Source organism: Coffea arabica, chromosome 11c, assembly GCF_036785885.1.
Source record: "Coffea arabica cultivar ET-39 chromosome 11c, Coffea Arabica ET-39 HiFi, whole genome shotgun sequence".
NCBI lineage: Eukaryota > Viridiplantae > Streptophyta > Magnoliopsida > Gentianales > Rubiaceae > Coffea > Coffea arabica.
Genome location: NC_092330.1, coordinates 42,292,210 through 42,567,859, shown reverse-complemented (window position 1 = coordinate 42,567,859; position 275,650 = coordinate 42,292,210). Strand labels below are relative to the sequence as shown.

General features: G+C 38.0%; 32 protein-coding genes, 3 long non-coding RNA genes and 1 other non-coding gene across 72 annotated transcripts in view; 17 read left to right on the top strand and 19 right to left on the bottom strand.

Annotated features, from left to right (window-relative positions):
• LOC113715675 (protein PTST homolog 2, chloroplastic) overlaps window positions 1-284 on the top strand; it is a 4,212-nt gene extending 3,928 nt beyond the window's left edge. The window contains exon 8 of the mRNA XM_027239957.2: window positions 1-284. This exon is cut by the window's left edge and continues 61 nt beyond it. Coding sequence (XP_027095758.1) covers window positions 1-35 — 35 coding nt within the window. The 3' untranslated portion in view covers window positions 36-284.
• Window positions 285-735: 451 nt separating this feature from the next.
• On the bottom strand, window positions 736-4,328 carry LOC113715707 (ultraviolet-B receptor UVR8). 2 transcript variants are annotated; one of them, XM_027239994.2, is made up of 8 exons: window positions 3,968-4,328; window positions 3,738-3,890; window positions 3,127-3,285; window positions 2,803-2,970; window positions 2,492-2,623; window positions 2,303-2,380; window positions 1,776-1,871; window positions 736-1,689 (listed from the first exon to the last, which is right to left on the bottom strand). In XM_027239994.2, the coding sequence occupies exons 1-8, from the start codon at window positions 4,203-4,205 to the stop codon at window positions 1,496-1,498; spliced, it is 1,218 nt and encodes a 405-aa protein (XP_027095795.1). In that variant the 5' UTR covers window positions 4,206-4,328; the 3' UTR covers window positions 736-1,495. The 2 variants fall into 2 exon arrangements, with proteins under 2 accessions (XP_027095795.1, XP_027095794.1); XM_027239993.2 differs by having other exon boundaries at window positions 1,776-1,874; window positions 3,968-4,327.
• A 3,087-nt stretch (window positions 4,329-7,415) lies between these two features.
• Window positions 7,416-9,216, top strand: LOC113715602 (uncharacterized protein At1g27050). The gene is made up of 2 exons (XM_027239844.2): window positions 7,416-8,067; window positions 8,624-9,216. The coding sequence occupies exons 1-2, from the start codon at window positions 7,714-7,716 to the stop codon at window positions 8,930-8,932; spliced, it is 663 nt and encodes a 220-aa protein (XP_027095645.1). The 5' UTR covers window positions 7,416-7,713; the 3' UTR covers window positions 8,933-9,216.
• Window positions 9,217-10,485: 1,269 nt separating this feature from the next.
• On the top strand, window positions 10,486-12,683 carry LOC113715739 (uncharacterized). Its single transcript, XM_027240030.2, has 2 exons — window positions 10,486-11,488; window positions 12,185-12,683. Exons 1-2 carry the CDS (start codon window positions 10,944-10,946, stop codon window positions 12,597-12,599), a joined length of 960 nt encoding a protein of 319 aa, XP_027095831.1. The 5' UTR covers window positions 10,486-10,943; the 3' UTR covers window positions 12,600-12,683.
• Window positions 12,684-19,700: 7,017 nt separating this feature from the next.
• LOC113717242 (uncharacterized) lies at window positions 19,701-22,155 on the bottom strand. Its single transcript, XM_027241964.2, has 3 exons — window positions 21,505-22,155; window positions 20,455-20,849; window positions 19,701-20,357 (listed from the first exon to the last, which is right to left on the bottom strand). The coding sequence occupies exons 1-3, from the start codon at window positions 21,632-21,634 to the stop codon at window positions 19,911-19,913; spliced, it is 972 nt and encodes a 323-aa protein (XP_027097765.1). The 5' UTR covers window positions 21,635-22,155; the 3' UTR covers window positions 19,701-19,910.
• Window positions 22,156-23,133: 978 nt separating this feature from the next.
• Window positions 23,134-25,474, top strand: LOC140016602 (uncharacterized). Its single transcript, XM_072070169.1, has 3 exons — window positions 23,134-24,109; window positions 24,181-24,713; window positions 24,786-25,474. The coding sequence occupies exons 1-3, from the start codon at window positions 23,134-23,136 to the stop codon at window positions 25,338-25,340; spliced, it is 2,064 nt and encodes a 687-aa protein (XP_071926270.1). The 3' UTR covers window positions 25,341-25,474.
• Window positions 25,475-61,708: 36,234 nt separating this feature from the next.
• LOC113715429 (protein NRT1/ PTR FAMILY 4.6-like) lies at window positions 61,709-67,738 on the top strand. 2 transcript variants are annotated; one of them, XM_027239618.2, is made up of 5 exons: window positions 61,709-61,921; window positions 62,023-62,131; window positions 62,485-62,702; window positions 65,839-66,279; window positions 66,538-67,738. In XM_027239618.2, exons 1-5 carry the CDS (start codon window positions 61,919-61,921, stop codon window positions 67,513-67,515), a joined length of 1,749 nt encoding a protein of 582 aa, XP_027095419.2. In that variant the 5' UTR covers window positions 61,709-61,918; the 3' UTR covers window positions 67,516-67,738. The 2 variants fall into 2 exon arrangements, with proteins under 2 accessions (XP_027095419.2, XP_027095420.1); XM_027239619.2 differs by lacking the exons at window positions 61,709-61,921; window positions 62,023-62,131; window positions 62,485-62,702 and adding an exon at window positions 65,202-65,627.
• A 1,464-nt stretch (window positions 67,739-69,202) lies between these two features.
• On the top strand, window positions 69,203-69,275 carry TRNAA-AGC (transfer RNA alanine (anticodon AGC)). The gene has a single exon. It is a non-coding gene; the product is annotated as a tRNA-Ala (tRNA).
• Window positions 69,276-73,968: 4,693 nt separating this feature from the next.
• Window positions 73,969-76,104, bottom strand: LOC113715592 (aldehyde oxidase GLOX-like). The gene has a single exon (XM_027239830.2). The coding sequence runs from the start codon at window positions 75,839-75,841 to the stop codon at window positions 74,018-74,020; it is 1,824 nt and encodes a 607-aa protein (XP_027095631.2). The 5' UTR covers window positions 75,842-76,104; the 3' UTR covers window positions 73,969-74,017.
• A 499-nt stretch (window positions 76,105-76,603) lies between these two features.
• LOC113717263 (protein TWIN LOV 1-like) lies at window positions 76,604-81,344 on the bottom strand. Its single transcript, XM_027242008.2, has 7 exons — window positions 80,032-81,344; window positions 79,530-79,740; window positions 79,347-79,411; window positions 79,124-79,203; window positions 78,942-78,997; window positions 78,762-78,825; window positions 76,604-77,070 (listed from the first exon to the last, which is right to left on the bottom strand). The coding sequence occupies exons 1-7, from the start codon at window positions 80,582-80,584 to the stop codon at window positions 76,924-76,926; spliced, it is 1,176 nt and encodes a 391-aa protein (XP_027097809.1). The 5' UTR covers window positions 80,585-81,344; the 3' UTR covers window positions 76,604-76,923.
• Window positions 81,345-81,701: 357 nt separating this feature from the next.
• Window positions 81,702-82,810, bottom strand: LOC140016641 (uncharacterized). Its single transcript, XR_011822852.1, has 2 exons — window positions 82,609-82,810; window positions 81,702-82,120 (listed from the first exon to the last, which is right to left on the bottom strand). It is a non-coding gene; the product is annotated as an uncharacterized lncRNA (long non-coding RNA).
• Window positions 82,811-87,913: 5,103 nt separating this feature from the next.
• On the top strand, window positions 87,914-93,577 carry LOC113716948 (uncharacterized). The gene is made up of 11 exons (XM_027241512.2): window positions 87,914-88,134; window positions 88,670-89,012; window positions 89,374-89,451; window positions 89,609-90,177; window positions 90,433-91,065; window positions 91,295-91,449; window positions 91,706-91,917; window positions 92,010-92,143; window positions 92,225-92,571; window positions 92,688-92,791; window positions 93,339-93,577. Exons 2-11 carry the CDS (start codon window positions 88,718-88,720, stop codon window positions 93,407-93,409), a joined length of 2,598 nt encoding a protein of 865 aa, XP_027097313.1. The 5' UTR covers window positions 87,914-88,134; window positions 88,670-88,717; the 3' UTR covers window positions 93,410-93,577.
• Window positions 93,578-97,689: 4,112 nt separating this feature from the next.
• LOC113716949 (serine/threonine-protein kinase PBL34) lies at window positions 97,690-103,849 on the top strand. The gene is made up of 6 exons (XM_027241513.2): window positions 97,690-98,387; window positions 99,852-100,186; window positions 100,285-100,420; window positions 101,660-101,796; window positions 102,246-102,369; window positions 103,075-103,849. The coding sequence occupies exons 1-6, from the start codon at window positions 98,192-98,194 to the stop codon at window positions 103,593-103,595; spliced, it is 1,449 nt and encodes a 482-aa protein (XP_027097314.1). The 5' UTR covers window positions 97,690-98,191; the 3' UTR covers window positions 103,596-103,849.
• A 2,648-nt stretch (window positions 103,850-106,497) lies between these two features.
• On the top strand, window positions 106,498-110,625 carry LOC113717225 (mitochondrial outer membrane protein porin of 36 kDa). The gene is made up of 6 exons (XM_027241940.2): window positions 106,498-106,690; window positions 106,789-106,856; window positions 108,213-108,323; window positions 109,034-109,120; window positions 109,219-109,427; window positions 110,060-110,625. The coding sequence occupies exons 1-6, from the start codon at window positions 106,642-106,644 to the stop codon at window positions 110,364-110,366; spliced, it is 831 nt and encodes a 276-aa protein (XP_027097741.1). The 5' UTR covers window positions 106,498-106,641; the 3' UTR covers window positions 110,367-110,625.
• A 2,335-nt stretch (window positions 110,626-112,960) lies between these two features.
• On the top strand, window positions 112,961-116,733 carry LOC113717119 (mitochondrial outer membrane protein porin of 36 kDa-like). Its single transcript, XM_027241778.2, has 6 exons — window positions 112,961-113,186; window positions 113,286-113,353; window positions 114,541-114,651; window positions 115,496-115,582; window positions 115,680-115,888; window positions 116,157-116,733. The coding sequence occupies exons 1-6, from the start codon at window positions 113,138-113,140 to the stop codon at window positions 116,461-116,463; spliced, it is 831 nt and encodes a 276-aa protein (XP_027097579.1). The 5' UTR covers window positions 112,961-113,137; the 3' UTR covers window positions 116,464-116,733.
• A 498-nt stretch (window positions 116,734-117,231) lies between these two features.
• LOC113716961 (hypersensitive-induced response protein 2) lies at window positions 117,232-120,950 on the bottom strand. Of its 3 annotated transcripts, none has more exons than XM_027241529.2 (6): window positions 120,345-120,950; window positions 119,459-119,658; window positions 118,970-119,090; window positions 118,434-118,525; window positions 118,246-118,342; window positions 117,232-117,879 (listed from the first exon to the last, which is right to left on the bottom strand). In XM_027241529.2, exons 2-6 carry the CDS (start codon window positions 119,645-119,647, stop codon window positions 117,518-117,520), a joined length of 861 nt encoding a protein of 286 aa, XP_027097330.1. In that variant the 5' UTR covers window positions 119,648-119,658; window positions 120,345-120,950; the 3' UTR covers window positions 117,232-117,517. The 3 variants fall into 3 exon arrangements, with proteins under 3 accessions (XP_027097330.1, XP_027097331.1, XP_071926674.1); XM_027241530.2 differs by having other exon boundaries at window positions 119,459-119,661; window positions 120,345-120,871; XM_072070573.1 differs by lacking the exon at window positions 120,345-120,950 and adding an exon at window positions 120,163-120,251.
• A 1,324-nt stretch (window positions 120,951-122,274) lies between these two features.
• Window positions 122,275-126,053, top strand: LOC113715722 (2-oxoadipate dioxygenase/decarboxylase, chloroplastic/amyloplastic). The gene is made up of 7 exons (XM_027240012.2): window positions 122,275-122,637; window positions 123,029-123,178; window positions 123,328-123,543; window positions 124,236-124,357; window positions 124,535-124,698; window positions 125,491-125,645; window positions 125,729-126,053. The coding sequence occupies exons 1-7, from the start codon at window positions 122,329-122,331 to the stop codon at window positions 125,825-125,827; spliced, it is 1,215 nt and encodes a 404-aa protein (XP_027095813.1). The 5' UTR covers window positions 122,275-122,328; the 3' UTR covers window positions 125,828-126,053.
• A 3,024-nt stretch (window positions 126,054-129,077) lies between these two features.
• On the top strand, window positions 129,078-138,148 carry LOC113716877 (alpha-amylase 3, chloroplastic). Of its 6 annotated transcripts, none has more exons than XM_072070203.1 (13): window positions 129,078-129,247; window positions 130,076-130,206; window positions 130,419-130,482; window positions 130,566-130,685; window positions 130,805-130,925; window positions 131,367-131,722; window positions 133,314-133,942; window positions 134,582-134,771; window positions 135,453-135,559; window positions 135,733-135,982; window positions 136,116-136,238; window positions 136,657-136,824; window positions 137,477-138,148. In XM_072070203.1, the coding sequence occupies exons 1-13, from the start codon at window positions 129,107-129,109 to the stop codon at window positions 137,633-137,635; spliced, it is 2,559 nt and encodes an 852-aa protein (XP_071926304.1). In that variant the 5' UTR covers window positions 129,078-129,106; the 3' UTR covers window positions 137,636-138,148. The 6 variants fall into 6 exon arrangements, with proteins under 6 accessions (XP_071926304.1, XP_071926303.1, XP_027097211.1 ...); XM_072070202.1 differs by having other exon boundaries at window positions 129,089-129,447; XM_027241410.2 differs by having other exon boundaries at window positions 129,090-129,453; window positions 130,425-130,479.
• A 331-nt stretch (window positions 138,149-138,479) lies between these two features.
• On the bottom strand, window positions 138,480-139,598 carry LOC113715469 (uncharacterized). The gene is made up of 2 exons (XR_003453983.2): window positions 139,206-139,598; window positions 138,480-139,100 (listed from the first exon to the last, which is right to left on the bottom strand). It is a non-coding gene; the product is annotated as an uncharacterized lncRNA (long non-coding RNA).
• Window positions 139,599-142,134: 2,536 nt separating this feature from the next.
• LOC113716252 (subtilisin-like protease SBT4.13) lies at window positions 142,135-145,530 on the bottom strand. Its single transcript, XM_072070167.1, has 10 exons — window positions 145,432-145,530; window positions 145,062-145,153; window positions 144,878-144,969; window positions 144,525-144,771; window positions 143,918-144,410; window positions 143,650-143,747; window positions 143,324-143,551; window positions 143,115-143,226; window positions 142,795-143,011; window positions 142,135-142,664 (listed from the first exon to the last, which is right to left on the bottom strand). Exons 1-10 carry the CDS (start codon window positions 145,528-145,530, stop codon window positions 142,135-142,137), a joined length of 2,208 nt encoding a protein of 735 aa, XP_071926268.1.
• A 2,304-nt stretch (window positions 145,531-147,834) lies between these two features.
• LOC113716251 (pectate lyase) lies at window positions 147,835-149,918 on the top strand. Its single transcript, XM_027240544.2, has 4 exons — window positions 147,835-148,214; window positions 148,381-149,026; window positions 149,174-149,416; window positions 149,607-149,918. The coding sequence occupies exons 1-4, from the start codon at window positions 147,991-147,993 to the stop codon at window positions 149,829-149,831; spliced, it is 1,338 nt and encodes a 445-aa protein (XP_027096345.1). The 5' UTR covers window positions 147,835-147,990; the 3' UTR covers window positions 149,832-149,918.
• Window positions 149,919-150,397: 479 nt separating this feature from the next.
• Window positions 150,398-154,845, bottom strand: LOC113717181 (uncharacterized). Of its 5 annotated transcripts, XM_027241877.2 has the most exons (9): window positions 154,399-154,843; window positions 154,067-154,125; window positions 153,568-153,730; window positions 153,300-153,388; window positions 152,659-152,791; window positions 152,360-152,452; window positions 151,861-151,963; window positions 151,028-151,278; window positions 150,398-150,959 (listed from the first exon to the last, which is right to left on the bottom strand). In XM_027241877.2, the coding sequence occupies exons 1-9, from the start codon at window positions 154,597-154,599 to the stop codon at window positions 150,945-150,947; spliced, it is 1,107 nt and encodes a 368-aa protein (XP_027097678.1). In that variant the 5' UTR covers window positions 154,600-154,843; the 3' UTR covers window positions 150,398-150,944. The 5 variants fall into 5 exon arrangements, with proteins under 5 accessions (XP_027097678.1, XP_071926795.1, XP_071926794.1 ...); XM_072070694.1 differs by having other exon boundaries at window positions 150,398-151,278; window positions 154,067-154,122; window positions 154,399-154,845; XM_072070693.1 differs by having other exon boundaries at window positions 150,398-151,278.
• A 1,092-nt stretch (window positions 154,846-155,937) lies between these two features.
• On the top strand, window positions 155,938-159,104 carry LOC113715448 (single-stranded DNA-binding protein WHY1, chloroplastic-like). The gene is made up of 7 exons (XM_027239646.2): window positions 155,938-156,303; window positions 156,780-156,877; window positions 156,981-157,073; window positions 157,315-157,409; window positions 157,783-157,856; window positions 157,957-158,045; window positions 158,744-159,104. Exons 1-7 carry the CDS (start codon window positions 156,060-156,062, stop codon window positions 158,861-158,863), a joined length of 813 nt encoding a protein of 270 aa, XP_027095447.1. The 5' UTR covers window positions 155,938-156,059; the 3' UTR covers window positions 158,864-159,104.
• A 2,023-nt stretch (window positions 159,105-161,127) lies between these two features.
• On the top strand, window positions 161,128-165,223 carry LOC113716933 (SNF1-related protein kinase regulatory subunit gamma-1-like). 7 transcript variants are annotated; one of them, XR_011823053.1, is made up of 7 exons: window positions 161,132-161,677; window positions 162,537-162,742; window positions 162,851-163,293; window positions 163,613-163,879; window positions 163,974-164,146; window positions 164,351-164,700; window positions 164,831-165,223. XR_011823053.1 is itself a non-coding variant. In XM_027241489.2 (6 exons), the coding sequence occupies exons 2-6, from the start codon at window positions 162,583-162,585 to the stop codon at window positions 164,628-164,630; spliced, it is 1,323 nt and encodes a 440-aa protein (XP_027097290.1). In that variant the 5' UTR covers window positions 161,128-161,677; window positions 162,569-162,582; the 3' UTR covers window positions 164,631-164,775. The 7 variants fall into 7 exon arrangements, 6 of the variants coding, with proteins under 6 accessions (XP_027097290.1, XP_071926793.1, XP_071926791.1 ...); XM_027241489.2 differs by lacking the exon at window positions 164,831-165,223 and having other exon boundaries at window positions 161,128-161,677; window positions 162,569-162,742; window positions 164,351-164,775; XM_072070692.1 differs by lacking the exon at window positions 164,831-165,223 and having other exon boundaries at window positions 161,129-161,677; window positions 162,651-162,742; window positions 164,351-164,775.
• A 4,878-nt stretch (window positions 165,224-170,101) lies between these two features.
• On the top strand, window positions 170,102-176,289 carry LOC113719660 (protein IQ-DOMAIN 31-like). Of its 9 annotated transcripts, none has more exons than XM_072070590.1 (9): window positions 170,103-170,262; window positions 170,495-170,530; window positions 171,226-171,312; window positions 171,435-171,569; window positions 172,236-172,532; window positions 173,266-173,466; window positions 173,710-173,787; window positions 174,214-175,324; window positions 175,911-176,289. In XM_072070590.1, the coding sequence occupies exons 4-9, from the start codon at window positions 171,480-171,482 to the stop codon at window positions 175,946-175,948; spliced, it is 1,815 nt and encodes a 604-aa protein (XP_071926691.1). In that variant the 5' UTR covers window positions 170,103-170,262; window positions 170,495-170,530; window positions 171,226-171,312; window positions 171,435-171,479; the 3' UTR covers window positions 175,949-176,289. The 9 variants fall into 9 exon arrangements, with proteins under 9 accessions (XP_071926694.1, XP_071926693.1, XP_071926692.1 ...); XM_027244921.2 differs by having other exon boundaries at window positions 170,473-170,530; XM_072070593.1 differs by lacking the exon at window positions 171,226-171,312 and having other exon boundaries at window positions 170,102-170,262; window positions 170,473-170,530; window positions 171,456-171,569; window positions 174,214-175,270; window positions 175,917-176,289.
• Window positions 176,290-179,145: 2,856 nt separating this feature from the next.
• Window positions 179,146-181,574, bottom strand: LOC140016978 (uncharacterized). The gene is made up of 4 exons (XM_072071309.1): window positions 181,351-181,574; window positions 180,650-181,095; window positions 179,937-180,540; window positions 179,146-179,819 (listed from the first exon to the last, which is right to left on the bottom strand). Exons 1-4 carry the CDS (start codon window positions 181,447-181,449, stop codon window positions 179,358-179,360), a joined length of 1,611 nt encoding a protein of 536 aa, XP_071927410.1. The 5' UTR covers window positions 181,450-181,574; the 3' UTR covers window positions 179,146-179,357.
• An 8,563-nt stretch (window positions 181,575-190,137) lies between these two features.
• LOC140016772 (probable serine/threonine-protein kinase PBL3) lies at window positions 190,138-193,441 on the bottom strand. Its single transcript, XM_072070570.1, has 6 exons — window positions 193,237-193,441; window positions 191,787-192,136; window positions 191,571-191,706; window positions 191,229-191,365; window positions 190,993-191,116; window positions 190,138-190,900 (listed from the first exon to the last, which is right to left on the bottom strand). Exons 1-6 carry the CDS (start codon window positions 193,298-193,300, stop codon window positions 190,452-190,454), a joined length of 1,260 nt encoding a protein of 419 aa, XP_071926671.1. The 5' UTR covers window positions 193,301-193,441; the 3' UTR covers window positions 190,138-190,451.
• A 6,155-nt stretch (window positions 193,442-199,596) lies between these two features.
• LOC140016929 (UDP-galactose/UDP-glucose transporter 3-like) lies at window positions 199,597-203,302 on the top strand. Its single transcript, XM_072071209.1, has 7 exons — window positions 199,597-199,893; window positions 200,539-200,636; window positions 200,734-200,864; window positions 201,357-201,387; window positions 201,929-202,032; window positions 202,166-202,287; window positions 202,682-203,302. The coding sequence occupies exons 1-7, from the start codon at window positions 199,790-199,792 to the stop codon at window positions 203,088-203,090; spliced, it is 999 nt and encodes a 332-aa protein (XP_071927310.1). The 5' UTR covers window positions 199,597-199,789; the 3' UTR covers window positions 203,091-203,302.
• A 1,982-nt stretch (window positions 203,303-205,284) lies between these two features.
• LOC140016899 (transcription factor MYB124-like) lies at window positions 205,285-210,419 on the bottom strand. Its single transcript, XM_072071037.1, has 12 exons — window positions 210,144-210,419; window positions 209,970-210,016; window positions 209,821-209,877; window positions 209,640-209,712; window positions 209,273-209,328; window positions 208,970-209,149; window positions 208,701-208,885; window positions 208,373-208,518; window positions 207,887-208,029; window positions 207,588-207,808; window positions 207,356-207,501; window positions 205,285-206,023 (listed from the first exon to the last, which is right to left on the bottom strand). Exons 1-12 carry the CDS (start codon window positions 210,270-210,272, stop codon window positions 205,913-205,915), a joined length of 1,494 nt encoding a protein of 497 aa, XP_071927138.1. The 5' UTR covers window positions 210,273-210,419; the 3' UTR covers window positions 205,285-205,912.
• Window positions 210,420-221,090: 10,671 nt separating this feature from the next.
• On the bottom strand, window positions 221,091-221,901 carry LOC140016865 (uncharacterized). The gene has a single exon (XM_072070935.1). The coding sequence runs from the start codon at window positions 221,834-221,836 to the stop codon at window positions 221,237-221,239; it is 600 nt and encodes a 199-aa protein (XP_071927036.1). The 5' UTR covers window positions 221,837-221,901; the 3' UTR covers window positions 221,091-221,236.
• A 6,185-nt stretch (window positions 221,902-228,086) lies between these two features.
• LOC113716314 (homeobox-leucine zipper protein ATHB-13) lies at window positions 228,087-230,381 on the bottom strand. The gene is made up of 3 exons (XM_027240597.2): window positions 229,875-230,381; window positions 229,388-229,767; window positions 228,087-228,719 (listed from the first exon to the last, which is right to left on the bottom strand). The coding sequence occupies exons 1-3, from the start codon at window positions 230,020-230,022 to the stop codon at window positions 228,354-228,356; spliced, it is 894 nt and encodes a 297-aa protein (XP_027096398.1). The 5' UTR covers window positions 230,023-230,381; the 3' UTR covers window positions 228,087-228,353.
• Window positions 230,382-236,659: 6,278 nt separating this feature from the next.
• Window positions 236,660-242,273, bottom strand: LOC140004065 (sucrose transport protein SUC3-like). 5 transcript variants are annotated; one of them, XM_072070765.1, is made up of 15 exons: window positions 242,103-242,273; window positions 241,577-241,930; window positions 240,779-240,844; window positions 240,090-240,188; window positions 239,945-240,009; window positions 239,780-239,864; window positions 239,652-239,685; window positions 239,377-239,476; window positions 238,997-239,072; window positions 238,350-238,703; window positions 238,087-238,230; window positions 237,720-237,953; window positions 237,496-237,559; window positions 237,366-237,409; window positions 236,660-237,202 (listed from the first exon to the last, which is right to left on the bottom strand). In XM_072070765.1, exons 2-15 carry the CDS (start codon window positions 241,919-241,921, stop codon window positions 237,032-237,034), a joined length of 1,881 nt encoding a protein of 626 aa, XP_071926866.1. In that variant the 5' UTR covers window positions 241,922-241,930; window positions 242,103-242,273; the 3' UTR covers window positions 236,660-237,031. The 5 variants fall into 5 exon arrangements, with proteins under 5 accessions (XP_071926866.1, XP_071926867.1, XP_071926865.1 ...); XM_072070766.1 differs by having other exon boundaries at window positions 241,577-241,904; XM_072070764.1 differs by having other exon boundaries at window positions 241,577-242,272.
• Window positions 242,274-242,972: 699 nt separating this feature from the next.
• Window positions 242,973-246,308, bottom strand: LOC140004064 (binding partner of ACD11 1-like). Of its 3 annotated transcripts, none has more exons than XM_072070919.1 (5): window positions 246,152-246,308; window positions 245,077-245,207; window positions 244,504-244,579; window positions 243,655-243,768; window positions 242,973-243,538 (listed from the first exon to the last, which is right to left on the bottom strand). In XM_072070919.1, the coding sequence occupies exons 2-5, from the start codon at window positions 245,190-245,192 to the stop codon at window positions 243,110-243,112; spliced, it is 735 nt and encodes a 244-aa protein (XP_071927020.1). In that variant the 5' UTR covers window positions 245,193-245,207; window positions 246,152-246,308; the 3' UTR covers window positions 242,973-243,109. The 3 variants fall into 3 exon arrangements, with proteins under 3 accessions (XP_071927020.1, XP_071927022.1, XP_071927021.1); XM_072070921.1 differs by having other exon boundaries at window positions 242,973-243,535; XM_072070920.1 differs by having other exon boundaries at window positions 245,077-245,210; window positions 246,152-246,280.
• A 2,926-nt stretch (window positions 246,309-249,234) lies between these two features.
• On the bottom strand, window positions 249,235-250,640 carry LOC113715520 (transcription factor PRE6). Its single transcript, XM_027239740.2, has 2 exons — window positions 250,101-250,640; window positions 249,235-249,633 (listed from the first exon to the last, which is right to left on the bottom strand). Exons 1-2 carry the CDS (start codon window positions 250,224-250,226, stop codon window positions 249,481-249,483), a joined length of 279 nt encoding a protein of 92 aa, XP_027095541.1. The 5' UTR covers window positions 250,227-250,640; the 3' UTR covers window positions 249,235-249,480.
• A 10,338-nt stretch (window positions 250,641-260,978) lies between these two features.
• On the bottom strand, window positions 260,979-267,420 carry LOC113716842 (peptidyl-prolyl cis-trans isomerase CYP23). Of its 4 annotated transcripts, XM_027241341.2 has the most exons (10): window positions 267,286-267,420; window positions 266,500-267,125; window positions 266,277-266,411; window positions 265,547-265,633; window positions 264,887-264,959; window positions 264,705-264,794; window positions 264,035-264,074; window positions 262,917-262,999; window positions 262,778-262,835; window positions 260,979-261,290 (listed from the first exon to the last, which is right to left on the bottom strand). In XM_027241341.2, the coding sequence occupies exons 3-9, from the start codon at window positions 266,339-266,341 to the stop codon at window positions 262,815-262,817; spliced, it is 459 nt and encodes a 152-aa protein (XP_027097142.1). In that variant the 5' UTR covers window positions 266,342-266,411; window positions 266,500-267,125; window positions 267,286-267,420; the 3' UTR covers window positions 260,979-261,290; window positions 262,778-262,814. The 4 variants fall into 4 exon arrangements, 1 of the variants encoding a protein (XP_027097142.1); XR_003454229.2 differs by having other exon boundaries at window positions 262,778-262,999; XR_003454230.2 differs by having other exon boundaries at window positions 262,778-262,999; window positions 266,277-266,370.
• Window positions 267,421-274,382: 6,962 nt separating this feature from the next.
• On the bottom strand, window positions 274,383-275,413 carry LOC113715446 (uncharacterized). The gene is made up of 2 exons (XR_003453975.2): window positions 275,104-275,413; window positions 274,383-275,010 (listed from the first exon to the last, which is right to left on the bottom strand). It is a non-coding gene; the product is annotated as an uncharacterized lncRNA (long non-coding RNA).
• Window positions 275,414-275,650: the final 237 nt, after the last annotated feature.

The window sequence follows — 275,650 nt, the reverse complement described above, 5'->3', positions numbered from 1 at the left end:
ACGGATATGAGAATAATCTACTTATAATAACTTAGAAGAAAGCTCAAACTTGGGCAACCCTTGGTCTTGGTGCGTGAGTCAGAGATGATACTGGGCTGGTTGATTGTTGGATGCACAGACGACTAGTTTTTCGACACCCTTTGGTCTTACACAAATTTGTAATACCACAATTTTAGCTTTTACTTTGTAACGAGTTTTCTCCCTATTTCAAGTTTCATTCAGTTCTGTACATAATTCGACTTCCAAGTTGGAATCTTTCATACATATTTTGATCTTTTTGCACAGTTTCTCATTCAGTTCTATGTATTTGGTCTGGTAGGAATTATTTACAGATTATTTATCATAAACTTGAGCTGAATTAAATTATTAAAAGGATTATATGTAGACAAATGGCCACAACTTACTGCTCAGTACGTACAGGTTTTGGCAAGTTTTCAGGCAAAAGAGTGTCTCGGTGATCTTTGATTGACTAATTTTGTAAGACAACATTACAAGAATAGCTACGGTAAGAAAGCAAAAGGGCCGTCTTTTCTCTTTTTTTGGGTTCTTTGGGCCAAATTGTCTAACTTCACACTAATCTTGGGATAGCCTAATTGAGCCAAGGGACTAGAGGGAACAGCACCAACCTCTTTAAGTGTTTAGATTGAAGGGGTGCAGTGCTACACGCCCTTCGTAACGTAGAGATTTGAACTCTTAACCTGCATCTTATGATTCACCGTGGCCAACCCACCAAAGTAGTTGGTTAACAGGACCATCTATTTAGGAAATGAAATGCTGCCAAATATCCCTTTTAATGTTGAGAGCCAAAATCCCCAAAAGACCAAGAAAATACTCTCAGATTGTTACAACTGCTTTAAAGAATACTAAACCTCCTTCTACATTTAGTGCTATTAAATAAAGGAAAGCTGGTTACAATAACTTAGCGCTTGATCTGATTAAGCATATATGAAAGCAGCCATAAGCTTATAACCAAGAAGAGAACACGAAATTGGCCAGTGGCCTTCCCCATGACTGCCTACCTTGGACAAATTTCAGAACAAATACGCCAAATAGAAATGGTCTTGACCACCCAGCATCCAGAATTACAAAACGATTGCTTGAATCAAATGATTGAAGCTTCCACTTGCAAGACCGATTGTTTTAAATCCCTCTTTATTCATATTTACTCTGAATTTATCAAGAATACATCCAATTCACAGTTCTTTCAATACTGTCACCTGCATAACTTGGTTTCTTGCTACCAGTACCCATGTTTCCATTTGGAAGCCGCACTTGCCCTTGCCTCATATCAGGAAGCTGTTTATGGGCAGCGCAGTTAATGATATCTAAGCGACATAGAACTGAGTGAGTAGCTGTAGTTGCTGTTGGCATAGTACTGAGTGATTAAAAACCAATTTTTTCACAAACTTGAAAGGATCATCATCTCTTACGTGAGCTAGCGTCTTGTTCTAGCAATCTAGGTCAAAAACATCTCCAGATCCCAAATGCAGCCAGGTCAAACATTAGAATTCGTACCAGGAGTTCTTATGGCATAAGTGAACCCACTTCCGCAATATACTTGACCAACAAGATGCTGAGGAGCAATTAATTTGTCAAAACTTACAACGTGAGGGCCAGTTTGATCTGCTGTATCTCCCAATCCCAACTGGCCATGTTCACCCCAACCCCATGTCAAAACTGATCCATCATCTGCAACACATTATAAAATATAGGAGATATATAAGCTAGCTAAGGATGGATGGTACTTTCAAACAAAATTCTTGATGATGACTTGCCAGTTACTACAGCAGAGTGCTCAGCTCCAGCAGCAATTTGCCGAACCTTCAATCCATTAAGCCCTGGAATTCTCCATACAGCATCTTTATCCGATTCTTCTGTCATAACCATAAATTTTAAATTAAAAAAAAAATTAAAACCCTTGCATTCAAGAAGGCAGCTACAGATATAATCCTAGCCATGATAGAACTTGTTAGAGATAAATGTTTCATTGGTGACTGGTCAGATTTATTCTGTCATATTTACAACCTTTGATAAGTTCAGGATGAGGACAAAGACAATTAGTCTATCCTATGGTGGAAAGTTACTTAATTAGCTGTTAAAATATAATGTCTAAGTACATTATATTCAAATAGATAATAATCTCATTCAACATTTTCACACATATTGATTCCAACCCCCCCAAAAAAAAATAATAACGAACTCCAGTCACGGATTAAGCATTCTGTCAATTACACATTAAGCTTATAACTGCTTTATGACTCTAAAGCCACTATATATTATCAATCTGCATTCTCAAACATACTTTTTCTGCTTCTTGTCATCTGAGGGTCGCTAAGAACTCCATGGCCATAGTCACCAAGCATGAAGGCTTCCCCATCACCTGAAACAACAACATTGTTCACAAGTAGTTTGGAAGACTTTCAGCAGATACATAGAGTGATATCAACTTGGAGGTGGATATGAAAAAGAAAACTAGACAAGAAGCAGGTACCTGTTAAAAGTAAAGCATGATTCCACCCTAGAGCAGCAGTGCTGAATGACAAACATGTGGTAACACACTGCGGAATATGCACATCTGAGGCACCACCGAATCCCCTTCCCCATGTGTATAGTTGTCCTTCGGCTGATAGAACATGCCACATTTAACAAAAGAAAGCAAGAAAAATGCAAAGAATAAAAAGAATAAAGAAAGGAAAAAAAATAGTTTTGTACAGCTAAATATTTGAGGAACAGATGGCGCAATCCAAGCCACAAGAAATTACTGAATTATCAAGTGCCATGAAAGAAATTTTTGAAACTCACCACATAAAGCTGCACTATGATCTCCATTTGCATAAACACTCACGATTTTGACATCATTCAATCCCAGGGAGGTCTGAGGTAGACTTACTGATTGAAGTCTTTCATTAGATATACCTAGTTGACCACGCTTTCCAAAACCGAATCCATGTACTTGCTGTCCTAAATGATCTGCATAACAAAATTTCAGATTTCAAAACTTGGCATAGTGTGAAAAAATTGGACTGCTCTCTAATACATCACACGTACATTTCTCTAATAGCATATATATTAACTCGTAACAGACAGAAGACTGGCAATGACTAGTGCAATGGTGATTATATTTACCTTTAACCAGCACTACTGAATGGCGCATACCACATGCAATTTGCGTAACATGCCTCAGCTCGAAGTATGACACCTTTTGTGGTGAAAACCGTGATGTACAGTCACCATGTCCAAGCTGACCAAATGAGCCATCTCCACAAGTGAAAAGGTAACCCTTGTCTGAAATTTATTACGGAATTTCACCAAAAGCAAGACAATGGAAGGCAACTATACAAATGACCACACCAAATGAATTTGCAAATTTTCAGGGACCTTTCATGAACGTCAGCTAATAAAGTTAAATACATAGAATTGCTATAGCTGATGATGGAATCACGATTGAAAATAGTTCCGGATTAGCGGGAAAAAAAAAAGGTTTTTAGGTGACATAATCAGGCATGAAACACATGCTAGAGAATCTGAAAGCTCAACATTCAGCTGAAAGGTAATTTTGACAAGTTTGGAGAAAAGCAAGCCAAAACCAAGAGATTATAGTCCATTCCATAAAGGCACTTGAGCTTTTGACATGAAATCCAGCATTTTGATTTAACTATATAAGTCCAAAATTCGAACTTTAAGATTATACTAATTCAATTGAATTGAAGGCATGAATGAGAAAAGAGTCTAAAAACCTGAAACAAATCCCGAGTGATTCCAACCAGCCGAAACGTGAGTGATGACAAAGCCTTCCAAAGACTCTACAGGCTTGGGCTGTAAAACATTAACCATCTCCCCATGACCCAATTGCCCCGAAGTACCCCTCCCCCATGTCAACACTCTTCCACCTATAAATTCCATATAAAAGATTTAATTTTTGTTGAACCCAAAAAAGAGAAAAAGTTAAAATGTTATGTATACAAACCAGGGGTGAGAGCAATGACATGGGCGCCGCCACAGGAGAGAAAAGAGATGGGCCCCGCAAAAGAAGAGAGGGAATTGAGTAACTGAGGATTATGTTCATCTTGGAGTTTTCCAGTTCCCAGTTGTCCTTCTGTACCTGCGCCCCAACTCCACACTTCTTGTTGTTGTTGTACTAATACTTCTTCTTCTTCTTCTTCTTCTTTTTCGTTTTGTTCTATGATTCTTTCGTTTTCTTCCATCAACTTGGCGAGTTCGATCAGGGCCCGACAGACAAACGTAGTGCTATTCCACACGAGAGGACTTGTTCACTTCTGGACTCGGTTATTTTTAATTATGTCGTGGCAGTCAATTGATTTTGCCGGGCGCTCAGATACTTGACGTTCATGCTTTCAAGTCGAGATTTAGTCCATTTCCAATGAATTTTAAATTTCTCATTCTTTTTTCTAGATTTTTATATTTATTTTAATACATAAAAAATAATGGATTATAACTAACCCTATTACCAATCAAATTTAAAATTTAAAACATTCTCATTATCTACTTCATAAACCGATTATAGTTTGTTATTTATACTTTAAATCCTTTTTAATTTTTAATTAAAGACAAATGCTTATTTGTATGCTATTTTAATACAATGTTACATTTTTATAATTAATAAATATTTGTCACCACACTAACCCTATAACCACCTCTACAAATGAATTTTGCAAATTACAATTACGTTTCAAAAAAATCATAAATGTGCAACTAAATGTAAAATTGAGGGAGTAAAGTGCAGTTAAATGTAAAATTAAGGGACTTATTATATTTAATTCTAAAAAAATCCCAAGAACGTAACAAGTAGTGGGTTATAGATTTTTGTATTTATTTTAATACATAAAAAGTAGTGGGTTATAACCAACCCTATCACCAGTCAAATTTAAAATTTAAAACATTCTCATAATCTACTTCATAAACCGTTTATAGTTTGTTATTTATACTTTAAATTCTTTTTACTCCTTAATTAAAAACAAATACTAATTCACATGCTATTTTAATACAATTTTAATTCTCAAGCATACAACATGATTAAGAAACAACAGAACCCATTAGAACTAGATTTAACTCCAAAAAAATTAGGCCTAGATGGCATTGGCCCTTTGCCGTAACTTGCGATGCCAATTAGGACTATTTAGTTTTTTTTTTTTTTTTGCAAGGGGTTAGGATACTGTAAATCTTATTTAGACAAACTTTATCTCATCGGTGATTTGAGTATCAAGTTATTGAGTTATTGAATATACTACAAATCCTATAATATCAGTCTGCTACAAAAAAATAATATTTTACTAGTATGTGGTATCTGCGTATGAAATTTCAGAGGTAAATTAAATGCTTTTACTTATACTCTATATAATTTGAATAGTTTTTTTAACGAATATAACCATACTATGCAGGACCATCACTTTGTACAATTTGAGCTAGCAAATTATATATCAATTACAATTTAGATTTTGCTCGACACCTGCGCAGTTGGTGAGTTCCATCAGTAACACTACATCAAACTTTTAATGTTGCTTCATACTCTTATCAACATAGATTTCAAAAAATTGTAGGTTTGAAAATGATACATGTGCTCGAAAGTTAGTTACGTGGTTGAAGTTAAGCAATTTTACAACATCACAAGCATTGTTGATAGCAAATTCAAAGAAAATATGGATATCCGAATATACAATCATGTGTACGGTAAACTTACTCTATTTAATTTAATTACTGCACAAAATTTTTAAATTTATATTCATAACATATACCTTCTTTCATTCTTATTAGATTAAATATTTTCGAATACTTGCTTATGCAGAGCATTAACATAGAAAACATGTTCTATGAGCTATGCAAAAATTGTGGATAACTATGCAAAAGTCGTTTTTCAAAACAGTGTGTATGCATTGTAATGATATAGTCGACACTGTTGTTAGGTAATTAATTTCACGTAGCTTTAATTTCAACAATTTTTTTTTGTATTGTATATAACATTTGATTTGTCAAACAGGTACAATGTTAACATACAAATCAAAGATTCCAGTGGTAGCATGCATCTTAATCTACAGGATAGACATGCACAATTCATATTTGATTGTAATGCTTTTTATCTCAGAAAATTACAAAGGAAGGTAGAATTCTTGATATATGTTTATTTTCTATAATGCTATTTATAAACTATGTAAAAAATACACTAATTTTGAATTTTGCATGTACTTAATTCTCAGGATAATGGTGATAGGTTGTCCAACCAACGAATCAATTCATGCAAAGATAATGCATTTTCATTTGTAGTATGCATTCCACAAAATTCAATAGAATTAATTAAATCACCAACCTAGGCTTTTGTACTAAAAGTTGATTGGTGTGAAAAGTGTTCGCACCTTTATTCAAGATTATCAAATCAAATGCATAATATTTACAAGTATTTTATTTTAACAACATTTAATTACATTCATTTTTATTCATATATCATTCATTTTTAATATAAATTTCTATTATTTTTTTAGGATCTATCTTCCGAAAAAAAGATAAGTTTTGAATAATATACACATTCTATCGTATTTCAAACTATTGTTAAACAGATATTATATTTTAATTGTGCTGGTACAATTTTTTAACCTTTTTTAATTCATCATTTTATTTTTATTTTTTTAATAATGTCAGTACCGTGCGTAGCACGGATATTCATACTAGTACTATTGTATGGAAGAAAACCTTTTGCATTTCTTGGAAAAATTTTTGTTTTTGGGTTTTGGATTGTATTCTGTCAGCACTTTATTGGATTGTACATTTTGGGGAAAAAAAATTTTAGAATCATTATTAATGTAGCACGTTATTTGAAAGTGTGTATGTGAAACAAAATATTAACTACAAAAAAATGTTAAATTGATCTTTTGAATTTCTTTTCGACAAAAGTTCAAATCAAACATATCTGGACCAAACAATGGAAGAGTATTCTTTTTTCTCTTTCTAGTGTTAAAGTTCATTTTTGGTAAAAGTTATACTGCAATTTTTAAATTGGTCCATAAACTCCTTTATTCTTTCTCCCTTTTTTTATTACAACAGGGGGGGGGGGGATGAGCTTAAAAAAGGGGAAGGACAAAGAGAATTTGAATCAAAATATGTAATTCTTGATGTCTAAACCTTGGTCCTAGTTTTTTTTTCTTTTCTTTAATTTTGGATTTTTTTGGGTTATTACTTAATCTTTTTTGCTGTTCACTTGACTGGTGTTGTATTAATTTTAGAAATTCCATTAACAATTGTCTTCAAGTAGGAAATTTTTTACAGTTGAATAATTAAAGTGTCCTAATTTATAATTTAGCGACTAAAGTAAAAATTGATGTATAGTGGAGGAATGTTAAAAAAAAAAAAAAAAATTAAACCTTGACAAAGTAAGAAAGAGGTGGAATTAGGCAAAAGGCTCCTTTTGGTACATTGGTACCCTGCGCCTCCTTCCCCTGGTCGTCTCTTCCCAGCAACTCAGATCCAAACTACCAAATCCAATGTCCAAAGACAGAAAGACTCCAACGTCCAAACCCCTCCTCCTCTAGGTCTAGGCTCTATCTCCTCCTGTTCATGAGTTCCAATCGTCAGAAATAAATCTCCATTTTTTATTCTCCAATCTCTAATAGGAGTAGTACTGACTGCTAAGTAGTAGCAGCAAGAGAAAAAAGGAAGGAGAAAAGATAAAAGAAAAACCAAGACGCCGCGCACACCACACACACAATGAGCCGTAAGCGAGACAGGCCATCTTACTCCTCCCGCCATATTCCTTACTCTTTCCCGAAACGACGCCGTCCTCTTCCATTCCAACAAGACTCCATAGCCAGCGACTTGGACGACTCCGCCCCCTCCCCCGCCCCCGCGAAGCAGCCCACTACAGTGGTGGTAATTGGGCTCCCCACCGATTGCTCAGTTCTGGACCTCAAGTCCCGCTTCGAGATCTATGGCTCCATCTCCCGCACCCGCATGGACCCCAATGGTCTCGCTCACATCACTTTCCGCTCCCATGACTCAGCTCGGTCCGCCGTCTCCGCCGCTCTCGACCCTTCCTTCGCCATTACCCTCCTCTCTAAGCCAGTAAGCCCTCTAAAACCCCACCCCATCTTTCTCTTTTCCATAATGAATGCCAACACTTGTTTCGGGCTTCATATCCAGCCCAGTTTATTTTGTTCCCAAGACCGGCCCGGGCCATGTTTGATGACCGATCGAACCCAACCCCTTATTCCTTTCTGTTTAATATACATTAACATTCGAGGAATATATTATTATTTTTTGTCGTAGCTATGCTTGAAAGTTTGGATTTTTACCTCACCAAGAAAGGAAGAAAGTAAGAAACAGCAATGCTTTCCTGTTCCTTTAGACATCTGAATTAGTCGATTGTTGGCCACGCTATGAAAAAATCATTAAATTTTTCAGTAAATTGCTGAAATGAGAACTAACCTTCTTTTTTTTTTTTTTTCGGTGCGGGGGGTTTAAAGGAAGGAGCCCTTTTTTATTCTGGTTCCCATTGTTACCATTGTTCTGGAGTTTTGATTTTGCCCATAAGGGGGCCAGGCATTGAATTTTATTCAGTTCATGTAAATTGGTATAATGGGGAATTGAAAATTTGGATATTTGAATTTTGTTAATGAAGGTGCAAGTAATGTGGGCTAGTGATCCAGTGCCACAATGGAAGGAAGGACTTGCAAAGAATGAAGGAACGCCACCAACAACATTGCCGTTGGCATCGAAGCTATTGAGGCCTGAGGTGCCTCTTAGTAGGCGTGGGAGAGGTAATAAGCTGGGCTCTGCTATTGTGAATCCGAGTGCTGAGAATAATGCCAATGGTGATACAAATGATATCGATAACAGTAAGAAAGTTGGAATTGGAGATGAAGGTGGTTCTGGGCTTTTGAAACCTTTCATGGGCAGAGAAATTGTTGCCTATGATGATATTCTGTAAATTAGTTAGCTAGGTCTTCTTGGGGTGTCTCCTGATTGTAACAGTAGCAGCATAGTTTTCGATTAAAGAATGGGTTATCTTTACCAGCAGAGATTTTGAATTAGGCTTTGATGTTGTTGGTGATTATGGTTTTCTTCTAGTTGAGTTCCCTTTGCTTCTGCCTTTGTAACTGTATGATTTAAAGATTTATGAGGAGACCCCATTTGTAATGTATTCTCTCGTCTAAATAAGTTGTTCTGTGGATCTGAAACATATTCAAACGCTGTTGATTTGGTGTTTTTGAAGTGCTCATGTTTTCTGGTTGGTGAACAGCTGATATGTTCAAGGATTACAAGTGTGCGTTTCCCAAGGATTGTGGCTTATAATTTGATTCCTCTTGAATATACTGAGCAAGGCTACTTTGACTCAGCTGGTCCCTCTTTGCAAGGATTTACGTAGAATGATAGTGCATGACACAGCCTCTTGGTCGTTTTCGTTATAGGCTTTGCCTTGGATTGTCAACTTTCCTCTTGATTTTTATTGTACTGTTCACGTATTTTTATTGTACTGTTCACGTAATAGGAGTTGGAGCATATTACTTCCAGATAGCATTTAGTTTCATCTGTGAAACAATTTTTATAGTAGCCCAATGTAAATTCTTTCTAGGTTTTCTGCATTTTTATATCATGATCCTAAAGTTTTCAAGACTTTTTCATCTCATATGTCTGCAATTTTCCAAGCAACATCGTACTGTATATAACAAGCAATTTGTTTCAGTTGGTACAAGTTTGGCAAGAAGGGAATATGTGTGCAGACTATCTAGCTAAAATGGTAAGGAGTTTGGCTCCAGGGATGACTAATCTCAGGAACCTCCCGCAACATCTCAAACAGCTTTTTGGGCAGGATGTTTGTGGCATTTCTTTACCTGGATTAGTTCCTGCGTAATGGGCGTTGACCCTCCATTGCAGAGAAAAAAAAAATTTTTTTGGATTTGTTCGATTTTGGTCAACCAAGTATGCAGCTTTGTGCTTCTTGTTCTTGCTATTGTAGCAGTAATGTCAGTTCTTTCTCTGTGTCTGGCAGCTGTAGCTCTGGATCTTTCTTGTTCTTAGGCTGCCATGAAGCGTTGTTCCATCACTGTGTTACATAAAGATAATAACTTGATGGACCGCAGTAGATCACTGGTGCCCTTTGTCTTCATAAAGTTCAATATATATGATCAACTATGATTACGGGATTTAGTAGGCAAGATCATTTTGGATCGGGATTATTTGTGATGGCAGGTGCAATTGCAAAGTATAGTTAACAGTCGAGATCGGTTGAGGAGAGTTCGGCCAGATCTTGGTTCTCCAAATGAACAGCTGAGATTAGTGCAAGTTCTCCTCAACAAATCTTGCAAATGAACTCCTCTAGTCCCCCTGTCTGCTTTGTTATTTTTGTATCCCACAAGTCTTTACAAATGCTAAAACTAAACAGAGCAAAATCTAACTGGAAATGGTGTTGAATTTTACGAGATTTAGATGCGCCTCCAAATACATTCTTATCCTCTGCTTAATTCGTGCTCCCTTGCTTTAACCTCATCCCAAACCAACAAACTGCTCTGAACTGCATCAAAAACTCCTATAACAAAATTCCACATCACAGTATTGGCTGACCTCGGTCAGTCCGCCCCAATTTTTGTTGGCTTATTCTCAATGCTTCCGTTTGGCCATGCCCTGAGTGTCATTATAAGAGACCAGAAAATTAACCAATTTTCTCTTTTTCCTTTATTTAATTGTTCTGTAAGCCGCTTGGCAATTGGCAATATATCATTTTTTTAATCCCAATTCCGCCCCCACGCCCGGAAAAGTCCAAGTACTGAAGCAGACCTTCAGTCAAGGATCTCGTAAAACCCTCTTTCCTATAGACTCTTTCCCTTCAGTTCTCTGTTGTTGTGGCAAAATTGGACATACGCAGCTGTATAGTATATAGCTGAAAGTATAGAGATTGAGCCTTTTCTCCATTTTTGCTCCTCAACACTCTTCCCTCAGCAATGGCTGCTTCTTTATCTTACCCGCCAATGCTTCTGACCCTCAATCATGGAAAGTCCCATTTCAAAGTGTCTTTTTCGACATCATATTTCCACCTACTTTCCAACAAACAAATTCCCATCAAGTTCAAACCTTTTTCAACATTTCATGCCCCTAATTATCTGGGGCAGTTCCAGACCTCTTCTTTTCCCATTCTAACAGCTACAAGAGCTTCCTCAAATGATTTTCTTAAAACAATTGAAGAAAAAGATAGAAATTTGGCGAATGAGGAAAGGCCAGTGAAATTCCTCTTCTGGGTACTTTTCTGGGCATCTGTATCTATTGGTATATTTGCTGTCTCTGGCGATGCTAGAGCTGCTGTTGATTCCATTAGAGCTTCCAGCTTTGGTTTAAAGGTTGCCACTGCTTTGAGGGGTTTTGGTTGGCCTGACGAAGCTGTTGTGTTTGCTTTGGCTACACTGCCTGTGATTGAGCTTCGTGGGGCTATTCCTGTGGGTTATTGGTTGCAGCTCAAACCTGTTTTGCTCACTGTCTTGTCTATTCTTGGGTTAGTGCCTCACATTTTTCTGCTCAATGTTAATTTTCTGAGACGATTACGTACCAGATCGTTATGTTTAGAAGTTTTGGAATTTAATTATGGAATGTTGATAAACTACCATAAGATGCTTATTTTTCCTAATCTCCAGTGGCACTTTTTAGTTTAACCATGTCATTGAACTACTGTGATCAATAGGAATTAAATAAATTTTATATGGGAGCAAGCGCTAGTCCAAGTGATAAAAACCACCCTTTTCCCTTCGGCTTAGATAGTGATGTACTTCAACAAAAATTTAGAATAATTAGAAATTTCTCGATTATAGTCTTCCAGATTGTTTGTGCATACGGGCAATGCACTCAAGCTTAATGCAAAAGCTCTCGGGTAGAACTCTAGATGACTGTGACACCCCCAATTAATGTATAAGCTCAAGATCAATGTATAATTAGAAATTTTAAAACTAATGATCCCGGATGAATGTAATTTTCCAACTCTTTGAGATGGCCTGTTTATTGAGGATAGCCAATTTTATGCATTTTCATGTTCATTTATTTTTTATTGCTGTTTTCAAATGCATGAAACGGAATGTAAAGAGACTTGTTGAGGTTTCTGGATTCTCGTATCATCTTGTTATGCAGGAAACTGAAATAAGAAGTTGTACATGATTTTGTGAGTTGTCAGTTACTCAATTCAGTTGCATAATTGTAGGAATATGGTTCCTGTTCCTTTCATCATTCTATACTTGAAGAAGTTTGCAACATTTCTTGCTGGGAAAAATCAGTCTGCTTCTCAGTTTCTTGAGATGTTATTCGAGAGGGCCAAGAAGAAAGCTGGTCCTGTGGAAGAATTTCAATGGCTTGGTCTAATGCTTTTTGTGGCTGTGCCATTCCCTGGAACAGGTGCTTGGACAGGAGCTATTATAGCTTCTGTACTTGATATGCCTTTCTGGTCTGGTTTCTTGGCCAATTTTGTTGGTGTTGTTTTAGCTGGTCTTCTAGTGAATTTATTGGTGAACCTTGGACTCAAGTATGCTGTTATAACTGGTGTTATACTGTTCTTTATCTCCACCTTCATGTGGAGTATCCTTCGAGGTCTCAAAAAATCTCTAAGCTCAACAAAGTGATCCGCATTATGTGGAGAATGACTGAACAAAGTTACTTGACATGAATCTGTCAGTTTATTGATAAACATATTTCTTTTCTGTTGAGTAAGTTGGTATCACTTCCACTTAGTGCCCTTCTACTTTGGTACTACTTTTGTACATTAAAATTACTGCCGAAAAGGATGCACTCGCTTAAATGATCCAAAGGGGAAGAATAGATCATAGAATTCATTGCTAATGTGATTTAGTACTTGAAGACTACGTCAGATATGTTTGGTTAAGAAGAGTCTTTTAAGAGAAATGATATAATAGCTCCAGATTTATCACCTTAAACTCTGCTGAATGCTTTAGCTTTTGCCCATCAAAGAAGAGTCCATCCTCACTTGCATTTGATTTTTCGAGTACCCTCATTCATTTTCTTTACGGTCTTTCTCCTTACCTGTCAATGTTTTGGCTGCTTGTTTGTACTTGTGGAACTAATCAATGGTTCCTAAGTTTGTTATTTCTCATTACTACTTTCCAGAAAACCTTGCAGCTTTATTTTAGTTGCCATTGATGGGAGGCTCCGAAGTTCAAACTACTGCATGAAAATTGAAGTGATTAAGGCTTGAACTTGTACACTCACAGATCCCTAAGACCTAGCATGTTTAACCAAATAGTCGAAGTGTTATTTACAGTCCCTTTGCAGTAGGACATTATCATTATGAACCACATGAGTAATAAAACCACTATGGATTGCAATACTTTGAATACATTTCTCATAAATTGGCTTTGTCGAAAATATGTAATATATCTTTATGGCGAGAAATGCAAAGATAGCTATTGATGTTGTATTTGGTTTCAGATGATATGACTCAAGAAACTATTTTTCCACACAGCTTAGAATGATTAGGTTACTAAGATTGCAATTTTGGTCTTTCACTCCTTTCTGCAGATGATATCTCTGATTCTTAGTTGTTCATACTCATTGAATCGATCTCGTCAATTTTTCCTTGACGTTGTCTCCTGTACAAGAAATGTCAAGCAAGACTTGGATTTTATAAAAGTTTTATTTCAGCATGTTTCTGAATAAGTTTGGCATTTTTATTGGACTGAATTGAGCTCCTTTTGTCATTCTCTACCTCAAGAAGTTTGCAACTTTCTTTCTGGGATAAACCAGATTCACAAAGTAATTGAACATGTAGCTGGACGTGTCATTTATGAGATCTGTAAAGTCTGCTAAATTCCTGTGAAAAAACAGTCTTTATCCCATGCAACAAAATTAATGAAGTATCGAAAATGTTTGTGATTGAATGCACCTTGTTTTGTTCTTGAATTTTTGCTGCCTTTGGGGTTTTCGCTGGATGCAGCATCTAAATTGGGACCTGAACTCGTTTCCTAACATCAAAACTTTGATCGCTTGAAACCTATACAAACAACGATCCACATTAGGCATTTACTACTGTCTCAAGGGCACAAAAGAACGAAATTGTGACTGAGAAATCCAAGCCCGAGAGAGATTTTGTTCCTTATTATTATTATTATTATTTTTTGGGCTTGGAAGGTTTTGACCCTCTTCCAGGTTGGAAAGCCTCCCACAAAACCCCTTGTCAAAGGAAATAAAGCCCACAAAATCCAATCGGTCCATACCGCAGAAGTTAGAACAGAAAGGAACAAGCCGGAGGGTGGGTGCAGCCCAAGTTTTGATGATATGAGGTACTGAGGAAAGCGGACTCGGAAGAGGAGCGGGCCGGTAGTTTATGCATAAATCAGCGAAGAGAATCTTTAGTCACTAGTCAGTTAAAATTTGGTCTTTTTCCGGTTGATAAACGCCCTTCAACAACCGGGTGGGAGTGTTTTTCAAAAACTAGTTTTTCAAATATAATAACATTTTTTTAAAAGTACTCTATAAAGTAATTTAAAAATTAGTTTAATTTTTTTAAAATTTTAAAAAATATCTCAAAATATATTTGAGAAACTTTTCTACTCTTAAATATCCTAAAATATTTTCTAAAAATTTCACTACAACAAAAATTTTTAAAAACACCTCCAAAAACAGCTAATTCAAACAGAGCTACGTGCTTGAAGGCCAAATAAGACCGGAAAAGAGATGTCCATCACTTCCACAGATTCCGCATTGATGGGGCAGGTTTGTTTAATCTATGGCCATAAAACAAACACCACAAAGGCCCTACTGGCTACTGCAGAGCTTCGCCTGAATGAAATTCCGGTAAAGATTTTACTGGTATCTAATGCCCACATGAGTCGAAGGATAACTCCATCAAGAATCAGAGAGCCGGCGGCGACTGGGTGGACCAATGGTGGATCGACAGCGCAAATGCTGTAAATGCAAGACTTGGAAAGAAGCCTGGATTTACCCATCTTTGTAATTTTGTTGTTTTGTCATTGTGGGCTCGAGGTATTTATTATTGATAAATCAAGGTCGGCATACATTTGGCCCCGGATATCACTCAAAGGATGTTAATGGGTCAGAACAATCTTTATTAAAACCTGCCTGATCTGACCCTTACAAAGTACGCATGGCAAGCAACGAGGCTTAATCACCAAAGATGAGAAAAGGAAAATAAATAACAATTGAGTTGACAACAAAGTGGTTCATCATGGTTTCACGTGGGAATTGGAAATGACCCCACCCCCCCAATCCCCTCCCCTTGCCCTCCCAAAATGAAAAAATCCCATGCCCCTGTCAATTGGACCTTCAAGTTCCACCAAGGTTCAAACCCCTGATTTACCGTCCAAAGAGGGACTTAGTTTTTTTTTTTTTTTTTTTTTGTGACAAAAACTCAGTGGTTAGGATAAATATGGATTCATAAACAGATAAATTTATGTAGAGATCTCCACATTTCACAATTCCTAGGTTGGCTTCTCCAGGCCAAGAGGATTTAGGGCCTATTTGGAGCTGCGATGAGAAAAGCATGTGAATTAGTAGAATTTTTGGTTAAAGTATTTACGGAGTGCATGATCCTATTATTTGAGTGTATGCTAGCATAAGTACTTTTTTTCTATTTGGTAACATGTAATTTTGAATTTCTAAAAAATATTTATCTCTTCATTTAGTTCAAAATTATTAAAGTTAATTTTTATTTGTTGAAAACAAAAGTTGTTCTTAAAATGCCAATTTTGAGCTTGAGATAATAGCCAAAAACTCTACTCATAAATTCAAAAAATTGCTCACCAAAAATATTTAAGTTCTTTATCCTCTAAAAGCACCCTAAGAGCAAAGTTATCACAATCTCAAATAGACCCTAAAATAGTTTGTTGGCTTGCTTTTTTGTCTCATTTTTTTTTTTAAAAAAAAACATTACTAGTTTGTAGCCAATGCTGCTGGCTATTATTCAATAAATTTCGGGTATCTTGAATGGGGACAAAAAAAAAAAAAAAAAAAGAATAGAAGAAAAAGGCCGACAGTGTTCGGAAGATAGGCAAATTCTCAAAGTGACGATGAGGGGTATCTTTAGACCTGTGCCAACCCATATCAAAACCAAGAAATGAGCATTCAAAAGTGTAAAATTAGGAGTAATCCTACTCGCTAATGATAATACTGATTTTTTTTTTCGCTAATAAATACTTACATGGCAAATGTAACTGCTGACTTTTAGTATTGCCGAATTTCACGCTATAGGGTGGGGGTCTAAAACTTTTGATGATGTAAGGGGTGTCTTTTTCCCCCCAGGAATATTCTACTGAAAAATTCTCTTAATGGAGTTATTTCATGGAATATTTATCATCTTTCTACCCAAAAAAAAAAAAAAAAAGAACTTTCCATATTAAACCATAAAAAACAACAAAATCGACTCATTTCACTTGCAAGTTGCAAATTGCCACCCATTTCACTTGCGAGTTGGGAATGTGGAGCCTCATGGCATAGGTTGCTGATGCTGCCTAAATTAAATGTGCTTCTGACAAACCGGCGTGGCACGCACGTGGGACAATGGCCCCATGAGAGTGCCCCTACACTTGTCACTTGTGATCTCTCGAACTACCACTAATTTATTTTATTTTATTTTTTATTTTTTTTTTAAAAAAAGGAGCGATTCACAACTGACTACCAGACAAAAGCCCAATTTCTGAGTAGTCAGAAAAACCCCAGTCCAAATACAGGGAGGACCCATCTCTCTAATTCGGTCGCTGCATTGGGCAGTCACACGTACGTTCATGAACTTGAAGTTGAGGTCACCGGCTCAATCAACCCCAGTTCCCAACCTTATCTTTTATCTTCTCTCTTCATCTTCGGTCTTCTTTCCCCCTCCTCATCTCACCATATGATCAGAGAAATCTGAATCCCCTGGAAACCAGAGCTCAGCAACAACTCACAAAAAGACTTGTGAAACAGAGAGTTGTGGCCTTTGTGTTGTGGGGCAGCTTTTGGACTCCTCCGTGCACTACCCGCCACGTTGATCTACGGATCACCATCAATGGGCCTTTCGCTGGGCCCTTGGGCTTCAGAGGTTCCCCAGTGTACGCCTCCTTTAATTGCGTGGCATGTTTGACGTGACCGCTGTTCTCGACACGTGCATGTCAGATGTGATTCTTCCCAACGTGGCACTTTTCTATTTGTCGTCTTATAAAACGAGGCAGGCTTTCAAGTTTCACCACCACCCCCCCCTCCTGTTATGTATTTTTTATCCGCATCCACCAGTCGATCTCCTCGGCCCGGTGGACCGAGTACGAGCGCCTCGGCCAACAGCCGAAGGGTCTTTGCCAGCCACAAAGGCCTTTTTTTAATGGATCTGTGGCATCAGAGGCCAAGAGTTGTGATTTAGAGGCGGGAACCACTCCTCTCTTGCTCTCTCTCTCATCCAGTTGGTCCCCCTACATAAATTAGAATTGGAATAAGAGTGGAATTAGTCTAGAAATTGTCAAAAAATGGACAGAAAAAAAAATAATGCCTCATTTGAAGTTGCAGTGACTTATTAGGAAGACGCGAGTGCCTTTAATATAAGCAATTTTAAATTATCAAAAAATGAGTTTCTTAATTACAAAAACATCCTAAAAATGCTTTAGGTGTGCTGTGTAAATGCGCCTCAACTCTAAATATGACCTAAGCAGCTCTCTCAATTCTTTGTTTTTTGTTTTTCTAATGTATAATTAATTCCGTCTGAGTCTACCCTTTTTTTCTTTAGCTTTTTTCACTGGACTAGGAAGATTAATTTGATATAATATTCTTAATTTTTAACTTTAATTATCCCTTAAAGTGATATATATTATCCAAGTACCCAATTGAAAGCTCAACTAGAAACGTTAGATGCATACTTCAAAGAGAAGAAGAAAGAAAAAAAAAAAAAAAAAAAGAGGAAGAAACTGCACCAAGATTCCATCTTACTCGAGGTTGATTTATTGAGCAACGAGGATGTAACTTATGAGACACTTTTCCACAACGTTGAATTCGGGAACGGGCAAATACAATTCCCCCCCTCCTTCCAACGGCAACAGAGAGGGTAGAATGTAGATGTAGTTGACTTTAGTACAATCATTATACTCTTTACGTGAGTGAATTGATGTACATTCACATAATTTTATTGTATTTTACAATTTAATGTACACCCACTCACGTAACTTTTATTGTATTTCATGAAAAGTAACAAAGTAATGTAAGTGTGCGTCAAATTATAAAAAAAAAAAAATTTATAACAATCGTACTGATTGCATATAAAATCAACCATAACCATAGTACATTTTATAATTGCAATTTAATCTGTAATTGCTACAATTTCACCACGTTAATCTCGCGGATGCATTTTTTATTTTTATTTTAGTGCAAACAATGAACAAGCTTCTACTTTAGGGATTCAGCAATTTTTTCATCTGTTACTTCAAAGTTACGTGCTAGGTGATGCATTGACCATCGATTACTAAAAAAATGAATAGGTTAATTACGAGATTAGATTCTAATATTTGTATAATCAACCAATGATTACCGGAATTCCACGTGTAAGCCCAATGCATTAGCAAGATATTTCATTTCAAGACCTTAATTCAACTTAGAAACATTTTAAGAATGACCCGTGACACGTTAGGGCATTTTATGCAGAGTTTGAGAGACGAGAATGTCAACATCCATTAAAGGGACGCAGTTAGCCAAAAAGTCATTTGCCGATTGAAGAACATGTTGAATTGAACCGTTCAAAGAATTTGACTTTTTTGGCTTTCCTACCCTCCCTCCCCTTTTCTTCCTCCTCCTCTCGGTTTCGCTGTTTTGTCATGGTGCCACATGACTTTGTCGCTTCTTCAAGAATCTTTGCGAGTTCATTCGCTGCAATTTCACCATAACCAAGTTCTTATATTACTACTACATGGATTGCACCGGTTCAAGGTCACTACATTCCCGATTTCCACCGGCGTATGAATGTATACGAGATTTTTATTTTATTATTATTATTTTTACGTAATGGCACATTTAACCTAACCTAACCTACTCCTATTCCTAAGGAAGGAAAATCTATTCTATAGGGTGTCCCAACTGAGTTGGAGAAACCTGATGGGGACTGAACCACCATCAGACCAGACGGGTGCATCACACACCCGTATGATGGTGTATGAATTTAGAATAAACCTCTTATAGGTGCACGTTGATGAGAAGCAAGATTTGAACCATTGATCTCTCACTCCCACAATTAATAAAATGATCAACTCCTCTAAAGAGAATTGGTTGAATGTATAAGAGATTATTTGAAAATTTGTTGTCAAAAATAAAAAAAAAATGTTCGAAGAATATGTTTATGACGAACAAAATAGAGAATTTCTCCCGAATAATTTCCCATCCTAAACAATCGTTACACAAGGAGCAAAGGTGTGCCATGAATTAAACCGTCTATAGCAAGGAGACCAAGTTCCTTGCCGGCCGAGGTCCAGATCAAAGCTTCTACATCGGGAGTGGTGGTGAATCGCCATGCACTCTCTATAAATTGGGGGTTGCAAATTGCTCCATATATTTAGGAGCGTAAAAGGGATATCAGACTAAAAAGCTCATGCATGGTTAATGGGACGTGCTGTAGGGCAGATGCCTTTGGTTTTGATCAGTTTTAAATCCGTCCTAGACAGAGTGACTCATCATCATTATTCACTTTAACCTAATGCGCCAAACAAGTGATCCGATCCAAGGATGAAAGTTCGCAACAAAACTAACAAAAGCTGATGGTTTTTCTACTATCTCAAGTCGGTCTAAAATTTATTATGCTGAACTGAAATGAGCAAATATCATGATTTTCACCAACTAAACAAAAGCCAACCACAAGATGCTGAAAATGTCAGTATCCGGGGCCTGATATGACTCCTAAATCTCCTCTATATTTACAGCAAGATATAGAACCGGGACATGACATCCAAGATAAGTCAGTACGCCCAGAACCAAGTGGATTGATCTTCAATCGAAAATCCCAGATTGCCTGAATTGCATTGCAGATCATTGTAGCATTCGTATTCAAGTTTGGGTGGAAAGCCTGTTGGCTGAAGAAGGCTTCTGCTCAGGCTATCATCTTCATCTTGAGAGAAATCTGACAATTCTGGTTCAAAAACATGTGAGGAATCATCAGGGACCATCAAGGAAGAATGGTTTCCATCAGTGCAATGTGAGCTGTCCGAGTCAAAGACATCACTTTTTGCTGAACTTGCATCTTCCTGCTTAACACTAACTGGCATTTCGGGTACGTTAGGAGAAAGAGCAATAGGATTTGCCTTCTGGGGTTCAGCATTCAATGGACTGATAGTACTGGAATCCAAAGGCTCTGATTTAGCCTTTCCTCTCTCTCTTTGGACCAACTTTTCAGCGAGTGAATGAACCTATAGGAAAAAACAAAATAGTAATATTTTAGCAAAAAACCAACCAAATTGGACAACTTTAATTAATGTCTATGACCAATATAAACCAGAAAAATACCTCATTTTTCAGACTCTCGTTCTCTTTGAATAGGGTATCATAATCAGCTCTGAGTTTATCATAACTTGATTTGAGACAATCATATTCTTTCTCCAGCTGTTTAGTCTTGTACCGGGCTCTTCGGTTCTGGAACCAAATGGCAACTTGCCTAGGCTGCAAGCTAAGATCTTTAGCAAGTTGGACTTTTCTCTCAGGATCGAGCTTGTTTTCCAACTCAAAACTTCTTTCAAGAAATTGAACTTGCTCTGCCGTCAGTCGCCTTTTCTTTTCTGGTTGGTGAAAGCAATTGTCGTAACTCTCGCTGCCATCATAACCTTTGTCACTCTGTGCGAAGAATGTTTTCTCTCTTGTGTTTTCTCCTCGAGCATCACCGAATTTAACCATGGATGTAGAACCTGAAACAGAGTAGGATAATCGAAACTCACTCCAATTTTCAAGAGACACAAAGAAATGTTAGTAACGTCACATTGAAATTAGAATCCAAATCCATTGTTCTCTGCAGTGGGCTAAGCAAAATAATAGCACAACTATGGATAAATTGCAGGATTTCACAACCACAATCCAATTTTAGGACAACATAATGAGGTTAAAAGAGATTAATAAATGAGAACCATGGGAAAACAAGCTGGCTGAGGAAATCTTCAGAAACTCTCACTTGGTTCAACAATTTGCCATGCCAAACTACAGTACTGTTTGATTTTCAGAATAGTATCTACAAGACAGTACAAAATCAAGAGATGCAAACAATTCATCATAGGCAAAAAAGTTAGTTACTCGTATGAACGAACTGTAAAAAAATGTGATCGTTAGCTAAAAAAACTAGGAAAAGAAAGAGAATCACATGGACTACAATGCTCAGTAAAATTCTTGAAATTTTAAAGAATTTGGCATACCATTTGATCAAAGCTTTAGAAAAATTCAAAGAAAGTACAGAGCAGAATAATGAAAAGAAAAAGCAAAATATTTTTTTAGCCCAAGACCAGCACAAAACAAGACACCATAAACCAACATGCTAAAGCAAGCAAGAAAAAAGGGACTCAGTATGAATACCATGAAAAGGAGGAGGAGAAGAGTTAGAAATCCAGAGAGAATCAAGAGCTTCATGAGAAGAACAGGGCAGCCTTTCGTTTTGCAGCAAAACACTACTGGTACCGGTAATATTTCCACCACAGCCCTCCATAGCTTACAGGAGTATTTTATCCTATGAGTTACTATGACTTTGAAAGAATAGTTATAGCCGAGAGTTTTTGATCAATGGGGCAAAACTTCAAGGAGGCAGGAGAATAGGCCAAAAATAAAGGGACTGACGAGAAATGGGATTTAAGCAAAGTTTTGAATTAAAGCTTATGGCGAAAGAAAGTAGTGGTGAGGACGATAGTAGTAGTAATATCCTCAAAAGTACGAGACTGGCGAGAGCTTAAACACATCATTTCAAGTCGGTCTTTGGCAGGTGAAAGGAAAGAGACTAGAGGCGACTGAGGAGGAAGGTCTCGCAGGCACTAGGTAGGGGACCTAGGACAGGGGTTGCTTCTGTATAGAGGGAAGAAATCTATGCAATCAGAGAAGGAACAGAGAAAGAGAGAGGTTCTTGTATGGGAAGGAGAGCTTGATGGGAGAGCTTATAAGCAACTACCAGTATCAGGAAGCTTACTCCAAAGAAAGGAAGGCAAGCTGTGGTTGGAAGAGCGACTAGTTTTAAGTTGCTTTGAAGCCCCTTGTTCATAAATTTAAGCTGGAGAATGGCTTTCACTGATGCGACTGCCAAAAACCAGATCCGAGTTGGGCTGTAGCGAGCCGAGCTGAGCAGGCGCAACCGACTTGAGAGAGGAGGCCGAGCTAGCGTACCTACAAGGGAAGATCAAGTGCGGGACTGATGTCCCCGGAATATCTCCGACGATCAAGTCAGTGAGCTTATACTCGGAGCAATAGTCTAGAATACTTGTGTTTGCGTACCTTGTATAGTCCTTACGCTGATTATATATAGAGCAGAATGGGTTGCAGTTTCCTTATTGGAGTCAGCGTCCCCTTAGGGTTCGGAGTCTTCTTAGCGTTTCGTGCGGCGGCTCCTACAAGTTCGGAGACGGCGGCCCATAGGCCCATCTCAAGAATCGATAAGTAAGGCCGAGCTGGCCTCCATATGCCGAGCTTGCGCCTGCGAGTTGCGAGGTCTCACAGCCGACCTGACGAGCAAGACCTGCCGAGCTGACACGTGGCACGCGCAGGTTCACCCCACTACACTAGCCCCCTTGAGTCTAGAGTCACTGATGAGCCATGTGGGTCTGGACCAAACTTCGAAGCGTCACGTCGGCTTCGTGCGGGACCCACAATCCCACGACCACGTATCTCCTCCGAAAAACTGCCACGTCCGCCGTCGTAACCGTCACTTCAAGGGTCACGTCCTTCATGATGGCGGTTTGTCAGCTCACGCGTCTTCCAAGGTAACTGCTCCTTTGCAATAAATCCGAATTTATTCCTCGGGACTCTCCGGCTTCCCGCCCAGGGAGCTTATAAATAGGCCCCACCAAACGTCACTTTCAAGCCTTCCTTCTCATTTTCTCTTCTCCTCCAGTCTTCCTCAGCTCGCTCCGCACTCCGTGAGGTCGTCCGAGAGTAGGATTACCTTCTAAGCACACTTCAGCTCTTCTCCTCTATCCGCCAGTAAGTCCTCTCCTTCCTTTTATGTCGTCTTCCTCCACACACTCAGACCTTACTAGCTCAGTACCTAGGCGTAGGATTACCCGACCTGCATTCATAGAAATACCTTCCTCCAGCCCCTCTTCTTCCAGCTCGTCTGACTCTGAATATCTCCCTCCCCCAGCCCCACCTCTTGCTACAGCCATGGACCAACCTGGCCCATCTGCTCAGCCCGGGGCTGGAGCTGCTGTCCCAGGGATCCCTCTGGAGGTAGCCCCAGCTCGCTCTAGGGTAGGACCCCCTAGGGGGCCAGACCTCGACTTTGGAGAAGTCGAAATTATTCCCCCCCTTCTCGACCAGGGGGACGTAGATGAGCTAGTGGGGAGGTATGACATCCTTCCCCAGTTCGAGGCTAGGGCAGCCCGGCCAGGGGAGTACGCTTGCCTACCTCCCCCCGGGTTTGTAGCTATCTACAGGGATCAGCTCGTGGCTGGCCTTCGCCTTCCTATTCCCCAATTCCTTTACGACATCCTGACCTTTTGGGGCATTCGAATCACCCAGGTCGTTCCCAACGCCATTCGGTCCATCCTCGGCTTCTTTATTTTATGCCGAGCTCTTGAAATCCCTTATTCCCTGAACTTATTTAGGTCCTTCTTTCAGATGAAGGTAAGTGGCCCAGTTCACGGTTGGTTCTACTTTGCTCGCAGGAGCGGAGGGGAACTTCCTACCCGCGAGCTGTTCACTCATATGCCTTCTTCCATCAAGGGCTGGAAAGCCTACTTCTTTTTTGTGAAGAATACTGGGTTTCCTCCCCTAACCTGGAGAGAGGATACCCAAGTAACCGATCCAATCCCTTCTCCTCTGCCCGAGGCCGAGCTAGACCGCTTGGTCAGCTCGGAAGCTCAACTGAAGGTGAAGGAATTTAACAATGCCCATCTCTGGTCGGCGGGGCTAATCCGAGCAGAGGTGAACGACCCTGCCCCCGATCTCCGACCTATCACCCCCGAGAAGCTGACAGCTTGTAATTTTCTCGACCTGCTCCTTTCCAGGAGTCCTCATCATCCTGACTGACTAAGTGTTTCTGTCCTGCAGTGAAGAGGTTTTCCCAGCTGCTGAACATTGGCGGAATTGGCAGTGCGAGCACGCCAACTCCTGCGCCTTCCACAGCGCCGAGCAGCACGGTGCCTCTACCCCCACCTGTGTCCACTCCCCAGATTGCCGCTCAGTCTTCACTGGGGGAGGGATCAAAGAAGAAAAGAAAGAAGTCCACGGCCAAGAAGGCCAGGACAGAGGCGGCTTCCCCCCAGTCCCAGGAGGAGTCCTCAGCTGCCATTGCTTCTCATTATGGGGTGAGCTCCGCCGAGCAGCAGGCTTCGTCACAATCTCCCCCTGCTATGTGGCGCATGAGGAACGTGATTCCCCTGAAGCCCCCTACCGAGCTGGGCTCACACCCGCACCCCCACCATTTCTGCCCGAAGTGGGGGTTGTCAGTGAACGACCGAGCTCAGTTCCCTGAGGTGGCGAAGGAGCTCGTCAAAGGCGCGGTACTCCCCCGTGATCACCACTTCATCCAACTCGCCTCCAACGCTGAGCTGTTAGAGCACTTCTACCTCAGCACCACGCAGGTAACCTCTTAACCAACACTCTCTGACATCCTTTCGAGTTTTGCTGCCTACTTATCAGTAACTAATATGCAGCTCAACGTGGCGGGGGCCGAGCTGGCCCAGCGATATGAGAACATGGGGGTCAACCTGTCCCAGGTCGATGCTGCCAAAGAGAAGTTGTCGAGCCAGCTCGAAGCTGTAGAGTCCGAGCTGGAGACCCTGAAGAAGCAACTCGCAGATGCCAACTCCTCCTGCGAACTGGAAAAAAAGAGGGCGGCCGAACTGGCTGCGACTTTGGAGGTAGAGCAGAAAAAATCGGCCGAGCTGGTGGAGGCGGCAAGGGAAGAAGGGCGCCAGCTAGGCGTCAAAGAGTTCAAGAAGTCTGAGGTCTTCATGAACGACCTGGCCCTCCTCAATGGCCCTGTCCTGCAGCTCGGCTACACAAAAGCCTTGATGGACGTGGAGTCCCTGAAGCTGCCAGGCTTTGACCTGAGCAAATGGCCTGACTTCAACCCTCAATCTACCAACCAAATTGACAGGCTTGTCACAGGTTACTCCAATGGGCGCGACCTGGCTGCCCTGATTGCGGATCCTAATCTTCCTGCCCTCTCCCCAGAGCCAGAGCAAGAGCAACAAGGGGAGAGCTAAGCTGATAGGACTTAGACTAGCCTTGTAGGATGTTAGGCTAGAGTAGGGTCCGAGCTGTCCAGCTCGGTTTTGTATGGCCCCCTACCTGTACATGCTTTTTGATTTGGAATATATGCGGCCTTTTCCTTTCCCAACACTTATAAAAATTTCTATTTCATTTCAAAGCTTTGAATACATTCATAATTCCCAATGCCGAACTACTAAAATAAAAGCAGACCTGTCCAGCCGACCATTTTCAGCTCGGGCAGGATTCTTAAAGAAAAAGCCTTAAATTCGAGTTGTGCCACGTGCGTGGGACTTCGCTTCCATCCAGACGAGCTAGTTTGCAATAGCCTGCTCGGCCAACTTCCCTTACTTCGTACGGGCCTTCCCAGTTCGGGTCTAATTTGCCTGTGCCCACAGCTCGGCTGACTGAATTTCTGCGTACTACCAGGTCCCCTGGTTTAAAAGAAAGATGCCTTACCCTGGCATTGTAATAGCGTGCAACCTGGCCCTTATACTTTGCCATCCTTATAGCCGCTTCTTCTCTTCGATGCTCGAGTAAGTCTAGATCGAGTCGCATCTCTTCCTCATTGCTTTGGGCCACGAAGTGCTGTACCCTGGCCGAAGGCATCCCAATTTCCGCAGGGATTACTGCTTCCACCCCATATGTTAGGACAAACGGAGTTTCCTGTGTGGCCGTCCGAGGCGTAGTCCGGTAAGCCCATAGTATGGTGGGCAGCTCGTCCAGCCAACCCGTCCGGGATGATTCGATCCTTGTCTTTAAGCCGTGCAGGATGGTCCGGTTCACATTCTCGACCTGCCCATTGGCCTGGGGGTGCCCTACTGAGGTGAAGTGCTGCTGGATACCGAGCTCAGTGCACCACTCCTGAAGCGAATGATCTGCGAACTGCCGGCCATTATCCGAAACGAGAACCCTGGGAATGCCAAATCGGCAGACTACGTTCCTCCAGAGGAACTTATGTATCGACCTACAACTGATCGTGCTAAGTGGCTCAGCCTCTATCCACTTGGTGAAGTAATCAATCGCCACCACCAAGTACTCATGGCCACCGGGAGCTCGGGGAAAAGGTCCTAGCAAGTCGATTCCCCACTGGAAGAACGGCCACGGGCTATGAAGAGGGACCATTTCCCGAGTGGGGGCATGATGAACTGGAGCATGTAGCTGACAAGACTTACATCGAGCTACCAGCTCGGTCGAGTCCCTGAAGATGGTGGGCCAATAGTACCCGGCCAGCATTCCCTTCTTGGCCAATACCCTAGAGCCAACGTGATTGCCACAGATGCCCTCATGCAACTCGCGCAAGACATAGCTCCCCTCCTCAGGTGTCATACACCTCAGCCAGGGCTGCAAGTAGGACTTCCTATACAGGATTCCCTGCACAAGCGTGTACCTCTGCGACTTAAGGAGGATTTTGCGGGCCTCTGTCCTGCTCGGGGGGAGTTCCCCATGCGCCAAGTATCGAACAATGGGGTCCATCCAGGAGCTCACCACCTGGATGACCGCAGTACTGACCTGGTCATATGCCCGATTCCTGACGACCTCCACAACTATCTCCCGACCTAGGGTGCCAACCGAGGTGGAGGCCAGTTTGGACAGGGCATCAGCTCTCTTGTTCAGACTCCGCGGGATCTGTTCTAGCACAAACTGCTCAAACAGGCCCTTCAGCTCATGTGTCTTGGCCACGTATTTTCTCAGCGTCCCCTCTTTGACCTCGTAGCTTCCCCCTACCTGGTTAACTATCAGCTGCGAGTCGCTATAGACTTTCAACGAACCGGCCCCTAACTTCCGAGCCATCTCCATTCCTGCAATTAGAGCTTCGTACTCAGATTCATTATTAGATGCTCTGAAATCAAACCTTAACGCGTAAGGCAGCTCCTCTCCCGTAGGGCTGATTAGGAGAAGCCCTGCTCCGCATCCTTCTTTGCTGGACGCGCCATCCACATACAGCGTCCACGTGGGCTTTGTTTGCTCCGCTGTTTTCCTAGCCTCCCCGTCTTGGACTGCTGTCCCGACCAGTTCGGCCTTGGCAGTTTCTTCGGGATATGCGACCTCAGCTGCGTCTCCGACCTGTTGGACCTCCGCTGCGTCTACGGCCTGCCTGGCCTCTGCAGCCTCTCGGGTCGGTCTGGTCTCCCCAGCTTCTCTGGCCGATCCGCCCTCTACTACCTGACTGGCCTGCGCGACCTCAGCAGCGTCTCTGGTCCGTGGGACCTCGGCTGCCTCTCTGATCTGTACGGCCTTGGCAGTCTCCGGGGTCTGTATGGCTCTGGCGGCGCGCGCGTCCTCAACCTCCTTATGCGGTCTGGCCTGGTCTGTCTCCCCTCCAGTCGACCCAAAAGAGATGCCATCTGCTATGAAATCTGCTAGCGCTTGAGCTTTGATGGCCGTCCTGGGCTGATACCCCAGGTCATACTCAGACAATTCCACCGCCCATTTTACCATTCGACCTGAAGACTCCGGTTTGGACAAGATCTGCTTCAGGGGCTGGTCCGTTATGACTACCACAGGATGAGCTTGGAAATAAGTCCTCAGCTTCCGAACTGCGTGAACTAGCGCCAAGACATATCGCTCTATCGCCGAGTACCGGGATTCGGCCCCCTGCAGGGCGCGACTGACATAATACACTGGCTTCTGTAACTTGTCCTCCTCTCGCACCAGCACTGCGCTTACAGCCCCCTCTCCCGCAGCTAGGTAGATGAACAAGGTCTCCCCCACCTCAGGAGAGGTCAGAGCTGGCAACCTAACGAGATGTTCCTTAAGCTCGTCAAACGCCTTCTGGCACTTCGGGTTCCACTCGAACTGCCGACCTCCTTTCAGGGTCTTAAAGAAAGGTGACCCCCGAACTGCCGATTTGGACAAGAACCTGTTCAAGGCAGCCATCCTTCCTGTCAGACGCTGCACCTCTTTAATATTCCGGGGTGGAGCCATATCCATGATGGCCTTAACCTTGTCCGGGTTGGCTCTCACCCCCTCTTTGGAAATCATGTACCCCAGAAATTTTCCCGACCTGACCCCAAAAGTGCATTTCTTTGGGTTTAGTCGCATGCGTGAGTGTCGAAGGATCTCGAAAATCTCCCTCAGGTCGGAGACGAACTGTTCCTGGGTTCGGCTTTTCACCAACATATCGTCCACATACACCTCCAGGTTTCGACCGATCTGATTCCTGAACAACTTGTTTACCAGCCTTTGATAGGTTGCGCCTGCATTTTTTAAACCAAACGGCATGGTGACGTAACAATATGTGCCATCCTCGGTGATAAACGAGGTCTTCTCCTGGTCCTCCTCATCCAAAGCTATCTGATGGTACCCCTTGAAAGCATCCAAGAAACAGAAGATCTCATAACCTGCCGTTGAGTCCACGAGCTGCTCAATCCGGGGAAGTGGGTAACAATCTTTAGGGCAAGCTTTATTCAAATCCGTGAAATCCACACACATCCTCCAGGCTTTCTCCTCCTTTTTGACCAGCACAGGATTAGCCAACCAGGTCGGGTAATAGACCTCCTTAACGATCCTGGCCTCCAGCAGCTTGCCCACCTCGCTTTTGACGACCTCCTTTCGTTCAGGAGCAAAGTTCCTTTTCTTCTGTTTCACGGGTCGGACGCTGGGATCCACCTGTAGCCTATGAACCGCCAGGTCGGTGGGGATTCCTGGCATGTCATCAGCACTCCAAGCGAAGATCTCCGCATATTCCTCCAAGAGAGCTTCAAATGAGTTCTTGACCAACTCGGCTAGGCCCGTGCCGACCTTCACGGTGTGCTCAGGTCGGCCCTTCTGGACGGGCAGATCGGCTAATCCCTCGTCAGTTTCCAATCTCTCTCCCTTCTCCATGGGCTCCCAGGGTTCCAAGCAAACTGTCTGGGCTACTAACTTCTCTTTACCCTTGAGGGTAGCAATGTAGCATGCCCTGGCCACTTCCGGATCCCCGAGCACCTCAGCCACCCCCTCGGGGGTGGGAAACTTCATGCTGAGGTGCAACGTAGAACAAACAGCTCGGAGGGCATTCAGTGTGGGCCGTCCCAAAATCAAGTTGTATGACGACGGCTCCTTAACTACCGCGAAGTTCACCGGAACAGTTCGGCACTTCGGGGATACTCCGACCGTAACCATGAGGGTGATCATTCCTTCTGGCCTCACGGGAGGGCCTGCGAACCCGATTAATGGAGTCCGAACCGGGACCAGCTGCCTATCCTCCAGCTGCAGCTCTTTAAAAGTCTTGTAATACAGCACGTCTATAGCACTCCCGTTGTCTATGTATACCTTCTTCACCTTGTAATTGCAGGCGATGACCTCAATCACGATAGCTTCGTGATTATTGGAGGCCAGAGGGACTGCGTCCTCTGGTCCATAGATAATCTCCTCATACATCTTCAGACGCTTGGCCGAGCTCTCCCCCGCGGGAGGAGGTCGATTGTGCCGCCGAGCTGTATGGCTATCCCCGCCAGCCGGTCCTCCTGCAATGGTATTAATCACCCCGGCCAGATTCTGCGTTTCCTGTTCAGGAGCTCGATCATGAGGCCCCTGAGGCCGATCCCGGAGGTAACTTGGTCGTTCTGACCTGGACCTCCCTCGCTGCTGGTCAGCTCGGTCCTCTCGTATGAACTGCCCGAGGTGACCTCGTTTGATCAGCTTCTCGATGTCCTTCTTGAGGTGGCGGCAGTCCTCCGTGTCATGCCCCACATCTCGATGATAGGCGCAGAACAACCCTTGGTCCCGTCTGCTTTTGTCCCCTCCCAAAGGTCGAGGAGGTCGGGAGAGCCCCTCCTGTTCCATGACCGCCAGCACCCGAGCTCGAGGTGCAGTGAGATTAGTCCAGGGCTTATCTCCCCCACTTGGACGGCTCCTGGGGAGGCGATCGTAAGTGCTCTTTCTTCCCTGGTTGGGACGAGCCTCCACCTGGTCGGCTCCCCTCCTACGTTTGTCATCCCTCAGCCTTTCTTGCGCGCTCTTAAGGCGATTAGCCTCCTCCGCATTGGCCTTCTCATGAGCTCGGTCCAGCATTTCCCGTACCGACTTGGGAGGTCTCTCCACGAGCTCGGTGTAGAGCTTCTGCTTGCGCAGCCCGTTAATGAAGGCTGCCATAACCACCTTGTCATCTCGATCCCTGACCTGAAGGGACTCGTTATTGAAACGCACCATGTATTCACGTAGGGATTCCTCAGGCCTTTGCTGAATGGTCATCAGGTGCGCCGTGCTCTTGGAGAAGGCTCGTGATGAGACAAACTGGGCTGCGAACAGCCGAGCAAGCTGAGCAAAGGACCTAATGGACCTGGGGGGGAGCCCTTGGAACCACTGACGTGCCTTCCCCTCCAGAAACATGGGAAAAGTCTTGCACCTGACCGCATCTGCGGCAGTTTGCAGACGCATTTGGGTCAGGAACGCAAACAAGTGATCCTCCGGATCCGAGGTCGCATCGTAAGGCTTCATGTTGGGTATCTTGAACTTCGCGGGCAATGGATAGTTCTCTATATCTGGCACGAAAGGGGACGCGATGTACCTGTCCGCCTCGGCATCCAAGAGCAGGTCCAGCTCGTCTTGCACCTGGAGCTGCTCTTTCCGAGGTGAGGGTTCATCCCTAGAATACCTCCGGACAGGCTCCGGGTGCTCAGTTCGGGAGTGCTTGTGAGTGGGCTCCCCCACGTCGGCGTGCTCACTTGAGGGCTCCCGGCGCACGCGTTTGAGCTGGGGGTTGGGGCTCCCCGCCCTGGACTCGGTTGGACCCTCCGAGTTCTTAGGCTCCTGGCCCAGAGGCCCTCCTGTCTGCCCCTTGAGGTAATTCACAATGGCCTCGAAAGTGGGCAGGTTCCCTGCTACCGCCTGAACCAGTTGTTCCGGCGGGATCCGCGAGAGTCCCGTCCCCTCGCCTCCAGGGGTCGGACTCCGAGCAGACTGTTGGGGGCCGCTTCCTCCGTTCCCCTTAGAACCATCGGCATTCCTCTGAGACCTCGTCTTTGGCATCACTCGCAAGAGAAGTTACGTGTTTCCCACAGACGGCGCCAATTGATGCGACTGCCAAAAACCAGATCCGAGTTGGGCTGTAGCGAGCCGAGCTGAGCAGGCGCAACCGACTTGAGAGAGGAGGCCGAGCTAGCGTACCTACAAGGGAAGATCAAGTGCGGGACTGATGTCCCCGGAATATCTCCGACGATCAAGTCAGTGAGCTTATACTCGGAGCAATAGTCTAGAATACTTGTGTTTGCGTACCTTGTATAGTCCTTACGCTGATTATATATAGAGCAGAATGGGTTGCAGTTTCCTTATTGGAGTCAGCGTCCCCTTAGGGTTCGGAGTCTTCTTAGGGTTTCGTGCGGCGGCTCCTACAAGTTCGGAGACGGCGGCCCATAGGCCCATCTCAAGAATCGATAAGTAAGGCCGAGCTGGCCTCCATATGCCGAGCTTGCGCCTGCGAGTTGCGAGGTCTCACAGCCGACCTGACGAGCAAGACCTGCCGAGCTGACACGTGGCACGCGCAGGTTCACCCCACTACACTGACACGTGGCACGCCTCGGACGACCTCACGGAGTGCGGAGCGAGCTGAGGAAGACTGGAGGAGAAGAGAAAATGAGAAGGAAGGCTTGAAAGTGACGTTTGGTGGGGCCTATTTATAGGCTCCCTGGGCGGGAAGCCGGAGAGTCCCGAGGAATAAATTCGGATTTATTGCAAAGGAGCAGTTACCTTGGAAGACGCGTGAGCTGACAAACCGCCATCATGAAGGACGTGACCCTTGAAGTGACGGTTACGACGGCGGACGTGGCAGTTTTTCGGAGGAGATACGTGGTCGTGGGATTGTGGGTCCCGCACGAAGCCGACATGACGCTTCGAAGTTTGGTCCAGACCCACATGGCTCATCAGTGACTCTAGACTCAAGGGGGCTAGTGTAGTGGGGTGAACCTGCGCGTGCCACGTGTCTGCTCGGCAGGTCTTGCTCGTCAGGTCGGCTGTGAGACCTCGCAACTCGCAGGCGCAAGCTCGGCATATGGAGGCCAGCTCGGCCTTACTTATCGATTCTTGAGATGGGCCTATGGGCCGCCGTCTCCGAACTTGTAGGAGCCGCCGCACGAAACCCTAAGAAGACTCCGTACCCTAAGGGGACGCTGACTCCAATAAGGAAACTGCAACCCATTCTGCTCTATATATAATCAGCGTAAGGACTATACAAGGTACGCAAACACAAGTATTCTAGACTATTGCTCCGAGTATAAGCTCACTGACTTGATCGTCGGAGATATTCCGGGGACATCAGTCCCGCACTTGATCTTCCCTTGTAGGTACGCTAGCTCGGCCTCCTCTCTCAGGTCGGTTGCGCCTGCTCAGCTCGGCTCGCTACAGCCCAACTCGGATCTGGTTTTTGGCAGTCGCATCACTGATAAATTGACATATTTAGTAATATGATGATTATGTTGTTCATGTTACATTTTATTATATTGTTACCCTCTTGAGTACTGAATAGAAATTCAGAGAAATTTTTTGAAATTAATTTTTAGCATTTCTTTGATGTGATGTGATACGCATGAAATTTTTTTGTTTTAAAAAAAGAAAATTTAAAAATATGTTGACTAGGCTATACCCGGGCTAGTTCGGCTCCATTGTTTGTCCTCAAAAAAAAAAAAAAAAAAAGAACAAATCTCAAGCATTTGATCATTTTCAGATTCTCACAGCCTAAGACCCTAATTGTAAACCAAATTATATTGAGGTAAACGGCATTATACTTTCTTAACATTTGGTCCCAAAATCACTTTTTTGTCCGGTAACGTGTTGATCTCTAAGTACTTTGCCCCCTTCTATACTGACGGTCAAAGTTAATGGAAAGATGAAAGGATAAAAATGCCTTTATATTAGTAGTTATTGGATTAAAATATCAATGGGAATGATATTCAATTTTTGCATTTTCTTCAAAAAAATGACCACATAAATGTTAGAGAAAAATACGTTGCATCTCATGTGATTTTTTTTTTTTAAAAAAGAGAGAATTGAAAAGAACAATATATTAAGGTCCACATATCTACCTCACTTCAATAGTTGAAAATTTTATATGCTTTAGGAGTTTGTAGAAAAAATAATTAATTTTTGTGTAGAAGAATTTCAATAAGTATCACAGCAAAAATATAAAGTAACCAATATTTAGGACATTTTTTTTTTTAATATCTAGCCATTGATTTGTTAAAAAAAATGACATAGCAACACACATAGAGCATTTGGGTCTTTTTTTAAAGTTCTTATTTATAAGAAGAAGGGATTCATTAGGACAAGAGTAATTTTGCTTAAAAATTTTAATCAGTAAAGACGGCATTTTTTGAAAATTGGTTAGTTTTTAAGGGTCAAATGTTACCTATAACCGATAGAACGAGGCAAAGTGATTTTGGGACCAAATGCCAAGAGGTTTATTGCCATTTTATCCAATTGGTCGTCAGAGCATTAGTTTTTTGGTGTATCAAATTATTAAACATGTTACAAGTTTTTTATCTTCTCTTTAAGAACTTCAAACAAACGAAAAATTGACTAAACATATAGTGTTGCAACGGGTATCAAGTTGATTGACTAAAGGCTCAAACTTTTTGATTTCACAAACACAATAATGAGTCGGTACACTGGCAATGTGGCTGCGTGTGGAACAACTTTTAGCCTTTGCTGAGGGGACTCTCAGGCATGGAAATCCCAGAAACAGGGGGATGGGTGAGTGATTAAAAGGGATTGCCATTTAAGGAAAGGGCTTTTCTTCTGCTGATCCACCACTCAACGTTTCCCCTTTTTTTTTTTTTTTTCCCCCTTAGTAGAACTTATTAGATCACATCAGTCTTCAAGAGGATTTGGAATTGAGTGTCTCAATTAACTACAGCAGCCATGAGAGAGATAAGCCTCCTTTTGTTTCATAATCACCTCTGCATGCAAGAAAGTAGAAGCATAATGAAACGTTTCTATAATTTCAGTTTGATTGATGCGTGTCAATGGAAGTTAGTTCCTAGTGCACTTTCCTCATCTTCTTCTTACTAATCGGTTTACAAGTCATTGCATCATCTCTTTACAAGAAAAGGTCATTTGCATTATCTTTTGTCCTTACATTAACTCGTGCAAGGAAAAATACAACTGGCTTTGTTGCATGTTTATTGATTGTGCCACCTGCAGAGGCCCCATTCTGGGCCCGGACACGCGGCAGCCCAGGAGGAACCGAGCTGGGCCTTGGCCCCCAAACTCCTGGCAGCAGCCCTGGGCTGCACCGGCTAGGGCTCCCAGGGGAGGCGAGGGTCCGTCCCGAGGAGGTCGGGAGTAATCCCCCTGAGTGCGGGATGCTATCTATACTGGGCAAGTCCCGCGTCGTGCGGGGGTCGGACTCCCTTGCAGGTACAAATAGTAACACACATCCACTGTACAAGATACGCTGACTATTGACAATTTACTCTGGACAGTTGCTGCTTCCCGTGAACCTTACTCACCGGAAAACTAACTTGGCCGTCGGAGCGCCCTCGGGGACAACCCTCGGGCCCCCTCTCTTGGCTCATCCTCTCTGTTTTGCAGGTCTTGGATCAGCCCTCCCATCGACACCCCGAGCTGATCAGGTTAGCTCTCCTCGGGGAAGCTCTGCGCTTCTTCAGTTGGTGCCGTCTGTGAGAACCGTAAGGTAAGTAAGATTGTGTTGATGGTCCGGACGCGATCCAAGCGTACGGCAGAGAGCACCGGCCCTGGGGCGGTGAGGGGTCCCAGCGGAAAGAGGCTGGGGCATCCCAAGGCGCCGGTGGCTCAGCCCTTTCAGGGGAACGGAGGCAGCAGATCTTCCAGTTTGTGACAGAGAATCTCCCCATGCTGGAGGATATAATTCGGCAGGCGAAGGAAGGAGAGGGAGCTGGGGGTGCACAGACCTCCAAGGCCAAGGGAAAGGAGAAGGAGTTACCCCTTGATCCTTCGGAGGATGAGTCGCGAGACCAGCCCCCTAGGAGGAAGCGACCCCGGACTCCTCCCCGCCCCCGAGCCTCGGTGGTCGGGGACAGCGAGAGATATTCCCTCGACAGATCCGCGAGGAGCCAACCCAGAGACCCCTCTCCGAGGAAGCCCACACGGAATGGGTTCGAGCGTTCCCCTGCTCGGTCTGTCAAAAGCCGGCCCCGCGATCATCTAGACCCTGCTCGGGATGAACTCGAGCAGATCTTGAGGCCCCGGCCGTACGAAGACAACTATGCAACCTCGCCCTTTACCCGGGAGATAGAGGACTACCCCCTACCCCGGAGGTTCAAGATTCCGAGCATCGAGATGTACGATGCCTCTACAGACCCGGAAGACCACCTCTCGGTATTCCTGACGCATATGCGCCTGCAAACCGCCGCGGATGAGGTTCGCTGCAAGACCTTCCCTATGTTCCTTAAGGGGAAGGCGCGGCTCTGGTTCCAGGGACTGAAACCGGGATCTGTACGGAGCTTTCCCGAGCTGGCCCGGCAGTTTGCAGCCCAGTTCGTCTCCTCGAAGGTTTACGCGAGGAACGCAACCCACCTGATGTCCATCAGGCAAAGGCCCGACGAGTCGCTGAGGAATTTCATGAACCCGCTTCAATGCGGAGAGCTTGCAGGTCAGGGACAAGGACGAAAAAGTGGTGATGGCCGCCTTCACAAACGGGCTCAGGGTGGAGGAGCTTTTCTACGATCTGACCAAGAAGCCTCCCGTAAACCTGGAAGAGCTCCTACGCAGGGCTCACGAGACTGCCAACGCGGAGGAGGCGGGTCGCCTAAAGAAAGAGTCAGATCGGGAGATCGGAGATCGAAAAGGCCGGACCAACCCCCTGGAGGGCAAGGAGGCCCCGGCCAAGAAAAATGTCTTTGATCGGCTCTCGAAGGAGAAGACCCCTGCTCTGCCACCACTCTCGGAGAAGACCTACATCCCTCTAACACGGCCCAAAGCCCAGATCTTGGCCGTCATGGAGGCGGAAGGGCTGGGAGATCGGCCGCCCAAGATGGGGACGCCGCGGAACAAAAGAAACCAGGACCGATACTGCGCCTTTCACCGTGACGTCGGACACGACACGGAGGGGTGCTGGGCCCTGCGCAAGGAGATTGAGGACCTGATCCAACGTGGCTTTCTAGGTCGGTTCGTGCGCCGACCAGGTCAGGAGTTCGGGCGCAACCATTACGGGGATAGGCGTGAGGGACAGCGTGAGGGACAGCGTCGCGACCGTCCAGAGCGGCGGGAGGCTCCTCGGAACCACTCTCCCGACCAGGATACCCAGAACCTGGCGGGAGTGATAAACACCATTGCGGGAGGTCCCACGGGGGGGGACAGTCACGCAGCCCGGAAGAATAAGCGGCCACCCCCCGAAGGGGACGACTCCTTGAAGCGTCTGCGCATGGACGAGGAGATTACCTTCGGACCTAGGGATGCGGTTCCCTTGGCTTCCGGGAACCATGAAGCTATTGTGATAGACATTGTCACCAATAACTATCGGGTGAAGAAGGTGTATGTCGACCAGGGTAGCGCAGTTGACATCATGTTCTATCGCGTGTTCAAGGAGCTCGGATTAAGGGATGACCAGCTGAACCCGGTCCGGACGCCTTTGGTGGGCTTCACCGGACCACCCATCAGCTCGGAAGGGATGATCACCCTGATGGTCACAGTAGGTCAGGCTCCCAAGTGCCGGACCGTTCCCGTTAACTTCGTGGTGGTCAAGCAGTCGTCCCCGTACAATGTGTTCCTGGGGAGGCCTGCTTTGAACGCCCTCCGGGCTATTCCCTCCACCTTTCACCTCAGCGTCAAGTTCCCCACTCCCGGGGGGATAGCCGAGGTGCACGGCGACCCAGAGGTAGCCAGGGCTTGCTACCTGGCCACTCTCCGGGGGCAGGAGAAGGTGGTCGCCCAGACAACCTGTCTGGAGCCCTACATCCCAGGTGATGAGGCCCAACAGCTGGGCACCCAGGATAAGATTGAGGAGTTCCCCTTGAGGAAGGAACGTCCCGACCAGGTCATCCGCATCGGGGCATTGCTGCCAACGGACGAGAAGGAAGGCTTGAAGGCCTTATTGAGGGAGTACTCCCAGGTTTTCGCGTGGACGGTGGATGACATGCCCGGGATCCCTACGGACCTGGCCGTCCATCACCTCGACGTGAACCCTCACTTCAAGCCAGTAAAGCAAAAGAAAAGGAGTTTAGCCCCCGAGAGAAATGAGGTGATCAGGGCGGAGGTCGGAAAGTTGTTGGAGTCCAAGATCATCCTGGAGGTCTACTACCCGACCTGGCTGGCTAACCCCGTCCTGGTCAAGAAGGAGGACCTGACCTGGAGGATGTGTGTAGACTTCACAGACCTTAACAAAGCCTGCCCAAAGGACTGCTTTCCCCTACCTCGAATTGACAGGTTAGTAGACTCTACTGTGGGTTTTGACGTTTTATGCTTTTTGGATGCCTTTAAGGGATATCACCAGATAGAGATGGCCGAGGAGGACCGGGACAAGACCTCCTTCATCACCGAGGAGGGAACCTACTGCTACAGGACCATGCCCTTCGGATTGAAGAACGCGGGAGCAACTTACCAGCGCCTGGTGAACAAGTTATTCCAAAACCAAGTCGGCAGGAGCATGGAGGTTTATGTGGACGACATGATCGTCAAAAGTCGAACTGACCAGCGCCTCATATCCGACCTGCGGGAGGTCCTGGACATCCTACTGAAGAGCCGGATGCGCCTAAATACGAAGAAGTGCACTTTTGGGGTCAGATCGGGAAGGTTTCTCGGTTTCCTGGTGTCCCGAGACGGAATCCGGGCCAATCCGGATAAACTCCAGGCCATCATGGACATGGCCCCTCCGAGGAGCGTGAAGGAGGTCCAAAGGCTAACAGGAAGGATGACTGCCCTGAATAGGTTTCTCTCGCGCTCCGCGGTCCGGGGGCTGCCCTTCTTCCGAGTACTGAAAGCACCGAAGGACTTCCACTGGACTGAGGAGTGCCAGAAGGCCTTCATCGACCTAAAAATTTACTTGGCCGAGCTACCGTCTCTGACAGCCCCAGAGCCGGGAGAGACCCTATTCCTATACCTATCCGCCTGCAACGAGGCCGTCAGTGCGGTCTTGGTGCGGGAGGACGGGGGGGCTCAGAAACAGGTGTACTACGTCAGCCGAGCTCTCCAGGGGCCAGAGACGCGATACACGCCGGCCGAGAAACTGGTCCTGGCCCTGGTACACGCTGCTCGCAAACTCCGCCCCTATTTCCAAGCTCACAGCGTTGTAGTCCTGACTGACCAGCCCTTGCGTCAGATACTCACCAAGCCAGAGGTCTCGGGCAGAATGACTAAATGGGCTGTCGAGCTAGCCAAACATGACATCGGCTATCAGCCCCGCAAAGCCATCAAGGCCCAGGCCTTGGCAGATTTCCTTGCTGAGGGGGCTAGCTTAAGCTTAACCGAGCTAAGCCCCCTGCACGAGAAGCTGCCGCAGAAGGAGCCCTGGGTGTTGTTCGTAGACGGGGCCTCCAGCAAGGAAGGAAGCGGGGCAGGTCTGTTACTTATTTCACCTACCGGGGAAGAGCTGACCTACGCCCTCCGATTGGACTTCCCCGCGTCCAACAACGAGGCCGAGTACGAGGCCCTGCTCACAGGACTGCGGATAGCCCACCAGATGGGAATAACCGCGATCCAGGTCAGGAGCGACTCACAGCTCGTCGTCCTTCAAGTCCTTGGGGAGTACGAAGCCAAGGACGAGGTTATGAAAAGGTACCTGGCCAAAGTACGAGAGGCCGTGGCCTTGTTCGAAACGTTCGAAATCGAGCGGGTGCCAAGGTCCCAAAACAAGCGAGCAGACGCCCTCTCGAAGTTGGCATCCTCCTCATTTGCCCACCTGAGCAAAGAGGTATTGGTGGAAGTGCTCAAGCAGAAGAGTATCGATCAGGTCCGGGTCCTGGCTATAGACAGCTCGGCCACCTGGATGACGCCCCTCGTTGACTTCCTCAGCTCGGGTGACCTCCCTGAAAACAAAGCCGAGGCCCGACGCATCCAGCTCCGAGCTGCCAAGTACGCCTACGCCGGGGGAACCCTCTACAGGAGGTCGTGCCTGTCCCCCTGGTTAAAGTGCGTAACGCCCGAGGAAAGTGATTATGTCCTGCGCGAAGTCCATGAAGGAATATGTGCGGCCCATGTGGGGTCCCGAGTGCTGGCTAAGAAGTGCCTCCTTTTGGGCTACTATTGGCCCTCCGTCTTCCGAGACGCAGCGGATCTGGTCCAAAAATGCCGAGCCTGCCAAGTGCACGCTTCGCTGCGCCATCAGCCAGCTCGGGAGATGGTCCCCATTCACAGTCCTTGGCCCTTCGCTCAATGGGGGATAGACCTCCTGGGTCCCTTTCCACGAGCCCCGGGAAGATATGAGCACCTCGTGGTAGCCATAGACTACTTCACAAAGTGGGTGGAAGCGGAGCCCCTGGTTTCTATCTCGGGGAAGGCGATCCAGAAATTCTTTTGGAAGAGCATAGTTTGCCGGTTTGGGATTCCGCATGACCTGATATCTGACAACGGCCGCCAGTTTGCCGAGAACCCTTTCCGGAGCTGGTGCGCCGAGCTCGGAATCAACCAGCACTTCACGTCGGTTGGTCACCCCCAGGCCAATGGCCAGGTGGAGAACGCCAACCGAACTGTCCTGCAAGGGTTGAAGACTAGACTGGAGTCCGCCCAATCAAGCTGGCTGGATGAGCTCCCCAGTGTCCTCTGGGCTTACCGCACTACGCCCAGGACGGCTACTCACGAGACCCCGTTCTCCCTAACGTATGGAGTAGAGGCGGTGGTGCCCGTGGAGGTTGGTCTTCTCTCACCCAGAATACAGAACTTCGTGGCAACGTCCAACGAGGAAGAGCTTAGGTGCAACTTGGACATGCTCGAAGTCAGGCGGGAGGAAGCGGCTATTCGAATGGCTAAGTATAAAAGCCAGCTCGCTCGCTATCACAACGCCAAAGTAAAGACTATACAGTACCATCCGGGAGACCTCGTCCTCAGGAAGAACTCGATAAGCCGAGTGCACGGCTCCAACAAGCTCGACCCAAATTGGGAGGGCCCCTACAAGGTCCTTGAGGCGAGCCGCGCTGGCTATTGCAAGCTAGCTAAGATGGATGGATCTGAAGTACCTCGGACTTGGCACTTCTCCAATTTGCGGTTGTTTGTAGCGTAGGTTAAACCAGGGTGATCAGTGGCCTGTTCTCTGGAATCCGAGTTTTTGTTTTCCCATTCAATCACAGCTCATTTTAATTTTCACTTGTCCTTGTTTCATTTTACAATTTTCAAACCTGCACTTTACACTAGCACATTCAGCATTCCCTCGCTCAACGTCCTAGTGGGGGGCTAGGGGTAGGGTGAAGTGTGAAGTGTTCGACCCAGGAGGTCGGCACGAACGCGCTTAGTGAAGTGTGAAGTGTTTGACCCAGGAGGTCGGCACGAACGCACTTAATGCTTAAAATATAATGAAGTGTGAAGTGTTTGACCCAAGAGGTCGGCACGAACGCACTTAATGCTTAAGATATTCTGGAGTGTGAAGTGTTCGACCCAAGAGGTCGGCACGAACGCACTTAATGCTTAAGATATTCTGGAGTGTGAAGTGTTCGACCCAAGAGGTCGGCACGAACGCGCTTAATGAAGGGTGAATTGTTCGACCTAGGAGGTCGGCAAGGACGCGCTTAATATTTAAAGCACTTAGCCCCAAGGGGTGAGGTGTGAGGTGTTCAACCCCGGAGGTCGGCACATAGCATTGCGGGTGGGCAAGGAAAGAAGAAAATAACTCTTCGAAATCTTGTGTATACATTGCAAGCCTATCTATTACAAAGCTTCCGAGCTGCTTATCTATTACAAAGCGCCCTGCCTATCTACCATAAAATTTCCGAGCTGGTAATCTCCTTCGATGTCTGTTCTACCTGCTGGCGGCCTGACCGGGGTGGAAGCTGAAAGTACATCTTAAGCATGTTGAGAGGCGTATGGTGAAGGCTATTCAGGAGCCCGGAAGCAGGAAACCCCTTCCGTCCTGGATGGACCTCCAAGAGCATTTTTAACTGGAGCATGGTCACATCCTTACAAAAAGACAGAAAGGGTTTCTGGAGTGGCTACCGCCCTAGGCCACCGGCTCTTTCCCGGCAGCTCTGCCCGGAGACCCGTCCTCCTCCAGGGGAACCTCCTCTAGATCCGCTCCTACGTCGGTTCGGCGGATCAGGCTCTTCAGAGCGTGCCCCTTCCGGTACCCATCAAAGAGCCAGTCCAGCCTATCCTCGGCCGCGGGGTCGTAGTTCTTGAAGTCCGCCACGTTGAAACCGGGTAGGTTGAGGCCCTGCACTTGGGTCAGGGCCCGCGTAGAGCCAACCTGGAGGATGGGCTGGTTGAGGAGGGCGATGTCCACCTCGAACTGATCGGAGGAGATGAACTCCCGAACAGCCTTCTTCCGCTCTCGGCTGACGGTGCCGGAGAGCTCTATGGCATGCTCCTCCTTCAGCCTGGCCACACCTGCCCTCTCCTGGTCGAGCTCCGACCTGGTGGAGGCGAGCTGGACCTGGGCGGCGTCCATCTCCTTCTCGGCCCTGTCTAATTTGGCCTTAAGGGAGTTGGCCTCCTGGAGGGCCTGGGAAAGCTTCCTCTCCGCCTCCAGGTTCTTCTTCCGCAACTTCTCCAGGTCGGGGGACAGCTCGGAGAAGCGGGTAGCCAGGGCGGCACCAGCAGCGTTGGACTGGAAAAGAGAGAAAGCAGATCAGCATGCCACATCACTCAACCCGGACACGGGGGTGAAATTAACCAATGGGTGATACTTACTTGGGTCTGGGCGGTGTAGTACGCGTCCAAGAGCTCGGAGGGGCTGGCCAGCTCCATCCACTTCCTGTCCCTAGGAAGGACCGAGCCCACCATCACCTCGCGAGCCACCTCGGGGAACTGGGCTCGGTCGTTGATGGAGAGTTTCCAGGACGGACAGAAGTGGCGGGGGTCATGCATCGTGGGGGCTTGGCCTGGCTTCAGGGGAGCTATGTGGCGGAAGTGCCACAAGCTCGGGGGAGTCGATTCCTGGACCTGCTTCTCGGCAGAGCCCACGCCCAGGTGGACTGGTCCCCCGGAGACCCGCGCAAGAGGAGGAGGCTGTGCAGAGACCAGGGCGAGCCTCTTCTACCCAGCCTGGGAGGGCTCGTCCCCTCTGCCCCTCTTCTGTCCGGCCGCCTTCTTTTTGCTGGCGGCCTGCTTGGAGGGGGATGGTTGTGATGTCTCCTTCTGGGGGGCTGAGCCGCCCCCCGGGGTGGAAGCCTCACCTGGGTCCCCCCGAGCAGCTCCGGGTTGGGGGTCGGGAGTGACCTCCTCGAGGGGTGCGCCCAGCAGTTGGGAGAGCTTTCTCACTGCAATAAACACCACCAGATCAGCCAAACGCAAGACAGTTAAGGGTAAAAAAGGAAAATCCTATACTACAAATGCGACAGGGGCAAGGCCGGCGTTACAGGTGTCGAGTTTGGGCTGGGGGGTAGCCACCTCCCCCGAGGATCCGGACACCGTCCCCATCAGCCCGGCTGCGGAGATCTGCTCAGTGGAGATCTTAGTGACATCGAGATTCACCTTGGAACCTAACAGCTGGCCGAGGGTCTCGTAGTCCAGGTCTTTCGGGTAGGGGTCGGCCTTGACTCCCCCAACCTTCCACACATTGGGGGGAAAGTGTGTGGACCTGACAAAGAACAAGTCCTCCTTCCAGTCCTTCACGGACGAGGGGAGCCCGTAGAACAACTCCTGGGCCCCTTTTCCCCCCTTGGTCTGGGGGCCACGGCGGGAGAAGTAGTACCACCCCGGGAGGGCGGCCTTAAGAATGAAGGCAGCTCGGAAGAGGGAGAGAGAGTAGGGGATGTCGCAGAGAAGGCAGTAGATCAGGAATCCGGTGATGATCCTGATAGAGGTGGGATGGAGCTGTGTGATTCTGAGCCCCCAGTGGTTCAGAATCTCGGTTAGAGCTGGATGGATGGGGAGACGGAACCCTGCGATGAGCTGCTCCCTATAGATGGCTACGAAGCCAGGGGGAGGCCGGCAGGCCCGGTCGTCGGGCCCGGCCAACCTCGGTTCGTAGGCTGGAGGGATGGAGTACGACCTAGCCAGCTCGGCCAGATCCTGGGGAGAGAGGGTGGCCTCCTGCAGATCGGGATAGCCATAGAAGAATTCAGGATCGTTCCCCTGCTCGGGAGCAGGGGACCCACCCGATGAGTCCCTATCCTCCCTGGCACCCTCCTCGGCTCCGCCAGGGGAATCATGGGGGGATTTGGGGGAGGGAGTAGAGGTAGCCTGCCGCGCGATGAGCGCGTCGAGCTCGGCTGCCTCCTCAAGGGCTTGCGCCGAAGGGGAGTGGGCAGACGGAGAACTCATGGTATCGGTAGGCTCAAGTAGATCTGAGGTGTGGAAGCTGGGACTAGAAGCAGAAGAAGGGGAAGGGGGAGGAGGAGAAGATGGTAACGAAGATGAGGGTGAAGGCGAGGAAAGAACGGTGATTCGGGGAGCTCGGCGGCGGATTGATACTACGGCAACAGAGGAGGAGGAATGCTCCGACATAAAAAGTGGGAGGTAGCAGAGGGCAAAAGAGACACCGCAAAGGGGGAAGATGAATCGCAAAAAGGACTTACTGATGACGGCAGAAGAAGGACTGAAGGCTCGCCGGAATCTGGGCACAGGACGCCGGAGGTTGCTGGAAAATGGAAATGTGGGTGCACAAGGAGAGTGATAACTTGAAATGCACAAGAAGGGGCGGAAATGGCAAATGGGACAGATGAGTATTTGGCATCCCCTATTTATAGGGGGAAGAGTGGAGGGAAAACGGTTGCATGAATTTGAACCGACCCCCATGTGGACGCACTTAATGCGGGCGCGAAAACCGAAGGGGCGGGACAGCTGAAAGGACGTGGGAGCAGCGTCCCTATGACAGCACTGTACCAGAGGTGACCTCGGCAGGGTAGTGCGCGGTTCTGGCCTCCCACGTGGCGGAGATAGATTAGGTCTGCCTGACAGTCCTACCTAATCTAGGGGGCTAGTGCAGAGGCCCCGTTCCGGGCCCGGACACGCGGCAGCCCAGGAGGAACCGAGCTGGGCCTTGGCCCCCAGACTCCTGGCAGCAGCCCTGGGCTGCACCGGCTAGGGCTCCCAGGGGAGGCGAGGGTCCGTCCCGAGGAGGTCGGGAGTAATCCCCCTGAGTGCGGGATGCTATCTATACTGGGCAAGTCCCGCGTCGTGCGGGGGTCGGACTCCCTTGCAGGTACAAATAGTAACACACATCCACTGTACAAGGTACGCTGACTATTGACAATTTACTCTGGACAGTTGCTGCTTCCCGTGAACCTTACTCACCGGAAAACTAACTTGGCCGTCGGAGCGCCCTCGGGGACAACCCTCGGGCCCCCTCTCTTGGCTCATCCTCTCTGTTTTGCAGGTCTTGGATCAGCCCTCCCATCGACACCCCGAGCTGATCAGGTCAGCTCTCCTCGGGGAAGCTCTGCGCTTCTTCACCACCGTACCCGCAGCCCTTTGCATGAAGAATGCGTTGTTAAAATTTCAAAATATTACTACGAAACGTAATTCAAGCTGAACTATTATAGTACCATAAATTATGAGCATGCTGTACCACTTGGAAGCGGGCACCGCTCCCAAGCGCAGGGGGATTGGAGGTCGCCAATATTATGGTTACAATTTTAGGCAAAATTTGGGATGGTTTTACACTTGGACGATGCCAGACTTGTAGTTGTGGGTCAAAGTAAACTGAAGGTGCGTGTACCGTGCTTAAGAGGCTTCAAAGACCTTCTTTTGACAAGAAGGGCTTCAAGACCTCAAGTGGAGGTGGATATTCATATACTGCAGGAAGAAAAGATCCTCATTCAAGTTTATAAATTTTTTTGGGATAATTCCAGAAACCTCCCCCAAAGTTTTTATTAATTATAGATAGCTCCCCTCAAGTATTCAAAATTACACTTACTGTCATTACTTTTACCATTTAGGCCCAATAACCTAGATTCTTTTCCAATAATCCTAAACTACCCTTCTATTAAAATTGTGAAAACAAAAAAGGAAAAAAATAATTTAGTAGTAGTAACAATTTTTTTTGTTCGTTTCACCATTTTGTTTAATCACATGGGCCCTGTTTGGAAGTGCAAGTTTTTAGCAAATTTGTTTCCTACAAGTTTTTTAACAATTTTTGCTACAGGAACCCCAAAAAACTTAACAAAGTTTTTTACCTACACACTTTAAAATACCCAAAACACACAAAAAAAAATTCCCTCCCCTTTTTCTTCTACCTCCGTTACCCACTCCAACCCATCACCACCTCCACCACCACCTCCGTCACCCACTCCAACCCACCACCACCTCCTCCCCTATCTCCCCTTTTTCTTCCTCTTCCTCCGTCACTACCACCTCTGTCATCACCTCTTCCAGTGCCCAGCAAGAACAATTAGGCCCTCCATGAATGGAGGTAGCATCGATTCATCAGCAACTGGCCCTTGCGAAGTTTCCGATGCCAAACTCGTCCCAGCCGGTGAGCAACTTGGCAGGTTTCTGCTAGAAGGGAACATCGCCGGCAACTTTGCCGGTGTCGCAGAAGTGGAAGGAACACTGGCACCGGCGGATGGAACCTCTGCAGTGGCTGGAACTGGAGAACTCGCCGGGCTTCCGGTTAGAGATGATGCAGGCGGTGACACTGCTGGAGCATTCACCAGGGAGAAGCCGCAGGTATTGTTGGAGGAATCTTTGGAGATGGAGAAGGAAACGGGGATGCATGAGGGCTGGCGGGAGAAGCTGTGGGCACAGGAGTTTTTGAGGGGGAGGGGGAAGGGAGGAAGGAAAAGAAAAAAGAAAGAAAGAAAAAGAAAGAGAAAAAGAAAAAGAAAGGACAAAAAATGGTGACCATTGCTGCTGGGAAAGCAACGCAGAAGTAACGGGAGAGGGAATGGGGAGTGGGAAGGAAGAGGAAGAAGAAGAAGAGAGGAAAGAAAAGAAAAAAAAAAGTGAAAAAGAAAAAGAAAAAAAAGGAAAAGAAAAAAAAAGAAAAGGAAAAAAACTTCCAAAAAACTTCTTAAAAAAACTTAAAAAATTTTTTCATCTTAAAAAATTTTTCCAAAAACTTCTACGATACACTACAGTAAAGTTTTAAACAAATTCCGAAAAAACTCAGGTTCCAAACAGGCCCATAGTATAGATTATCTATTTAATGAAGGACATTCTTGTCATTTCACTGCATCAAGGGAGGTTGGTGTAATTTTCTAAACCTGAGAGGAGCTATGTGAAAATATCAGTAATCTCAAAGGAGGTTTATGAAATTATCCCTTTTATTTTTGCCAACCCCAACTCCTTTTTTGATTTTTCCCTCTTCTTTTTGCTTTTTGTTTGTGGTGAATGAACCCACTGCTTTTCCCTGATCAGTTTTGATAACATTCTCTTGCTTTACGATGGGCGAAAAGTTGGTATAAATAAATTGGTCCATTGCCGGCAAATTTTGGGCTACGCGATAAAAATCTTGGAGTCATTGCCTGAATGTAGTCGGTCTGCTTCGCAGATTATGGTAGGAAAGCGGGTGCAATCCCTGCAGGGAAGTTAGTGTTGATTGATGTAAAGTCCACCGGCTTTCAACAAAAGAAACCAAAGTAGTAGTATCTTTCGCCATTACTCCTGTGCGTTGATTGAACACCAAATAAAAGGAAAAGAAGAAAAGAAACTGTATGGAGTAAATCAAATCCATGCACCAAAAAAAGTGTTAGAAATTTAGAAGTATGAATGAATAGCCTTGCGAAAATTGAAAGTCTCCTTGCCCCAGGTAGACAAATCTTTTTGAGCGTGCAATTGAAAGAAAGAACAATCGAGGGCCACGAGGGGTTCAGCCAATTTCAGAGCGCTCTCTAAACATGTGTGCTCATCATTCATAATTGTTATATATTGATTACTAAAAATAAACATTAATCACGACCACCAAGGAGGGTCATAAATCTCTCATTGTGTTGTAGGTTAGGTGGGGGGTTCAAATTTCATCTGCATCGAAAAAAATTCAAGAATTATATATTTGTTTGGATTGTAAATTATTTGAGATTTTTTTATTGTAATACTTTTTGTGATATGATGTATGTGAGATAAAAAGATAATTGGAAAGATAAAAAGGTGTATTGGAAATTGTAATGATGATGTAAGCAAATATGTTTGGGAAAATAATCAGCTGTCCAAATAAACCCGAACAAAGCATCCATTTGATCTAATAAGTTCTGCGTATCTGTTAGCTCTTAACACAAATATCTTTAGACTCTCCCTCCCCTCTAGTTTATGATAGAATAAGTTATACACTTGTTATCATCTCCTAGGAAAAAAATACTAAAAATAACACACCAAAACAAAATCCTAAAATTTGAACTGCGCAATCAAAGTGGCATGAACTTATATTAGACCCCGCTACATATGAATAGATTTATGAGCTTGTTTGAATATCCATTAATTGAACAAACTCAACTCATTTATTTGTATCATAAATACATTTTTTTAAATTTTTTTAAACACATTTTTGCACCACCTTTCTTATTTATTCAAGCACTTCTACGCACATATAATAGAGAAAATTTCTCCCAAATAATTAAGGGTTTGTTTGGTTATCAAGATTTACTATACTGCCTGTAATATAAATATAGTAATATTTTTATCCCGTTTACGTCACATTATAAATCATAAAAGCACTTGTTCTTAGTGATATTTTTTCCAAATAATTTTCCCATCCAAGTGAAGCCAATTGTTTTGAAATGTAGTACGATAGTACAAGTGCGAGAAAACGAGAGATTTCATATTGGGTTTGGGTTAAGTATGTAACTTGGAAATGGGGCATGTAGTACAAACATGAGAAAATGAGGATCAGATGCCTTTTTGGGGTTTGGGTAGGTAACTTGGAAATGGGATTGAAAGAGAAATGTCATAGACATATAACATAACATAACAAGGGGGCGGAGGAAAGGAAAGAGAAAGAAGAAAGAAAACAAAAGCAACAAGTCCAATCAGTCGCAATCAATAGGGAGCTCAGGACTTTAGGGAGGCTCGATGAGTCACCACCTCCCCACCCCATCTCTGCCTTCGCTTTCTTCTTTTTCAGTTTTCTGCTTTGCTTTGGTACGCTGCGCCCATTTTGTCCTCTTATACATAGGGTCCCCCGCTTTTCAACAATATCAAAAATGCGTTTATCTAATCTGCTGCGTCCATATGTTTTTATTTTCCACGGTAGGGTACCCCACCACCCCTCTCCTGACAAATCAGATGATCCTCCACTTCATTTCTTTCATTCGCATATGAGCCCTTGTAAATTGTATGTATTGCTAATTTAGCACAACCATAGGCAGAAATCAAATTTTTGGAGCTGGACTTGAATTTTTTTTTTTTTTTTATAAAAAAATTGTATGCTTGATTGATGAAATCTTCCTGTCGAAAGATATTCCTTAAATTCTTTCTTTCTTTTTTTTTTTTTTTGTTGGGGGCTTGGGGGGGGGGGGGGGGGGTGGGTTTCAATAAAGACCAATACCAAGGGAACCTAGCTTTTTTATTAAACAACTAAAAATGCCGCATATCTTTAGTGGTCTTCAACATTTTTGGCATCCTTTAACGTGCAGATATATTTTCCCATTATATCAACACAGCCTCATCATTAATTTTCGTTTCTTTCACTTCATAGACAGTAAAAAATGGTTGCCTCAGAAAATTCTCTACAATGCATCAATAATGTAAATTTCCAATTGTGTGGGAAAACAAAAATAAAGGACCAACCAACATTTTTCTTCATTTCCTTGGCATCTTCTTCTTCTTCTTCTTCATTTTTTTGGGCGGTAACTGGTAACCGGAAAGACAGCAATATCCACCTGGGTTTCTTCTGCCCACGGCCATGGCAACAACATTAAAGCCGTATATTCCATTTATGGGGCTCCAGGCATGGGAAACATGCTAGTATATTATTCCATTAGCATGTGCATGTGATCTGAAAACTTGCAGCTGTGTATTTGTATCCCATTGGGGGATTGGATTCGGATTCGGATTCCCATTCCCCTTCCCCGTTTGTTCTGGGCTATGGCTAGACAGCCCTGGAGAAAAGTGAACCCAATTGATCAAAGGCTGAACTCGGCCGAGCCCGCGTGCTCCTGTCTGGCTTCTATGCCCAAAGCCTCAACTCCTCCAAATGTTATTATATGCAGCCTGAGCCTGCGCTGGCCTCTGTCGGGGGCACAAACTTTTAGGAGGATCTCAGTCTGATTCTTCTACATTGGTAATTGAATTTGGTACCTGCTGGGACTGTGCAGACATTTATTTATTTTTGTCTACAGACAATTGTAGTAGTAATTGATTGAACGATTGAATTTGAGCAGTAATTTATTATTATGAATCTTAGAAAATGTTCTTGCCTTGTGATATCAAAATGTGAGATGTGTCGTACTTGTGACATAAGTAGCATAATGCTGCTGAAGTTGCACTTCCAAAATGCTTCTCGGTGCAAATCAGAGGACAGGACGTGACGTGACTTACCCGACCTTATGCCCTTTGAAATAGATCGAGGGTATTAGGGGCGAAAATGGATGCCATCGGTGTCATGAATTCGGAAAGAACAATTACTTCGCCTATCCGTATCCCTTTTGACAGTCTAATGGAAAAAGAGAGAGAAAAAGTTCTACGCTGTGAACGTTCACTAATTAACGTATCCGCATAAATCTCCATCCAATTTTTTTTTTTTTTTGAAAAAAAAATTACCAGTACCAAGTGGAACTGTCGCCCTCTATACAAAATTACCAGTACCAAGTGGTCAGCGGATTACAAAATAACGGGCCTCATCAAGCGTGGCCCTAAAAGCCCTAGACTTAGGTGCGACGCATTGATTTGTTTCATGTAAATATATCTATTTTAGTAAATGGCGTCTAGATCGTGTCTAATTGTAGATCACATCAGTCCATGAAGATTTTTCATGCTCCAAAATTGGGTGTCGGTGATTGGCTGTGAGCATGTAATGTTCGGCCAAGAAAAAATGATTTGTTGGCAGACTTTATTAACAAAATTAAATAACGAATATAGTGGCTAAATGACTAAATTGCCCTCGATCTTCTAAACAACTAGTCTTCTCTTGACTCTTCAACTTGGAGTAAAGTGTATATATTGTTGAATCTTCATTTTCCAAGCCTTCAATAATCTTCAAATCATTTCCAACTCTCTCTTGGATAGTGCATACAAGAGCTTAAAGGGATTCGCGCATTTTCTTGGCACGAGCTCTTGTGATCGGATCAACTTGAAACTTTTGGCAGCGGAAATTTGACCCAATCTAATCCTCGAAGTAGCGAACAATATTGATACTATCTCAACCCGCTACTTAACGAATTAGCGAACCGAACTATAGGCACAACCAAGGAATTACTTGATTGATAAGTTCACTTGAATAACTTGAGAAAGATTCTTTTGTCTTGGCCGAACATTAGTTAGTAATTGGATGAGTAGAATCGGCCCAAAAGGCCTAGCCTAGCCGAAGTTAGGGTTTTCCAAACCATTTTAGGTCTAGTTAAGTAAATCCAATTCACTTTAGGTTGTCAAATGTATGGCTATATATAGCCAAGGCAAGAGACCTTCATAGGCAGTTTTTAATCAATACAAAAAATCGTGAGGTTTTACTTTTCTCTTTCCAAGAGAGCTTCTTTGAATATCTCCTAGTTATAATTTCTTCCATCTTATCATTTAATCCAACCCTCTTCCCAATTTTTTTCCAGATATTTTAGGTGTGAAAAATTAAAATTTTCCACGTATCTCAAATGCAATTTTTATTGTGAATTTATGATTTTTTTTTTTTTTTTGTATTTCAACAGGTCAGAGTAATTTGTGGTTGGATATTTGTATGTAAATGTCAAAGTCGAGATTAGACTTTTGTTTAAAGAAAGAAAAAAAGATTGGAACACTCCTTTTCCTTTCTTCTTGGGCAGGGATCAGTAGCAGTTCGGCCTCATTTTGATGAGTACATCAACATTACTATACTATTGTCACATCGAAATACATTTTTGCACTTAACACGTTTCGCACAGTCCAATTACTGCCACATTTTGTACTGGATTAGACCTCTTTTAAGATGAGTGCATGAACGTGAATACGAAGTTGAATACATTTTGAACTCTTCCAGGCCAAGCTATTGGAATCCTTAATTAATTGTAGTGGATGGATTGTTTTCATTGTCAATGATCATCATGTGTTTCACGGGTTGGAGTCGTACACGACAGTGACCCAAAGCCCAAAGGGCTTTGCCTAAATGAATACCACTTTGCTTCACTAGGATCACAACTTCTTGGTCAACTGTCCGTTCTACAAGGCTGGCATTAGGTCCTCTAATGTATATATATATATATTTTTAAAGATATAGACACAAGATTTAAATCTTGTACAGCTTAGGTATAATTGAGAAAATATTTGTTATATCAACTTGAAAAGGAATTTGAGGATTATGCCGGAAGGAAAAAGCAAATACTACACAGTGGTATAAATCTATGTTTTCAGAACCGGACCGGATAGCGACTCGGCCGAGGTCAGGGGTCAGGGGTCAATGGGTTCGACCGGGGGTCGATAGGGGTCGAACCGGATGACGTCATAAATAAAAATTATTTAAAAATTAAAATATTATATATATAATATCTAATAATATATTGATATTAATAAAGGCATATTCATATATATTTGATGTTTCAAATATATTTAACAAGAAAATACAAAGAAATTAGAACAATCAAGTAGCAATTTATATTATTTAATAAATATTAACAAGTTTAGAATTAAAATTATGAATTTAATTGAAAAATAACATCAAATTTTAGGACAATATTTATAAAGTATCAAATATTTGAGCTATATCAATAAGTTTTAACAATTTAGGGGGTCAAAACATAATATTAAAAAGTTTGAATTTTTTTAAAAAAAAATTACTGTTGAACCGGAAAAACCGGTTTTTTCCCGGTCAAACCCGGTCAAACCCGGTTTTTGACCGGCTTTGACCGGATTTTAAATTTCCGGTTTTCTAATGTGACTCGGACCGGCTACCTGGCCGGTTTCCGGTTCGACCGGTTCGACCGGCCGGTCCGGTCCGAGTCTGAAAACAGAGGTATAAATTCAGTCTGTTTACGTGGGTGCGCTCTTGCATTGACATTTTTTGCTTTCAAGTGACATGTCAAAAGGGGCTTCTTGGTTTGACCAGAGCCTAATGATAATAATGCCTTACTAATTAGAACCTTTATTCTGAACTCCCACTGCCTTATTGTATCCGGCATTGAAACTTCTAATTTAGCTCGTCGGATAGCTGACTCTAAAATGAAACTTTTTTTTTTTATTGAAAATTAAGAAGTTTATTTCTTTTAAATTTAGTGAATCCTGTAGTTCGAGCGCATGAAAATCAATCTTATTAATAATTTATGTTGTGTTTGGATTGTATTTTTCATGGAAAAATTATTGTAGCGATTTGATGTATGTCAGGGAAAAAGATAATAGGAAAATGTGATCACGGAAAACGATGTAATTTTTTGACGAAAAACAGCAATCCAAACAAGGTTAGTGTTCCAACAAGTTGTAAAGCTAGAAGCTCCACGTAGCAGTTTGTCGATCATTTCTACCTAATCTTGTGATACAAAAAAAAAACATTGAATTGAAGTCTTGATTCTTGGATATGAACCGCGCTATTGACGTTAACAAGCATCCAATAAAAATCTTAGTCCACTTTCTAAACAATGCTTATATTATTAGTCTATATAATAACAAGAAGTGTTTATCTTCCATACTTCTGGGTCAACAAACCTCAGCTATGGCCTGCCTATATATATATATATATATATGTGTTCCCCAAAAAAAAATACGTATATGTGTGTATCCTGATTGCCTATATTCATATAGGTGGTGCGTTATCGGGATCTCTCCTTTCTTTTTCTTTGAAGTAAAATATTCCACAAAGCCCATCAAGAATCCATTGAAAGACCTTCATTACCCAACTCTGACGTAAAAGATCATAGGTTAATAACTGTGTTCACGTGTTGAAATCGAATTGGGAGATACACATGAATCAGTTCATTTGTTTCTGGACCCAGAAATCGGACAGGTATTCTAAAACAAATTAATCAATCAGAAATTTTGCTAACAAGTCATTGCATGGTAAGGGTGTGATCCCTTCCCGCTAACATCTGGCACCCAAATCTCTTTCCCACATTTACCAGAAACCATTGGCAAATGCGTTGGTGCTTTGTGTGCTAAGCAGCGATCGATTAGGACCCGCCTGAGTGATCAAGAGTTTGGTAAAAGGTTGCTTTTAACGTTTGGTTTTAGGTAAATCACATTTGCCGAGTATCCACATAATTTTTGACAGTTCATGATTGGAAATGACAAAATCGTGGCACTATTTCGAGTTAGTGTGACAGGTTAAAAGAGTGATGATCAGCACGAACCAATCGCTAAGCTTCACCTTCCACTTTCGGTTCTACTTCAATTCTTGATGAAGTTCTACGAATGACGAATGATACAAAATACTACAAATTATACCATGAAACTCTCAACAACACAAATTGCCAGTTCTGATAAATTGTCCAACTACTTAAGGGTGAAGAATCGACAACTTCAAAATACTATACCACTTTAACCACCCCCCATAGCCTCTCTCTCTCTCTTCTTGTTTCTTCCTCTTTTGACGTGATAACAGTTTAAGAAGGTAAAATCATCATCCTCAGCTTTTATAAGCACTTAGTATCCGATCAAAAGGGACGAGGCGTGTACTTTTGCCTGATAGTCAAGCGGACAGCAATAAAAGCATTAACAAAGTAGTTTCTGGAGAATTGGATTTTTTTTTTCTTTTTTACAGTGATAAGCATTGTGACCCAAACACTACAATAATTTGATATTGGACAATTTTAGAACAGTGAATAGTATTGGGTATGGATTCATTGTATCTGTTGTCATTCAAGAGGATGCACTTGGAAGAATTCTGTCGGATTAGACGTCCGACGTCCAGTCGGCTTAGTTGTCTCTTCACAGGACTTTGCTTCCAAGATTTCTTGACTTAGGAAACCAATAAAAATGACAAAATACATGTGGTGGTGTAGAAAAATACTCTATAACTTGTTTAGTATTGATTCAGAGGGGAATAAGCTTCCAAAAAATGGAGTATAAGATAACGTTGGTCATGATTGGATATTAAAATTAATGAGAAGAATACCTATTGTTTGGTAAGCTGTTATGGGAATCATTTGATGGGAATGAAAGTAGTGTTATATCTTGTCCCTCAAAAAATCAAACAAGAAAGGACAATAACCAAAACTCATGCTCCCAATGAGTCTAATTCCGACTCCAAAAAAAGAATGCATCCGTCTCGGCAATTGAAACAAGTCAACAAAGCAAGTCACCTGCAACTACAACTTAGTTCGATGAAACTAAAATGCTTAAACGTCACATTTCCTTTGCAAAAGAGTGGACGGTTGTGGAAACACCACTACAAAGCACACATAAAAGTGTTGCTTTAGTCGAGACCCAGCTAGCTTTCCCCTATTATTTTTTAGTGGTCAAGAAGAAAAAACAAAAAGAGCAATTTCAAAGGGGTTTGCACTTGAATAGTTGCTCAGAGTATTAAAAAAAAAAGAAGAAAAAAAGGAAAAAGGCAAGGCCACTACTAAAATGATACGAAATATTCCAGTATAGCCACCAAGATTCCCCTGGGTTTGGACAGCAGATTATTTGGTCAAATATATTTGCTTACATCACAATTACAATTTTTAATATATCATTTTATCTTCCCAATAATTATCTTTTTATCTCACATACATCACCACATCACAAAAAGTGCTACAGTAAAATTTCTCAAATAATTTACAATCTAAACACATACAAAAAACATTCTTCTTAATCTCGAACCTAGTACCCTCAAGGATTCTTCCAAATAAAGACTTCAAATCACCATAGCAGCCACAGATATATGGAGAATAATTATTGTGCCATACTCTTATTCCATTCTATGCCCAGCATCGATCGTTATCCCAATTCGCGGATTTGGACTTCATTTTCTTCTAGCCAGTTATGTTTCCATCCGTAGAAGTTTACTGTTTTGCCGCCGGCACCTATAACTTGGCAACCTCTTCTTTTCGATTCTCTATTTTTTCCCTTTTAGCAATAAATTCTGAACCATATATTACATATGAACCCTTTTTCGAAAGAACTGGTTTGGAATTTGGTTGGCATTGGTTTAACTTGCTTTATCTTGATTGCATGTAGTATTTTACTTCCAAGAACTGAATTTGTGCATGCATTTCGATGCTAAGGACCACTTTGAGCATCATCACTTGGATACTTTTTTGGAAACCTAGATAAGTTGATGTCTTTAGAGTCTAGAACTTTAGCTAAAATAAAGCTTCCTCTTTATAGCAGAATGAATTAGAGACGCAAACCAGATCTATCACAAATATCACTCGATGTAACTTTCTGCTTTTGAAAATTATACAGGAACAGTCAGTTCTCTTGTAACTTTGCTTCACCAAAGTGATGGCAAAAGCACAAATAAAGAGTACAAGAAAAAGAAAAACAATTAAAGCAGAGATGGAGGGGAAAAAAAAAGGAAAAACGCCAAATGCATAAAGCCTGGAATCCGTTGATTTATTCAAACCATTTATTTATTCAATTTTAGACAGCTTGAGGATGAATTAAACCGTTTGCATAAATGCGCCTGTTTCTGTGGAGAGACTAGCCTGGTGTGCAGAGAAGATGTCAAAGCACATGAAAATCACCGACCTACATAATTGGTTATGCCTTCAATTTAAGTTACCATATATATATAAATGTGTATGTGTGTGTGTATATATATCCGGTTTCGTTGGATTAGGGGGAAAAAAATTTACAGCAATATGAACTCATTTACTTTAATATTTGAAAACAGATTAACAACCTAAATTATAAATAGTACTATATATTTACTTGTTTTAAAGTTGATACAACAATCTTGTGGATAAAAATGACTATGGCGATATATAGTAAAGGGTAATGGGTAATTGCACACGTTTTCTGCAAAGGAAACGGTTCGAAAGTTGCCCTAGTCTGCCATCTTTTTTCCTTTTGTTCTGTCTGGGAATATGAATTCAGGCTATGCATATTTTGTTGTGAAATGGATATGAAGTAAAACATAATTATGAAAAAGAATTTTTGACGGATAAAGATTCTCTTTTCTTTTTCGTTATGAAAGGAAGCATTTCAAAACTCTTCTACAAATTCTTACACAATCACTAGTATACTTTCTGTGCATTACACAATCACTATTATTTTTTTTCGTTGTGAATCTTGTGTATTTATGTTGAATTAATAATTTTACCCCGATAATATATATATATATATATATATATATATATATATATATATTAACGGGTTTAAATGTATGTCACATGTTTAAATTTAAATTGATATCAAGTGACATGCGTTCATACCTATTAGTGTATATGTAGCTAATGTAAGAAAATTTATTTCTTTTGTTGTTCGTCCTAGATCAAGGCAAAAGTTATTACTGCTTAAGGTCCTCAGTGTGACCTGAAAGTCAGCATGCCTTTTGAGTTGGGTCGTGGGTTTCCCTTAGATAGTATGTGCGTGTGCGCGTTTATTTACGGTTGGTTGTTGGTGGTAAGCGCACGTAGACATCACATATTCTTATGCAAACCTCCTTAACTTTCTTGTATATTGGAGGATCCGCAAGGCACCGGAGAAAGTTGGAAGTAAATATATTGCAATGCACGCTGTACTAGTTATGAGTGGCAATTCATTTTACAACAACGTTTCACCATATGGTGGCAATAATATTAATAAAACTTGATAACATCAATGGCTCACCATATTATTGTGTCAATAATATTAGTGAAACTTGATATAGCCAGTAAATTATTTTGTATGTCTTCTCGTATATAATAAAAAATTTGTAGGGTTACAGCACACATGGAGTTAGGAAAACCTAACAGGTAAAGACGTTGTACATCGATCAGTTGCTATTAGGGTTTTAAACGAATTTAATCAATCCAAATATCCTAATTTGATTATTTTAACGAGTTTAGAGTTTAGGTTTGGTTTGTTTATCTACTGAATCGAGTTTGAATGGGTCTTTTTTTTTTTTTTTTTTTATCGAGTTTGATTTGATTAGTTAGTGAATTAAATTAAAACAAACAATTCGAGTATCCAATAATTTGATTCATTTTTCGATCTTAGCTGCTACTTAATCGACAACAAACGCATTTTTAGGCGTAGAAGAGGCCCAAGGTTCTGGGGCGCCAAAATAAACAGATGACTAGAAGAACTGAACCGCCTCCGCCAGCTGCAATTTCTGTATTGGTATATCCATCGGAATTATGAAAGCATCATGCACTACTACACAAACACTCCGTTAACGCAAGAAGGCACTGAATTCGTAGCCCGACAACATTTGACTGCTTAATGTTAATCTATTTGTTGGTTGCGTCAATTTTGGACTTCCACGTCTAACCCGCACTCGATGACGCATTAGCCAGTTATAAGCGCCTTAATAATAATGCGAGATTCTTCACAGACTATGTAGTAAGTACTTAATTAGCAAGGAAAGTACATGAAAAATAACTCTAGAAATGAATCTCACCATTACCTGTCTAGCTAGCTTGAGGACAGAGAGAAAAGAATATAGAGAATCCCGGAATCACAAAGTGTCCAACTTATGAATTTGACATCATATGATATCAGACTATGTCACATGACTTGATGCCATGTAACGTTACGGTAATAGCTTGAGCACTTGTCTTTATTTATTTATTTTTTCCTAAGGCAGACTGGGATATTTCATTGATAGAGAATTCAAAAGGAAACCAAAAGAAAGATAGAAGGTGCGATGTAAATGAACATTTTATCAACAGAAATAATTCAATCGTCCAGTGCATATTAATTACCGCTGTTTTATCTGATATCGTAGGTTACCATATTTAACAAATTATAATTTCAGTGAAAAACGACTGTTAGTTTTTTGAGGGAATGTATGAGATGTTATTTGCTAAACTGGATTCTTTGACATGTTTTCTTTTCTTCCCTTTTTTTTGTTTTAAAAAAAAAAAAGAGAGCATTCGTTGTATGACCAGACAAAATGGAAACCAATGTTTCTCCAGTGGATGATCTGTTCTACTTTTCTTTGAAACCATATTCACATACTTATTTCACCCTCTTTTCTTTTTGGTAGAAATCACAAAGTGAAAATGTGCTAAGACAACGCATCACCTTCGCAGGTTCTGAATGCCAATTGAACGTCATTTTCTTGACATTGTTAAATTTGATTTCTTCGTCGAATTCAAACTTGAGGGAGCATATCCATATGACCCTTCAATTCATCTGTTTGTCCTTTTAGGAAGAATAGGCCTGCCTCGACAACACAACACAAATTTGGGTTACCTCACGTTGTGGCAGCTGCAACAAATGAAAATTACTAGTCATCGAGAGGTTGTCTGGATGGAAAATACTGGTACTGCTTATGAATTTTGCTATTTTCACTCCACTACTATCAACCCTTTGTCAAATATATGAATTATGTGGCGGGTGGTTACCCAACAAACTGGTACTTCCAGTTCCTTTCTTCATTTTTTTTTCCTTTTTGTGAGTTAATATATACATCAGGAATCAAGTTCTGCTGCATTTTTTTTTTTAAAAAAAAAAAACTATATAAATCATAGTCGGGACCCCTTTGGAAGAGCATGTTTTAAGATGAGCAAACCCTTCCTTTTATTCCCCGGCATTGTTGGTTCAAAGATGAAAAGGCAGTATTTCTTGCCAATTAAATTTGCTGGATTGATACTCCTAGAAATCCAGGGAGCATAATGCACGAAATCTCAATTTTTGTGAAACTAAAGCAGTCAATTTTATTTTATTTTTTCATGAAATATGCACTGATGTAACAGTTCACATATTAATTCACCAGGCATGAGGTGAACGAAGTGAAATATATCATTTTGGAACTACACCATTTAATTAGCAAATCCTTTATTATTTTTGTTAAGCTTTTTCAAAGAGTGATTTTCTAGGTTAAAACCTTGGTATCTTATTCAAATTGTAGACATAACGTAAGGAACTACTCGATGTACATCATTGGAGCTGACGCATGATAGGTACTTATTTAGTGAAATGGTCCTAGGAGTGGGCAAAAATACCCATAATATCTGATTCGATCCAATCCGAAAAATAAGATACATGATCTGCATTATTTGATTGGGACAAAAGAGGATCAATCACCTGCTTATATGTAGGATGGATCAGGGCCATGAGATTAAGAACTCCAAGGTACCCGATTCGCGACGCATATATATATATATATTAAAAAAAATTCATTATATATATATATATGCTATAAAATAATATTTTTAGAGTTAATCAAGTAATTTCATCGCGCAAATGCTCTTTGAAAATATGAGAGACTATTTGTTTACAAGTTTCATTTGTAAAATTGTTGGCCTGACATGATCGGATCATCCAAATGCTCAACGGAGTGGATACCTGATTTGTACCCACCCCTATGAAGTACTATCCATACTGTGAATTAAATAAGAAACTAATCTTCCTTCGTGCATTAAAATTTATGAGGTTTCCCAAAACTAAACGACACTTAAAAAAGAAAGATTATTTCCGTAAAAATCTTTTGACAAATAATTTGTTACCACATTTGCTGATGCATCACCAACCCTCCACTGATTAAAAATTTATTTCAGTTAATCGATAATTGGTAAAAATAATCTAGGCCCCGTTTGACAAGTGAATTTTTTGGGTGTTTGCCTAAAACTTTATTGTAACTTATTGTAGAGGTTTTTAAAAAAAAAAATTTGAAACGCATTTTGTTTTTTTGAATATTTTGAAGTGTATAGTTTAAAAACTTTGAGAAGTTTTTTGAGGTTACTTTAACTATTAAAGTTTTTAAAAAACTTATAGCAACAAACTTAGCAAAAAACTTGTGTGCCCAACAAGGCCCTAATTTCTTCTCCCGACAACTAACAATTTGCATTCACATATCCACATCAACGGGTAGTAGTTAAAATTCTCCCGCCACTGAATCGATCCTCCATCTTAAGATGGACAAACAATAATCTTGTCAGAATAGAAATATTAGAATATCTGCAATGTCGTGCCAAACAGGATCCAACAGTTGTGTTAGCAACTATACGCGGACTACAGCCTTGTGGGAAAGAAGTCTGACTTTGTGTTTCTTGCTATTTAACTCTTGAGTTTTGAAGCTAAATTGAAGACTAAAAATTAAATGCGTAGGTGAGTTTCGGCACTGGCAGAGGTAAGTGGAGGAGGTTTGGTTAGTTGGTATGCTCTCTTTAAAAGCCAAATGGACGTGACTTTTGGTCCTCCATGACCGTTCCTTTTTGAACACCGATAATGTCCGGTTTGTACAAATCAAGTTAACCTACTTTTTTTTTTTTTTTAACATGCAATTTGGATTCCTTTGTGGTCTTTGACCAAAAAAGAAACATGATTTTATTTTTTAATGAGCCCCTTTTATTCCTCCCCCCCCCCACATCTCTCACCTCAAACGCAAGTATCAACAGCCAATCCTTAATGAGAAAATTAATACCCCCTTATCGATTATGGATATTAGTCTCCGTCGTTCAATGCAGAAAAAGAATTTAAGAAAAAAAGAAAGTGAAACCAAAATAATGAGCTAAAATTGAGTTCTTAATCAGACGGCTAGAATGCAAGACTAGGGATTTTTTTCTTTCTTTCTTTGGAGGGTCGTAGATTAGGGAGTTAGATAGACAATATTGACCATTGATGAAAAGAGTTCAATCTTTATCTATCAACTACCCCATGGATTCCCATGTGATAAGTCATGACCAACTTAAAGGAGGGGATCATGTTGCAGGTTTGCTGCGCGTGTGTGGAGGCTTAAAGAATCCAATTCTTCGTTTGTATCCACATTTCAGGGTAACTCCACAAAGGAGGAGTAAAATTCAATAATATCGGCAAACGAATTAAAAAGCTGTTATGTCTTGTGAGTTACATTTACCATAATGGCGTTGATGGGTTGTTGCGCTATCAAGCGTTATCATTTATTGTTCTGCTTCCTGCCTGGTCAAACAACTCATAACAATACTTATGTCTCAGCGGGTATGGCAGGAGGAGATTACTTACCAAAGAGGCAAAAAAAAAAAAAAGAAAGTTGGTAGGAGGAGATTCATGTTTTGCTTAATATTTTTTTTTTCTTCTCCCTTCTATTCATTCAGGACATAGATACATACATTTCCTTATAATCCAAGGGAATCCCAGTTCACACCTTCATTATCTGTCTCTGTTATCTACAGTGTATTCTGTGTTCTCCCTTAAAAGTGGATACTTGAGTGCCTAAACAAAGATCAATAACACATGACCAAAATAAAACAACGCTAGAGTTGTTAAAGATTTGTGATCAGACTAGTATAAAAAGAGCTTTAAGGGGTTAGAGGCTTTTTCTACTAAAGGGTCTGAACTCTAGACGGTTCTCTCTAAGTTGGACCCTTTCTTGTCTCTCAACTCTTCAAATTAAACTTCTCACGTTTGATCCCCCCCCCCTCCTCCTCTTCACCCAATCCCCCTCTTCCTTTCTTGGCTTCAATTTTCCTCTGCAGCAGAGAAGAAAGAAATGGTTAGTTGTTCTTCATCCTCCTCCTCCCTTCGCTTTGAACCTTTGGGAAAAAAAAAAAAAAAAAAAAAAGCGACGTGCTTATCTCGTGGAGTTTTCTGCAGGAAGTGGAAAACCAGCAGCCGGGCTCATGGGAAGGGTATGTAAATTGGAGAAACAGGCCTGCACTCAAAGGCCGCCATGGCGGCATGGTAGCTGCATCCTTCGTCTTAGGTAAGGAAAAATCTTCCAAGCACCGATACCTGTTCTTGCATGTGTCCTAATTTTCCTTGCCTCGGTGAATACAAACCTATAAATGCACTGCCACTATTGTATTGTCGTCGTCGGAAAAGGGTCGGACTCTCTATGATGGGACTTTGATTAAATCGTAGTCCATTACCTCATTTATTTATTCATATAGTGCCATACTACTTTTTTTTTTTATCTGCAGGAGTACTTTGGTTTACCATTGTGCATGCTGTGCGAGTAGTAGTAGGCTAATGAATTCTTGTTCGAGTACAACATATTAATGCCTTTTGTGTTGATTATGGACAACTTTTTTTCCTTTTTTTTTTTTTTTTGTATAGTGGCTGAGGTGTTGGAGAATTTAGCATATCTGGCGAATGCAAGCAACTTGGTACTGTATTTCTCGGAATACATGCACTTCTCACCATCAAATTCAGCGAATTCTGTGACAAATTTCATGGGCACCGCTTTCCTGCTTGCCCTTGTTGGAGGGTTCTTGTCCGATGCCTTCTTCACCACTTATTTCATCTATCTCATAGGTGCCCTCATTGAATTCCTGGTAATCAACCACCATCCTTTTTTTTTTTTCTTGAATAAGTTCTTCCTTCTTTATCGACCAACAACAGGCTGCTTTAATTTATTTAAAAGAAGAAGAAGGAAAAAAAAAAAAAAAACAAGGAGTGATTGGTCTGCTGTAATTTCTTGGCTCCACACATAATAGTTACATAGATTCACTAGTCTTCAATTGCTCTCAAGTTCAACATATTCCACCTTGCAAGTTGTCAATGACTCCAGCCACTTAGCTTTAAAGAAAACCAAATTTCTGCTAGCTATAGCATGATGACTCAACTTTCCGGCCCCCTCAGCCAAAGGGACAAGAACTAAAATGTGACAAATGCCATGCCACAGTGGAAATCCTAAGATTTATCAGATTTGGTTCAGGCCAATAACACTTCAAGCTTAGGATTTTCATTTTAATCTTTCTGAGCAGGATCCTGGGGACGGGAAATTCAAAGTCAACTACTGCACTTGATAGGAAGTGAATTTATGAGAAAATAGAAAGAAAAAAGAAAAAAAAAAAATGGGTCATCGAGTTCACAGCCAGTTCAAAAGTCAAGCTTGATAGACGGTATTTCACGTGTCTTCACCTTGATGGGCAACAATTACACCCTTTTTGTAAAAGGGGTCCTTTTCGTCCTCCCCTCCTTTTGGGTCTGTGTGGAAGTTGACATAATAATTTCCAAGTTCGATAGCCAATAAAAATAAAAATACCTTTAGAATCCTAATCATGCATGTCTCGATCATCTATCTCTTTGAGATGGCAAAATTTTTTTTTAAAAAAAAAATTATCATTTTTAAAGGATTAAAATCCATAAGTGCTCTGGAGAGAATTAGATTAAATGATAAGATAAAAGAAATTATATTATAAATAAAAGGGTTGAATTCAAAAATTTTCACTTATCAATATTTATATATACATAAAAATTAATTTTTTTATACTAATTATATATACGCGATAGATAAACAAACGTTGAATGAATAATAATTACGTGAAATTTAACTTTGAGGATTTCTTTAAATACGTAAAAGACATGCATTGTGATTCCAATTCATGCATTGCATGGTATGTTCCTATTCTTGTGTAAAATTCAGGGTGCGTCATGCCAGGAAGGACGAAAGCAAACTTCATTATCGTAATTTCCGCTGAAAAGGCAGCGTATACATAACATACCCATTTTTGTTTTGTGGCGTTAGTATTTTTGTCACCAATAACGTCTTACCACCGAAGCCAGCTGCGGCCCCTCCCCATTCTACCGCATGCACGCTTTCTTAGCCTCAGCGTCACATAAAATTTTTGCCCTATTTTGTTTTGTCGGGCTGTCCCTTTTCCAGTTTCTTATTCCGTGAAGACAACTCCCCTCATGCAATCATTTCAATCAACCATCTTGTCTTCTTTCTTCTTTAAGATAAATTCGCCACGATGGCCAGCGAGCGATTCATGTTTTTCTTTCGGCGATCATACATTGGGCGCGGCGTTCCAAATCTTACAATTCTACCAATTGAATCGCACGACATGCCCAATTGAATTGTTCTTCCAAGTAATTAGAGGAGTGTTCTGCGACCATCCAAATGTACAAGATGGATTGGAATCTTGTTGGTCCGACATATCTCTGATTGGATGAAGCAGCATCAAGTGGGCTGCAAAACCACCACATATATATATATATATATATATATGCATGGTGATGATGTGTCAGTTGTTTTTGTCGAAAATCTCTTGTCATCAAAAGATGTAGAGTGGCTGATCGTCTGCGGGTCTGTTATAAGCAAAGACAAATAATCCAGGTCAGCTAATTCAAAGAATTTATCATGCTTGCTGAACAGTGTCTATCGCGTATCTAAATGCTCGGTTCCATACGCTGAGATTAGAAGATTAGCCAGCCATTGCGGTAAGATACTCTCAACATGCACCCGTAGGCTGGAGGATGGCGAAACAGGTGTGTTGTTTTGAGTGGTACACCCCATGCCTCGGTTACACTGCCATTAGGACAGAGCCACATAACATTCCATTTCTGAGAGGCAACACCATTACGGTGACATGTCAGGGTTAATTATCCTTATTCGGAGCGCTAGTCCAATGGAATAACTTGGCCTCAGAGAAAGGCCACAGGATTCTCTTTTTTCCTTCTTCTCTTCCTATGGAGTATTATTATTATTATTGTGACTTTCTGATAAGCAAGGCCACATGATATCATGCGAAAGGTGACAGCTGTTTGAGTTGATGACCACTCGGTGAAACGCCCCCATCATCGAATGGACCGGACCCCAGCTACAGAAAACGAAAATCCTCCTGGTCTAGTTGCATCATGCACGTGAGCCCCCGGACACTCCGTCCCATAGAGTCATACTTAATATTAAGGGTGCTCGGTAAAACTCGCTGAATTGTTAAATTTGGTACTATATTTTAGTGTATCACTTATCACTCACTTTTAGGAGTTAATTTTATCTAGAAAGTTCAGTATCGATTACTTAATTTAAATATTTAAATTTTTTTTTTTTGTTATCAAACTCGTCTGAATATGCTAAATTTATTAAATTTAAATATTATTAGAATTGGATTATCAAACGGGACACCTCTCGCCACGGTTTGTGTCTAGTCGGTTTGATGTTACCCTACCCTTGGAGAAATTTTGGTTCGACCACCGCCAAAACCAAGTCGTATTTGCTCGTTTGATGCGTCGCTTTCTACATGTAAACACCTGAAGTTGGGGGGAATATGTAATTGTACCCAAATTAAAGGGTAAACTGCATGGAGCTAAAAGTACATCTTGAGTTCCCTTTCCCGTGAGAGGTTGGGAAGCTTTTATAATTATTGCACCCTTCGTCTGTGAAGATTGTGGAAAGAACCCCTCAACACGGGCTTACGATGCGAAACCTAGGACGCACTACTAGTTTAGGTCAGAGGAGCCAATCATACGAGCAGGTCAGCCCGAATTCTGAGCCTTCAAAAGTTGCATGTCCTGTCCCATAACAACTGTCAACATAGGGAGCAAAATGAACCCCGGGCTCAGGAATTGAACTAGCGTAAATTTGATACTAGGAAATATACATATCATCTCTTTGAATTCCCGGTGATCAGATGTTTACGTACGATCATCTTCCTGGCCTCACCATTTATTTGACTGTTGTATCAGGGCTTGGTGATACTGACGGTGCAAGCTCACTCGCCATCTCTAAAGCCACCAAAATGTGACCCTGCAACCCCTAGCATTCCATGCCAAAAAGTTCATGGTGCAAAAGCTGCTATGTTATTCATCGGCCTATATCTGGTGGCATTGGGGGTTGGAGGCATCAAAGGGTCGCTACCGGCACATGGGGCGGAGCAGTTTGACGAGGACAGCCCTAAGGGCAGGAAGCAAAGATCCACATTCTTCAATTACTTCGTGTTTTGCCTCTCGTGTGGAGCTTTGATTGCCGTGACCCTTGTGGTGTGGGTTGAGGACAATAAGGGGTGGCAATGGGGATTTGGGATCTCCACTTTTGCAATATTGTTGTCAATTCCAATTTTCCTCCTGGGATCGACTTATTACAGAAACAAGATACCAAATGGAAGTCCGCTTACCACAATAGTCAAGGTCAGTTTAAGAGCAATGCTAGCGTTTGAACCTTAAAACGCTGCCCAAATAGTCAGCTTAATACTACTAGTTTATTCACTTTAACTCTGATGCCACATAAATCTGGAATCCTCATGGATTCAACTGGTTCGAACTTCTAATTTTGGAAAAAGAAGAAAATGAAAAAAAAAAAAAAAAAAGATTGTGGTTCAAAACTACTACGACCTCACGTGCAGGTCAACTACATTTTCCTAATAAACACATTGCTTGAATGAACAGGTTTTGCTCGCCGCACTGCTGAATTCATTCAAATCAAGGGGCTCAAACAATGCTATAGCTAGCATGGCAACAAGTCCTACTCCAACTCCAGCATCTGAGGAAGAAGGTGGAAATATAAAGAGTAAAACAGTTGAACCAACCCAGGAGACTCCATCAAAAAGTCTCCAGTTCCTCAACAGAGCAGTGGGAGACAACTCGACTGCTGGTGCACTAGACTGCTCAGTGCAACAAGTGGAAGAAGTCAAGGTTGTGATTAAAATCCTCCCCATCTTTGCTTGTACCATAATTCTGAACTGCTGCCTTGCCCAACTGTCCACGTTCTCAGTTCAACAAGCTGCAACCATGAACACTAAACTTGGCTCCTTAAAAGTCCCTCCGGCATCTCTTCCAATTTTCCCTGTAATCTTCATGATGTTCCTAGCACCAGTATACGACCATTGCATCATCCCCTTTGCTCGTAGAGCCACAAAAACAGAGATGGGAATCAGTCATCTTCAACGCATTGGCATTGGATTAGTCCTATCCATTCTAGCAATGGCAGTGGCAGCTATAGTTGAAATCAAGCGGAAGAGAGTAGCTATGGATACTGGATTACTTGACACCACCACGCCATTGCCCCTCACATTTTTCTGGATTGCTTTCCAATACTTGTTCCTGGGATCAGCTGATCTTTTCACATTAGCAGGATTATTGGAATTTTTCTTCACAGAAGCTCCGAGTAGCATGAGATCTCTGGCTACCTCTCTTTCCTGGGCTTCACTGGCAATGGGATACTATCTCAGCACTGTGATTGTCTCAATTGTTAACAGTGCCACAGGAAACTCCAATCACAAGCCGTGGCTGTCAGGGAGCAACTTGAATCACTATCACTTGGACAGATTTTACTGGGTGATGTGTGTCCTAAGTGGTCTGAATTTCTTGCACTATCTATTTTGGGCAATGCGATACAAATATAGATCAGGTAGGGCCCCTAACTAATGGGCAATCGTGAAAACTAATGGGCAATCCTGAAATGTAAAAAGTGAACTCCCAAATTTTAAGTCATATATAGTTTACTGTGAGAATTAAGGTTAAGAGTATAGGAAGACAGTCCGGTGGCTGTAAATATGTCCAATGATTTGCTGCATTTGGTTGTTCACATCGTAGAGTCAGCAAGAGGAATAGTATTACTATATATTTGAAAATTGAGATAATTTTGCAATTTGTCTCTGCATCTAAATACCAAAGCCTTCCTGCACAACCCAGGCTGCAACCAGGTTATCGTCTTCCTGATACCACCATCCACGATATTTTTTGAAGTGACCTTTGATGTATCTACAATTACGGCGTTCATTGCAAGGTCAGAGCATTGTCCGCTATGCCGTCTGAGGCACTCTCATTAAAATCATTGTTTTAATTTAGCGATGTGGCCACCATTTCTTGAAATTTTGAGGAGATTGGACTTCAGGTTCAGTACTAGTAGAAGGCTATCTCTGACTGCTGATCGATCACAACAGTGTCCTAATTTTGATTAGCCATTGCTGCACGATATATTTATACTACATTACATGTTTCGTTTGGTTTGAGGAATTTGACGAAACATTTAAAATTCATCCGTATCGTTTGGTTTGAGGAATTCTTGATTTGTTGAAGAACAGGCAGTTTTCTTGAAATCATAAAAGAAGAACTGTTATATGATATATTTGTGATATAATATTGTTAGTATTTCTCCATAAGATTGAAAATTTTTTGAAAAATTCAAAATTTTAACATATTATCAATAGCATCCACGAAGAGTACTTTTCTGCAGAATTCTGAAAAGTTGGATCATTGGAGAAGAGATAGTCTATTAAAGATCATGAAAGAAGAAAGGGAAATCAGAAATTTATAATTATATTTATAAAGATTTTATATATATTTGTAAGTATACTAGTGATAAAAAAAAAAAAAAAAAGGGGACTTCATAAATGTACTTGTCAATGTTGAAATGAAAAGTACATTCTGTTGAAGGTTGTGCAAAAAGAAAAGAATGTGTCTTGAAGATCATGAAAGGAAGGAATCAGGAATTTGTAATATGTTAATAAGTATTTTTTTTATAGTATTGCTTTCAAAAAAATTTTAAATAAAATAGAATGTAACCACTGATAGTTAAGATTGAAGAGCATGAATGGTGGAGCTAGGAGTCTCCACTAAGGGCAAATTTTGGCTTGTTACATCTCTTATGAGTACCTATTCTTATAAATTATTGTAACCACTACATTTCATACATCATCTATGAGTACCTATTATTTAAAAATATTACAAATTAAAAAAATGAGTGAAAAATTAATTTATTATTATTTTCATTAAAGAAACCTTTTTCCAAAATGAGTATCCAAATAGTGACAAATAGATATACAATAGTCTGTAATTGCCTTATTTTTTGAAACATTTTTTAAACTCTTAAAAATTTTAAGATAATTTTTGCCAAAGTCAGATAAACTTTTTCGTTTATCTATTTACTACTTGGAAACTTACACAATCTCAGAACTTATGCAATGTAAGTGATAGTTGGCATTTTTTGTGCATTTCACGCTATGCATTAGGAGTATTTTTACTACAAGCAACTTTGTCCTAATATGCTAATCAGCTTGTCACGTGGCTCGCAGAACTCGTTTTATTATGGATAAAAAAAAAACCTCAACATGGGGATGTAGCTCAGATGGTAGAGCGCTCGCTTAGCATGCGAGAGGTACGGGGATCGATACCCCGCATCTCCATGTGTTCTTACTCTTACCTTTGTTCTTGCTTTGTTTGGCGCTTTTCTGGCAAATTATGCAAGCGCATTTTTTTTCCCCACAAATTCTACCTTTGCTATCATTAGATGAATGATTGATAATTTCTTACTTTCAGCTCTTTATTCTTTTGTTTTTAAACTTATTTGAATCAAAAAAGATTTTTTTTTAAAGTAATTTGGTAATAATAACGTTTTTATTTTCAGTTGTTCAAGATACTATGTGAATGAATCTATTACCAAATCTAATGAGTTAAATGTAAAGCAAAGACAAAACATTTAGTTTGTATGCTTATTCTTTGCTCTAAAATCAAGAATAGATTCAATAAATTTAAAAATAGAAGAAATGATCGATATAGAAATAAATTTTGAATTTTATTCCATAATAATTCAAAATAATTCTCAATATTTGCTCTTACTTAATCTTGTAGTACTTCCTTAGAGACTATCAGTAGTGTTTCACTTCATGAGGTCTAATATGTCAAACACTAAACCAATTTTTTCTTGTCATCTTTTTCCATCACAAAAAAAAAAAAAATTTTTTTGGCTTGCCCCGCGTGAAATGGATTAAAGCTTTCTTAAGACCCTTATCATTTATTTATTCATTGGCTTCTAGTATTTTCATAACATCTTTAAAAATGACACGCAAAGAAACTGTAACGCTTGAATGAATTTTCCGTCCTTCCAAAATTGCTGTCCTCCACCAAATTTATATATATTCTCCAACTACAACGAAATCTAAACAGACGTAGATTTTATAATCAATGCGTCTTTGTCTCCTTCTGATGGCAAACGCATATAATTGTCCGATTTGAATTATTGGTTAAGAGCTTTAATGGAAGCTGTTTTTACTTTTAATGATGTGTTTTAGCTGCTATGATTTAATTCCGCTTTTTCCTTTGGTTGAAATTTTAATTTCCACCAAATTAAATTCTCCAACCACAATTGGTACAAGATGGATCAATTAGATAATCAATATTATGAATACAGACAAACCATAGTCATTTCCAATTTTGAATTGGTCAAAAGCTTGAATGATAGCTTATCTTTTTTGGCTGTGTGCTTCCATCCTATTATTATAATATTACTTCTATGATAGAAACAATAATTAATGAGTTTAAACATTAAAATCAACACGGACAAAACATTAAAATGACAAAAATGCTTGAAAAATTTTCCAATTATCTTCTTCCATTGCAAAGCTGCTCTCCACAATTACACTTTCCAACCACAAAAGATGCATGACACGCGGACAACAAAATCAATTACTATTCCAATTTGGCCCAGGCTCCAGGAGATGGAATACCATCATGGACCACAAACATCATATAATAGCCCGGGGGCGCAATGTTTTTGGTTGGTGGCGCATACACCGTCATATTGTACACCCCATTTGAAATCTCCTCTACACTAGCACAGTCCAACACCAACAGCCGTTGATTCATCGCAAAGGAGTGTGTTGTAAATGATGGTGCAATCAAGGTTACGTCAAACCCTCGACCAGGATTCAAATGCTTCAGATCAAGCTTCACAGACAACTGCTGGCCGTAGGATATCACATTCACATTTCCTGGGGCCCCCTCAATGGAAGAAATTGAAGGCCGTACATCATCAAACTGTGGGTCCAAGTAATGCGGGGAAAAGGCTTCCAGGCTCGTATTAGTTGGACTAGGCTTGGTGCCCCGCGGTTCCGCGGGTGCCCATTATTAACTGTCTTAGGCTAATGTAAGATTTATTTAATAACATAAATTTATAGTATTTTATATGATAATAGAGTTGAAATAGTGGATAGTGAAGTGATATATTGGATTGATTTATTTATAAATAGATATAGTAAAATTGATGTGATTTGTATTGTGTTTTTTAACATTAATATGATCTAAAGATTTGATGGATAATATTGGTTTCAAAAAATTTTGTTTTTTAATTTTAATTTAGTGATAAGTAAATATTATTTAAATTAATGGAATATATATTAATTTTTTAAAGTTCATAGGATGAAAAATTAGGTGGAGAATTACATTGAGAGTGTTATAATTTATTGTACTTTGGGCATAGGTAGTTTATGTATTTTAGGATGATGATATTTTCATAATTTGGATAGCGAGGATGAGAAAGTGTGCATTGTTGCAGTGGAAAAGTCTATGAAAAAGGATATAAAAGAATAGGAAGTTTGTTAAAAAATAAATGGATAATAGATATTTTTTTTGGCCAAATTTGATATAGTTTGGGTGTTGTGTGATGAGATAAATTAATAATTTGGAATAATTTGATACTATATCTTGGTAAAATATGTGTTTATTCATTAAGTAGGTTTTTTCGATAAGTAAAGATGATATTGATTTAGTTATGAATGAATGTGATTGAAATATATGGAAGCTGTATTTTTTTAATTAATAGAATCCGAATAGTTAAAGGATAATATAAATTTTGAGAGCAAAGAGATTTTATATTAATAGTTTAGTAATAAATGGATATTATTGAAAGTAAGGTGACGTGTATAATTTTTTTTTTTATAAGAAATAGAAATGATTGCACATGAAAATTATAGAGTTTAATCATTGTAATTTATAGTAGAATTTTTAAATATTTATTGTTTGATGTTTATGCGACTTATTTTATGGTACTCAAAGTTGTAGTGAATTTTGTATTAATATATATATAGGTATACGATATATTTTGTAATATGTGTGCATATATATATATATATGTATATATATGCGCATGTGTGTTTAATATTTTATTTAGGAGATATGATGGTTTAATTTTTTTGTGGTTTTGTTTGTTTGTTATATTTTTATTATTTATTTCTTTATATATGTATATATACGTGTGTGTATGTATATTTAATTTTTTATTTGAGTTTGTACGATTGTTTAATATTGTTTTAGCGTGTCTATCTTTTCTAGTTTTTGTTTGTTTGTTATATTTGTGGTGTTCCTATTTGTCTTGTGATTCATGTGTCAATATGATAATGTTTTTTTGAGTTGCATCATGTATATTTTTGCTATATATATAGGGGTGCGGTTTTAAGTATTTGTCTATAAATTTTTGGTAGTTTGGTTATCTTTGTTATAGTTTTAGAGAAAAGTTTGTCTTTTTTATTTTGATTTTCAAAGGTATATATTTGAATTTTGAAAATTTTGAAATATTATCGAAGTAACATTTTTGAAATAGAGGGAAATTATCCTGTATTTTTAAAAACAATTAGTCGTATTAATGCAAGCAAATACAAAGCGGCACAATTGATTTATATTTATTAGATGCAGACAAAATTTAATACTTGCATTAATTTTTTGAAAATTAATAAGATTCCAAAATCTAAAGATAACACAATTTCGAAGAGTCCGTTACTTCATTGATATCGAAAATTAATAATGCTTGATTGAATAGCATACATGAATAAATATCTATTTAATGATGAAGTAATTTATTTATTGATTAATCAATATCTTACTTTAAATGAACGAATAGCACATGGACTTATGCGTAAGGGAAATTTAAATTACAATTTGCTGACTTGAATAACACTCATTATCTGTTAATATGAAGTAGCATAACGTAACACATAGAATTTGTATTGTTCTGTATATATTAGATGCACACAGAATTTTTATCGATTCGCATATTTTTTAGAAAATTAATATCTTTGTTAATAAATATATATTTTGGAGAAAGTTAATAAATGTAAAAGAGCAGAGGGAATTATATTTTAAAGAAAGACACGTTAATACAAAGTTAGGAAATTGAGATTTTTGTGAGAATTATATTTTGAAAGGAAGTTAATTATATTTTTGTGAGAATTATATTTGTGAGAATTATATTTTTGTTGAAGGAAGTTAATAAATGAAATCGATAAATTAATATTTTTGTTAATAAAGTCAGATAACAAAGGACAAAATCGATTGCAAACACAATTGCAGCAGTGGAAGATGCAGTAGAAACAAAAGGACAAAATTGGCCACAAAATTACAAAGGAACCAGGAGAAAAGGGCACAATCGGAAGAAGGGAACAAAAGCAGAAATGAGGAAAAGCCCACCAGCAGCCAAAGGGGCTGCATGGAACCTGTGAAAAGACAAAAAAGGACGAAATCACCAACAGAATTGCATTGAAACCAAGTTGACTGTAGCAGCACCTTCGGCGCTTTATGTAGTTTAGGATATTTTACCCCCTCAAATTTATAGCTCCCGGTGGGATTGCTTTCGCCCACTAATACCCTCGTTCAATGTAAGTTATTGTTATTATAAATTTACCCCATTTAATAAGAATTTATTCATTTTTTATCATCAATTCAAGTTCTCATAAAGTTATATTTTAATTAATGTGAGGATATTTTAATAAAATAGCTACCTAAATTGATTGTTTTAACAAAATTAACTACTTTTTCTTAAATTGTGTGAAAAAAGAACCAAAACTATCAAAGTGGGACAGAGAAGGTACCTTTTTCCCTCACATACATCAAATCGCTACAGTAATTTTTTCATGAAAAATGCAATCCAAACGAGACCTTAGTTTGAGATAGTACTCCTATATGAAAGTGGGAAATTAATTTTTTAAGAGACAGCTAGCTTATGTTACACTACATAACATGACTAAGTTTTTCTTATCTAATGCTAAGAAGAAAATAAAAAATAAAAAATAAAAAATAAAAAATAAAAAGAGTAGAGTTTACTGCACCAAAATAATCTCTTCACTAAAAGCCATAGGAACAAAATTTGATCTGATAATCATTTCATTCTTATCCAAACACCAGTAGATGGTATGCCCCCATTAACAGCAAACGTCATGTAGTATCCTGGGGGTGCAATATTTCTTGTTGGAGGTGCACACACGGTAACCTTGAACGCAAATGCAGACAGCTGCTGGTACCCAACCACATCCAACATCACCAGCCGTTGATTCATTGCAAAAGAATGCGTGGTAAAAGATGGCGCAATCATAGTAACTCTGAAATCTTGACCGGGAGGGTGCAAACCGAGAGTAAACGTGATGGAGAACTGCTGACCGTAGGATATGATATTATCCGTGGGACCCTCGAAGGTCAAAATTGAAGGCCGCAATTGGGAGTATTGTGGGCCCAAGTAAGGTGGCAAAAATGCCTCTAAAGTCAAATCTGTGGGGTACTTTACTCCGGTAAACCTGTACAACGCATGAGGATTACTTCCACCTACTAGAACTCTTCCGTCTGGCAGCAGGACAGCAGCTGAGTGGTAGAGCCTTGGGTTTACTGTGGGGTTGAGCACAGTAAATCTCTGTTGCGGATCCATCTCACTGGGTCTGTAAAGGACCGGGTGCAAAACCGGGTCATCCGCTAATTCCCACCCGGCCGATCCTTTTGATGCGCCGTTCAAGATAAGCACATCACCCGTGGGTAGCAACAGCATATCGGGCATGACCCGATTCATAGGCATTGTTTCCATCTCCCATTCAGGATCCGGATCCGTGACCCTCAACCGCCCACAACTCTTAGAAGCTGCCACGTACACACCCAGCCTAGCTTGAATATACGAACCGCCATTAGCTCCACCGCAGATCATCACCTCCACCTCCGGCGACGGCGACCCCAATCGCGAACCACTTCCGGGTAACCGGAGTGGCAACAACACCGACGAGCCCGTTGACGGATAAGACCTTTTTTCGCCAGGAATCGGGGGAAATTTTCTTAAAATCTTGTTATTAACGTAATCCAATATAACCGAATGCTGGTTGGCGAAAACAAAGAGATTTCCGTCTGGTAGTAGATGCAAGAACGGGTAGAGATTGTTCTCCTCTCTCGGGTCGGACGTTTCCTTCAAGAATTGTAGCCAGTAAACCTCAGCATTGCTGAAAAACACCGAGTTCTTGGGAAAGAACTCATAGCTAAAAGCTCTCCGGCCACCTACGATGATAATCCTGCCGTCGGGGAGAATCTGGTTGGAGGCATACCATCTTCTAACGGTCAAGTTCTGTGGGAGTTCAATCCAATCACAGAAATCGTTGTTGCATGGGGTGAACAACCGTATTTTATCGGCACCGCCGCGGTAGCCGCCTGTCTGGACAAGGACTCCATCTGGGTTGACGGCGGCGGAGGAGCACCAGACATCAGTTTGGACCATGAGGGGTCGAAAAGTGTTAGTGACAATGTCGTAAATGACTGAATGAGCAGTGCAGTCGATCCGAAGTTTGCCGTCGACGCTGAACCGGCATCTTCCAAACGGGAGGGAGATATTGGACCTGCCGAAGTCGGTCCGGTCGAAGATGACGACTTTGTTGTTGTATAGAAGCTGCATGTGCATGGCGGAGATGCCTATACTTTTTTGTAAAAGAATCCATAAACCACCTGGGTTTATGGGCCCGGATGATGAGGATGGAGGAATATTGGCCGAATCCGACGGCGCTTGAGGAAGTTCTGGTTCAAATTCAGACCGAGGAGGTAGTGAGGGATGAATGAAAAATGGGAGTGGATTATTTTCTTGAAATGGTGAGGATGAAATTGATGAATAAGTGGGAAAAGGGAAAACGAGCATGATGATGATCAAGAAGATGAATGACTGGTGTTTTTGTGAGGCCATTTTTCTTGTTTTCTTGAATTGGAAAAAGGAAGTCTAGTCTCTTGGGTAAAGAAAATTGAGCGTTGATTCCATGATTGAATTTAAACTCTGGCCGGGAAATGGACTGAGAACTGGAAAATGGGGATAGAGAATGTGATGGAGCTAGCCTCGTAATTGACAGGTGACAGCAGATTACTAGAGCAGAAGCGGTGGTTTCTCGTTAGAGTGTATATAATGGCTGGATTAAGTCACTGTTAAAGTTCCAAGACAAACTCGTTTTCTTGGGTTGCTATCACTATGATTAAGGGTGTCACGATTAAGTTTGCTGCCTAATTATGAGGAAGTTCTTTTACAAAGATTAGCTTCAGGGGCATCAGTAGGCTTAATTGTGTTAATCAAGACTAGCCCAAAAATATATTTATTGCTGGAGAAATGGGACTGCATTGGTTCGTGGATTTGCCTCTTTGGAAGGAAATTTAGTCGTGCTCGCAAGTTCGTAATCAATATTTTGAACGAGTATGTGAAGAGGCCGACACAGATATAGATTATCAACACTGCTAAAAGGTTGCTGTAAACTTTCCTGGCTTTGCATGTTTCACCCAGACAGATTATCAAATCAGTCTAAAGACGTACACATTTCCTCACATGAATCAAATTTGTTGTCCCACAAACACTGCCCCAAATGAGTCTTGACTATAGACAGTTGCCGTTCCAAATTTCCAATCCATTTAGCTGGAATCACAGTGGGATGTAGTACAATCAGATAAAAATGTGACACATATCTTGAAAACTCACCGCTGTCAAATTCTTACATGACCAGTTCAGATCTCAGTACAAGAGTTGTACATCAAGACAACTTTACACGGGAAGCAAAGCACCTCTAAGCAATATCATCTGGAGTCGCGCTACTAAATTTGAAGGCACTGTTCCAGATCATTAGTCGCCTAAGAAACAATGCAAAGTTCAATGAAGTCCAAACTATACAACAATCTACCTCTCATGTGTCCCAACATCTACATCTCCTGAAACCGCTTTGATCGATGACTTTTCAGGCAGCAACATCCACGATAACAAAAAATGAAATCAGAAAAAACTAGGGGCTGCTAGGAGGTGCTGGCACCTATTGACAAGCTTCTAACCGCCACTTTGACAGCGCCCACAACGCTAAGATGCTCCATCGCAGGACTCAACCCTTGTTTACCCTGACTGTTGCAACTACTACTTATCTGGACCCCCACAAAGTATGCTACCTGTGCAGGCATCAAGCAACAAGAGGGAACGTGCTACGTTAGATGCTTACAGAGTCCATGTTGATCATGCGATGACAGGAGTAAGAGAGTGTTTGTAATAAATTCAAAATACATCGTGCGCGAGTCCATAGTAAGATCTACACTAGATGCAATATACACCGAAATTTTCGAGAATATTGCAGAAGTAGAACATCACAAATGAGCTAAATTCAGGATTTGAGATGCTACTATCTATAAATGATTAGTCCAAGAAATCTCTTAATGTTATCGATCAGGAGATTCATTAAAAGTTACGAAGCTTGAGTACACTTTACAGAATGATTTCAGCTATCTCAAGCAGCAAGAAATGTGCAATGTGCAATAAAGGACATGCATCTAAAACATACAGGTAATAATGCTACCATTGCATCCAATCAGGTCCTTCCAATTTGAACCGTATTTTCTTATTCCATATGCACTACAGAGATACAAATTAAAGAACTAAACACCAATGAAGCTTTATAACAATAATGAGGAAATTAGTCTGAGACTGGGAAAAAAAGAATAACAAATAAAATAAAATAATATGACATGGAAGCACGAGGAGAAGATTCATGGAAATATAAATCACTGGTGGAGGGTGTATCTGATGGTAGCGAAGCTGTATGGATAGAAAAACAATAAAATTTCTGCAATGATATACGCTTTGTAGATTCGTAATTGAACTCCCGACATACTGAATCTAATGGCTTACTGTCGCAATTATCATATTTCAAATCTGAATTCAATTGTCACTATCGCAATTATCATATTTCAAATCCTTTATTGACAGAAATTGATGGAGTTTCACAATTATCATATCCTTTAACTGAAAATATCACTTATCATTGAGTCATAGATCAACTGTTAGTATATAGAACCTACTTACTGAGTTATGCTGAAAGCAACAATACAATAGGTAAAATGAAACAACAAAGTGAAAAACCAAGGAGAAAACAAAGAAGATGAGGAGGATTATCATGGTACCGAGAAAAAACCAAGAATTTGCTTGTATCTGCACGAAAAACAAAACTATCATACTCCTTCCGTCCCACTTTGATAGTTTTGGTTTTTTTTTTTTTCCCCTTCACACAGTTTAAGAAAAATTAGTCAACTTTATTGGAAGGGTGAATCTAGCTTACTATTTTCATAAAATACCCTTACATTAATATTATTAGTATAACTAACCATTATACCTTTTCGTTAATTGCAACAACAATATTGATGAAAAACTGCATCATTCAAGGCATGAATCAAAGCAATTAATGAATAAGGTAGATTTCATTCACTAATAACAAAGTACATTAAATAAGTGCATTCTAGAGAAGTTAAAAGCTAACCATATTCTTCAATTTGAAAGTGGACTATAATTTGGAATGGATAAAAATGGAAAACAAGACTATCAAAGTGGGATGGGGAAGTAATCCTTTAAGTGTCATATTCAGTGCAAAGGTCATGTCTTGATGCTTTAGTATTACAGGCAAATTTATGGTGCGTGTGGAAGATCCATATCCCATAAGCAATGCAGATATCCAGACTGTATAACATCAAAATTTCTTACCAAGGACTAGCTCAGTGATACAAAAGACATTCTTTAATTGACAATCAGCAAGTTTACCCAGTGATAGTAGGGGACAAAAAAAAAAGACAGTTGCTGAATGCCGAAGAATTACCTTTCCTGTAGCATTACGGACAGGTGAAATGTGAAGAAAATTCCAAAATGAAGTCTTGTCTTTTCTGATAACAAAATGGCAATACAGATGATTCAGCTATAAACATGAATTCAGTAAGCTGCTAATCAACTAGATCTTTCACTTTTATTTAACTTAGAATGAGTAAATTATTAAAAATACCTGTAATTAAGGATATGTACAGTGCATGGTCTCTCATTTCGAATGCATTCTGCTATCTGACAAAGAACAATTAGCCAGCGGTTACATTCATTTGCTTTCCTTTTATGTAGAATACTAAAATTTTGAAGCCCTCAAAGTCAAAACAAAGATTGACTACAAAACCAAATTGGAGAATAAGTTACCTCAAATTGAGTGGCAGAAACTGTGTCCAGCCCACTTAAAAATCTACAGTTACGCCCCAATACTTCATGCCGTGCATAACCTATTGAATCATGGATACAAGAACAAAATGAGAAGACTAAAGACATCGTTTTGAAGTTTTCTACCAAGTGGAAGTTCGTCAGGGTTGGATTGAGCTTGATTAAGACAGACAAACAAACAAGTTAACCGATATTTGGTAGGTACCTGTCAATTTCAGAAAGGCATCACTGGCATACACAATTGGCATGTCATGTAAGTGTGGATCAGTTCTGCAAGGAAACAGAAAGTGTTTCCAAAAAATGGAAAGCAGAACATCAATAACCTGGGGAAAGAATACAGTTATTGGGCAGCAACAGTTACAAATAGTTGGAAATTGAAACAACTCACAATACAAAGCTTTGTTTGATTCTACCAAATGATATATTAATGGAGGCACCAAGACCCATTCCAGATAGGCAGCATGCTTTTCCACACACCAATCGACCAGTGACCTCACTCTCACTATAGTGAGCTAGGACTGAGAGAATGTTGCTAATAGCAGTAGCAGCTTTCCTCTTCTCCAGCTCACTTGCCTCACAAGGCTGATCGATCTCTAATTCTACAAATCAAGGAACGTAAACATCACATGGTTTAACAAAAATGAGAATCTGATTTACAATAATCCTACTCCTCCAAATGTGAGATAAAGTAACATCTTACTATTCAGCATTTGTACGTGGGTCACTGTTTCTTCCCAAAAAGGAGAGTAACAATCCACAAAACTGACAAACAAAAGCCCTCCCTCACCCCCCCAAGACACAAATTTTTACTAGCTAAAGCACTGAAAGTGGCAATGAAAGCACAATATTATGCTATTATGGCACTGGAAACATTAGAATTTGAGACAAACCTCTATCATCTGAGTTCAATAAGTAATCCAGAGCCAATCCACGTCCCACTTCCATGACGGAATCAGAAGTCACCTCTCTCCGACAGCACCCAAGAAATCCAGTTCCATCTTCACACAACTTTGAGGGATTCCTCACAACTCTGGACTTTCTCAAGATAGGCACTTGAACTCCCAGAAAGTGAACCACCCTTCCATCCTCCTTAGCAAAAACAGGACACATATGAAACAACATCCAAAATGGAGTCCCATCTTTCCTATAATTCAACAAACTAATCTGTATAGCCTTCTCTTGCCTAATTGCCTCACGAATTTCCAGAACAGATCTTCGATTAGTTTTAGGCCCCTGAAACATTCTTCCATTCTTCCCAATCACCTGGTCTTTAGAATAACCAAATATTTTCAGAAAAGCACTTGAAGCAAACACAATTGGGTGCCCAGAAATGGAAGGATCAGTTATAAGGAAACTATCACCCAATTCATCAAGTGCTTCTCTAACCCCATCTGAGTATCTAACATGAAAAGATTGTTCAATCAATCCCAGTTGTGGTTCCATATCAATCGAACTACAACAAATTTCCCCTCAAACACTGTACCTTTACAATCAAATAACAAGCAAAATCCCATGTGGTAGTTTCACTTGCAGCTGTTTCTGCCTAAATTCAAAATTTCAACTTCAACCCATCAAAGTAATACCATACCAGAGAAAAATATCAAGCAGCGGAGAATCCATCAAAAGAGAACATAGTAAACACAAATATCGCAACTTTATACCAAAAGAGAGCTTGCTGATGCATGAATTCTGTGTACTCTAGTTGAAGAAAAGCATAACGGACAAAAGGGCGAATCCAAAGCATATAATACTACCAATTTGTGAGAGTTCGGTGGTCTTACTAGGAACAGTTTACAAGATGCCTTTGACGGAGTTGTCTCTACATGAAAATATCAAAGGAGAAGTATTCATACGAATGAACAAAAAGGATTAGGAGATGCCCATCACTCATTGTTCAAGCATGAATTATGTGTAGGACACTCTCAATCAAGAAGGGACCGTAGGGGAGAGAGACGGTTTTGAGTTCACAAGTTGCAAAATATACATATGCATATATATTATATTCTATCAAAAAATTTCTCAGTTATATGACAGCGTTTTTGACGCTATTCAATCATCAGCCAGAATGTGGATGAAAAGAACTGAGGGTGGCTATTCATTGCTAGTCTGTTTCGTCAAGGGGTTCATCTTGGATGTGTCGTGATCAAAATCAATTCTCCCTACCCAAAAGGTTAATTCTTGAGGTAAATCTATTATATCTATATGCATTGCAGACGCGATTTTTAGCTGAGACTTGGTTTCCAAACTTTCTATTCTTTAAATATCTTGAAATATATTTTTAAAATTCTTTTATTTTTAAATATTTTTTAAAATATATTATTAAAATTTTACTACAGTAAAATTTTTTTAAAATATCTTAAAAAACAACTAATCTAAACGAATTTTTTTACCCTTTTGTCTTAAAGAGGGAACAAATTTTAGTGAAATCTTCTACTCTAATACTTTAATTTCCAGTCCACTGTCATATGCAACAATAAATGGAATTTACAACAAATGCAAGAATGCTACTGTAACCAAATTTCACACCTTGAAAAATAATTTTTTTTTTTAAAGAGAAGGATATGGAAGCTGGGCGAGCACGTGTTATTAAATCGTTACATGGCGAGAAACTAAAAATCTATCGATCTTTTTTTTTTTTTCTGTCAATAGTCAACCCTACTTCTATTGCTACTCTATTCTAATCTAATTACGGAAAGATCCAACCGGATCTAAGAAGAAATCGATGGGAACAGATCACGCACCCGTCTGAATTTTTTAAAAAATCACAATTGTAACAAATTGGTGGGAGAAAAATAATCCTCCCACCCCACCAAAGCCTTAAAGGCTTTGTGGTGGACATCAGCCTCAGGTTGATGGTTAAAAATCTATCGATCTGGTGTGGGTACTATGGTGTTTCCCGAATTATCCGAGGAAGTTAAATCCACGTCACGTCCAGGCGACATTTTGCAAGTGGTGGTGGCGGCGGCGGGCGCGGCATTGCTGTGGTGGAAAAGTGCAACATTAACACATTGGCAGAGATGCATGATTTCATGTGCTTAGACAAGCAAGTTGCTAAAGGTAATAAAACGTACTCAAGGGACACAAATTGTAATGGTAAGATGTTGTAAATGATTGTGGATATTAATTGTGCATTGAAATTTAAATTAGCTGTAGATGTGTGTGCATTCACTACGTTACTGTATTGTGACGAAATTGTGCAATGTGGATGAAACTTGAAAGAGGTGAAATGTTTTGGTCGAGAAACATTTGATATTGGTAAGGACGGATAGATTAAATTTTTTGAATTAATATTCTATGTATCGATAGTATATGCATAGATAAATTTTAATGCGTGTGTCGCACGTGTAAAATATGATTTTTAAATTTAAATTATGATATACTTTCGAATTATAATATATATAAGTTATTAATGTATAGAAAAAGTAACCTAATCATAATTGTTTAATGAAGAATAATCAAAGCAAGACCTGTATTTTTGGGCACTGATTTCCATTGCATACTCCGAAATATGTATGCGTCGATCAATCCAACCCAAGGACTTCATGGCAACCAATTATAGTTTCTTGCTAAATACATAATTAAGAGTATCCAAGCATGCGTAGAAAATTTTTAAAAAGGAAATGATTATACAAAGCAGATATGAGCACGAAATAATAAATCAGGTAGGGATGGATCAAATGGTTTAAAAGAATGAGCGTAAATAATAGATTGCGTGTTTAAATCCGTCCACATTCATTAAGAAAAAGCATAAAATTATAAATAGAAATTTTTTTTTTCTGGAAGCAAAGACATAAATAGAAAGTTGGAACGCCAACAAACACCAAACTCGACATTGATACTTATCCATCCACGTTATATCCAAGTCATCTAATATTCAAATTTTCTTCAAAAAAAAAAAAAAAAAAAAGGTCCACATTTTCCGCATAAAAATATCTGGTTCGACCACTACTCCGTCCATCTCCTTTTCCAAAGATTATTTATGTCGCTTCGCCTTGGCCGCGCATCGCCGCATTTCCACGCGTCCCTCGGTTTTGCCCACAAGCTTGTTTTTCTTTTTAATATTTCTGGTGGTCCAATGAGCATATCATACGCGTCAGATCAAAGCTAGCTCCAAACTGGAGACAAGGCTGAACAGATTATCATAATCTTAGCTAGAGAACAAAACAAGAGGGCAGTACTATCTTTCCGGGTCAATAAGAAGAAAGAAAAAATAATAATAATAATAAGTTCCGGGTGCATGTCAGAGGGTGCGGTGTCAATATGTAGCGTATTTTTGCAAACTTCCTTTTTTAGATTCTCCAGAATTGAGGGATGGAAAGGAATTACCTGCAATAGAATGGAGAAAATGGGAAGTGAACCATTATATTAAGATTTTAGACAAGAAAGGAATGGATATTCCCATTGAGACTACCGTAGGAATGATGCATTTGATAGGAAAAAAATACGGGAAGGAAATGAGAATTTGATAATGAATTCCATAGTTGGGTATTCCTTATCTCTTGTTGCATTGCCAAATAAATAGGGATTTGATTTTTATACATCGTTAATAGATGCGTTAGTGGGTCTCGATGCATATCATATGATGTAATATTTCAAATTCAAATCTAAATTGTGTAACATGCATCAAGATCCATTTATCTGTACCATTAATAATATACAAAATATTAACTCAGTAGATAAAAATAAATACCAACACCATTCCCTACATTTGCTGGTTTTACCACTTGGAAGACGAAGCTGACATTCAGCAAGAAAAGGATGCTCTATCTTTTATTTGGTGATTGTTGATGATAGTATTAGGCCCTGCTTGATAATTCAGTACAACATCTTAATTTAATGGATTCGAATTTTAACATATTTAGACCGTTTGATAATAAAAAATTAAATATTTGAATTAATTAAATGACACTGAATTTTTTTACGCAAAACTTACGTCTAAAATTAAGTGATAAATTATTCATTTATCGCTGAATGTGGTATGCACTCACATGTATTAGATTTAATATTTAACAATTCAATAACTTAATGCATTTAGATTTCATATTTCATAATTCAGTTTTTAGATTTCAGTTTTATCATACACACCCTTAATTTCATAAATCTAACTTATTTGACCTCCAACGGCAATATTATTGTTGTAAAAACTTCATTTACAGATCTCAACCGGGGAAAAAAAGTAGTAATAACTAAGGAGGTCCTTCCTTAAAATATAAAAATAAAAACTTAGTTGATAACCTTTCATGTTCATAATCTAGATTAGGAATTTGGTCAGAGATGAAGACCTTACATGAATTGCTAGATCGTATTTCATAGACTTCAAGGGAGTGCTTGATTACGTAAAGAAGTGTTGCATGATTGTCGCCATTGATGATGCTAAATAACATCAATACGAGACCCTTTATATGAGCAATACTAGAGGTACCTCGACTGTGCAAGGCACAGCTTAGGCCCCCTAATAACTTAATTGAATATATAACAGCAAAATTTTTTGGTACATAATAGACAAAAACACGAGAAAATTTGAGTATCATAAGAAATTCCATCTATGAAGTCAACTCTTCTAAATCAAGGAGACAATAAACATAGCATCTATTAAATCCATCATTAATCTTGAAATTAATGAACAAGTGCATAGTTGAATACAATTGGGAAGGAAGAAATCTGATTTTTTCTATGCAACATTGAGAAACAATTTATAAAGAAATAGAAAAAAAGACTTTAATCGATTACATAAAAGAGGTGTTTAAATGTAATAGTTGGTTAGCTACTGATCAAACATAATTAATCAATATCCAAGGATTAAAATTTTTTTCATTAATCTATAAAGGTTGATCTTATAGTCATGAATTAGACAATATATAAAAACACTAGAAGTTATTGTAGTTATGCAACATGACTTGCAATTGAAATATTTTGTCTTATCCTGTATGGTATATCTTTTGTCTTACTCCATCAAGATAGAAGTAGAGAAATAAAATATGAGAGAAAATTCATAGATTCCTCAAAGGAGAGTTACATCGCATGTCAATAAATGAGAGTGCTACATTAAATTCGCATGTCTCTTATATAATAGGTAGACAATTAGAACGAATGAAAATTAATCCAAGGGTTGTAATATAGTGTTATTGTATTAAAACTAATATAACGGTGATGAATTAAACAATAGACTCGCTTAGTCAAATCATTAAGGTTAAAAAAATTCGTTGGGCTCAAAAGGAGAATAAAGGAGTCAAACTTGCTTAGTTTGGCATGAAAAAAAAAAGCAAAAAAAAAAAAAGGGGGATATGCAAGAGGCAAGAAAATCATATGCAAGAAAAATATTAGATTTATGCCATTTGTCAAATTATTGGAAAGCCAAGTGGCAACAAGGGAGGCAAAGAACTAAACCTCATTTCCTTCTTATATACAAGGTAGATTAGCAATTTGGTAATACACTTGCTATTTTCTTAAAAATCCTTTAAATTAATCATTGCTCATTATTATTCAAAATTTTGTTTGGGTAAGTTAAGACTCGAGAAATTAGAACTTATGAGTTTAGATCATTTTTTCTCCTTTCCGCCTCTTAAGTAAATCCCACCACTTTCCCAATATAAAAAGGGAAAAAAAAAATTTGTCGGCTTAAAATAATTTCCCGATAATTGGTTATTAGCTATTGGGCCACTACATGGACTCGCTATCTATAAGTTTGGGGAGGGGGGGCGGTGAGTAAAATCTGGCGTCTGTTGTTGAGCTCGGCCACCACTGGGTCTGTGATGCTTTCAAGACAAAACTAAACTTTCTATTCCCCTCATTAAGCATTAGAAAAGGAAAAATCGTTTGAAACGTCCCTCACATTTTATAAAATAATATTTTTATCCCTTATTTTTAAAGTATAATTTTACGTCTTTTACAAATTCATATTGATTAAATTTGGTCTCTACCTAGATTTTCAACTAGTATTTGGTTGGAATCCATCACGTATCTTGCACGTGATCATTTTTAAGGGTAAAATTGTCAAATTAATTTTACACAATTCGATCCATAGTCTCTCATATTTCACAAAATAAATTTTTTTATCGCTCGCATTTCACAAAATGATTTTTTTTATCTCTCATATTTTACAAAATGAATTTTTTCATCCCTCATTGATCATGTGTATGAATAGTTTTTTAAAAAATCTATATATGTGTTTATTTAATTTCACTTGAATAATACAAATAGCACGCGTACAACTACCATTAACTTATTTAGACGAAATTAAATAATTTCAACATTGTCGAGTGTTTATATCGAATTAAATTTGGATAAAAAAATAATCAAAGAAAAAGTATGATAAAAAGAAGTAAGTAATTGACACTTTCAAATTTTAAAACAATTACAAAATAAATAATTCAATTGTTGGTTTTAAAGGTGGCGAGTAGAAATTTCAAATTTAAATTGCAATTCATTAGCATGACTGTATAATTCGAATTAGGACCTATTAATTGGATGGCCTTATTATACAACTTAATAAATAAATTATTGTTAAAAGAGAAAACACCACAAATATTGAACAAATTCACATGGTGAAATCAAATAAATATATTCATGAGTTTAAAATAAAATTATTATTTTTAAACTCATGTATGTATCTATTGAATAGCATGTATACAATTACAATTAACCTGTTTGGGTGAAATCAAATAGAGATATATTACATGTTATTCACATTATTCAAGTAAATTTAAATAGATACACACGTTAATTAAAAAAAACTATTTATACACATAGTCAACGAGGGATAAAAAAAATTCATTTTATAAAATATGAGGAATGAAAAAATTCATTTTGTGTAATGTGAGGGACGAAAAAATTCATTTTACAAAATGTGAGGGATTATGGATCATATTATAAAATTTGATTTGACAAATTTACCCCTAAAAAATAATCACGTGTAAGGCATGTGATGGATTCTTATTAAAAACTAGCTGGAAACCTAGATAGGGACCAAATTTAATCAATGTGAATTTATAAGGGACATAAAATTATACTTTTAAAAGTGATGGACGAAAAAATTATTTTACAAAATGTGAGGGATGTTTTGAATGATTTTCCCTGTAGAAAACTTTGCCCAGCAAATGTTGCCACGATCCAAAATATTCAGACACCCGTCAAAGCAAATTTCATACTTAATTTACCAGTCATAATATAAAGGGTAAAAAACAAAAAAGCCGCCATGGTAAACTTAATGCACAGAAAAGTCTATTGTGATTTCAAAATATATAATACAACACCCCGCATTTTGAACTAAATTGTAAAGGTGACGGAATCCGTTAAACTTAATGGAAATTGACGAATTGACAAATATGCTCTGATATAATTAAGCAAAAGACAGTTTAAAAAAATGATTTGTTTTATTCTCTAGATAGAGAGAATTGAGGGTGAAGGGGTAGAACATGTATATTTATTAAAAATTAGGTATAAAGATTTTTTTTTAGGTTCCACTAAGTCATTTTTGTTAAGTTTAACGGATTCTATCACATCTACAATTTAGCTCAAAGTACGGGATATCGTGTTGTATATTTTGAAATTATAGGGAATTTTTCTGTGTATTAGATTTATCACAGAGGTTTTTTTTTTGTATTTTACCCTAATATAAAATTTGTTCTCCATTTAGTACTTCAGATTTTATAAAAAAAGAAAAAAAATCGAAAAGACTACAAAAATCTGATTTGTAATCTATAATCAATTAAAATAATAATCGAAAACAAGAGTTCATTAATAATAATGTTTTTTCCCCAAACTCCCCCACCTAACATAAATCAAATGCAAACTAAATGGGTTTAGGAAAGGTGGCTCCAGTCGACCGTAGTACGCTAGCTAGTGGTGCTACTGAACAGCGAAGTGCAAAGTGACACTTACCAATCTAACGCAGATCCGGGCTCCAACTCCACTGGCACCCGATCTTACACCGGCTCCGAGCCGCCTGCCCCGCTCCTTCTTCGCTGCATCTCTCCAACATTATCTCCGATCAGGTATTCAATTCATCAGTCCAGTCGCCGATCACTTGTTTCCTTTTCACATTTTCTCATTCCCTACGGTGGATCTTTCTTCGTACATTCTAAAGCGAGCTTACTTAAATTATTAGGGTTATTCATCAATAAAATATAAGGATGCATTTCTACCAATTCCTTCTCTAATTCTGGCCTGTAATTGGATTTGTTAATTTCGCTTACTATTCAAACCGTCACATTTGCTGCTGTATTTCTTTTTTGACGAAAATTTTGCATCAGTGCTTTTATTTAGTGTATATGTATGTAAATTGTGGCTAAATGTAGTAGATTGAATCTATACTGCTGTCTCAACTCGAGGTCTGGTCGTTTAATTTGCAGAAAAAAAAGTTTTATAATTCAAAAGCTGCAGAATTTAATTTTTGCCAGGAATTGCATTAGTCCTTTTTTTTTTCAACGTGTCTGTATCGTGTGGCCATTTTGTAAATGGAGTATTTATGTATAGCGCAGTAGAAATTTGGGGTGAAGTTCTAAGATATGGGTGTGCTTAATGTTGCAGAATTCATTTTTCGGTTGCAAAGCTGCAGAGGTTAATTTTGGTGCAAGAATGAACTTTTTGGGGCTGCGGTCAAATCAGACTGCAGCTTCTTCTGAGCAATCTTATGCTCAAGAAATTCAAGGAGATGCACATCAGCGTGTGAAACTTGCAACAACTCTAGAGGGTCTTATTGCTGAAGATCCATTTCCTGAAAATATGGTGGCTGAAAGTAGGAATGGAGATAGTGAAGTGTACGGGACTGAAAATGGGAGTTTTGACCACACAAGTGCAAAGAGTAACTCTCATGTTGAAGGCACACATGTTGATGTTTCTGAAGATGAGGGATGGATAGCCATTCCATACAGTACAGCCTCTTTTCTTTCCTTTCTGTTTTGGTTTTTATCATGCTATCTTAGTGGTGGTGTCACCAAACCAACTTGATAAATTTTAAGAGAAAGTGTGCAGCTTAGTCTTTATCTTTTCTGCAGCCAATGTATTGATTTCACTATTTTGGAAAGTCCTGTGTGTGTGTGTGTGTTTTTTTTTTTTTAAATTTTTAAAAAATGTCATGATATCCTTTTCCTCTATTGAGAGAGTAAAACATATGCTGGAAACTATTTTTAGTAGTTTTTCTTCCTATTTTTGAAATGGATTCCTGAGATTTCTTGAATGGCTTCCAATAAAGCTGAAGATAAGATTAATCATAACCATGTATTCTTCTCCAGAGGAACTTCCTAGGAATTGGAGTGATGCACCAGATATGTCCTCGTTTCGTCCTCTGGACCGCTCTTTTGTATTTCCAGGTAGTTCATCTTTGGGGGCATCCTTCAGCTTTCATTTTCATATTTTCATTTCTGCTACCCTTTTTTGTTTAGTAAAAGAGTTCAGGTTTCAGTTTATAATTTATTCTTCCCTCCTGCCTCTTGTTCCTTCTGATTTCTGAAGTTTTCTGTTTCACAGGTGAGCAACTTCATATATTACTCTGCTTGTCGGTATGTAAGCAGGATATGGAAATTATTACACCCTTTAAAGTGGCTGCAGTGATGAATAAAAATGGTTTTGGACATAGTCCCGAGAAAGAGAACAGTAACACCAGTGGTGAAAATAATCCTGTTCCAGAAAGAATGAAGGAAGGGAGTTCCGATGATCAAGATGTGAATCTGCATAGCCTGAATAAAGGCAGAAGGGATTCACAAAATTATATTTCTGATGGTGAATCTCTTCTTAGAATGGAAGATCACAGAAGGCAGACTGAAATGTTACTGAAAAAATTTGAAAACTCGCATTTTTTTGTTCGAATTGCGGAGTCAGATGAGCCACTTTGGTCTAAAAGAAGAGCTCCATCAGAATCTCTGGATTCTTCAGAAGTGGCTGAGAAGTTTAATATTGATAGTTCAATAAGCAAGAGTGCAAGAAGAAAGGTTGCTCTAAGCGCAATTGTCGATAGAGGAAGCTGCGATTCGAGCATCACTGGGGGTTTGGCAAGAAATGCTATCAAGTGTCTCTCTCTTCCCAATGGAGATATAGTGGTATGCTTTACATAATTCTATCCCATCTTGAATATTTTATCTCATGTTTGTTGAGAATTATAAGTATGGTATCTGAGCGTTCATATTTTGGAACTAAGAACCTACGTTTTTTTTGGTATTCTGATATGTAAAGAAGTTTCTTTTTATTGGTACCTGATTATCTTTTTCCAAAATAGATATTTCCTTTAATCATGACATTTATTGGGTTGGAGTACTACTGATTTTCATTCCATCTTATTGTTTGGAAGGATGCAGGTGCTTTTACAGATAAATGTTGGTGTAGATTTGCTCAGAGATCCTGTTCTGGAAGTTCTTCAATTCGAGAGGCATCAGGACAGAGCTTTGTCTCCTGAGAAGGGGGAGAATCTTGTTGGCGTGGATCATGATCCATGTGGGGAATTATTGAGGTGGTTGCTTCCTTTGGATAATTCCATACCTCCTCCATCTCGTCCTTTATCACCACCTCAACTAAGTATGAGTTCAAGCATCCGGAGCACGTCCATAAGAGCTAGTGCATCTGCCTCATCTGGTTCTCAGCTTTTCTCTTTTGGCCATTTTAGAAGTTATTCCATGTCATCCCTGCCACCAAATAGTACACCAACCCCATCTGTTACAACCCCCAGTCCCAAACCAAACACTGACGTTGATGACAGGGATCAGTTCTCATTTCAGAAGTTTGAAATTAGTCAAAAGAACAGGAGTGAAGGGCTTTTATCATTCCGAGGTGTGTCATTGGAGCCAGAGCGATTTTCTACTCGCTGTGGTCTGGAAGGCATTTATACACCAGGAAGACGGTGGAGAAGGAAAATTGAAATAATTCAACCTGTAGAAATTTGTTCTACTGCTGCAGATTGCAACTCAGATAACCTTGTTTGTGTTCAAGTGAAGGTCAGCCCTGTTTTCTCTTATTGTCATTAACACTGTTAGCGTCTCTTAATGTGGTCGAAAGCCCGTTTTTATAGTAGATCTGCTAGATCATTTAAGAAATGAATATTGAATTAAAAAAACGACAGGTAAACTATGGTACTAGTTCCTTTTTATGTTTGTTCTGCCTACTTTGGCTCGAAGGAACCTTCTGATGAAACATCTGATGTATATTCATTTACTTGTATTGCAGAACATCTCTCCTGTTCATTTGCAAGAGGTTGTGGTGTATATAGATGCCATTACAATCGTCTATGAAGAGGCTTCAACTGGTGGACCACCTTTGTGTTTTCCAATTGCATGCATTGAAGCTGGCAATGAGCACAGTTTGCCAAATTTAGAACTCAGGTTGCTTTTCACCTATGGTTCAGTATTAGGTCTTGAAACCATTTTTTATGCTTGGAAAAGCAAGAGGTTTCTTAACTTTTCTCTCATGAGTATAAATTGCCTATGCTTTCACATTCATTTACTTGTGTTCATCGACTTGAATGCATCACCCAGGTCATGTATTTAACGAAACAAATGGACTTTAATAGACTAGTAAGTGTTGCTAATCTAGATTCCCTAGAATCTCAATCGTTTAGTTGTTATGCTGTCTTTCCAGGAGAGGGGAAGAACACTCCTTTATTCTTAAACCAGCAGCTTCATTATGGAAGAGCCCTAGAAGTCATGGTGAAAAAAGTTTTGAGTCATCAAGTTTAGCTGCTGGAAATGCAGTAACAACTTGGCGTCAATCCATTTACAGCGAAGGAAAACAAAGTGGCTCGTCTGCTGATCAGTATGCAATTCTTGTATCATGTAGGAGCAACTTCACTGGTATAAATTACTGCTGATTATCTGTTAGTTACGGTACCGAATTGGTTAATATAATTATACTTCATTTATACCTATATGTTATTAAATTCTAGAATCAAGGTTGTTCTTCAAACAAGCTACAAGCTGGAGGCCACGTATATCTAGGGATATTATGATATCTGTTGCTTCTGAAAGGTCAAGACAAGCTATTGGATCTGATGGAAGAGTTGCTCCGCTTTCAGTTCAGGTTTTACCTAAATCTGAGAAGCAAATGTGTTCTTTATTTCTCTATTTGCAAAGCATTTATCTTGATTCTTGAAACTGTCAGGTGTTAACACTTCAGGCTTCAAATTTGACATCTGAAGATCTTACATTGACAGTTCTTGCTCCAGCATCATTTACTTCACCACCATCTGTTCTGTCATTGAGTTCTTCACCATCATCACCAGCAAGCCCATTTATCAATTCTTCTGAGTTGACAACAAGAGTGAGTAGTGAAAGAAGCAGCAATGCTGGCCATACACAAGTCTCAGTTTTCATGGATCAAGGTCAGGGAGGGAAAGGTGGATATCAGTCTATTTCATTGAATGCTGAAGTTATTCATTTATCTGATGTCCTTCCGAGCAATGATTTAGGCTGTACACATCTCTGGTTGCAAAGTAGAGTGCCACTTGGGTAATCTCCCTCTCTTTCCTTCACACGCACATGCACATACAGAAAACACCATTGTAGTGTTTTTTTTCCTCTCAATTTCAATCTGCCCCCTCTTGAACTAAACTTGGTTGCTTCAGATGCATTCCTGCTCAGTGTACATCAACTATCAAGCTTGAGGTACTTCCTTTGAGGGATGGAATCATTGCTCTTGATTCTTTGCAGATTGGCGTTAAGGAGAAAGGTATCTCTGGGTCCTTTTGTTGAGTTCATATCTTTTCTTTGTGATTGTTCTTGAGATTATAAGGTTTTTGTATTAAAACCAAGATGAGTAGTGAAGTATTGCATATCATCCTTTGACTCTGATATGTTTCAATCAGTGATTATGAACACAAATTATCTCAAAAAGCAAAAGATTTAACCTATGAAAGAAGCTTGACGAAAAGCAAACAATCAGAAGTGTTGTCTAGGAACATTTAGCCAAAAGATGTCAAAATTTTCTTGCAATAATTACCTGATGCAAACTGCACAGATACAGGGAAGGAGATTTGTTTGCAACACTTGATTTTACAAAGAATGTTGATTGTTTGGGGTCAAGGATGGCTTCTGAGTTAATGACTTGGTGTTGATACCAGTTACCAATTCGATTGGGTTTTCACTTTTGATGTATGCAGTTTCTTCAATTTGTAGAATTGTAAAGGCTATACAGACTAGGCTTATATGTAATTTGTCTGGTATATGACCTTGTTTATGTCCTTTATCCATTTTTGTTTTGTTCTGGTGTTTGGCAGGGCTTACCTATGTGCCTGAGCATTCACTAAAGATTAATGCTACGTCTAGCATTGCCACAGGAATGGTCTGACGGACTGTTGAATGGTGTAGAGACCAAACAGGCATACATAGTCATGTACGATTTACAGATTCAAGTAAAGGTTAGAATAGGAGATATGCTGTTAAAGCTGTATTTGTACAATTGAGTTCCGTGAAAAATAATTCAATATCTCAAATTTTCAATTTGAGTTTTCATTCATTGTGAATATGTACGGGGCCATTTTGATTTATTATTATTATTATTTTTTTAAAAAAACAAATTCGATTGAGGTAATCTATGTTTTCTATGAGATGTCATTGTGGCTACTGGAATATTGTAGTTTTATCTCTTGCAAAATTTTAGTTCTGATCCTAAGACATCATCCGGGAATACTTGCAGCTGCGGATATAAAATCCCATTCGGAGGCTGAGACTGCCCCTTTATAGAGCTTCGTGGGTTTATAGCTTGGCATGGTTCCCTGACCAAACTTTTGTTCCTCTGCCAATGTCTGCATTTTTCTATTCTCGCGAAGATTGCTTTTGCAAGTTGCACCAACTCTTAATGGAAACCTGAGCTAGTAGTAGTCGGGCAAGTGGTGCTTTTTATAAGGTTTGGTTTTCGGATATTTGCAGCAGAGCCACAATCATATTCGACAGTGCCAAAATCCGACTGTAGTTGAAAGACACTGGAGATTCAACTGCAGTCCAGTCGTTCTCTGGAGATTTGTCAAGTGGCCAATTTGCCATCAACAATTGTCATGCGACGTGCATACTCTCGATTGTTCTTTTCACTCGGAGACTAGATGAGGAGAAAGAAGAAAAGATAAAAAGTACAATGGGATTTTATCAACTGTTCTCTCCTCGTTGGGATGATGTTTATCTCTTTGCAAGTGTCAACCTTTTTCCTAGGAGAATTCGAGTTAATTGCTGCGGATTTGCCTCTAAATTGGAGAATGTAAATCAACACTCAAAAAACTGAACCAAGTTGTCCTTGGGCTTTCAGTTTCAGACAGGGCAGGCCATCCATTTTCACCTGAGGTTTAGCGTGTAGTTCATTTTGTGGCAATTGATGTCCTTGAACATCAAATAGCACTGTAGAAGAATGTAGCATGGGTCCATTATTTTCACGGCTTGGTGTAAAAGAAATAAAAAGACACACATCAATCACAATAAGGGGAGATAAGATAAAAATTACATGGACGTTAACATTTAGTAGTAGCTTTCACTTTCAGAGGGGTCACATTATCAATTTATAATACAAATTAAGAAGGGATATTCTCTATAAAAAAAATATATGTTGAAACAACCATCAGCTTATCGTATTCTACAGTTATACAGTAGCAAATAAAATAGTGCTCGCAAGTCAACTCAGCCTTGACAAAAATCCGCTACAGTAGTGTTTTCCAGCCTGATCTATTAAGTTACATTTTATTACACTTGTACGGTTTTAAGTTGCAGAATAATTTGCACATCCTCTTTCTTGTCTCGCAGATCAATTCGTCTGTTGTTTCATCCTAGATCTATGGATGCATTTCCGTTCTAGCGTATAATTATGCTTGAATTGATAATTTTTTTTTTGAAAAGTTTGTAAAAAAAAAATATATATAAATATATATATATATACTGTAACGATATAATACATGTGAAATAAAAGAAAAAAAAATAACAATCCAAATAAGAAATCATACTTGAAACTTTTTAAATATTATTATTTTTTGCAGTTTCATGTATAAGTGGTTTGCTGCAACGAGTTATTTTTCCAATTCATGCTTCAATATCACCCAACTCAATCCACATATTTCATGGCTTTCTTCAATTCCCTCAATTTCAGAGAAAAAGAAAGCCCCCACCTCACCCTCACCCTCACCCTCACCCTCACATGCAAATAAACCTTTTGTCAATCATCAAAAGTCAAAGAATTTGGTGAATCACTGCAACTTCCTTTCCCTAAAATTGTTGAACAAAAATATCACAGCAGCAGCAGCAGTCTTGGTAGATAATAAATGAATGAAAAACCTAATCTAAGCCAGCCAAGCCAGGGGTGGCTTTCACATGCTATGCTCCCATTTCAACCCCATATCGTATTTTCTATTTTAATATCATTATGTGCCCATTAAAGTCTACTCTCCGCCCCCCCCCCCCCCCCTTATCCCTTGTAAATACTAATAATATTGGTGAAAATTAAGCAACCAAAGGAATTTTGCCGCAACCTACTCGCACTTTGATGGTCAACATTTGAAGAAGGGTGCAACTCATTTATCCAAGTCAGCATAGAAGATAGGGATGGGGGCACTGCTGTTTTCAGACTCCCTTCACTGTGCCCCTCCCCAACTTTCGAATCTTCGCTTTGGCAGATTGTTTGCTTTTTTGTGTAATTATTATTAAGCCGGTGCTTAGAAGTTATCCCACTCATTGGCTGCTAATCATATGATTAAATTTCATTTTGTTTTCCTTGTCTCAGAGTTTTGTTTTTTTTATTTTAAAATTTTTTTTATAGAAATATGCATGATGGTAACTACGTGATGTGATGTGATGATGTATATGAAATAAAAAAAATAATATCAAAATATCACTTTTAAAAAATTTTTGCGGAACTAAAAATCCGACGGGGCCCTTCATTTCTTATGTTTCAAAATGATTCGTGTTTCTTCTCATTTTTCTTTTCTTGAGAAAATACGAACCACATATGGTCTGGAATTTCACTTCTTTTCTCCACTAATCTGCTTGATCAACGAGAGCTTTTAAAATAGAATTCACGATGGCTTTTTTCCGTTTAGTGGAAAAACAGAGAAAAATAATTTAAGATTTAAGGAAAAATGCCCTTAATATCATTCCTGACGCCCGTGTTGGCGTCCGCACACTTGAGGCGGGCACGTCACCGTACATGTGGGTCCCGCCCTCTTATACTCTCTCGTGCCCAGGCTGCCCATTCTTTCCACTTCTCACTTCTTGAAAACTGACAGCTCTCCTCTTCAATACCGCTCGAATTTCCAAAACTGCCCCTCCAACTAAAACGTTTGCAATAGCCTCGGTATTTTTTCTTGCAGCGCTAATTCGTGGATTTTAAATGAAGCCTGCTCTCAGTTTTAGCCAAGGTGCGATTGGAATTTTTTTAGAGACAAATATTTATAGTTTTTGTGAATGTTTGCTCCTTTTACTTGATATTTTCTCTTCGCGTGCATCATATTTTAAAAAATATTATAGTAATTTTTTTTAAGAACTTCTCAAAATATGCAATCAAAATGCATTTTGAAAATTTAAAAATACTTTTATTCCTTAATAAATTTAAACTTGTGTCCCTATTCAGTTTGATTATTTTTTGAATCAAATTTAAACAAATTTTTATCAAATTAAACTCAATTGACTTGATTCGATTATATTAAGATTCAAGCTTTAGGGTTCATTTGGGAGTGAATGATTTGGATAGAAAAGAAGAGAAAAGAGGTGAAAGATTTAAATTTTTATCAAATTAAACTCAATTGACTTGATTCGGTTATATTAAGATTCAAGCTTTAGGGTTCATTTGGGAGTGAATGATTTGGATAGAAAAGAAGAGAAAAGAGGTGAAAGAGTGATTTTCCTTTGTTTGATAGTTTTAAGTAGGAAAGAAAAGAAAGGAAATGAGAGGATGAATAGTGACAAAAATGTTTCCTCCCAAATTGGAAAGAAATGGAGAGAAAGTTTGGAGAAAGCTTGTTAATTTTTCTAAAATGCCTATTTTGTCCTTAAAAATGCCTTGAATAAATATTTAATGACTTCCATATCCAAAATCATTCCACTAATTCTCAAAACTCCCAAACAATATAACAATCTCTTCTCTCGTGACTTAAGCTTTCCCTTCTTTTCTTTTCTATCATAAACTCCCAAACTAAGCCTTATACTTTATCTTTAGGGCTTGAATTGATTTCTATTAGACATTGTACAAATTTGGTTTAATTTGTTCAAGAAGAATGAATTTTTTAATTTTTTTTATCACCGATGACCTCCGTTTTTATTGTTCAAGTAATTTTGGTTTCTATTTATTAAGTTTTAACCCGTAAATAGTTAGCAGTCTCATAACTATTTACGTAAATTCAACTTTTCTGCCCGCGTTCTCCGGGCAGCTCCACATTAGCTTTTTCGGTCTTCGTTTCTATTAAAAAATGTAAGAACCGATAATTCACATTTCATTACAATAATTATTTCTCATTTCCAGAGGTGTATATACATTACGCATACATATCAGAGAAAATAAATTGCTTTTTTTCTTTTTCTTTTTCGAGCATTGAATTGGTCAGAATAATAGTTCTCTTTTGTTGGGATATCTTTGAGGTGCAGACATTTCTGGGGGGCACTTTTGAACTGGAATTATTGTCTGATTCCAGCTCTGTTTTTTTTTTTTTGTTTTTTTACTATGCTTTGCTTGCTTGCCTGCACTATCAATCTGTTCTATTCCTCAACTGGGGGTAAAGTTTTCTACTTTGTTGAAGATCAAACATGTGATCTGATTATTTGAGCTCTTTTGGAGCAAATTTGTGATCTTTGGTTGGTTTTTCCTACTGGGCTTGAGCTGTTTCAACTGTTTTCGAAGGATTGGCCTACAAGTTTGGGATTTCTGGCGGCCCTTTCGGGTATTTGGGTTGTATTTTAGAGTCTTTGGCTGATTTACTGAACCTGGTTTGAGCTATTTTGGATGATTTTTGTCGGGTTTTGTTGGAAATAGGAGTTCTGTATAAGGGCTAGTTGGGGAATTTGTTTGAGGGCTTTGGGAAAGGGGGAGGTGGGCCTTTGGTGAAAGGTGTGATTTTGGGAGTTTTTTGATGCCATCTGAGTTCTATTTTAGGGGTTGTGAAAGATGGGATTAGTTGGAGGAGGTGATGGTGAAAAGGTGGAATCTTGGGATGTTGGAAAATCAGAGGGGAAGAAGAAGAAGAAAGAGAGAGGTGGTTCCGTGGAGACTGGATGTTGGAGGAAGTTAAGGTTTATTGGCAGCTGTATTTCTTCAAGATCTAAAGTGGATAGCTCTATCAGTGGCATCAGTACTCACTATGGTATTTGCAAGATTCCTTCCTTTTTCTCAATTGAACTGATTAAGGTTGAGTTAATTGTTTCAGCTAAGCTTGTTCTCAGTCTACATGAACACTTTCGTATCATATGTGGTGAAATTGTGCGTACATGTTCTGCTTGTGTGTTTTACTTAATTCGCTTGAGCATGTTGTCCTTTCTCCAGATTCCAGAGCATGGTCATCATCTTTTTTTCGTGATTTCACGTGTTCTTTACTTATTGGTATGCCAAGCTCTAGGTGATATAAGCAATGCCTCATGAGAAATTTCAGATTTTGGTTTGAGCAATTGAAGTCAGATGGTGTTATCGGTAGGCAGGTAGCTTTCACTGTCCCAGTCCCACCATTTCTTCCCTTGAAAACCTGAAAATGAGACAAAAATTGGAGGGAAGGTAAAAGAAATCAAAACACAAATAAGACTTCCAGTATAATCTAATTGTCCTTTTGTTGGCTGTGGGGTGGGGGAGGTCTTTGCTTTTTTCATGGATAGAGTACCTCAATGTTTGTAGCTTATTCCGTTTTAATCTTTTTGGATATTTATATCATGAGATTTGTATATTCTATACATGGATTGCAACCTCTTCCATGGACCAATGTGGGATACATCCTTTTATTAAAAGGAAATGGTATTGAAATTGTTAAATTTGACAGAATTGCTAGTCTTTAGACTACAATTTGCGAAAGAAAAAATCTTAAGGAGTACTTGAAAGTCCTTTTTTATTATTTCTTTATTGTAGCTTATGACAGTAATGGATTGCCACTGTAACCCATTTTTGGTAAATCAAATTAATATTCTGGGCATGCCCTTAATGATTTTGACCAAGTATTTGAAATTTCTATACTTAATGGAAATTGAGGTTTTCTAGTATAGTTGCAGAAACCAATTCAATTAAGGGGTTGTAATTTGCTAGGAAATCAATTTGAATGGTCCAAATAATGTCAGTGCTGGGAAATGTATTTGATTTTTGATGCCTTTTAGTCAAACATATCCCCATGACACGCATGGATAATAACAGGGATAAGAGACGAAGGGAGACATTTTATCCTTGGTTGCACATAAGCACCAATTGGCAGGTGGTTATTCAAACTTCTGATGTTTCCAGCCTCTCGCTGCAGATATGAGAGTACCTCATTTAATGGGATTAAAGTTATTGCTTTCTGTTGTTTAAGTCAAGCATCTCATAGAACCACTTCAGAACCTTCCATTGATTCTCTTGTAGTGCTGTCTGACTACTTGCTCATGTTTGCTCAGTGATGTCTCCATACTGGTTGCCTTTGTCTAGTATTTTCCCTGTGTAGCACATGGCTGTGATTTCTTGGAATGTGATAGTCTTCAAGAATACTGTGTGCTAAATGCTAATTGCTAAACAAGATAAATTCTTCCTAGGTTTTCTCTTCTATACAAGATTATATCCTGTACCTTATGTTTTCCACTTTTGTGCATGTCTGCAGAAACCAAGTCTGCAAATGACACTAGTCGAGATCAACCAGCTGCTGCAATAATTTCTTCGACAGCCACCAGTACTGCAGAAAGTAATTCATCCACATCCAAACTTGAAGAGGAGCTAAAGGTTGCTTCTCGGCTTCGAAAGTTCACATTTAATGATCTGAAACTGGCGACCAGAAATTTTAGACCAGAGTCTCTTCTTGGTGAAGGAGGTTTTGGTTGTGTATTTAAGGGATGGATTGAAGAGAATGGAACAGCGCCAGTGAAACCTGGAACGGGGCTTACCGTTGCTGTGAAAACTCTCAATCATGATGGGCTTCAGGGTCACAAAGAATGGCTGGTTTGATGCTTTCTTGAATAACTTTGCTTTTGATGCTGTTTTTCTAATTTGTCCTTGTTAACTTTTGGTCATTCTAAATTTTTAATTAAATTTGGCAGGCCGAAGTAAGTTTTCTTGGCGATCTTATCCATCCTAATTTGGTTAAGCTTATTGGTTACTGTATTGAAGATGATCAAAGACTGCTAGTTTATGAGTTCATGCCTCGGGGAAGCTTGGAGAACCATCTCTTTAGGAGTATGTAATTAGTACTCTTGTAAATTTTGTTCAATGATAGTTTCTTCTCCTCCTCATGTTGAATTGTAAAAGTGATACTTTGAAGAGATCATCTTGTCTATGTATGACATTTGACAAGCTTATACCGGTTCTACAAAACCAAAAAGTGTATAAATAAATAAATAATAAAATGACAAGCTTGTAACCCATCTTGTTGAGGAATATGTTTGAAGTGCTAATTATGATTTATATGGACTTATGCATGTGCCTCCCTGTGTGGGCTTCCATTTAGGATACGGGGTATTTATATTTGTCATGTTGGAGTTCGCTGTATTTTATTAAATGTGGTCCCACAAGCTTCAAGAAATGGTATGGTTATTTCTGTACTGGCTGAATGGCCTTGCTACTTATTCTCCAAAGTTCTTTATGTATTACCAATTCATTCTGTTTTAGTTCAGAGTGTTGCTCATTTTATTGTTCCATTGATGCTTGAATGCAGGTTGGCTGACTCTTGAAATTTCTAATGCTATCTCTTTAACTAAACATACATCAATTCTTGCCTAATTATGAATTAGGGTTGTCTCAGATGGTTAATGAATTTCTTTACCAATTCTTTAACTGGTTTGGTCTTCCATCATCCTCCCCTTGAGTAGTAGGTTTTTCCATGATAAAAGGGGAAAAATGGTGTTTCTAGTCCTGGTTTGATGGAGGTGCTTGGGTGCCAGAAAGAGTATTGGAGTAAAAGAGAATATGAGTAAAAAGCGAGGATGTAGTAAGGACATGTATCTTCAACTTTACCTACTGTTTTTGTTTTCTGTTCTTGAATATTGGTTTGAGTATTGGTTTCTGGATATCAATGGTCAATGTTATGTAGGTGTCACTTACCCAATCCTTTTTCTGATCAGAGTCAGATTCATTGAATGATAATACTCATAGATCATGGTGAGGGATAGTAATACTGTTGAAATATCCTTAGCTACATGCTTAATGCCTTCACATAATATTATGATGGAAATAAAGCAAACTGTGGACATCTTTCACAATCCTGTTTCCTATCTTCATCCTTGTCTAGTTCTCTGATTGTCTGTACCATTTTTGAGCTTGGTATCAGAGGTGTAATTTTAATCTGACGGTACCAAGTATTCACTTCATTCACTTTGTTGTTGGTACTGTGGTGCTATTGCAACGTAAATGTAAATACTGGCTTTGCGTATGATTTTCCATTTTTACTTCAATTTAACTCCTGTTCTTTTTGTGCAGGGTCCCTTCCTCTTCCGTGGTCTATCAGGATGAAAATTGCTCTAGGTGCTGCAAAAGGTCTTGCATTTCTCCATGAGGAAGCAGAGAGGCCAGTTATATACCGTGACTTCAAGACCTCAAACATCCTGTTAGATGCAGTATGTGATCAACACTTCAGGATTTATATGAATTAACTTGTATTATCATTCTGGGAAATGCTGTTTGAGTCTTCAAAATTCTGCTCTGGTTCCATTTTACTCTTCTATTTTGCAACTTTTAAGACATTTGATTGCTTATGTTGTGTATATGTATCAATTTAGTCCACCATGTTTTTACTTGACAGTATTTCGTCCACTGTGTTTTACAGTTTGTATGTTTGCTTTATAGCTAAATAACCAAAAATAATCAAACCTTAGGATATTGGGGATTAATTATGCCATTAGTGAAACACGAGGGACAAAAGTAGGTTGTGACTAAAATATGCTTGGGCTAAAATATGGCGAGTGCAAGATATGATGTACTAAATTGAGATCAGTACAAAGCACAGAGAACTAAACTGCAATTGGGCCATTTACCCTTTACCTAATAAAACATCATTTGTTTGTAGGATTACAATGCCAAGCTTTCTGATTTTGGACTTGCCAAGGATGGTCCAGAGGGGGATAAGACTCATGTCTCTACTCGTGTGATGGGAACATATGGTTATGCGGCCCCAGAATATGTGATGACAGGTAATCTTGATCTCTTGTTATAATTATTATTGATATTTGTTTCTTGCATGCTATTCCTCTAGAGAAGAAAGAAAGATAGAAAAGGCGGCTGTGAAGGCAATAAAAGTAGGTTATTCAATCATATTGGAGGCTTAATTTTGTCTTTTCCAAAGCTTGACCTGTAGTGATGGATGTTTCACTGCTGTTGGAAAATATGCTAATCCCGACCCCTTGTTGTCTCACAATTTTCCCTTGCCGTGTGTGCCCGCTTGTCTTGTGAGAATGAGGGGCTTCTGGCATATCTGTGGTCATTATTCTTGCTACCGTTTGAATTGGCATGGAACTTGGCTACTTCAAATAAAAGCCCAATTAACATGGTCATAGGACATTCATCTGTTTGATTATATATGCTTGGCTGCTGAGTATTCTATTCTACGTGCTACTTATATTCGATGTCTTCATAGGACCAAGGGAGCGCAATCATGTCAATACATTGAATCTCACACAGAAAGCTGGAGCTAGACTAGCTTTTCTCACTAAATCATCAGTAATTCTAATAACTAAGATTTTTATGTGGTAGAACAATACTTGAAATTATGGATAGCGTGTTTAGCTTCTCTTTTTCTTGAGCTTCATTATGGAGTCGAGTGTTTGGTGGCTGCAACTTACGTGATCATTGTGTATTTAGCTGTTAATTTCTAATCAGACATGTAATTTTTTTCTCAGGGCACCTTACGTCGAAGAGTGATGTCTACAGCTTTGGCGTGGTTTTACTTGAGATGCTAACAGGCAGGAGATCGATGGACAAGAACCGGCCTAACGGGGAGCATAACCTGGTAGAGTGGGCCCGGCCTCATCTTGGCGAGAGAAGAAGGTTTTATCGATTGATAGACCCTAGGCTGGAAGGCCATTTTTCGATTAAAGGTGCACAGAAAGCTGCACAATTGGCTGCTCGCTGCCTTGGCCGAGACCCAAAAGCCAGGCCGCTAATGAGTGAAGTTGTGGAAGCCTTGAGACCTTTGCCTGCTCTCAAGGACATGGCCAGCTCATCCTACTATTTTCAGACCATGCAAACTGATCGCGTAGGATCCAGTCCAAACACCAGAAATGGTATAAGATCACAAGTTGCATCATTCACGAGAAATGGACAACATCCTAGGAGTCTTTCCATACCAAATGGCTCTCATGCTTCTCCGTATCATCATCAGTTTCCTCAAAACTCACCAAAACCGAATGGTAAACAATAGGGGTGGACTGGAGTTCCCAGGACGCGTTTCTTTTCCAATCCACATTCTTTTTCTTTCCCCAAATCACGAGCATGATTTGTTGGCCCCCTGGTGTTTTAGATGATGACTGGAAAAGGGAATGGAAGAGCATGGTTTATGATGTTGTGGTCTTGAGTGGTGTAACTTCCTTTTGGGAAAGAATGTAATGTAAGCACAGCTGAATTTAGTGGAGAAAATATTTATCTGTATCCAAATAAGAAACCCTCCTATCTCTACTCCTCCCCCATCCCTGATTCCTGCGTTCTCATGCAGAAAGGGGAAAGAAAAAGGTCCAATCTGGTAATCGTCTGACGGTCTGGGTACAAATTTTTAGCATGTATATTTCAACTTCTTATTGGGCTCATTGTTTGGAATACGTGAACTCCTTTGCCTTGAGTCGTAAAATGGATGCCTGTTTGCTGGAACAGAACTTTTGACAATCACCACGATGCATGAAGGAGAGGGAAGGAAAAAAAAGGGGGGGGGGGGGATGTTGTAAGGAATGATTGATCAAAAATAACTTTTCCTCCCCGGGTTCGAAGGACGGGGGGGAAGATGGTGTGGAATTCTTGATGAAACGAACTTTTCCTCCCCCGAGTTCTTTGAACAAAAGCCCTTCAACTTAGAACCGAATGTTAGCCCCATGAAAAGTTTCGGAAATCAATCTCAACTTCTGATGAGATTACTATTAATCATCATACATACCAGAACAAGTTAATAAGATTATGCCTGGCTAATTCGAATACTTATTTTGAACATTTACTGTTCAGAATCTTGGTGCCCATTGGTAAACCAACCTTTCAACCCATTGGTTCCACTATTTGGTCCTTAACAATCAATGAGATTTATTTAGACGGCCATGCCAACTCGAACACAAGTCAGTTGTAATCTCTCTAAATAGTGATGTGTACAAATTATAGAAATTAAAGGAAGATAAAAATTTGTTAGCTGTGTGTGAGCTTTAATGGCCTATCAACTAAACTGGGATATATTATGGTAAGGGCATTCATGGTGGATATATTATGGATGAGTTTAGGCTTAAGGATTCTATCCCAAACATTGTTCTTTGTCGCGTCAAGAAGAGGCCGCAGCAAAAGTTCAGTATGATTTCTGAAGACGTAAATCATGATGAGGGAGCCATCATATGCGTGATGAAGATCAAGGTCGAGATGTTGATCGCGACTTAATTGACATTGACGAGTTGTTACCACCTTTAGACGATCAAGAAAGGAGCAAGCAGTTAATTAATGAGGATCATCATCAAGGTCCCCCAGTTGAACTCAATATTGAAGATGATTGTGATTATCATAACACTATGGCCATGATCAAAATGGCAATGGATCCTTTGCAACAGAGGAGTTAGTGCCAAGCATAAGTTTTGGAGCGAGCGAGCGAGCGATATTTATCAAGACCGTTCAGGACGTCCCTTGATTCTAAACGTGGAAGCTGATTATCATAAACAACTGGAGGAAGCATTAATTGATCCAATGCGGTCAGTGGACAACCAGCCCTCTGTGGAAAAACCATACGCCACCGCAGGACTTTTATCTGCAATCAACAATGCCGGAGAGTTTACAAAAGACAGTAGGATTTCTCTTAGGTGATTATGACTAAAAAGATGACATAAAATTCTAGACCATAAGTGTTCCAGAATGGTTCTTCAAGGTTTGTATGGAATCTTGTGTCGATTTGTATGTATATAGTCTAGACTTTGTATCCTTGTTTAAGCTTTCTTTAGTTATTGCAAAGTTTAGCCACTCTGTGACATATGTTCTGTCTCTCTTTCTAATTGAAAATTTCCCCCCTCAAAAATCTCCATTGCTTGCTAATAAAATGGCAATAATGAGTGGCATTCTTTTTTTTTGTTTTCGTTTTTGTTTTTTGGTGCATAGAATACATATTAGAGGGTTGGCTTTGGGGATGGGGGCTTATGTTGCTCAAAGTTAAAGGGCAGCCAATGGTGATGGTTTTCTTCTTCTTTTTGGCGTTCACTCCTTCTATTGCGTGCAAATATTTGCAATATAAGGAGTATCTTTTGCCTTTTGCTCATAGTTCTATTATTCATTTTGAAAGAAGCATCCGACAAATGAGCTCACAGCCGTGACTTATTCTCAGAGCATGGCAAAATCAAGAATTGCACATTCTACGGTGTTCTCAATTAACCGAAGTGCGTGCAATGTGTATGGATTTGTTTGGATAGAATATTATTTGAAATAATTACTGTAACACTTTTTGTGACGTGATATATATCAGATAAAAAATAATTAAAAATATAAAAAAGTGGATTGAAAAATATGTTTATATTACAAGCGATTGCAAGGACTTTTAAATCTCACCAATCCCATCTTTTACAAAATTTGGCACTTTTTTTTTTTTATTTGATGTTTGATAAATATCTTTCCTCCTCAATTAAGGAAAAACAAAATTAGGTACATTATTAAACAAATGTACATATGAATATCCTCTTTCTTAGATTTGCATGAGGTAGAAATTGTCGCTACGATAATTATCTTGAAAATTAGTAAAATCATTACAACACAGTTCACAATAAACCCCAAAAAAAAGTCTCACATTCACAAACAATCCCTCTTGTTACATTATCCACGAGGACAATTGGCAAGCCCTTGTAATTTATCACAAACCTCAAGGGATATTTGTAAATTAACCAAATATTTAATGTAGTTTTGTTGATTTTTGCCATATTAAATTAAAAAGACATGAAGGAACCTGTTATTTTTTGTTTTTTTTTTCCCGTTGCCAATCTAACAAGTTCTTTTTTACTCAATTTTCTATTCTTTCAAAATAACCGACGGCCCACAACATTCCCCCCTCTCCCAAAATAATACAACGGCCAAGAAAAATCAGCGTAATAAACTAGGTTAAAAGTTTTGGAAGCATTTTCCAACACATCCAGCCTCATATTCTCTGTCTCTATTTTCCCCGTCAAACTCCCCGTCGCAGCTTACCACCCAACGCCGCCAACCAAACCCTTCTTTCTCCCTCCTCAGTCGAAATTTAGCTGCGGAAAATGGTGAAGGGTCCCGGCCTCTACTCCGATATTGGCAAAAGAGCCCGAGGTTATCTATCCTTTCCTCTTTCAATTGTAGTCCTGTTTTGTTAAGTTTCGAGGATTTTCGTACTGTACTCACAAGATGTTTGATGTTTTGTCTGTTAGATCTTTTGTACAAGGATTATCAGGGCGACCACAAATTCAGCGTTACCACTTATAGTCCCAATGGAGTGGTGGGCTCTCTCTCTCTCTGTACTGGTTTATGTGTTTTTTGTATACGTTTCTGTGTATGGGTTCAAATGGGTCATGTATGTATGAACTTATTTTGCCGATGAGTGTTGTTTCTGAAAGTGTGATGTGCTTTTCGGCTGGAGTTTCGTGAAATATTGCAGCTGGAAAAAGTAGTCTCTTCGATTTACTTATGGAAGAGGAAATATTTTCGTTTTAGCTACTGTTGCAATAATGACAAAGGAGAAGAACATGGGGAGAATGTCGTTATTTTGGCTTTATTTACTTTGAAATGCTAAGTTTAAATGTCACTTAACTGTGTACAATTTGGACTTGCAAATTATTAATTTGGTCCCCCACCCACTCAACCCCTCCCTCTTCCCCCCCCCCCCCCCCCCCCCCCCCCCAAAAAAAACAAAAAAATAGAGCTTTTGGGAAGTGTTCATGCCTGATTTCTCTGGTGTGGATGAAAAGCAAGGGAAATTATTATATCTCCCTGTATTTGTTATGACCCACGAATCACGATCATCAGGTCATGATTGATCATATTATTAATCCATGATCCTTTTATCCATGAATCATGATTGATGAGGTCATGTATTGTTCTTCTTGCAATTTATTGTCAAGGCAGTTATTAGGCTCTGCTGTTGATAGGTACTCTTGTGAAAGAGTTCCTGTAGGGGAGTATGGCAGCCTTTCCATTGGTTAATACTATTGGTCAATCAAAGAATTATAGAAAATGCTGGTACTCTAGAAGCATCACTGTGTAAAATGTTCCGGCTTTGGTTCTTTTGTGTATTTTTTTTACAAATATTATATTTTTGGAGAGAGAAGAACTTCTCTTTCTAATTTGCACATCTGCAGCTTAAAACAACTGAGAATACTCTTATTCCAGGAAAAAAAGTTGTTTTATGGTATTGTTATAACTTTCGAAACAAGTTTTCCAACTGTCTAATAAGCTTTGCCCATTTTCCTGGAAGACCACATAGGCTGCAGTTTAAGATAGCAACATCCATCATCACTTCTACATTGATTTCTTTGTTATTCACATATGGAGAGGTTTTAAGGTCCAAAATACACTGTCATACTGTCAATCTCAGTCATTATATTAGTTGTTGATACCTGGAAGTTTATTTTAGTTTGTGCTATGAAGGTTAATACGTTGTTTCATTGACTAATAAATTATCTGTCATTGAGTCAATATCCAGGGCATTAGTACGGGGTTTAAATTTTTCTGCAAGTCGGTGCTTTTAGTCAGAGCTTTTTAATAGCATTTATTGTTTGCGTGCTGCTACTTGAGCTGCATACATTTTTTACTTTTCTAGAGCGCAAATATGTAAATATATTTGCTATTTTTTCAGGCCATTACAGCATCTGGACTAAAGAAGGGTGAATTGTTTCTGGGTGATGTCAACACGCAGTTGAAGAATAAAAACATTACGACTGACTTTAAAGTCGACACCAACTCCAAAGTAAGTTGTTGAAGTTGTTTGGCTTGTAGTTATTTCGTCTAAAGGTGGAGATTTCCTTCTGTAATTAATGGTAATTCTGAATTATAATATCATTTGTTAGTCATAAACTGGCAGGGTTAATATGACATGCTTGTTTCCATTAAGTTGTACATGTAAATGTAATTCTATGTGCAAGTAATGGCTAAAACAAAAGAACATATACTGTTGTCGTTGTTGTCTAGGTCAAGATTCGGTTTTACGGCATTCGAGTTGTGATGTAACTATAATATTTGCTGTTTTTGAATCCTGTGCTCTTAGCATGGTTTGGATTGTCCCCCATTATTGTGGTTTATTTCTCCTTCCAAAAAATTTATCAGTTGAGGCATGTTATTGCTAGTTCAATCTCTTCTCTGGGTTTTATTATGTTGTTTGAACATGAAAGAGCTTTATGTTATTAAAATTTGCATTATGCAAAGTAGATGCTTGCAATTTGATGTTTACCAAGGATGGCAGCCTATTTGTGTAAATCAAGGAGTGCCTTAGTTAAAAGATTTGCATGTAAGAGGGCCAAAAAAGAAGAAAGGAGATCTAGGTGATGATTAATTTGTCCTTAAATCAATTTAATGTAGGCTTTTCTACCCTTTTCCTCTTTATCTACGGAATGGTCTGAGGTCTTACATAGTGGTTGCAATATCGTGATGCATATATTTGGCTTGCTTATGTATATGTAGGTTTTCACAACAATCACTGTTGATGAACCTGCACCCGGTCTGAAGACAATCTTTAGCTTTGTTGTCCCAGACCAAAGATCTGGCAAGGTACTATATATTTTACAGGTACTTCTTCCGTATCTCTTGCAAAATGATGATCAGGGCTGACCGGTGAAATGCCAAATTTGTTCTGATTCTGTTATCAGGTGGAACTCCAGTACTTGCACGAATATGCTGGAATTAGTTCTAGCATTGGACTTACTGCAAATCCAATTGTCAATTTCTCTGGTGTGGCTGGAAATGACAAGCTTGCTCTAGGTACTGACGTCTCTTTTGACACTGCCACAGGGAACTTCACTAAGTACAATGCTGGTCTTAGTTTTACCAATTCTGACCTAATTGCTGCATTGACCTTGTAAGTGCCCTTTCTTTTTACTGGATTTTAATTGAAGTACCTGCCGTGTCACTTATAGCTAGTTTGGGAGTTGAGATTCCAACGGAATCGAAAAGAAAGGAAGAGAGAGGTGGATTTTCCTACGTTTGGGACTTTCAAGTGAGACAGAAATGAAAAGAAATGAACGGATTTTGAAGGATGCCAAGTTCTGCTACAGTGCAATTTTTTTTCTGACCAAAAGCTAGTGGAAAGCAAAACTTTTTCAAATTGCCCATTTTATCCTCACAAAACTATTGAATGAAATTTTATTGACATATATATCCAAAATCATTCTACTTCCTTCTAAAACTCCCAAACAAAACATTAAAATCTCCTCTTCCTTTATATTCTTTTCTTTTCTTTCATAACTTAACATTTCCTATCTTTTCTTTTCTAACCTAAACATCCAAACTAGGTATTAAGTTGCTTATAACCACTTTAGTTATTACACGCTTTATGTATACACTCTGGTTTTTTTAAGATCTTCCTGATGATGGTGGTGCGTGTTCATAATTTTTCATCTGATTGCTGGGCTATAGTTTTTTTTTTAATTATTATTATTATTATTATTATTTAAGTTTCTTGGTTGATGAGTTCTTTGTTAACACAAACAGGAATGATAAGGGCGACACCCTCACTGCTTCCTACTACCACAGTGTTAGCCCATTGACTAATACAGCAGTTGGAGCAGAGTTGAGTCACAGTTTCTCAACCAACGAAAATTCTCTCACCCTCGGAACACAGCATTTATTAGACCCATTAACCACAGTGAAGGCTCGCGTGAACAACTACGGCAAGGCAAGTGCTCTTATCCAGCATGAGTGGCGCCCGAAGTCTCTCTTAACCATATCAGGTGAGGTTGACACCCGGGCAATTGAAAAAAGTGCAAAGATTGGGTTGGCTGTTGCTCTCAAGCCATGAAGCAAATGATTACCATTGGTTTGGGTAGCACCCCGGCAATGTTTGCATGGGCAGAGCAAATAAATAGGGCAACAAGAGTCTAGTGAAACTTTGTTTCCTAAATCCAATTAATCTTTTTATGTGGTAGAATTGGTTTTCTGATCTATTCATAGTTTGGCTGGTCGGAACCTGTCTGGCTTGGTATGACTTATTTTGACTTGGTGATGGTGAATTGAACTTTCAAGCAAAGTTTTATATGAGATGGCGACAATTGGTCTAAGCTTCTTCATATTGGTTGTCCATTCCGGACCCAGATGTGCGACATGAAACCTCTGCTGCAGGAATTGCATTTTAGAACTCTTGAATCTGAAACCGCTTCAGCTGTGGCATTTCGGTTCCTCTCTGATTGGTGGTAATTGGCATTTCAATTTGGAAAAAAAAAAGTGAACAATTAAATTGCGTCCATCCAAACATACAAATTGATGAAATTGTTAGTAGCTTTCAAATTATTGCACTCTATGATAGATTCAAATGTATTGGTATGGCACTAAGAACATAATAAGCATGTCCTGTCACGGTGCTATGGATTGGTCGTTGGTCAAACCCTCCAAAGTGAAACCGCTGCTGCTACTCATGGATCACCATGCTTACAACTTCTGACCATGCAGCCACTAGGAAGCGAGGTCTAGTTTCTATTTGGATTGAAAATTTGGAGCCTTTATGATGTTCTGGGGAGATACAAGGTAGAAGTGAAAAACAAGTAGGATATGCGTGCATCTTGAATTGTAGCTTATAAGTTTTTGCAGGGTGATGCCGGAAAAGAAGAAGAAGAGGAAGGGACTTTTAGCATAATAATTTTATATATTCGACATATGATAACAAAACGCCTCTCCTCCTTGCATTGTACAATTGTAATCTGTCATTTTAGCTCTTCACAAACAGATATAATTAAGTCTTACATAACCAAATCAGGCTTAATATGCATTATCCTGCCATGCACGCATTATGTGGACTTTGCCCCTCACCATTCCTGCCTTGAATTATAAACCATCTCTGATTTGTGTCTTGTGAGGCAGTGTATCTTCTTGGCTTCTGCCTTTGCGCTCGCAGCAGCTTCCGTTCTTAGGCTTGAAGCCAGTAGCAGCAACATAAATAGATCGAAAGTGTGATATAGGATGTGTATAAGACTTGTTATAGAACTCTCAATCCGCTTAAAATTAAGTATTAGCCGTAAATATTGCAGCAGACTTCTTGTGTGATTGCTGGTTTGCATGCTGACAAATAAAATGCATAGGATGGCCACAGCTAAAGAACGATCAAGATCATGCATAGACTCTGGAGTGAGCAACATTGATCAAGATCATTCAGGTCCCTTGATGCCAAATGTGGAAACTGATTATCAAAAACATTTGGGGGGAGTAGTATTTGATCCCATGGAGGTGGTGGTCTTTCAGGTGATTATGACTGAAAAGATGACATTTAAAATTATAGACCAATGACTCCGGAATGGTTGTTCAACATTTTGATGGATTCTTCTGTTGATTTATACGTGCACAGTCCAGACTTTACTATTTTTCAGTTGAGCTTCCTTTTATTTTCTTGCAAAATCTAGCCAACTAGAAAATCTCTGTAAAGTATAAACTGATTTTTTTTTCCCTGTTTGAAAGAAGCATGTGGCTGGTTATTAGTGGCATATTGTCAAAGCTTGACAAAATCAGGTATAGCATATTCTATGACGTTCTGATTCACGTCTGCATTGAAGCCAGAGGTGCACAGCATTTGGTGGCTAGCAAGCTACTTGATGAAATAAACCGCACCGCTGAGAAAATTTTGAGGTTCATTAAATTACGCAAATTCCTTTCAAGTTTATCATAGTTGCCAACATATTAGCATTTGACAATGAAGTACAGCTTTTTCTTCTTCTTCTTTTTTTTTTTCCTGATGCTGAATTTTTAATTGCCAAAACAGCAGTTATAATTGCAAGGACTTTTTAATTCTCACAAAATTTTGTTGTTTTCACAAGATTTGACGCCTTTTCTTGTTCTCCTTGGCCTTTGATAAATATCTTTTCTACATAATTAAAGAAAAGTAGAATGAGGTATATGTATAATTAATTGTGAATTATCCTCTTTCTGTGACTCATACGGAAGTGGAAATTGTTGTTTTAAAAATTAGTAAAATCATTATATATATATATATATTATTTTTTTCTTCCTTCCTTTTATAATCTCTCTTGTCTTACTATCCAATCCAACCTCCCCAAAAACCATTGTAATATACAATTCACAATAAGCCCCAAAAAGACACTTTTAACTTGAACAACAAAAAGTATTGGACAATTAGCAAGCCCTTGTAATTATCACAAACCTCAAGGGGTAATTGTAATTTCACCAATTGTTTCATGGTTTTTTTTAAATTTTTTTCCACTGGTGCCAATCGCAACTCTTTCACTCTCACAGCCCAACCATTTTTCGAAGGAATCTCACAGCCCAACCTCAAAAGCCAGAAAGTCCTTCTCTAATTCGTTTCCCTCAATTTCTAAATGCCAAAATAACCGACGTCTCATAACAATCTTATATCAGCCCCCTCGCGAGATCCAACGGCCAAGAAAAATCAGCGTAATAAATTAGGTTAGGAGTTTTAGTGGCATTTTCCAACACAAGTAATTTTCTCTCCATCACATTTTCCCCGTCGAACACCGCATTTCAGCCAAAAACCCAACGCCACTTACCAAGCCCTTCTCTCTCTCTCTCTCTCTCTCTCGCTCTCTTCGTTGAATTTTAGCGGCGGAAATGGTGAAGGGTCCCGGCCTATACTCCGATATCGGCAAAAGAGCCCGAGGTTATCTTTTATTACTTTTTATTATTAGTCCTTTTTTTTTGGTTAAGCTTCGACGATTTTTGTATTGTAATATCCAAGATGTTCCATATTTTCTGTTAGATCTTTTGTACAAGGATTATCAGCGCGACCACAAATTCACCGTTACTACTTATACTGCCAATGGAGTGGTGGGTTTTTTCTCTCTCTCTCTCCCTTTTTTTTTATGTGTTTTTATATTCGTATCTGTGCATTAGTTCAAATGGGTCATGTATGTATGGGCTGATTTTACTGATGAGTGTTGTTTCTAAAAGTGTGATGTGCTTAGTTTCGTGAAATATTGCTGCTGCAAAGAGTGGGTTCTATGATTTACTTATGGACGGGAAATATTTTGGTATTAGCTACTGTTGCAATTATGACAAAGGAGAAGAACAGGGGAGAATTTAGTTATTTTGGCTTTATTTACTGTGGGAAGCTAAGATTAATTGTTAGTTATCTGATACAATTTGGGCGTGCAATTATGAATTCGTTTTTTTTTTCCCTTTTTCCCTCCAAATTAGAGCTTTTGGGAGGTGTTCATTTCTGATTTTCTGGTGTGGATGAAAAGCAATGGATATTGTTATATCCCTGTATTGTTCTTCTTGCAATTTATTCTTAAGGAAATTATTAGACTCTGCTGTTGATAGGCAGTCCTGTTGGGGAGTATAGCAGCCTTTCTATTGGTTTAATGCTTTTGGGCAATCAAAGCACTTATAGAAAATGCTTATCCTCTAGAAGCATCGTTGTGTAGAAAGGTCCAGCTGGGGTTCTTTGGTGTATCGTTTACGAATATCATCTTTTTGGAAAGAAAAACTTCTCTTTGTAGTTTGCACTTGTGCAACTTAACACAACTTAAAAAACCCTTATGCCAGGAAAAAAAATTGTTCTGTGGCTTTTTTATAACTTTCGAAGAAATGTTTCCAACAGTCCAATAAGTTTTTATTGTCCGTTTTCCTGGGGGACCACATAGGATGCAGTTAAAATAGCAACTGCCATCATGACAGTTCATGAACTGAGAGGTTTTGAGGTTCAAATTCTTTTTTTATAATGTCAATGTCTGTCATTATATCAGTTGTTGATATCTGGTAGTTCAATTTAGTTGTTTGTGCTACAAGGATTAATGTGATATTTTGTTCATTGATAAATTATCTGTCATTCGTTTGACAAAAAAAAATAAAAATTATCTGTCCTTCAGTCAATGTCCAGGGCACCAGTGTACTTTTAGTCATAGCTTTTCTTATAATGTTTATCATTTGCTTGCTGCAACTTGAGCTACATTCATGTTTTAGTTTGCTAGACTGCAAATAAATATGTGAATATCTTTGTATATACTTTTCAGGCCATTACATCATCCGGTATAAAGAAGGGTGAATTGTTTTTGGCTGATGTCAACACCCAGTTGAAGAACAAAAACATTACGACTGATGTAAAAGTTGACACCAACTCCAAAGTAAGTTGTTGAAATTGTTTGGCCTGTAGTTATTTTGTCTGAAGGTGGAGATTTCTGTCAGCAATTACCAATAATGATGAATTTAATTTCATTTCTTATTCATATAAATCTTAAGTTTGCACAGTAATCAGATACAAAAGCGATAAGGAGGTTAAGTTTATAAATTGAGCTTTTGCCCAAAAAAAAAAAAAAAATAGGGGCTTGTACATAGAGCTTTCAACCAAACTGGCGGGGCTAGTATAAGCAAGCTTGTTTCCAATATATTGCATTTATAAATGTAATTTTATATGCAAGTGATGGAATTGTAGTTTGAGCTGATATAAGAACGTGTACTGTTGTTTTTGTAGTTGTCTAGTTCAAGATTAGGTTTTAGGGCATTACACGTTTGATGTATCTGTAATATTAGCAGTTTTTGAAACCCATGCTCTTACCAAGGTTTCTTTGGCCCCATTATTGTGGTTTATTTGTCCTTCACAAAATTTTCAGTTGAGGCATGGCATCGGCAGTTTGATCTCGTCTGGGTTTTATTATGTCTTTTGAACATGAAAGAGCTTTATGTCTGTGAAATTTGCATTTTGCCAAGTGGATGCATGCACTCTATGTTTACCATGATATCAGCCTATCAGCATAAATCAAGCAAGCAGTGTCTCACTTAAAAGATATGCATGTAAGAGGAGCCAAAAAGTTGAAAGGAGCTCTAGTCCCTTGGTGATGCTTATTTTGGCCTTAAATATGTAGGAAGGCTTCTCTTACCTGTTCCTTTTTACCTACATAGTTGTCTGAGGTCTTCCATAATGCTTATGACATCATGATGTGTATATTTGGCCAATTTATGGATATGTAGGTTTTTACAACCATCACTGTTGACGAGCCTGCACCTGGTCTGAAGACAATCATCAGCTTTGTTGTCCCAGACCAAAGATCTGGCAAGGTACTGCATCTTTTTACAATTAACTTCCTCCATTTCTCTTGAAAAATGATTACAAGGGCTGACAGTTGAAATGTCAAATTCCTGATTCTGTTATCAGGTGGAACTCCAGTACTTGCACGAATATGCTGGAATTAGTACTGGCATTGGACTTACTGCAAATCCAATCGTCAATTTCTCTGGTGTGGCTGGAAATGACAAGCTTGCTCTAGGTGCTGACCTCTCTTTTGACACTGCCACAGGGAACTTCACTAAGTACAATGCTGGTTTTAGTTTCACCAATTCTGACTTAATTGCTGCGTTGACCTTGTAAGTGCCCTTTTTTTTTTTTGAATTCTAATTGAAGTACCTGCCATGCCAGTTAAGTTGCATGTAACAACTTTAGTCATTGCAAGCTCACTTTTGTGTGTGTGTGTGTGTGTGTGTTTGTTATAAGATTTTCCTGATGATTGTGGTGCATGTTCATTGTTTTTCATCTAGATGCTGGGTTGTAGCTGTACTTTTTGTTTCTCATTTTATTTTTTATTTTTCATTTTTGAAGTTGATTGGTTGATGAGTTCTTTGTTAACCCAAACAGGAATGATAAGGGCGACACTCTCACTGCTTCCTACTACCACAGTGTTAGCCCATTGACTAATACAGCTGTCGGAGCAGAGTTGAGTCACGGTTTCTCTAGCAACGAGAACACACTCACCATTGGAACACAGCATTCATTAGACCCATTGACCACATTGAAGGCTCGTGTGAACAACTATGGCAAGGCAAGTGCTCTTATCCAGCACGAGTGGCGTCCCAAGTCTCTCTTTACAATATCAGGTGAGGTTGACACCCGAGCAATTGAAAAAAGTGCAAAGATCGGGTTGGCTGTTGCTCTCAAGCCGTGAAGCAAATGATTACCATTGGCAGCCGGCTATGTTTGTACGCAGAGAGCAAATAAAGTAGGACAGCAAGAATCTAGTGAAACTTTATTTCCTAGAGTATGGTTAATCATTTTATGTGGTCGAATTAGTGTTCTGTTCTGTTCACAATTTGCCTGGTCGGAACCCGCCTGGGTGGGTACGACTTATTTTGACTGGTATTACATTTTGATGGTGATGGTGAATTGAACTTTCAAGCAAGTATTATATATGGTGCTACAATAGGGTTAACCTTCATATTAATTCTCCAGTCCGGACCCTGATGTGCAACTTGAAATCTCAACTCCAGCAATGGCTCTCCTGATTCTGAAAAGCTTCAATGGCTTCCTTCTGATTGGCAGCATTGTAATTTGGAATGGGTGAATGACTAAATTGCAATCTTTCCATACATATTGTTAACAGATTTTCAACTTGCATTGTTAATATAAGCACTAAGAACATACCAAACTTTTATCCCCACAGAATGCTTTACTTTTGTCATTGTGTTAAATCCTTGAATTTTTTTTTTCTACAAACGTGTTAAACCCTTGAATTTGAACCCGTATTTCTTGTACTTCCTCAGGCCGCAGACGACTAAATTTCTGGTCAAACACCGTGATCTTGATTTCTGACTCTTATCGTTTAGCCACTCGACTAGGCACCAAGCGAGGTCTATCCTCTTTAGTCTTTATTTAGCTTGAAAATTTGAAGCCTAAATGCTTTTTCATTTTTGTTGTTCTGGAAGGAAGATGGAAGTTATAAACAAGCAGATGGCTTCATTCTGATTTACAAGACATTACAAAGACTGTATACTGTATGAGTTTCTGGAGGGGTCACGCTAGAAAAGGGCTGCATTATTTTATATACTATTCGACATATGGGAACACAGAGCCCCGTTCCTTGCATTCTTCTCCATAGTACTTAGACACACGTCTCTGCAGCTATCACAAATAAGTTTATATCTTACACAACCAAACCAAGCTTCGTATCCAGGTTATTACGTGCTAACATGCATTCCCTGCCAAAAGCATTATGCGGACTTTCACACTTCATCAATCCTCCCTTGAAGCAAACCATCTCTGATTTGTGAAGCAATATCTCTCACTGCACCCGGACCATGTGGAATGAAGACAGAAGAAGACTTTGAAGAGGCACCTATCTCTTTCATTGTGTCAAAATACTGAGTAACTAAAACCATGTCCATGACGTCCTTGGAGGATGTTCCAGGCACATTTGAAGCAAAGCCAAGCACGCTGTCCCTCAGTCCATCGACAATGGCTTGACGCTGACGAGCTATGCCAAGTCCAGCCAGATATTTAGCTTCCGCTTCTCCTTCAGCTCGCTTTATCTGCAGTATCTTATCAGCTTCTGCCTTTTCGCTAGCAGCTTCCCTTAGTCTTGAAGCTAGTAGCAGCAACACGAATAGATTCAAGATGTAATGCAGGATAAGTAGAAAAACTAGTTGTAGAGCTCTCAATTAGTCAATTTCTTTAAAATTGTTTAGAAGTCAGGTTGCAGCAGATTTTCTGTTATATTACATACTTCCTAAATAGTTGGGAATGTTGCTATGAAGCGCAACAAGTTAGTCCAAGAGAAGCAACAACCAAAATTAGAAATTCTACTTAAGACCAAGTACAATCATCAGCACATCAAACGTGGAAGACTCTCATCCAGATACTAGTGTCAGTAAAAAATGAGATCATGAGTCTTCACTTTTCCAAACAAGAAATTACAAACTTAGCCCTTTATTACATATAAAGTAACATATACCTGCATTTATCTCGTTCATGGCCCTTTTGACTTGCACATCTGGTTCAATATCCACAATGAGCGTCTGAACTATTTCATAACCATAATGCGACATGGCCTAACCATCAACAAAGAAGAAAGAAAAGGAAACAAGCTGCAAGTTAGATCCTACTTTTGTGTTAACTCTAACTACAATGAATTACACTTGCCTTTTCAAGTTCCTCCTCAACTGCTTTTGCAATTTCATTCTTTTGCTCGAAGACTTTGTCGAGTGACAGCTTTGGTACACTTGCTCTAACAACTGAAACATCAAAAGCATCCCATGAGAATCTCATGTGTGGGGATAGTTAATTCAACCTAATAGTTTAGTTAAAACAATTACGAAGCCTAAGAACCTAATCCTATTCTACATCATCCTGAAATTTTAGCAGATACAAAATGATTTCTATCAAGTTCTTCTTTGAACCCTTCCTCCCTGGAAAAACCATAAATCTATTCAAACAAAAGAGCCATCCGTAAGTTCCAATCAGGTAAGTTGAAACTAAAAAGTTCAGGACATTCAGAATTCTAATCAGACGTACTTGACACAAAGCATCAAAAAAATGAATAATGATCAGAGGAAAAGAAAAACAGATACTCAGAGAAGGAGAGAGCTCTGAATGTTCTAAACTGCAAGAGTGGATGGAGAGCTAAACAAATAGATCTGTAGCTTACAGAATGAAGCTATAAAGTCAATATTATTTACCGTCAAAGACATAAGCCTGAATCTGCTCCTTGGTATTACTGAGCCTGTAGTATGCATCAGATGCCTTTTCAGCTAAGGCTCGATACTGAATTGCGGCAACCACCGTCACAAAAACATTATCCTGTATTAAATAAAAAACTTTTAGAAGAATAGATTTGAAGTATACATATCTCTGTATCTAAAACAATAAACCCCTCCACAGTACAAGTTTTAAAAGGAGCATCTTGTAGCTTAATCACGGTTCTATCCTCTCATAAGCATTCTGGCAAAATATGTATGACCTTTCATATCCTAAACTACATGGAAAACATGTAATCAGCAGAATGAAAAAATAATTAGACTCTTCGATTCTGTCTCATATAATAAGTAGAAATCGAAGAGTTAAATTCCAAACCTCATCACCGTAACAAACTTGATCTGAAAAGATAGAGAAATCGACTGTGATAAACTATTAACACAAAAAAAAAAGGGCCTTTCGTGGAGAGAAACCTTTGTCTTGGTTTCACATTTAATATCAAGATGCTGCACCCGCAATGACAGATAGCCTCCTAGCTGACTTCCAACACACCATGGCACGCAGTGACAACCAGGCTCAAGAACATCATTAAATTTCCCAAAGTTTTCTTTGATTGCCACAGTGGACTGATCCACTTGAATGCAGCCCAAAGCTTGTCCCATTATCGATCTCCCTGCTAGGGAAAATAGAAAAATAATCAACACCTATAACGACAGTTAATGACAATCAAAAAGCAAGCAAAAGGCACGACAAAGACACCCCTTCATCTGGTACTTCAGAGTGTGCCACTAAGTACCTTGGACAAAGAGCAATTTCACAACAAGTGTCTCGAAAAAGGATTCAAGGATAACGCCAATTTTACCAGATAACTCTCACACACTTTGATTTTGGTACAAGTTACAATTGAAACAATGGGAAGACATTTTAATCAATTCCAGGCCACTAAAAGTGCGTCACTTCACATGTAAGAGGATAAGCAGAGAAATGAAATAATATTCAGAGTGCTATTAGTCAGCAGAGAGATCATTATGTACAGGATAAAATACCCAAAAGCTCAAACTATCATACCTAACACATATCTCCACAGTAACCCAGCAGAAACACTACCCACCTCCAACCTCTAGAAAAACAGGAAATGTACCAACACATCAACAATTAACAACGCTAGGAAACTCACGAACAACGAAGACAAAATCGCTTAATGGAAAATTTGCATGTGACAGAGGATCAATCTTGAATCCATTTAAGATCGTCGAAAACACAAGTGAGATACTGGCATCAAAGCGAGATTCCAATTTTCCGAGACAAAAGCACAGCTTGATCAAATCAACCAATTCAAGAGACAAATTCTCTAATTACCTGGAGCTCCAAACTCTGAAGGCAAGCAAGATGGATGTTTCACTGGAAATTAGAAGGAGAATGAAAGAACGATCCTTCCCCTCACAATTTATAGTAGCTTTGGCCGAATTTCCTAGAAATTTCTTGTTCTCATGTCTACCGCTGAGACTTCTAAACACCAAATGATGATGATATCCAGGGAAAATTAGAAGCAATTTCCTCCTCTCTCTTTTTTTTTTTTTTGGGGGGGGGGGGGGTAGGAAAAGGCAATTTCCTTCTTAAAAAGGGGACCAACAAAATTAAATGCAGTCAGCAAGAAGTTGCTGCCATCTGACAAAACTGACCCCGTTTCCCTGTTCTTATCCTGAATATTGAGGTTTCTACCTTTAACGTATTGCAAACGAAAAGGAAAATGAAGAGAGGAGTGGCTTTAAATCGTTTTCGCTTCCCATTCCTTTATCCCATTGCCGAAAAGTCCAAAGATTTATTTCGATTCGAGGAAACTAGCTGCTAAAACTGCAAGGGGTAGCATCATACATTACATGGCTGAGGACGACAAGCCTATGGGCCGTTTTTGATAGCTGGAGGAAAAACACAATAACTATACTACTGATACAAGTAATAGTACTGTTTTATACTGCGTGAGTCAAACAGTCAAAACTGCAATCCGGGACTAATGGTGGTGTGTTATAATGGAACAAAAAAGTGGACAAGTCAAATTGTCAATTTCAAAATCAATTGGTCCGATTGAATATTAAAACCAATATTATGTATTTTTAATATAAGCAACATATCATCATTTGAGAAAATATATTTATATTCAAACATGTCTATTATTAAAATTCAAATTTTCTTTTCTATCAACCCTTAACATCAGACCGGTGTGGAACAGAGCAACAGGATATCTACCGGTGTCCCGCTCCCACCTGCCACGTCATCAGAAGAAATATCTTCTTTTTTTTTTAATTTCTATAATCTAATTTATCTGCAGCGTATTTAAAAAGGAAATTGATCGTGATTTCGAACCTATCCTTTTAATGACTTCGCTTAATTGAGATAATAGAGGTGATTTAACGCTTTAACTAATAATCCTCTCGAAAGTTTTTATAATTTATTTTATTTTATTTTATATGAAGAAAAAAATCTACACAAATTCTATTAGATAAAAAAATATTTTAATAGTTCCTTTGTATTTTTTTAAAAGAGGCGGAGTTCGAATCCGATTCGATGCTCCACGAAGGGATTTAATCCTTATGAGTAGGGGTGTGCAAAATCGAAAAATTCCGATCTACCGACCGAATTCGAATTGAATTCAGAATTTTCGAAATCGGTAAATCGGAAATCGGAATCGAATTCGGATTTTCCGAATTCATATATTTCGAATTTGGTTCGAATTCGGTAATGGAGTTTTTCAAATCGGAATTTCCGATTTCTAATTCACAATTCGAAATCGGAATTCGAATTCCGATTTCGATTTCAAATTCGTTTTTAATATATAAATATATTTTTTTTACATGTAATATATAATTAATACTATATAATATTATATAAAATTTATAAAATTTATAAAATATAATATAATATAATATAAAATTTATATAATATTATATAATATTATAAATTTTATATTATATAATAATATATAAATTTTTCCGAATTCGGTGAAATCGGTGAAATCGGAATTTACCGAATTCCGAATTGAATTCGGTACGAATTCGAATTCGGAATTGATGAATTCGAAATCGAATTCGGTCGAATTACCAGGTACCAAAATTTCAAAAAATTCCGAATTCAAACTTCCGAATTACCGAATTCGAATTCGATGCACACCCCTACTTATGAGCCATATAGTTTGATGGTTCGGAAGAAAAGAACGCATCCATTAACCAAACTGGCATCAGGTTTTCAGTGACCAGAACTAGACTTTGCAAGACGGATCGTACTTCATTTCTTTTTTTTTTTTTTTTTTTTTTTTTTTTAAGAAGAAGATTGTAGTTCATCACCTATGGAAACCTTAATCACATTGATGAGAATTCCTTGTTCCAGTAGGTCCATGTCCACCTTATACTCAGCAATTCCTTGTTCCAGTAGGTCCATGTCAGCTTCGTCAATCAAGCCCCCTTCATTCTTCTCTTCTCTCTCCCGTTATTCCTCTCCTCCTCCTTCCTCATCTTCTTTCATCAGTGATTCTAGGAATTTCATTTCCTCCAAGAACATCTTCCCCAAAGTTTCCATGTCCCACCAGCAAAATCGTCACCTTACTTCAGTCTCTGATTCTGTAACCCCTGATCGCCCTCAAGGCTCTTCCTTCCAGGTGCCCATCTGCTTCTATCTTTCTAAATTTTTATTCTTGATGTGGGTTTTAGTCCTGATGTGCTGAATTATCATAGGGTAACTGCCTTTTGAAACTGAGCAATTATATTAAATATTCAGTCCCCTTTTTTTCTTAATATTTAGTTAATCTTGAATTGAGTTATGATGTCTCAGCTATAAATCAATTGCACCTAATCCATAAAGTTGGTAGAAAAGTTGCTCTGATCAGTTCTCAACTATTCATGCTCATTGTTGTTGTTGTCTAACTTTGAAAAATAAAAACAAAAGTGTTATGGCCTTATGTTTGTGAATGGATTGCTTCTGTTATTATTCTTTGATTAATACTTTGGTTTTAGCGACTTTTATATTGTGGTTTATCTTTTGCATTGCAGGGTGGTGAGTCATTCTTCAGGTGCATATTGGCAAGTATGGAGGCAATTTATCTGAGCAGAAACCCGACTGCTAAATCCATCTTGGAGCTTGTTCATTCTGTTGACAACGAACATATATGCTATGACCATTTTGCATTCAGGACCTTTGGGGTAAGCATGCTTGACCTTTCGTCCTTCTCGTGAATAGTAGAGGTTGTCTTTGTTTATACATTAATTACAAATGTTTGCTAATCTTGTGGAGCTTCAGTATATTGGTGTTCTTTTGGACATGAGTTCATTTTTATTCTTCATCGCAATAGGTAAATGGTCATGGAATTGATTCAATGGCGGGGCTTTTCTTGGACTTTGGTTATGTTCAGCGTGAAGAACTGAGATTTCCAGCTAAAAAGTTGAAAGCTTTCTGGTTCTCTCCTCCCAAGGTTCAAAGTTCTGATGGTGGTGCAGGTGTTAATGGGCCATTACCGAGAATATTTATATCAGAACTCCTGGTGGATGAATTGAGTCCACAGGCTCAGGTTTGTAATAGAGCAGTATTTTGTCGGTTAAAATCCCTGCTGTCCTCTACTTCTTATGTTTCTCTTATTTATTGTCCTGATAAATCAGTGAAGCATAAAGAGGGCTTGATATCTTTGTACTGTAGCATTTGTGCATGGTCATGCCATTTTACTTCATAGTTTCTGCTTTGGCAAGATGTAGTCCAATAGAGCTGCTATCCTTGTCTTGTACTTATTCTTCTTGCTGCTACCAATTCTCTTTACGATCTCACATGAAACAGGCGTAGAAATCAATGACAGAAATGCTTTTGTCGTTTTGCTGTCGTGTAACAATGTTTGCACATTGTTTCACTAAGTTGTTATCACTCTTAGTGTCCTATTGTTCCTTTTATATTTCGACTTTTTGCTTCCTTATTTTCATTCTCCTTAATTTCCCTCCTTCGGCTGTGAGAAGTATGATATTTCTGAAGGGGTGGGCAAGGCTTTGTAGTCTTATTCATTTTCCCGTCTCATGATTCATGTACTTTAGCTCTTCATCAAATAATTTGCACAAAAAACTACTGCAGGAACGCCATTGAAGGAGAAGCACTGCTGTTATTTGCACTGCATGTTTTGAAATTCTGGCTAGATTCTCATTTTCTCATATATAATGATACCCCTTTCCACATACGTAAATGCTTTCTATCCTTAAGCAGGTTGATTCACTCGTGCAGGAAATTATCAGGAGGTATACTGCTCAATCAAACAATGGAAATAAGCATGCATCTCTTGCAAGTTGCTTGGGATCCTTGACGTGGGAGAAACCGTCATACGCTGAATTTCTACAATTGGCTAGGTGCATGATGCCTTGAAGCATAATTTACCATCTAGACTTAATTGTTAATTACTTGGATTGAGAGTAACATATTTAGATAGGATAATTTCTTAATTGTCCAAGAATTCTTGGTTCTCTGAATTTTTATCTAGCTTTACAGGCATTTGCTGATCCTTATTGGCAATTTTTTGCCTCCAGTGAAAGTGAGTATGCTGCTTGGACCCTTGTTAATGGATATGCTCTCAATCATCTTACTGTATCGACTCATAGGCTGAAATCCCATCTGAGAAGTATCAAAAACCTCAATCAATTTATTGAGGAGAATGGTTACAAGTTGAACTCTGAAGGGGGTATTCTTAAGGGTTAGTGGCCTGCTTCATATGTTCTTCAAATTTAGAATTTATAATCCCATGAGTGACAGACAGAAAATTTCGGGCTAGCTGATTTTTTTTCAAGAAAATTTTCTCTCTTTTACTATTCTCTTGCAAAGTGAAATAGACAAGACGAAAAGAGCAAAAAAAATTCTAAATTGCACTTCCATTAATAAAAAACAAAAAAATAGTTATTGTGTTTGATAACTTTTCCAATCTCCTGCCTGCTGTGTAGAGACTTGGTAGTTGGCCTTCAATTGGAGAAAGTAGAAGTTATCTATGCTATTTCTGTTTCAATTTATTTATTTAGGTTCCCTGTAGTTTAAAATGTCCAAAGACTTATGAATGGAGCTTTTGCATTAAAAAGATACTAATGATGGTTCCTCTCTTAACCAAGATTTATATTATTTTGTCTTGTCAAACCTTTTCCTGAAGGCAAATAATCACTCTTTTCCTTCTGGATACGTTTCAACATTTGTGAGCTGGATTTTTGTGAATCTAATGAAACAGCATTACACTTGAAAACTTTTTTTTTTTTTTTGTTTTGGGAAGAGAGAGAGAGAGAGAGGGGGGGGGGCATGATTGTGAACTTTGTGCAAGGTGAGAAATACATATGAATGATCCCTCATGCTGTGAAGTACTATAAAATAGTTGACCGTATATATCAGTTGGCTTGGTTCGTTATTCATGATAAATTGCTTTCTTGTCTATTCAATGGTTTCCACATCAACATGTTGGAAATATGAGTTGATAACTTATATTGCATATCTATTTCATTTTCAGTGAGCCCTGATGGTCTTCTCTTGCAAAGCTCAACAGTCGCAGATTCAGTTGCTTTCCATTTTGCAGATGGCATAGAGAGTTCAGTCCCCTGTTCATACATTGAGTTTGCTGAACGTCTCATACTGCATCAATACAAGAATTTACCCGAAAAAGAGGTTTGCAACCTTTAGTTGAAAATTTGTATGCTTAAATTTTGTTTATTGCTTATGCGAAAAAAGTGGTTCCTTAATCTGTACAGGTCAAAGAGTTTCACAGACGAGATGGATTTGAGGTTGGCAATGCTGACAAGATATTTGAGAGCACGTCCAGTGATCAGCTAACCAGGAGGTCAGCATAAAGCAACTATACACTAGCATTGAAGCTCTTGTGGCTTTTCTTTTTTAAAAGGCGAAGCTCTTGAAGCTTAGGTGTTGGGTACTCAATACTTGGCCAAAGATCTTGTGAAAGTTGTAGATTGCACCTTTCTTTTTGTAAGTATCGAACAAAATGACACATGCTACTGTAAAGCTATTCTTGCATTTGCTGGAATTAAAGAGCTCTAACACAATCCGAAACTTTTACTATGGCTTATCTGATTTACATTAATTCTGTTGTAGCTCCTTCGTTCATGCTGAGTTAAGCCGCAGATTGCATTATTGTTAAAGCATCATCCCCTGGTTTTCCTTTCCAAACGAGTAATTGTCCTTGAGTTTTTCAGATCATATAGATGAAACAAAAATTTGCAATGGGGGGTTGCTGTAATTTTGCCATGATAAATGATTAGAGGGATTAAAAGATGCTAAATGTCATGATTGCCATCTGTATAGTATTATTTTTTCCCCTAATACAATTTTTTTTTTTTTTTTTTTTTGGGTGGGGGTGGGAAAGGGATTTAGCATTAGACCATTGATATTTCAATTTGGGGGAGGCATTACTCAAAGTGCCTAACCTTTGTTTATCTAAACGATAGTATTACGGTAATCCTTTTATCGTGCAAAAGGATATTATTTCTTCTTTTACTTCGCTTCTTTCTTTGATTTGGGACATGTGATATTGATTTTAGTCGACAAGATAAATTTAGTAGAAGAAAATGACAAGGCCAAAAGTAGTAGTAGTATTATTCCCGTCTTTCTTGTGGGAAATTGCTGCTCCAATCACGCACGTCATGTAGGCATGCTTATCCAAAATCATAGGTCCTTCAAATTATTCCTCATAGGTCCTTCAAATTAAAAAAAAAAAAAAGAGAAGAAAAAAAGGGTTCACATCTAAGATAATTACCTCCAATGCCCAATTATTGAGGTGATGTTTGGTAAAAGGGTTTCAGAATGGGGAATTGGAATAAATCTCATGATTTATGTTTAGTTCATTATTATCGGAATTGAAATTTTGAAATGATAGCTAAAAATTTAGCATTCCACTATTCCTTTAGTAAGTTGGTGGGTTTTGTCCAAAATCCAAGTGTGATTTCAAAATCTTATAATTACATAATATTTAGTATAATTAATATTTATATTATATATATATTTATATTATAATTATACATATATATAATATATTATAATGATATATTTTATTATAATATTAGTATATTATATAAATATATATTATAATTATTTAGTTAAATATAATTATATTTATATAATATATATTATAAATTTATTAATATTATATAATAATATATTTATAATATATTTGTATATTTATAAATGTATATTATATGTGAATATAATTATAATTAATACATGTATATAATATTAATAAGTTATATTTATATAATTATAATTATTATTTTAAATATAATAATATATAATAATAACTATATTTAATATGTAATATATATTATATTTATATAAAATATCAGTATAATTAATATTTGTATATATTATATAATTATATATTTATATTATAACATTTGTATATTTATATTTATATTTAATTTTATATATAATATTTAATTTAATTAGTTACAAACTTATAATAATAATATTATTAATCATATGTATTATATAATGTATATTAATTTATGTAATAAATTGATATTATCAATTATACTAATAATTATACATGTTTACTAATAGAAATTATTAATTAGTTATACTAAATTTACTAATACTTTTATACTAATATATTTAATTAGTGAAAATTTCTTATATCCCATTTACAAAGAGCCAATGACTATCATTTACGATGTGATTTATAATATATTTATTATATTCCATTTCGAAAGAGCTGACGAACCAAACATTAACTATAGTAATGATACACATTCCAGGTACTTGAACCAAACAGATGTATTGGAATGAATGACCTCATTTTAAATATAGGATATCCGATTCCGAATTCGAATCCGACTTCGATGTGCAGACCAAACGCCACCTGAGTGTTATTATTCATAACCACAAATGCAAAATTCCTAGTGTTTTTTCTTTTTAAACTTTTGAATATTTTTTCTAGAGAATTTTCTCCAAATAATGACCAAGAAGCCATGGATGGAGCTGCCTCCACTCCATTCTTGGCAGTCGAAGAATAGTGAAGGACATGAACCCTGAAAGAAAGAAAGAAAGAGAAAAAGACAAATAACTGCCCTTCTTCTAAGAAAGCAATGATGGGTATAAGACAATATCTTAAATTAAAAGTCCAAAGGGTCGGAGATAAAAGTTTGACCCTTTTAAGGTACGTAAAGGCTTAAGATACGTGGTCGGCTAAAAGCGTCGCTGTCCATAGTCTAAAGTGCGTATTATGATGGCCACTTTCTGGCCGCAAAGCGCGCAGACATCGTCATCTGGACGCCTGACCGCATCACACGAGAACTTTATCACTTCCTCCCCTTGTTTATGCTTAATACTACTACTATTGTGTAGAAACAACCCTTGGATTTTTTGCCAATTCCCTTGTTGCCTCTATGACTCATTTCTTTTGAAGGATTTGCCCCTCATAACACATACTCAATTTTTAGCCTTTTTTGATAGGTCTACCATATACTCATAAAAGCAAAATAGTTGTATTTGAAGGCGTGAGAATTAGTTGATTTTTTATTTTGATAATATGGTCTTCTTAATATAGCGAGTCCTTTAGCATTAGACAATAATATAAAAGCATTTGAAATGTTATATTTTACTAAAATTCATCACGTTCTCGTTATTTTTTGTTTATTATAATTTTTTTATTGTAATATTGACGTTTTACTAAATTCATCGTGTTTTTATTATTCTTTGTTTGCTAGAATCTAGTTTTCGTCTAATGTATTTTGCACTTTTTTTAAAAGCGTATCCAAGTTTGGTTTTTTTTTATTTATAAATTCTATACTACTGTCTTTATTGTTGTGAGAATGAAAGAATGTTAGCTTTTTTTTTTTTTAAATACATTTCTTCAAAGGAAATTTATTCATGAGGAGAAGCAATCTATTATTTTTAGTTTTTTTTTAAGCATGGAAATAATATAATATTATGAAATTTAAGATGAGGGCGGGGGGAAGGTGGATTAGAGCCTACGAGATCTTGAAAAAGAAAATACCGGGAAGTTACCGCTTTAACCTGGCAACTTGGGGAAAGAGGAAAATAAGGATAATATATCCATCAGCAGCTGTTATATATATATACACATACATACACGCACACACATATCTATATATATATATATGTATCTGCAGGTAAATCTGCCCCCTGCCTCTTTTCTTCTTTCTCTGATTAAATCAATCAAGCAGAGATATAGCAAATGTCTGCCGTTGCTACAGAGCTTTTGGTCCACTATTCTCTCAGACGACGTACTCTCGTTCCAGGTATTCATGCATATTCGAGAAGAGCCCCTCCTTTGTACTTAAATTGCACAAGGAGGCCACTTTCCGCTGGCCCGAGCTTGAGCTCCTTTGAACTGAAAGCTCCCAAGGCTCTTACTCTCCGAGCTAGCGCCTCCACAGACACCGCTGCCGTCGTCGAATCTGACGTCGTTTTCAGCGAAACTTTCTCCCTTAAACGCCCAGTAAAAGTACTTCCTCGATATGCTTAATGATTTTTTGTTGCGTTTGATGTTAGTATCAGTCATGGAACGGTGTCGTCTCATGCTTAACTAATGAATTTATTGTCTACTTAATCAGTTGTTGATCTCCTGATGGATAAGTTTCCTTGTACCTATTGGTTATGTAATCCTTTTAATGGTTGACAAAATGAACTTTTGAGTACAGATTTTTGATACAACTCCTGTTTTTTCTGGTTAAAAAAGTGAATGTTCTGCGGTATTGTATCGTGGCGGGAATTTCATTTTTTGTTACTAAATTTAGGAAATCTGGCTGCGATAACAAGAGATGCTTCTGAGGGGTGTACTAGTATTATGCAGTGTTAGGACTGGCAGGAAAACAAATACAAGCTCAAAATCTGGGATTTTTGTTTTGCTCGTTATAAAGAGACGAGAAGAAAAATAAGGCAATTGAACGATCTAAATACTGGGTTTTGTGCTTAAAGATTAATTAGTCACTGTCTCGCTTTTAACAAAACAGATTGCTGTATCATTAATGTTATTGCTACGATCTGTTTCTTAATGGTTGAGTGTTTATGGTTAATTGGTGTTTAATATGGATGGGATGTTTATATTTGAATTGTGGGAATGGCAGGTTGAAGGAAAGATAACAATCAGATTGGTTAATGGGAAAGATGAGGAAAACTGGCAGCTCATTGTGGGATGTAGTCTACCAGGGAAGTGGGTTCTTCACTGGGGAGTTAAGTACATAGGCGATGTGGGCAGGTTCGACTTTCTTTTAAGTACCATAAAGATGAACTGTATATTGATCATTATTTCCATATTCAAGCCTAGAAGAAAGAAAAATGTTTACAAATATATCCAGAGATTTTGATTCCAAGCCCTTTTGTTTGTTTTAGCTTTATTTTATCTTGTACTTTTGTATCTCGACTATGGTAACTGCTTTGCACACATTGAAGTTGAGTTTTCTATATAAGATGCAGTGAATGGGATCAACCTCCCCCGGAGATGAGACCTCCAGGTTCTATTGCCATTAAGGTGGTAATTGATTTTTTCATGCCTTCTAGCAGTCCAGTTGTTTTCCTCATTTCTTTCCTTGATATATTTTTTGACTCTTATGACAGGACTATGCAATTGAATCTCCTCTAGAAAAATCCTCCACATTGGAAGGAGAAAGTTTTTATGAAGTGAAGATTGATTTCAATACAAATAATTCAATCACAGCTATAAATTTTGTATTGAAGGTATGCCTGCAAATGTTTTTGAGAGAGTCATTGCCATTAGATAAGAATTCCCATTTAGAGTTTTTGGTCAGTGAATTTTGGTTCTGTAACCTTGAATCGTTTCTTTTTCTTTTTGTCAGGATGAGGACAGTGGATCTTGGTATCAGCATCGAGGAAGAGACTTCAAGGTTCCTCTGACTGAGTATCGTCATGATGATGGCAATGTTGTAGGAGCAAAAAAAGGCTTTGGTATATGGCCAGGTTAATCAATTTGTACTCTTTGTACATAATTCTTTAGATCTTCCAGTTGCAGCTGTAAATTGTTTGCATTTATGTGTTTTCTCCAACTTACCTATATTCCTTATTATCTCTCTCTTATCATGCTCCATGATTGGAACCTTAAACTGGTCTATGAGTTTATTGGCCTTCAATGATTTATCTGAAACGAACTGCTGATGGTCTGATAAGGTGGATGGTGTAGTTGCATCTGGATGGAATTCTATAATCAAGAGCATGTCCTAATAAAATTGTGGGCCAGAAAAAATTCATACTTCATGAAGATTTTTCAGTTATATGATGTATATGGGATGAGGAAGAAAGATTAATGCCTTTGTTGTAATTAAGCTTTGTTCATTTCATTCCGCTTGCTCAGTTTTACAAACTTCCTCAACTAAAGTCTTGGTGTTTCTACCTGCACACCAGGAGCTTTTGGACAGCTGTCCAACATGCTTCTTAAGTCAGAAGGAGCTGAAAATAAAATGGATTTTACCAGTTGTGAGTCAAAAGCTCCACCTCAGCAAAATAGTCGACTTGAAGGGTTTTATGAAGAGCATCCTATTGTAAGAGAAACTCTTGTTGATAACTCGGTAACGGTTTCTGTGACACAATGCCCAGAGACAGCCAAGAATCTTTTGTATATCGAAACGGACTTACCAGGAGATGTCATTGTTCACTGGGGAGTCTGCAAAGACAAGGGTCGGAAGTGGGAACTTCCAGAGCAGCCCTATCCATCTGAAACAAAAGTATTCAAGAATAAGGCTTTGAGAACTTTGTTGCAAGTATGTATACAATTTTAATATTTTTTCTATTTATATCTGATGGTGATGACTTATTATAGCACTGCAGCCCCAAAAGATAATTTGGCCCAGCTGGATAATTGGTCCTTATTTGAACTTAGTCCACCATATTGTTTTTTTTTTTTTAAATTTCTTTTTTCCCTGCTTGGCTTGGTGCCTAGTCCTTCCTTTACCCAAGGTGAAGGGCTTGCATCCTGGAAAAATGGAAATTAGGCAGTGGAAAAGTGCATTACTGACTCCTTTCTATGGTTTTGAATCATGAATAATTTATTTTACTGTGGGGTGTGTTCGTGATTTTCGTGTACTTTCAATTTCTCTTCATTGCACAACAAATTTCTTCAATCTTCTTATGCACGTTTATTAGTAAGTTTGTATCGTATTTCATTTATCTTATTCCAAATATTTTTGGGATTAAAAGTTGTCAAAATCTTGAACTAGGTAGAAATTTATGCTGTGTCTTTAGATAGAACTTTAAGTTGGAGAGGTGTATGTATTGCATGCTTAACCCTAACAGAATCTGAGTTCATAGTCTTTGTGCATATATCATCAAGGATTAAATTCAGTTTTCTGCCTGCTGGTACATCTTTTTTACCTTTCAAGCAAATATTCATGTCTCAGGAAATAGAACTCTTTTTAAAACAGCAGGGGATAATCAGGATATCATTTATAAGGTGTCTAAAGCTACCAAAATATAAGGTGAATGTGGAGAATTTTTTTCCTGTAACTATAAAAACTTGAAAGGAATTTATTTATCAAATTCTTTGTTTGTTGGCATGAGCATATAAGTGCATGTTGGCGTACACTCACTCACCGACTCTTAGCGCATAAAACTCAAGTCATCAACTTGATCAAATTTCTGAGCTCTAAAACTTGATTAAAAGTTGAAGGGTTCTTAACAACAACTTTACTGCAAAAGAGTTCAACAAATAGTAAATCCAGCAGCAGAAAGCAAATGTGAAACCAAGTCGTTATGCCAGAAAAAGAGAGCAAGAGTGAAACCAAGCTGTAACTAAGATACTTTCCCAGCTTTTATTCCATGATCTAATCTCATCTGTTGAAAATACTGTTAAGTTGGAATTTTGTCCCTATTAAGATATGTTAGTTGCCTTGTGGAAACTTGTCTCTTCGGTTACCCCATAGGAAGAAACTGTTCATTCATCTTAGCCAGGGTTCTGTCATCTTTGCTTGCATGTCCTAAGATTTTACACCATTTCAATTGCTTTTTCTGTGAGATGCAATATATTCTCCTTGAGCAGTATTCGAGTAAGTTTTAACATATACGAAGGCCCGTTCTTTGCTTTATTTATTTGATTTAAATAATAATGGAATGGATTCTTTGCCTTTTTAATGCGTTATTAAGATGTTCCCGAGAATGCTCTGTGTGTGTGTGTGTATACACAGACACGAATTGGTTGTAATGATTGTTTGTTAGTGTCATATCTGCTTTCAAGTATCAGAAACTCCAAATAGACTGTTAGTCCTTTTCATGACCAAGCCACAATCTTTTGGTAACTGAGATTGTTTGAGGTCAAAATATGATTGTAAATGACCCCAGATGCACCTGTTTTTGCAGCGAAAAGAGGGTGGAACTTGTTCTTCGGGATCATTTACTTTGGATGTAGGGCTCACTGCTTTTGTCTTCGCTCTGAAGCTAAATGAGAATACATGGTTGAATAATATGGGAAAGGACTTCTATATTCCCCTCTCAAGTTCTAGGGTCCTCAATAAAGAACATAGCCAGTCTCATTCTGCCAATAAAACAAAGGAATCATCTACTGCATATACGGATGGAATCATTAATGAGATAAGGAATTTGGTCAGTGACATTGCCTCAGAAAAAAGTCGGAAAACTAAAATTAAAGAAGCCCAAGAAAGCATTCTTCAGGAGATCGAGAAGCTTGCTGCAGAAGCCTATAGTATCTTTAGGAGCGCCATACCCACATTTACAGAAGAGGAAGTCTCAGAAGCAGAGGTATTAAAACCGTCTGTCAAAATAGCTTCTGGGACTGGTTCTGGTTTTGAAGTTGTATGTCAAGGATTTAACTGGGAGTCACATAAATCTGGAAGATGGTATATGGAGCTTCATCAAAAAGCTGCTGAGTTATCATCACTTGGTTTTACTGTTGTCTGGTTACCTCCGCCCACAGAGTCTGTTTCACCTGAAGGCTACATGCCAAAGGATTTGTACAATCTGAACTCCAGGTAAGAACAGTTGTGTTGGAAAACTAATATAGGTACTAAGATTAGATTAGTTTCCTGGAATCCTGAATTTGGACATGCTTATGTAGTTTTCCTGTTCAGATAATTTACCATATGTAGAATGTAGGACTGAACTCTGACTTTAGACCTAAATGTGCAAACTTCATTAATACTGTTTGCACCTACTTCAATCCTATGAACTAACATAATCATGAAAACCATGGCCTTCTTAATAGTACAATCTGCTGTAGTCTTCTTCATGGATTTGAGTTGAAAATGGGTAGCTAAATAAAATCTATTGGGGTAGCTGACACCTGTCTACTTTCAGAAGTAGGCTATTCATTCTTCTTTTCATGCCTGTCTCCCAATTCTTTATGCTACTGGGCAGATGTTAATTAAATTTTTTATATTCTCTTGTAATTTCTTTTTTATCTCTAGGTAAAGTTATAATTTGTTTATTTGATTAGAATAACTAAACTAAGGGAACAAATAAATCTGATTACTTGAAATTGCTCTGATTATTGGAATAAATGCTGATCAACGAATAACTACTGAAATTGTTATACCACATCTTCTTGCAGCACTCTCCCTCTGTCTGTCTGCCTCTGTGGTTGATGTTTTTAACTTCTTGATCATTTTCAGATATGGAAGTATTGATGAATTGAAGTCTCTCGTGAAGAGATTCCATGAAGTTGGCATCATGGTCCTCGGAGATGCTGTGCTAAACCATAGATGTGCCCATTACAAAAATCAGAATGGTATTTGGAATATTTTTGGTGGCCGTTTGAATTGGGATGATCGTGCAGTAGTTGCTGATGATCCACATTTTCAGGTACTTGCTTGTGCCTAGTTACAGATTTTAACATTCACGGTTGAACTAGTAGCTTGTTGGTATCGGAACAAGTGGCAGATTTTATCAGGATAGTTGGGCGTAAAACATTATTGTCATTCCTTTAATACAACATTCAACAGTGTGTAGATAAATTTGCATAAACTCTGGGCTGCAGATTAAACCTGATAAAAAAGAGTAAATAAGACAGTATACTGGTATACTCGTTGAAAAAATACAGAAACTTAGGGAAATGTGATTCTTGTCATTTCCTTTTGCTTCAATTTGTTGTCTTTAATGTACTCTTTCTGAGTTTCCCATAGCTAGGACGGATTTCTATGGCAAAACATTAACTTAATCCTGCTTATTTTGGTTGTCAAGATTTAGTGCTTTGTGGTTGGCTTTACTTACAGTTGTGTGCTGCATTTGGAAACAGCAACTGCAATCCTTCTACTTTTTATGAAGTGTACTTGTTGTGTGGTACCTAGATTATTTTCCATTATATAATTACAGGCAAATGCTCGTATCTCCACTCTCTGGACAAATCGATTTTGAGACTATTGGTGTTTCTTCTGATTTGAGCAGTATCTTCTACTTTTGGTGTTTCTTCTGGATTTCCCACTGTGTGATTCTAAAAACGTGGCGGTTCAAACAATTTATTTTACTGTATCTTTTTCCTCACAGGGAAGAGGCAATAAAAGTAGTGGGGATAATTTCCATGCTGCACCTAATATCGATCATTCACAAGAATTCGTGAGAAAGGACCTCAAAGAATGGTTATGTTGGCTAAGGTCATTTCTTGGCATTGCTCTGTGTCAAGTGCTTGTTTAATTCTTTGTTTGGTAGTGGGTTCAGTAATACATCTGGATCTTTCATCAGGTTATTTGATGATTTGAAATACAATTCCAGGTTTTTACTTACCTGGGACTAACTTCTGGGTCTTTTGGAATTTGTGAACTTGCAGGCAAGAGATTGGATATGATGGGTGGAGGCTTGATTTTGTTCGAGGTTTTTGGGGTGGTTATGTCAAGGATTACATTGATGCTAGTGAGCCTTACTTTGCTGTGGGCGAGTACTGGGATTCTCTTAATTATACATATGGGGAAATGGATCACAATCAAGATGCACATAGGCAGCGAATTGTTGACTGGATTAATGCTACTAATGGATGTGCTGGTGCATTTGATGTTACCACAAAAGGGATTCTTCATTCTGTAAGCATCTACTTCGCAGAGTCTGCATTAACCATCATAACATCTTAGAACCTTTCTCTTCTACTTAGTGCATGGTTTCATTTGCTTTGGGAGCAGTTTCGTGTCTTAGTTGTTTTTGATCTGCAACTTTTAGGCACTTGAAAGGTATGAATATTGGCGATTATCTGACGAGAAAGGGAAACCTCCTGGAGTTGTTGGTTGGTGGCCATCTCGTGCGGTTACTTTTATAGAGAACCATGATACTGGTTCTACTCAGGTATATAGTACTGAGAGTTTATTGCTCTGGTGTATCTTTCTGGGCCCTGGCTCAGTTCCATGAACTCAAGCTTTTCAATACAAAAATAATAGCACATTCACAGTGTCTCTTAATGGACTTCCTCTTATTTTACTTACCTCATTCAATGAAATAAACTGGCCTTTTGACACATTTCTCTCTTTTCATGATGGAAGAGAAGCTCTCAAGTAGTAGTGTATCATATGTTTGTATGTCCTTTCTTTGACATAGCAACTTGTTTTTTTTAAGGATTGGTCACATCATTAGCTTTTCAATAATGTTTAAACAGAACTTGTTTGACATTTTTAAATAGCTGTCATTAACTGTTATGATGAGTAATGACATCTAATCTACTTTTCAACTTGTTTGCTTGCTGTTTTCCTTTCAATCCATCTATTAGGGTCATTGGAGATTTCCAGGTGGAAAGGAGATGCAGGGATATGCTTACATCCTCACTCACCCAGGAACACCGACTGTATTTTATGATCACATTTTTTCCGACTACCAGTCCGAACTGTCAAAACTAATCTCCGTGAGAACCCGGAACAAGATCCACTGCAGAAGCATAGTAAGTTATGATGTTAATTTAATCACTGCAGTAATTTCCTGTTGTCTGAAAAAAGCATGTCAAAATGAAAAATGGTTCCTACAGAACATAAGTCAATCGGGACTATTAATCTCTTGATACTGTGGAAGATTGCAAATGCAGAATCTAAGACCTTTATCTTTCTACTTTTGTCTTGGATTTACAACCAATCATTAGCTTCATGGATCCTTTGAACTGGTATATTTCTTAAATCGTGCAGTTTCCTACTATTTCTACTGATCCTGTTCGTTGTCCTTTATTAAATACTTCTCTGTACTTTTTGGCTGGTTGAGTATTGAATTTAATTGCTACATGAAGTTAAAAGGAAATTGTTCAATATCATTGGAAGCAATTGTCTGGTATCCAGATTCTCATGTTAGATGTTACAAGGTCATCTCTTAACAGTTTTGTCTAAATCTGATGACCTGTTTGGAGAATGCCTTTGCCCTTAAATTCAGGTGACAAGGTTTATTCTTGTGGAAATATTGTCCTCTTTTTTCTTGTACAGCCATCGGTCAGTCACATTTTCGTAAAAACAAGGGACAGGGGAATTGTCAGTAGACTGCTAGGGGAAATATATTCTCTTGGCCACGCTAGGATTTATCGTTGTCCCTTTCTTTTATCTTGTATTCAGGTTAAAGTAATGAAGGCAGAAAGGGATGTTTATGCGGCAATTATTGATGAGAAGGTGGCCATGAAAATTGGACCGGGTTACTATGAGCCTCAAACTGGTCCTCAAAAATGGTCCTTAGCTACTGAGGGCAAGGATTACAAAGTGTGGGAAGCATCGTGATAGAGATACGGCTGCTCAAATTGAGACTAAAAGTATATATTATAGGAAGCATGTTTTCAAAATCTGCTAAGAGTCACTGCAAATTTTTTTACAAATTTAAAAGGAGGTGAATTTGGACGGGTGCTAGTCCGAAGCCCTTTGTTATCTTACGGACATTGTGTGTACCCCAAAACACAGAATGGACGGGGAGCCAATTGGCATTTCGATGCAGCAAAGACTGTGTAAAGGGTCAGTATGGCAACTTAATTGGCTTGTGTTCATCTGCGGAACAGGATGCAGGTAAGTGTGGCTACCGAATATGTAATTTGGCAGACATATTTGTAGTCTTTATTTCATACCTCAAAGCTCAGCGATTATGGCGTGCGCCGCTATTTTTTCAATTGGAAAGATTTCGATGTTTTCATTCTCCTGATGAAGCACGAGGAATCAGGGTATAATGTATTATAATTCCCAAGATTAAGGATGTAAAAACTACTAGTTGCCATGATATATATAATCATCTGTTATTGCACACGTACTGGCCCCCTGGCTCTGTTTTCAAGTCAAGAGTTGAAAGAATAAACCAGATTTCTTTTTTTTTTTTTTTTTTGTATGGTCTTTTCCAACAAACAATATAACATTAAGTGCAGATGCTAGTTGAAAGCAACTTTTTCCTGCACTGTCCATGTTAAATCTTTTACGTGCAACTTCTTCTGGACGGCCCCTGAATAATTTTACTGAAGAACGCAACAAAGCTAACTTGAATACATATGCTCTCAGCATAACAAGTGACAGCTAAATATCAAGGCCATTGAGTGCAATTGTTTGTAGGAAGGATATTATCCCCGATCTATTTCGATGTATATACTCTAAAAGGACCATTAGCAGCTCTCGTACAAACTTCGAAACAGAAGTACATTTGAACAAATTAGGCATCCAGCCAGCGCACCTAACAATTTGCCTGACTTCGTAAATTAAGGAGGTCAAATGCGATCACGGCTTATGCGTACACAACGATTGGACTTCTGGCGGTCACAGTAAAGGATTTTCTTTGGTTCAACGCCTTTAAACCATAGAATTTTAGGCTTCACAGAGATATTGTACAGAGAAGCCTTAGTAACAACTGCTTTATGTGATGAGCTGGGAGACCAACATTAGTAACTGTTCTTCGAAATGTAACTATAAACTCTCTCTGTTTTTGAACCCAGGCAGTCATCGTTGGATAATTTAGATCCTTGAGACTCTATTGCTGCTACTTTCATGCAGGTGCTATTGTCTGCAAATACCCTTTTTCGCGTCGATGGATCAATTTCCAAGCCGCAAATCAACTTAATATGATCTGCCATGCACAAGTCGAGGATGTGAGGCTTTTACTGGATTTAGATGACCTGCCCCGTAAGAGAATTCAGCATCTTGATGAACAGCATCGGTTGCATTCATCTGCCAAGGAGCTTCAAAAGTTCTGTTTCCATCATTCCACGATCCCCTTTACCCCATCAAAAAGATCGAAAAATGAAATGTAGGAATTGAGGAACTTTTGACATGAGAATGTTGAATGTGCTAGAACAAGCGCCCTTTGAAAGAGTCTTACCAATAGTCATAAGAGTAGATTTGATTGCTGACGGAGACCAATGGGGATGAAGTGACTTGACACAAGCAGCTGCTGCTGAAACATGAGGACAAGCCATGGATTTTTATGTACTTACAACATGGTGGAGTTGATATAGCTTTCAGATAAATTAAACTGTCGAAGACTTAAACTCGATGCAGCACCAGGGACAACCAAGGAGACATCATTCAATGCACCTGAAAGGACAATTGACCCAAGGGCACCAACACTTTTAGCTGTAATAATTCCAAGACCACAGTCGCAAACTACAATCTTTCCCTTCACGAGATCATTGTCCAGACACCCAGGAAAACAGGACCTGACGTGGAAAATCAAGGTCCTTATCTTTTAATGTATAGCCAGAAATCACAATTAATCAAGGTCCTTATCTCCAAAAATTGTCTATATTCATTTGCCTACCAAAATTGGAAAAAAAAAAAAATCAATTGTACAAACTTAATTTGTCAATTAGAGTAAATGGGTACACCTTCCATTCGTCCAAAAACGAAGCGGTATTCCTTCAAGATAAAATTCTGACCGTTTGAAGATGATAGAAACCAAAAGGGCTACGGATATTCGACTTCATTCTCATCTTGAGGACATCTACGATTTAAGCTCAATGTTTATGGAATGCTCATTTGTTTTAGCTAGGGAGGAAGTGAGGAATAGCTTAGCTAACCTCAGTTTTTATGCGCTAAGCATATATCTTGATGAGGAATGGTTAAATCCTCAGTGTCGCAGACACTTGTATAGTGCAGCTTGAGCCTTTGCTCATTAAGTGTAAATTTTTACACAAGTTAATATAATTAATTATCGTTTTCGGGGAAAAAAAAAAAGTAGCAAGATGCACGCACACATTAAATTAGTAGCGGTTAGGGGTGTTCAAATTTCGGAAAAATTGAAAAAATCGGCCATTTGGTGAAATCGAAGCATACCCAATTTTAATGTTTGGTAAAACGGTTCGAAATGGATATAAAAAATATATTATTGAATTACTGATAATCGGTTGAATTTCTGAAATTTTTACAATACATATTAAATTTTTACAATATACATTAGTTATATCCATACTAATTAGTAAATTGCAACTAATAATTAATTTTTTATAAGTAAGAGATTTTAAATTTTGGACATCTTACTTACAAGCCCTCCTAAATTCCCAACCAATGCAACCCTTCCCCAACTAATAACTACTCCCTCCGTCCCATTTTGATAGTCCTGTTTTTCTTTTTCGTCTGTCCCAAATTGTAGTTCACTTTTCAATTGAAGAATGTAGTTGTATTTTAATTTTTCTAAAATACCCTTATTTAATGTAAGTTGTTGTTACTATAAATCTACCTTATTTAATGAAAGTTGATTCTGTTTTTACTATCAATTCAAGTTCCCATAAAATTGTACTCTATTTAATGTGAGGGTATTTTAGGAAAATAACAATTTAAATTTACTTTTTTAATAAAATTAACTATTTTTTTTAAACTGTGTGAAAAAAGAAACAGAACTATTAAAGTGGGACGACGAAGGGAATACTTAACCACTACACGTTACTACTGACAAACTTAATGATTAGTTTGACTACTGACCAGTTGACTGCTGTGTACTAACCACTAACGACTTGGTAATTAGTGTGTTTGTTGCTTAAGACCAGCTCGACTTCATGAGAATTTTGAGACTCCGGACGATTGGAAAAAATATATAAAATATTATTTTGGTTTGATAATTTTTTTTTAGAGAAAATTGAAATAATTTTATCTTACTATTAGCATTTTGGATTCCGGATATTACCAAATGACTTGTTGATCTTCAGCCGAAACCCAATTACCAATATCCAATTTATCAACCTAAAAATTAGATAGTAATCGAATATTGGCCTCAACAAACCAATTACTGAATCCCCGAAATCGTTTTTACTGAATTTCAGATTACTAGTTGATGAACACCCCTAGTTATTGTTTAATTACTTGACAGATTGAGATTAAGATTGAAGGTTAGAATTGCAATTGAAATTCTAATAAAAATATTGGTTGTAGAGTGGATTTCACTAATTAAAAAAAGAAAATAATAAATGGTTGCATATGAATATATTGTAATCCAGGCCTAGAAAAGTTATTCAATTTTACAAACGCTTTTTTATTCGTTTAACACAATTCATTCGTATCACAGAATTAATTGTTGTTTTCAAATAAGGACTTTTTTTTTTCTCTAAAGCCATCGAAAATCGAATAAATTGAAACTTTATGATCCCATATTACTAAGCATAGGTTCACGAAAAGACTTTACTGGCCTGCTTCAAATATTTTTCCATTAATTTTTTTAGTTTGAGGAAAAATTTTGCTACATGCTTTGTTTGGATTGTGAATTATTTGCCAAATTATATCTGCTTACATCATCATTACAATTTCCAACGTACCTTTTTATTTTTCCAATTACCTTTTTATCTCATATATATCACATCACAAAAAGTGTTACAGTAAAAATATCTCAAATAATTCACAATCCAAACAAACCAACGTGTTTTTTTTTTTTTGGTTAAATGCTATAATAGTTACAATAGTTTATGAAACCTCATCTTCTTTCTTGGTTAAGCATACATTGTCTCTTGGTTGATGGATCCTTAGGTCCTCTGATGAGCCAAAAAAGTAATGATGGTATTTGATTTCTGATATATTCCCGTTGCTCTTTTCAATTTCTCCACAAAAGTCGTCATCCACTTTGCAAAATGCGTATTTTTTTCCCCTCAATGTGATTCATTAACTTTTCAATAATTTCGTTGAGTTAGAATTCAAATCGCCACATAGCTCGGATTATAAATCTAATTAATGAATCATGAATATAAGGACAGATATAATACTTCCTGCTGGCACGCTAATCAAATAATTTGCTTGATTCGGTGAATTTAATGACATTATACAAATTATGTGTATATAATGATTGGACTTCGGACATTATGCAAACCATCAAACCACACAAGTGAAGCAGATATCAACGGCGGTGTCGCCCTTCCACCGGTGACCGTCACAACAAATGATCTTTTCTCGTTCACCGCCGTGAATGATAGGATGTTAGGCTCCACAGAAATATTCACCTGAGAAGGCCTGCTAGTGATTGTGGCTCTGTATGTTGAATTGGGAAGACCAACATTTGTGACCGTTCTTGAAAAAGTAGCTGTAAATCTCTCGCCATTTTCGACTTTTGCAGTCATTGCTGGGTAATTAAGATCCTTGGGTTGTGTTGGAACCACATTAGTGCATGAGGTATTATCAGCAAATATTTGTGCCAGTGCTTTTGGATCAAGTTTCAAGCCACAGAGCAATTTGATGTAATCTGATCTTAATATCTCGTACACGAGTCCGGGATCTGCCGCTTTTACTGGGTCAAGATGTCCTGCTCCGTAAGAAAACTCCGCATCTCCATGACTAGCATTTGTTGCATTCAGCTGCCAAGCTAGGAGCAAATAGAATTTTTCATCATTCATAAAATATGTCATCAAGAACAACCGAAAAACAGCACGAGTTTCTAAAGGATAAAGAAGACGAAAGGAAACATAAATATGTAGCAATCGTGCGACTGTTACCAGTGGTCATAAGAGCAGATTTGATTGCTGAGGGAGACCAACGAGGGTTTAATGATTTCACATAAGCAGCTGCACCTGCTACGTGAGGACATGCCATGGACGTTCCAGATAGTATGTTGTATTCTACAGATCTTGCATCCTGATGAGAGATTTCTGATGGGGATGCAGCAGGAGAATAAGCAGCCAGAATGTCAACTCCTGGTGCACTTATGTCCGGCTGTATAATCAAGCAGCCTCATGGTAATTGGTAAGTATGTAAAAGTTTTTATATGAACTAACAATAGCAAAAGGCACTGCCAAATGTGGGCTAGAATACCTACCTTCAGAATATCCGGGAAAATAGTGTTTGGCCCTCTGGATGAGAATGATGCAACTACCGGAGCACTTGAGTCTGTTATATTCTCGCTTGGATATATGTATGCTTGAGGTACTCTGTATACAAATAAGGATACCAAATGCAATGCAATGAAAGTTAAAATGGTACTTGGTACAACCCAATATACAAGATTATGGATAGCTCGTGACTAACTTTGTGGAGTTGATGTAGCTTTCGACCAGATCAAACTGTTGAGGGCTCAACGTTGATGCAGCAGAAGGAAAAACAAAAGAAACGTCATAGATTTCACCTGAACGGAAAATTGATCCAACGCTGCCAGCCCTTTTAACTTCAGCGAGGTTGCTGCTGCTAAAAGTGTCATCACAAAGTACAATTTTTCCTTCAACTAGCCTTCTGTCTAGGCAGCCTCCATAACAACGCCTACAATGGAATATATAGTTAGATATTATGTTCCACTTTGCGCTGAAAAAGTCGTGACCAGCGCCAAGGATAAATGGCTAGATAGAAACGGAACTTACTTAGCTTCCGCCTCGCCACACTGTATTGAAGCATCCTTTCCATATACAAGAGGGTAATTTTTCGTGCTATTCAACTTGAAGGAGTTAATGGCATTTCCCTGTTACATGTGAAGTCAAAAGATGAGCAAGTTCATGAAACAAAGGAATTGATATAACCTTTAGTCAAATATGCTGTTAATAAGTGACTATACAGAAGCTGAGAAAATTAAGTATTGCAAAATCTATAGCAACTAGTAAATGCGAGAAAAACTGAATTGATTAAACATACAAAAATCTCGGTTCCATTTCCAATGGCAATTTTGCTGACGAGCTTGCGATTTGTAGTGCTTGCTGCAACTGTGAATAACCATGGCGCAGTACTGACGACTCGTCCTGTTAAAGAACCATCATTTCCTGCTGACTGAACTGTGAGTACACCTTTGCCGATCCCATGAAAAGAGCCGATAGCTATGGAGTCATATTGCAAGCCAACTGGAGACCGTAGTCCAAGTGAAACCGTAATAATGTCAACTCCATCAGCTATAGCATCATCAAAACCAGCTAATATATCTTCATCTGTGCATCCCGTATCACTACACACTTTGTATGCAGAAATTCTTGCAGATGGAACCCCGCCTCGTGCGATACCTTGTGCAATTCCATAAAAACTCGCATTTTCCACTTCGTTTCCAGCTGCTGTTGAAGCAGTATGACTTCCATGTCCATCTAGATCTCTTGCCGAATCATCTCCTCTGACATAGTACCGCGCTCCCACGATTTTGCTTAAGAAGTAACCATGTTTTCCAATAAGCATAGATTAGTGTACAACTGAAAATTCATGACATATTTTAACAAAAAAAAAATACACCTACAGGTACAGAACGCAAGGAGTTTACTTGTTACAGGTGAAATTTTTGCCTCCTTTGCAGACCCCCTTCCATTTCTTAGGTATAGGTCCAAAACCGTGATCGCTAAAACTTTTTGACTCTGGCCATATTCCAGAGTCTATAACTCCTATAATTATGTCACTCTCGATATCAAGATTTCGACCGACGTTTCGTGGAAATCTCAAAAAGTCCCATGATGCAGTTGTTTGAAGTTGGAGAGTTTTGCTTGGAAATATCAACGCCACATCATCCCGACCTATATATGTATGGAAACTCAGTATAAATCTTCACATATAATCGTAATGAGGCTCAATTAAGATCTAATGCATAAATTCTTAATTGCTAATATATATTTGACTCACCAGCCAACTTTTCTTTCTCTTGGTTTGTGAGATTTGCAGCAAACCCATTAAAACTCCTATTGTAGCTTCTGATTAAGGATTTCCCCGTGTAACTTTCACAAAGAGAAAATAAAGAAAAAAGTTAATGAAAAGAAGAATTAATTTGTATATATTACTCGATCAAGACTAGGAATACTTGGCTTACCTGCTGTCAACAACTTCCTGAAGCATGCTGAGATGGCGTGCTGAAGGTGAATAATCTCCTTCAGGAAGGGCTCCCAGGTATACTATGTAAACCTGCTTGGAAAATACAAATTTAGTAGCAATTAAGATTTAATTTTATCTTTGCAATGCTTTAGCTGCATCATTATGGTTATCGAAACAGCTTAATACCGATAACGTTTCTACTAGTTTGACTGATGTATCAAGGCTTTCAGGACTTGTAGTTTTCCATATTCAATAAACTGGGGCATTGCTGATGCCACCCAAAAAAAAAAAACAAAGGGCAAGCACTTCCTTTTACAATTTTTGCATGAGAACAAGCAAGTGACCAGACAATTGTTAAGAAGACTTGCCTTCCTTTCTTCATCAGTAGCGGTAGTAGTTCCACCACTTCCACTCAAACTAATGACAAAAAGGGCGAAAAAGATGCAGGAAATTCGAAGTGCATCCATTCTTGATTTCATCAAAATGAGCTTTTTTTTTTATGGTTGTGCTGTACAATCCCTATTTATAAAAGCAGGCGTGGTGTTGTTATTCTATTTAAGATTGCGTTCATATATATTTTGACAAGTAGGAAAAGATTTTCCATCTTAAACATGCTGCTCCAATGTAAGAATCTGAGTTGGTTGATATAACGAGATGATTCAACTGATTTCGTACAGGAAATGCTTTTTATGCCCATTGATTCTTTGTATCTAATTACTTCCATTCCATAGCTCACGATAGAATCGGTTCTTTGCACAGATGAGAATGAGGTGAGGGGTATTTGATTAGTCAGTCATACTTTGCTGGCCATGCATCCTCATCCTTATTCGTTGTCTAGTTTTTCTCACCTCGTCATGGGTTGTCTCCTTCGTTACCTTAATCAAAATTCGCCCAAGAAATTTGTCTAAATACATTTGCACCAGAAAAATTCGACGAAAAACACGCTGACTAGCAATTTTGTTCATGAGAGTAGTCCAAATATGGAGGAGGTGCATGGAAGAAGTACCACCTTCTTTTTTTAAGATCCAAGTTGTATTAGGTAAATTAAGGGACATTTGGAAATTTTTAAGGTAAACGTTGCAAACTTGAACATTTTGCCCCCATTCAAGTCCGGGTTCTAAATGATACTCATAAACGTGTTGAAAATATATACAAAACAAAATCACTTAATTATGTATTGCTCCTTAAATTTCTAGTTGTCCTAAAGGTTTTAGACTTGGCTCTTTATTAGATTTTATTAAAGGGTGAGAAATATGATGTAATTAATGAGGAGTTGTATAAACAAAAATACGAAGAGACCTCTGGCGTTATATTTACCCAAGGAGACGGGGCAGGGACGGTCATCAGAAGGACCATCCCTGAACAGTTTACGGCCAGAAGAGACCTCTGGCATTATCTTACCCAACTGTATTTACTTACAAGGAAGGCCTTGTTTGGATAGCAATTTTTCAAAGAAATCTTTTCGTGAAAATTTTTTTCGTAAACACATTTTTCAATCACTTTTTTACCTTAAATATATCAAATTGGTACGATAATTTTTCTATAAAAAAAAAATGCAATCCAAACATAACTAAGTTTCTTTCAAGTTTCTAGAGGTCCTGATACCCTAAAAAAATATAATTCATGTTACAAAATCAAGTGTTATGACAGACGGCATTCTATTACATAACCGCGTGAATGTCTGCAGCATAGAGATTGGGTAGGGTATGCCTACTTTTAGGGATCATCAGCGAAGGTAAGAGAATAATGTCAATTTCAATCTGTTGTATTTTCCTCGACTTTGTGCTCTCAACTGATAGGGGAGTATTTGACATCATTAACTGAAGCTATTTGGGAAAACAAAATGCTTGGTCAATCTGTACCACTCTCATTTTACGATTCGCTTATTCTTCAAATTGTAGTGTGCGAATTCGAAGAAGAAGTACGAATCAGCAGTGGTGTTGACTCGTTTACTGTACATTTTACGTAGGGTATGTTCCAAATTTCAACAGGGTCAAAGACAAATATGAACTCTTTGTGACTTATTCTTCTAGATAGTTGTTTCTAATTCTAATGAGTCAAGTTAGAGCCAAATATCTGATGTTCAGGTTTTGTTTGTATATTGCGAACATGATATATAACTTAAAAGCATGGTTTGAATTTGATTCCTTCATTTTTTTGATAGATATTTGAGTTTGAATTTAAGTTTAAATAAAAATGCATGTACATATAGGTATGTGTATTCATTTATATGTCACGAACCTATTCAAGTAGCTCGCGAACATATTTATACTCATCTCGATTGTTAATTCAATCCAATGTTGTGTTGGGATTCAATTTGTCTAATATTATGCAATTGAGTGTTTTTCAAGTTCAAGCGAGCCAAATAAAAATTTGTTCGCTAACGGCTCATAAGATAAGGAAGAGTCCAAAATTTTCATAAGAAGATCGATCATACCTTAGAATAACGTGCGTAGTTGAATACTAAGTAGTGATAAAAAAAATCAGAATAAAAAAATTATTCTTTTATTCGATTTTAGGAATTTAGCATCATTGGCTTTTAAAATATGCATCTAAAACCGATTATGAATCAAATTCTAAAAGAACTGTTAATTGGCTTTCTTAATGGTTGGTTATCCACTCTTCCCGCCACGAGTTTCTCCTCTCCACCCCGTACCTTTGAGATATAAAAATGTTATCCAAGTTTCATTGCCTTCTCAAATTTTCGTCCCATTGGGACTTCACCAATACCACAACTGAGTTCTCTCCTAACACTTGGGGGACTCCCACGTCAAAGTCAATCGGATCACTGGTACTCAATTCCAGTGATTCGTCCGGTTGGATCGAGTAGGATCCACCACTAATTGTAGAACAGGTCGAGTAAAGCAAGAAAAGTCGAAGAAATACAGGAGGTAGGATATACAGATAGTCTTTAGAATAAATAATTAATGACTTTCACCAGCCGTGTATCAGTTGTTTTACTAGCTTTGCTTGTGGCATTTGCTGCAACAATCCCACGCTTGCGTGGCAGTAGTATTGAGGCAGATGCACACATTGGCGAATTCGATGATTTTCTACGGAAGAGGGCTGAGGATGCCCTTCAGGCTTCTCTCAGGGCATATAATCCTGATCCTGAAGCCGTCACTGACAATTTCACCAGACAAGTGGGAAAGTGAGTTTTTTCTTTCTTTCTTTTTTTCCCCCCTTACACTTCTTGGTTGCCTAATTTTCCTCCCTTTTAGCTAGTACCATCAAACAATTAATATTCACGTTCCATGCATCTTTTTGTATGTTGTCTTCACGTTCCGTGCATCGTTTTGTATGTTGTCTGTCTATAGGATGTTGGAAGGTGGCAATGAGACTAGGAGACAGCTTAAAGCAGGCGGCTGCGTTGCAACAAATCCCATCGACCGCTGCTGGAGGTGTGATCCTAACTGGGCAAAGAATAGGAAGAGGTTAGCCAAGTGTGCTCGTGGTTTTGGCCGCCAAACGAAGGGTGGAATGCATGGGAAATACTATGTGGTAGTTGATCCCTCGGATGATAATGTGCAGGATCCGGAACCCGGTACTCTTCGTCACGCTGTGATCCAACAGGAGCCATTGTGGATCATATTCGATACTAGCATGGTAATTAAGCTAAACCAAGAGCTTCTGATCAATAGTGACAAGACCATTGATGGTAGGGGAGTTGAAGTGCATATTGCCTATGGTGCAGGCCTTTCCATCCAATTTGTGCAGAATGTTATCATTCACAACATTAAGATCCATCACATTGTTCCGAAAAATGGTGGGCTGGTTAGAGATTCTACTTCGCACATTGGTTTGAGAACAAGGAGTGATGGAGATGGTATATCAATCTTTGGTTCAAACCATGTCTGGATTGACCATGTTTCCCTGTCTAAGTGTAGTGACGGCCTAATTGACGCAATCATGGCTTCAACAGCTATCACAATCTCTAATTGCAAGTTTAATAATCACAATGATGTAAGTTAAACTGTCATTTAATTTGAAAGTACCCCTAGCTGAGATATGTTGACACCTTTCAAATTTTGAACCTTGATTTCAGCGAAGGCTGAAATGCGATTAATACTTCCAAGAAATGATAGATATGTGGTGGTTTGGATGATGCAGGTTATACTTTTAGGTGCAAGTGACGAGCATAGTGAAGATGCAATAATGCAAGTCACAGTAGCATTCAACCGTTTTGGTAAGGGCTTGGTGCAGAGGATGCCAAGGTGCCGATGGGGCTTTTTCCATATTGTGAACAATGACTATTCTCAATGGCAGATGTATGCCATTGGTGGTAGTGCTCATCCGACTATTATCAGCCAGGGTAACCGATTCAAGGCCTCTAAAAACCAATTCACTAAGGAGGTAAGCATTTAGACCCTACAAGGAGGAGCTATGCTATAAACGTCATCCTGCTGAATTGAAAACCTTCATCTATCTATCCGTATTTCAATGATCGAGTTTACAATCCAATTGACACAAGTCCTTTTACCATGTCTCCTCTGCCAATGCATCGAAGCATTCGAGTAACTGTGTATTGGAATATTATTGACAGGTGACCAAGAGGGATTATGCCGAAAAGAGCCAGTGGATGGGATGGCAATGGAGGTCAGAGGGTGACAAATTCTTGAATGGAGCTTTCTTTGTGGAGTCCGGACCACCACTCAAAAAGAGTCCATTTACCGGAAAAAATAAGCTACAATTCAAGCCTGGTTCATACGCAGGAAGGCTCACAAGATATGCTGGTGCACTTAAGTGCCGAGAAGGCAAGCCTTGTTAACCGGTGATTATATATAGAAGGCAAACTTTTGTTTTTCCCGTCAAACGAGGCAAACATGTATATATGTATCTATGTATATTTGGAAAATGTTGCTTGGGTATAGATCAAATAACTTTGTGTGGGCTGAAAATCAAGCAGAAGAAAGTCACTGCTGCATAGATGTACAGAGAAAGAAGAATAAGCCTGGCCAAACCGCGAAAGCAAGCTCCATGGAGGTAGTTTGTCATTTCTCCTTGTCGTCTTGATAGGCACAAGATAGCATGTGATTAGAGGTGTTAGAAGTTGCTGACTAATATTAGTACAATTACAAGTAAATACCATTTGTTGGAAACACGTTTCTAAAACAAAAGTTATGCCGTAATCAATGGCTATCCTCAAATATTAGGCAGGATAAGTATACAAAATACTTCCTGAGTCTTGGCTCTCTGTGTTGTGAATATGAGACTAAATTCACTGGGTGAACAATTCAATTAATCTGGAGGATCATACAATGGAAGAGCCAAGAATCATCAATGGGTACACCGCAATTAGCTTCAAAGATGACTTTTACAAAGACAAAAGAGAGATTCTATCGTTTTCCTTCTGCAATTTGTACGTACCAATATGGACAAGTCAATTATCCTGTGCAATGGCACCAAAATTTCCGATATACTATGATCCAAAATACAATTAAACCACAGCCAAACAGGATTTAGATATAAAGGATCATAAGGTGTCAACAGAAATCTAGAAACAGATGAAAATTGAAAAAAAAAAAAAAAGGGAATGTTTATTGAATTAAAACTTTTAGTTATTAAATTATAAGCCAACTTATTGCCACACAAAGCATCTTGAAAGCAGGCCAGACCATCCTTCTCATCCCAGAAGAATCGTAACGAGGATCCCATAACTCAGATTTGTGAAGCTTGAAAAGAGACTGATTCACCACCCGATCTTTTTACTTTCTATTGCTCATAAGGCTATAAGAGGTCCTTCAACAGAATTCACGCTCAGAAACAGAAAAGGCACTCTATCGGAGTTCCTGCCATTTCATCCAAGCACAGCCAATTGCAATCAGTTTGATCCGCAACGTAGTTCAAGAATTATCTCTTCTGAAGAGGGCATGTCCTGATGTTATGCCCTTTCACCCTGCACAGCCGGCAGATGTAACTTCTCTTGGTAGGAACAGAATTTTTACTTGTAGCGACAATACTTACTTCTGCGATCTTCTCTTGAGGACAGGACCGCCTATTATGCCCAGTCTGTCCACATATACGGCAGCGGTGTTCCTTTGAGACTAGTCTCTTTCTTTCACTTGATTTTGACTTCCGGCATGTTCTTCTGTTATGCCCCTTTTCACCACATAGCCCACATGTAAGCTGTCTATCCCTCAGTTCATTCTGAACTTCTGGACAGTAGTTTCTCCTATGGCCTTCGCGTCCGCAATTCTGACAATAAAATTTTACCCCTGCAGAAGAATGAAGCACATCATATTCTGACAATAAAATTTTACCCCTCCAAATCAGTGAAGGAGTTCACATGCTGACATGTCGTCAATGCAAGCAGCAAAGCCTATTCTTGCAAATTCTTCATGTAACTGGCCTCGTCACTACCACATCTTTGAGGTACCAGACTTTGCTATAATCTAGGAAGAAATTTAGATAGAATGGATCCTAATAATGAGGTTAGGCCTCTTCAAGAACATAAACATACATGTCCAAACAGGTATGGAGACGAGGAAATACTGTAAGACTTGTGATACCACTCAGTGGTCCACTAGCTGAGAACCACATAAAAGTTGTTGGCATAGAGCTTAATAAAATTTGTTAACAAGTTTCAGGTACTTCAGCAATAAAATGATGTAATAACAACCGATACAATCATATTCAGAAAAAGGAAATTCAAAGACAACACAGCACATAATAAAACTCCGAGTGGATTTATAGAAATTAGCTGAGTAGATGGCATCATCATTTTGTAATGCATTCTGACAAAAAAAAAAAAGAAACTGAAAATTGTAAAACTCAAAAAAAGCATACAATTAATGGACCTTTCATTGCGATACTTCTTCTTTGTCGGTTCTCTGGGTCACGGAAGTACTTCTTCATTGCTTCAGAAGCCTGCCTCCTCGCAGCAGGGGTGCCTTTTACTTTCTACATGAATACTAACAATCTAAATTAGAGGTGAAATTTCCCTACTTTACATTACAGTACTTGAGTGGAAAGCTGAAATCACTTTGAATAACAAGATGTACAAAACTGCATTTCTTAACACTCTGTATCACTAATTTTGATGAAAAATGTTTTCCACAATCCCATTGTATTCTGAATATTCAAGACCCAAAACAATCATGTCACATTCTGTCCAACGTATATGAGGAACATAATAAACACCAGCAAGAAAAGTAGGGAGGTTCTAAAAGCATGACTTTGTTAGAATACTGTAGATACATAACATAATAAGATACTATAAAACAAAGGAGTACAGACTACAAATGTGTGCTTGATTGGAACTTAAGGAATAAAGTGCTAATTCTTCCCAATTCAGACCTTGATGGCAGCCGATCTTTGTGCACGAAGCAAAGGATCACTATGGATAATCTTCATCCTCCTACTAAACAACCCAGTTTTTGCATTCAGGCTCTGCAAGCATCCAACTAAACAAAGAAAATTACATTCATGGTTTGGTTGGGAAGCAAAAAAAAGAAGGAATACAGAAAATAAAATGTCATATGAAAGAATATCCAACGAAACTTAAAACTGCTCAAAGACTATACTTGATTTAAAATGAAACTTAATTTTATTGTACCCAAGACAGATAAAAAATTCAACCAAGAAGGAAATCTAACTTTGAGGGATCTGCTAATCTTCAAATTGACTTCAGGACTTGGAGAGTTGTATACGCGCTTGGTTTTTCTCTTCACATTCAGCTTTATGTCTAAATTGTCCACTTCATCATCTTCTTTTACCTTGAGAGGAGAACTGAAAACTCATCTATGTGAATAAATATGGTTCAAAAGAATGCAATACCCTCAAAAGGGGTAATGAGATTTGCAAATCATGAAGCACCAAACACCACATATCTGAGAAAACTAAAAACAGCCACACAGGAAAAAGAAATAGAGCACAACTTTGTTCAAGGAACGAAATGCACGAAGCCACATAGGTATCACTTATAACATCAGGAAACTACAATGCCAGAAAGGAGGAACTTTACTGTATATGAAGCAGTTATACATCACAAGCATGAAATGCATGATTCTTTACAAACACAAAATTTGATATCAGAAATTGAACAGTAGTGCAATGTTCTATGGCATAAGAATTTCCACATAGATGCAACCAAAAGCTATCTATGCCACGTTCCCTCTTTTTCAACCGTTGACAGAAATGACCATTTATGAAACAAAAGCAACCATTCTGATGTTTAATATGGCAGTGCGTAACCTTGAAGAGCAGAACATTATAATCAAGAAAGTGAAAGACTTACACAGAGTGGGCTTTCTCCCATGGCTGTTCATCAATCGACTCCTCCCAGATAACACAATCTCCAAGGCACTGAGGACAGGCAATTAGACCCTGTTTTGATAGGGAAACAGAGATCAGTATAGGAAAACTGTTAGCAATGTGGTTGGAATAAAGACTAAGACAACCAGAAATATAAATAATGCAAATATCAGGCAAATTTTTTAACATTGGTTTAGTGCAATATATTGCTAGAGCAAACTCAAGTTTCTCAAATGCTCAGAAACAATTACCTTTCCATTGCATAGTGAACAATCTGCTCTAGATCTTTCTATTCCACATTCTGTACATGGAGTATAACCCCTTCCCCTGCAACTTGGACAAGGCAGTTCTCTGATATACTGCCCATTTGGGCCAAACCATGATCTTGGTTTCAAACTACCAGAAAGAATCTTCCTAAAAGAATTATGATGCATTAGATCAAAAACCACCAGATAGAGCAAGAAATAGAATCTTAGACATGTCCGGCATAATCGTGAACAAACAACATAAGCTGGGTAATGGGAACCAAACTAATTCATGGGTTTTATTCCATCAGGCAAAAAGCATCTGCAAGCAACTTCTATATAGAATAACTGTAAGAAAACGCATTCTTCTTGACTTCAACAATCAAGTGAAGATATGATGTTTGAAAGAGCTTCAGGGACACAGATATAGCAGATACACATAAAAAAAATGCTATATAAATTCAAACGAAAAATATGCGCACTAACAGGGCAGGAGAGGCTAGACCTTGGTTGTGGATCGACAGAAAGTCCAAAGAACTCCTCAGGAGGGTCATAACCTAGCTGCTGCAATATAAAGCTAGGAGTTATATGCAATATCCGGATAAAGAAAAGAGGTGATCATTAAGTAATACCTAGTACTAGTTAATGCAATGCACCAAGCAAACAAGTTTTTCCAGCAACATACTCCACTACACAAAAGCAATTTCCCCAAACTCTCCCAAAACCGACCAAGATTGCAACTTTAGCAACTTTTAATAGCCCAGTTGTGTATGAACTGCGTATGAGGTGTCAGGTTGGAAAGTGTGAACAAATAAATGAAATAGGAAAAGAAGATACCTGGGATTGGTGTGGTTTCGGGGGTGATGGTGAGTTGGAGGAATCATCTGGCTTGAATGAAGAAGAAATTGGAGTTTGATGACTGACAAGACTAAATTTCCTTTTGGAATGTGGCACTATCCAGTACTGCAAATGCTTGTTATTGGGTTTCCTGTGGCACTGAAGAACGACTATATTCACTCTCAATGCTGATGAATACATTGACGAAGGCTTTGTTGCTCAACTACATTTATGTCTGTGCAGAGGCACACAGATACAAGACGAAAAAGAAGAGTAGAAGGATTCTGAACAAAAATAATAATACTATTTGTAGATCCCAGACAAGGAGAGCTTTGGATTTTCAATCCGTTTTAACTTTTAAGAGGAGTGTGGACTATTGAATCTGGAATATGGATAAAGGGAGTCGATGGGAGGCTGCGCCTGTGTCTCGTGTTTGTGGTCTATACTCTATGCTTAGCAGATATATTCAGTACACAGTACGGGTGAAATTGTGGATGATGGTCGTTGTCACTTCCACGTCGGGCCTTTTTTTCTTTTCGTTTTTTTCCAATTCTTTTATTGAATGTTTTTGTTGTCTTAATTTTGCTTTTATGGTTCTGTAACAGGTATTGGGGGCTTTAGCCTTTTACAATAATAACTCATATGAAAGTGTGTAAACCCAAATATTTTCATTAGAAATTGTGTAAATTACTCATCAGAACAGAACCATATTCATTTTCAAGTTCATTCTATCTGGAAATATAAACATGCCCAGTTACGTGCAATCTTATGTTTGTAGAGCCCTTCTCTAACGTTGCGTTCGCCATGGAAGGGCCACTTTGTGGGAAATTGGGTGAGGACTTGTAATGCTCGGACATCAACAGATGCTACATATACCTTTTTTTTTTTCCGATTAAAAACAGATGCTACATGTACTAATAATAACCTTGCATTAGACAGATTATTGCTGCTAACAAATAATAAAAAGACAAATTATTCCACTTATTTCAAAATTAATCACATATAAACAGCACATTGACTCATCCAATTCCAATCCACACTACAAAATTCAATTCTGCGTGGATCCCAGCAAATCATCTTGTTCAATATAAAAATAAACATATACGCCTTTTATTGATGGAATTTAATTTATTGAAACCTCAACTAATACGTAATCTTTCACGTGAGTGAAAAATCACAACAAAATCTTACATTCTATGACTTTTTTCACTACTACGTGACTTATGCAAATCCATATTGATGTTAGGTGCATAATACATATATCTGATCCGATAATGATCTCGTTGATTTTTCAATGATCTGATCGAACTCCTCTAAAATATGCTAAAGTAGGAGTAAGATATTGATGGATGAAAATTAGTACTCTTTCAATCTATTGTGTACAGGAGTAGATTTCTTTTAAAAAATTACAGTAGTATTATTTTGTGATTTCACTTGATTATGTCGAAGTCTAGTGACTCTAGTGTTAGGTTAAAAAAAAATGTAGCGAAATTCTATCGGAGAAAGAGTAAAAGGTGAGAGCTACTTGGACCAGAGTCCTGGAACAATTTATGTTGAAATTGGACAGCAAATATTGACGGTTAGAGAAAGCATTCCGACGAGGTTACACGAGTTATCTCACCGCTGCAGAGCTAGCCTAAAACCCAGAGCAGCAGAAAAGAATGCTACACCTAAACTTCTCTTCTTCTCTATCCCCTATCCAAAACCCTAGTAAACAGCACCCTCCTCCACAGTCATACCATGCTTTCTTCTCCAACAATACTTCACCCTTCAATCTTAAAACCAAAACCTCCTCTCTTTCTTTCTCCAATTCGACCAAGAACCTTACCTTAAAATGCCGCCACTCTGGTTATTTTGAGCCCCAAGAACCGCAGCAGCAGAGGTTTTCTCCTCCTGATCAACAAGGTATCTCTTTTTTGTTAACTTTCGTTTTCTAAGATTTTTGGGAGGAAAGATATAAGGCCCAAGTGAAAAGATTTGATTTTGCGGAGAGGGTCCGCCTGGAGATTGATATTTGAGTTGTTTGCTGGCTTTTTCCCTTGTTTTCTTTCATTTTCTTTCCATCCGAGTAGATGATTTCGTGTAACTGAAGGTTCTTTTCTGCCTTGGGTGTGCCTAATTTTGTTGCAATGCATGTAGCAGAAATTTATGCAGGGAATCACGTAAAGCTAGCAATTTTATTAGCATTTTTATCTGGTGTTACAAGTGTCTAAAGTTTTGCCTTCCATCCATGTTGGAGGATAATTGGGAATTGATAAGGGCTTTCTTCGTGAGCTGTGAACTGTTGAGCTTAATAACTGCATTCCTTTTTCAGTCATTCTTATGAAGTGAGCTTATAGCAGTTTTTTTTAAGCAAAGATGGTATTTTGGTTGTATAACAGGGACATTGCCGTCAAGGGTATATGTTGGATACTCTGTGTACAAGGGGAAGGCAGCTCTGACAGCGGAGCCTCGGCCTCCAGAGTTCACGCCTTTAGATGTATGCTTCTTGATGCGATAAATCAGCTTTAAGATCTTGTAAGAACGTCTGCAGTTAGTATTCATCTGATTTTTGTCTGTGATGGTTTTTGTTGATGGAGCAGTCAGGGGCATTTAAGCTGTCGAAGGAGGGTTTTGTGTTGCTTCAGTTTGCTCCTGCTGCTAGCGTTCGCCAATATGATTGGAGTAGAAAGCAGGTGTTTTTTGTTTCCTTCCTGCGTCATGCATGACAGACTAGTCTTGAAAGAAAAACAAGTGTTTACAGTAGAAACTAGGTGCTTGATCAGATAGAATGAAAAAGTCTATTCTGATGATGTCAAGGTCAGTGATGCAAATGCAATATTTTGAAAATGTTACTGAAAGATGAATTTGATTGCATCAAAAGAGCCTTCTTGTAATTTGGCTTATATATTTTGCTTTCTCTGCACATTTTTCCAGGTTTTCTCATTGTCAGTAAATGAGATTGGGAGTCTAATTAGCCTTGGAGCAAAAGATTCTTGTGAATTTTTCCACGATCCTTTCAAAGGAAAAAGGTAAAGTTTGAATTCTACGTTTGAAGTTTGTATGGTGGTGGGTGTCTTAATTCCATCTAGCAAGTGTGACTCTAGTAAACTGAAACAATCTTCTCGGAGTATTAGAATTGTCTCAGATTTCAGAATTAGATCTATTCATTATATAATCTTTTCAGTTTCAATACAGTAATTCATCCTCAATTTGAAACGAATGCCTTGCTGTAAACAAATTTCAACTTAGTTTCCAATATCAACAGACATTCTCGCTTCTCTTTGCCATTTTTTTGGCTTAATATTCATCAATGATTAGTTTTAGTAAAAAAATTTCTCTTTCCTGCTACTCATGTATCCTTTATGTCTCAACAAATCAAGGTGCTTTTCCTGTTTGTGTCAGTGATGAAGGTAGGGTCAGAAAAGTGCTGAAGGTAGAACCCCTGCCAGATGGTTCTGGCCACTTCTTTAATCTCAGTGAGCCTCATGTTTCTTGACTTCCTTCAAGTAGTTGATAAAGTGACATTTATAACCTTGTATTTAACTCGTTTTGTGTACACAATTGGATTTGCTAAAGGTGTTCAAAACAAGCTTATAAATGTGGATGAGAATATCTACATTCCTGTTACAAAGGCAGAGTTTGCAGTTCTTACCTCAGGATTCAATGTAAGATTTTTTGCAACCACAGTATTTGTTCTCCTGTGTCTTTGATTTAGTTTTTTGCACCTTTTCTGTTTTTACTTTAACATTTCTTTTGGTGAGGGATGCCAGAAGATTGGAGCATTCTGCAAATTATGGATGATCCTCGTGAGGAAATCATGACTTGTTCATGTGACTAAGCTTATTGTATGATCTGTAAATACATTAAAGTGGATTTAATTGAAGAACTAATGGGATGCATTTGATCCAAAGTGACTCTTCCCTCTAAAGGCTAGATGCTTTCATGGGAGACAGGATTTTTTATATGTTTGGAGATTTTGGGCTGTTTCATGGGTAATTTTGGTCAAAAAAGCAGTTCCCTTCTGGTAGCAAGTCAGTCATTTGGAGCCACCTTTTGTATTCAAGCTGTAGTGTGTGAGGTTAGGTCACTGTCGAGAGGCTTTGCTAAATGCAAATGTAAGATGTCTGCAGAATGCTTACCTTTGACCTTTCGCCTCTAAAATGGCTGTCTACTTTAGACTCGTGATCAGGTATTTTAAAGGTGGTCCAAAAGGTAACATATGGCCAGTTAGCACTTTCTAGGTTTAGTGCTCCTGTGGTCTTTCTTCCAAACCTTAGAAATCATATCCTTGGATGTTATTTGTGAGTTTGAACATCTGGCATGTTTCCAACCATCTCATGCACTCACTGCTCTTCTTCTGCAGTTTATCTTGCCATACCTTATAGGTTGGCACGCTTTTGCAACTTCCGTGAAGCCAGAAGATGCTAGTCGGGTGAACTACACTAATGCCAGATCTGGTTCCGAGTATGAATGGAGCAGATAGGGATTGCTGTTTGCATCAACTAAATTGATTTTGATATTCATGTGACTCTTCATTCCCTATGCCTTGTGCAGTATTGTATTTTGATGAAGTGAATTCCTAGGAGTTTTTATTAGTGTTATGGCTATGGGTTTGAAGAATAGTGATAAAATTTCATTGCAGCTGAATGTTCTCCTGTTTGGCATGTATGAGCCGAATTTGTTCCCTAGCTGCCTATTTTTGACAGTAATCAGCTATTTCGTAACCTGGCTTGTCATCAACCTGACGCCATATTTTCATCCTAAAGCTTGAGGATTAGTTGAGACGACCATGGCAAAATTTCACTGAAGAACCATATGCACTTAATTTGCCATTTGCATATAACATCTACCAAATGTTGGACATGACATTTGAATGCTATGATCGAAGCCAAGGAAATTCTCAAATTATAAATTTAAAATTTGGAAAATTCTACAATCCATTTTGAAAATTCTACCAACCTCTTGTCACCTCATTTAATAATTTAAACTCCTAAAATCATTTAAGATTTGATCTCTCTTTTTATATATCGAAATACAATGTTCCAAAGGGATGGTAGAACTCCTCCTAAATTCCTTTTTTTGGTACCTCATTTCCATTTCTGTCAGGACGTACACAATGTTGTTGGCATTTCTGTCACAGACATATTTGTTGTTGGCATTTCCATTCTTGGATTTGGTGCATTCATCAGCTGAATCCCCATAAGAAGTTACAGCAGATAAATTGATGCACAAAATTCTCTCTGCTTACATAATGCAGTTGGGAAAACCGCTTCTAGAATTGAGATAAGCATTGATGCTACTGAGTTCCTGTGGTCACATCACATGGGGTCATTTCTGATGAAATGCTTGCTATAAAGAGAACAGCATGCAATGATTCAAGGTACATGCTGGAGTACACCCATAAGAACTTATCCAAGGAACGCCAGGTTACTGATGCAAAATTGGAAATGGAGAGGGGATCCGGCACTGATTCTGGCGACTTGCTCTTGCCTTATCGTTCATCCCCTAGTACGCAATCAGTTTTATGGGAGATCTTGCTCATGCAAAGCTAAGAATCTGTGAGAAGAAAACGGAAGCTAGTGATCCCTGTCTTGCTGACAGAATATATGCATACCTGAGTAATCCTGGAGTTCAGAAAGCTTTACATGTCAAAACGACTCGACTCCACGCTGCCTGGACCTTTTGTTCAGAGTTCAACCTCTCTCTCTCTCTCTCTCTCTCTCTCTCTCTCTCTGTGATCTCCAGACACACACAAACACAAGAATCAAGGTGTGGTCTATACATATCATAGTTTAGTTCCATGTATCTTCGCATTCCGTGAGCAAAAGTTGTGATTTTGCAGGCTGCTGGACTGCCAGAGTGATAATATAGCCACTAACATCATTCCTCTATTGTCAGAAATCCTTAGACAGGACATGCCAGTTCTTTAATGTTTAATGTGGAAGCTCACTAATGAGCTAGAAATTTACATTGTCGAAGCTCACTCTTAATCTTTAATGTTTCCATAGCTTCAATTAATAGTACATTTGTTCTTCAGTGGAGATCAAGATTCAAAAATCCCACTGACGCAGACAAGAAAAATTGCAAATTTGTTGGCCAAAGAACTAGAGCTCACAGCTTTTGGGGGATATGGTCCTTGGTACGATGGATTGCAGGTAAAAATGCAATGATTACTCCATGGAAACATTTCTCAGAATCTCAATATTCTACATTGGAAGAATCATAACTCAGGACTGGACTTCTCCTCCAAGTCGGTGGCTGGAGCCAATCATTTGGTCGAATTACCAGAAATAGAAACACTACCCATTTGACATTTGCAACAGTTAAGGGTGCAGCACATGACGTGCCCTTCACTTCTCCATCCCAAGCTCTCACATTCTTCAAAGCGCTTCTTCTCCGGAGACTTCCTCCACCCAAAATCAGAAATAATTGATATAGAGCTGTTAGAATGTGGGTTTGGCGGATTTGGATGGATCATGATCGGAATCTATTATTCCCGCTCAATTGTTGGATCAAAATGGGTAAGAGTCGTGACTGTATTAATTTTTTCTCCTACATCTTCTTTGACAAGAAAAATAGTACTCTATATCTATATCATTGTAATAAGAGTTTAATAGATAACAACGAGTTAGTGAACAAATCATTTTATCTAAATAAAAAGAAAAAAAATAAAAAAGAAGACAAATAAAAATTGCGTGATGTGACAGAAAAAAAATGGTAGTCAAGACAAGTTTCAAAAGATGTCGCTACATACGTATAGGATGGTTTAGCTATCAACACAAAAGGTCAATGACACAATAATTGAAGAGTATGCTAAAGTGGAGGGAGAAGGAGAAGGAGAAGGAATACAAGGTTTGAAAGAAGAGGAGAAAAGAATAGGCAAAATTTAGAAAATTGTCACATTGGATTGGTGGAGGTGATCCAAAGTCACTTAACACTCGCTAATAATTGGCCCGCTGTGCTCTCTATCCAAAACCAGAAAAGAGCCGAAAAAAGGAATCGCCGACTCTATACTGCAGAGGAGAGAGACCACTTCAAAGGAAAGAATAAGCCTCCAAAGTCGAAACAGGAGAACTGCCTGTGGGTTCCCGGGGGGGGGGAGGGGGGGGGGTTGCTGGGGGCTTAGTTTCCTGACACGTATGTAGTGGTTACACGTGGCACCGCCTTCTTCCTCCAAATAGAATCTTCAATAACAAACTCTCGTCACTCTTCACAAGGGACGCTCCAGAAACAAAGATCTTGGGAAAAGGTATCACAAGCCCCTTCTGATCCTTGCAAGTCAAGAGGTGCTACACAGGTAACATTTTCTTGCTGCTGAGGCGAGAACCTACTGCTGCATCTCCTGAATTTTAACAACAAAAACTGCTATTCCTCGAGTTTGGTATGCTATGTTTTCTAAGGTGTTTCTTGGTTAAGCAATCTTTCTGCTTGTTGTTGGTCAGTGGAAAATGTCAACCCAAGAAGTGCTAGAATTCGTAAGAAGTAAAGAAATGCTAGAAGAACGCGGAAAAAAAACAGCTATAAATGGGAAGAAACGCGCAGGAATAGCCCCCATAGCATCTGATATTATTTCCATTGACCATATTTCATTTCGTGAAACTCCATACACGAGAAATGATTAACGAGTTAATACACCGTTTTATTGTAATTGCACACACCCCGAAAGTAGGAAGTGTTCAAGTGTGAATCCTGCACACTTTTGTAATCAATTCCTCTTATACATGAAATATTGCAGCCTCTTGAATATGGAAATCTGGTGTTTGCGCTAGAAAAGTAGAAATTATTCCACGCTGCCCCATGATGAATAGGCCTTTAGGAAACTCAATGCGCAGTCTGGTCTAATGGATTGTAAAGCATTGGCTCACACTAATGACGGCCATCTCATTGCTGACGCGCCCAAGTTACTGTTAGAATTTGACGAGCTTTTAGAATCTGATCATGATAAGTAGTTTTTACTCCGTTTTGTTGTGATATATAATGCATCAATTGCTTTTGCCTGAAATTCTAGCATTGAATTGTGCAAATTGAACGATTGACGAACCTGCGTTTTACATGTTTACTATCAATTCCAACCGGGTTTTTGAGCTTCTAAGATTGTTTGATTCAAATGCTGTAAATGATTTTCATTTTTGTCATTTGCTTTGCTTGATATGCAGAAATAGCACGTCAATTTTTCCTTGGTTTATAGATATTTAGATAAACATGGCACAAGCATCAAAAGGCCCAAAATCTACAAGTTACGATGCTTACTTTGAGAATGTCCAAAGCAGAAAAATGTTACCTCAATCGTTGCAGGAGACTCTAACGGCTGCATTTGCAAGAATTCCAGTTTCATCTTTTCCAGAAGTTCCTGGCGGCAAAGGTAACAGGAAGGAATCTTTCATTTCGCCAGCTTCTCACTTAATGTATCATCTATGGTTTTCTTGTTCAAACACATCATGTTCAATGGCTTCTTGCAACGTACCTGTAGTGATTGAGATCCCAGCAGACACATCTATTGGAGATGCTGTGAGAGTTTTATCAGAAAGCAACATCATGTCAGCTCCTGTGAGAAACCCTGATATTGAATATACAACAGATTGGAGAGAAAGATACTTGGGAATCATAGATTACGCCGCCATTGTGCTTTGGGTGCTAGAGACAGCAGGAGTTGCAGCAGCTGCCTTATCAACTGGTTCTGCAGCTGCTGCCGGGGTAGGTGCTGGTGCTGCAGGCACACTTGGAGCAATAGCACTAGGTGCAACTGGTCCTGCTGCAATTGCAGGCCTAACTGTTGCTGCTGTTGGAGCAGCTGTTGCAGGTGGTCTGAGGGCAGAGAAAGGAATGGCAAAAGATGCTCCCACTGCAGCTGATAAGTTGGGCGAGGATTTCTACAAAGTTATCCTTCAAGAAGAACCATTCAAGTCAACCACAGTAAGTGAGCATATAGGAGTGGAAGGTCTCATTAACATACTTTTATGCTTCTTAATCTCAAAACAATTTCAATCAGCTTTTCACAGCCACCATGTTTCAGCTATTTTATGAATTATCTTTGCACATACTTATCAAATCCCTATCACAGTACACACTCATCAAATCCCTTTATTCATCCTGGAGAGGTCATTGAAATGTTAAATGTTGTTGATTTGAACTTTGGAACAATAAATATGTCTGTGATAATAAGAAATTTGTTGTGGCCCAAACTTCTAGTCTTAATGGATGAATATGTCACCTTAATGTTGTTCATTTGCAGGTGAAATCCATCCTGAAATCTTATCGTTGGGCACCTTTCATTCCTGTTGCAACAGATAGTTCAATGTTGAGTGTCTTGTTGCTTCTCTCAAAGTACAGGCTGAGAAACGTACCTGTTATTGAAACAGGAAATTCATCCATCAGAAACTTCATAACTCAATCTGCTGTAATCCATGGTCTAGAGAGATGCAAGGGAAGGGATTGGTTTGACTGCATATCCGCAAATCCAATATCTAAGTTGGGACTTCCTTTCATGACACCAGATGAGGTGAGATAAATTAGATATCCAATTAACGTATCAGTGATAAGAGTGTGTGCAACAAGTTGAACATAAAAAGTGGTTGGCATTTTATCTTGGTCAGGTTGTTAGCGTCCAAAGTGATGAACTGATTCTAGAAGCATTTAAAAAGATGAAAGATAACCAAATTGGTGGACTTCCAGTTGTTGAGGGACCAAAAAAGCAGATCGTTGGCAGTGTGAGCATAAGAGACATCAGATTCTTGTTGCTTAAGCCTGAACTTTTCTCCAGTTTCAGGTAAAAGAAAATTTTACTACCTCAAAATGGTTAAGTGTTTTATATTGTCTACTAATCTTTGCGGCGTCAAGATTTTCCCATTAATATGCAAATAACGTCCATGGTTCCTACCAGATCATAATTGCATTTTATTGGCCACTAGATTATAAACTCACCACAAACAGGCCTTTTTTCATATCTATTTCACTGAGGATATTTTCACAGGGTGCTCACTGTGAAGGATTTCATGAACACCATTGCTTCAGCAATCCCTCATACAGGCAAGGTCATCAGGCCGTTAACATGCAAGCCTGATGAAACTCTTGGCAGTGTGATACATGCGCTTGCTTCCAACTCAGTCCACAGGATCTACGTGGTAGGTGACGACAATGGAGTCACTGGTGTAATCACACTGAGAGATGTGATCTCTTGCTTTATCTTTGAACCGCCAAACTTCTTCGATAACTACTTCGGATTTGCGGCACAAGAAATGTTGGGCTGTTGATGTCTTTGCGAGCGAAATATGTAACATTTGTTTGAGTAGACGGTCTTTTAACAGTTCTGTTAAAAATCAGGTCCCATCTCTATAATATTACATGCTATTGTCGTCATATCACTCCTCTATGGTACTGGAGGGTGAAATTTTTCCAGTTGCCTTTTGCTCATTATATCCCTGATTCTTTCCACATCCTTCCACTTTGCTAGTCCAGCGTATATGTTGGATAGAATAACGAAGGGAAAAGAATTATCTGGCTCTAAAGTTGAAAGCTTTCTAGCAATCTCTTCGCCCAGCTCAAAATCTGCATGCTGTTCACAAGCTCCAATCAAGGACCAAAGCGCAGCGTAGACAGAGCTGAACAAGCAGTTAATAAGCTTGTGACGGATTTCAAACTGGGGAAAATATTCTCGGAGAGCATTTTCCTGAAAAAGAGGAAAGCTTCAGCTTCTTGTCCCAGCTGCGAAAACCCACTGATCATCGAATTCCATGTTGCTGAATCTGGCATCAACTGGTTATCTTTACAAAAAGCTCAATTGTAAGCTCACTTTGATCATTCAACACCATTGCTGCAATCATTGAATTCCACGATTTTAAGCTCCTACCGGGTATTCTATTGCTCAGTCTAGCTTTTATGAAAGCTTTATTAATCTATTGGAACTGCATGGAATATTTTGTATAATCTCGTTAATATTCAGTGTCGCTCGCAAATTCACATTTTCACTCGCGATTCTCACCCTTCTCGCACTTGCTCTTACACAAAAACCGATCAATATGGGGATTCAAATGCAAGAAATAGCAAGAATATGGGGATTATGTATAGGGGCGGGCAAAATTATCCGCTAACCCGAAAATCCGTCATATCCGATCTAATCCGATTCGAAAATTAGGATATCCGATTTTTATTATTTGATAGGGTTAAAAGAGGGTCGGGTACCCGCTAAGATGCGATGCGGTTCAGGGTCGCAAAAATAAAAACTCGCGGGTACCCGATCCGCCCCGTATATATATATATATATATATATATATATTTTTTATGTTTATGTTTATATACACACTATAAAATAATAAGTTAGAACTAAATAAGTAATTTTATTGAACAAATTGCATTACAAATATGAGAGACTATAATTTATTTACAAGACTAGGGGAAAAAGCCCGCGCCATGCGCGGGAGTTTAATACCTATAATTAAAGATAGTTAATAATTATTATTTAGTATTTTGTAGTATAAGAATTAAAGTATGGCAATTTTATTATGTGATATTAAACAGAAAAATCATAAATTACATATTGAGTAAAAATGTATAATATGCAATGAAATATAATTATAAAACATGATTAACCACTTTGCGTCTAATCTAATAGAATAAAAGATTTACTTATATATGCTCATGCATTTTAGGGATATTAAAATTTGTTATTTAGTTTGAATTTGATTTTGATACGAGGGCAATCCACCTCATTATCTTGTCATATGAATGAGATTTGAACAATTAGCATACTTGAAGAAATCATTGCTAGTGGAATTTCAGTTCTCGCAAGCCAAATTCTTTGATTTATATTGATTCCAAAGACATATCATCATAAAACATCCACACTGACCAATCAATCAATTATGATTTATTGTATGATTTAGAACATATAGCAAAACATCTTCTTCTTGGTAGGGGTTACCGTCACAAAACATCAGTTTTTGACCTAGTTGCAAATATATACAATAACTAACATGCTAATCTAGATGAATAATTACCTCAAAAAGTACTAAAACATCTTAATCCACTCAATTCAAGAAAACAATTAAAAGTAATGAAGTACATACTTTAGATTTGTAGCCAAATAGTTTTAATCCACTGAATTCAATAGACTACATGATTGTAGTGGAACAAAATTATAAGTAAATGAAATGAATTTGAATAGATGGGGGTTACTATAGTAACAGCCAAGAAACCAAACTTCTCTACTAATCCGTATTAATTGTGTCTTAACATCTATATATCACAAGTTTGCAAATAACTGATAAGAATGGCTTTAAGAAATTAATAGACTTGGATGTTAATCCAATTAAATTATTAAAAGGATTTTTATGTAATTCCACTAAAACACAACCTGAATTCAATTGTACCCAATGCTTAATCAGATATCGAATACTGTCACATGTTAAACTTACCCATAGCTTTAAATGTCTGACAGGATATTTAAGTAATTATAAAAAAAATCAAATTAGTTATAATGATTCATATTCAATATTCCAATTGCACTTCAAATACTCTCATATTCCCAAAATAGCCCCACCCTTGCGGTTGAAATCTTTGCCCTTAACTCATTCTTATATAGTATAAGGATTCATTTGTAGAGGTCATGATCTTATATTTTATAGAAAAAAGTTTAATTAATGTGAAACATATATATTAAAAATTGTGCTACTTATTTCAAACATTGATTGATTTTGAATTCTTTTAATTTTTTTCCTTTATCTTATATTCTCTTCACATGCTTGTTTCTTGGTCGGAAACCTTTTTTTAGAAAAAAAATTATTAAATATTAGATGAATGTGTAAAATATAAAATTAAATTAGTATAAATTATTTTTTTAAAAAAAATTAAATGATAAATGGGGCGAGGCGGGTACCCGCTGACCTAACCTTATCCAGCGGGTACCCACTGATATGCGGGACGAGTAAGGGTCAGAAAATAGCTGATCCGTAAAGTGCAGGTCGAATAAGCCAAATGATGAATGAGACGGGTACCCGACCCGCGTCCACCCCTAATTATGTAATTGGGGGAACGATGATTATTAAGGACGCTAATGGGGCAATTCCGAAAAAAGACCCTCGAACATAACAATTGAGAAGCCACTATTGACAAAGAGTAGCAGCTGAATGGGGCAAGTCGGGTTTGTTTGGATAGAGAATTATTTGTTAAAATATATTTGCTTATATCATCATTATAATTTCCAACACACCTTTTTATCTTTCCAATTACCTTTTTATCACATCACAAAAAATATTACAGTAATTATTTCAAATAACACTCTATCCAAACAAACACCTATGTTTCTTTCAGAACTTCCACTATTATTCGAAGAGCACCACTATTTGGAAGTTTCCTCCAATTTATTCATCTGTTTTAAGATCTTCCCACCCAAAAAAAAAAATCATCCGTGTCAATCATGGGCTCCATCATTTATGTTTGAGGGTACGTGGCTAACACATGAAACAACCAAACAGCTACACCAAGTCCACTGTGTGCCTAGAATAAAATTAGCCCAATGAAGGGTATTAATGCTTGGGCCTCGGTACTATGGGTCTGCAGTAAATCTGTACATCGGGCCAGCAAGAAAGGCCAGATCTAGAAGAAATGCATCTGGATTTTTTTCTTGACACAGCTTTTTTTTTTTTTTTTTTTAAAAAAGTTAGTTAGCTTTGTTAGAAGAATAAATTTAGCTCACTATCTTCCTAAATTTCATTATATTACATGGAGTATGACTAATTAGCTTTACATTAAATAAGTTAAATTATACTCAATAACAGCATATATTACATAAGGATATTTTAGAGAAATTACAAGTTAACTATTATATTATTCAATTAAAAAGTTAGATGGATGAAAAGGGCAAAAAGCAAACATATTCTTGGTTAGTTGAATTTTCTTGAACTTATCAAAAGGAAAAGGGGGCAGTTAAATCTTCTGGAAATGCTTATAGTACTAATAAGTAATTTATTACTAGCGACTTAAAAGACATGCATCAATTGGCTAACAAAAGTAACAAAGCCAGTAAACCACCACTTACTTAACATCAGCCATAATGGTTTATTGGCCTCTTACCCTACTTTTAAGTTTCCCAATGTCCAATCCAGGTTGGGGTAGAAATTAGAAAGCCCCGTTACCACTGAGCATTCCCCTAACTTCTCTTGGTAGCTGTCGATTTCAGACAAAGAAATCCATATTATCAAGATAAGCATGGATGATGATAGAAAAAAGGGTTAATTACATTTACCTCCCCTGAGGTTTGATCATATTATCAATCAATCCCTGTAATTTATTCAAATAACGGTCTCACCCTTTGAATGATCAAATATTTAACAAAAACCCCCTTAATGCCGAAAATGCCCTTATTGAGGCCATGTTGTATTAAAAAAAGAACATATTTTTATTTTATTAACTTTGAAACAATCCAAAAAAATAGAAAAAAATTTTTGTTTATTATTTTATAAAAACCATATCTTTGCTTCCATAAATAGTTTTGAATCAATAATTATTTTAAATCTTAAAAATGAATATTAAAAATTAGATAAATTGAAAGAAAAATAAAAAAAAAAGAAATTATTTTAATTCCTGGAATATGGTTCAAATTGAGGAAAACATGTCTTGTGCTCTCCGCAACATGCCTTGAACCACAAATTCAAACCATACTTGAAGATTTAAAATAATTGCTTCTTTTTTATTTTTTTTAAATTTATCTAATTTTTAGTATTCATTTTTAAGATTTAAAATAATTATTGATTCAAAACTATTTATGGAAGCAAAGATATGATTTTTATAAAATAATAAGCAAAAACTTTTTTCTATTTTTTTGGATTACTTGAAGGTTAATAAATATAAATATGTTCTTTTTTTAATGCAATATGGCCTCAAAAAGGGCATTTTCGGCATTAAAGGGATTTTTGTTAAATGTTTGATTATTCAAAAGGTGAGACCGTTATTTGGACAAATTACAGGGATTGATTGGTAATATGATCAAACCTAAGGGGAGGTAAATGTAATTAACCCTAGAAAAAATTAGAAGACCACGTTCTCTCCATATTTTTGCTGCTCAAAATGTGGTCCTATATGTCTAATTTCATTTTCTTTAACCCCACCTTTTAATTATCCTTAATTAATAATCACCAACCAAAAAAGACCCGCCATGTATTTATTGTGGCAGATCTTTCTTTGTTAATCTTCTCAATTAAAACAATAATGACAGTGCACAGGAAGGAGGCACATAAAACTTTATTGCAATTAAGCTTATTTCGGTTTAAGGGTTCGGGTTGACCATATATATTTGTTTGCCTTCAAGATAAATTTGCATAGGTTCCTATGGAACTAATTCAAATGACACTATATTTTAGTCAAGAACAAAAATTTTGGAAAAAATATAAAAGGGATCTGCAATGTTTACTTCATTAATAACCAAAATAAAAAAAAAAAAAGTAATGTGCTTTTATATAAAGGAAATAACTAATACTAATAAAACAATTTATACACTCAACCCAAGAGAAACAAATTAAAAAGGGTTTGTTATGTATAATCACAAATGCATTGTGATTTACTCATTTTTTGGAATTAGAGGTTGTTTTGAAGGAGATAAATTGCCCTCTGCTTCTCACGCATTAAGCGCAAGGGATGCCGTAATTACTCATTGCATGAGGGGACAAAATACATGACATGAGGGACCAAAAAGCGGTATAGGTGAAAATATAAGGGACTAAAATGAGATTAGAACTACACATACAAACGGTACCGGAAGTAAAATTTCCAAAACATGCGATACCAAAATTCAGGTGATATTAAAACGGAGTAGAGAAGGGACTGAGGGAGTGCAGAGCAGGGTGGAGCGGAAGCAACGATAAAAGAACAAAAATGGCGAAGTTTTGCTAGGTACTTTCTTCAATCATGTGAAATAAACTATCTGAAAAATCTCCACAACCACATCCTTTGAAGTTTCAACTAAACCTCCCCTACCCATTTTTAGATCTCTGTTTCTCTATAATCACCATTTCTCTTTTTATTTTATATAATAAGTTATCTTGTTTTTCCTTTTTGCTAAAAATGTTGTCTTTTTTTTTTCTTTCCTTTTTCTTTGACAAGTTTCGGGACTTTTTGATTTAAGGGATTTGCAAGTGGGATAACATTCTGCATTATTCAGGTAAGTTTTAGATCCTACACGCCTTTAATCAACACTGCAGTACTTGATTTTTCTTTCTCTTTTATTGTTTCTTTTGAGTTTTTGGAGAAACTTCAGTAGGATGCTTTCTTGAGCTGCTTTCTAAACGGGTTTGTTGCTGCTTGAGGAATATATTTGTTTGTTTGCTCTAGTTAGCGTTGTCTTTTGTCGTGCTTAGCTACTCAGCGGGGTTGGTGGTTGTTCGGGTTGGGGGTGGGGAGCGAGCAAGCGAGGAGGGGCTGGTATTTTGCATATTTTTTTTAGCTCATTTAAATTTGTTCTCGTGTGCCCGATTGTTTGGTGCACATACAAGATATAAGAAAAGATATCAATTTGTTGTGTGACAAATATAAAGCTTATGTAAAAGCTGAAATTTTACTTTTGTGCTGTGGGTGCGTGTTTTCTGTGACTTGAGGATTGATTCAAAGCAAGTCCAGTAGAATGAAGGGAAAAAAAGGTCCAATAGAATGAACACTTCTAGCTCTTGAGTTTAAGGGATTTGTGCTTTTGTCTATCTGGCATCAAACAAATCAATGTTATTGTCGGAACTTGATCCGACATAGTAAATAGTGGCAATCATCAATTATCTTTCTTTCTGTTTGATTTTTGTGATGATTAATTAATGGAAACTAAGTTGATAAATCTCTCCTTGCTAACCAATATTCTATTAATTTTAGTGGATACCTTCTCATTGTGGTCAGTTGATGAATTTAGCATTCGATTATGAGGAAGACAACATTTAACTTGCAATGCCGGCCTTTTGGGTCAGTACAAGTAGAATAATATGCTTGCATCGACATGATAGTTTTGCTTCTGATTCCAACCATTGGATTGTACGTGCTTCTGTTAGCTCATTAATGAGAATCTACAATGCCAATTGTTGCAGGCTTTTGACTAATTTTTGCAGGTTGTAGAATACAGCGGTTTAAAAATGGGAAAATCTCCTGGAAAATGGATCAAATCTGTTCTATTTGGGAAGAAGTCGTCCAAATCCAATTTGTCCAAAGGAAAAGACATGACAGTAAGTGTTCAACAACATAGTTCCTTGTCCTCTTCAATGGTTGTTAGTCTGACACCCTTGCACAGATAGAAGTATGTACAAGCTGATACATCCACACAGCAACTGTTACGATATTCCTACTTGCTTGTGGCATCCCCCGATGTATATGTTACAGGAAATAGGTGTCTAATGTCTTCTTTATGCTATTGGACAGTTGTTTGTGACAGTCTAGTTTATGCTGTCGGACAGTTGTTGATGACACCTATCATCCATTTAGTTTTTTTGATACGCTTAGCTGACCAATTTTATTTTTTAAGAACGCGCCAAAAGGGGAAATCAATAGAGGGATTCACTCATACGGATGCTCTACCCTTTGGGCTTTATCTCAAGCATCAAGTTGTGATAGTTGTTTAAAGTCATTGTTTTGAAAGGAAGATGCTTTACTTGGAGACCTGATGCTTTACTTGAAGCTTTTGATTTCTTTGAAGTACTTTGGCTTGATCAAATTGTTATGCCAGACCTTATGTTTACAGAGCATCAAAGTCTCTGTGTTATTAATTCAGTTATCTAAGTGCTGCCTTTTCAGCTTGTGGTTGGGTGCCGTTTTACTAAACCTCTGGCATATTAAAAAGTCGTATCTACAACTCAGAAGCCTGTACTTATACCTTTTATGTTTTTTCTTTGAAGAAATCTTCAACTGAAAAAGCATCACTTGTTTCGGACAAGGAACCACCTTCCAAATTAGCCGTGGAGCCATTTTCAATTTCTGAACCAGTTCCTTGTCCTATTGCTACCACTGGCAAAGGCCCAGAACCTGAAAAGGAAGAGGCCTCGAGGTTGCCAAGCATTGGTTTGATTTTGTCTTCGCCAAAGCTAGATGGAGATGCACAAACAGCCACAGATGTTGATCCACCTCAAGATTCTGAGAGAATGAGGCTTGACCAAGCTGCTACAAAGGCACAAGCTGCTTTTAGGGGTTACTTGGTATCTTCCTCTTGGTGGAATTCTTACTGAGCTTCTTATACTTAGTTATGTGTAAACAAACAAGCTTATTGAACTATCATTTAATGTATAATTCATAATAGGTGACCACATTGCATAAGTTTTTCTGATGCTGCTAGTCATGAGCTCATGGATAGAATGTCGAACTTAATGAACCTCTAGAAGGTGGAATATATGACTTAGAGCTTGATGATATATTGTATATGTTGGTCTATTTCATTTATTGAAATATTTGATCGGATCATTTTTATTGACCAAAATATGATGGGCCTGAATGCCGCTGATAACTGATTGGGAATGTTTATGGAGGACGGAGACATAGAAATGCTCCATTCATTTTGTCGTATGCTTTTGACTTTGAGTAGTTATTCCACATCCTACTCTTCCACCTATGCCTTCACTCCTCAGTGATATATTTTTTTTAATACAAAATAAAGAAAGTGACCTTTGGATGAGAATTTTTGGATACCTTCGGATGAGAATTTTTATCCAATTTATCGATACAGTGTGTCACTGAGCTGATTACTAATTTGCACATATTTCTTTATTAAACTACAGGTGACTTGCTAATTAGTTTTGGCTAAAATATACATCTTTTTTCTCTGAATAGATATCCATACTGCTTTAGCCCTATTTTGTTTGCATCCTGTCATGTATAAATATGTACATTTTTGGATGGATGTTTCACCCCTGCTGATGCTCGGTCTGTTTGAAGGCTCGCCGGGCATTTCGAGCACTTGATGGCATCATAAGGCTACAAGCAGTTATTCGTGGTCACTTAGTCAGGAGGCAGGCTGTTTCCACATTGCAGTATGTACAGAGCATTGTTAAGTTACAAGCTTTTGTTCGAGGCCAGATTGTTAGATGTTCTGATATTGGCATTAAAGTGCGCGCTAAGTCAACTGTGGAAGAAAAGGTAATCTGTTAATTGATTTGTGTATGGTTTTTCTCTTGAACTAGAGTATTTGACATGATAAGGAACCACCAGAAGAACATGGCATTTTCCAATCACATGAACTTTAGTTCTGATTCAAATAGCTGTATTTGATAAGCACAGAGGTTGGAATTTAATACAGTAATTAGTTAATGTGCATTCCAGTCCATCTATCTGTTAGCTTATATTTGTTCAGTGTGGTTGATGTTTTCATGTACCAAACAGGATGCCAAATATTTGGAACCGAGCGAAAACACATATAATCAAGCAGAAGAATTGTTGAAGAATGGTTTTGTTGCTGAGGTAAGTAAAATGTATCATAGCTTCTGCAGATTGATTCTTTCCTGCTGCTGCATTTGAGAAGGCCCAAGTTTTGGAATTTCTAGTGCAAAATTTGCAACCGTAAGATGGAGAGAAGTCATCTTGGAAAGTTAAATATAATATTTAGAAGCATTCCCTCCTATCTCTGTTTCAGCATAAGGGCAATTAGTTGATGTGGAGAGACCTGAATTTTTTTACTTATTCTTAAGTGAATTATACAAACATTTCTTGTTCTTTTTAAGCATAACCTCTATGGCGCATGACCGAAAGAGAGTAATTTTCTTGGTGCTTAAAAACAATTATTGAATGTTCATGTGTCATTAGATTTCTGTCTTATTCTATTCTTTTTGTGTGACATGCATGATGTTCAAAGATATTGTATCTCATCACGTATTCGACGACTTTCAGCTACTCTCTCTGTCAGCCACTGCGATGCCTATAAGTCTACAATGTGGTGTGGAGGAACCAGATTCAGCATGGCATTGGCTTCTTCGGTGGACATCAATACGCATATGGGAACCAAAATCTGAGCTGAAAAAGATTGCTGGTTCAAAGCATCGGAGAGCTGAAATAGGTCAAACCAGGGCAAAGCGCGGTACAGGGAGATTGCACTCTGGCACAGTTCACATTAGCTCAAGTCATAATACGACTGAGTCAGATAAACAAAAAAGCAATCCAATGAGGACTTCAAATCACTCCACCAATTCTGCTCAGTGTTATCCTCAGAATGAGGTTGAGAAGGTTAAGCGTAATCTGAAGAAAATTTCTGACTCCCAAAGAGATGCTTCCATCGAGAAAGAGGTTGATACTGAGAAACAAGGACTAACTCATGGAAATGGATCGAATCAACCAGCTCATGAGCTATCAGAACACAGTACTGATACTCAATCTGATAAACTGCAAGCAGACTTGGAAGGGGATGTACTGAAACAAACTGATCAGGTAATATCTGCAGATCTTCCAGATAGGCATGACACAGTTGATGAGTTATGTGATTGTCCTGTATCTAACTCTGATGGGCAACCTAAAATTTTTGGTGAGGAAAATGAGAATATTCTGGTTGTGGATAAGAATATTAAGGATGATCTATCTGGCGATGAGAACCATAAAGTTAGCAAGAGAAGAGCTTCTTTACCTCCAATGCATGACGATCGAGATGCAGCTGTCCCTAGTGTCATAAAGTCTAAGGATGATCAAAATGGCAATGAGAACTCCAAGTTTAACAAGAGAAGAGCTTCTTTACCTGCAAAGCATGATGAACAAGATGTAGGCATAACTAATGAAACAAAGGTCCCCAGTTACATGGCAGCAACTGAGTCTGCCAAGGCTAAGGCACGAGGTCAAGTCTCGCCGAGGTTTGGACAAGATGCATACGAGAAGAATGGTCTACCTAGGCGCTACTCATTGCCTTCTTCTACCAATGTGAAGCTGACTTCATCTCCACGAGTACAGAGTCTTGTTCAAGGTAGTGGAAAAGGAGGAATCAAAATTGACAGATCTCTTTCATCTTCCAGAGATGGTAATATTTAAAAACCTAGACATAACATTAAAGATGCTTTCATTTGGTTTAAAAAAGAAAAAAAAAAACCACAGCTTAAATATGATGGCCTTTTGAGCATATATTAGTATCACTAAAATTTGTCTGCATTTTTTAAATGCTTTTGAAGTCTATTAAATAGCAATTGTCTAAATACGATTTTATAAAGTTGAAAATTCTGTTTGAAAATTTTCCCCTTACTCGTGAAATTTACTTGGATGTAAACATTCACAGCTGAATTAGTTGTGTCGAAAATTTAGTAATAATCAGCATCTTGAATTTGTTTCAAGCACCTGTTCTTCACGTCTGGCTTTGTTTATTCTACCATCTGATTCAAATGTTTATTGTGATTTTCACTGAGGAACATTTTTGCTTACCGTTCCTTAACATGTTGTTTTCCTGAATGAACTTGAACTTTCTTCATGCACTGCATAACTGCTCTTAATCATGCTACTAGCATCTTCTAATCTGTTGTAATTCTCACCCCCGTGGTTACTGTCATAGGATTCTTATGGGCCTTTTGTTTTTATGATGCTGCTCTTGCATTCTGATATATGGTCTTTTTTAGTTTCAGGTAAGTTGATTCAAGCAGAATGGAAGAGGTAAATACAGCAGAAAGTAGTTTACGTGAAGTTGCCAGAGTATAGTAGGTGAAACACAGTTACTGGCTATAGTGATTCTCTGTTTTGTGCATGCTACTTTAATGTAAGTTGGTCACTGTACAACATGGATGGCAATGGACAAAAGAAGTGCATGGAGCCCAAAAATTGTCTTTTCTGGTATCGTCGAGTTTTTGGAAGGATTAGTTATGTAGGCTTTTGGTTGATGGAATTTTGGAGGTTTTGAGGACATGTTATGGGAAAATGTCTGGATAATTTTTGCCATATTCACGGGTAGCATGAAGTTTTGTAGAGTTCTGAATTGGCATTTTACCACCTTGTTTTAAACTTGGCATCCAAGTCTTGGCCTTCACCATGAACCGTATGGTGCGAGTTAACGTTAATGGCGCGGGATATGAATGGCAAATTGAAAGCATTGGAAGGCTAAAACTAATAAAACCAGCGTATGCCTTCTTCCGCCTAGAATGGGAATGCATTAGATTGCCAACTTTTGCAGGCCGAAGCTAGCACTATACTAGCATACTACGTCAGGCAGCATTGAGGATCAGGTATGCCCGGGAGTTCCCCCCAAACACTTCAGTGAATTGATAGGTGCTCTCCATCTTTTAATTTGATGAATGATACTCAGTGAAGTGTTCGAGTTCTGCTAATGCATCTACCAAGTTTTCTTCGCATGGGGCTGCTGTGGTCCTGTGTCTGAGCAGCAAACCATACCTTCCTTCGCCTACGTTTTCCAGTATGTTCAATTTCACTATAAATAGGTCAATAATATCGTGTTCTTAATTTGCATCTACGAGCAGTACAAATTAAAAAGTGCACCCAAAGAGGAAGAAAGAAAAACGTCAGGTTTCCCCTGACCGCTTCACTGCCGACTTCTTAGTTCTTAGATGCCTTCTTCTTCTAAGCATGAATATCCAAGTCTAGCCCACTGAAGTGTTTGGGGGAACTCCCGGTGCTACCTGCCAATATCTACAGATTAGATCATCTAATTATCTGCTGTAAAACATTGGAATTATTCATTTACGTTTTGCAGGAATTTATTTGCTTTTCTTCTTCATATACAGTTCAGACACAAAATGCAAAAATCGAATTTCCAGCGGTATTCTTAGTTCTTACGTAACTCTGATGACCAGAGTGATCAAGACGACTTCAGTTTCATAGATATGAACAAAGCCATCTCTTGTAGTTGTGGGGTTATGTAGAGGATGTCTGAGAGTTAAAGCACTTAACAGTGTGTATTTTGTTTTAAGCAATGGATCCGTGATGTGTTAACTTCAGAATTTATAGGTCATATATCTCAAACAAAGAGTATAGTTTAATGTTTATCTTGTAAGCAACAGAAGTAAAGTTATTGCGATGTGCCTAGTCCTCCATTTTATTTAAGCCTGTTCTTCTTCAAACACAGAATGCAAGGGTTGAATTTCCACCGGTCCTAGTTGGATTGAATTTTGCCAAGCCAGCTGAATATCCATGAATGCCCAATGAAAATGCAGCCATAGCTAGCAGAGGCTCCTCCACAAATAAATAGTAGCACTAGTGTTATATGACCACAGTACTGGCATCTAATGGACCATTACAATACAAGCCACTGAGCCAGCAAAGAGGACTCCATTCAGTATTGTAACGGCCCCAGGACAGGTATCATTGCTGGGGCTAGCAGTAGTCCATAGAATATGGCCGGCCGGCCGGCCGGTGTTGGCGTCCACGGCCACCCATCCCCCGGCTCTGTCGTCTGAGTAGATGGTTCAAGGGTGAAAGGCAGTCGATCCCCATCAGCAATGTTTGTGTACACCCGTCTTCCATCAAGTAGGTGGGTATAATGATATCATATGAAGGCATGGAACATTTTATATTAGTTCGAGAGCAACTTCTAGACATGTATGGCGGATTCTGTGACAAAGGTGCGAGTTTGACTTAAATCAATAGTCCCTTTTCTCGAACTTTTCTAAAATTGGATCCGGCAATACTTGTCCTGTTATTGCCAGTTTAGAAGGTGATGCGCGGGCGAGAACCAGGTCAAGAATTAGACACAATTTTAAAAACTTTACATATTTTTTTTTCTCATATTTTCTTGAGAACACTCAAGAATTCGGCAAATAAATCTAGATTCCCGAGCAACCTTCAAAACATAGGTAAAGTTTACATATTAAAAACTTTACATATTAAAGCAACCGGAATTTGCTGCGCAATTATGGTAAGGCAGTTACACGAATACTGAAAATTGACCTGGGAATTTGAGAAAGCTTCCATTGTAGACGTCATGTTCATCTTCTCTCATCAGTTATCCATGCAACCACGCCACAAATTGGCCAGGTGCAGAACGCCCAGCCTCATGTGTGTGTGTGTGTGTGTGTGTGAATGTGTCTATATATATATATATATATATGAGAGGATTCATGAGAAGGCAAAGAATAAACGGAAAATTACTGGTCCAAATTACTTGATGCTGTCCTGTAGCAAATTCAACTATTACTCGACGGAAATTGGTCGTATTCTGGGGACTATGAAGGCACGTTCTCGGTAACAAATCCCTATGGCCTGAAAAATACTTCAAGATTTTAAGCCATGCATTGCAGCCCTATAATTATATTGGATTTATCTGACAATGTCTTAATACAACAGTCTATCCCTTGTGTTTAAGCGTTATGGATTAATGGCGAGGACAACTAACTGTATCCTGGAAACAGCATTACAAATTGCAGAAACACAATGCACCAGGTGCATCAGCAAATGATCATACGACGCACGAAATTTAGGCAAATATAAACATTTGAGTATGTACCCTCGTCTTTCGTTCTAATTAGAACTTAAATTCTGTGCATATGTTGCATGCATCTAAACCAATAGTATAATATATTGCGAGCAAATAGAAAATTAATTCTTAATAAGTGTACACATGCATATGTTCCAAAATGTTAATTGACGCTACACACTTTGGTTTCATTCCTCCTTTGTTTAAATTTTCTACGAAACATTCCATATCTTAGGCATCGAATAAATGTCTTCAGATTCAAAAGGAAGTACAAGCTCATATAGTTACTTTGGTAAGTAGCACAGAGGCAAGAGGCTAGTGTGTCTTGAAATACGAGGGGAATAAGCAATCATATCAAGAACATTTAAGTCGGCGGCCTCGAAAGGAAGTGAGCGAGAAATTAAATGATGGCATGTATGCAAAATTCCAACTCGAACAAATTTTCGTATTCTTGCTTTTATTTCAGGTTGATGAGAGCATATGACATCTGAAATTCAAAATGATTGGCATGTTGAAACCTATTTGCTTCCAAAATGTGATTCCTACCAAGTTGAGTTCTTGTAGAGATCACTTATTCGTGGAAGGCCTTAAATGAAAATCCCAACTTTTCGGATTCTCTTAAATTAATCTGCACTTCGCTTCCTCAGGCGGAAGCACAGAATGCAAAAACTGAATTTCCGCTGGTCCAGGTTGGGTGGAATTTAGCCAACCCAACTGAGTATCCATTTCCTATGAAGACGCAGCCATAGCTAGCCGAAGCCCCTCCATAAATTGTAGCACCAGTGTTATATGTCCACACTATATCCCCAGTATTGGCATCCATAGCATAAAATGGACCATTAGGAGCAGTAGAACCTGCAAAAAGGACTCCGTTGACAATCGTCACAGGCCCTGGAGAAATCTCATTACTGGGGTTCGCGGTGGACCAAAGGATTTGGCCCGTGTTTGCATCCAGAGCCACCCATCCACCGGCTGTTGTGGTTCGAGTAGATGGTGCCAGGGTGAAAGGTAGTCGATCACCATTTGCAATGTTTGTGTACACCCTTTTTCCATCTGTTGCGGCACCCCATATTCCTCCTCCTTGGTTACTTCCTGGTCCTGCCCGCTACGCACACCAGAATTTGTATGGACATAGTAAAATGCGTCAAATCATGAAAATGCTAACCTTTAATTATAGTTAGTATAACCATTAGCTTGCAAATAATAGTTATTTAGAACTTACTATAGACCAAACTATGTCACCATTATCGCGATCAAGCGCCCATGCAAAGCCACTCTTCTGCACTGCCACTGCAATGTCACGCTTCCTTCCATTATTATTTATAGTAAGAAGCATCGGAGCCTCTCCAAAATCCGCATCTAAGTTAGGTCCAGGTGGACAATTGGGGTTGTTAGGAACTAAGCATTCAAAATTGAAAACATCGTAGCCACTCAATCTCCTCGACCATTTGATTTGCCCCGAGTTGATATCAAAAGCGACGATGGAATCAAAATGAACATCCGGTCCAATGCACTGGCTAACATTAATTGGTGGAGTGGTCTGATTATTTAGGGCCCTTTGGCATGCCAAAACCTCTGCTGGAGCAATGTACAGATTGCCTGTTCCTACATAAACCAGCCCTCTAAGAATGTCAATCGCGGGGCTACTTCCCCAAATAGCCGCTCCAGAATAGCCTCCCAATTTGCCACAATTGTCTGGAATTGTATAGGTTTGCCACAAAATTGTGCCGGTACGGGCATCCAGCTTAACCATGCTTCCGCGGAATGTGCAGCATTGTTGGGCTGGTAGAAGCTCTTCTAGTGAGGATACTCCCACGTAATATGCCCTGAAAAAGAAGAAAGACAACGACAATTTTGAAGCTTAAGAAATTATTACATCCATGTAACAAATCTACTGCCTTGGTAGAATTTATCCCATGCAACAAATCCACTAACCCCGAGTAAAATGTTCCTGATGCAGTAATTTGAGCTAGAGGCCGGGGATCAAGGCGAGTCAACCATACCAGCTCTCCGGTTAATCGCCTGACGGCAACCACCACCGCAGGTCCATAAACTCCACAGATGAGAAGATCACCAGCCACAGTTGGGGTGGATCTTGATACCGTAACGTTCACTATTGCCCCAACTGGAGGCAGCCCAGTTAAGGTTCCAAGGTTTTGTTTCCAAATGAGAGCTCCATTGTCCGCGCGCACGGCATACAGAAATCCATTCCATGATGGGAAGTACACAACTCCACTGGCCACGGCAGGGGTGGCTGATATATCAAAGCCGGCTATAAATCTCCATTTCAGCCTCAATTTCCTAACACTGATTGGATTGATCAGCACTTCTTGTACGACGGCATTCCTTGTATTTGTTAAGGCACCTCCATGATTCAACCACTGAAATTAATATGTTTCGTAAGTGGAAATGTTACATATACAACATCGAAGTTTGTCATATAGTTTTTTCGTTTTTTTTTTATTTGATCCTACACTGTCAAGGAATTTGTTTCATAAAGTAGATTAGTTGAAGAAAGGAAAGCAAAAGAAATTTTTTGTTTTAGCCCATGTAGAATTAGGAATAATTAACATCAATCTCGGCTTAGTTAAAGGGCACAAAGAAAGCTAGTAATATGTAGAGGGGATTGCACTTACTTCCGCGGCTGCGTTATCCACGAGAACAATCAAACATAATGTCAGGAATGGGAGAGCAAAGTTTCTATATGCTCTCACACAGGAATCTGCAAATGCCATGAGTCTTTAGCGTCCTAAAGCTGGAAATACTTGGAGGTAGAAAGCTAGTTATAAGTAGATATATAAAGGCGTAAAATACTGATGTAATAATAATGGCTTACAAGTTGACGACTTAATCTAATAGTTTCTCTACTTTTATGGCGGCTTCAATTTGGATAAAAACTGGTGCCGCTGTAATTAGTCTGTCTAAAAGGTGATATTTGATAAAGAACTTCGTCGAGATTTAACGTGAATAAACAAACATTACGGTATATAATTTTATATAAAGCAACGTGCATGGATTGGGTATACAATTTTGGAAGACGGTTACATCTTGAGAATATTGTCAAGTTTTTAGGGAGCTTCCATTTGAAGACGTTATGTTCTTTTGTCTCATCCATGCAGCCAGGCAAACAAATGAACATGGGTTACGTATGGTCCAAACAGCAAAAAATTTGATCTTTCCGGGGTTTGCTATGTTTAAGGTTTTGGTTACTACGTTTCCTATATATATATATATATATATATATATATATATATATATATATATATATCTCTCTAGATTACACAAATTTAGTTTCCTTTCTCGAAGAATAGCCTTTATTTTAGGTTTTTTTTTTTCACTTTTTTGATGTCAATGTTATGCTTGGATTCATGAGAAGAAGAGATTAATCCGCTGGTACTATATTTGGGTCTAGGGTGGAATGAATGATTGTCAATATGTTACGATTTGGCCCGGGATAAATAAATTGAATAGCCAAAAAGCCACTAAAAAGACATGTGTTTGGATATAAGATTTTTTAGAAAAAAAAAATTAGAGTAATACTGATCCACTTTTTATAATATAATGTATACGACGTAAAGAAATGATTGCAAAACATATTTATTATACAATCATATATTTCTTAGAAATTATACCATATTTTTAAACATTGAATTTCGAACCTGAGTACATACACAGTACTCGATCCTCCTGTTAGCATACGTAATTTAGTCAAATGGCATAAAGAAATTGGCTTGTACCATGTACAAGAAATACTTGCATTTGTACGAGTACCGAGAGTGTAGTCATGCCGAGTGTCATGAGAAGGTAAATAAGCTTTCCATACGTTCTGCTAATGGACTGCAACATGACCATGAGTTTTAATTCATTTTAAGATGCTAGAGGCTTTGGAGGCACAAAGCCTGTTATAGAAAAAAAATAATTGCGTCAATTAACTAATTTGGATCATTTCGAATCAAATAAGCTCCCCTGATGCAGTTTCCGATATTTGCATTATAAGCAACAATGTATCGTGAAGTTTCAAATTTGACTCATTCGGCAGCTCATGAATATCACGGAAGCAATTATATTTTGCGACAGATTTCAGGAAATGGGTGAAAAGGGAAACAAAAAACGAAAAAAGAAAAATGGATGGGCCTCTACTATTCTATTTTGAGTAGAGAATAATGCTGCTGCTGCTGCTGATGATGAAACCTTGACAACGGCGTTGGTAGCGGTACCAAAATTACCGTGGGTGGGCTGTGAATTTGTCGAGGAGTTTGGAATTTGTTTTGCTCTTTCATGGAGTTCTTTGATATGGGATGACAACAGTGCTAAATTCTTCCATGAATATGCAAGATTTGAGAGGATTAAGAAAGTGAAATTTGGGTCTTGCCTTGATTTGGATTTTCAGTTGACTCTCTGTACTGCTGCTATCGTAGAAGGAAAAGTGGCGATTTGGAGAAGATGATAAGTTTTTAAATTTTCAAATGAGCCACTTGATGTTTTTTTATACTCAAATGAAGCAAGAAAGTTTTTAAAATCTTATGTAAATCCTGAACTAATTTTTAGTATAGTTTAAAAACAAGGTTAATATAGAAATTTTATACTTTTCTGTCAAATTGGATGATTTCCATTCGCTGGCCAAATTAATCCAAATCACGAGAGGACTCTTTGGGGGCTTTTAAACAATGAGGAAGCTTTATGACAATAATCCAAACTACAAGAGGGTTTAGTGTATTTTATCCAAAATTAATCGATTGAGGCTGCTACCCTAATGCCCTAAGATGGAAGGCGCTGTAATTTCTACAACGCCCTGCAGTGGAAGGCGCTGTAATTTCTATAGGGTTGGCGTGTATAGACATATTAAGGTGGACCGCCCTAAGTAATAATAAGCCTACCATACATACATTTAAACTGCAGCAGGTATTTTTTTTCCAAATGAATCATTTCCTTTTCAGAGTAAACTCCAAATCTTATTAGGAATGAGAGAAATTAATTAGAGGACTCTGAATTTGAAAGTCAAGTCAAACATCTTATGGTTGTAATGTTATTTTTTTTTTTTAAGGAAGTAACTTCAAATTCACGGTTATTTAAGTCATTTTCTTTTCTAGAAAGTCGAATTTTTTCGATATCCTTTTGCTTTTTGGGTATGATTAGGTTTTGGAAAATTGCATTGCTTCCCTCTAGAAAGATTCAGCATTTTGAAAATGATAATTGAAGAAAATTTATCTGCCACCAAAAAATAAAAAGAAAATGCTGAGATGAAATGTACTTGCTTTTCCAAAAGTCGGCGTGGTGTATCATTCGCCCGGATGACTCGAAAAATGCCGCCCGTGCCACGACGGGAAGCGTTAGGGACGATCCCTCCCAGGAGCAGATTAAGGAATAAATCTGGAAAAGCATTTGGTGCCTTATCTCTTCTGCTCCTTTAGTCTACATGTACATTATGCGGCCATGAAAATGAAAAGATAAAAGAGCCTATTAACATATTCTTTGTTAATGGCTCTCATGCATGAAAATAAGACATCCAGAACAGGGAAATGTCTAACCTTGAACCTGGTCCATATTTCGTGTCGAATTAAGGATTGAGAATGACACTTGCAAGGTGACCAGATTCTTGAATCTTTCATCTCGATCTATGCCTTTTTTTCTTTTCAAGTTCAGTACTTTTCGACCGTGGGTAGTCACTTTGCGATCAGATTATGATCATGTTTTTAACCTCCAACTATAATACAAACTATCCTTCTTTCTGGGGTAGGGAAAATCTGTGAAAATGAGAGATCACAGGGAAGAGGTAGGGGAACAAAAGGCAGATGTAGACGCGACCACAATCAAAATTCACCAAAGTTCTTTTTCTTTCCCATTGCCCGCATTTGCGACTGGGCACACCATATATATCTGCAATTCTCTGGCAAATCTTAGAGCCTCAGCATAAGGAATTTATACTTTGAAGCTCAATTGAAGAGGCAGGCAAAAGGGGCTGTGATCTATAAATACTAGCTAGTGCGACAACATCAGGAGCATTATACGTACAAAGGCAAATTATTCAAGTCCAGGAGCAGTTAACAACATCAGGTGGTTCCCTAGAGTTCCCCTGACCGCTTCATGAGGGACTCACTTTTTATCATTAATCCCTGCTGAAGTGTTTGGGGGAACTCCCGGGTTCACTTGATTTTATCTCAAGGACTGAAGTGTAAGTGCAGACTGTGCAGTTCAATTACTAGATCAATATTCAACTCTGAACTACAACATTCAGCATCTTTCGAATTGAATAGTGATTAATTTGAGCACCATTTTACTCTATTGTTTTACCATGTTTTAATATTGCTTCAAACAGGTGGATCTGACATTTTGCAGCCAGATAATTGGAGTAAGAAGCAAGATGACTGACGTTTTTTTTTTTTTTTTTTTGCCCTTTTGAGCACACTATAAATTAAGTTTCCATTGGTCAAAACAGCCCTAAAAGTGCGTCGACAAACATTACTGTGGTACAATCCAATATGCAATCAGCAAATAAAACTATAGACAAAACCAAATAGCCTATACATACACTAAACAAAACATCTACCCATTTGTGGAAGAAGAAACCAGCAACTTGGAATTTTGTCTACGTATTCAAGTTGTAACCTATACACTCTAATCTAACTCCAGTAGTACTACCTTCGTTTGCATCACGGATCAAATGACAGCTAAAAATTTTTATTTCCTGCTTTCAAATTTCCCTGATAATTTGAACTGGCATTTTTTCTGCGAGAGCTATACTCAAAGGGCCGCGGAAATAGCTGAGGATTTAAGTAGTCTGAGTGTAGTTTGGATCCTTGATATAGATACACTTTCAAGTTTCATTTCAAACACATTAATGTCTATTTATGTTTTCTTACCGTGTCATCTGGTCGCCGAGGACAGCAAAATTAGTTAAACTGGAAGTGAATTAGCCAAGTAATTTAAATTCATCCGATGCGTATACTAAATGCTTTTAAAAGTTTATACTTTCATACATATATACATGTTATGTACACACATAAAGATTATTTTGTATGTGATCGAGAATTAAAAATAACGGCATGGAGATGAATATTGCATGAGTGAGAGAGGGGCGAAAAGATGAATATTGCTTGTTAGAAACTTTTTTTAATTTTATCGATTTTTTATATGTATTGATAACACACACACACACACATATATCTATATATGAATATTACAATTTTGTAATATCATTTTATATTTTGTATATTTAAAAAATCAAAATTTGTGGGCATAAGGACTTTCGCCCTGCTTAAACGGATATAAAACATCCCGTCCAACGCCCCTCTGTCTTATAAAACATACATTGCTCGCGCATTCTGCAGTGGTGGTCTTTGTGATCAGGACAGCTTGCCCAAAAATAGAATCTTTGGAAAATCAAATCTCCAGAATCCAGATTGATTTTCATGCTCGAACCTAGTCAGAATTGTGTAGCAAGTGAAAAGATAAGAGCAATATCTCCTGTGGGTGGTCTGAAGAAAAAGCCAGCAAACGTACTAGTTCCTGCTGTATCCTCCTGAGCAGGACCACTTTAATCGTTAGTCTTATCCTTATTCCCCAGGTTTATCAGCAAAATCATACAGCCAGAAAATGATTCAAACTGCTTACATAAACAATCCTGTAATTCTTGGTATATATAACATGGATTGGTTCCAGGTCTGTTTTTGTACTTGGACAAGGTTTAGTGGTTCTACTTGTATGCTCCTGCTAAACATATATGATTGACAGATAAGCCATGCTTTCATGCATGGATAAATAACAAAGTCGAACTCGCCAACAAAAAGTTGAAAACGAGAGATGAAGGGGATGCCTAGTGAATGAAAAAATTGAACAAAGATGACCACTCAAGGTATGTTGGTTATCTATCTTTCATTTAACGCTATATCATGACTAGGTTCATGCGTCCTCCAGAGGACAAAATGCGACTAGTGAATAATAGTGAGCACATGCAGGGACTGCATGAGCGGAGAGCCCTATAAGTAGGGTGCCCTAACCAGAGGCAAAAACATGGATGACAAAGCATTAGATGTTCTCTAGAGTTCCCTTGAACACTTCACTGGGGCTCATTTTTTCTTTGCCTCAGTTAGGCTAAAGGTTGCTGCCTACTGAAGTGTTTGGGGGAACTCCCGGGTCCATTTGATGATACATAGCACCAATTTTCACATATGCAGTTGCCTTATATTAAATCCATCGAGTTTTTCGATTGGCACCAGGCATCTCTCTTCAGAGCTGATCATGAGGTAAAGCATGCACAAGGGGCTGCAGAGAGCACCAGATATTGAATATATATATATGAGATTTTGGTTTACACACACACACACAGTTCCTGGCAAGGTAGAGATGAATTTCAGTCCTGTTGACCTTGATAAATCATTTCCCCAGCGGTTAAATATTTTTTATGAAAAAATAATTCAATTGTTTGTATGGATGTGATTGCGTGTGTATAGAGAGAATACCAAACAGAAATAAGGATTGCTCTACTTAATGGAATTGAGAGCATAGGTATAAACTGTTTAACATGCACACGTAGATTCACAATGCTTCTTTGTTATGCTGAAGTGCTTCTAAAACTGAAATTTCTATTGAGGAAAAGTTTCTTATCTCGCAAAACGTCTGACTGATAATCCTTTGCTGTAGGGACTCATTTGACCTTTGCGAACTAAAGTCGTTTATCAACAGGTACATTATTTGCCCTGGCTGCCTTTGTTTAGAACTTTCAATGAAATGTAAACATTTCAGTGTTTATAGTTATCTATTCTATATGGTGCTTTGCTAACACTGATAATACTGAAGTTCAAGTGTAATTCAAATACATGCTCTAGAAGTCCCCGCAGTTAGTTTAAATTTCACCTTGTTCTTGCATTTATTGGCTATCCGTTTTTGTAGATAGCTACACAGCGGTATATGAAATGAAACTTGTATACAACTATACATGTATATTCCCGATCCATCATGCATTCTTTTACAAATAACTTAATAAACAGGTTTAAGTCTATGCCTAATCACTTACCAGTTTCGATCATGTGAATTAATTTTAAAAAAAAAAAAAGCATATGAAAACTTGTAAGAAGATAGATAGTTAGCATATACTAATATGAATGAATAGCTACCGCTTGCAAAACAATTTGTATGATTTTTTCCCTTTTCAACAGTATTCCTTTTTCCTTCTATTTACAAACTCCTATTTTTTTTTTATTTTTTTTGGTTCTCTCACAATTAGCATCTTGAAGTTCACAATCCTCTACTTCCTGAATACATCCTCTAATCAGTAAAGATTTCAAGCCAAAGGGCTACTATATATTAACTTGGAAGACACTTTAAGTACTTTCTTGACACCAATATAGCAGCATTTTGTAACAAGAGATTTCGTACAGAGGTCTTCTACGTGAAAGTTTTCGAGTATAAAAATAGATTTATATCAAGTCAAATCGCAAATTGATGTTTACGTGCTCTAGATTTACAATATCACTTTTAGCATGGGATGGATACAATCCATTCATCAAGTGATCATGGGAATTATATTGTGAATTCGATCCTTGTATAAAAGTCACGAGTCAAATTATCATTACTATTTTCCCAATTTGATGCTACAACGAAAAAAATTCAAGTGTCAGAAAACAAGTTCAATAAGTTACGCAAATAGTTTTCCCAACCAATGACTGTGCTTCTGCCGTCTAAAAAACAAATCAAATCAAAGATGTTCTGACCCAAACTTTAAACGAGTTCTCAAATGTCACGGGCTGTTCTCGTCACTGTCTTCTGTTATTCTTCCAATCATAATAAATTCATCATCTTCCCTTCGAACACGCGCGTAAACAGGCGGCCTATCCCATCTACCAATCTTTTATTACACGTAGGTGCTGCATTTGATAAGGCTAAGCTATCCTCTGGAGCTGAACATATAGTACGAGGGAGGTTGAGTGAGAAATTATGAAAGTCCAACCCACAACAACTGGAAACTCTTTTAATTAGATAATAACAAACTATTATAATAGAGTATATGATGTGATTCTTAAATGAAGGGCCTGAGGCCACTTTGTTGCATCTTTTAGGTTCATGTTAGTAGTTTCTATACTTGCTCCCCAAAGGAATGAATTACCTAACCAATCATATTGAAAATTGAAAGTAGAAAAAACTATAATACTATATATGTATTCGCTCATTTATGAGGGTCGATCGATGCCAAATCAGAATCAAATCCATCACTGAGATGGAAGAGTGGAGTGGTGCATCATCATAGGCATATGTTATTATGTTGCTCGTATGCTTTTTCATTCACGGTATGCTCATAATTGTAGTGATTTGGATTCAATTGAAAGTGTGCTCTAAAACGGAATTCATCTGGAGCAGTAATTTTGATTATAGGTGACAAACAAACTCATTTAGTTAAATTTATCCATACTTGAAGGTGTGCTCTAAAAGGGATTTCATCTGGAGCAATAGTTTTGATGCTGTTCTGCTGATCATGTTTGACATGTTACCATAGATAAGTTTTTTTATTGGTAAGCATTGTTTGTGGAGAATGGATTCAATGAGTTAGATAAAAAAAAAAAAAGTCATAACATATGCCGTCCTCTTTAATGAAATCTGATGGTTGGTTGGTTGGTTAGAGATGCTCTTCATGATTTAAAAATAGGGATAATTTCAGAAACCTCCCCTGAGGTTAGGTTTCTAACAGTCTCAGTCACCTCCCCTGAAATTTGCAAAATATCAGATACTTCCCTTAAACTTATAGTTGGAGTAACAAGATCAGCCCATGTCAAAAAAATGAGCATAAAAAAAATATTTTGAGGAGTGAGATGATATTTGTGTTCCACATATGCCCTTTTTGCTTATCCACAACTTGAGCTAAAGCAAAAGCAAAAAAAAAAAAAAAAAGTAATAAGTTGAATCAGATAGAGACAAAAAGGAGATATGTGGAACACAAATATCATCTCACTCCTGAAAATATTTTTTTAATGCTCATTTTTTTGACATGGGCTGATCTTGTTACTCCAACTATAAGTTCAAGGGAGGTATCTGATATTTTGCAAAGTTCAGGAGAGGTTTCTGAAATTTTCCCTTAAAAATATTGTTGACTCCTTCAGCCAACTTTTTCAAATTACTTAATAATTGGAGTTACGCTTTTTGGTTGGCATACAAGGGAGGTCATTTACGTTAAAATTTATGTCGTGCTTTGGTTGACTTGACCGAAAATTTCACAATATAAAGAAAAAGAAATTCTAAATCAAAACTAAACTTTATGCACCATGTCCCGACACTGTCGAGTTTGTAATCAAACTGGTTACTTTCATATCTGACTTAACTCGGGTTCACTGGAACATTTTCCCATATGCCAAAACTGTTTGAATAGAGCATTGTTTGAGGAAAAAAAGAGGGGGGGGGGGGGGGGGGGGGGGGACTGAAACGTGGCATGGATCTCCAGATAAAAATACCATCTGTTAATTAAATAGGAATATCATACATATGTTCCAATCCGTTTGGTAAAAAAAAAAAAAAAAATACATATGTTCCAATCTTATACAGACAAAGAAGCTTAGCCTTAGCTTAGGATGGTGATGATACATTCTACAAGTCTGGTATATCTGTTGCACTTGCACGTACAAAAATCCTGTGGAACCATAGGAGCTGCAAAACTACTACATAGAACAAAACCTAGAACAAAATTTGGAATAGAAAGGGTAAATAAAGGAGGAATGTACATGGGAAGCCTCAGCTAGATGCATCTTCTGACTCATCTCACGCGTGGGGACTTCAGTTGAGTGGGCAAAGGGGAAGCACAAGGAGTCATATTCAGGGGTGAACGATTTTGTTTCAGAGAATGGCGAGCAGGGTCAGGCGATGCTTGATACTCTGATGGAGAGTGTTTTAAACTTTTAGGGCTTGGGAGATCTTCTAGTGCAGTTAGAACATCGGTCATGCGTGGCCTAACTTTTGGGTCGGGGTTCAGGCACTGCATGGCAAGGTTAGCAGCTGTAAATGCTCCTTTCTGAGGGTACTGGCCTTCCAATTTTGTGTCCATTATTCTAAACAATTTTCTCTTGTCACCTAAATATGGTTTTGCCCAGTCCACCAGATTCTGCTCCACACCAACCTTGCCTTTATCAACAGCACGACGTCCAGATAACAATTCAAGCAAAACCACTCCAAAGCTGTAGACATCACTTTTTGCCGAGAGTCGACCTGTTTGTTTACACACACTTTATTACACAAATTCGAACAATTTATCATCCTATATATCTAAGAGAGACGAAAAGAGTTCGTCTATGATGTACCTGTAGCAATGTATTCTGGTGCAGCATAGCCGTGTGTTCCCATAACTTGGGTGGATACATGAGTCCTATCACCAGTTGGCCCTGCCTTGGCCAAGCCAAAGTCAGACAACTTTGCATTGAATTCCTGCAATTTCAAATCATAGTTAGCACCAAACGTAGCAGAATGTAAGTCCGTTTCAACAAAACAGACCATCTTTCAGTTACTGAATTTAGTAAAAGTAGGCAATTCAGTATACCGAGTCTAAAAGAATGTTAGACGCCTTAAAATCTCTATATATCACTTGTTCCTCAGCATCGTGCAGGAAAGCAAGGCCTCTGGCAGCACCAATTGCCACCCTCATTCTTGTAGCCCAAGGGAGAGGTTGCGCTCCTCCTGTCATAGAAACCATAGGTTGACGCATCATAATATGTTCAAGATAGCCACCAAAGTCGCAAGTGATCTAACAATCTGAAGATGACCCCATATATCACATAAAACAAGCCCAGAGGACCGATAAACTTTAAAATCACTTTTATGGTATAATGGGCATCAACTAATCATGTTGTGAAGAAAAAGTTCGTTACAGTATGAATCATACTTCTAAATAAGTGGTTCTCCAAGCTTCCTTTCGGCATGAACTCATAAACCAAAAGCCGATTGTCACCTTCTGAGCAATACCCAATGAGCTTGACAAGATTTGGGTGATGAAGTTGCCCCAGATAATTGACTTCTGTCTGCGGATAATCTTTGCATCAGTGATTAGGCCAAACATAAAGCCATCGAAAATTAAAACAAAATTGAAAAGGAAACATACCAACCACTCTTTGTGGCCTTGGAAACCCTCGGGCTTCAGTTTCTTGACAGCAATGACCATTCCAGAGCCAGGCTTTGAAGGAGTAAGAGTCTGCTCATCAATCCATCCTTTAAAGACATAACCAAATCCACCTTCCCCAAGAAGACTGTCAGGTCGGAAATTTCTTGTTGCATTCCTCAGCTCACTAAATGGAAAAGATTTAACATGGGGGGATGACAATATCTCAAATTCGGATCTTGGAGTAGGAATACTGTCAAAACTACCGCTTTTTCCACTGTACGATGGAAGTGTTAGAGTTGAAGGTGCAGAGGAATTGCTAGTCTTGCTGGGGATTCTCAATGTCTCTGAAGCTGGAGGAAAAAGAAACCAAAAATATTGAGATGGTTCAGCTGCTTTTACTGGTGATTCAGAAAATTAGAACTAGTCATTGTAAAATATATATATATATATATTTCTCCAGTCATATACAGCAAAGTTACATCATTTAAGAGACATCAATGTATTCCGGTCGCTCTGGCTTTATTTCTCTTCCAGTGTCCCTATTTCTGCTTCCCAATCCAATTTTCAGAAGGCATCAATGATCATAGGTTGCTTGTAGTAAAATGGAACCTAATTTCCTTTGATTCTAAAGTGTAAATGAGGTCAAGATAACCTAACCATTTAAAGCAAGGACAACGTAAAAGCTTGTTATACAATTAAGCTTGTCTTAAAGACATCAACAAACTTCTGATCCATTCATGTCTAAAGATTAAATCTTTCAACAAGAAACTAGCCCTCAAACCATGTGATGCAACCTGATCTTTCAAAGATATGACAGCTGAAAGTGAGCCGGAATTGAACCAGCAAAGCCACTAAATTAAGTTAAAGCTCGTGCCTAAAATTGAGAGAAGCAGAGCCAAGCATAACTCCAGCCAGGATACCCAATGTTCAGACCCAAGACAACTCAACCGACCATGCACCAATAATTATAGAAAAAAGGGGGAGCCGGATGATAGAACAGGTTCTCGAGCATAAACCTAAGAACGAATTCATCGGCTTTAGACCTGACCCTTCCCCTCCTCCCCAGAAGCCCAAAGCCCACCAAAAGGGATAGCAGAACACAGAGTTAAGGACAATCAACAAGCAAAACCGAGCGCAATCAGAACCAAAAGGGAACAAATATGAAGAACCCATAGACTCGAAAACAAAACAAGAGATGAAGAGGGTAAATCCTGCTTTGCTTAAGCACGAGAACATGAACACCCACAAGCCAGAACCAAAGTCAAGCCAAAAAAAAAAAAAAAAGAGGCAGAGATATTGAACAAATACTCGTAGAAAGATGTCAACTTGAGGACGATACAGCGCCCACAATCCAGAAAAACAATACTATATCAAGAACCAAGATTATAACTTTCTTCCAAAAGCCCATAAACCAGTTTCAATCAAGATAACAGAGAACTGAGCAAAGTACCAGGAAGGGTGTGGGAGCTAAGCGTGGCATCAACTCTTGCTGAAGAACCTAAGCAATTTCCCATCAGATGAAATGGAAAGAAAAAATAATCAAAAGAATACAGAAAAAAAAAATCCTTTCTTGACAGCAGTCCACTACTTATTGTTGTGAACTGAAGCTAATGGCTCAAAAGGTGGCGTAGAAAAGTTTGGCACGAGGAGATAGATAGGAGTATTAGATAGATGGACAGAAATAAAGAAGTGTTAGAGAGAAGAGGAGGTGATATTTTGTTTAAATATAGAAACGATTACTTTTAACTGAGGATCGAGGGGCAGCACTGTGCTGTTAAAATTATTCCCATATGAATAGAATGGAGAGGAGAAAAGCGTGGTAATACAGAAACAAAAATTTTGAGAAAACGGCGTTCAGTTCACATGATACATCATCATTGACGCGATAGAATTAGTTCGTTGGAGTTGGAGTTGGGGGGGAATTTTTACTGGAGTGAAAAGAAGGAAAGAGATGAGAAAGTGCAACGAAAATGGGAGGCAGGGTCAGGCAGCCACCTTCCTTGCTAGCCTTTTAGGTGTAGTTTCCTTCCCCCCCCCACTGGTTCGGTCCATTCCAGAAAACGACAATTGCGTGTCTCGACTCTTACTTCACTACGTGTCTCTCACTCCTCAATCCCCTACATTTTTGCTTCTCTTCTGTTCTTTTTATTTATTTTAAATTATATAATTTTCTCCCATTTTAAGAGAGAAAAAACAAAATTTCAATGATCTTGGATTTCCCGGCGGACTACCCTTTTTTGAAAATTTCAAGCATCCAGGAAAAGAAAGCCAATAATATATACACTTGGCTAAAACGTCGACCAATCATAAAGATCTCTGATGCATTGACTGTACGCCATCATCTCTTCTAAATTTTTATTAAAAAAAAAATGAAAATTTAAGCGGTGGTTAAATTTGCCTCTTTTCAATCGTGAATGTTGTGGCATATATCAATTGGATTTTAAATGTGGTAGTAGTTCTTTTTTATTTGCGAATTATTACCAAAAAGAAAACAAAATGATTACTGCTTTAATTTGTTTCTGGAAAGCAGCGAAGTTTAGAAAGAATGGTTATATTCTTGTGTGCAATCAATAATGTGGTCCAGCTGCTGTGTACGGCGGACAGAGGGTGAACAAAAGTCAAGTCAAGATGCTGCAACTCTTTGCCACCCCAAAAAAAAAAAAAAAGGGTTGCCAAGATGATGCTGACATCTCATCTACATCATCTTGCCCATGTCAAAGAGGCCAAACAAACGCATTAATCTCACCCGGTCAAGATGGTGTAAATGTACTGAGCACATTAATTCACAAACAGGCCTCGGTAATTATCATAAGTTAGTACTTAGTAGTAGTAATTGTCAAGTGGGGTTGATTATTAATATTGCCTTGTTTGGATTTTAAATGGTTAAGATTGATTTTGAGCTCAGAAGCTCGAGACATGTGATAGAACACCCTTCAGTTGAATAATGTTCATTTACATGTATAGTATATAAGTTTGGATTATTTTTCTACCCACTGACTGACAGTTAAATGCACGATACATAATTCGAATTTGAATTTGAAAGCAACGAAAAGAATTGCAACATGGAGGCGCTTAAATCAGCAGATTATCCTCGCGTAGCCTGGGTTTGATCCGGTCAAAAGGGTTTAGACTTTGCAGTAGTGGTGATTTCCAGAATAATGCATTTATTCTTGCAGGGTTAGCTTCGAAAAAGGGCAAGAAGACTCTCATTTGCTGCTAGTTATCTCTAGTAGCTTGCGGAGTTCTTCAAGAAGAGGACCAATTTAGTGTTGGCGTGCCATTATTGACGCTCATAACTCGTAAGCAGCAGTATCAATTTTATGTCAAACACATTTTATTCCTTCCGTTTACTTTTACCATCATGCGATCATGTCAGCTTACCAAATTAAATTGGTGATTTGAGGCTCGAAAGTCAATATCAGATGTCGACTGTCGCTCAAAATAATTTCACCCTTGAAATGGTTAGAAGCTCGAAAGTCAATATATCAGCACACTACATATTTTTGCAATTAATGTATTCACATTACAGGTCACTTTTCAGTGAAAAAAAAAATTCTTTAAACCTATTATTTGAAGTTAAATTCGCTCATAAAGAGGCTAATCCCACAGAATATTTTACTTTCACGTCGTAAGATAATATGCATACTTTCATCTCTAAACTCTAAAGATTTTGCTAGTTCTTTCAAAAAAAAAAAAAAAGAGAAAAAAGAAAAGATTTTTCTAGTCAAATTGGGATAGCTTTTATGTGTATCATACACCGATCAAGAAAGACAATCATTCGTCTGTTGTTGAACAAAGTTCACCCGTCAAGTTTCTTTCAATTTACCAACAGACAGCAATTTATTTTAATTTGCAGCAGCGCAGCCCCAAAGTCAAAGGCATCTGCCTATTTCACTTTTTTTCCAAACCTTTTTGTCTTCAGTTTGCATTTCTGCACTTGGGTCCGTCTTGATTTACTTCTTGAGCCATTTTCCTATTGATTTGCTCTTGATCCCAGATGCTCCAAGTCTAAGATGGTGATTGAAGTCTCCTAAATTTATTTACCCCAAAAAAAAAAGGCTTATGCCCTTAAAGCTTTGCCTTTATGATGTTGTGGATACAGGAGCCTGGCTGGCTGTATTCATGGTTGACTTGGTCTCGAATTTGGATGACTTGGCAAATGGTTTTTAATGTATGGACCAAATCAAGAATTATACGAATCTGGCTACCTAGTAGCATAAATTAATACTACCACACATCGGATCGGAGTGCACTAACTTTATGCTCTTATTGGAGTCACCATTATGGTCAAAGGGAATCGAAAATTGCAAATTAATTTCGTAGAAATGACATAACATCCTTGGTCTGCTGCATGCTATTTAGTTAATTACATATTTCTATATTGCTGATTCCTGCAAAAAAAAATTAAATTTTTTTTAAATAAAAAGAACATGAAGAAATTTTTTTTTTTTTTTTAAATTTTAATGGTAAAACCGTCGATGTTTGGTGATCATATTAGACTCCACTAATTCAGAGTCGAGCACCATGAGTAGCTTCCGAGAGAGTGATTTGCCTTATTTAAGGCATATAAACTCCTTGCTACTTGACTCAATAATCATGGATAAAGAACATAAAGATAATCACTACTTGCGGCATATATACCTCTCACGGTTATTTGTCTCTGTAGATAAGAGTGTAAAAGTTTCTTTTGGCAGTGTTTGATGATAAAAATTCCAAGTGATTAGATTCAAAACAGCTCAGCCGTGACGTTAGCTTGAAGTGGGGTTAAGGGCGATGTTTCTCCAGCACTTCTGGTTCCAGTCGAACGTTACGTTGCATCAAATATAATAGGTTCAGCAGTTCGAGTCTATTTAAAGGAAAAACTTGCAAATGAGCCGAGTCGAATCAAGTCAAATTTTGATTTAGTCGAGTCGATCCTCAACTCAATTTGATAAAGTTTGAAGTCGATCTCGAACTCGAGCCTCTTAAATACTTTGAGAAATAAAAAGTATTTATTTTATTTTTTTAAAAATGAATAAAATATTTATTTTTCTTAATAATTAATAAAAATATTAGATATATATAATTTAGTATTAAAATAAAAATAATATATATAATTGAATCGACTCGTGAGCTAACCAACTGAGCATCTTTATATTCAACTTGATCGACTCAAATTCCACTCGAGCTTTGATCGGCTCGCAAGCGGTTTGATTCGTTTGCAGGTGAAAATCCAACTGAGGCTAAACTGCTCCAGTAAAAATTGTACGTCTGCTTCCCTCAGCGTTGAAAAATTCATTCTTTTCCCAAAAGATTCCAAAAGACAGCAGCAGTCGAAGAAGAAGACCATCATATTATCGCGGACTAATTCTTTTCCTTTAATAAAAAGGGCTTGGAATGGACGCATGAGAAAAAATGGGTTGCATTTACATTTCAAAACCCCGAAACAGAAACTATAAGTAATAAAAATGAGGAAACAGGAATACTTTGCATCATATAATTGTCGAAGTTACTTATAAGGCTACTCTTTAACTGCGAACTTTCTCAAATTGACTGTGATTCTATTTCGGTATTCTTATATTATAGGCATTTTTTTTTCCTAAATTTGAGAAAATTTTATACATATCTATAACTGTCAAAATTGCAGTGAGTAGAATTCATAAATTAATAGAGACTAGTAAAGCAACAAATTTCCGATCACTCCGAACCCTATTCACACTGTACCAGTCATTGAGAAATAAGCACTGTGCATGGTTTGACTTGGTTGCTTTATAAGATATGTTTGAAACTGGGCCAGATGCCGTGGACACGGTCTGCATGGAGCCAAGAAGAAGATGAAGTTTAATGAGTTGATGTGAAGAGTGAGGGTGGGGGTGGGGGAGAAGAAGGGGTGGACTCTAAATTATAAATTCTCTGCGTTTGGCATATTTGCCGAGTCCACGTTGAGACTAGTGCCGTATGGGGCATCATAAACTAAAACCTCTGAAAAGATCGATGACGCGGACTCCGAAAGTTGGGTTTGGATTTATAAGTTCTTGGAAGGACCTCAAAAGTTGCCGGCTTTTGAAGTTTCTTCTGAGAGTTAGGTTCATAAAAAATCGAATTTCTAACAGAGAAGTTTCTTCTGAGAATTAGGTTTATAAAAAATCGAATTTCTAACTTCTGTTAGAAAAGGTCAAGAAGGGACTCCGAAAGATAGATACCACAAAATTGCCTCATACCATGTATTAAGAAGAAGCTTCATCAGTTGACTAACAAACATATGCTTTGTTGATGCAGAAATTATTAAGTAGAAACCAACCAATCAGATGGGGAAAAAGAAAGGTTAGTGGAATGCAAAAATTAGTACTACCACTCATATCTAACTCTACCACTCACATAACTTCATGATAATTGGCTGTATTAGGCAAATGATCATGTGACACACGGTGGCAACTCAAACTCGATTCGATATTAAAAATCACAAGAAAATCATAAACAAAACATGCACTATTGTACGGTTTGGAATTTGTCCCCTATTGTCTTTAACGTCAAAGTTAAAATATTTATAAAAAAAAAAAAAAAAAAAAAAGAAGACACTTCAAACTCGATGCTTGAAACAAATTCGATTTACTTTTTAGAGTATAATTCTGTGAACTTGACAAAATTTTAGAACAGAGGTCTCCTCCTCCCTCATAGTTTTGGATCCACGTCCACCCACTGATTATGGCATGACTAACTCACAGTAGTGTTGGATGCGGCCCTCTCTCCCCCCAACACCAAAATTGAAAATTCCGCGGAAGCGCAGCCTAAGAGCTGGCTGCATAAGCACTGCTGTCATATATTGTTGGCGAAACCAATCCCAAAAAAAAAAAAAAAAAAAAAAAAAACACTAGACTTTTTATTTCGCTAGTAATTTTTTCTTTCTTTTTAAGGCCGTTAACAAAAAGGCGATTAAAAATCATGATATTTTTAAATTTTTTTGAAAATTAAAGAGAGACCTCAAACATTATATATATTTTTTAAAAAAATAGAGGGAAATAGCTTGGGAATCAAATCAGCTACCTAGCTCGACTCAATCATGATCTACTTCCTGGCAAGGGTTTTTTTGGAATTTGGAAATTGGAAGGCTGTATGGACTGGGCCACTAGGAGCTTTCCATAAGCCCATTGTTCGGAGGACTGATTCATATCCCAACAAAAGGACATGAACAGGTGCTATATCTGCACTTGTTCAACCCAAAACCGTAGGCTTAAATTGGCCCAACATACTTGACGTCCTTATTTTGTTTCTCTTCCTTTAAAAAAAAAAAAAAAGAAACACCGAATGTGTTTGGATAGAGTATTATTTAAAATATTTATTATAATATTTTTTAGATGTGATGTATATAAAATATAAAAATAGTTAAAAATATAAAAATATGAATTAAAAAATATACTTACGATGCAAGTGAAATATTACGTAAAATAATTTAGCAATCCAAACACACTTACAGGTTTTTGGTTAGAAAAATAGTAATTGCCTAGTTGGCAACTGAGCGTCTAAGAAAAATAGGTAAAAGTAATATCCTAAAGGAAGAGGAAATAAAAAGGCAAACTCGCCTGAAAATTCCAGGAAAAAAAAAATGGAGAAGGGGCAAAAACCTGAACAAAAGAGAAAGGGTAGGAGGTCCAACTTCCAATTCCCGTGCAGCGTTGCATTGTGTCACTTCGGCCAATTAGATCTCAGCATGGACTTTCAAGGCCCAATAATATGCTTCCACGTGTGAGTTCAACGTAGAATTTTTTACCCCACACCCTTCCCTTCATATAAATTCCTCAAACGACAATCCGCAAGACAAATCGTCGTTTCGCTCCATTTTTTTTTCCCAGTTAAGTATAAGTATAATAAAAGAGAAACTCGAAAAATCAAAATTTGGGTATAAATTCTGTTCGAATTTGCATGATCGTCGAAGAAGTCGCCAGACACTAGACGTGGCACGCCGGATCTGTTATTTCCGGCGAAGTTGAGGAAACTTTACTAGTGATTCGACAAATTGACTAATAATGGAGTCTCATGGCGCCGGACTCCACCGCGTATTTCTCCTGGCCTTCTGCGTCGCCGGAATTTGGTGTGCGTATATCTATCAGGGCGTCCTCCAAGAGACTGTGTAAGCATTCTACATTTCCTTAGCCCTGTTTTATGGTTGAAATTTTGTGATAGGAATTCGTACTTCTGTTAAGTTCGTTTATTGTAGGACGTAGTAAAAATTTGTGAGAATTCATTTTAGGAACATTTAATCAGATATATGTACCTGGAAAAATATGGCATTTTGAAGATGATAGTAAAATGGCGTGATCTTTGGTACTCGAAGATATACATTAAGGTCTAAAGATATCCTTGACCTCCTTAATTTTCGTAGAATTTCGTGAAAATTTTAGGAACTTTAGGAGTGCATCGATTCTGCTTTCATAATCTGGTACTTGAAGTTACATATGCGTCAAGACATACAAAAATTAAAGGAAATTCAGTGTAACAAAGTAATTAATGGTAAGAGATTAAGGTCTCGCATAAAGTTAGGAACTCTACTGATGGATATCAGTCTGGCTAAATGCCACTTCACAGTCTAAATGCCACTCTACAGATGGATATCAGATGGAATATTTCTCACACATTGTTGGGTTGGCTGCACAAGCAGTAGCATACGTGCATTTACTCTGTGGTGTTCTATGCTACTTTAGATGCTGAAGTAATTATTCATGAGAGCTGTGTTAGTGTATTATTGTTGTTGATTTTGGTCAATATTCTGTTTTAGATCAACCAAGCGATTTGGGCCGGATAAGAAGAGGTTCGAGCACTTGGCTTTCCTCAACTTGGCACAGAATTTAGTTTGTTTGATATGGTCCTTTATAAGTAAGCTTTTAAATTACAATTATCTGTTGGAAATTGTGGAATATTTTGATAGTTGATGAACAGGAAAGTAATCAGCTTTACTTTTCTGATTATTTAGTGATAAAGATTTGGTCCAACGGCAAGAGAGATGGTACTCCCTGGTGGACATTCTGGAGTGCTGGAGTTACAAATACAATTGGACCAGCTATGGGCATTGAAGCATTGAAGTATATCAGCTACCCCGGTCAGGTAATTTTGGTTTTTCATGGAGAGAATGTGTGATGCTTCCTTTCATACTTTATTCTGAACCATGAATGTCTAAACTTGATTGGTATCCACCTTATCTGATCCCATGCTTTGATACAGTTTATACATCTTAATAATTTCGTAACTTGTTTAAGCACATTTGCCTTCTGGTCACTCCTATTCTGATAACATTGCAAATCTGGATATCTTTCAATGATTTTTTAATTGTGAATTCACCATTTATGTGGACAATACTCTGAATTTGATGTGTTTATAAGATCATTACAGTGGTTGCATAAAAAGGCTACCGAGAAAAGTATTTCCAAATGACTGGAAGTTTGTTTACATGATAGGCTTTTCTTCCAATGGTTTTTATATATAGGATAGATTTGAACATGATAAAATATTAGCTTTTGAATCAAATTGCATGTTCGTGTTTCTAAATTACAAGGACGAAGGGTATTTTGTGCTTATGCAATTTGTTATTGTTTGCAGGTCCTGGCTAAATCCTCCAAAATGATTCCAGGTGGGCTGCATTCATTATAATACTGAAATCTGTATTCTGCTGAAAACATTTGTTCAAAACCTTTTAGATGACATGTCAGGGGCATGCTAGTGGAACAGGGAAGGGATCCCTGAAAATTTATTGTCTTTGTCCCTTTCTTTCTTTTGCATTTGGGATGCAGGCTTTCACTTGAATTAGAGGAAAAGTACTGCATTTTTTTAATGTGCCACATACATTTTGACAATCTGAAGCTTCAGTTTTGAAGTGGGCATTGGCAAATTTTTCCAGTTGGGAATTTTGTATTTTTTCCCCCTTGGTTGTCAACATTAATGGGCACATGTATTTTTATTAATTTAGTTTCCTATAAACCATTTTGATGATGAATTGATGGCCATTGGTGCTAAAAGTAAGCCTTGTATGGTCATGCGCATCAACAGGAGCAAAACTTTTCTTTGTGTAGGCTGATAGGCATAATGAGTACATTTGAGAAGAACCAGTAGTCTTTTGAAGTTTTCTTTTTTCTTTTTTATTTTTAATTAAATCTGGACATGTCTTTATGCAGTGATGCTGATGGGTACACTAGTTTATGGCATAAGATATACATTTCCTGAATATGTTTGTACACTACTTGTTGCTGGTGGAATATCAATGTTTGCTCTTTCAAAGGTGAGTGTTTGACACAGAAATTGGTAATAAATTGCCCTGCTTTCTCTTCTCCTCTCTCCATCTTGGTAGATGCATACATTGAATGAGTTTGCGTTGACAACCTGCCCTTCACATTTAATTTTCCTGGTTACAGCCTAGCTCAAAATCTATCAGCAAGCTGGCACATCCTAATCCTGGACTTGGTTATGGTCTATGCTTTCTGAATCTTGCTTTTGATGGATTCACCAACGCAACTCAGGACTCCATTACAGCAAGGTATTTGGTGTGAGAGTCTGTTGTTCCTTGGGCAGAATACTTGCACATCTTTCTCAAAGTTTTGCATTTATAAAACAACTCGATCATAGAGAGTATTTTGAATGAAATCATATTCATGTTTTGACATCATATCCTATTATGTTTCTTGTGTTCCACTGTTGCATAGTACTCCTTGCTCAAGGAGCACTTTCTAAAAGGACTACCTATAAGTACAAAGAAAGCCACACAGGATGGACTTTCCTGTATTAACTGATCATTTTCATACATCATGTTTCAGAGAAAATAGAACGCTTACTAACGTGGCATCCCAAAATTTTGTCTCTTTTTCCTGTGCCCGATATTGATCAGCCGCTCGTCCATAACTCCACATCTAACTGTGCCTATTTTGGTTCAGGTACCCTAAGACAACTGCTTGGGATATCATGCTGGGAATGAATTTATGGGGTACAATTTACAACGTCATCTTCATGTTTGGTTGGCCACAAGCTAGTGGATACGAGGCAGTTAAATTCTGCCAGCAGCAGCCGGAAGTGGCCTGGGACATTTTGCTCTACTGTCTTTGTGGTGCAGTAGGCCAGAATTTTATCTTTCTAACCATTAGTCGATTTGGTTCCCTAACTAACACAACTATTACCACTACCCGCAAGTTTGTGAGCATTGTGGTGTCTTCAGTGCTCAGTGGCAATCCAATGTCTACAAAACAATGGGGAAGTGTCATCATGGTTTTCTCTGGATTAGCGTACCAGATTTATCTGAAGTGGAGGAAATTGCAGAGGATGCAGAAGAAAAAGAAGTCCATGTAACCATGGCTCTCATTTTGGATTTAAGACGTAGGTTTTTTTTTCCTTTTTTTTAAAAATATTTTCATATAGTATGTGGTGTAAAAGCGCTCGCCTTTTTTTTTTTTCTCCCTTCGCATATAGTGCTGGTGTAAACGCAAGCCTAACTGAATGCGCTTGCAGCAAAGAGAATGTATTGGAATAGTATGATTATTAATATAGAATTTTTGGCTCTAGCTCGATTTGGCTCTTAATTGTTAATTATGACCGACTTCCATACCTCTTGGCTCGCAATAATCATGATAAGGCTAAACTCCCATACCCTTTGACTTGCAATAAGCATGATAAGACTACTAGTTGCTTATACTTCGTTCCTTTCTCTTCCCTTCCGTGAGCTTGATATAAGTTGATAGAATGGCAACTTGCAAGAATATTGAGATGCAAAAGGGCAGATGGAGGGCAGGAAACGATGAATTCATGCTGAATCCTTGGACAAACCTTTTATTCTTCTGTCATCGATTTGCTAGCAAAAAATCAAGGCAAAAAAGGGTGTGGCATTTAAGCGGTTTCTTTTGCCAAGATGATCAGATGGACGGCACTGTGTAATCTTTGAGAAAGCCACCTGCCGCTTTATTTTCACGTAGTTTTCGAATTCTGCATCGTAGGTGTTCTGTTACATTACAACAGAATTCGATGATTCTCTCACGGGTAAGCTGGTCTTTAGTTGATTCGCATGATAGTGGCATGATTAGTCTCTGTGCAATTCATGTCTAAATTGGTGGACGTGATCATAGTTCAAAGTTGCGGTGGTGGTCGTGGCTCGGACTGTTTTACATTGGTATTAGCATATCGGTCGTGATTTCGGCAAGATGTAAATTTTTGAAATATTTAATATTCCAAAAATTGTAAAAAAAAAATAATAAAAATTTGAGTTGACTCGGAATGATTCGAGGCGATTTGGCTGTTTCTATCCGTCTCGGACACGTTTCGACCGAGTTCTCAGTGACTCGATCGAGTTCTCGGCGATTCATTATCTCAGAGTCATCTCATCCCGGTATCGGAACAGAAAACTCTGTTCTGGTGACGACTCGATCGAGTCTTTGAACCATGGATGTGATTGATTGGATTGGGATATCGTAACAATTTAATGTTTTAATGTGGTTGATCCTCAAAATGCCAGCAAAAATAGGCGAAGCAATTCTGTTGTCTTCCTTTACCTGCATCACTGGTACAGAATCAGGAGTATTATTACATTGACTAATCATGGAGGAATTCACATTACTCAGAAGTTGAAAAACCATTTCGCTAGATCATGGTTGTGTTTCACTTTTGTTTTCTTGCTTAGGAGGTCGGCCCCTCTTCCATGTCTTGTTTTTGTAGGCTAAATTGAAAGCTATAAAATGAGCAATACAAAATTAGTAACTTTTAGGCAAGTTGCTAAGAGTGAGCACTAAAATTTGAACCCAATATTGGCCTACCATGCATAGATAATGGCCATTCAAAACTAATTTAAGCAATAAAACCTCATGTTTCATTTACCAGAAGAAAGCTTGGATGAACACATAAATTATTAAGATATTGGGTGGAAACATGGTGGACCTGCAGTAATCTTTGCACTTGCTCAAAATTGTTCAATGAGTAAAGATCTAATCATGTAAACTTGCTCGAAAGAAGTCGGTGGCGTTGAAAAGACTCGTATTTACTGGTTTATCCTTCCAATCTGCATCTTTGAAGTGGCCATTTGAGGTCAAATTAAGTCCTTGAATGTTTAAGGTGGATTTTGAGGTGAGTGACTGCCAGTGCTTTGCTCAACTTTAATTTGTACAGCGTTCCCTCCCTCTTTTACCAGTACCTTTTGCTTTTGATCATGATCGCGTTTGTCCACCACCAACAACCGCTGACCAAGTTAAATAACAGACTTCCTCAGACCCCCTCTTCCCCACTAGATTTCCCCGTCCCTGCATCAGAGACTTTCAGAAGCTTTCACAGAGAGAATGAGGGAGAGAGGAGAAATTTCTCATGTCATGGCTAGAAATATGCACGAATCTTGTAAGAATTCTTACCCTACTCTTATGCCAAGGTTTTGTTCTTCCTGCATTGCACTTTTCCACCTCAATTGGGGATTTTTCCAATTATATTCATTAATCTGTTTCAGGTTTCTTTCGTTAGCTCTAGCTTCTCTGTTACAGAAGCAAGATAATAGACATGAAGAAATGTCTGCGCACGGGAACCAAACTGCATTCTCCACTCCAGTAAGTATAGATCACATTACAAGTAAAATTAAAGTAAAGAATCTATAAAACCAAGAAAAACTTCTGGAATACTCTGCACACCTTGAAAACAAAGAGTCCAATACAACTGGTTGAACCTCCTTTGCTCCTTTTTTTTTTCTCCTCTTATGTTATCAAACTTCTCTATAGAGGGTAATTCTGGCGAGGTGCCGCTTTCTACTTACACTATAATGACTAGGGAACTATACTGTATGTTCTGTACAATTGGCATCTTCAAGGCCAAAACTCATGGGAACATCGAATACCAAAACTCGAGTCCCAAAACACAAAAGAATTAGACACGATACTCGAGCACACAGGAAGTCTATGTGAGTATTAGATAGATTTACTCAGTAAAAAGAAAAAAAAAAAAGCTTAGGGCAATCTAGAATGTACCGTAACATTCTAGAATGCAAAGCAGAACCTCATAGGCCTTCTGCAAAAAACACAGGTCGATATGACTGCTATGGAAGCAAAATGAGCTGAAAAGTCAATGTAAAAAGCTCCATTTGCTGAAAACTCTAAATAAGCAGTGATGGAGGTTCTGAATCAAGGGAGATGGATCAGTGAAATTGGTCATAGGCTTTGAAGGAGAGCCCTTTTGCAGGCTGGAGGTTGTGAAGGATTGGTGCTAGGAGTTAAGGATGTGGACTCCATTCCGAGTGCTCTCAATAGGAAATGCCTTTCCTGCAAAACACATGGAGTTATTACTTTTAGCAATAAATCATACTCACAGATAAAATATTAGACATGAAGTGGAAGCAGATTAGCACAAAGTTAGTAATTTGTACTTTTTCAGTCTGAACAGCTCCAAACATTAAAAGGAATATCCATCTTTGAATTTCATGGAAAAGAAACAACAGATTTCAGAACATACCGCTTAATTTAATATCAACTTTATGATCAGTGAAAAAGAGAAAAGTTGTTCCGCTACAAGAAAATATTGTATGGTCAAAGTAAACTGCTCAGTGAATTAGCATTTTTCATAGGTAAAATATCTGATGCTTTACACTATTAAAAAGAAAATAAACAGTAAAATGCAGCTAGAGATTGATCATAATGTGGAGAACTGTGAAGCGGAGTTAAGTTTGTGAAAGAAGAAAACCAAAATGAATAGAGAGGGTAAAATGGGATCTTGCTGCTTACAGGCTACAAACAGTAAAGCCTATTCTAGAATGTTGTGAGTAATGAGTCCATGTTTTTTAAGTAAATCATTACATTAACAAACCAAACGAGAAGGATGGAAGATGCTCGCCACATAGTATCCATCAGGGGCAAGTGACAAAGATATATCATACATTGTATCCTAAATAACTCCAGGAAATTCCAAATTCTGCGTGATCCTCATTTTATCTCTGACATTAGCAAGAACTAGACACAACAACTGTGCATCTATTCAATACTCTGAGGCAATTACACTAAATCCTGATCAAGAAACCCTGCTGGTCAAAGTACTTTCCTTTTAAGGTAAGTCAAATTAAAAAACATATCATTTTCACTGTAATTGACTCATTTCAAGTGAATGTAATAAGCTGTTTGCTCTGGAGACATTCAGTACTGTAACGAGAGCTAAAGGCACAACAGTTCTCTTTCCTTTCCCTTTTAACTAAAGTTCCTGAAGGTTGATTTTAAAGTCTGCTTCAGAGAATTTTACTGATACAAACACTAGTGGAACTCAAGGTTACAACATATTGGTCCTCAGGTGCAGCTTTCAAAGTACCTAAGTGCATATAACTTGTTGAAATTCATTGCATAAAGATGTAGGTAACTCATACTCAGTGATTTTGATCAGAAGTAAGCTAGTTTAATTTTCTTTCACTATTCAAACTGGAAAGCTAATGGGGACAGTTTTGATTGTTATATCATGGTGTCATATTGAATTTTGTATAAACTAGCAGATTTAATGTTTCAAAATTTGGTAACTGCAGTTGGCAGTAATTGCTTCCTGTAAATTAATACAGGTCTACTACAGCAATACTGACTTAAAGTAAGACAATGTACAAACTTCAGATAACTCACACTTTCTGAAAATTTTGGGCTGGGAATAGTAGCTGCTATTGTTCGGAACAGTGGAGTCTCTTGAAGAGGGGAACCGAACTCTGTAGTTGAAAACCCGCAAGCAAGTACACCATCAGCTTTTAGTTCATCACAATCTGGCATGACATCTGATAAAGCTAGTGTTAAATTCTTCTGTAATCTACTAGAATAGAAAAGGATTAGTCCAGAAGAGGCATAATGAACATCTTTATACCTTTATCTGTAGGTTCACTGCCTAACATTGTGTTTTCAACTTTAACAAGCTGATGCTGATCACCTGCATGAGTTGATTGTGATACAGGTCTGACATCCTGATATGGTGCACATAGCTCAGATTGACATTGCTCCACTTTATCAAGTGGTAAATGTGATGGCAGAGTTGATCCAGTACTATACTCAGAGCTGCCTGAGGACTCTTCATATAAGTCAGGTTGCCTGCACAACCAACAATTTAGAAACCATGGTGGTGATAAAGAGATCTGAAGTAACATTCCATTGGCCTGGTCTGTTTACCTCCATGATGCTTGATTGCCCTCAAAACTACCTTGTAAATCCTCAACCAAGTCCTTGAGAATGTCAAGTTGAACATCCATGTCAGAAATTCTAAAGCAGAATTCATCACTTTCTTTATTTTGGTTCAAGAAGTCCTGAAGAACCTGAACGCACATATACTCATGTTAGAAGCTGTCAAAATAACATACATATCTGCTTTAATTACACAGCTCAAGCCAATGGTGGATGTCTCCATGGGATTGAGGTCCACATTTAGACCTTTGTTTCTCAACACTTAGGTACGATTTTACTGAAAATACAATGTTTCATATTTTAAACCAAACATGAATTAATTTCTTTGGTTTTTTAAAGAGGTCAAGTAGAACTTTGGTAAAGGCACTTAGATGTGATTATCCCACTTAAGGAACTATTTGTCAGTAAACTTTAAGAAAGCGTACAAATCTATTCGATGAGGGATGTGATTTGAAAGTTGGATATGCAAACTACCTTCCAGGCATTTTCAAGGCTCTGATCCGTACTGTCTACGTTAACTTTTGCAGCAAGTGAGCTGAGTAATTCAGCTTGTTGCATCAATGCGAGTACCTTTGGATCATCCTTCTTGAGAAATGTTCCTTGAATTTTGTTATTGCCGGCTGTTTGAAGATTTAAAAAGATTGAGTTAGAAGATTAGTTTCTCTGATTTCAACTACTCAATTTGGTGATCAATACACTTTCAAGCCATCCATTTCCTTCCTCTGGTAGTGATACATGAAAAACCTTCACTGATTCGATAGATTTCTACTACCAAATAAATGTAAAGACTTTTAGGATGTACCATCAGTCGGAGCCTCTTTGACATCATTGCCATGCTGCTGAGTTGACAAGTTGCTTCCACTTTTGTGTATGTTTTGAGCTAGTACTGCAAATGGAGGTCTAAGCAACTGACTACTTGTTGCGCATTCGCCAACTAACTCTTCTTCACGGTTGCAGCTCTCAGTGGGATCAGGCATGTGGGCTCTCCTAAATTACAATAACAAAGCCTTAGTATTTAGAATGTGGTTGGAAGCTTACCTAGAAATGTGAAAATTACTGCACTAGTTTTACCTCATCTTCTTAAGGGGTCCTGCAGCTTCTGATATGCCATTTGTACTGAGACCACTTGGAAAGATAACTCTTTTATTGTTCAAATTGATATATGAAGTGTTGTTCTCTTTCGCTAAGGCTTCACGTTTTGCTCTCTTCTTACAGAGGGTAGAGAATCGGTTCTTCACGGCATTATCAGTCCTGTTTGTAGAGACCAGAATTGAGCCATACTGGTCAATACCCTTATGACCAAGACTAAATTGTTTAGAAATACAAATTAAAAAAAAAAAAAAGAGCTTCTTCAGTAAATCAAACTCTCTTTACCTGCCTGAAACAACTTTTGCAATTTCAGTCCATCTGTTGCCAAATATTTTCTGTGCCTGCATGGCATCTTAAATTTCAGATCACACCATCCAATAAGAAGGGAATTTGTCATCCAAATTAAAAGGATCAGATTGATGAAATTAGCAATAAATCTTAGATCTAATGTCATTTGAGGAAAAATTGAAATATTTATCATATATAAAAAGTCAGAGAGAGTAGAAGAAAAACAATATCAATAAAATGACAAAAATAAAATAAAAATTTGAATAAGAACTGGAAAGGGCATGAAGTAATGCATCAAAGCAGAAGTCCAATATGATTATTAGTCGAACATCAAAATCAGAGCTCCTGGAGAGCGTCACCATACCTCACACAAGAGCAGGTCTTCTTCTGGTGACCACCCACCTTTCTTGAAATCAGAGTTCAAATAAGTGAACCACCTGCATCATTATTGTCATATCAACATCACAAACCAAAACCCCAAAAGAGTACCCAGTGTCTTGGATAAATGCCTAAAATCTTAAGGTTCTTCTCAAGTCTCAGCCCACCTTCTTCTGCATTGCCTGGTTGTTTTATCCTTGAACTTCGAAGCAATGATCGCCCAACTGCACCCACAACCGGAAGTATTAAGAATCAAATACGAGTCATCAAAAACCTTTTACACCTCAAACAAAGTAAAACCAATAAAAATCCCTACTTTTCTGTTCCATGGATTCTAATTTGCTCTCTCAATATATCATCCTCCTGCAACCAAATCGCATCCATTCAATTAAAATCAATACAATAAACAGAACCCACAACAGAAAATCAAAACATGTTACCGGGATTGAACTTTTACTGAAAAATGGGATCAAAAACTGTAAAAACAGACCTCTTGGGACCAAGAAACAATATGTCTTTCTTTCTGCTTTGGCTGCTGCTGTTGCTGTTGTTGACTAGTAGCAATTGCATCATCAGTAGCACCAGTATTACTACTTGGCCTCCGCTTCACAGTCTGCATCGTCTAAACTGTTTGTCCAGCGCCGTTTCTCCCCCGCTCTCGCATGCTAAAGTAGTCTTTTGGTGAGTGTATTATATAAAAAAGAAAAATGACCAAGGCAAAAAGAGAGAACTGTTTCACTCTCTTTTCTCTCCTCTTTTACAGAAGCAAAAGAAGGAAACGGAACAGCTCAAGCCACCCAACCCCAAAAAACAAGAAACGATAGTACTGTTGGCCTTTTGAGAAATACGCTACTACTACTAGTAACCCTTTAGGCCATTTGCCTCGGATTCGAACTTTTCACAACAACATTAACGGAATCCAAAATTTAGGATTCAGTTTAAGAAAAAGCAAAAACACAAGAAGTAGGAACTAATATCACTGACACCAATCCATATTCCATACGAAAAGAAAAAAAACGTATCCTAAACAAAAAAAATTGTTACGTGCCTCGAGAAACGTGTAAACAAGAGCCAAGAACTGGGCGGTGATCGAAAATTAGATGGATCAAAGAAGAAAAGTGTAACGGAACGTGTGTATACGGTGTTTGGGAATTTATTTTGTTTGAAACTGTAGATGACTTTGATTTTCTTTTTGGTTAGGCAATGGTGTGGATTTCAATAGAAATGGATGGATGGTTGGAGTTGGACGGATGGACGTCTCTGTCCAAGAAAAATGTGGAAATGGGAATTTTAAAAATAAACAACGGATCCCTGGGTTGGGTTAGTGCTTTTTGAGCGCGGGTATGAAGGGGAAGTTTGAAAAATAACGCTGAAACCCACGAGACTATAATTAATAGTTTGAGTAGACCAAGCAACCGCACACTCCCACTCACACACTTTCACTCACTATGCCATTGGCACTATTATTATTATTGTGTGTTCTTTTCTTCTTGTCTCAATACATCTCTTTCTTGAATGAATGTACTTTTTTTTTTTTTTTTGTGGCAAATTTTTGATCTTTTGAATGAAACATGTCAATGTTCGTGAGCTAACTGTTGCACTATCACAGGGAAGGGATTGATTGGCCTTTCAATTCATTTCAATTTCAAAGTGTTTGATTAGTTTGGGATATTTTCGTCTTGGGCCATTCATGTGTGTGTGTGTGTGTGAATTGAGTTAAATGAATTATTGAATGAATAATGCAGGCAGTGGCTGCATTGCATGGAGGGATATGTTTTTTTTTTTTTTTTTTTTTTTGCTTTTGCTGTTTTCCTTTTCTTTTGCTTCCCATCGGGGGATCCACAAGACAGAAGCTAAACCCTGCCATGGGTGCACAACCACGTGAGAATGGGGGGATGGGATGATTTGGCAATTTTTTGTTCATGGCATTGCGCCTGCAGCACAGGCTGGCACCATTTACTTCTCTAGATAATAATTTCTCAATAGAAGATGAAAATACTTCTCTGTCTGCCTTTCTTCTTTTCCTCTTTTTTCAGGAGAAATGGACTTATTTGTAGAGATTTATTCTGAATTCAGGTCTAATATTTTATCATTTGTAGGGGAAAGAAATATTCTAATACCATTTCAGTCTAACTTAATCAATACAGCCATTTTGGTAACCGTTGATCTTTCTCCTCCACGGAGGGAGCATTCTGTAAACGTAAAAACAAATGCTGTCATGCATGCAGTTTTTTTTTTTTTTTTGTATATATACGATTTTAAGTTTAGCCGTTGGGAAAAAATACATATAACAATCGAGTTCAAACTCAGTATCAATTAAACTATTGAGGTTAGTTCGGTGGTAAAAAAAAGTCTATTTCTTAAAGTTTTCTCAAATTCAATGTTTAAATTCTGGGTTTGACAGTTCAGAATAGAAAGAGTGTGGCGAGTTGGTGGGAGGGTTTAAAAAAAAACTCCACATCAATTATCATTCCTGATTTCCTGCCATATTTACCTGAAGGACACAGCTAAAGGTCAATTTAGTCATTTACACAAGACAAGAAAAGTTTCAAACAATTTAGTCGTTTGTGGAAAAAAAAAAAAAAAAAAGTAACCAATTGAGTGACATCCGAACAAAGTCATTAAATTTGTTTATTAATTGATTGATATTTACAATTGATGCGTTGAGTTTTTGAACAGATATCAATAATAAATACATAAATGACCAAAGTTAAAATCGTATGCTTAACCCATCTCTAGTATCCAAATCACCTAGCATTTTTTACAGCGATGCTTTATTAAAGAATTACCAATAGAGAAGCTGATTGAAATTTCAAGGCGAGCGTAAACATTGCACAATAACAGAGAGAAATTTCTGACCAAAAACAAAAAAGTTTTCCAAACTGTACCTTTTTTTCTTGAAGTCAACATTTCTGTCTAACGCGTATTCGGATAAGGGTAGTGTAATAGTGGAGATGATGACCCGAGGCTATTAGTTTGTCAAAATTTCACTTGATTTATAAGGCATTTGAGACTACTTTTCTGAAGCCTCGGCAGCGTAAAATACTAAAATGTGGTTCTTTTGTGGGTACCTCGACCAGTTGATTATCTGTGTTTTTTTTTTTTTTTTGGTTTTTTGGTTCAATCAATTATACTACTCTATCTCATCTCCAGCAGAAATGAGAAATATACCCGAATAACTAGCATACCAACTCATGTATCTTTCTACCAAAAGAATACCACTAAACACTGCAAGATTCTTTGAACCATCTTATGGTCAGTCCTGCATGATTACTGAAGAATATTATTTATTTGAAGTATTATTTAGAATAATTATTGTAGCACTTTTTTGTGATACGATGTATACTATGTATGTGTACGTGGGATAAAAAGGTGATTGAGAATATAAAAAAATAAATTTTAAAAATGTGTTTATAATACAAGCGAAATATTATTTGAAAAAAAAAAAAAGAGATATTGAAATGTTACATTGTACATGGACATGAATCACATAAAGTTACATGAATACGTATTAACTTTGAACTATGCTATGGTTATTGCCATGATTCAATTATCTGTTTGCGTTACATTTGGAAATGGTTAATTCTTTTATCTTTTTTCGTTTCGTTTTGATATATTAGTAGGATACATACACACACAGTTGTATAGTAAGCACTATTTTGGATCCATGGTAGTAATTTATTGCTAGTGAATTGACTCTCTCTGCTCCCCTGGGTAGTTCGGCTGGGACTGGTCGTCCGTAGTTATAGCAAGGTCCCAGATTCGACTCCCACATGCTATCGTTGTTAAGTATTTTTGGAACGAAACTCTGTCTAATATGGGGGAATTAGCCTCCGGACCTCTGAAAAAAAAAAAAATTGACTCTCTCCATCTAAGGTAAGCTATGATCATGTCTCCATGCTTTGCTTCTTCTCGCACTGTACCGTTGCAACATCCAAATCACGATTTATTGTGTCATTGTAACGACTATAATGCACGTTAGGATTTGTCAATTAGAAATTTCTCAAACCATCCAAGTGAGTTGCAGCAAACTTTGTCTGCTTTTAGTTTGATGTAAACATAGTAGCAGTATTTTCCTATTCATTTTGAAATTAGCTTGTGTGGGGCACAACACAGCCGGCCACTCTTACTAAACATTTAAAGTTTTGTCTTAAATCCAACGATAAGGCCCTCCACTTACCGAAAAGAATCCATATTTATTTATCATCTAACTGAGGAGCACCAACGTCATAGAATGGAAGGAAGACCCGTATGGAATTAATCGTCATCTCATTTTGATAGTAATACTCTAGCATTAGCCCTTTATCTTTTTCATTATTTATTTGGCAAATTTGATGAAAGTCTTTGATCAAGACATAATTAGGCCTAAAACCCATCAAACTTGATATCATTCGATGATGCCCTTTAGGTCTCTAGTCCGGAATCTAGAGCCCTAGACTAGACCTGACTGTCCACCCAATAACGGTTTATGCTGGCATCCATTCCTACGTGGACCTGAAATTTGACCGCCAAGTGGAAAGCACTCTCATATGGTGTCCACCTATTTAATCAAATTGCATTTTGCAAAGGGTGGAGCCCCGCCCAGTCACGGCCGGTTCCAGCCTCATTCGTCTCTTTCTTGATGGCGAAATGTCCCGCCAAAGGAGGCATTCATGGATTCATATTTCATGATTAAACAAAACCACAAAATCAATGTGATAGTACTATCACCTAATATCATGGACCCTTTTGTGGGAATATCCATGGTTCCTGTACATCATTTTTTGCTCATACCGTGCTCTGTAAAATGTTGAATACAATAGCTACTGACATCACATTGCAAAAAATTGAAATTCAAAACTATTAGTATCCGTCTTAAAAGAATATTTTTTGACGGATAATATTATTGATACTCCTAGAAATGTCAATTTTTTTTAATTTAAATCGATAACGATAACATTTCTAAAACCTATCTAATAAGGGAGTATTTTTTTTTTACGACAACGATAATATTTCTATAATCTAATCTATCATAATATAGAGGAAAAGGAAATCTAAAGAGGTGATGTATGAGGGGCGTTTCATTATCTCTTTTAAATTTTTTTCATTGTAGGTAGGAATCGAAACCTAATCTACAATCAAAAGAGAGACCTTAATCCCTGTTTGGTGGCTACCGAGCTTTGCCATATGCTTATTACTTAGGTGTGTAATGTGAGCAAGTTACCCCCCACTCGATGCTTGGAAAGAAAACATAAAGCATTTTGGAGAGGGAATCCAAGTGTTGCATGAAAAAGGGGAAGGTAACAAGGGATGGTGGAGGACTAAGCAGAGAAGACTAGACCTAGCAGAGGGGAGAGAGGTCGGTGGAGGATTGTCCCACAACCACAGGCAGCCCTCAAAGAGCCAGAAGATACCAAAAAAGACCAGCCCCCCGACGGGGACGGCACCCTAGGCAAAAGCTTCTTCCACTCTCCCCACACTTTTTTTCATAGCTCCAGCTCTATTGGCTCAACACTAAACAACAATGCCATGATTTTCAAAAAGAAAATTCCGCCCTCCACTCACCTCATTGATCTTTTTCATTATGCCTAAAATTTGTCCGTGATCCATTCAAGTCGTGGTAATCGATAATGAAAAGAGTAGTCCATGGTCATCCATCCAATATTTATATCTATCTCGTTTTATTGGATGGCCTTGTTCTATCTTCCCTGGCTTGATTAGATTATACTACTACTATTTTGCCTTCACATCTCGCTTTTATCACTGTTCAAAAGCATGATCTTTTCTGTCTTTTTGCTTAAAATCCGAAGACACGTATCCCTTTTTTTTTTTTTTTTATTATTAATAGTAGCCCACGTTAGATCATTTTTTTTATATTTCAAGGGATTGTATTACACTTATGTTAAGATAAAAGCTTAATTACTATACCCCTCGTAGAGTAATTTAATTATCCGCGAGAATGCAAAAGCAGTTCACCATTTCACCTGTCCATGCTGCCCTTATCTGGTCATAGATTCTCTCTGCCAAGCAGCACGTGATAATGGGGTTTGGGTTTGACCAACGAGTTTTAAGGGTCTTTGTATCTCTAAAAGTGTTCAAATCAAACATTATTTGACAGATTAAAACATTCAATGACAGAGCAGAATGTCCTAATGATGAGCTTGAATGCAGTTATAGCATCTCTTGAAACAATGCGTTGATTTATTGACTAATGATCTCAGTGACAAAAAAAACAAAGGATCATAAAGGAGGAGAGAATCATGATTTATATGAACATTTGATTGAAGGTACTTTCATCATGAATCCTTCTGCAGTTTTATTAAGCGCATCTACTTTTACTCGATTCAGAGGAGATGGGAAAAAAAAATACATTCACGTTTTTTTGGATTTGCAAGAATCGAAATGATTTCCGGGAGCGTTGTTGTTAAGAATAGGCATCATTCAAACTGGAAAAATGGTAGGGCAGTAAAAGCTAGATCGCTCGCAAAGTGGGATTTTCTTTAAATCTTTTGAGGCTGTAGTTAGACCCATGCCTTCCACAAAAATAATGCTGCTGGCCTTGAACTGCTAAAGCCATTTTTTCCGTACTTTAAGGCAAAATGGAGTAAAATTCAATTCGTATAATTCTTGTTTGGTCTTTCTGGTTCCTACAAATAATGACCCTCTGTATCAATATTCATTACTACTATTTGCACATCCTCCAAAAGGGGCAGAGAGGGGCTAGAAGCTTTAAAGATTGCTAATTTTCACTTGTTTTTGCTTCATTAACCTGTACCTGAATAAACAGAAGACTTGGAGTAATGACAATAAAATAATGAAATTTAAACTCGTCTCAATCTTGATGATCAGAGGTGACTCTAATTGGATCACCATTTGAAAGGTCAATAGCTAGTTTGAGTGAAGATTATGACTGTGCGGAAGAAAAGAATCAAAAGCGGTGCTCAGAGTTGGGGATGGGGGAGGCCCAAGTTCCCAAAGAGATTGATGGCTTCAGGTGGGGCTTAATGCGTTTTCTTTTTGCTTGATGAAATCCTCATCATTTCAACTCGCGCGGCCACCGCATCAATCAAGATTTGCCAAGTGTACTCTACTCAACATCAATTTTTCTTTTTCCTTTCCTTTCCTTTCCTTTCTACGGCAGAAAAGATTAAGAACCAAGGGGGGAGGGAAAAAAAAATTAAAGAAAAAACATCTAATGAGTTCAAGAAAGGAAAACAACACAAACACGTGGGCCTTTTGTGGCACAATCCAAACAAAAAGACACTTCAAATGATCATTTAGTACTAGAATTCAATAATTTTATCATTAGCTTTCTTTTGTTCTCATCTGCGTCTTTGGGTTAGTTGTCATGGCTTTAATCTACTCTCAGGGGAAAACGAGTAATCCCATATTTTTATTCCACTAGAGGCTGTAATTGTCGAGTGAGTTGGGGAGCTATTTTCATTGAGTTCTATCAAGAAATTTTTTTTTTTTTTTTGGGGTCACTTGACCACAAGAAGCTCACATATAACACCGAGAAGCTAATTTTTCTCATGCATAGCTGACATCAACAAAAAATTTACTAAGAGGGAAAAAAAATTGTAGAAGTTAAATCATATACTTACATGATGCTTTCAAAATTTTGACCAATAGGTGAAGGGTTCCGAAGTGTATGATGGGTACACAACATAAACATAAACATAGTTGATCTTGGTAAAGGATTTGTATGGACAGATAACCACCAAATGGTTACTTTGTCAAATTTATCACAACGAATTGATACTTTGATTACCTCAAAAAGTCGTAACAAAAATTTCCCAACATTTACTGTGCTTTTTCAGCATTTTCGACCAAAAGTAAAATAAGCTGTCTCGGACCAACTTTAATAGATCACGATCTGCCTTTAGAAGAATGTAACAAAAAACCTTGCCTAAACATCTTCCTAAGTACTACGTTTTAATTGCTATTGTTGTTTGTGCTTTAGCTAATCATGTTATCAATAACAAAGGGTAATCCATCCCACTTTTCATCCAAAGGGGTCCCGTGAACAATCTAAATAGTAGGCGCTCCCTTGGACATCTGCATTCACTATATTGAGTTAGGCAAGTAAAAAAGGTAACAACATAATGATGAAGTCGAAGAAAGATGAGAGAATTTTAAGCTACGTACATTGGTGGGGAAAGCACAATTACTAGCAGTAACAAGCGTTCTGATTCATTAAACTTTGTACGAGTCTTCTAAAATTTTGTACTAAGTCTTTCACTTTGTAGTTCTCTTGTTTTCCTTGCGAGCTGGATGTCTTTATATCCGTCCTTCCTCAAGTTCATGACAGTACACATCTTTCCTGTGATGCATTTTACAAAGAAGTATCTTTCCTGTTGCAGATTTTACAAGCAGTACTTTTCATTGAATTATATTTTCTTAATTTGTTCAGCAAAGCAAAAAACTGGAATTATTAACATGTGTTCCAATTAATACAAGTAGTCTTGAAAAAGATCAGCATCGTTCAAGAAAAATTTTTTTTTTTCCTTTTTTGGTTAAAGGTGTAGTAATAATTAATGTAAAACTAAAATAGCCTCAAAGTAGGCAGCCTTGCTCAATCCACCTCCTGTTTCTTGGAAAGGACCAAGCTCACTGTTCCCCTAAGAAAACACAAATACATGCACTTATATATGTACATATATATATACTCACACATGCACTTTGATACAGAGATTACTACTGCTATATGTTTTAATCTCATGAAAAAGCAAAGAAAAAAGACCCCACGTGTGGGCATGGGATGAAAAATTGAGCTGATTGTTTGGCTTTATGAGAATGTAGGGTTGACATGCTTGGGATTCCTACAATGGTTGTGGGCTACCCCTACTTCTCTTTGTGAGTTGTGAGTCTTGTGACATTAGAGCAACCTTTTTAAGGTCATAAGGCGTATAGATTTTCTTTCAGTCATCTTTTTCTGCAAAGCACGCTCTCGCAAAAGATAAAGGTTTTGAGAATCCTATGCCCCCATTTTAATTCCTATCAACTTGGCTTTTTATTCTCTTATTCCTTTTGTGATGAGTTGATGGCCGGATTCCTTGTTATCACCCCCACGCTGTTCCATTTCATTGGTTATTTGGTTTTCTACGTTGCGATGTTACATTGGTCATCCTGATCACTTGGAAGATGATGGAAACTTTTCTCACTAGTTTTTTCGTATTAAGAGTATGATAATTATTTTTAAAATTAAGAATTGTGGCCTCATGAGTAATGACAAAGTGATTTGCCTCGCCAATCATCATGAAAAATAGGACACGTTTTACATTGCTCCAGTTCCGGTTTCTTGCTCCCTCATTTTCCACCTCTTTCAATTTAAAAGTTCACCACAAGATTTTTTTTTTTTTTTTAAAAAAAAACAGAAAAGAAGACCATTCACTTCACTCAATGTATCTTGTGTCTTTTCACAACATAGAAAATGTGGCTCTACTTTCGTTTGAGGGCTTTTTACTGTTTCTTTTGGTTTAACCCCCAAAAAAAAAAAAAAAATTTTGGAGAAGAAAAAACTAGGATATTACTTATTTTTCATGATATGCAATTTTTGTAATGAAAACAAGTAAATTGGAGTTTGGTCCTAGAATTGGCTGAAAATCGGACCATGAAATGGAATGAAAGTTAAAGGGGACAAAAAGTATTAGCAAATTGCTGTCCAGAGAGTGTGACATGTTGTGATGAAGGTACAGATACGGCTTCATTGTTTACTAGAAAGTGAAAGACGAAGCTGCGGTAGGCATTCTGAACTGGCATGTAAAGAAGAAAAGCAAAGGGAATGGTAGACAAATCAAGTGCAGACATCCTTACTAAAAGACACAGTGGTACTTCACAAGAGTTAAGCAATACTATGATGTTCGTAAAAAAACTGAACAGATTATTTGAAAGGAAAAGCCGGAGGAAAGAAACGACTAAAACATTGCATAGAATTAAGAAGATGATCCCAAGTGGTGAAAAGAAAAGAAGGAACGAGGATGGTCTTCTTAAATGTTTAAAGGACAGGCTGCTTCTTTTTTTCTCCCCCCCCCCCCTCCCCCAAAAAAAATCCTTGTGTAATTACCGAATGTATTTGGGGGGCTGCAATAGATATGATCTTTGAGGACATCGAATGAAACCTTCTCTTTCGATGCTGAAATCAAATGTATTCAAGAGCCCCGAGTATCATTTCTGATGAATATCTTTTAAGAAGCAGCCTATCGCTTAAAACAAATACTGTTACATTCATCTGAATCAATGCTTAATTTGCTGCTATGGAAAAGGACAATATTACCTTATAACTGGTAAAGTGCAAAGTGTGCTAAAGGAATTGAATATTAAAAATATTCCATCCCAAATATGGGTCACACTCTTTTAACACCTTTCAATAAAGTTGCCACACACAAATACAAGAATTCATGAATATGAGACTGGCCTGCTATGCTACAGCCATGACTAGACACCACTTGCTTTTCTCTCTCAATTTCGCATAGAGTCGTATAAGTAATGCTTCTCTCAAGAAGTTGCATTAACAAAGAGAAAAAAGAATGAACCCGAACATTGGTCAAAAGTCCAATGAATGAGTAACCCCATTGTTACTTCTTTTAAAGCTTTTAAGTTGGTTTCAATTCATTTTGGTTCTTTTTCATTCAATCTGTGGGAAGATGACCAAACATTATAGTCATGATATAGGTTCTGGAAAAACAAAATTATGCTCTATCCTAAAATGAGAAGATGTCCACCATAAGCGACCAAAAGGTCTGAATTATCCACAAAAAGCTTCTTTCGAAAGAGATGATCATACAACACAATATTAGTGCAGCTGAAAAAGCTTCATCTACCTGGAAAAGGCTTCAAGAGGCCATGAAAATGGTCAAGAAGCCCCTCAGAAAAATTAAGGAGTAGGTGGGTTGGTGGGTTAGAAATGAAGGAGATTTAGTAGACGTCGTGAAAAGGAAAAAAAAAAAAAGTGTTGTATTGAGATGATTGCATTTTTGTGAGCCCATGAAGTAGTCTACCGTTTCATTTTTTTTCTTCATCAGATTGCACTGTCTTCACCCTACCACCTTGATGAATAAGGATCACGCAATCCCACCGGTGGAGAAAAATTTTTTGATGGATCATTGGCGCAACTCTAAGACTGGGATTAACCATTGATGGATCGAATCTACGATGGCACATTTTTATGTGTATTATCTTAGTGCCTGGATATGGACCTCTTTAATTTTTTGGTATTTTCTATTTTTTATTTTTCTTCTTTTTGTTCTGCTCGATTTCTCCGTTCTTACCTTGAAAGCAGTAGTAAAAAAACTTATGTGGAATTGGGCTTCAGAGTATCGCCGTGAAGCAACTATGCAAACACTGATAACATAGAAACATAAAGAAGATTGCATTTCACAGTCTAGCCACCAAGCCTTTCTCACAAGCTAAACTTACAATAACTACAGGCGAACCACAATCCAACAAAAGATCAGGATTTGAAGAAAACCAAATAATTAAATCATGAATTTGTATACAAAAGCATCTGCCAAAACCAATGTACCACACAAGGACTCAACATTAGACAAATAATCCTTAGAAACCAGGTATCGTTACATACCTCTCCCAAAAGGAACCCACAAATCAAAACCCTTTAGGTCCACTTTCCTTCAAAACCACAGGCTGCTCAGCCATTTTCAGGCAATACTTTGCAATTTCCCTAAACTTAGGAACACTTCTCAAGTCCACCTTAGTTCCATCTTTCAAAGTAATGATGATATCACCCCATTCACCAATAAATCTCGGTACAGCCTGGACATCTTTAATCACCTTATATGAAAAATCACTTCTATCTTGACCAGTTAGGCCAGAAATAACTGTGACCCTCAAATTGGTAAACCTGTACCTTAAGAAAAATGCCCTCAAAACTGCAGCTAAAGTTAATGGCAGCCAAAGAAGAGTGAAACCCAGAAGAAGATTTGCTAAGAGGTCACCATAGTGGGCTCCACCATCAAAAAAGACGGTTTCTTGGGCGACTTTGGAGGTGGTGGTGGTTGTGGTGGTGGTGGGCTTGGAGCTAGACACTTGGAGCTTGGTGGTTGGTCTAATGACGGATTTTGAGGTGAGTTTGGAGAAAGGCAGTTTGGAAACGGTGTGGAGGGATTGGTGGAAGATTGAGGCGGTGGTGGGGGAGAGAATTGGGGTGGTGGAGCTGGCCGAAGTGGTGGCGCTAGCCATTGCCATGGTTTATCCGTTCAGACATAAACGGTTATGGTAGTTGTTGTCGATAGATTTTGGAGTTTTTCTTCTCTCTCCAATTTGGAGTGGATACAATTGTCTACGTGGCATGCACTCAGTCACAATTTCCGGGGAAATCCTGAAATTATTTTCTACTTTGTTTCTTATCCTCTAATTTTGCCTTGTTCATTTCTAACTTTATGCTGATTTGAGCAAAATTTTCTTTCGATTTTTGTTAAATCTAGAAAAGCAAATCAACTTACAAATACACTTTTGAGATATTCTCTCTTGGTATTGTAATGCATGCGCAAAGATTATAGCAGCAGTGTTAAAGTGAGCCTTTCTACGCTAGACGTTCAAGCCACATAAAAGGAACGTTTTTGAACCTTTTTAATTTCCATTTCTCTTTACCCCGAAAAGCAATTTCTTTCTCGAGAGGAGAATAAGATAAACATTCTTTTTTTTTTTGAGTTTATGAATAACATAAATATCTATTAACTGCATTAGATGAAAGCAATTGTAATCAGAGTCTGATCATTTTAAAACAAAAAAAATGTACCTCAATATTAAGATTTTGAGGTTTCTCGAAATAATATTCAAAATAAGAATGATTTAGGAATAACGGATTTTGCGCTTTTGATTACAGGCAATCAATTATCTATATCTATATCTATATAAATTTGAGAAGGAGTTTTTAGCAACAAACCTTCACACATCTTTCCACTCTCAATTTCATTTTTTTAGCATTTTAAATTTAATTTATTTCGTAAAATGCATCATATCCACATTTGAAACACACCACCACGTTTCCATCAAATAAAAATTCCACTGCAACTAACGCTCCTCCTTCACACACCTTTCCACTCCAATTAATACTCCTCCAATTAACAATTCCATTTCGATTAAAACTCCTCCAACCCAATAATAAGAGATAACAACATAATTTCACCAAAAAGTTTACCATCTCTTTCAACTTCCATCTAGTATCGATCTATTTCAACTTTTTTCCGATATCAATTTGAGCCCTCAACTTAATTTCACCATGGAACATGCCCGCCTATAAGCATTCTACTAACACCTAAATTTCAAATTCGCCGGATTGCAGAATGAGGAAACATTTGCTTACAGTATGAAACATACATTACAACAATCCCACAGAACAATTCAAAAAATCCCAGCAACTTTGCCTCGATGAACGAGAAATCTCACGTCAACTATAATGGATGAAATCCCAACTACATCGATTCAAATGTCGCACAAATCAAATTAGAAATTATGGTACTATTTATTCTTTAAATATTGGCATTTTGATTGTAATAAATTCAATATTTTCAAAACATTTTATATTCTACAAATTTTGATTTATATTTACCAAAATTCTCTAGATGAAGCTTGACAGTAAGTCGATTGACTTTATGTGATAAATTTGCTATTGATGATGGTGCATATCTGCATCAAAACTGTTGCAAAAAAATAATGTTTTACTAGCCTGTGGTATTTGTGCAAGAAATTACAAAGGTAATTCAATTTCTTTTCACTTTAGTTTATATAATTTTTATAATTTATTAATAAATATAGCACATTGTGCAGGACCATCACTTTGTACAATTCGAGCAAGCAAATTGTATGTCAATCACTACTTGAATTTTGCTCAATATCTACACAGTTGGTAAGTTTTAAAAATAACAAAATATTAAATTATTAATAATATTTCATACACTTATGAATGTGTATTTGAAAAATTTGTAGGTTTAAAAATGATAAATGTGCTCAGAAGTTAGTGACGTGGTTGCGGTCATGCAATCTTATAATGTCGCAAACATTGTTGATATCAAATGCTAAGAGAATACAGATATCCGAATATGCAGTCACACCTACAGTAAAAATGCTCTCAATTAATTATTAATGAACAATTATCTACATATTATTTTTGAATTAATAATTATAATCTATACGTTTTTTGAATGGTTTTAGCCTTTAGGTTAAATATTTTTGGATACTTGCTTACATTCAAAATATTAATATAGACAATATGTTTCCTGAGTTATGCAAAAAATGTGGACAACCATGTCAATCTCATTTTTCAAAAATGGTGTATATCCATTGTAATGACATAGTCGACACTATTGTTAGATAATTATTTTCATATATTTTTAATTTTAATTATATATATTTTTATTATTTATCACAATTTCTTCTTATCGGATATAATATTAAAATACAAGTTAGAGATTTCAATGGTAACCTATACCTCGCCCTTCAAGACAGGCATGCATGATTCATATTTCGTTGTAATGCTTCTTATCTTAGAGATTTAAAAGGAAAGGTATAAATTATTTATACGTATATATTTTTATACAATATTATTTACAAACTTTCTAAAACAAATGATAATTTTGAATTCCGTACGCTCTTAATTGTTTAGGAAATTTGAGGTACATTGTTCAACCAACTCATTAATTCATGCAAAAATCGTGCATTCTTATTTATAGTATGAATTTTACAAAATTTAACAGCCCCCAATACTAGCATTCTACTCAGAATTGATTGGTGTGAAAAATGTTCCCACCTTCATAGAAGATTATCAAATTGAATGCAAAATATTTGTAAGTATTTCATTTACTTATCAAATTAAATATTTAGTTACATTTAATTGAACCTTTATGTGGCTCAATTTATGATATAGATTTCTACATTTTTTTTGGCAGGATCCAACTTCTATCAATGTGGTAGTTTATAAATAATGGAGATGTTTTTATCATATATTGAACTATTAATACAAAATCTCATTTTTTAACTATACTTTCAAGTGCTCTAAACTATACGAACAATTACATACATTTCTTACTCTTTTTAAATTCCTCTATTGATTATAATTTTTTCTAAAAATATGATCTAATATCCGTAGCACGGGTGCTTAGACTAGTTATCCCAAAATAGAAAAGCTGTTTGCCTAGCAAGTAGTAGTCTGGGAGGATCTTTTATCGTTTGGAAAAAAAAAAAAAAAAAAAAAAAGTAGTAATCTGGTAGGATGCTTGCATTTAATGAAATGTGGATTTGCTGCTTTAAAAAAGGCCAAAAAGTAAGCCAAACGGGCTATTGAACAGAACCTCGAATACACTGAGATGGGCCTGCAGCCTGTTACAGCAGAACTATGAATCTTCCTTCTTATTGCTTCGTGGCCTTTTGAAGGCACAGACAGTGGGCTGTCGTAGGACAGGTGTGGGCAAATGGAAAAGACCATGGTCCATGACCCAACAGTCATGACTGACGACCCTATGCTTCTAGACTACTTTGGATTTTTTGGTTTCATAGTACAAACAAAAGAAATCTAAAATCAGAAGCAGATTATCCTATAGAGTCCTAGTCGTCCCCCCCTTTTTTTTTTTTTTTAAATTTAAAAAGGAGTTTTCCATTCGTAAGATATGCAAAAACTCAAAATTTCATTTGGGTTCGGAAAATTGCAGCATGAAAATTTTATTGCAGATTTTTATAAAGTATGCATCCAAGTATCTGCTGATTACAAGGCATATGGACTATATATGTTGAACAGGACACAAATAAAAAGAGTACCTAATACGAATACTAGAACACCGTTTCACGTACGTTGTCCAAAAGCATTTTCTTCGAATCTAGCTATTCTGACCGATACAGTAATTTTGGTTTTTGATATCTAATGCATTAACATTGCCAGCGGAAATTTTCGTTTCAAGGGTACTCGAATTGTTGATACTAATATTGTTATTATACTTATAATCATTAGACTGCAGTGAATTAAGGAAGTCTGCTTCTGCTTCTGTTAGTTACAAGTGTACCTTAATTAATTTTTTTTTTCGAGTCTGGAGGGATATTTCATAATCACCCGGACTAATTCCTTCAAGTTGGACAGGTTTCATCCCAAAGATATCTAGCAACAGTAACATGTGGGGGTTGAACTTGAGATTTTACTGTAATTACGGACGATCAATCCCAGCCGAACTACCACGGAAGCAGTGTGTAGTAATTAATTGGTTGTCAATTATTTGCTAGACTCGAAACAACCTAGAAGTTAGAAATGAAATACTTTTATTATATGCTACAAACAAATATAGCAGTTGTATTACTCTTTTCGATCAGGTATTATAATCTTAAGTAATCACAAGAGTCCTGATTTTTTTTTAAAAAAAGTTAGAAGTAGACTTCGTTGTTCCAAGCCCCTATGAATTTTGGAAGCAGCCATTTCCAACGTAAAGAAACTCAATAATTGTACGCTATTGGGAGGCACATGTCCTCCATAACATGGCTCAAAATTCTCCAATTCCCAGCACCATCGTATGTTCTTATTTATAAAGGTGCGAACCCACCATGCACGTGGCCACCGGTGGACTCTACACTTAACCACCAAGCATTGTTAATTTTGATAATTTTTTTGACGATAAAAGAAAAGTGGCATTTAAAATTGTCCCACAAATCTGCAGCCATCAGTTTATTGCCACAGTTTCTTTAATCTTCTTCACATGATCCCATAAACAAGAATAGGATCACAGTAATCATGCGCGATTTACAAGTTTGATCTTCCATCCATTTCTGTCGAGTTTGATTGGACATATATATATATATATATATACATATATATATACAATATATATGTGAATGTGTTTCTACAATGTTAATGTAATGTACACAAAAAATGTTGTCACATGCTTGTTTGTCTTTCTTTGGCTTTTTATGACAAGGTTGTTGAGTCTATATCGCTCATACCCCCCATCCTGTTCTGTTTTCGACAGTTCATGCAAAAACAGCTGTGAATGAAATGTACAGAGGGTTAGAAGCAAAAAACTACCTCTGTGCAGATAGATGTTTGTACCAGGTTCTTTTACATAAAAAAACTTCATCTGTTTCTTGGAATCATCCACGAAGTTATCCATTAGAAAGGATGCATCAAGCATATATTGCATGTGTGATTTACTGTACTGATTAACAACCGACAAAATGATTGCCACACTAATCAAAATGTAAAGTAAGACCGATCGAATTGTTTTGACGGGGTTACGAGTTTTGAATACATGTATATATATATATATCACGCAGAACATGTGATTTTTTTCTTTTAGAAATTGAGATGCATCTGCTTCTGCCCGGTGTGAAAGAAGTATTTAACGTGCCGAGGAAAATAAAGAAGTGGGTGAAATGTCGAAACGAAAGGAAAAAATGGCCATAATTATAATGAATGTGTGGAAGGGTAGGGTAGGGTAGCGTCTGTGAAGCAAGAAAGAAAGAAAGAAAGAAAGAAAAAGGGGGGGCTGTGTTGTGAAAGGGAGACTTTTCTGCTGTTTCCTGTTTGTTGTGCTGGGAACTTGAACTTGAACTTGAGGCAAGAAGTGGAATCCAATCCAGATCTTCTTCTATGGTGTGATAGATGTAATACTTTAAAATTGGATGTTCAGGATTGAATTTTTATATATAGACACAAATTTTTAAGCAGCAAAAATTATACTTATTTGTTTTAAATAATTATGCCTACGTACATTAAGAATTAATGATGTATAGTGTCTAAGTAAATGATGGATGGCTGTCAACTTTCCGGGAGGTGGGGGGGGAGGGAGTCACATGAATTCTTTCCAAATCTGCGATTTTAATACAAATGGAAGGGAAGAAGAGCTGCTGAAGAGTGGAGGGAAGGTTTAGGGAAAAGAAAGAAAGAAAGAAAGAAAGAGTGGGTACAACAAAGTTTTCTTTTCTTTGATACCATTTTACCATACCGTTTCCTTGTCACCTGTCATGACAAAGCTTTGCCAACGTCCCCTTCACGAGAATGACCATTTCCAACTCTCCTTGTTTTCTTCTACCCTTCCATCTGTTTGTCCTCTTCCTCTCTCGGAATGTGCGCTTGATGCTCTCTCTTCCTCAATTCAAACTATTCTTGATTTCAATCAGCTTTCACCAACCAAACCCCCCTCAACTAGATTTTCTTCACCATTTCCAACTACAACTTGCCCTCCCCCCCGGGCCTCCCCTTTTGAAAAAATTAGCCAATCTTTGAAAAAATTTGCAAGTATATATAATCAGAAGAAGAGCAGCGACTATAAGAAAAAATAAATAAAACTAGTTTTTATTTCATATTATACTCAATTAATCAAATCCATTATATATGCACTACTTCTTAGAAGGTACGTAAATCATAAATAAAGTGAACAAAAAAAAAAAAGTAACACATTCTAATTAAGTAAAATGTGTCCCTCTCCTTTCCTACCACATGGCAGAGAGATCAGCGGCATAGAGTAAAACTCGAGGAGGGATGTTTATGTTTTCCTCTATCAAACACTTCTTTCATTTCAAGAAAAAACATTGGAGTATATGATGGATTTCTTTTTCCTTTTATTCTTCCATAAAGTCCCTGAAAATCCTCATCCGCTTCGAGTTCAACATCATAATTACGCTACCTTTTTACTTTACACCAGTCTAGGTATGAAAACAAGAATTGAAAAATCATAAACAACATGCATGGTGCCAGCCAATATATATGATCATAATACTTGGGTTCTCAATTGAAATGCTGCTGCTCGAGCCAGGGCCAAAATCCAGCTTGATCATCAATGCCAAACATATTGCACAAGCTTTCTTCTTTAACAGTACTGTGATCCATTTTCTGGCACTGAAGATCGGGTCTCGTTGAGTTGTGGAAGAGCTGTGTAGTAGTCATCCCCCCAGCAGACCTCATGGACGTAGGAAAGAGGGATCGGCTAGCTGTTGGATGGGTGGATAGAGGGCTGTCTCTGTCTATTGCTGGTGTTCTTGAGATGTCCAGCTTGATATCAGAGCTGTTTTCACTTCTATTACTGCAAGATCCTTCTGTTTCTTTGTTGAGGTTGATTGATTCCGTCGGTTCCCTATTTTTTAGTGCCGATATCTGCCAGCCCACCAATCAAGATTTAGATTTTTTTTCCCCTTTTCTTTTTCTGCCATTAACTTCAATCACTGACTTGACAAATCAAAGTCAATTACTCAACCTCCCCCTTACTCGAATTCACTATCTTTTTAACTAAGAATACTTGGACATTTGAGACTAAATTGTTAAAATATAGGAACGATGTGTTGAATCTTGCCAAGACAGATATATCATCACCTGATTTACCATCAATCATTGTCAAATTCTTGCGTAGAATTATTGGTGTGATGCAAACCAAAACTTGTGGAAGGTAAAAAATCTTCAAAACTAACTTTCATAGAGTCGCGCGCACAATTTTTATATCCATTCATAAAAAACAAATACTAGCATAAAAAAAAAAAAAACCCATGATAGTTGCTTCACTAAAAGCATGAACCGTCATTGATCGGATCAAATTTGCAGCAATCAATAGCGTTTCTCTTTTATAAAAAAGAAAGAAAGAAAAAAAAAACTCACAAAAATGTAAACCAGAATTCAGAAAGCATGACATCGAATATATCAACACAAGCTAGCCAATACATGCAACATTTTTCTAAACCTACCATAATCAAGAAACTGGTCTAGTTTTTGCTAAATTCATGCATCATTTTGAAATGTTGCTTTAAAAGAAAAAAAAAATAATAACATACCTCTGCATGAAGCTTCTGGTTCTGAGCTTGGAGAGCATCATTTTCAGCTTTGATAGCTTCAAATTGTCTCTTGAGAACTTCATAATCTTTCTCCAACTGTTTAGTCTTCCATCTAGCCCTCCTGTTCTGGAACCATATAGCTATCTGTCTAGGTTGCAAACCAAGAGCTCTTGCCAGCTGCATTTTTCTCTCGGGCTCAAGCTTATTTCCCAACTCAAAATTCTTCTCAAGAGTCTTAACTTGCTCCATATTCAGCCTCCTCTTCTTCTCCCCCATTTGTGATCCATCATCAGATAAATCGTCCTCCCCATGATTTTCTTGATCACACACATCCACACCCGAAAAAGACATAGATCTCTTTCCTAGAAGCGAAGCAACACCTAAATCCGCCCAACAAAAACAGATAAATTCATGCATGCAGATATATGTATAAATCCAATCAAGTCCTTGCAAGTAGTTTCAAGAAAATAGAGAGAAAGTAGTGTACCGTGGAAGTCCTGAGGGGCGCAAGAGGAGAGAATTGGGGTGCTAAGGGAGGTGGGAGGTTGTTGAGAATCATGATGATCTTGATCATGATGAGAAGTTTGCAGCATGAAATTGGCAGGGAAGAAGGCCATTGCAGCAGTACAAGTCATGACCTAGTAGGCTTCTGCCTGCAGCAGTCTTGAATACAGAGCTCGTTGCGATCTGACCAAAACCATGCTTAAGTGTTTTGGCAGCTGAGATTGAATTTGAGGGAGAGAAAGAAGTTTATGAGCACTTGAAGTTGAAGGAGGTATGTTACTTCTACGTAGGCCTCTTCTTAGGAAACTTTTGGAGGAGAAAATTATAGTAATATGGTCAGGTGGATGGAGATGACACTCATTGTACTGGTGATGGAAGCTTATATACCTTATCAGCGTCACAAAGCTTTTTCCTTTGGTATATGCAAAAATATGCACATCCTTCTTCTGAGAGAGAATAAGAGAGAGAAGGGTTAAGATAGCAGTAGGGTCTCTTTTTCTTTGCGTGAAGAAGGATTTTATATACTACAATAATAAGTTTAATTTGAATACAAAATCCTTTCTTTTCTTTTTAAGTTAAACTTGATTAAATCTTGTTCCCTCAATTCATCAAAATTTTGGATTGGCGACACAAAATACAAGTGGCAATTACGCAAGTAGTTTTCAGTTCACTCGTTTGTTTTGGATCAGATACAGATATGAACTATGAGCAAGCAAGATGCATAAATTTTAACTCTTTCATTTCAATTGAAAATAGAGAGGCACATTTGATGTTAAAAAGGTGTAAGTATATCTATAAGTAAGTGTGTGTATATCTATTTTTTCTCATCTCTTGATATGACTTTCAAAAGTTTAAAACTGTTTAAAGGGCTCAGAAGTTTTTGATCATTAGTCGTTTTTCTTTTTCTTTTTCTTTGGTTAAGCGACAAAAGTGGACTGTGTGTTTTCAACGAAGGACAGTTGTCCATGTTTGAATAAAGAAGGGATGGCAGCAAACGTTTTGAAATACTTTGATTCCCTAGCTAAAGGAGAGAAAATGGGTTCATATTATAATGTTTTCGGATGAGAAGTGGGTGCTTAAAGAGAAAAAATAATTCCTTAAAGACCATAATTTTTTATTTTTTTTTCAAGTACTTCCTCTTGCTCTAGGTGCTTATGTGTCAATTATCTCCTTGAAGATTGAGTGAGTGACTTAGAAATGAGACCTGCACAAGTTATATTTTTATGCTATCGATCTAGCTAGTTTCGTCAACTAAGAGACTTTCTTGAGACATTAGAGAAATGAGGTGTCTAAACCTTTTGGTTCTTGGAGGGATTTATTTTGGGGTAGGGCTGGGTGGTGGGGAGAGCCTGAGATGGGAAGGGGGTGGGGGTGGGTTTTAGAAAGGGGTGTACAGCGCAGAGGCAGGAATCTAGGGATGGGTCCACTACAGAGGGCAGGGGTTGCCACCTAACCCACCAACAGGTATCGTGCACCAGGACGAAGCCCTATCCCATCCATTATCCCCTCAACATGCAAAATACACATCCAACGTTTAGGCTTGAGAGCCATGGCAAAGTCTAGTGCTGGAGAAGGAGAGAAAGAAATTAAGGGCATAGCAAGAATTCTGAAGAAACAAGAAAGCTTTTTAAGTACCCTTCCCCCCCCCCACACACACACAAATAACCCTACTTACCTGGTGTTATTTGTCTTGGTGCCTCCGTTGTACATGCATGTGTATCCTCTATTGCTGTTTCATGAGATGACCTTGAGATAAAGCTGTCTGGCTGGGTATCCCATCCCTAAGGTTTCTCCTTTTTCCATCTTTCATGTTTGTTCCCAAGTCCTACATTCGAGTCAGTTTTATGTAACTTTATGAGGAAATCATAACAACATCATTTATTTCGAACATAAGTGCGTTTTAATACATTTTTTTTCCAACCATCTTGTTACATCAAAAATATCATCCCAAAAACAAAAAACAAAAAAAATTTCTACAGTGATTCCAAATTATCTCTTGTCGAACGAACATGCATGACAAATAAGCTTTGCAGTATTCTCATGGCCGGTCTACCATCAAACAATTCCACTCGTAATCCTTTGGTATATGCAGAAATATAGGTGGAGTAGTATCGGTATGTTGAATAAACGCTTTGCAGCATAATTCCAACTAATCAAATGGCAAATTTTCCACTCGAATCGAAATACGTTATTGTGATCAATTGGAGAATATAATAACTTCAAAGGAAATTTCAAAACTATATACATAGTTTTTCGCATCAAGTAATACGGATCCAGTGTTCAGTAGGTGTAAAATCAGTCCGTAATTCATTTCAGTCATCTAAGTTTGTCTGCTTGTTCAGATGATACATACGTTTCATCCTTGGAGAAAAAAAAAAAAAAAGATCAAAAACTTATAAAGAACGTAAAAACAACTAGCATTTTCTTGCGACTGTGGTTAAGATATATGGATGGCAATGAATGATACCACACCAGTACTGTTACCAGAAAAGAGTAAACTAAGCACCTCGTGAAACAAGACGTATTTTACACCATTAAAAAAAAAAAAAAAAAAAGCAGTATCCCCTGAAATGAGCTTAACCAGTATTGTAAGTAGGTTAAAATTATTGAGTGCTTCTTCAATCTTAAGGTGGTAAATTGACGTATACATTTACTAGAAGAATAAGGAAGAAGGTTGGAGGTCCCAATCAGCCAGCAAAAGTTTCGTCAAATGTTACCTAGTTAAATGGCAAGGACGAAGTGAACCCTGTATAATCCTAATTATGTATAGCATCCGATTTCCCCACACAACTGTTTTCTTCCCTCTTTGTCCTTGAATGCTTGATTCTTTCTTCCTAAATTAAGGTTCATTCTTTTCCACTATTGAATAAGCAAAGCTACTAGTACCATAAAGTCGAAATGCTATAGTTGATAACCTAGCAAGCAAAATGTCGTCCACGAGAGATATGTTGGCCACAAACGCTTGTGCCGGAAATTTGTTGATGATATAACATGTCGTTTGGAACAATTATATGATCGATAAACATCAACATTGATTGAACTTTTGTGGCTAAACTGGAACCTATTTTTTACATTAACAACCAATGACAAATGACATTCCAGTTCTCAATTTCAAAATTATTGAGTAACATGATCAAATCAAACACTGCATGCAGTACCATTAATTTACTGTTTAATTATTAGTGGATAGAAGAATAGGCATATATGTTGTTGTGACGCAATAAGGAAAAGCATTTACCTAGGAAAAATCAAGTTGATAAAAAAGAAGAAAGCATGCATCGGAGGGTTCCCCCTCTTCCAACACCCCCCCCCCCAAAACCAAAAAAAAAACGTACTAGTAAAATTAATGTCCAATATTGTATGTCTGGATCAACAAAACCGGCGATTGGAATATGCAATGCAACTTTCATCTGAAATTGAATGACAGAAAAAATAGAGAGCCCACCAATCTTATTGAATTGACGATGAGGATAGGGGAGAAGGATGGTCCCATTATGTACACAAATTTAGTTTTTGTAGAGGCCAAAGACAAGATAGTATCACTGCATCACATGACTTTATTAGTTGGAAGCTGAAAGAAAGGGTACCCAATTGGAATGGGGTGGATCCATGTTCTTAGCTCCTTCTGCTTCCCCCTGCTAGTGCTGGTGGGTTATACATATTTTGAATTTTACTAAATAAAACAAGCCCTCAGAATACAAAGAGAAAATAGTAAAGAAATAGCTGAATTTTCTGCTCCACATGCATTCCCAGCTCGCTCTTGTGCTTCTTTCAGCCTCAAAACCTGATCCCATGTGCCGTCTATGCTTGACGTCACTCGTTCCCTTCTTTTCTTCCTCTTGAAAGTGATTCATCAACTACTGCTTTCCGTCCTCTTTGGCCTTGTGTATTTTTATACACCTTTTCAGTTGATTTGTTTAGCCCCCTTTTTTTTTTTCGCTTTCAAATTGGGCCACAGGGAACTGTTGATTTTTTTGGCAGGACGTTCATTTGTGCATCTTCATATTTGATTTCCTTTATTTAGTAAAAATGCTATTTCACTCACTCTAATGGCTGATATAATAATATTAGTCAGCCCCACACTTGCAATGTCGCAGCGCGTTAACATCTTGCATAAAAATGTGGCATATCTGATAATCGACACGCACTACTCAATCAATGCTACTGAGTTTCTGGATCAAAATGCTCTAGCAAACCGTCAATTGCGTCCTGAATCGGTTTGTGTTATGTAAACATTAATTGAGTCTGAATCGGTTTGTGTTATGTAAACATTAATTAATTACGATGGCTGTGCAGATAGGACACTTCTTGATGATTGGTTTAAAGATATGGGTATGATAAGATGATGAAAGTAATGTATGTGCTGTAAATTCCCGTGGCCAATCCCGAATTGATTGTAGTAGGTAAGTGGCACTCAAACAATCAACAAGTTGCTCTTCCTATTTTTGGGCTCTTACTGTGCACGTATTAAAACAAGATGCATGAACGTCTGGAGTGAAATTGACCAGGTAAAAGAAACTTACGGACTGTGGGGGATAGATGCTCCATCCAATTCAGTGAAAGTTACATTTCATGGCTGAAAATGGATAGACATTCATCTAAAAGTGGGTAATGAATAAATTTTGGAATCTGCCGGTGCTCAATTATATGTTACTTAACGTAGGACAGTTCAACGTTGGCAATTCACAAAGGAAGGGAAGGAAGAAGTCTCCCACTAGCAGCAGCAGTAGCAGTAGCAAAGGGGATTGATTGGACTAAAAGCTCTGTTTCATGAAAGAATTGCCAATTCAACCAACCACACAAACATTTGTGTGTTTTGAGACCAAAATATTCTCAGGCGATGTTGTTTGATTGATATCAGATGACAACTTTCTCCTGTTTTCTTGGACATTAAGCGAGTAACAAACCTGATTGATGGATTGATTGGAGTTAGCTCCTATCCTGTTTATTTTTGTTTAATGGGACCCCATGCATATGCCCACTCATGATACTTCATTGTATTCTACAGTCATGATACAATGAATTAGTTTGGAATGAATAGTATAAAGACTATTTAGTCTTGGCGTCTTTAAAGGTAAAAGGACTTTGTTTTTCTTCCTTTATAAACTGTAAGAACATTTTACTTTCTATGTAGTACCTGCTTAAAAGAGTATCAGTAGTACTGGTATTTAATTGAGGGAACCAAGGGTCTGGTCCTTAGCTGGGCATTTCTTGGGTACAGAGTACAGTTGGGTGGGTTTGGCAAAACATGTTGCTTGCTCCAAACTGGAATAGACCTAGAACGCGGCATATAGTTTTTCTTTCCCCCTTTATAGGGAAAAAATTGGTTTGATGAAACTGTAAAAGGTCATTATACACTTTCGAAATCCTAGCTCTAATACGGTTTTCAATCTCGGATTAGTTCTTTTTTTTTTTTTTGTTGTTGGAAAGGGATTAGATTTGGTTTGAATTTAACTGATAATGAGTAGAAGCATTGGTTTTTTATCGGAGGAGAGGCAGGAACGGTTGCAGGAACCAGCTAAAGGTTCACCGTCAAGATTTGGCCAAAAAATATATATATATAAGATCCAAATTGCATCTTGTACATCATTTTTCACATAACGTGTAGGGCTCACAAAATTTTGTGCTATAATTACACGTTATTAAAAATAAATTATACAATGTGCATATAAAATTACATCTTATGCATTTTGCACAAAACTGATCGGAACGATTTTCTGGCAAACCGTTCCGACCCCTTGTCCTTTTCTTTTTCTAGCTGTGCAATCTGATAAGTTTCAACAAAAAGCAGGTAGCCCATTGATATAGGGCCTGATAAGAACTGGTCCATCTTTAATGTAGTTCTTCCTTCTCAAGCAAAATTTCACCAGTAAGCCCATTAGATGGGTTAAAACAACTTAAATGACATGCTAGGCGGGATTTTTACAAGCAGCTTTGGGATTAGAAAATAAATCATATTATTTGATACTCGAAATGAATTTAATTTAGTTAAAACTCGTTTGAATTTGATTCGCCAACTAATCAAATCAAATATTCGATAACATTCAAAGTCAATTTTAAAAAATTCGTTCAAATTCAATTCGTAAAATAAACAAGTCAAATTTAAATAAAATTTTAAATTCATTAAATAATCAAGTGAACTTGAATATTAATATATTCGATTTGATTAGATTCATTTACACACCTGGCCCTATGCAGCTTTCTTTCCTAGTGCAAATGTCCATTACCGGATCATGTAAAGACAGGTTTGATTTCTTCTTCTCAAACTGTTCCTTGAATTATCATTATCATGCTTAAAGTTTGATCCATCTCTCTGAGAAGATCGGAGCATTTTATTCAACATCTCCATATCTCCGGGGAATTCAAGGCTCCTGCGTTCTCCGTTCCCAAAAAAATAAAATGGGCTACTGCGTTGATTTTACCCAAACTTTCTTAATATTTAACTAATTTCCTCAACTTTGTTGCGCATTACGTCAAGGACGATTTTGATTCATGTCCTTCGGGTCATCCACATTCCTCTTCTCCTTTTCTTTCCTGCATGGAGATTAACTGTACCAGCAAGGCATGATGATAGATCAGGCACTTTAGACGCTCAACTTCTGCTGAGCTTAACCCCGACGCATGCCAAATTACAAACTTGAAGCAATCAAGATTGAAATACAAAAGGACTCGGCTCGGGTAACTTGAATTTTGGTACGATTAGTAAGACGCTGCTTACTTCCATCACACCCCATCTACCACTTTTTAAGTGAAATTTAGACTCGGACATGGAAAATCAGCTTAATTACATATCTGTGATGAGGAAATGTTTTGATGCCGAAAAACAATGTCCTCCAGGCATTCTTTTCAAGCATATGGAATGGCGTAAAAAATTACAAGGTAAAGGCCGTAAGTTATTATATCACAACAACTCCCTTTTCTAGAATTGATACAAATCTACATTTCATGTACGATATATTCATCCCCGTTACTGGGAGGAAAAAATTGAAAGAATTTGTGCGTCAGGCTCTGCCATTCGATATCAGTCAAGGAAGGAAATGGGCACCGTGGCAAACAAAAGCGCACTTGGAGCATTTTCTGATAGGCCACCAAATAATTGATGAATATGATACGCATCTTGTCATCTTCTAATCTAGGATTCTAACCAAAATGGAGGCCAGTCGATCTATAAGAACTGCTTGCAATATTTGGCAACTTTCGAGTTGCAAGAATACCAGCTGCAAGGGCGGATAATGACGCCAAAACAAATGCTGGTATATTTCCTCCACCAAATAACGCATCCCACGGACCCGCACCAAGGGACACAACCATCTAAGACATAACATGAAAAGGACAACAAATGAGATCCTCTGTCATCCATGATATTACTGCAGTTTAATCAGTCAACTAGTGCTTATAACAAAGAAACATCAAAGCAAAGATATCACGGAATTTTTATATCAAGCGTGCCTGGCAACCAAAGAGTAATAAGTACCTGGGGTAGAACAATTGCTAGATTTAGTACTCCAATTGCCAATCCTGGCCAGATGTTAAAAGCCCAAAAATCAAAGGATTAGTCATCACATTGTGGAGGAAAAACTACAGTAAGCCAAGCCAAAAAATACCTTGGCCACCCCCACTATCAGCAGTTAACTCCGCCGTGACAGAGAAAGGAACAGTGTAAGTGATCTACAATCCATAGAAAGTTCAATATAATGAGAAAACTTTTATGTAGGAATTCACAGGGGGAGGTACGACAAGCAATTCTTGTCGAAGAAGAATGCTTAAGATGGCTTGAATATTCAAGCACAAAAAGAAAATAAAAATAGGCCAGTGAGAGAGCACTTACAGCTAATGGTAGGCCAAGAAGCCCAAAAACAACCAAGGAGGCAACTTTTGTAGCTCCATTCGCCCCGACAACATGTTGGACCCCTTCTGAATATCCTCTAACAGAAACCAAACTAATGATAGCAGTGCCTGCCATGCAAACAAATACCATGAAATTGCTCATAGCCCATACTATTCCAGCACCCATCCACTGGCACATTGGCTCAATAAAAAAGGAACTGATCCCAAGAACAACCTAATAAAAGAAAAAACCAAGATAGTTTAGTGAAAGTTTAGTATCAGAGATAAATGAGGCATCAAGGAGACCCAGAACAAAACACTTGTGGTTAAACCTATAAATGTACTGTTGCTCAATTTTGAGTTCTTACTGAATTCAATAGCAAACCAAATGCACCTTCTCTGACACCCTGACCATAAGCTTTGACTTCTGATACATCTCCGTTGGGATCACCATGATAAACTTCTCTTCCCATCCAATCGGTGCCAAAGAGGAAAAATGGGAACCAGGATAGCTGATTGCAAAAGTAGTTGCAAAGATTGTCCATAATAAAAGAGCAACCAGAGAAAATTAATAAGTTGGTCTTATGGGGCATTTGATTTAACAGACAAAGAACCAATTAAAAGAACTCACCCAGGTCAAGGCCATCACAAGTAGCACAGAGTGCATGGCTGGAGGCAACTTCCGCAAGCTAGTTAGTATATTGACTAAAACTGCTCCAGGACTATCACTGAAACTTTCAACTGCATCTTCTACAACTTCTTGGTTTTCACTCCTCACATTACCATCCCCCATCAAAGCGTCATCCTTGGATTTGATCTCCATTGCATTACCATTTTGTACTTCTGATTTTGATAGGTCAAAGCCAATTTGTTCAGGGTTATCCAAGAGAGGAGCAGCATCTGATAAACGAGGAGGTTGCTTTGGGGCCAAGGGAACCTCCTTTGCAAAGTGGAGGGTGACAAGCATGCATAGAGTCAAGAACACCTAATTCAGTAGAGGAAGATTTTTCAGCTTTCTTGTATTCTTGCGAACTGCAAAAATTTCTTTCCCAAGATTAACAATGACTAAACCAAACTTCTTTATTTACTCTATATTTCACCCATTTCTTTTTCAAACCATAGTTGCTGACTAGTTTATCACCATGGTATTGTTGAAAATAACAATAAAAATTTTCTACAGCTGATATTTAGAATGTCACTAATATAAATCTGTGCTTTACACAAAAAGTTCTGGATATCAAATTTCTTCCAAGGAACCTGTTTGGACCAGTAACTCACCACAGCAACTAAAAATGCTGCTTTAAGATTTCCACAGGCTTCACAACAAGCTCTACTCAACAAAAATGGAAACCACCTGGTAAGAGCAAATCCCTCATCAGATTTATACCAAAGAACTAAGTATATTATGATCTCTATTTCTAAGTAATTGAGCATTTGAAATTTGGAGATAAACATAGAAAAATCACAACAAATTAAGGAAGATTTAACAAGAGATGCTTAAGATACACTATTGTTGGTTAAGATGATTTAGCAATAAGAACAAAGCTCAAAAGAAAATAGTTCATATCAAAGTAGGCTCTACAGAATACCAAAAACATAATAGCACAAAGGCCTAGAGGCCGCTATAAAGTCTAGCTATGAGTGGACAACTATTTCACCTATGCCAATTCCCACTGGCTCCGGAAGAAAATCCTAGAATATTACCAACAGCCATCCATAAGCAATATATAGCATTTGCAGAGTTTCGTTGATCGGGCCCTGCAATTGAATTACAAAAGATACAATAGTTATATTTAATCAGAATAGTGTTATCAACTAAAGCAAGAAGTACAAGAGGAACATATCGAGAGATAATGGGTCTCTCAATCTATCTCTCTCTCACATCTTCCTTGGCCCTGTAATCTTGTTCTTTAGAAGCAGCAGTAAAGCTTACCTGCCAGATCAGCCAAAAGAGCACGAGCTGGGCCCTATAAACATTTAATCAAAATTTAGCCATTGTAAATAAATTTGAACGCATTCATCAGATGAGGGACCATAGTTTTCCTTCAATTACCAATTTACCTGTACTGTGTTGTTTGCAAGATCCAGCATCCAAAAGCCAATGATAAATACAATAGCTGCCCTTGTGCGAGTACCTTTGAATGTGCTGCATTTGCATAAGTTAGTGAAATTTCATCTCTGAAATGAATGATAAGAAAATAAAGAATTACACAAGGCAACCATTACCTGCAGTGTTCTTTTGTATCCCCTAAAAAGTATCCTATGTCTGCAGAAAACCCGATTATTATCACCTATATTACGGAATCCAGTTTAGTGAATCCGAATAGCATACCTTGGGAAAATCAATACAAGAAACTAGCCAAATGCTTACAGCAAGTGAGATCATGAGAGATCCAACAAATATAAAAGGTCGCCTTCTGCCATATTTTGAAGTGCATTTGTCACTCCATATACCAACACAAGGTTGGACCTGAAAGATAACAGGACTGGCTACTCAATACCCATCAAGAATTTTACAAAATGGAATCTCAAGGGAACATTTGCAAATTTGGTCGTTAGCACCTGAGCTGAGATATGTTATAAGTGCACTATCATGTCCACAAAATGCATTTGCAAACATGAACCTTACAATCTCAAATGACAGGAGGATTATCAACTTGAAGCTTTCAACTGTGAGTTATGAGTGTTAGTTCAAATCTCAGGGCTTATAGAGCCCTGAAGTCAGCAGTCTTTCTACCCTCAGGTATGTTCTCCATCATGAAAGTTATATGAGGATGGAGAGCCTCATGTTGTTAAATATGTAATATAAAATGCATGACAAAAGCACCTGCATCCTCCATCTTATCAAACCTCAAATTATTACTCTCTCTCTCTCTCTCTCTCTCAATGTTACACCTAAAGATGGAGTGACAAGTATGAGATGCTTATTTTTCGCTTAACCACAGTGGCTTACTACTTATTCTCTTCACAGCTATTGGTGACCATGGACAACTAAAAGAATGCAAATTTAACATTAATAAATCTTGGAAGGTGAAATAATCAACTGAGGCATTTACCTACCACGAGACCTGTGATGGGGCCACAGAGCCATATAAATGAAGAAAAAGCATGCTGTATACCAAGCGTCTGCAAATATAAGTAGGGAGAAAGTATGGTCAGCAATACAAACAAAAAAAAACTAGAACCATATTCGTCCAAAACAAGTGACATGAATTCAAATGCAACTAATATCATTATGTCTCATTCTTTTAGGAATGAAATGTTGGCTTGCAATGTTATAGCGTCTAATGGTTGAACATGTGCTCATCGAAGGCCATGAACTAGTTAGAAATTCAACATGTTTGAGACCATAACCTTGTCATTATACAAGCCAAAGTAATCCACTACTATATGAGCCAGAATTCTTGTTTAATTCAACTTATTGGACACGATCAGACTGAAGTGATCTAGTTAATGTTTCAAGCAAAAACACAGTAAAAAGTCAACAAGATGATATTCCCGAGCTTAAATAGCAATCAAATAGATTGCACAGCATTCATGCCTCAGCCAGTCCTCTTTCTCCTATCTTTCTAAAATTGAGGACATGTTAAGCGTTGACAAAGTATTTCACTTACATAAAAGCAAACAAACTCAAGCAATACACCAAATGGAAATGAACGATTATGTCATACACAACAATACAACTATGGCGAGAATTAAAAATGCTAATAGAGTGAGGACTTTAATCATCAAACGTAAGAACAGCCAATTCACAAAGCACTGGAAAACATCACATTTACCTCAATATCAGCATAACAAAGCAATGTAGATCATATTATACAGATCAATTCAGCTATTTGATATTACTAAAATACTGACCTGAATATAAGGAGTCAGGAGAGAGAGCTGCAACGCCCAGCCGAATTGTACGCCGGCGGCCACCGTACAACTCAGAATCAACGTTAATAAACTACTACCCTTCTCCTGCTGATTTTCAGCATCACCGTTAGCCGTAGGCGGCGGCGGCGATGGAGAATTACTGCTACTGTTCATATCACTATTATTAACCAAACTACTAACAATTCTGTTGTGACGATTTTGAGTCGCGATCTGTAAACGACGTAGCTGAGCTTGATCGACTCCGACGAGTTCAACTTCTTGCTTTAAACTCCTGTAGGGCACGCGGATCGATACCGCATCCATCTTGCTGGAATTACCACTCATTAGCTTAAGCTGGAAAATTTGGATTTAATTCAGACAAAAAAAATTAATGAGAAAATTGTGTAATTATTGCATTATTTGTGCGGTGATGTGTCTTAATTGTTGGAATGCGGATTTGATCAGAAGAAGATATTTAGGGTTCGGAAATGGATACAGAGAGGAGAAATGGGGAGGGAGAAATTACGAATTGTCATCAAATTTGGGCGGGTGAGATGAAACGGTGATCAACTGAATCTGGGATTGTTAGTCAGTTAAGGTGGCTCGCAGAAGCATGATGGTCGATGCATAGGAGGTATTTTGTGACGTTGGATTTTAATGGTCAGGGCTGGGGTAACCCAAACTCAGGCCCGAAGCTGGTGGCGGTAATAATAATAATATTGATAATAAACCTTTTTTATTTGGGCTCTATTTGGGTTGAACACCGAAGCTGGCCCGATCCTTGACTTGTTTCATTCTTAATGATCATTTAATTGACGGATCTTCTGCAACTAAATGGACCCACGGCCGACACGTAATTCCGCGGACAACCTCTAGCGTGTGATTAACTCACCTTGTTTATACGGATCTAAATACAGCAGCACAACAGCGTCAGATTTAAAATAAATACCCCTCCAAAATTGATTCAGATATGTGAAAGGAAAAGTATGTGCGTGGCTTTTGGGCGAAGGAAGCCGACAGTCTATTTATAGTTATAAGCTGTCACGAATTCAGGTTCGCGGTATTAGGCTATACACCACACCACACCACACCACACCACCATTTGCAGGGTAACCGAGCAACACGAATGCATTTCTTTCGTCATAGACGAAAATTTTCCTCAAGTATTAATAAGACGAAGCCTTCCTTGACATGGCTTTAGGATGTTTGCTTTTCTGGCGATTACCTCGCTGAACTTAATTTATTTATTGCCCACCAGTGTCATGTACTACTAGAATACCTAGCATCTCTGTAATGCTGATACACAACGCACACATATACCACCTAAGGGTGGTTCATATGCAGGACAAACACAGAACTTTGAGCTATATGCCCTGCTGTACATGGGACCGGCAAATTGAAAGGAAAACACAAAAATGCCTCTCATTAACAAGTCAACCACCAACTTATGTAATTTGATGTACAGTAAACTGTAGTATTTACGTATCTAACATGGAAAGCAAGAAACTGCACCTATGTCCCCAAAAAACATCTTCATTTGTTTTGTCCTCTACCACCCAAATCAGCAGCAGCTTGTGCAGCTCTGCTTAGAGCGCCTGAAAGCCAAAAAGCTCCCTTGGAGAAGTAACTACTGTTGACAACAGCATTTGCAGCAGCAGCTGCCGTTCTTCCTGTAGCTGATACAGCCGATTTTGTGGTATCGCTTACATGATACCTCTGGTCAACTGATTTAACCGCTTCAACCCCTGCACAAATCTTATCTGTGAGGCCAATTCTCTCACTGAATTCAGATACCTTGGCTGCTGCAGTTGCTGAAACCTGATGAGATTCATCAAAAGCCTTGGCTTTGCTTAATGCATCTTTCCCAAGAACATATCCTTTGGCTAGCATCGTTTTGACAACATCTTGTGCTAAAGTGATGGCTTCACCAGCAGAAGAAACAAATTGGTGCCTATTTGACTGCTGCAAAGACAGTAAAGACATCATATGACTAGATCGCAGTATAATATAGAAACTAGTCTCATGGCATCAGCTACTAAAATTATCAGTGACAAACTTAAAAGCACATTGACACATACAGTGGGACAACTTTCGGCTCCATCAGTCCATGTAGAACGTGTCCAAACGTCATATTCGTCGTCATAGCGCCCCCAACGAGTAATGCAGACACGCTGATCCAAGATCGTAGCTCCCTGAGAAGATATGAAGTTCAAAGATGATGAATATCCATATCCAGTACAGATAACTCAAAGGAAGAACAAAAGACTGCAATTAGCAATTGAATAACAGTGTCTAAAAATAAGCAAACAAGGTTGGTAGAAACATTGCATACACCACAAACCACATGGCTAAATTGAGATAAATAAACACACTTAAAATTCTATTATGAGCAACCTAAGGGCCCACTGGCTCAAATTGTACAAACAAGTTTGCAGTTGTTAAGTCACAGGCTCCCAGCAACCATAAACAAATTAAGCGATGGCTGAAACAACCATATCCAACAATAGCACAGTACAGGAACTCCAAGGGAAAATAAGTTTGCATTCAAAAACCAACTAAAAGATTCTTTATCTTTCCAGAAAAAGTACACAGAACTTGTATTAACTGTGACAAAAAATGGTGGAATTGGTTCAACATTAAATTGCTTTCATACTAGATTGATCTTCAAAAGTTATTGTAACCCTTAACTCACAGTATTCAGCAGGACTTAAGACACAGTTCTTCAAGGAGAGACATTTACAGAGTTACTGGAAATTGGAGAACAATTAAACACTTACAGTGGCACAAGCACAAGAGACCTAGAAGAATGAAGAGAATGGAAATGTACAAAGATGAACAAGCAAACAGGTAGTGAAGGACATTAATATGATACCCCATCCATAAACACCTGCAAGTATTCCAGAAATCTAGTAACAAACAGAGCTTACACTGAGCAGGACTGCTGTCTCCAGAGCATGAGGATTTTTAAATGTTACATAGGCCGTGCACGCATACTCACCAGCTCTGCATACAAAAAATCAAGGATTGCTATTATTAAAGGCAACAGTAACTTTTGTGGTAATTAATTGGAAAGAAACCATCTATAGGATCTGAATAAAGTAAACAAACATAATGATTAAGACATATAGAAATCATCAAATGAGTTTACGATCTACTGAAGATAATCTTCATCTCATCTAAAGGTCAAGCACAACCCAGACCAACATAATAACTATGGTTTTTCCTTCTAACAACAAGCCTTTTCAGAATATCCTACATCGCATGTATTGGAAGTGATTAGCTTAGCACCATGAAAAGAAGCTAATTTATAAGTATACTGAAAGATAGAAGTGCTACCATAAAGGAGAAAAAAATTCTGTAGACAAAACTGCTCAAGTCTATTCACAGGCCATTTATGCTGAGACAAAGAAAAGAAAAATAAACAAGGTCACATACACACATGCAGCAGAAAGAGCTAAAGGTGATTACTTCAAAAACGGACTAAACTAATCATAGGCTACCTGACAATCTCAACATGTTCAATTGCCCCACAGAAAGCAAAGAAATCATGGACATCCTTCTCTGTTGCATTTGGTGATAGACCAGTTACCTCTGCTGTATAATCACCAGGATTCATGCTTATTCAGCAGAACTGCTGACACAGAGAAAAGAAACAAACAACTGAATCCTACAAAAACTAATTAAAGCAAAACATTTTTACAGAATATTTGGTCAAAACAAATGACCGAGGCCAGCACAACCATTCTTTTATTAAACAAGTAGTATATATCATGGTACAGATTCATAATCTGGTCCCATAATGAGATGGATGAAAGTTATGAAATGCACTAACTTATCAAAGTTCAAAAATTTTATTGAAAACTAAAATCACTTTTCACTACATACCCCAAAAAAAAAAAAATCCACGGTAACAACAGGCCGCTTGCTTACGGACAAAACCTGGCAAACATCATAATAAGTTGCTTATGAATCATTTAATCAGAAAGAGAGAGATCATACTGACGATTGGTCGACCAAAACCATTCCTCAACTTAACCAAAACCCATCCAAAACAATATGTAATAGTTGAAGCTTGGAAATTTATGTTGAATGGACAATCCGTAGAGTTCCAATTAGCTCTCCAGAATTCTTCACGAGAACTAGAGTAATTCAACTCCTGATTTATTCGACAGATGTGTACGGATGCCAAAACAGAATCTTTCATCTTTTTTGTCCTTTTTTGCATTTTTTAACAATAATAATATTCCAATTACTCTCTTTGCATAGACAAAGTTAAAAAAGAAAAAGAAAAAAAAAAAGGAATCAGGCTAAATTGATCTAAGGGTTTTACATTCACCATGGATGGAGTTCGAGTACGCAATTCTTCGCGCTTTACACCAGCCAGAAAACATCATAATGATCAAAATTCTACAATATTTTGAACTAGGTTTAACTCCAATATCCTATAATAACCAGCATACCGGGTAATTGCCCTAGAACTCACGAACCAATAAGATGTAAATTTTAATCAAACCAAAAAATTTGAACAATTAACCTAAATTCAGTATCTTTACATAGAAATCATCTATGACGTACCTTTGCTTTAATCGTAAAAGAAGAACGATGTCTGGAGAAGAGAGCTGGTGTGTGAATTCGGTTGATTGAGAAAGAAGAGAAGCTTCGAGAACTGAATAAAAAAAGAAACTGACTGTTTGATTTTACGTTCATTATATAGGCTGGCTACTGGCATGCTGAGTTAGTGACCGCCGAGGCTTATGGTTTCGTAATGCTTATGTGATAAATAAACACTATGACGTCCGAAGGAAAAAAAAAAAAAAAGAGGAAATGTGAAGATCAAAAGGAAAATTCCCATTAATGTACTTCTATAGCTTAAATTTTAAAAAAAAAAAAAAAAAAAAAAAAAGGTGCTCTATTAGAAATTGATACCAAATGTAGACATCCTTTTTATTAAGGATATAAAGTAACATCAAATTATCATTTTCAATTTAATTTCATTTTTTATTGAGTTTCCACTTATGTTCAAGTTTAGCATAAAGCTCAGAATACATGCTCTTTTTTTTTTTCCCCTTTTTTCTATTTTTTGGCAAAACATCTTAAGATCGAGTACATACTCAAATAGTTTGGTTTCTATATATTAGTCTCAAACCATTTTTAGGCTTACGGAGCTAAATCTAGAAACTTGAGAAGCTGATTGTAATTGAATTCTAGTGTGATTGGATTATCAACCAATATAGCACCAACTTGTGTCAATTATTAACGCTTATAAATTGAAGACATGATGTTGATTCAAAAGAATATTTATTGGTTGAAGATAACAAATTAACACATGCATTAAACAGAAAAGAATTTTTGTGAATTGTGCCATAGTTGTGGTTAAGGAGAATCTTGACTCACTGGTTAGGGAAATAATTATAAAAAAAAAAAAAAAAAAGGAGAACTTCTATTAATAAAGTAGCAGAAAAGTACGGGTGACAAAAACGGCATATGAAGACAAAGAAAAGGGACAACTTTTATTAATGCAGGAGTAGAAAATTCTTTTATTAATGGAATATATGTTGACTTTCACAACAAAGTGTGACCGAAATATGGGGGTCAGACTTGGGCGGAAGGGGAACTCTTAAAAGTGCACCTGAGATTGTAATGGACCCATGCACGACTGAACACGAATCCACCGGAAAAACCCAGATAATGTATTTTGGGCCTTCCACTGATACCAGAGGATTGGGCTCGCATGTTACAGGAGTGTTTCTCTTCCAGCTGGATTGGAAAATAACTTGTATTGGCTTAAGTGGGAGACCTATTATTTAATAGGCTTTTGTTAATTGATAAAAAAATCTTTTATTATGGAGACCAAGAAGGCATGTTATTTCAGAGAGATTTTTTTTTCAAAAAAAAAAAAAAAGGGCAGTACTCACTTCTTTCTTTTTACAATTTTTTTCCCTTTTTGCTAGCTATGAGATCGATTAATTTTTACCATGTGGCAACTGACAAGCGATGTAAAAAAATATATATATATCAGCAATTTATCCAGATTTGTGGTACCATGTGAGCTAGAAAAGAGAAGGACTTCGATCTCTTTTTTTTTTTTTTTTTTTTTTGTTTAAATAAAAAAGGCCTTTGAGTACAGAATCCCGTATTTACAATCTTTCTCGCCTTATCATCTAATGCAACCCTCGAAAAAAGAGACCGACTTCAACATAAAACACTAGTGCAAAATCGCAGACCAGATTATGCATGTCCGCTACTCGAGGAGATACTTAATTACTGGCACCTCTTTTTCTTTGGGAGAAATTTAGTTGAAGGAGCCCTATGTGCTTAACGCAGGTACAAAATATGTTCAAAAACTTCTCTTGTATGGCGTATTTGTAATCCTCATTTTAACCTTTTGGGAAGAAAATCACAAACTTTGACCAATGAATACTCGAAAACGCATGCGTCCAACTCCAACAACAACAATTGACTTAAACAGCTTCGGCCTACAGGGCTACGAGAGCGAGTCTATGAATCCAGAGTCAATACTAGGCAAATATTTGAAGAACAAAAAAAGATTTGGTCGGTTTACTGTTTTTGCATATTTTATTGTTCCAAGTATGAGGAACTCTGGAGATGAAAAGAATAGTAATTAAGTTTAACCGAATTATTAATGCATATAATTACTAAAAAAAAAGGGCAACACAGTCTTGGATGACCGCGCAGTAAAAGGCGACCAACTCACCAACCTGTGTCTATGAATTCATTCTAAGTTTCCACGTTCACTAATCAATCATTTCTAATTACTATATATATAATACTATAGTAGTACTATATATACTTCATTCAATTTGTTTCATGGTAGCATGCCAAGGAAGGATTAACTTCTCCTGTGTTTGACGTGCTCTGAATAAACGACGTCGCCTAGCCTAGGCCATCGCATTTTCATGGATACCTTATATTTGCCTGCATGTGGTCAACTAAACTAAATGTAGGATCATCAGATCCTTTAAACTTCAAGATGCTGCAGGTTATTTGTACTTAAGTCTCTTCGCGTGTCAACTTGTTTACTTCGAAAAATCCATGAAATCAATTGCATTTTGTTTAAGCATATACACACTATATATGTGGGCTACGAGTTTTTCTACTTTTTCCTTTCCCTTGGAAACCTCAAGGATTTGAATCCCGAAAAATCTTGCTACAAAGATCCATCAGTAGGAGGAAACTGCGAAAAGATATGTCTTAGTTGATTTTGTCAATAGTATGAAAAAGACCATAGTAGCTCAAGATCGGGGTCCTTGCGTGCGGAGTTTTCTCGACTTCAAACCGATTGATGTAATTTTGACAATTTTTTTTTTTTTTTTATGTAAGTTCAAACAATTTAAGTATACATTTGAATTTGTTCATTTATATATTTAAGTTGATGTAACAATGAGATGCAATAAGAATAACATGAACGGGTTTGAATTAGATACAACTTAAACTTGTGAGGCCTTGAATTCCTCGTAAAGCAAATGTAACAGTAGAAGAAGCACATAATTACCTACCCTTTGAGGAAGTACAGCATACATACAGCACAATTATGAGCAACGGACAGCCTCGCAGTCATCATAAAAAAATGAGCATGCGTTACACAAATATGAAGTGCAGAAAAATGCAACAACAGAACTTAAATTAAGAAATCAAAATTTGGGAGCAAGCATTCATTTTATTATAGCTGGTCCATGCAAAGCTACCCAAGAAGAGTAGATAACTAGATGCTGCTAAATAGTGGATAAATATTAGCAGATCTATATATATATATATATATATATATATATATCATCAAACTGCTATGTCGGTTGGCCCAGAGTGACCAAACCCTAGTAGGATAATGAAGACGGAAATACTAGTACAAGAAAGGAATATCGCCTAATATTAGAAGGATTATTCTATCACATTAGTAGGCTTCTAATTATTGCTGCTTGAGCACTGTCACTGTCTGTTGACTCTAACAGTTCTGACAATCGATCACTCAAGTCATCGACTTCTCTGTGCAAGCTCCTGATATAGTTGCAAGTTTCCTGCAGGACCTTTGATGCAGAGACCTGATAGCAGAAAGTACACATGCCATCAATACATTGCACTTCCTAGTTGCTGGTAATGTACATGTGCGTGTGTTGTGTGTACTTTTACAGACGGGCATGCCACGAAGTTACGCGCACAGCACAACGCATATGAATAGGAAGAGGGGAACAACGGAGTCCCACATATTAATCTTCAGCAAGAAGAGTACAGCAGAACAATAAATGTGGGCTGTGGTCTAGTGGCATTTGGGCGTATATATACGCAAATGAGAATGAGCTTGGGTTACGATGACCCCAACTTATCCAAGACAGGAAAATGATGGCCACACAAAAATATATGACTTTAATTACAGGGAATGAATGTATGGTATAGGGACTAGCTTGTTACCTCTTGCGAGTAAATTGGCTTGGAAAAAAAAAGTTAAAAAAACTGGATACTTTAACTGACTATAACCACCAACGTGTTCACGAGTGAGTTAGTTAATTACCTTGTCTGAACGCCTTCTGCGAAGTTCAGGAATAAGTTGCTGCAACTTGGTGACAAGATCGGCGATCTGATCATCAGTTATCCTGGAAGCTCCTGACTGCCTGGAACGTGATCTTCGGCTAGACATTGTCAGAAACTAAGTTAACGTCTGAGGATGGAGCAGCGGAGATATTCGAAAACTTGGCAGCAAGAAAATACTAGTAGTAAAAAATGTAAAATCTTGGAAACTTGTCAGGAGAGGGAAAAGCCCAGCTTAGGTTAGCAGTGTGAGGGAAGGAAGGGGGCGCTAACTGGAGGGCTTAAAAGAGGGGAGGGAATGTTACTGTTGGAAGACAAGTTATGGACATGGGGATAAGGCGGCCATTAATAGCTGAGGGAATCGAGAGAGAGAGGAATGAGGAAAGCCGGAAAGGGACACACAAGTGAAGGGCGGTAGGAGTGTTGGAGGTGATGAGGACAAATGCATGGGGGGTGAAAGCAGTGGGCGAAGTGTTGGTTTTTTAAATAGAGGAATGAGGGCGGAGAGCCATACTGATCCTTCTCTCTGTGTCTCCGGAATGGGGTTAGAGTTCAAGTGGGTTCAGAGAAATTTGGTTGTGTATTAGCCAACTTTGCGGGCCTCTTCGTGTCAGTATCAGCACGCAAGCCCATGTTATCTTTTTTTTTTTTAATCTTTTTCTCATTTAAATATTTTTAACTGTCAAAACCCACACCAAAATTTGCATCAACCTCTTGCTTATTTGATTCTGAAGTCTGAACTAAACTACTGCTGCTGCTGCTGCTGCTAGTACTACTACTACTAGTACTACTAGCAGCAGCAGCAGCAGTGCGTGTGTGTGTATATATATATATATATATATATATATATATATATATATCAACATTCAACACCATCTATACCGTGTTTTCTGGTTTTTTTTTTTTTTTTTTGGGTAAAGCATCTATACTAGCATGTTACATTATATAGGAAGAGATTAGAAGAAAAACCCGTATAGACTGAAGTGGTACTTTAATACGCCCTCTAAATTTGTTTTAACCGTAAGATACCCTAAATTTACGGTCTAGAAAGGATTCAACTCTTTACTTGTGGCCTAACTCACCTTTGGCATGTTAGATTTGTAACGTGGTCTATTTAGTAGCAGTACCATAGTTGTCAAAATCGCGATCCGGATCGTAGGATCTAAGATACCCTAAATTTACGGTCTAGAAAGGATTTAACTCTTTACTTGTGGCCTAACTCACCTTTGGCATGTTAGATTTGTAACGTGGTCTATTTAGTAGCAGTACCATAGTTGTCCAAATCGCAATCCGGATCGTAGGGTCATACGATCCTACGATCCGGATTAATAAAATCGATTCGGATCGTATATAGAGTCACAAATCATATTAATCTACGCAGGATCGCGTAGGATCCTACAATTTTTTATAAATTTATAAAATACGAGGCTCCATTTTGCAAGTAAATGAAAATATTTATGGTATATTTGTAATTTATCAAAGAATTACAGCCTTTAATTGTAATTAGAAGCTATTGGTAGAATCTTACGATCATACGATCCGATTCTGTGAAACTAAAATCGAACTTACATGGGATCCCGATTTTACAAACCTTGACTAGTACTAGTAGTAGTAGGATACAAGATCATATATCTTCTGCAATGGAAATAGAAAGGAAAAAAAAAATCTTGATGTGAATACTACTTTTCACTTTTACCAAGCTAGTAGATGCTAGAGCCTACCTACGGCTAGACGAGTGGCGAGTATGGCATTGTTGACCACTGACCAAAAACATTGGAAAATATTGGATAGCGCGCGTTCTCATCAGTCTGCTCTCTGATCTCGCCTCAGTCCAAAAAATTTGTCATACATACATTTTTTTTAATTGCAAAATACGATCGCGTGACCATGAAATTTACATGCTACTACTTTTAAATTTTAATGACTGGTTTTCCAAATTTATTTATCATTACTCGATAATTCTTATTTTTATATTTTAAGTATTTTTTTATCCCTGAATTTTAGATGCTTTAACAACCTTAATAATTACGACCCCAAATGGTATATATCAAAAATAATAAATAGGGAAGAATTTTAGTATATCTGCAGTAAACTTTTAAAGTTATAATGCTTGAAATTAATGGTATTAAAATCTATTTTTTATTTTTTGTTGCACATAAATCATAGCCTTCGAACACATGAGCTGTGCTATGAGACGCGAAAGTACCATTTTGTACTAAGTAATTGGGCATGTCTAGCTAGCATCTATCGTGCTTGTACGACTAAATATTAGTTTGGAATACGGGCTGCAAATAAACAATCATGCCTTAAGTACTTTTCCATCTAGCTTTTCATCATTTGAGCCACTCCCAATTTAAATCTTTCCGAAAAAAAAAAAGAAAAAAGAAAAAAAGAAAACATGCACGTGCTGTCTAGTAATCTCTGCATAATATACGGCGTGTTTGGATTACTGGCCTAATGGTGAACCTCCTACTTCTTCGAGAAGATATCAATGAACTTAGCCAGCCGGGACTAATTAACAGTTCAAAACCGGTCACCGAAACAGCGGTCATTGTGGCCGTGATGTGTTTTCTTGCTTGCTTTCTATTCATTTCAACAAGTCAAGGAACCTCTCAGTTAACAGGGAAGGAGGAAGTATTATAATGCAAGAAAGTAAAGAAAAGAAAAGAAAAGGGTGGAGGTTGTTTTGTTTGGTAGTAAGAATATATATATGTTACCTGTGACCTAGAGAGTTGAGTTCAGTTGGTGAAACAGTGGTGGGTTTTTGTGAATGCATCGGGGGCTTACATGGCCGCACGTGATGGGAATATGTAGCATTTTTTTCCGGCGAGATTCCTGGGTACGTAGAGTTCTGTCGACAAAATGAACACTTGGGACTTGCCAGAGGCTTGGGAGTTGAGACAGCTGCCACCCTGCGAAACCGAGATATTTGAATTTATGTGGCAATTCTTATTTAGTACTCACCAGTTAGTATTTTGATACACCAACCAAGGGTTCAGAAATACTAGCAATCAACCCCGTGCCCGTGGTGGATGAGACCTCAGTATAATGTTTAAAATTTATAAGTTAATCAAATCCCTTTCTACTTTTTACCAGTACCACCACGAGGAGTCTTAAATCATACAAGTAATTGACAGATGAGTTTTGAGTCCTGGGGCTACCGTTTTCGAGGGGATTGGGCCTCTTTCCTCGGATCGCAGGGGATTAGTCAGGTCGAAAGCCCGGACACTCTTGTGTCAGAAAAAAAAAAAAAATGACAGATGAGTTTTGAAACCTAGACTTATGCTTGGTTAAGGAGTTTATGATAGAGAAGAAAAAATGAGAAAGGTTAAGTTGTGACAGGAGAGAAAAAGAAGGGAAGAGATTTTAATATGCTATTTAAGAGTTTAGAAAAGAAATGATGTTGGACATATATATATGTCATTAAAAATTGGTCAATGGTCATTCAAGGACAGAATTTGTAATTGTAAAGAATTTATCAAGCAGCTTCTGCCAACTTTCCTTCGTTTTTCTCTCAAACTTTCTTTGACTGCTGCTCTCCTTCCATATCAATTGATTTCTCTTCTTTTTCGTCCTTAAAAAATCTCCCAAATAATGGAAACCTTCCTCTTTCTCTCACTTTCCTTTCTCTTTTCTGCTCAAATCTCAGCTCCCAACAAACGAGCTGCATTTGGAGCTTTGTAAGACTAGTCAATTGTTTGCTTGTAACTTTATGCCTATTAATTGATCGATGGAGTAAAAAAAAAAAAACTGATGCATTTTAATTTTAAGCTACCAGCTGCTATGATCGCACAAAGTCTATTACGACTCGCTTTTAGTACGTTCAATCAAAATTTATTTTGTTTGAGAAAGTTGCAAAACTAAATAATATGTGCTAATTTTAGTTACATCAGAAGCTGGAAATATTTAATTTTGTAATATCAGATACTAAGAAGGTTCCTGAGAAGCCAAGAAAGAGAATTTAAAAAGTAAGAATGAAGTCGGTCAGGGTGATGGCACGCAAGGATTTGATCATTGCCAACTCAAGAGCGGCGAATCAAAAATTGAGATGGTTAATAATAATATTATGGGGGTTTTGTTTATATAGTTATTTTGTTTGTCGTACTATATATATATATATATATATATATATATATATATATATATATATCAGAGGAAACATGCAATTAATCTCCATCGACAACACGTGCATGACAACACCTACTCGTTAATTAATCCAAGGTTATGGTTAATTGGCATCTCCTACATTCTTACTTATGCCGAGGACCAATCAAAGGAAAGAGTTAGTAGCAAATGTGGGATTTTGCACTTATAACTACTATATATTATTTGATATATAATTTTGAAAGTTTAAGCATCAAAATTAGCGTAAAGATCCTTCACTGCGTAGATGAATTTTTTTTTTATTTGAATTGGAGCCATTAACAATCACTGTCATATATCCAAAAAATTTTTCTGCTGAGCAGCCAAACATAAAAAATAAAAATTTGTCAGAACTAAAATATTTTTATTTTGTTTAGCCTAATTATCTATTTGACATCTCTCTCTCTCTCTCTCTCTCTCTCTCTCTAAAACTTGAATTTCACCGACAGAAGCAGTCCCCGTAAATTAATTGGTGGCACTCTGCAGAACCTGTGTGTATCTTCAGATGAAGATCGCATGCTATTTGTATCCTGTGGCCATTAATCACTGCACACAATTGAATAGTAAGAAATACACAGTTTGTGCCTTTAACATTTTGGAGTTGAATAATCTGCATGACTAACTACAACAGCACATTTTACTATTTTTTTTTTTCTTCTTTACTTGTCCCATTAGATTGATCCAACTATACTGGGTACGGTGTCAAACTTGAGCAAGTTGTATTGATACCTTCAACACTGTGTCCAGACAGAGAATCAAATTAATGTACAAAAAACGCAGTCGATCGACTAGCCTTTGAAACAATCCTTTCACGAAAATGAAGGGTCATAACAAAAAGAACTTGCATGTGGAAACGAGTTCACTTTCCGTTGCGTTGCTATATAAACTAGTGGTTAAACAAATTAACCTGGTTATGCATGAAAAATCCACGAATCAATCGTCCATTAGCGTTTTCAAATCCTGTTTGTTTGTTTGTTTCCATTGACGGACGGCCAGAGTCAGCGTAAATAGCAAAGAGAGAATTACTGCACATCTCAATTATTTCATCTAATAATTCTGTTAGCAGGCTATATGACATAGAGGGTCAAGAATTACTCAGCGTACATTAACGTAGTACTGTAACGAGAATAAAAACTGTATTATATATATATATATAGCTGTTTTATGGAATCAAATCTTTAATTTTAGCATGATAACTGAAATTAATTTGTAATCCTAGCTCCCTTCGTTTATTCTTTTTTTTTTTTTCCAATCGGAGTATCAGTTGAACCAATAAATGACAATCGATGGAATTGTATATCAGAGTTTTTTTGCTGAATTTCTTTGCATTTTTTTTTTTTGCTGACTAAAAACACAAGGTATCACATATTATACTCAGATGAAAAACTTCCGTATTTTCAAATTCCCTTAATTTTGACTTTGAGAGAGTAATTATTCTTTGTTTAAAAAAAAAAAAGAAGAAAAAAGTTAACCCCGATCCGCGTGGTTAAGATCCCATCTTTTAAACGAGGTTTAGCACATAATTGAAAGATGTAGAGTACGTATGATGCAAGCTGGTCAGATGAGCTTGAGCTGAAGGAATTAATGGCGGTGATGTTGCAAGACAAAACGCACAGAAGATCTTTCAGGGCAGACCCTCAGTATCATCAACATGCAATCATATTATTTGCACGTGCTAATCCTACTAGGTTTGCACAAAATACTCTAATTTTTTTTTTTAATCTTCATCATGTAATCTAAATCGCAGATAATCATTTAATGCTTGCTTTTTCTTTTCTTTCTTCTTCTTCTTTTTTTTTTTTTAATTCTTTCCCTCTTCAAATCTGCATCCCTAGAATACAACGAAAGGAACAGCAAATATAAATACTCACATTCGCACTCGCAACACCCTCACAGATATCATCGTTGAAAGTAAAGAGGATGGACAGGAATTAACGTTGTTGGGTATGTGTTCGTCAATGAAGATGATCTCCTGCTGAGATAGAGATAGGCTTGAATGTGTGTGGAAAACCTAATGGCTCCGTTTGGATTAGTTGTTTTTGGGGTTGTTTTTCAAAAACTATATGAAAACTTTTACTGTAGATTTTTTTAGATTATTTTTAGAGGTATTTTTGAAACATATTTTTGAGTATTTTTAGAATATTATAATTTTTATATTTTTATATAAATATATATTTATGCATTTATAATACATTTATATTTACAAATGTATAAATGTATATTATTATAAATGTATAAATTATAAATGAATATTATATAAATGTATAAATTATAAATTATAATTTTTATATAAATATACATTTATGCATTTATAATACATTTATAGATATTTATAAATAAATATATTTATATATTCATATAAAAATATATAAATGTATTATATTATATATAATACATAATATAAATATATTTATAAATGTATAAGTGTATATTATTATAAATGTATAAATTATAAATGAATATTATAAATATATTATAAATTATAAGTGTATATTATTATAAATGTATAAATTATAAATGAATATTATAAATGTATAAATTAATATATTATAAATATATATTAATATTATGTAGAAATGTATTTATATAATTAATATAAATGTATATATGTATTAATATTATGTATAAATGTAAAATTAATATTATGTATATTAATATAAATGTATAAATGTATTATATTATATATAATACATAATATAAATGTATATTTAAATGTATAAGTGTATATTATTAAAAATGTATAAATTATAAATGAATATTATATAAATGTATAAATTAATATATTATAAATATGTTTTAATATTATGTTGAAATGTATTAATATACTTAATATAAATGTATACATGTATTAATATTATGTATAAATGTAAAATTAATATTACATATATTAATATAAATGTATAAATGTATTATATTATATATAATACATAATATAAATGTATATTATCAATATACATAAATATTTATATATTATGTATAAATGTACATTTATATAAATGTATAATATATTATATATTATATTATATATAATTTATATAACATATAATATTTATGTAAATATATTATAAATATATAAAAATATATTTTAAATAAAATAAAATATTTATAATATGTATGTATAAATATATAATATTAGAAATGTATAATATATATAATATACATTAATATTAATATAATTTATATATAATATACATAATTGAAATATACATATTAATATATATTATAAAACAAAATTGCATTAATATATTTATAAATTTATATATAAATAAATGTATTTATATAAATATATAATATTTATTTCAATTGACATAATATATATAATATTATACATAATTAAAATAAATATATTTATATTAATATAATATATATAATATACATATTAAAATATAATTGAAATATACATATTAAAATACATAATTAAAATATACAAATTGAAATATACTTATTAAAATATACAAATTAAATATGCATAATTGAAATATATTTGGAGTTGTTTTTGATATATTGTTTGGATATGGTGTTTTTTAAGTTGTTTTTGAAATACATATTTACTGTAGCATTTGGATTGTGAAAAACAGTTTTTCAAAAACAGGCGCAAAAACACCAATCCAAACGGACCCTAAGAATGCTAACATATAGTGATCGATCACTTTTTATACTTCTATTAATATTCTTACTAACAAAGTTAAAATCATCCCAATCTATTTATGGTTATCTGCACAATTGTAAAGCGATCAACCTGTGACATTAGTCCCAACTCCACACTAATAAACCCTTTAATTCTTCAGTCTAGGCAATTGTGTTATTTTCTCACTAGATCCACTAAAAGAAGGGAAATAATTTGTGTGCATATTTTTTTATATTAGTTACAAACATCAGAGTATACCTTAATCATTAAATGAAGGGATAAGAGTAGCTAGGGTTCACACTAATCATCCGATATATGTATCAAGAGTATACATATGTGCAGTCACGATGTGGCACCCATTTAGTTATTGGTCAAACACACCAATGGCATCAAAAGGAAAAGAAATACTAAGTAGACACCGGATGTTACGTAGGCGTTACTCGGACTAAAGAAGAGAGAGTCGCATAATTGGACTATCTTTCCCGTGTTAACTAATTACAATTAGAATTCATTAGGAACATCAGATCCTAGATTTGTTGTTTCTTTCTTATAGTCTTAAGACGTTTTCTGCTGGCTCGCGGGCCTTAATGCCTTTAAAGTTTAAGCCAATGGAGACATTCAAATCGTGGTATTAGGATATGCGGAGGGTTTTTTCCTCGATAAATTTTGGAGCCATTAGCAAAGTAGTACTTAAAAGGCTAGCTCTTCCATGATCAATGTTTCAAACGCCATGACAAGCCACTCTGCTTTGTCCAAACCCATGCAAAAAAATGTAAGTTCCATTTGCCAATGAGTCGCTCGATACGCTTCCATATGGTCTCCATTTCTATATTAAGCTTCCACGTTTCCTTAGTTTTTAACTTTAGTCTGCCGACATCAGTCACGTGACCTTTTGTCAAGAAATACTTAACTCAGAATTTGAGAGTTCAGAGAAGATAAATGCAGCATGTAGAGGAGTTAAGAGGAACCTTCAGTCTTGAGACAAATTTTTTAGGGCCCCGGATCATAGTGTTCTTATCAATTTAGTATACTCGAATTATTAAAAAGGAAAAAAAAAACCGAAATGCACGTTATTTTGTGTTTTTGAATTAACGAAACTTTCAAGATCTTTGGGACTCCTCGATTCATGTTGCTTAACTTTGAGGTCACCATGCATAGGGATGGCAATTGGGGCAGATGTCCGTCGGGGCTAATGAGGCGGACCGGTGGGGGGTGTAGTTTAAAAAAAATTAATAAATATATGTATGTACATAATTATATGTATATACTATTTAATTTAATTACTTACAAACTTATAATAATGATATTATTAGTTATATGTATTATATAATGTATATTAGTATATGTAATATAATTGATATTATCAATTATACTAATAATTAGAAATTATTAATTATTTATACCAAATTTACTTATACATTTATACTAAATTTCTAATTTCACTTAAAACAATAACACTTTTTCGCAAAAAAAAAAAAACATAATAATGATTTAGTGATTGTATTCGTATCAAAAGTGAAAATTTGGCTATTTCAATTATATTTGTTTTAAATAGTTGGCTTGTATAATATCTTTTGTTTGATTATTTTTATAAATTTTAATTGTGAAATTACAATGAATTATATTTTGATAATACGTTGATATTATAGTAATTGATTATTTGCAAAAATTTGACTATAACAAAATTTTATTAATTTCACCGGTGTCCCTACCCGGGGGGGGGGGAAGTGGGGCGAGGCGGGGGACGAAGTGGGGGCATAGGGGAATTAGTGTGCAACGGGGCGGGGGACCTCCCTACCCATGCATCATCTTCCATCAATTTATTGAGCTACTATGTATGATGTCACACACATGCAAAATCTTACATTTGTAGCAATCTATTTCTTGCTTTCTCGTGACCGCAAAGTGTAAGCTGCACAAATTTGAAGTCAGACTCCAAGAAAACAAAGATTGTGAAGCCCATGTTTCGGAAGAGTTTGCAGAGATGATTTGGGGCACAACACAACAACAAAGTAGTAGTAGTAGTAGTAGTGGCAGTATTGTTTTCTTCTTCCAATGGTCATGTGAGGTCTGCTCTTTTGTCTCTTAAAATTTCTAGGCATTTACACTGTAGAGAACCCAACAGTGCATGTAACGAAACAAAGGTGTTTGACACATTTGTCAACGGTGGACCAGCACGGAGTCATCTACACCTCGATGCATTGTAATTTAAGCATGTGGTCTGTTCCCCTCATTTCATGTGCTGGGACACAAATTCTAGGGGCTGAGGTTTGGCGCATTCTGCATCCTATGTCTGCAACAACATAGATGTTGCTAGAACTCCATGCAGTGATGAGACTCTGTGTTCGACTTCGACAGCCACCGAGGATGACAAAAAGCCTTTTTGGTTTTTTTTTTTTCATCAATTTTCAGGCGGTCATTTTTTTCAATTCCTCCAGAGTCAAACTAAGCCTTTGGTTAAGATCTTGGAAGATTGGAAATTCCTAAATGATGAATGGTGCCACCACCATGGAGGGGGGTTGGAACTTTAGTTAGTTCCTGATGAATGTAGCATCCTCATCCTGAGAGTTCTTGGGGTCATTGAATCTGGGAGGCTAGGTTCAGGAGTCACTGTTGCAGAACGCGTCCTCTATATGGTAGCACGTCTGCATACACATCGATTGATCAATAATTGGCTCAAAATCGTTTTCTGTAGAGACTAAATAGTGAAGAGGCCTGTCGTCGAGCTTCGAGAATCCGCAGACACAAGACAGGAAACGAACAAATTACTCCTGAAAAAAATCACGCGCGAGGAAAGAGCCCAGGAATCTGGACCATTGGCTGAGGTGAAGATATGGTTTAAGTTGAGATCTTCCACACTGTGTGACAGATAGTTACAGTACTGTGCAACTTGATCGACGTACTGCACTCACTTTTCGAAACAATAATTTTCTTCCCAGCGATGAAGACAAAGCTGAACTCGCTTTCTAAGACAAGGCACCACATGCTGCTATAGTATACATCTCACCATCGCATATTTCAGGGATGTGTGTGGAACGGAAAAAGCTCAATCACATTCTCCGGGAAGGCACCTTCTAGCACCCTACTCTCTGCGGAAAATTTCTGTGAAATTAATCATGCATCAAGGTTAGTAGGTCACGAATATTGAAACCTTCCTGTGACGACAATCGTCTCTCAACAGGCCAAATAGCATCCCTTGAGTGAAAAAGCATATTAACCAGTTAAAAGTTCTAATTACAGAAGAAAAAATTCGGTATTTGTTCGTTCCAAAGCCAGTCAGCTCCAAGGTCTTCTAGGTTATGCTTCATTCCCTCTCCCCCTACATCTTGATCATCAGATTCGAATACCTTCTCGCGGATAGCTTTCTGATTATCCACCGCATCAGGGCTTTCAGCTTTCCTCCTGGAACACAAGTAACCACACGTCAACAATATCTTATCATCCAAATTCATCAAGAACATTAACCTCTTAACTGAGTTGCACTATGACCATGATTTGTTAAGAGCAACACAGAGGAGCAGCAAGGGTGGCAAAGGGCCCTACAGAAGCTATTTTATCTGATTCTCTTTCTCATACTACCTCTAGTCAATCTCCAATATCCTAATATAACTAGCTGATCAAGAAATATTACAACAGTTATCTAGATCTCTTTCCATTGACCAATGCCTGCAACTTGTACCTGTTAATTACCATCTAAGCAAACAAAGATGGCTTACAGCTAATTCACTCAAGAATGCCTAATCAAATAAGCATGGCATTCCAAAAGAAATGAGAGTCCTTTGACAAGTTATATCACCACTTGTCCAAAAACCAGGGTATAGGTCATGCAAGGGCACAACCATATAGATGAATAAGAGCACCATTTGATTCAGTTAGATTGGACTAACAATTAGAAGCACTTCAAGTTTTACCCCCGGCGTATTTATCTCTGGTTTCTTTTTATGCATAGTGTAAGTATAATAAACATCCCAATAAAAATTTTAGATTTCAATCAGTAGACCACCAAGTCACCAGTCCAACAGCTTCAGCTTGTCGCCTTGCACTTTATGTGCAACCAAGATTGGAGAGATAGTGGTCAGCCAAAGGCCAGGCATAAGGTTCAAGGATCACTGATGAAGTTACTTTTTGAGAAACAACAATTTATTTTATGACTTGAGACCTTGCACCCCAGGCTACAAACACAGTAGGGAGACATGAAATCCATCCTCTCAGTGGGACAAAGCATGACCAATGACAGACATCTCAACCCATTATATTGAGACATCCAACAAAATTTTATTTTGTCAAGTCTAGGTCTTGCAGTTTTCCCTCCCTGCCCTCAGTTGAAACAACTCCACACATTTCAGAACCATGCAACACTAATACTGAGAGAGTAAGACTACCATTGTCAATTAAACACTGAAGACATGATATTAATGTAATGGAGATGTATCCACTGCAAAACTGCAAGAACTTTAGTCAATCCATTGGTGCCACATTTCAGACACTTAAGTTCTATTCATGTCTGCCCGACATGTGCTTCACATGAGTCTGTCAGAGGAAGCATAAGGTAGGACTCTGCAGACAAATTTACAGAACGTGGACAAGGTGTATGCCACACATTAAATGCATATATACAGATGAAACTGATATTTTATCAGCAAAGTCAGAGACCACAAGAAGTTGTAAATTCAAGCATGCTAGCTAGTTGCTTCTTTATCATTCAGATATCATATGAGATGCCTGCTGATGTGCAACATAAAATTTCATTGTATCTGCACCTGTTGATTGCTTGTTAGCACCATCCTGATGGGACTAGGATACTCATAGGAACCTTTTGAAACTTAAGCTTAACACACAGCAAGTACAAAAGATATTTTACATTGATCAAATAGCAGAAGAAAACTTACAGATGAGTGTCACTGGACTGACTTCATTTTTTCTCGGTTAAGGAAAGCATTTCATTCTCTGCAATGTTAATTAAATCCTCGTTGAGGAGTAGATTTTGACATGCATGTTGACTTGTGTAAAATTTTGTAGAGCGGATACCTGTCTCTCAATTTCGATAGCAGATGCAGCAAGCCTCCGTTTCAACAATGACCTATCTTGTTCACATATTTCCATCTCGGTGTCTAAAGATAAATGAAATGACCAAGTAACAATATTGCAATATTGAAGGAGAGAAGGCTGATGATGATTTAAAAAAAAAAAGGACAAAAGGTAACTGATTAGTTGAAATAAAAAAAAAAATTTTGTCTGCAATTAGGTTACAAACTTACAATAGTAGGCTGATAGATCAAAATGGAAAATTTACGTTATGGCTATTCAGCTCTCATAAGATTTATGTTTTGCTCCAGTACCATTTTTAACAATTCATCACCAACAATCACATTATGAACAAATTAATGAGAAAATAATTTGCATTAAGTAAACAAAATAGACATACATTGATTCTTATGAAGCTAGATATAGAGACAATTTGAGCCCTTTTTTAATTAATTCTTTCAGGAATGTGGTCATCTTATTTTTGTTCCATTTTGCAATACTAGGAACAACTACATGAAAGAGTTAAACAATCAATGAAGCAGGAAATTTCTTTTACTGTTTCCAGAACACCAAGACAGTTGACATCTAACGCATTAAAAAAAAAATCATTTGAAAAAGATTCTTGTATTCTTATTTGAATTACTGGACACTTGAAGTCCGACAGACAGTCAAAACATTATTAAAGAAACAATTTTTTTCCAAATATAATATTTTGGCTACAGTCATAGAATATAAGTTTCATGTGAATGTTCGGCATATATAATGCGCACAGAGACAGTTCATCCTTTCCAACTGATAACTTTTATAACAAAAATGTAGCTTGCTGTGTATTCGTTTCGTGCTACAAAGTGATTTGCTTAACCAACAAGCTGAAATCTAAGGTAAATAGCTGATGCCCGTAGGAGAGTACTCAGCTTGAACAGAAACTCAGCAAAAACAATATTGCCCTTAAAAGAAAAAATCTGCATCTAAATATTGCAATGTGGGAGAGACAAATATTTGCCAACATTCCAAGTGCTATTTCCTGCACTCACACCCAGTAAGTTTGACAGTTCAAGCCAATTTTGGGATATATATCAGCTATAATGCATACAAATCTGCAGAGAATACCAAAGTCTTACCATAATAATATGATGACAAGATGGTGATGCGTTCAGTAGGCTGAAAAGTTTCATAGTGGAACACATTAGTTACATACACAAAGCAACTAGAGATGACAAGTATTGAAAACGAGGCTTTTGGTTTTTACAAACAGAAAAGACCAAGAAGTATTGTGCAACCAAATATGAAGGCATAAAGTCATTATGGATCCACACATACAAGTACAGAAAGACTCCAGAACTTTCATGCATTTAGTGATCATAGATGAAAAATTAGTGGGTTGACAGTTCAAACATTTAGCCTAGACGGCGACTAACCAAACAAGCATGTATTTAAATACTCCAAAGCACTGAAGCCACAGCCAAAACCAACTTAGAAGAACGCAATCGACCCACCTATATGCATTTATATGCCTTCATTATGCAAGACGTGTAAGCAATACAGTGAAAAGAAGCTATCCCAGTAAGTATACTTAGTTGATCACAGACACAAAGGTTGCTGATGGCCCAGTTGGTCAATCTCATGTCAAGGACAGAATGAAGATAAACCTTCATCCCCCTTCCACCCTCTGCCTCAGCATTTCAACGTAAAATATCATCCAGTTATAAGCAAACTTTAGCTCACTGTTCTAAGCAAGTGCAATTATCCTAAACATCTAGAACTGGAAAAATGATGAACTACGAATCATACCATTACAAAAATCCCTTCCTTCTTAGTAGGGAGTTGCTCAAGCTTTCTTAATGTTTCGTCACCTTTAGTAAGTTTCCCGAATATTGCATACTGAAGGTGAGTAAACGAGGTTAGTGATCATGTGACATAACTGAGTGGTGTGAATAACAAAATTTGAAGGACGAGAGATTCCGCTGGCATACTTGGCCATCAAGGTGAGGTGCATCTCCAAGGAGTACAGAAAATGAGGATTGAGCACTGTCAGGATCAGAATACCTACGCAAGAAGACTAGAAGACATTTAGGCAAATATATGAGTTCATATATACAATTAGAGTTTGCAACCACTGTCATCAGAGGTGGCATTCCAAGGCAATTACTAGACAAGCATACGTGTATTTTCAGCATTTTGTTAAGTCATAAAAAAGCTATAATTTTCTCTTTGCACAGTATCACATACATTTGATGTGCAGTACCAAAAGAAGAGATGTATGCATGAGTTTTGTTCTACTGTACTGAAAGATCCTACTGCTCTTAAGAGATCTTTAGTCCACTTCAAATGTTTCTGATCATGGTTAAGAGCTCTAACTTTCCATGTAAATGAATTCAATTAGATCAGATGGATGGAGCAGAACAGCATATTACAAGGAGGCAATATGCGAAAGAGTAAGTATAGAGTAAACAATGGTTAAAAACAAAAACTCTCAAGGCTAAACCATGTTTTTTTTCTTAGATTAGAACAGCAATACCAAAACAACTTAAGCATCTAATTTTGTATATCAAATTTCATGCCAACATCCATATTTCCCCAAGCAAAGTTTGCCACTGACCATCCAACATGATTACATTGTGGAAAACCATTACCTTCCCATAGAAAGAATTCCTCTTCTCAGGCATTCCTTTTCTTTTCCATCTCTTTTTTCATCCTTTCCTTTCTTATTTGGAAAGAGGCTGTTGAGCATAGAATTGGGGAGTCAGAAATGATAAGTAAGACAATGAATTTAATGCAAATGGAGAAACATGAATTGCAAGGGGAATTTTGTGCTGCGTATCAACCATGGTTTGCCTCAAATAGGGTCACTAGGGTGTAGTAGTAATAGCATCAATACAGATTTATATTGTTCACTTCTTCTGCAAGGAGTACACGTGCAGTATTACATATTTACATCAAACAACAGAACTTTCTCAAACAGAGTCGTTTCCCTTGCCTAAGTTACCGAGTAGTACGAGGCATGCCAAGGCACAATTTATTTGCTCCACTTATTGACTCCTGTATTTGTATTAACAGTATATAAACTCTAAAATACTCGATCAACTTAATCCAAAACTTCTCAAACTCCATGTAATACAGAAGAAGCAAAGGAATTTCCTTGTTTTCCATTTTTGGCGAATATCACAAACCCACTAAGCTCTGCCTAACAAAAAAAAATAAAAAAAAAAAATCTCTCTTGAAATTCATCAAAACCATTAATATATGATTATTTTTGTTACTCTTCTAGAATGAGGCATGGCATCAACATGCAACAAATCCAATCTATTCATCAAGCTATAAATGAACTCAATTATTCCCAGTACGAGGATTAGACAATCATACCAAAGAAAACGCGAACTAAAAATTGAATCTCGATCCGAGTGTCGCGAAAATTCGGCACAATACATCACTTAACTAACTTGATATTCCCAAAGAGCTGGAAATCAACATTTCATCAAGAATCTACGGTGAATGAATCTACATTTCACATTTGAATACGGAACACATAAAAATAAAGTTGCTGTCTTTGAAGGTACAAGGCTTATACAGGGGTTAAAGTTTGAACCTGAAAGACAACACGGGCGGAACCCATCTGGGGTTCTGCAGCAAAGGCATCATTGAAGCCCCAGCAGAGAAGAAATGCACAGGAGACAAGAGGGATCAACTCCTTCACCCTTTTGCATCTTCCCATCTCGGTGGACAGTTGACCTTGGCGCCTGATTTTCTACCAATTTTCAGCTCTGTGTAAATTTATCTACACCCTACAGACTGCTTTACAGAATTAGGGGACAAAGTTTTTCGCTACTGTACTATTTTTTCTTTTTTTTTATATATATATTTTTAATTTTAGTAGGTGAGGAAGGACCCGGGGAGATATATACCCGACCCGAGATAAGAAAAATATGTAATTAGAAAGATACAAAGATATATTTTTAATGCATGCAAACGAATAAAGTTTTAAAATATAGTTCCCATCCAAAGCCCAATCTATTAAGGACAGAGGCCCACTTGACTTGAGATCTCATGCTTCGCTCCACTGAGTGTTTACCGGGAACCGCAGCTAATTTTGGCCCATTTATTAAAGAATGTTGGGCTCTTAAAGCGTGGTAACTGGAGCACGACGACACAAGCTTTAGCCGAGGTTGGAGAGAATAAAGAAGTCGGGCGCAGCTGGAGCTGGCTGCTTGCAAGCTGCATTGTAGAAGCAAGAAAAGGAATCAATCATCCTCCACCGGTAAACTAGATTGACAGCAATCTTGATTGAAAGCGTTAAGTGGTCCTCACGAGACTAATTGTAACTCAACATTTCAAATTTGTTGAAAAATCAAATCATAAAAGTCTTAATAGTCACCCGTTAGGAGTTAAAGACTCATCTCCTGGGAGCTGGCAATCTTTGTACCCACAATGCTATAAAGGTCCACCATTTAAGGAAAGTGCGTGCAAGATTTCATTTTTCAAAGATGATCATATTGGACTACCGCCCCTATACGTAGCAATGATTTTTCTGCTCCTCATAACTTTCCTCCAAAAGGTTAATAGGTCGCAGCCACGAGCCTACAATATTCAATCATTCTTTTGTCATCATCGTATCCGATCCCCCATGGAACGGAAGTTCATTTCGAGATTGCCGCTCGCTTGACCAACAATTCCTCCTCTGTCTGCAAAAGGTTGATAAATTACCCCCTATATACATATATATGTATATAACATACTGATTAATCTTTTTTTGTACGCTAACATATAGATATCAGAACATAACATAATTGCAAAAAAAATTTGAATTTAATTTTCGTGCAAAATTTTAGACGGATAAATCACAGGAAGATGCATAGGTCATCTGCGAACGAGGGAAACTACATTCTGGATAACACAAAAATACTACTGCTTTTTTTTTGTAGGACGTACGACATCGCTGGACAAGATGCGAGAAAAAGGAAGGATCCTCTTATCGTGGGCTCCCTGGAAATTGCTATGTATATATATGTTCTGCTGCTGGCATCTCTGCTACGATTAGATTAGATATCCTGGCTTGAAGGCATTGCGTGTAGTTGGGGCATTTCTCGGGTATATGCCACCTTTCCGGTGCTAAAAGAGGCCATGATTGGACTACCCTTTTTTCCAGTTACTAGAGCGAATACAGCGGGAGGACAACTAAACATGATGGAAAGTGAATTTCATATTTGATACAGACACATGAAAGGAAAAAAAAAAAAAACAAATGGCGACATATTCTTTCAGAACCAGATTCTAATTCTTCAAACTATTATTTGTACTTTTGTTTCCGGAAATTCCAAAATTCTGTCCTCTAAACTTGGTAGAATCACGTAAAGTACGTTCATTTTGGTGGAGATTTGAAACTCAGAGTTAAAAGAATTAATCAACTAACGGCCAATTTTAAGTTGGCAGTTTGTCCAACTCAAGCGTTTGGAACTATCTGTTCGCTCAAAAACAAAATTATAGACATCATGTTCCAATAATTTTAACTTGCACAATGAGCAATGAGGGGGATTCCAACTGCTGTACTGCTATTAGGGCTTAGAATATGAAGCTGATCAGTTCCAGCCATTGAAGTTTATAAATTTGTCGTTGATGGTGAAGAAGAAATGACGAAAGAAAGATTTCGGATACCCCAGAGATGTAGTTTCTATATATCCAGTAATAAGCTTACGCAGATTTTGTTACAGCGTACTATAAATTAAAGAAACCTCTTGTACAAATAATGAGCTTGAAGTTTTGCAATACTATATCATAACCTAGCTCCAGGCATTAATGGGCGTGAGACTATGTGATTGAGCTTTTCAAAAGTGTCCAATGCGATTGCGGAACACCCAACTTAGTTGTTTTTGTAAAATGGATAAGTTTTTCATATAGCTTTTGAAAAACAACCCCAAAAACAAGTAATCCAAACGGACTTGTATTTCAAAAACGAAATGTTACAGTGCTATTTTTGAAAAACAACCCAAAAAAACAGTTAATCCAAACGGAGCCTGTTATTGGAGAGTTCGGATGCCTTCTGGATTCGTTATAAACTTGTTTATTTATTTAGTTGAACTCCTAAACTATGCGACACTTCAAATCTTGCAGCACAACTTTAATCACATGCAATCCAGCTTAGCTCACTCATGCATAGCTAGATGGATGTCCTCTCATAATAATTTCATATATATATATATATATATATATATATATATATATATGCATATTCCTGATTGACATGACAAAATGCAGGAGAATAAACTAAAATGCATTATTCTCTGCTGACCACCAAGCGCCATCAAGATCAATTCACATCAGCCCATCATATTATAGCTAACTCTCAACTATAATACAACATTAGATTCGCCATTAAAATTAAAATCGGAGGCATAATTAAGGGAGGTGGATGATTTGAGAGACTAGAAGGTGGGGGGAATCTCCCACTTTTTTAATATATTGCAAGGACTTTAGGGGAGGTGGGTTTGATTGGGACTTTGATGATTGGCCATAGTGGAAATGTGATGGGCAATGTTCCAAGTCACGTCATTAATTGGGTCCTATTAGAGAGAGAGAGAGAGAGGCCATGGAGGTAAAATGGCTTTTTATTGTTTTGGGGGGTGATGGCCAATTAGATGGACTGGAAAAAGACACCAAGAGCTTAAGAATTAAAGATGCTTTTAATCAGCAGAATGAAATATCTTTAGGCAAAGTCTTCAAATCAAATGGGGTAACGTCGTTTTCATGTATGTGGCCGCTTAAATGGCCTCGTAGAGTTTGGGGTTTGTGATCGTAATAATAGTCTCTTTGCTTGGTTTGGCGAAATTCACGGATTTCATGCCTCCCTTACTTTATTATCTCTCAAGACTGGAGAATTCTTTCGAGGGTTTGAGGCTTTCAACAACAGTGCTTGGGATGGAGATAGGAGATGAATTGGACGGGAGGGAAGACTTCCTTTTTTTTAATTTGAAAAGGGGATGAGCTAGGGACGATTACTTAAGTTAAGCCCTGAAAATTGACACTTGCCTAACCAAATTGTTTTGCGAGGGATTAAATCATCTGTCTTCGGATCAGATCGAGAAGATGGAGATTATTGTTGAGTTTGGATTTTATTCCACACAAAAAAAACATTTATTTTGTTTGATTTGGATTTTATCCCATCAATGATCAACCAACCGTTCGATAAAACTCAAACCCAACAATTATCATGCAAGAGAAAACAAGAAATACTTCTTTATTACTATTATTATTTCAAGGTTAACCACCGGAATTTAATGGGCACCCTAACAATCATTAGATATAAAAGTTAGAATTCTCGTGTCCATGCTGTCGTAGATTTATATTGAGTAGTAGTATTTAGTCTTACATTACATTAAGAGCAAGAGCTCTAACTCTAATTAGTTATTGAAAAGTGTATCCACGTCGTGACTAATGATAGTAATTATTACTAGTAAAAGGTTCAATGTTTTTAATCATCAAGTGAAGCGTGGGTTGAATTCTCCTATACACTTGACTCCCTTGTTCTTGAACTCTAAAAAATGGGGTAAACACCCCCAGCAAAGCGTGTCGAGTATTGTTTACCTGGTAGCCAATTAATTCCGCCCACGCCACACACGAATATGAATATTGATCCTAGCCAAAAAGTTAAAAAGAGAAAACAGACGTAAATATATACTTGAGTTTGATGATGGGGTATTAGCTATAGAAATGCAATTCAATAAAGGCCTTCTCTAATTTGATGGGTATAGTAATTACCTCGATTTGAAGAATTAATTTGTCAAAAAAATAAAAATAAAAGAAGGATTAATTACTTTGTCAAAGGAAAGCATGCATGTGGTATATATACTCAGTGTGTGTGTGTGTGTGTATATATATATATATAACACAACAAATATTATTGATTTGTTTCTGTATCTCTCAAAGAATTTTAATTTGGTCCTAAACACAGAAACTTTATTTGTTACAAGTGGGACCTTGACAGATACTAATCCCAAACCAACAAATGCAATCCATGTCATGTAAACCCCATACATGTCACATGGACAGCCACACCTCATTTTCTTCTTCCCTTCTTTCTCACACCAAACCAAGCAACAGATAACACCATCAACCGACGCAAGCAAATTATTACACGAAAACGAATTTAATAATAGTGACAGAAGCCCTCCTCCTCCTCCTCCTCCTCCTCCCCCAACCCCCCAACCCCAAAAAAAAAAAAAAAAAAGAAGAAAGAAAAATCAGATTTATTATAAGCCAGTCGGTCATCAAGCTCGCCTTCCCCTCATGCATGCTCAGGTGTTAGGTTTTACAACACAAATCATTCAAGAAATGCTCCGTCGACAATCTTTCACTTGAACTCAAATTAATCATTCAGCAGCAATTTTACTGACAAGAATTTTACCATTCTAGTCGGTCGACGGCTCAAATTTGCACCTACGAAGTATCAGATGATCATCCAGCTAGTACGACCGTGATTCCCCTTCTCTTTCTCATAGTACTAAAATCGCATCTTAGTTAGGCTGCTACATATATAGCCAATGCCGATCAAGATAACTGATCAGCGACAAATGCAGTCTTAGAACTAATAATAATAATATTTTCCTAAGGAAAATGATGATCGAGTGGTGATTAATTAAATTGACTTTAGAGCCGCAAGAGCAAGACAAAAAGACTTCGATAGTGTTAGGAACTAGCTCACCAGCAATGTGTCGCCGTTTGCCACGCACTAGCTAGGGTTTTTTTTTTTTTAACTTCCACAAGCAAATGCAATGCAACGTACTTTATGATACAATGCTGCTAAATTAGTAAATAAACTAGTAGCACCAATCCGTATAGGAAAGAAATTAACCCATCTCGCCCGCCATCTCTTTGCTTTGTAGATTGCGTGCGTGCTGCAAATGAACATTATTATTGGCAGCTTGTCGACGTTCGAGTTGTAATCCATAAGATTGCGTAACTCCAACCACCATTAATGGCCAACTTGAATTTTTGTTGTTGCAGGATCAACTTTTACTTGTATGCAGACAAAAGGCCGCAGACAGAGTGGGATTTACCCTCTTGAATTTTACTCCTATCCTAGAATTCACTTTGTTTTGTATAGATCGATCGCCAACCATGCATTTGGATTACCGTTAGAACTATTATATATAACATGGCGCCTCCAGTTGACAGAGGCCCTCAAGAGCAACGAACTGGATATATTACTGTGTTGAGAATTTAAGACTGCTTGACGTCGGTGACTTTAATTAGCCTTTTTACTAATTACGTGTACTGCTCTTGCTGTCGATGAAGAATATTATTATTGTTAGGATCGATTTCTAGTGCAGTTTAATTAATTCTTTTATATATGCTTGTACAAAGCACACAATTAGGTACGTACTAATTTGAATAAGTTTCCTGTTGCAGCCTAGCTAGCTGCTTGGTTTTTTGTTTCACTACTGCGTACTAGACCGGCCGGCCATACCTTTTTTTATCAGATGCAACGCAACGAAAATCTATCGCACTCGAGAGATGATTATCCAACAAAATTGTGTACTTCCTATGCTCAACATTTTAAATCAAGGGCAACTCACAGACGTTTTGTTTTGTTCACAGAAACGTTATATAGAGAGAATTCAGATCATGTAACACATGTATGTGTATATATATGTATATATATGTATATAGAGAGAGAGAGAGAGAGAGAACTAAAAAAAAAATAAATGATGCATTGTGCAGCATGAGTGGAAGTCAAAGGGCGGATCATTCAAGTCAATCAACATTAACCTTAGCAAATAGTATTTGTAGTGTACTACATAAATTGTGGTGTAGTGCGTGTTTGTTTGAGATTAATTGAGACGAGGGTTAAGCAGAGTCCACATGTATATATAATAAACGAGAGAACAACTTTCTCACCATCCAATAATGCTTCACATGACCACACGTCTTTAGACAAGTGGTGGACACGTGGATGGATAAGATTGGAGAAATTAGTGCCTCGAGTATTATGAAGTGGGTTAGTGCACGCCACCAGTAGCATCTTTTTGTGGGTTGGGATACATAATATATATTATATATATATATATATGTATGTATGTATAGTGCATGGAGCATAGAGCATGGAGTAGTAGTGGAGTTGCTTGGTTTTCAAGTTTGTTTATTATTATTGTACCCTCACAGATTTTATTTATATAATCATCGTAATTATCGCTTTAATATTCTATTCCATTTCATATGCCCCGAAAGATGATATGTCTGCACGTGCCCCTGTTTACCATTTTGCTCAAAATTTCCCAGATTCCAATCATGATATGATGCACTGGCTAGTTCTCAAGAATGAAAATCAGCGCGGATGTGCTTTTCCTTCTCAGGACTGGTCTTGCCATGTGTTTGGTCATATCATTTTAATTAGCGTTGATTAACTTATAAAGCTACATCGATCCATGGATATAAATTAAATAAAATGTACGTTTTGAGCTTATCTTTTGGCCCTCCCTATGAGCAAAAGTTAAAGGTCTCGCTAATCGATCTGTCAATAAACACAGGACGAAATTTTCAAAGATCGATCTGTCGTGAAGAATTTTGCTAATGGCTGGCAGCAAAATTCTGGACGCAAGCATAAAGCTCTCTTATTACCGGGAAAATTAAAAGAAATGAAAAAGAATAAAGTGTCATTTCTCTTTCTCTTTTATCTTTTTTGGGTAGGGGGGGGGGGGGATAAATTATCGAAGCAAACACGGAAGCAAAGGCCGGCAGGGGGCGGACATTCTCACACATGCGACCCTCTTACTCATCGTACTTATCTTCTTCATTTTCTTTCTTTCTTTCTTTCTTTTTAAAAAAAAAAATAAAAACTGTTTTGAGAGGAAAAAGGGGGGAGGGATTACCTTAATTACTTAATTATGTACTAGTTTAGAACAAATCACTGCTTCCCATAAAGTTAAGCTAACCCACTCCTCCTCGTTAGTCATTCCCATCCTCATTGACCCGTTTGGTTAGAACGCATTTATTTAATCAGGATCAGGATTACTGCCTCTGCATTTATATATTATTATTGTTTCAATGCAACCGAATTATATGGTTTGACTGAAATTTCTAGAAATTGAACTTTCATTCGAGTTTGGCGGTTCATAGATTTTGACTCACATTAATTCATAGTAGACGGTATTAATAATAATATTAATGTTTTGGGACAATTACAACTACTAACTTTAATTTTTCTGCTGTATCAAATCACCATTTAATTAGTTCTGAAACATCACCGGAAGAAATTGATGGCACATAACTTTCAATTCTGTTACAAGCCAAAAAAAAACTAATGTTAATATAATTTGCTTGTCTGAATATATAGTCTAGAGAGAAAGTTGTGTAGAGAAAACAAAGTGATGGAAAGTGGGATCGATTACAGAGAAAAATTTTGATTATAATTAGTGATAGTTGTTAAAATTTTTATTTGTAAGTAACTTTTAGTATTTATTGATTTTGGAGGATTAAAAATGTTGCAAGAAATTACGCGCACAATACTTACAATTAATACTTACAATTTAGCACCAACAGTTTCGGTAGAGGAACAAAAAAAAAAGAGAGAGAGAGAGAGAGAGAGAGAGAGAAAAGATATAGTGCTTTTTGGACACATGTTCGTGCAGAGGGGTTCCCACGTGGATCGAAGGCAGCAGTGTCTTTGGCCCCCCAAAAAAATCCGATTTCCCTGGCACGTGCGTACGACTCCAGCATTTTTGCAGCTGTGCAAAAATGCAACAAAAGACTGGAAATGGGAGGGGATCGTAAATCGCAAGCGGTTGGCGCGCCCGCGCGAGCGAGTCGTCACCAGGAGAGGAGAGGAGAGGACGACTCTGTCCCTTTTACCGTTTCTTTGCTTTTTGGCTTTGGTCAGCAAGCAGACGTGATGTTCCTCAAAGGCGTTGGTTTCGAGCTGGCAGAATTTTGTGGTACAGTACAACAACTGCTGCACTACACGATTGCACGACGCCGTCGAGTCGAGTCGTACACGCAATTGGTCAAGTACATCAAATGCCAAAAACCAAGGTCCACGGTCCCGATGCACCACCAACCCATGTTTTTGTTTTTTTGTTTGGCTTCCAATTCCCTCAAATTACCCCTGCATCTGCATGAGGATGGGAATGAGAATTGAGAAGGGCGATAAGACAGTCAAAAGTTTCATACTTGATTTGGAAATTGGAATATGAATTCTACCCACCTCCTTTTATCTTCTTCTTGAATGGGAAAATGATGGGAAAAAAAAAAATCCAGAGTTGGGAAGTGGTAGCCATCCATCATCTCTGTTAATTAGGCGCTTGCCAAAACCGACGAATGACTGGCTACTTCATGTGCTTTTTTCTCTTCTTTTTGTTTCTCGGACCTCAACCCTCAACTTTGATAGGGGAATTCAAGATAAAGAAACCACATATGGAGGGATTGGGGAGGAAAAAAACGGTTTTTTTCCCCCCTTTTTCTTTTTTTGGCCCCCCGGGGGGGGGGGGGGGTGAGTTTGGCGAGGATCAACATTAGACTTAGGGCTGCGTTGATAGGAATATCATGCAGCTGATGTTTTGCCTTTGAACGGCTCTCTATAGACTATTGGTGGGGCCAAGTCAAACAAAAGGAAAAAAAAAAAAAAAAAAACACTTGCACACGCCCCCCCCCCACAATTATATTTCTTTGTTATTTTATGGGCACATTTATTTTATAAAAATATAATATATATTAGCAAAAGGCATGTCTTTAGATATGGTCAAAATCTGCAG

Excerpts from the sequence above, each read along its gene's own strand:
- LOC113715707 (XM_027239993.2), bottom strand. The coding sequence starts at position 4,205 with ATGGAAGAAAACGAAAGAATCATAGAACAAAACGAAAAAGAAGAAGAA. Across the intron at positions 3,891-3,967 it reads TGTCATTGCTCTCACCCCTG|GTGGAAGAGTGTTGACATGG; the intron begins GTTTGTATACAT and ends TGGAATTTATAG. Across the intron at positions 2,381-2,491 it reads TCATGCTTTACTTTTAACAG|GTGATGGGGAAGCCTTCATG; the intron begins GTACCTGCTTCT and ends TTGTTGTTTCAG.
- LOC113715602 (XM_027239844.2), top strand. The coding sequence starts at position 7,714 with ATGAGCCGTAAGCGAGACAGGCCATCTTACTCCTCCCGCCATATTCCT. Across the intron at positions 8,068-8,623 it reads TTACCCTCCTCTCTAAGCCA|GTGCAAGTAATGTGGGCTAG; the intron begins GTAAGCCCTCTA and ends TTGTTAATGAAG.
- LOC113715739 (XM_027240030.2), top strand. The coding sequence starts at position 10,944 with ATGGCTGCTTCTTTATCTTACCCGCCAATGCTTCTGACCCTCAATCAT. Across the intron at positions 11,489-12,184 it reads ACTGTCTTGTCTATTCTTGG|GAATATGGTTCCTGTTCCTT; the intron begins GTTAGTGCCTCA and ends GCATAATTGTAG.
- LOC113717242 (XM_027241964.2), bottom strand. The coding sequence starts at position 21,634 with ATGGAGGGCTGTGGTGGAAATATTACCGGTACCAGTAGTGTTTTGCTG. Across the intron at positions 20,850-21,504 it reads TTCTCCTCCTCCTTTTCATG|GTTCTACATCCATGGTTAAA; the intron begins GTATTCATACTG and ends ACTCTGTTTCAG. Across the intron at positions 20,358-20,454 it reads ACGAGAGTCTGAAAAATGAG|GTTCATTCACTCGCTGAAAA; the intron begins GTATTTTTCTGG and ends TTTTTCCTATAG.
- LOC140016602 (XM_072070169.1), top strand. The coding sequence starts at position 23,134 with ATGTCGTCTTCCTCCACACACTCAGACCTTACTAGCTCAGTACCTAGG. Across the intron at positions 24,110-24,180 it reads CCCCGAGAAGCTGACAGCTT|TGAAGAGGTTTTCCCAGCTG; the intron begins GTAATTTTCTCG and ends TCTGTCCTGCAG. Across the intron at positions 24,714-24,785 it reads TCTACCTCAGCACCACGCAG|CTCAACGTGGCGGGGGCCGA; the intron begins GTAACCTCTTAA and ends ACTAATATGCAG.
- LOC113715429 (XM_027239618.2), top strand. Across the intron at positions 62,132-62,484 it reads AGCTGCATCCTTCGTCTTAG|TGGCTGAGGTGTTGGAGAAT; the intron begins GTAAGGAAAAAT and ends TTTTTTGTATAG. Across the intron at positions 66,280-66,537 it reads CGCTTACCACAATAGTCAAG|GTTTTGCTCGCCGCACTGCT; the intron begins GTCAGTTTAAGA and ends TTGAATGAACAG.
- LOC113715592 (XM_027239830.2), bottom strand. The coding sequence starts at position 75,841 with ATGGCCTCACAAAAACACCAGTCATTCATCTTCTTGATCATCATCATG.
- LOC113717263 (XM_027242008.2), bottom strand. The coding sequence starts at position 80,584 with ATGGAACCACAACTGGGATTGATTGAACAATCTTTTCATGTTAGATAC. Across the intron at positions 78,998-79,123 it reads TTTCTGCCACTCAATTTGAG|ATAGCAGAATGCATTCGAAA; the intron begins GTAACTTATTCT and ends GTTCTTTGTCAG. Across the intron at positions 78,826-78,941 it reads GTACATATCCTTAATTACAG|AAAAGACAAGACTTCATTTT; the intron begins GTATTTTTAATA and ends TTTTGTTATCAG.
- LOC113716948 (XM_027241512.2), top strand. The coding sequence starts at position 88,718 with ATGAACTTTTTGGGGCTGCGGTCAAATCAGACTGCAGCTTCTTCTGAG. Across the intron at positions 90,178-90,432 it reads TTCCCAATGGAGATATAGTG|GTGCTTTTACAGATAAATGT; the intron begins GTATGCTTTACA and ends GGAAGGATGCAG. Across the intron at positions 92,792-93,338 it reads GATTGGCGTTAAGGAGAAAG|GGCTTACCTATGTGCCTGAG; the intron begins GTATCTCTGGGT and ends GGTGTTTGGCAG.
- LOC113716949 (XM_027241513.2), top strand. The coding sequence starts at position 98,192 with ATGGGATTAGTTGGAGGAGGTGATGGTGAAAAGGTGGAATCTTGGGAT. Across the intron at positions 98,388-99,851 it reads TGGCATCAGTACTCACTATG|AAACCAAGTCTGCAAATGAC; the intron begins GTATTTGCAAGA and ends GCATGTCTGCAG. Across the intron at positions 101,797-102,245 it reads CAAACATCCTGTTAGATGCA|GATTACAATGCCAAGCTTTC; the intron begins GTATGTGATCAA and ends ATTTGTTTGTAG.
- LOC113717225 (XM_027241940.2), top strand. The coding sequence starts at position 106,642 with ATGGTGAAGGGTCCCGGCCTCTACTCCGATATTGGCAAAAGAGCCCGA. Across the intron at positions 106,691-106,788 it reads TATTGGCAAAAGAGCCCGAG|ATCTTTTGTACAAGGATTAT; the intron begins GTTATCTATCCT and ends TTTGTCTGTTAG. Across the intron at positions 108,324-109,033 it reads AAGTCGACACCAACTCCAAA|GTTTTCACAACAATCACTGT; the intron begins GTAAGTTGTTGA and ends ATGTATATGTAG.
- LOC113717119 (XM_027241778.2), top strand. The coding sequence starts at position 113,138 with ATGGTGAAGGGTCCCGGCCTATACTCCGATATCGGCAAAAGAGCCCGA. Across the intron at positions 114,652-115,495 it reads AAGTTGACACCAACTCCAAA|GTTTTTACAACCATCACTGT; the intron begins GTAAGTTGTTGA and ends ATGGATATGTAG. Across the intron at positions 115,583-115,679 it reads CAGACCAAAGATCTGGCAAG|GTGGAACTCCAGTACTTGCA; the intron begins GTACTGCATCTT and ends TTCTGTTATCAG.
- LOC113716961 (XM_027241529.2), bottom strand. The coding sequence starts at position 119,647 with ATGGGACAAGCTTTGGGCTGCATTCAAGTGGATCAGTCCACTGTGGCA. Across the intron at positions 118,526-118,969 it reads TCAGGCTTATGTCTTTGACG|TTGTTAGAGCAAGTGTACCA; the intron begins GTAAATAATATT and ends TTGATGTTTCAG. Across the intron at positions 118,343-118,433 it reads TTGAGGAGGAACTTGAAAAG|GCCATGTCGCATTATGGTTA; the intron begins GCAAGTGTAATT and ends GTTGATGGTTAG.
- LOC113715722 (XM_027240012.2), top strand. The coding sequence starts at position 122,329 with ATGGAAACCTTAATCACATTGATGAGAATTCCTTGTTCCAGTAGGTCC. Across the intron at positions 124,358-124,534 it reads GAATTTCTACAATTGGCTAG|TGAAAGTGAGTATGCTGCTT; the intron begins GTGCATGATGCC and ends TTTTGCCTCCAG. Across the intron at positions 124,699-125,490 it reads TGAAGGGGGTATTCTTAAGG|TGAGCCCTGATGGTCTTCTC; the intron begins GTTAGTGGCCTG and ends TTTCATTTTCAG.
- LOC113716877 (XM_072070200.1), top strand. The coding sequence starts at position 129,184 with ATGTCTGCCGTTGCTACAGAGCTTTTGGTCCACTATTCTCTCAGACGA. Across the intron at positions 130,483-130,565 it reads GTTCTATTGCCATTAAGGTG|GACTATGCAATTGAATCTCC; the intron begins GTAATTGATTTT and ends CTCTTATGACAG. Across the intron at positions 130,686-130,804 it reads CTATAAATTTTGTATTGAAG|GATGAGGACAGTGGATCTTG; the intron begins GTATGCCTGCAA and ends TCTTTTTGTCAG.
- LOC113716252 (XM_072070167.1), bottom strand. The coding sequence starts at position 145,530 with ATGGATGCACTTCGAATTTCCTGCATCTTTTTCGCCCTTTTTGTCATT. Across the intron at positions 145,154-145,431 it reads CTACTGATGAAGAAAGGAAG|GTTTACATAGTATACCTGGG; the intron begins GCAAGTCTTCTT and ends TTTTCCAAGCAG. Across the intron at positions 143,012-143,114 it reads TTTTCCCGGATATTCTGAAG|CCGGACATAAGTGCACCAGG; the intron begins GTAGGTATTCTA and ends TTGATTATACAG.
- LOC113716251 (XM_027240544.2), top strand. The coding sequence starts at position 147,991 with ATGACTTTCACCAGCCGTGTATCAGTTGTTTTACTAGCTTTGCTTGTG. Across the intron at positions 149,027-149,173 it reads AGTTTAATAATCACAATGAT|GTTATACTTTTAGGTGCAAG; the intron begins GTAAGTTAAACT and ends TGGATGATGCAG. Across the intron at positions 149,417-149,606 it reads AAAACCAATTCACTAAGGAG|GTGACCAAGAGGGATTATGC; the intron begins GTAAGCATTTAG and ends TATTATTGACAG.
- LOC113717181 (XM_072070693.1), bottom strand. The coding sequence starts at position 154,599 with ATGTATTCATCAGCATTGAGAGTGAATATAGTCGTTCTTCAGTGCCAC. Across the intron at positions 153,389-153,567 it reads GTTCACTATGCAATGGAAAG|GGTCTAATTGCCTGTCCTCA; the intron begins GTAATTGTTTCT and ends CTATCAAAACAG. Across the intron at positions 151,964-152,359 it reads AAAGATCGGCTGCCATCAAG|AAAGTAAAAGGCACCCCTGC; the intron begins GTCTGAATTGGG and ends GTATTCATGTAG.
- LOC113715448 (XM_027239646.2), top strand. The coding sequence starts at position 156,060 with ATGCTACACCTAAACTTCTCTTCTTCTCTATCCCCTATCCAAAACCCT. Across the intron at positions 156,878-156,980 it reads CAGAGTTCACGCCTTTAGAT|TCAGGGGCATTTAAGCTGTC; the intron begins GTATGCTTCTTG and ends TTGATGGAGCAG. Across the intron at positions 157,074-157,314 it reads ATGATTGGAGTAGAAAGCAG|GTTTTCTCATTGTCAGTAAA; the intron begins GTGTTTTTTGTT and ends ACATTTTTCCAG.
- LOC113716933 (XM_027241489.2), top strand. The coding sequence starts at position 162,583 with ATGGCACAAGCATCAAAAGGCCCAAAATCTACAAGTTACGATGCTTAC. Across the intron at positions 163,880-163,973 it reads CTTTCATGACACCAGATGAG|GTTGTTAGCGTCCAAAGTGA; the intron begins GTGAGATAAATT and ends TATCTTGGTCAG. Across the intron at positions 164,147-164,350 it reads GAACTTTTCTCCAGTTTCAG|GGTGCTCACTGTGAAGGATT; the intron begins GTAAAAGAAAAT and ends ATATTTTCACAG.
- LOC113719660 (XM_027244925.2), top strand. The coding sequence starts at position 171,480 with ATGGGAAAATCTCCTGGAAAATGGATCAAATCTGTTCTATTTGGGAAG. Across the intron at positions 171,570-172,235 it reads CCAAAGGAAAAGACATGACA|AAATCTTCAACTGAAAAAGC; the intron begins GTAAGTGTTCAA and ends TTTTCTTTGAAG. Across the intron at positions 173,788-174,213 it reads AGAATGGTTTTGTTGCTGAG|CTACTCTCTCTGTCAGCCAC; the intron begins GTAAGTAAAATG and ends GACGACTTTCAG.
- LOC140016978 (XM_072071309.1), bottom strand. The coding sequence starts at position 181,449 with ATGGCATTTGCAGATTCCTGTGTGAGAGCATATAGAAACTTTGCTCTC. Across the intron at positions 180,541-180,649 it reads TCAGGAACATTTTACTCGGG|GGCATATTACGTGGGAGTAT; the intron begins GTTAGTGGATTT and ends CTTCTTTTTCAG. Across the intron at positions 179,820-179,936 it reads GTGACATAGTTTGGTCTATA|CGGGCAGGACCAGGAAGTAA; the intron begins GTAAGTTCTAAA and ends TGGTGTGCGTAG.
- LOC140016772 (XM_072070570.1), bottom strand. The coding sequence starts at position 193,300 with ATGGGAAATTGCTTAGGTTCTTCAGCAAGAGTTGATGCCACGCTTAGC. Across the intron at positions 191,707-191,786 it reads AAGGCCACAAAGAGTGGTTG|ACAGAAGTCAATTATCTGGG; the intron begins GTATGTTTCCTT and ends GATTATCCGCAG. Across the intron at positions 191,117-191,228 it reads CTAACATTCTTTTAGACTCG|GAATTCAATGCAAAGTTGTC; the intron begins GTATACTGAATT and ends TTGAAATTGCAG.
- LOC140016929 (XM_072071209.1), top strand. The coding sequence starts at position 199,790 with ATGGAGTCTCATGGCGCCGGACTCCACCGCGTATTTCTCCTGGCCTTC. Across the intron at positions 200,865-201,356 it reads ATATCAGCTACCCCGGTCAG|GTCCTGGCTAAATCCTCCAA; the intron begins GTAATTTTGGTT and ends TATTGTTTGCAG. Across the intron at positions 202,288-202,681 it reads CAGGACTCCATTACAGCAAG|GTACCCTAAGACAACTGCTT; the intron begins GTATTTGGTGTG and ends ATTTTGGTTCAG.
- LOC140016899 (XM_072071037.1), bottom strand. The coding sequence starts at position 210,272 with ATGCAGACTGTGAAGCGGAGGCCAAGTAGTAATACTGGTGCTACTGAT. Across the intron at positions 210,017-210,143 it reads TTGTTTCTTGGTCCCAAGAG|GAGGATGATATATTGAGAGA; the intron begins GTCTGTTTTTAC and ends ATTTGGTTGCAG. Across the intron at positions 209,878-209,969 it reads AGAATCCATGGAACAGAAAA|TTGGGCGATCATTGCTTCGA; the intron begins GTAGGGATTTTT and ends TTGTGGGTGCAG.
- LOC140016865 (XM_072070935.1), bottom strand. The coding sequence starts at position 221,836 with ATGGCAATGGCTAGCGCCACCACTTCGGCCAGCTCCACCACCCCAATT.
- LOC113716314 (XM_027240597.2), bottom strand. The coding sequence starts at position 230,022 with ATGACTTGTACTGCTGCAATGGCCTTCTTCCCTGCCAATTTCATGCTG. Across the intron at positions 229,768-229,874 it reads CGCCCCTCAGGACTTCCACG|GTGTTGCTTCGCTTCTAGGA; the intron begins GTACACTACTTT and ends GGGCGGATTTAG. Across the intron at positions 228,720-229,387 it reads ACCAGAAGCTTCATGCAGAG|ATATCGGCACTAAAAAATAG; the intron begins GTATGTTATTAT and ends GTGGGCTGGCAG.
- LOC140004065 (XM_072070765.1), bottom strand. The coding sequence starts at position 241,921 with ATGAGTGGTAATTCCAGCAAGATGGATGCGGTATCGATCCGCGTGCCC. Across the intron at positions 240,010-240,089 it reads CTCTCATGATCTCACTTGCT|GTGATAATAATCGGGTTTTC; the intron begins GTAAGCATTTGG and ends TCCGTAATATAG. Across the intron at positions 238,704-238,996 it reads CAGCATTTTTAGTTGCTGTG|GTGTTCTTGACTCTATGCAT; the intron begins GTGAGTTACTGG and ends CTACTGAATTAG.
- LOC140004064 (XM_072070919.1), bottom strand. The coding sequence starts at position 245,192 with ATGAATCCTGGTGATTATACAGCAGAGGTAACTGGTCTATCACCAAAT. Across the intron at positions 243,769-244,503 it reads AGACAGCAGTCCTGCTCAGT|GGAGCTACGATCTTGGATCA; the intron begins GTAAGCTCTGTT and ends ATATCTTCTCAG. Across the intron at positions 243,539-243,654 it reads GAGCCGAAAGTTGTCCCACT|CAGTCAAATAGGCACCAATT; the intron begins GTATGTGTCAAT and ends CTGTCTTTGCAG.
- LOC113715520 (XM_027239740.2), bottom strand. The coding sequence starts at position 250,226 with ATGTCTAGCCGAAGATCACGTTCCAGGCAGTCAGGAGCTTCCAGGATA. Across the intron at positions 249,634-250,100 it reads GCAGAAGGCGTTCAGACAAG|GTCTCTGCATCAAAGGTCCT; the intron begins GTAATTAACTAA and ends TTCTGCTATCAG.
- LOC113716842 (XM_027241341.2), bottom strand. The coding sequence starts at position 266,341 with ATGTATTGTGCCGAATTTTCGCGACACTCGGATCGAGATTCAATTTTT. Across the intron at positions 265,634-266,276 it reads TTTAGTTCGCGTTTTCTTTG|CCTCTTTCCAAATAAGAAAG; the intron begins GTATGATTGTCT and ends TATGCTCAACAG. Across the intron at positions 264,075-264,704 it reads AGGAAGGGATTTTTGTAATG|CCTACTGAACGCATCACCAT; the intron begins GTATGATTCGTA and ends GAAACTTTTCAG.